Below are 282,610 nucleotides of genomic sequence, written 5' to 3'. Positions count from 1 at the left end.
GTATTGTATATAAATACTGTTTTTGTATTAGGTTGCTGGTCTGAATCATATCAACACACAGTGGGTGAAGAAAGACTGAAATTAAGGATGTTCTTTTTGTCCCAGGAAAGCTCCACAGGATGAACTGATCTCTTTTACATAGACATAGTGTATGAGGAACAAGTGCAGTGTGGGTGTGTGTGTGTATGGGAACTCATCCATCCGGTTCCTCTTCTTGTGTTGCTGCCTGTGCAGCACCATAAGCAGACAGCGGTTGGCAGGATGATAGAGGGGGCGGGGTTGAGGGGTTTTCCCTCTCAGACAACAACAAGGGCAGCTGTACCTACACCCACACAGTCAGTCAGCTGAAGAGATACTCTCAGGAGCACTGAAATGACATGACAGCAGAGTTAGAGCTGACGTATAGAACATGGAGATGGTACAGTGTGTAAGTGATGTAAAGAGCATTTTGTTCTGTCATTTGCTGTTGCATTTTTGGACTTGTAGTCTAAACTTAAGATAATAAAACAGGTTGTTAGTTTGCTCATCGTCAGGGTAAATGGGTAAATCTGGCTTTGTTAAACACATATTTACAATGAGTGAATCTTTTTTTTTTTGCATACCCATCATGCGTCTGTTCTGTGTTCCCTAGGTTACCCCTCGCCATTGGGTGGGTCAGAGCATGCACCCAGCCCTGTCCCAGCCAATGGCCCTCCCTCCGGCCCCATGATGCCTGGAGGACCCTCTGGCCCTGGGGCTGGCCCGATGGAGGGCAGTGGTGACCCTAATCAGGGCATGGGTCAACCTAACCGTGGCGGTCCCCAGGGTCCAGGTGGACCAGGTGGTGCAGGAGGTGGACCTGGTGGTGCAGGTGGACCCACTCCTTTCAACCAGAACCAGCTGCACCAGCTCAGGGCCCAGATTATGGCTTACAAGATGCTGGCGCGCAATCAGGCCCTACCAGAGCACCTGCAGATGGCCGTGCAGGGGAAGAGGCCTATGCCAGGGATGCAACAGCAGCCGATGCCTAACATGCCACCCTCTACGGGACCTGGAGGTGGGCCTGGGGCTGGGCCGGGACCAGCTCAGGCCAACTACAACAGACCTCACGGTGAGTTAAGGGAGGAGGTCAAGAAGCCTATCCAGTGTATTTTGTCTGTTTCTCAACAAAATAATATCCAAGCATATTTGTACCATAAGCTTTAAACAATGAAAGAAGAATATTTGACAGCTCAACAGAGACCTCTGGTGGCTGAACATGATATTGTTTGTCTTTAGCCGCCCACACATTCACTGATTACAGGAAAATATTATACCGTTTTTCATATTAATATTTGACTTTAATGTTTCAGGCATGGTAGGCCCCAATATGGCGCCTCCTGGACCTGCAGGAGTTCCCCCAGGTATGCAAGGCCAGCCTACCAATGGACCTCCCAAATCATGGCCTGAAGGTAAACTCAGTATTAAAACAAGCACTGTGGATTTTTATGTGCACAGTGAAACTGACCTCTTCTAAATTCACATCTGCCAGGACCAATGGTGAATGCTGCTGCTCCATCCAACCCTCCCCAGAAGCTGATTCCACCTCAACCCACTGGCAGACCCTCCCCTGCTCCTCCCTCCGTGCCCCCTGCTGCCTCCCCAGTAATGCCCCCTCAGACACAGTCCCCAGGACAGCCTGCCCAGCCTCCTCCCATGATGCTACACCAGAAGCAGAACCGTATAACCCCCATTCAAAAACCCCGCGGGCTGGACCCAGTGGAGATTCTCCAGGAGAGAGAATACAGGTGAGACACAGTGGGGGGTAATGTTGAACCGTACACTATGTCTTCTTGAAACATAAAGATCTGTTCTTATTTGGATGAACTCCTGTTATGTTAGTATTTCATTCATTATTTTGTTTGAATCCATAGTTTAATATACTTGTAGCATGGACTAATGCCACATACCAGAGCTTTAATAGCCTAAACTAGTTAACCCTTAGGTCCTTATATGGGCCTTTAATATACACAGCTCAACAGAAAAACACATAGCAAACAGCACTAAACACAAACAGTAATGTAATTAAAAGCCAAAAAACTTTGATCGTTCATAACTACATGTCTAATCCCTCTTTAAAAACAATTTCAACTTGAGTTTATAATGATGCCTATTCATGACTTCTGTGACAAAACCTTTTTAATACATAGTTTCATAACCTTTAAATTTAATTTACCATTTCTGGCAAGTTCTAGCCCCTGAATGCAAAACATATTGTTGACTTAATGTTAGACATGAGTTTGGAAACCATGCTTGTTAACACAGCAATGTACTGCAACAGATGAATGGAAGCTGATAAACTAGTTCTACGAGTTCAGTATGCAACAGTTGTGTCTGACAGCCTGCTGCAGGGTGTGAAGCTGGTAAATTATTTATTTACAGCATATCAACTACTTCGGAATAAAGATGACGTCTCCTTCATATTGACTCCCAACATTTAAACCATTTATCAGTGAAAATGTGTAAATAACTATATCATGGTTCAATGATAGGGAGAAACCAAAAAAAGTTTTTACCATCATTACCATCATCAAATTCTTGATCAGATATAAGGAGAGAAAAATTATCCTTTGAGTTTTTGGTTGTTCAATTTTTTCTCTTCATATATTTTTCAGGCTGCAGGCCCGTATTGCTCACCGCATCCAGGAGCTGGAGAACCTGCCTGGCTCTCTGGCTGGGGATCTGCGCACAAAGGCCAACATCGAGCTCAAGGCCCTGAGGCTGCTGAACTTCCAGAGACAGGTAGAAATGCAAAATCTACACAGCTGTAGTCTTGTGTAGTTGTGTGTCATTGTTTCCCCCCCTGTGGAATATGTATAATAATATGTTGACTTTTTTTACGCCTGCAGCTGCGTCAGGAGGTGGTGGTTTGCATGCGGCGTGACACAGCTTTGGAAACAGCCCTCAACGCTAAAGCCTACAAGCGCAGCAAACGCCAGTCTCTCCGTGAGGCCCGCATCACTGAGAAGCTTGAGAAACAGCAGAAGATTGAACAGGAGCGGAAACGTCGTCAGAAACACCAGGTACACAGTGGCGAAAAGAGCAGAGCGAATCAGTCATTTCTTTATTTGCATTCAATCAAACCATGTTCTGTTTTTGTTAGACTTTGTTTGACTTAGGCTTGTTTGTCCCAAAAACCAAAGTAATCATGACAGTAAAACAAACAGTGATTATATTTGTTAGCAGATGAAAACATGACAACACGAGTTTAAAGAGGAGAAAATGACATTTAAGAAGAGTTTGATTTCAGATCACATTTCTTTATTAACAGTGGTTTGTTCTTTTGTTGACAGGAATACCTCAACAGCATCCTGCAGCACGCCAAGGACTTCAAGGAGTACCACCGCTCCATCACAGCGAAGATCCAGAAGGCCACCAAAGCTGTCGCCACCTATCATGCCAACACTGAGCGCGAGCAGAAGAAAGAGAATGAGCGCATTGAGAAGGAGAGAATGCGGAGGCTGATGGTGAGACTCAAATCAAAAGGATCAGTCTGTACTTACTGCAGGTGGTGGCTGAAATTTTGCCGCTATTTATTAGCATCTGACCTCTCTGTGAATCCTCTTCCAGGCTGAAGATGAAGAAGGCTACCGTAAACTTATCGACCAGAAGAAAGACAAGCGTCTGGCCTACCTGCTGCAGCAGACAGACGAATACGTGGCCAACCTCACTGAGCTGGTGCGTGCCCACAAAGCTGCACAAGCTCTCAAAGAGAAGAAGAAGAAGAAGAAAAAGAAGGTAAGTGTTTACATTGGTCATTTGTATTGCATCTCTTGTAAAATTTAATTGCATTTTTTACATGTAATTAAATTTTTATGTGTTTTCCAGAAGCCAGAGATTGCAGAGGGTGTTGCTCCTGCTCTGGGACCTGATGGAGAGGTGAGTTTAAAAACTTTGACAGTTCACCTACATTTGAAGATGATGTTATGATTTATAACTTTAATGTGCAGCAGTGTGTTTTTGTTTACAGCATTATAAATGTATTTTTCCTCCTCCCAGCCTTTAGATGAGACCAGTCAAATGAGTGACCTGCCCGTGAAGGTCATACATGTGGACAGCGGAAAGATCCTGACCGGGGTTGAAGCACCAAAGGCCGGCCAGCTGGAGGCGTGGCTCGAAATGAACCCGGGGTAGGTGTCATGTCTACAGTATAACTTTAACAAGGGAGATAATCACATTGCTTGTCACACAGTGATAATGCTGCAAGTCGATCTGGATTAAAGGTTCAGAGTTACAGCTCATAGCACTGAGAGTTACACGAATGAACATCAAAGTCATGTTGTAACAGATAATGATTGTCCTTGAGCAGAACAGAAAAGACAGAGGAGTTATCTCGCTGTAATCGTTTCTCACTCTGCCACAAACATTTTGTTCCTCTGCAGATACGAAGTAGCGCCGCGTTCAGACAGTGAAGACAGCGGCTCAGATGAGGAGGAGGAGGAGGAGGAGGTACATAAGACCGTTAACGCTACATCAGAGCAAAATGTTCACTTGTAATTTTCTTGCCAGCAGTTTTTCTAACCTCCCCTTTTTCCGTCAGGAGGATGATGATGAGCAGCCTCAGCACTCTTCAGCTACAGCAGAGGAGAAGAAGAAGATTCCTGACCCTGACAGCGAGGACGTATCTGAAGTGGATGTCCAACACATCATCGAGTAAGATGGGAGCCAAATGTCATCTTTGTTGGCAATAAATGAGTCTGAAGTATAAAAAAATAATTTAAATAATTTTTCTTTATGTTCTCTCTGTGTATTTTGGTTGGTTTTATTTGCTGTTTTTCATCCACACAAAACGTCTTACCAATATTTTTTTCTCCGTCTCTTCCTCCCTTGCCCCTTCCACCAGACACGCCAAGCAGGATGTAGATGATGAGTACAGCAGTGCAAGTTTCAACCGAGGCCTGCAGTCGTACTATGCTGTGGCTCATGCCGTCACTGAGAAGGTGGATAAACAGTCCTCGCTGCTGGTCAATGGGCAGCTCAAGCAATACCAGGTGCACCTCCCAAACCTGCCAAGAAGAGGAGAATAATGTTGTTAGTGAAATCCAACCAGATGGTTTAATGATGTTTTAGTGAGCTGAAGCTAACTGTGACCCTTTCCTGCCCAGATCAAAGGTCTAGAGTGGCTGGTGTCACTTTACAACAACAACTTGAATGGCATCCTGGCCGATGAGATGGGTTTGGGAAAAACCATCCAGACCATCGCCCTCATCACTTACCTCATGGAGTACAAGCGCCTCAACGGGCCCTTCCTCATCATTGTACCTCTCTCGTAAGTCTTGATAGGTCTTGCTTGTTTCCCCGTGGGCTCAGCTGCGAAAATGCCAACTTAAAAGCAATAAATTCTTATAAAGAAAGCTGTAAGGACTGTTTATGTTTGTATGTTGAGGGGAGTAGAAACTTTCCTGAACCATAGTTGTGTTTTTTGTTTACAGAACTCTATCAAACTGGGTCTATGAGTTTGATAAGTGGGCGCCATCTGTCGTGAAGGTCTCCTACAAGGTCAGTGGCACCTACTTTGATATTCTGTCAGTTACTTTTTGTCATGACAAAAAAGACGTTTAAAACCAAAGGTCAGTTATAAATGATTTGGATTATTTATACGTTACTGTTGTTGAAAATAAATGGAAAGCAATTCTGTTCACTTCCAGGGGTCTCCAGCTGCTCGTCGTGCATTCGTTCCCATCTTGCGCAGTGGCAAGTTCAACGTGCTGCTCACCACATACGAGTACATTATCAAAGATAAACAAGTGCTAGCAAAGGTAAGGAAGCATCCTCAGATGTAGTTTTCAGGTTATATACGGTACAAAATGTATTCGCTCATGAATCAGTCTCTCAGTCATGATGTTCGGTTTTCCAATTTTTAAATATGCTGTTTTTCCTCCCAAAGCTCCGTTGGAAGTACATGATTGTGGACGAGGGTCATCGTATGAAGAACCACCACTGTAAGCTGACCCAAGTCTTGAACACGCACTACCTGGCCCCACGGCGTCTGCTGCTCACAGGCACTCCGCTGCAGAACAAGCTGCCTGAGCTCTGGGCCCTGCTCAACTTCCTCCTGCCCACCATCTTCAAGAGCTGCAGCACCTTCGAACAGTGGTTCAACGCCCCCTTTGCCATGACAGGGGAGAAGGTGATAAACTTAGCAGATAGTCTTTTCAAATAGACCTCCACGTGACATGAGGTAACATAGTAAATATATCCTCCTCATCCTCCTCTCTCTGTTATTTGTCACTCAAGGTTGACCTGAATGAGGAAGAGACCATCCTGATCATTCGACGTTTACACAAAGTGCTCCGACCTTTCTTGCTGCGCCGACTCAAGAAAGAAGTCGAGGCCCAGCTGCCGGAGAAGGTCAGGCTTTGTTTCACTTGCTCATTAGTCATTTTTACTGAGATAATGAATCTTATGATTCATTTACAGCCATTAATTATATACATTTTTTTCATTCCATTATCATCAACCACAGTTTTAGCTGTTTTGTCACATTTAACTATTTTAACTTTTCATCAAACTGTTTAACTGTCGATCCACACAGTTATCCATTTCAACCAGTTACACATACTGACTACTTTAAGCTTCTCTGCTCACTTGTTAACTGGTTTTCTCACACACTCAGTTGCATGATGTGATGTTTGACTCAAATATTTTTGAGCAAATAATTCAGATTATTTTTCTTTCCTGAGCTTTTGCCTTCTTTATGGTTTCTAGATGGAGTGTGTGAGCCATTTCAGCTCTTCATTCATACAGTCAAAGCCATTTTTCATTACTTTTAGCAAACTTTATTTCAACAGTTTATCCACTATACATGTCCACTATTGCAACATGTTGTGACAACTGACTGCATAACAGATTTTTTTTTTTATTAAACAATTGGTATAATTTAGTGGCTTTCCTAAGTCTTTCCTTTGTTGTTGGTTTCCAGGTGGAATATGTGATAAAGTGCGACATGTCAGCCCTGCAGAGGGTTCTGTACAGACACATGCAGGCCAAGGGAGTGCTGCTCACAGATGGGTCAGAAAAAGACAAGAAGGTGAGAAGGAGAAGAGAATGTCTTTAAATTTATTGGTGAAACCTTATTTTGCAGACATGAAGCCTTTTAGAATGAGATTTATTTCAAAGCTCATAACAAACTAAACTATTTGTATTTTTCTGTTGTGTTTTTTTCTTTTTCTTTTAAATCTTCCAGGGTAAAGGAGGCACGAAGACCCTGATGAACACTATCATGCAACTGAGAAAGATTTGCAACCATCCCTATATGTTCCAGCACATTGAGGTACCAGAAAGACACTTGAGCTTAACCAGGCTGTTACTGAATCATTTTCTCCTGAGTAAATTGAGCAAGTAAAAACAGTTGCATGAATGCAGAATTCAGAGCAAAATGAATGAACTTTAATTTAAGCTTGTTTTTTTTGTCTTACAGGAGTCTTTCTCTGAGCATCTCGGTTATTCTGGTGGAATAGTGACTGGGTATGTAAAGCTTGACATTGTGTGTGTTTGTACAGCTCGTGTGTGTCTGGTGTAGGTGTGGATCTACAGTACGTACTGTCTCATTCTTGCTCGTGTTCTCCTGTCCAGCGCTGACCTGTACCGCTCCTCTGGGAAGTTTGAGCTGCTGGATCGTATCCTGCCCAAGCTGAGGGCCACCAACCACAAAGTGCTGCTCTTCTGTCAAATGACCTCACTCATGACTATCATGGAGGACTACTTTGCGTACCGCAACTTCAAGTACTTACGTCTGGACGGTGAGACACCTCACATGAGACACATCTCCTTTCTCCTGCATATTCTCCAACAATTTACTGCACAATTTCACAACATAAATAAGAAACTCATGAGGATTTTTATGGAGTTTTCACTGTCAGTTGATCATATGGAACAGTTGGGATGTAATCTTATAACTCTAATCTTTTCCCCTCAAATAGGAACCACCAAGGCAGAGGACCGTGGCATGCTGCTGAAGACATTCAATGACCCAGCCTCTGAGTACTTTGTGTTCCTGCTCAGTACCAGGGCAGGAGGCCTGGGCCTCAACCTGCAGTCTGCTGACACTGTCATCATCTTTGACAGTGACTGGAACCCACATCAGGTACTCAAAATATATGGTGACATCAACCCAGGTCTGAGTTAGGACACTGGACATACTGAATATGACACTGGGATTTTTCTGGGGGTGTTGCACTGTCACATGAACTATCAACATCAGGTGTAAAAGTAATAAAGTCACAATAGTTTCTATAGTCACCACACACAATCCCTCCACCTAAACCAGCCATGTGTTTGTGCTCCTACAGGACTTGCAGGCCCAGGACAGAGCCCACCGCATCGGTCAGCAGAACGAGGTGCGCGTGCTCCGCCTCTGCACCGTCAACAGCGTGGAGGAGAAGATCCTGGCAGCGGCCAAGTACAAACTGAACGTGGACCAGAAAGTCATCCAGGCCGGCATGTTCGACCAGAAGTCCTCAGGCTTTGAACGTCGGGCCTTCTTACAGGCCATTCTGGAGCACGAGGAGCAGGACGAGGTCGGGGCTCGAGGAGGCTGCCGCACTAGGGGGGCGTGGGTGGGTGTGATCTGAACCTGTTCCAACATCGCCCACCCACCCACATCCGCCTGTGCTCTGCCCCACCTCTTCATTCTCTCCTTTTTTTTCTCCTCCTCTGTCTCTTTTCCTTACTTCCCTGTTTCTCAGGATTTGTGAGCTTTCATCAATCCAGACTTCTCCTTTTCTCCCTTATGTATTTCTGCTTCTGCACAAACCTTTGATGGTTAATATGACACTTTATCTCTTACCCTATTATAAACACTTTTCCCGTTTATTTATTGATTTATTTATTTATTTTTTCCTTTTTCTGCTGTAGACTTTTTTATGCAAAAAACATTTTGCTATTTACATTTTATTAACGTTTAATTGTAATTGTATTTGTAGTGATAAATGAAACAGTTGAATCTGCAGAGCTGTAATATAAAGCTGTAAAGACCTACATGGATATGTGAATGTCTACATTAAGTCAAGAGTAATATACATTGAGTAGCTTTTGTTTCCTTTTGTGCAAATGAGTCATTAGTTCAGAGACTTGGCTCTGAGGCACCACATAAATCTGCCGTCAGCCTCTTCTCACTCACTCTGTCTCATTGGTCTGTAGGAGGAAGACGAAGTGCCCGATGATGAGACTGTCAATCAGATGATTGCCAGAAGTGAAGAGGAGTTTGAGCAGTTCATGGTTAGTCCCAGTTTTATCACAGTAATCAGATTATTTGTAAGTTTATGGTCAGAATCCATAAACCTCCTGCTGCGTTCTGTTTTTTATCCCAGCGCATGGATCTAGACAGACGCCGCGAGGAAGCACGCAACCCTAAGAGGAAACCTCGTCTGATGGAGGAGGACGATATGCCCAGCTGGATTTTGAAAGACGACGCTGAGGTTGAGAGGCTAACTTGTGAGGAGGAGGAGGAGAAGATGTTTGGCAGAGGATCCCGCCAACGGAAGGAGGTGGACTACAGCGACTCGCTCACTGAGAAACAGTGGCTCAAGGTGGGATGTCATGTATTTTCATCTGAAAATTGGTTTAGTCTTCATGAACTATCAATAGTTTTAACCTGATTTCTCATCCCCACAGGCCATAGAGGAGGGTAACCTCGAGGACATCGAGGAAGAAGTGCGCCACAAAAAGACGACCAGAAAGCGCAAGAGAGACCGTGACCATGACGGAGGCCCGGCCACACCCAGCTCCAGCGGTGGTCGGGGGAGGGACAAGGATGAGGAGGTGAAGAAAGCAAAGAAACGCGGTCGCCCGCCTGCAGAGAAACTCTCTCCCAACCCGCCGTCCCTCACTAAGAAGATGAAGAAGATCGTCGATGCTGTCATCAAATACAAGGATGGGTGAGAACATCTCAGCTTCTCTGCAGCACAGATCACCAGCAATGATATATCTTACTACATCTGTAATCTACTGAGTGGTAATTTAGTAACACTGGCTCACAGTGATTCATACTAAGACCACAGCCTCCCTCTCTCTGTAGTAATGGCCGACAACTGAGTGAAGTTTTCATCCAGCTGCCCTCTCGCAAGGAGCTGCCTGAGTACTACGAGCTCATCCGCAAACCTGTGGACTTCAAGAAGATCAAGGTGCGGTGAAAAGAAACGATTTGGCCTTTTGTGCTTTTTCATCTCATTATCTCCTGTGTGTTTCACTGCTGCTCCCTCTTGTTCCCTCTGTCCATCAGGAGAGGATCCGGAGCCATAAGTACCGCAGCCTGAACGACCTGGAGAAGGATGTGATGCTGCTGTGTCAGAATGCCCAGACTTTCAACCTGGAGGGGTCTCTGGTGAGTTCAGCCTGGACAACACACTCACTTATGTTGTACATGTTCATATTAAACTCACCAGTCTACAGGATGTCAGTGTCAGTCAGTGGCAAAGCCTTAATAATCTCTGTAACTTCGTCTCTGTGTGGAAATGTTTTAGATATACGAGGACTCCATCGTGCTGCAGTCTGTCTTCACCAGCGTGAGGCAGAAGATCGAGAAGGAGGACGAGAGTGAAGGAGAGGAGAGTGAGGAAGAGGAGGAGGAGGTAGACGAAGGTTCTGAGTCTGAATGTGAGTATCAGAAACACAGTGTTTTTACACTGGATTAGTTGGGCTTGTCCATTGTCAGCAGCACTGTAATGTTTGCGATCTTTGTTCTGATCTTTCCCCTCAGCTCGTTCAGTGAAAGTGAAGATTAAGCTGAGCCGGAAAGAAAAGGGCGATCGTGGAGGAAAAGGACAACGACGAAGGGGCCGCGGCGCCCGGGCTAAACCTGTGGTGAGCGATGACGACAGTGAAGAGGAACAGGAAGAGGTGAGAGGAGAAGTTCACCCACCAGAACAAAAATCTTTTCTCTAAAATGCAGTAAATCAAAGAGAGCGTTTACACAGTGGTGTAGTAGTAGTAGTCACTGTTGGTGTATACAGCATGAGTGTATATGCTCTGAGCAGGCGAGTCGCCAGCTTGATTCCCGACCGGCCCAATTCTTTGCTGCACGTCATTCCTCTCTCTCCACTCATGCTACACTATCCTGTCTAATAAAGGGACAAAATGCCTCGAGAAATAACTTGGATGAGAAAAAAAAGGAAAAGTGGGAATTTTATTTTAGAGCTAAAACTTGTTTATTAATCATTTAATCATCAACATGTAATTCAACAGTTTTGATAAATGATTATCATTAATGATAAATGGTATGGATTTTGGCAGAAAATACCAAACACTGATTATTTCCAGCTTTTAATAAATTGATAATCTTCCTCTTTTTAAGTGTTGGGTCAAACAAAACAAGAAATTTTATGACATCACCCTTGCGGATGACATTTTCACTATTCTCTGACATATAATTTAAATTAAACTAAATAATAAAATAAAAAAAGTAACAGACAAATGAACAATGAAAACAATCATCAGTTGCAGCCTGATGATTCTCTTTCCCATAGTAATATTGCACAGTTCAGTCTGATTAGATTTAATCCAGTTGCGTTGTAGGTATCTTCTTGTTATGTTCCCTCTGCTGTGGGAATACTGTGGATATTTCTCCACAGGTCACTTTCCATGGAGAAAACATTAATCAGCAGCTGTATTTATAGTCAATTAATTGTTGAAGTTATTTTTCCAAGCAAAACATTCCTCAGTTTCAGCTTCTCAAATGTTGGTTATGTTTGTTCATGTGATGGTAAACCGTGTCTTTTGACAGGCTTCAGGAAACTGTAACTGGTATTTCTGAATATTTTGTAGACCAAACGATTCGTTGAGAAAACTCTTCCTCCATGATATAATAATAATGACAGTAAGCCACTGCCTTACTTTGCAGAGCCTCATCTTAGTTAAGTTTTTCACTTTCAGACATAAAGTTCAGTTCACATTCATCTGGATTATTTAACCCTTCATGAATACTCTGTCCCTGTGTTGAATAACATAAGTGAATCTGTTTCCCCTGTGCTCTTTGTTTCAGGAGCGTTCGGCCAGTGGCAGCGAGGAGGACTGAAGTGAACCACTCCTGATTGGACCAACGGCCCACTGAGCCCCTTACTGGACTTTATATATTTTACTTAGATACAGCAGGGAGACAGTCAGTGGAAAAGGCCTAGTTTTACCTAGATGAGCTGATTTTTAGTGAGACAATTGTATTCTCATTAAAGTATACCATTAATTAAAAACCAATAAAAAAAATAAAATATTAAAGATATGAACCATCCACTTCCATATTTAAACCATTTTTCCCAGTATGAGTAGTAGTGTCTCTTTGCCTTTTTGATTTCTCCTGTAAGTGGAAAATTGACAGAGTCTGAATTATAGACTGATCGTGGCCATTAAGACAGCAAACAGTTTTTTTAAATGGTATTAATTTTGTCGTCTTTTACTTTGAGACAAAACATACATGTGAACCAGGAGTCGCTGCGTTCCCTTAAGTCCCCTTTTGAATGCATGTCGTGCGTGTCTGTGGAAATGCACCTGGATGTGTCTTCGCTATTATCTCTGTGTTTAATTTAAGACTACAAGCGGGATCACGGTACATCCCACCCTGCAGCCCCTCCCTCTCAGGTTGTGTATGTAAAGGGGGGAGGGAAGGATAGGACCATTTTCTCGTGTCGGTGTCACTGGATTCCAAAAAGTACAATAAAGGCATCTCATAATTAATCTGCTGTCTCCACTGTTTATGTCCAAACACGCATCCACACAGTTACCAACTGCACTCATCACATCTGGACACTAGGTGGCCCACTGAGAACAGGCAGCTGCTCACTTCTCACCACCGCCTGCTCACAGTTTAGCTGCAACATGGATCTTAAATAAGCTCCAGCCATTATCTCTGATGTATTTCAGAGCTTCCAGGAGTGAATTAAATCGAATCAAATCAGCTAAGCACAGTTAAATATTCAGATGATGCTATTTGATCTAAAGCACCTACATAAAGTCAGTCCATTCATGGTAATGAGCGTTCAGCAGGCCCACCACCATGGCTGGACTGTACACGAATCAGCAGTAAACATGGTGGAAATTCAAAAAGTCATTTCAGTTGAACGTAAAGCTGAAACACTGATGTGTGATTAAAAGCAGGAGGCAATTGCCTCTTTCTCCATTTGCTCTCATGCTCATATACATAAACTTCATACTGTCATAATATCAGGGTTGTTTTTACTTCCTGATCTCTGCTGCCCCCAGTGCTGCTAACAATCAACTGTAGCAGCTTTAATATCAGTCGAGTTGAGATGAGACAACCTTTCACTTTAGTTTAAGTCATTAGCTGTAGTTATGAATATTGTTTGAAATGATAATATCTGACAGACTGGAAGCTCGTTCCTAAAAAGCCTTTCCTTTTTGTCACCACCACATGCTCACAACCTCCACATTTCACCAGGACCTCTTTGTATTGTACAACGGACATTCAGAAACAACACAACAACAGGTGATGTGATTGGCTGGTTAACTTTACACCAGGCTAGGTTGATGATCGAACTTGGGTTTCCTATGTTTTCTTCTATTTTCTTTCTGTCTGAAAACTTTCCCCCAAAGTTTCCTTCAAAATAAAACTCTGTGCGGGACGAAATTAAAAGACTGATTGTTATCAACACTGTTAGAGTCTTTTATTTCTCACAGTGAACACCTCAGTCATACCACAGTGACAGGTGTGTGCATCCACATTCTCTAATTTTACGCTTCACTGATTAAATATTCAAAACAGCTCCATGCAGGAGATGGTGGTTCTGAATGTGACTCGCTGTCTGTCTGCAGATTTTCTCGACAACCTCTCATCTGATTGACTTCAAACTCCATGTGTGTATTGTTGAGGACCAAAGGAAGAGCAGTGTCGACTGAAGCTTTTTGGATGTAGGGTTTTAAGAAAGGCCGAACTGTGGCGGCACCCAGACACTATCAGAGCGGAGCAGCCACATGTTGAACAGGCACTGCACTGGTTAAGAAGAAGACAGAGTTTGGCACAGCTGTAAATCTGCCTGAGTGAGCATGTGAGACGAGTGAGAGATGTGTGACAACTCAGAGGCCGAGAGTGGAGAAACAGAGCAGACACCAGCAGCCTCAGCTTTATTCACAACATCTCAGCTTCAGTCAGGTGGGAGACTGAAATCAGCTGGAGGAGGCGTCTGTGGTCTGATGAGGCCGACACTGAGCTTCTTGGCCATCACAGTAACAATCATGTGACCTTACACATCATCATCAACACACCTTTCCCACTGTGAAGCTGGTGGCAGCTTCAGGCTGTGTGGGTACATCTGTGCAGAGGCCCGTGAAGGCTTGTGGGGCTAAAATGAAACCACCCAAATACAGAAACCCGTCACCTGAGAGAAGATTTGTTTTTCCAGTGAGAAAATTCAATGTTGCAAAGCGATGAAAAACAACATTTTCCATGTTGGATAAAGACTTTGTCTAAGCACTGTATTCTGACTGGGCCTCTGACCCTGACACGCCCACATCCTGCTTTCCCTCACGTGATTTTGTCAGCGCCAGGGGGCACAAGCCCCAACACCTATACAAACATGAGGGGTTATATCTGCCGTGAATCTGCTGTATGGGTAATTTCTCATGTCTCGGCTGAGCTTTGGAGGAGCAGCCCCCCCCCCCCCACACACACACACACACCCAGCATGAGTCTCCCTGCGGACACATTTTGCTGTGTGTGTGTGTGTGTGCATGTTTTTAAGTTGTAGTTGTCATTGTTGTTCATTTCACCCATAAATACTTCACGTCATGAGAGAAACTAACGAGGACATTCTTCAACCATTTCCCTGTTTCACCCTCTTTCAACACAGCATCAGTCTTATCTTCTTCTCCAGGGCCAAGGTGATGACTGCAAATGTAACTTTTTCCAAGAAAGAGGTTGTTTACTGAGCTGCACTCCCTCTCCACGAGCCACAATGACACTCAGACAGTCCAGAAATGTGTCCCTGAGCTGGTGGGCTGCATTTTCACTGGATGATGGATTGCAGAAAATTATGTCTGAAATGTTTAACGCCAGAAATCTTTCTTTCTTTGTCCTCTGATGATTCTTCTGCAGGCGCAAGACTCCCTCACTCCCACGCGCACACACACACACACACACACACACACACACACACACACACAAAACAAGTTCCCCCTGCCTGGCTGTTCTGTTGGGTGAACAGAGGCCAAGAACACGTTTAACTACATCTGGAAGGACCTGAATTGATCTTCATTGGAAGACAGAGATAGTTTATGTGTTGCAGCCAATGCAGTGTTGTGTCAGGAGAAGCAGTGAGTTGTGAGCAGGATTGTGGGGGAGTGGGGGGGGGCATACTGGAAGAACCAGAAAGTGTTTACATAGGCCGAGGTGGGGACGTGGAGGTTGTGCATAATGAAAGAGAGAAACCCCGTCAGTAATAGTAAAGGGGTGTGTTCTACCTCATCTGTACTCTAGTTTCTACCGATGCTTTCTCTGTCAGGAGTTTCTACCTCTCTGCTGCAGTGTGACCTATCTGTTCAATCAGCAATTCATAACAGGGTGAGGGAGAGGAGGAGGAGGATACGGGGGCTCGCGCCGATCAGAGAGCATCTCATCGGGAAGTCAGAGGTCGACTCTGACACAGTTTAGAAAACTTTTCATGTGCAGAGGACCCAGTTTTAGCCAGAGGCCTGAAAAGTCCTTGTCAGTTCTTGTTAGATGAACCCGATGTACAGTGGGGTCGGAGGTGGGTGGCTTCCCCCTCTGAAAAAGGTCGACATCGGACAGAAAATGTGTCCTGTTCACTACAGGACTTTGGTGTCGAACAGACTGTTTGCATGTGAAGAATTTTTTTTAAATAGATTGATCATAATCTGTAGCCGGTGTTTTGATCAGTGTAACGGAGGTAAATGTGTGCACCAGTAGTGGACAGTAACTCAGTACAATTGTTTAAATATTGTTCTTCAATACTTTTTAATATTTTAATCTGAGCATCATCATTTTATGATCTGATCACATGTTTAGTCTCTTATATAGCAGAGATATCAAGTAAAGTAAAAGTACCTCAAAATTGTACTTAAGTACAGTATTTGAGTAAATGTACTTCAAGTATAAATATATACAGTATTGTATTTTACAGATTGAGTTACTTTGCAGGTTGGAATTTTACATAAAAAACATAAAATATATCATATCTCATAAAATACAGTAAATTGTTAAACATGGCTTTCAACCTTTTTCTTAGACAAAAGACGCTTCACATGTTTATCAAATAGGAAAAAGAAAAAAGATTAAAGAAAAAACCCAAAAAATGAACCGGCTGCAGATTTGCAGTTTATACCTTTTTTTCTTCATCTGTTCTACTCTATTAATCATCTCATGACCCCTCAGATTTTACGACCCTTTGTGGGGGCCCAGGCCTTGGGTTGCACTAAACAACCTAACAGTATATACAGCAGTTCAAACTACCACCTCGAGCAGCTACAGCAGAGAAAAGCATTAACTTCAGCTCTTCAGCTCTGAGGTGTAGAAACAGGTGAACAGACTCTGTGATTACAGTGTGGGCCTCAGAGGTACTAACACACAGGCCCAGTGTTTTGTTTTCTGATCCCTCACGTGTCCAGTTCAGCTAAGGCTAAACTTACCTGCGTGTTTCGTATGTTTCTTTGAACATTGTGCACATTTATCAGAGTAACACTGAAGGTCACGCATGATAAAAAGGACTTGGTCAATAAAGACTATACAGGGGGCTTCGGTTATCTTCATGTATAACCCTCCCTGTGATAGTAACTGAGTCAATGTATTTACTTATCACCAACTTCAAATTTCCCCCGAAGTGATTTAGCTTCTTGTTTTTTTTAAACCTGTGCTGATGTTCCAGTCTGGACCACATCTGGATTATTGAACTGTTTTCAATCACAAACTGCCTCTGTGTTGTATCCGAACGGGATTAGTGGTATTCTCTCCGCTCGGTTCAAGGCTGCTGTTTTTAGCTTTTATCGCTTTACATGTGCTTTATCTCCACCTCTGATGTAAATCTCGTTGTAAACTATCTTATGGACTCACAACAGCTGAGACTTTGAACCTTAAATACCATGAATGTTTTTTTCTTTGTGAGAGGTGACAAACCTCAATTCAGAAAGTGGTGATGTGAAGATAAAAGCCGTGCTAATGACTTTACAGCCTGTTTAGATTTTATTAGGTTTTATGTTAAGTTTTACTCACCGGTCCAGTAACCTGTTCTATTTACCTTTTATCAATATTTTAGTTGAGTAAAATGAATAGATTAACATCACATATGTCTGTTGTGAAGCTCTGTACAAACCATATGAACAGGGCTGCTTTGTGTGGACCAGGTTATTTGGTTTTATTTAAATATTGAACCTCTGCCGGAGCAGGCCAGCTGCCAGTCTTACAGACTGTCACCAGCCACATCTGAGGACAAAGTGTGGACTTCAAACCAGCTGACTGAGGACATCTTGTTTACATGAGGGAACAGTTGGTTTTAGACCAAAAAAATCAACATGAGACAAACTGATTGTCTTAATAACAGGTCAGGTTCAGGTTAGGGTATCAGAGAAGTGAGAGGTGATGATCAGGTGACCACAGCCAAACAGGCCCACACATTTCTACTATTCATGGCTATTCTGTTCTATATGATGTTCACGATCTTCTATATGTTTGTTTTGGTCAATACTTTTTTTTCATTTTTACATTTTCAGCCACAGATTTGGAGAACTACTGTGTATGTGCTGATCTTTCTGTGTGATGTGTTGGCAATGATATAAACATTTGATAACACCGGGCTTATCCTATAATTAAAGAAAGAAAAAAAACAGGGTTCCTACCATGGCATATAAGAGCCATTGATATCTTGTAAATCAAGTTGTAATTTTATGAGGAAAAAGAAGAATGTCTCTGGAAAACAAGTTAATATTTTTCAAGAAAGAATATTCTGAGGAAAAAAGTAACACAATTTCTAGAGAGAAGTTGTAATGTTGTGAGAAAAAGTCAATATTTTGAGAAAAAAAATGTAATAAAAAAAGGTAAAATTTCAAGAAAAAAGTTAATATTTAAAAAAAAGATTGTTTTTTTAAGAGGTGATCATATACTTTGAAAAAAGATGCAAGGAGAACCAGTCTTGTATGTTATGACCCAATTGGACTGAATGTGTGTGTTCCTAACTCATTCTTGTCCCCCCTGGCTTGGTTCCTCTTAAAATCTAAAATGATAAGGTTCTTGTGAGGTCCTTTGGCTTGTCAAAGCTGAAATATTTCTTCTTTTTATTACATTTTTTATTTTACTTTATTTTATTTATAAACATTTCAGGTTTTTCTCTGAACATTCTCGACATCTCAGATTATTTTCTCCTGGTCAGGGACTCTAATGCTCCACTGTGGGGCCCCTGATGAAAAAACTTCATCCAGGTCAACCTAACTGCTGGCTACGCCCCTGTCAGATGTATCGGTAAAGTCAGAGTTTGGCTCCAGGGAATGAAACTAAACTAATGTATATACACACACACTGTCTGTATACAGTGTGTGTGTGTGTGTGTGTGTGTCTTTCGTATCTCTCTGAAAGGGTTAAACTCATAGTAAAATCCGTCTCCTCAGAGCTCCGCCTCCCAATTGTTGAGGATGTGTGCCTCAGGAATCACACCACTCCAGATCCCGCCCTCCCCCACTTGGGCCCCTCTCGGCCCCACCCACCCCTGGACCACATTGAAATGGGTCTGATGTTGTTGTCAAACATTACAGTGTGCAGAGCATCCCTCCTCAGACCTTCCAGCGGGAGCATCTCTATTGCAGCAGAGCACAAGAGCCTTTACAGGTGTGCAGTGATAACAGCACACACCAGAGACCCAGCAGGCTTCAGTGCAGACGCGTTTTCCAGTGCGGCCTAAAAACATGGGACTGCCGCGTCTGCTGCTTCTCCTCTGCTCCCTCCTTCAGACAAGTAAGTTCAAATGTACTGCTTTTTTTTTTCTCAGCAATTATGTCATTAATTAGCTCCATCTCTATCTTGACATCTGCGCCCAAACAGAGGGGAAAACAACGATGTGCTCCAGCCTGATGTGGTTTGGTAGCAACGTGTGTTTAAATAACAGTATAATTAGCGCTGAGTCCGTGTGTGTTCACACTGGCCGCCCCCCCGGCGGCACCGGGCGCCAGGTGATGGGGGAGGGCGCAGTTTTCACTGAATGTAGGTCACATCTCCGTCCCTCTCTCCCTTCCCCTCACAATCACATCCCGAGGAAAAACGGCGTCTCTGCCGCAGACTCTGCCGTCGTTCAACACTTGAAATCCTCCGTCTGTCGCTCAGGATGCGGGTTTTTTATTTTTTTATTTTTTATTTTTTATTTTTTTTACATGGGTATGGTTTTTCCTCTGACCGGCTTTTTGAATGAAGCTGCGCGTTTTGTGCCTCTCATTCAGTGGCGCTCAGCTCGCAGCAGGTTCAGCTGCAGCCAATGAGGTCTGAGCAGTGTGTGTGTGTGTGTGTGTGTGTGTGTGTGTGTGTGTGTGTGTGTGTGTGAAAGATGTCAAGCGGGGTTTCTGAAGCTGCTGTTGCCATTCACATTGTGGGAAAAGGCGCCGCTTGGATTTGAATCAGTGTAGAAATGAAATCACTGTGGAAAACCCATCATGACAGCATTTGGATACATTTTGGTTTTTCCAGTAATAATTGCCCAATATTCTCCCTCCATGATGCAACATCCAGCCTGTTTGCAGGAGACCTTTTCCCCATCATGGCTCCCTCCTACGTGAAAAGCCCTACACCGTGGAAATGAATGGACGCCCCTCCAACTCATCCTCCAATACAAACACTGACATTGTCTTGAGGCAGCATTCCTTTGGTTTTGGTTGTACACTCAGTTACATGTGAGGTCACTGCCAGACCGGTTCCCAGTGTGCTGGTTCTGGGAAACGGTGTGTGGTGAAACATGTTGAGACCGGTTGTCACCTGTCCACATTTCCGCGCCAGTGTCATTTCTGTCCCCTGTGTTGTGAAATAGCTGTCTGTCAGCCATGTGTGGACAGAGAGTTTTTATTTAGGCCGCCTTGAAGAGAAATACATCATCTCCAATGGTAATGGTTTAACTTCCTGACCAATAAAGGAGATTTTATTTTAATTTGAGAGCAGTTTCCTGTCATTCTTCTCCGATTTGTACCCAATCAATAACGCTGCCATTCACTCCAGTTTGTCTTTCAAGGTCCGAACTTTAAGCCCATTAAGTAAATAACCAGTGTGGACTTGGATTTGGTTGACTTTTCCTCAGGTTCAGGGATTGAGAACTGATCTATAAAGTGAAAAAATCCACCATGTGGCTACAGTAATGTCCCAATTTTTTTCTTTTGCATAAAGCGCAAAGATAGCCTTTTGAAAAGATCACGCTTGTCAACATGAAACTGATCATTATCTTTATGGCACGGGTGATAATACACAGCCTTTCACATGAAGCTATAAGGAAACGACTGGCTTAATGTTCACCCAGTGTAATTAAGGAGTCATATAAAATACTACAACAGTCACAGAAACCATTTCCTCAATCTGCAGAGGCTCAGAGAAACACAGCCTCTCCTTGTCTGACTACTGCTAGAGCATCAAGCATGACTGATAGCACCAGATGTTTGACTTTTCCCCAGAAGTCATTATCGTTTACTGTGCTGGAGCACGTGTAGGGATACATCATGTATGATTTGTCTTTTTTTTCCATCCTGTCCTGTGGGGCACAAACTTAGGAAAATTTAAATGCTTAAACATAAATATTTAATTTGAAAGCTGTGGTTAAACACGAAGATGCTCAATGCTCCAAGCCGCTGGTGGTGTTACTATGAAGCACCTCCCTCTCGGCCCTGTCAGAAACAGGTGGCCACACGAGGTTTTGAGTCCCAGGGACCAGAGGGAGGAATGGCCTTGAGTACCTTTTCATAAGTGCTGTCTCTCTGATGTACAGTCTAATTAGTTCTTCCAGTTCAGTGGCTTCATTGGATCCATTAAATGGCTGGGAGGGCGACTGAATCTTCAGTGGTTTTTCTGGCAGGGACAATAAATGCTGGAAAATGAGATTTCTATTGTGGTTATAAACTTGTCAGATCAGCAATTCTCTGCTGATAATGATTAATGAAGGTTGACCTGCTTGCACAGGCGCAGGATCTCTGTTTGACGTATAGTTTACAGATTTATCTGCCCTATTTAAACAAGTGGAAACGTGCACATGTGTGTTTGTTCACGTGTGTCATGCCAGATTACATACCTCCCAGCCCCCTGCTCCTCTGGCAGCATATATATCACCATCCCTGTCTTTGAAGAAGACATAGTCCCTCCCATACTGTAATGAAACCCAACTGGGGATGCCAAAAATTTCTCCAAGTAACATCAACACTGAAGAGAAAGTTAGAATAACTTTCTTCAGATAACCAGTGAGTTTTAGGTGTATCTGTAACCCTGACCCTGTATAAAATTACTGTATGTGAATGACCACAGAAAGGTTTTAGCCATGCTACCAATGCGGCTCTATGTATGGCACAGTTAGTCTGTCTTCCCGTCCACCAATTTGGTCCAGATTGAAATATCTTAACAACTATTGGATGGATTTCGGTGAAATTTGGTGCAGACATTCATTATCCCCAGAGGATGAATCCCAATGACTTTGGTGAACATTTCTGTGTTGGTTGGACATTCAGAATAAAAGAATAAAGAACATTTATGACACTTTAACTTTTCTTCCTTGCATCATCATCAGGTCAAAATTTCAATACGTCTAATACTTTTGTTTATGACCAAATACCTGCAAAACTACTGACATTAGCTCTTCAACTGTGTTTACTGCTAATTAACAAATGTAAGCATGCTAACGTGCTAAACCATGTTGGTGAACATTGCACACAATATAAATGTTAAACATCAGCATGTTAGCTTTAGCATTTAGCTCAAAGCACTGCTCTAAGGCCTCACAGGGCAGTTGGCATGACGGTAGACTCTTAATCTTGTTTAATTATTGTAGCGTGAGTATTCAGTGTAACTTCTTTTCATTCGTATCCATGTCTGTGTTTATGAGGAGTCTTCCTGTATTGGCTGTTGACAGACGATAACTAAAACAATATCCCTTATAGCTGAACTGTGTGTGTTTACGTCTGTCTGTCACAGATGCATTTACAACATGTGGAACGAAGCAGTTCGAGTGCGGGAATGGGAAATGCATCACGGTCAGATGGGTGTGTGATGGCACAGACGACTGTGGAGATGGCACAGATGAGCTTCCTGGTACCTGTTGTAAGTATCATGTGTCGTTTAACATGAGAATGGACTTGTCATACTGATCCATAATCCCTCAGTCTCATGATTATACAGTCTTGGTTACAGTTTTCTGTGTATTTCAATTCCAGCGGCGAAAACGTGTAGGCCGACAGAATTCAGCTGCCTGGACCGTCTGAACCAGTGTGTCCCCAGCACCTGGCGCTGCGATGGGAAAGCTGACTGTGAGAATGGAGCTGATGAAGAGAGCTGTGGTGAGTTTGATTAACTATGGCTCTCAGACGGCCCATGCGTCTCTCTTACCATTTCCTCAAGCATCCTTTCACCCTTCCATCCTGCTCTAATGTTTTCCTGGTCGTTCGTTACACTCATCACCCTGTCTCGTCTGCTCTGTAGCGCTCAAACAGTGCACAGACAATGAGTTCCACTGCAGGAACGGCCAGTGCGTGTCCGCCTCCTTCGTGTGTGACAACGAGGCAGACTGTGACGACGGCAGTGACGAGGCCTCCTGCCCGCCTGTCACCTGTAACGCTAGGGCCTTCCAGTGCAACAACACTGTTTGTGTACCGCGCCTGTGGGCCTGCGACGGTGACGCCGACTGCTCCGACGGCTCCGACGAGTGGCCCCAGAACTGTGGCACAAAGAGACCCGCCTCTGCTGCCGCTCATCAGTGCTCCGCCCTGGAGTTCCGCTGTGGCAGCGGAGAGTGCATCCATGGTAGCTGGAAGTGCGATGGAGAAGCTGACTGCCTGGACCAATCGGATGAAGCTGACTGTGGTAAGGATGATTACAACGTTCTGTACCTGTTGATTACTCACAAGTCATCATATCTTGTCCTCATTCCACGTTTCTGCCTGTTGCGTCCCCTCCAGCTCACCCCACCTGCCGTCCCGATGAGTTTCAATGTGGTGATGGCACTTGTATCCATGGTAGCCGTCAGTGCAACCACCAGTATGACTGCAGGGACATGAGTGATGAAACAGGCTGTGTCAATGGTATGAATCAGCTCCTTCCTACCCCGGTTACTGGCAGCCAAATGAGCCGTCTGTGTCTATGTTACCTGATCCTGTATTTTATTTCCATGTCTCATGCACAGCGACCCACTGTGAAGGCCCAACCAGGTTTAAGTGCCGCAGTGGGGAGTGTATTAGCATGGAGAAGGTGTGTGACAAGCATCGTGATTGCAGGGATTGGTCAGATGAGCCTCTGAGAGAATGTGGTGAGTACAGACTCATAACTGTCGGTTAACTACTACCTTTATGTTTCTAATGAGGGTGTAGTTGAAGAATGCTAGTTAGCTCCTCAAAAAAACCAGATTCTTCTTCCCACTGCAGGCTCCAATGAGTGTCTGTACAACAATGGCGGCTGCTCTCATATCTGCAAAGATCTGAAAATTGGCTTTGAGTGCCTGTGTCCTGCTGGATATAGCTTGGTTGACAACAAACGCTGTGAAGGTAACAGCCCCACCCCCCATGCATTTACAATCAGAAATAGTCAAATATCCATTTGCTCTCATGTGAGAGCATTGCTCTCACGTGTGTTTTGTTTAACTTTTATTTCCATTTTTTTCCCTCATTGAATCAGATATCGATGAGTGTGCCAACCCGGACACCTGCAGCCAGATCTGCATCAACCAGATGGGCAGTTACAAATGCGAGTGCGAGGAAGGTTACCAAGTTGACCCGGCAACCAAAGCCTGCAAGGCCATTGGTGAATATGAGATTTGAGGGTGGCCCGGTAGTTGAGTGGTTAGGGCGTGTACCACGTTGAGTCACCGCAGGCAGTCACCGGTTCGACTCCCGACTGGTCCGACTCTTTCCTGCATGTCATTCCCCTCTCTCTACCTGTCAGTCTCCCCTAAGCTATAATAAGGGCATAAAAAGCCCCCCAAAAAAGAGATTTGTGTTCTTTTTTAGATACTTTGTTGTATTATTATGTAACAGTTATAAGTTGAATAGTAAAAGTAAAACTCACCTGTTTAAGTGCGCGCCATATATTAAGGTTGAGTCCTTACAGCAGTGGCCTGGGTTCAAACCCAACACGAGCCACTGCTGATTATCATCTCCTCTCTCCCTTCTTTCCTGTCTCGCTCCAATGACAAATTAAAGTGAAAATATCATAAAAAGTAGTATAAAAAAGTTAGTTTTTCACCGGGTCTGGGAGATAGCTAGCTAATAAGCTAATGTTAGCACTGATTTCCATTGAAGGTACTTTTACAGGAACAGGAAATCCTTTGTCCCCACTGCCATCAGACTATTTAACAACTCAGACAAAGGCAGTGGATAATGACAGACTCAAATCTTAACTAAATACATGAATAAGCTACTGGACAATTATAATTTCCCTTTAGGGCTCAACAACAAAATCTTTTATCTTTTTGTGTCATGGGTCCTGATGAAGTGACGGAACATAACCAGACTGAAAACTTGCAGCAGTGGGTTTTCCTGTAATCTCAGACCTTCATATGTTAACTCTGTGATTTAAATCGTGACTCAGAGTAACTAACATGGAGTCACAGAGTAATGTGTAGAGTGCTCAGATCAAAGATGGGCTAACAACAAAAAGTAACATCTAACGACATCATCTGCACAGCTCGTTAACTGCCTGTGTGGCCGTTGGAACTGTGCTGACATACTCCCAGTCACTCAGACCCAACATTTCACACCCACTCACAAGACAAGATTCAAAACAAACATCACCGATATGTTTATTTTAGGTTTTCATTTCAGTTCAATTTTACACAAGCATTCAAACAAATGTACTAATTATTTACTCTTATTTTGAAGGTACGATAGCCTACCTTTTCTTTACCAACCGTCATGAGGTCAGAAAGATGACTTTGGACAAAAGTGAGTACACCAGAATAATCCCCCGCCTCAAGAACGTAGTGGCTCTGGACATGAACATGGCCGCCAAAGAGATCTACTGGTCAGACATCTCCCTGAAGAAAATCTACAGGTGAGTAAGAGCGACAATCAGGATGATTGTTTCCTGTACTCCTCTGTTTGACGCCTGTTTTCACTTTCTGTGCAGAGCTCAGATGGACTCGGCTGAAGACTCCACTCGTCACAGCATAGTGATCGACAGCGACATCGACGCTCCTGAAGGCATCGCCTTTGACTGGGTCCATGGTAACCTGTATTGGACCGACAGCATTCGGAGCACTATCTCCGTGGCAACTGCTGATGGTAGCCGCCGTAAAACTCTCTTCCACCAAGACTTATCGAAACCCCGCGCTATTGTGGTTGACCCCCACAGCAAGTAAGTCTAATAAAAGTACAGTGATGGCAAAAAATTCCTAGATACTGTTTGTTTTATGTGCAAAACCCAAAGGAATCAATGTTTTAATGAGTTTGATTTATAATATTTTTATTTTTGCATCTCCCAGCTTCATTTACTGGACAGACTGGGGAAATCCTGCTAAGATTGAGAAGGCAGGTCTTAACGGAGGAGACCGCACTGATCTGGTCACTGACAACATTGTTTGGCCAAATGGCATTTCACTGGGTAAATTACAGCATTCATCTTTCTCTCTCTCAAGTTGTTTCTATTCATGTGAATGCCTGTGGTCACTCAGGTCTGATCTGTTGACCCCCCCCTCCACCTGCTTCCTCCACAGACCTGTTGAACCAGCGGCTCTACTGGGTGGACTCTAAGCTGCACACCCTCTCTAGTATCGACGTGCAGGGCGGTAGCCGACGCACCCTCATCATTGACGAGGACAAGTTGGCTCACCCACTGGGACTCGCTGTGTTTGAGGTGAATATTTACCATCTGATAAACTCTGTTACACATAAACCCACAGCCTGTTAATAAGGCGCGTCATAAACTCCTCTCTGCATGTGCCAACAGTAGTATTCTTCACTGCTAGTGCTCTGACTCCAATCTCTTTGTTGTTTTTTGGGTTTCTAGGAGAAGGTGTTCTGGACAGACGTCAGTAACAACGCCATCCTCAGTGCAAACAGGCTGACGGGTGATGACATTGCACCAGTGGCAGAGCACCTATCATCACCAGAAGACATTATTCTCTACCACAACCTCAAACAACCTGCTGGTAAGAGAGGTCACACACTGTCATTAAAACTGGTAAAGATAAGATTTATTAGGTGTCAGGCGGAGGCAGTGAAATATGCTCACTTGCAATAGTTTGAAATTTTGAGAAATATATTTATTTGCTTTCTTGTCAAAGGCTGGTGATACCGCTCTCATGTTTGTACAGTATGTAGTTAGCTAGACTCTGTAGCTTGTTGACTAAGATTAACACAAAGACTGGAAACAGGAGGAAAAGAGAGATTTGTCCTGTTTCCAACTAGTCAATCAGCTTTAGAGGTGACAGTAGGTACATTTTGAAATTTTGTTACCAGTGGACAGAGTTGGGGTAGCTGTTTCCAGGTTAAGCTAGGCTAACCGGCTACTTGTTGGTTAGCTTGTTTGCTTAAATTTAGTGTACAGGAATGTGAGTGGTGTCAATCTTCTTGTCTAAGTTACCGCAAGAAAGTGATTCATTTTCTAAAATGTCAAAATATTGCTGTGATGAGTGTGATTATATTGATAATGGCTTCCAAACTAAACTAAAATTTTGTCCCCTTTTTGTTGCAGGGAGAGATTGGTGTCATGTGTCCAATGGTGGCTGTGAATTCATGTGCCTGGCAGCTCCTCAAGTGGGCAGACATCCCCCCAAATACACCTGCGTCTGTCCGGATAACATGATGCTAGCCAGAGATATGAGGGCATGTGTTCCTGGTGTGTAAATTATCAAAGAGAAAATATGTAGTATTGACAAGAAATGTAATATTTTCATTTGCTCAGGCAGTCCTTTTGCTGACTCTCACCCCTTCCCCTCTATTCTTAAACTCCACCAGCTGTGCCAACACCTGCAGCTCCTGTGCAGCCTCGAGTCCCACCTACAAACCCCCCCCGTCTGCCACCAGTGCTACCTAGGACCACACCCAGTACCACACCCAGGACCCCACCCAGAACCACACCCAGGACCCCACCCAGAACCACACCTAAACCCGAGGTCCAAACCACTATCACAGTGCCTATTGTAATCACCAGCGCTGCGGCCAAGCCAGTACCACGCACCACAAGGCCTCCAGTCAGGACCACCACACCTCAACCGAGGACCCCCTCACCCCAGCCAATGAAGCCTAAAATTTCCCAGACTACCACAGAGACTCCAGGCAAGTGCCAGCATGGTATTTTTAGTGTATTTTAGATAACTGGAGTCAAATAGCATTGACACGCTCCAAACATCTCCAAACTATAGCTGCATGACTATGTGCCAATAATCTCAATATTTCAAACAGGATTTATGTCTCTGCAAATTAATTTTCACACTGCACTGGGCAGATGTGAAACTAGTTTCATGTTTCAGTAACTGTGTTTACCTGTCCTCCAGATACCCAACATGAATTTGCTGCAGCCATACCGAAGACTGCCTCCACCACCCCCATAGCTCTGTACATTGTCTTACCTCTGGGTGAGTAGCTTTTGCAGCTGCTACAAAGGCAGTGTCAACATAAGAATATATATATATAGGAAATAATAGTCACTTATCATGTCTCATCTCTCTTTGGATCTCTTTCTCTTGTGTAGCGATTGTGTGTCTGGTGGCTGTTGGTGGCGTGCTGCTCTGGAGGAACTACAGGCTGAAGAACACCAACACGATTCACTTTGACAACCCTGTCTACCAGAAGACCACTGAGGACCAGGTGCACATTTGGAGGAGCCACAGCCCTGATGGTTACTCCTACCCAAAAGTAAGTCCTGAGAGGTTTCACTTATCTCACTGGATTCCTCCTTCAGTCATCTGTTTTAGAGATTATACAATAATATCTTTAAAATATTTTATATTTGCTGTCCTTTCAGAGACAAGTTGTGAGCTTGGATGAAGAGGCAGACAATCCAGCCTTCACCGAAAACTGAAAGATGTCAGCGTAGTGGAAGGAGGAGCCTCGATGATAAGATACCTTGGACGTCCTTTTGTATTTTTACCTCACTTAGCACAAAGATGTGGAAGCAAAAGCCAGTCTCAGACAAGCTTGAACCACTATATCCTCACAGATGAATAAGCGCTCTACAGTGGAAAAACCGGGGTGAACCTTTTTTTTTCAGGTTGCACACTTTTTTTTCATCCACCAAATCATACCAAATCATCAGATGATGGATTCCTCAATATATTCCTCAATATAAAGTTTTTTTTTTTTAACTTGTCATAACTGTGATCCCGACGATATATCTGGAGAACTGTGTCATTGTTAAAGCCACATCAAGTCTCGCTGCATTGCATCAGTTTGACTGAACTGATGCATTTTATAACTGTGAATTCTCTCCAACACACATTATATGTCATGTTACGAGTTCACAGTGTTGTTCAGAGTGAAGTTCAGAGTGTTGTAGATATAACTGTTTATTATTTTTGTCTTCCAGTGGTAAATGACAAGCTGTCAAAGGCACATTATCATATCTTGAACTATTTATAGTTTAAAGCAATAGTAGACATTTTGGGAAATATGCATGGTCACTTTGTTGGCTTTGAATGAAACTACCACCAGCAGCAGTTAGCTTAGCTTAGCATAACCACAGGAAACAGGGAAACAGCTGGTTCAAAAAGTTGCTGCCCAGCACCTCTAAAGCTCTGAAGCTCACTAATATATTTTATCTTGCTTGTTTAATTCGTTCACAACCAGAAATGTAAAAAAAACAAGTTGAGGAATTTAGAGCTGTGAAATTTGTTGTTACCGTGAGTTTGCCAGGAAACCAAGAAATTACAGAATATAACTTCCTGTAAAACCACATCAGTCATTCTTACATTTATGATTTCTCACAGATTAAACAAATGAGAAACAACATGTTAATTCAGGAGCTTTTGAGATGCTGGAAGGCAGATTTTCAACCTTTGAGCAGGGCTAGCCTAGCTGGCCTAGCTGTGTCCCTGTTTCCAGTCTTAATGCCAAGCTAAGCTAAGATAAGCAAATGGCCTTACATCTTTTACTTCATTGTTAAGGCACAGATATTAGAGTGGAATGAGTTGTCTCATCTAACTCTCGACAAGAAAGCAAAGAAGTGTTTTTTTCCCCATAATGTCAAACTATTCCTCTGGTTGTTCACCGGAAACAAGAAAATCTGACCCAAGACAAAGACTGATTTCAAGTTGAGCATTCAGTAGGTGAAACTCAGATTTTCCAGTTTAACCAGTGCAACCTCAGTACGTCTCACTGATTTTCACACCAACTGCCTCAGTAGTTGAGCTACACTATCATCCAAAGGGACCTAGAGTCACTGTTGTAGGTAACCTCGGTGAAAACACACTGTGCCTTGAACACTGTGCTCTCTGTGAGCCTTCAGATTTCACTTTTCACCACGAGGCCTCTGAGGCTGGCCAGTTGTTTGCAGTGTCCTTCAGCAGCTGTCTGTAGTTTCACAGTTTCTAAGGCACTTTTTTCTGCTCCATTCTCCTGATTTGTGATCGGCGGTCTGTGCATTGGAGAGCCATCTTTAAATTTTCTTCCCCCATGCCCCCCCACAGGAGGACCAGTGCATTCCTCAAAGCCAGAAAAGCTTTGAAGCAGCCACATGTGAGGCCTTGTCCAGTGCTCTGTACCGTGGCACGTGTATATATACACACATCCTCCCTTTGGACCAGAACTTGCCTTATTCCAGCAGTTCCTGACAAAACAAAGCCATGTGCCCTGTCGCCATTTTTAAAACGGCTGTTTGAGCTCGTTTGTTTGCATTGCCAATATATATGTGTGCCTTTATAATGACACGATTTGTTCACATGTTCTCATTGGTGCTATTGAACTCTGTATAAAAATCAGTGTGTCTGCCTCTTTATAATGACTTGTTTGAGGGATGTGGCAGCGTTACATACAGGTGAGGCTACACCTAACAAAGTTGTTATTGGTTGATGACCGTCCTGAGGCTTTTTGTTAGAGCAACTAATCCATGAGTGCTAGTGAAGCTGTACATAAATCCAAATCCACTAATGTGCAGATTAAGCCTGTAAATATGTTTATAAATGTAAATATTTGTTCTTTACATTTTTTGATAACATTGTCACTGTTTTAGCCATTGTTGTGAACTTTTGCTGTACATAAATAAATGCTTCTATTTATTATAGAATCAATTCTCTCTGGGTTCAGTTTTTCAAGACTCATCCGTGAATTTATTTTGATGCACAACTTGTCACATCAGACTCTTGACAGTTTATTAAGCGTTAATGTTGTTGTGTTGAATTTGTTCCTCGTGTTTACGTCTCCACTTCTGGTGATGTGGCAGGAAATGGTAATTGGACACAGACAAAATGAAAACAAAGGAAACCAAAATGTCAAAATTCTATTTATCTATTAGAAGCAGCAAACTGTTTCAACTGGTTTTTTTGGGGTTTTTTTTACTATATCTTTCAGCTAAGTATTTCAACTGTCAATCCTTTACTTTTATCTGAAAATTTTTATTGTTTGTCCATCAGTTTCAGCTAACTGTTCAAAGAGTTAGTCTCTGCTCATTTGCTTTTTTCACACCCTCAAAATGACGAGCAGTTCACTGTTATTGTAAATTTACGCACGAGCAGCATCATCACAAATAATTATATACACATTCTTTAAAAATCAACAATCATTCTTTCATCGATTTAGTTGAGTTCAGTTAACTTTTCGTAGTCTTCCACATTGTCTGCTCCTGGTTGGGAATCATTTCCTGTTCTACAGAACTACATCGTACATATATATTTTTTAGAAATGTTTTTCCAGAAAAATGTTGATATTTTTGACACTTTTTTCCTTTGCTTTGCCCCTTACCTGTACTTCAGTTCTATGTCAAGCCACTAAGCCTCACTTCCCTTCTCTGTGTTGTTATGCGGTGCTGAAATGCTGGTTGAGGTACGTGGCAGATGAAAAATGTTGGAAAACGGACAGCACTGTGTTTTGCTATCAAACAGCTTTGGTATGCAGACACGACTGAAAACGTGAGGGTTTTTTTCCCTCTCTTTTTTTCTGGGGGGGCTGGCTGTGCTTTTGTTGTTCTTATATGTAATACAAGACCTTTTTCCTAGAAAGTCCAGACGTCACAGTTAAAGGCAAAACCGCAGTTTCTAAGAAATCCGCCAACACTGTGAGACCACATGTAGGAAGAATAACAACACTGCCTGTGTGTGTGAAAGTCTCTCCTCTATTTTCCATTTATTTGCACATAAAATGAAAAGATTTAAGAACTCGTACATGAGAGCTGGAAAGTCTGAATATGGTCTGAATACATTAATAAACACCCCACATAATTTGGTAATGTCCACTTTTCTGTTCATGTTTTGATCATATAATTTATTTTTTTGTTTGTAATTCTTTAGTTAGTGGATAGTTGAGAACATTTCACCAATTACAGAGAAATAGCCTTGTGGTTACAAAGTATGAGAAGACAGCAGGAAAATGAACAGCATGGCCAAAACCCTTCTTTTCTCAACATCATTTTCCTTTTTTTATAGACTACATGTATCCAGTAGAATTCACCATAACTAGTTTACAATTTGAAAAGGGGATGTATATCTACTAAGGTGTGTATAAACATGTTGGGAGTCGATCCAGTAAGTAAGTAAATGTCAAGACAGAAAAGAAATTAATAGGCCTACATATATACACACACATATCTACATACACAAATACTTGTACAACCAACAGACAAACAACCAAGGTTCTTGATCATATAATTTCATCATCAATATGTAATTTTGATGGAGCAAGATGGTAAATTGCCAGTTCAAACAGTTCAGTATATTGAACTGATTTGTATTTTGTACAGGCAGAAGCAGAGACACAGGTTCCCATGACTCCAGGCTCAGCTTTATAGACATAATAATGTGTATATTCATGTTTTAAAGCCATAAAAACCAACATTTTTTAAATGTACATGGTAGTTTTGAGAGGGCTCCACAACAACAGCTACCAGAGAGGAGATGGGAAACAAACAGTGACCCTAAAGATCTTTGGTCAAACCAACCAGTGGGTATGTCATGTGCAAAGATCAAGGCTGAGTAAGAGCGGAAGTGTTGAGCTGATAGTCCGGGAAAAGATGCTGTGTCACATCTATAGATCTATAGAAAATGTAAACAACACTGCACATGATTATCATTGCACATATACATCACAAACTGTGTAAATCGTTCCTGATTCTCAGCACTTGCTGTCAAAACAGTTATTGAGACTCTCAGTTCTTGCACCACAAATGTCTGTTTTTCAAAGACAGGTTTCGTCTGAATCTCTTGACATCATTAATCATTAATTTAACCACAACAGGTCATGTGTGACTGGCTGGATCTTTCCAGTTACTTCCACAGAGGAATGGAATAAATACGCCGTGGTCACCTGCTGCACATTGTTCTGTTTGAAAGAAAACCTAAACATCCTCTTTTTGATTGTAGCATATTTTAAGTTCTTTTCAGGCGTGTGATTCGACTTGATTCATGAACAGTTAAATAACTTTAGCTAATCTGGCATTTCTGTATGACTGTCAATAAATTTCATCTGATGTTTTAGACACGTGATCTCCCAGTGGGTGATGATACGACACTGGTGCTCACCTGATCCTATGCAAACAAAACCAAACAGCCGGACGCCCAGTCATTGGACCCTCACTGACCTTTGCTCAACAGACAACAGCTGGACCAGTGGTTCAACCAATGATATTTAATCAAATTTGTTCAAAGAGGATAAGAACTGTGATTGATTTATTTTCATGATTTGTGTTTGGGGCATGAAAGGAGATGGGTAACAATATGCTAAAAATTATATATAATAGACACAGATTTGAACTTAATTTAAAACTCACAAAGTGCGTAAGATGATTTTTCTCCAGTATTCTGAAATTATAATGTTGAATTGGCTTTTTATCCTGATTTCTCAAGTTCGTTTGGTTTAAAAATTCCTCCAGCCTGCCCACAACATGTGACACACTAGCACATGTGAGAAAGGATTGTGGCACACAAAAATATCCTGGCCTTTTCGAATTGATCTAAAACTTGCAAAGTTTAACCATTTTGGACTTTTTACTTCAAATTCAAATTTGGTCCCATTATTATGGACAGATATTCAAAGTGAGGTAATTATATCAACCTCTCCGCTCTTGATGAGAATGTCAATTTGAGGGTGGTGCATATTGGTTTAAAAACAACAACAACAACAAAAAAAAAAAAAAACATAATGTTTGCTTTGATAATATTGAAAGTAAGACGTTGTTATCTTTACAGTTGGTAGATTTACAGGTGGCAGCTGAAGTTAGGGCTTTTTTTGCATGCGTGTATACAACAGTGTCATCGACACAGATTTGCAGCTCTCTCCAGCAACACTGTGGTGGAAGATCATTTGTATGTAGATCAAACAATGGTGGACCTAACACTGATCGTTGAGGTAAGCCCACTGTTCACTTCATGTTACTGCTTCATTAGCTTTAACACACTGCATCCTGTTAGATAATTACTTTAATATATCTAAAGTACCAGTACTTTAGATGAAAAATTACATTCAGAAGTGAGAATGGCATGAATGACTGCAATTAATGTTTTATGCAAATCTAAAAACAACTACTCCATCTGTATCAAGCCAAGGTTTTATTTACAACCTGCATCTATAAAACTAAAATAGCCGTTTCAGTATAATTTTAAACTTAAACTTAATATTGATTCTGTCATGAGTCACATCTGAATCACGTCAGTCAAATCAGGTTTGGCCTGGAAGCTCTTCCAACAGATTTTATGTACAGCCCGAACTGCTCTGACAAGACATGACATCACATAGTGTTATATTTCATACGTCACGTGGCCTTGCCCCCTCTGGTCCTCCACGCTGAGTAAACATCCTGTCTGATTAGTGGTTCTGCAAAGAGTCTGACTTTATCGATCAGTAATATTATTTACCTTTAGTGGGTGTTATTTACACACTCACTGTAGGTGGAGTTAAACATATGTCGACATCCTTTTTGGAAAGAAAACTCCTATACATGGTTACAACTATGTTTTGCTTAAATGTTTTTGATTTTTAGTTTAAATGTCAGAAACCAAACGATGAAGTCACTGTAAATACTATGAATAATACACAACACTGAAAATGTTAATTTTATTGAAAAAGATATATATATTCAGATTATAATCAATCCTTTACTGGTGACTAGAAAGGTCAAGACAAACAAAAACAGTGTAGCATGTTGGTTGCTAATTGAATGAAAACTAAATTTCTCAGATGACTTAAATGAACAAATTCTTTTGGTGCCTAGCCTAGGTACTGCATTTAGATTTATATCATATTTATATCAGAAATTACTTCACCAATTCCTACTTCAAGTATAATAGTGAATACTTTTTGTTTGTTTTTGTCTTGTGTTTGCATTTTTCAAGGTCATAAAGATACATGAGGGACCTGAACATATCAAATCATACAAAACAGCATTTAATAGCTAATAACTATAATCATGATAAATAAATAAAAACTTAGAGTTAAAACAAGTAGTTGTTGTAGTTTTTTTTAGTTTTTTTCCCCCTACATAACAAAATCTACCATGCCAGCTATAAACAAGAACACTATATAAGATGACATACAGGAGTGCTGACAACATGTTGGTTGAAGAATTCTTTGATTAAAAAAAAGGCACATAATTTTAAATATAGGAAAAGAAGGTTGAGAAACCAAAAAAGTTGTGAAAGTTTGTAAATGAATAATTTCCCCCGAAAAAACATAAAAATAAAAAGTACAACATGTGTCAATGTTTGCTAAAAAAATGCCAAAGTGGTGAAAGACATGAATGAACCCGACCTGAGAGAAAACTGTCCCTGTCGCGCCCCCTACAGGACGCCGTGTGTAACCTCTGACCTGCGCACCGGAAACCACGTGGTTCAGCGTTTCACATGCGTGTCTAGCAGCTGTGATGAGTCCTCTTCACTAGTGTGTAGTTTTAGTTTTTTTTTCACAAAGTTTTCTCCTTCCGTTTAAAACATGTCGGGCAAAGCGGAATTAAAAATCAACTCGCAGTTCGCGCAGAAATACGAGAAATATCGACAGAAAGAAGAATTACAGAGACGTAAGTGTGTCGCTGCTAGCTAGCCACCATGCTAACCGGCCACCATGCTAACGTGGGGAAGTGGAGCTAGCTTTAAGTGGTTTTTCCTGCGCCGTGTTAAGTCTAGATGTAATGTTTAATGTCCTATGTTGTTGTTGTGCAGTGAAGGACCGATTCGGGGACCGAGGTGATGACAGTGACTCTGAGACGTCCGAGTCCAGCTCTGATGACAGTGAAGTGGTTAGCATCGCTGCTTCTTCTCGTGTCCACCCTCTGTCATTAGACGACACTGTCTGACCCAGGTTGGCTAACTTTTATTTACCCCCCAGGAGCTCGATCCTGAAGTTGAGAGGGATTTCTACAGAACATTGTCACTGCTGAAGAAGAAAGACCCGAAGATCTATCAGAAAGATGCCAAGTTCTACTCGGAGGGTGGTAAGTGAAAACATTGGTGTTGCTTTCACAGTCTGTAGGAAATCTCTGTTTTCTTTGGTAAACATGTGATCTAACTGTCTTACTTTCAGATGCATCCACCAGTGACGAAAAACCTTCCACCTCCAAGAAAGCATTGAAGCCCATGTATCTCAAGGACTATGAACGTAAAGTCATACTGGAAAGAGAAGGGTGAGTGAGCTCCATAATCACACTGGTGGACCTGTTTCTATCAAGTCTTTCAGATTAGGAAGTCAGTCCTAACTTAAATTTTAGTGTGATTTGCAGAAGTGACTCTAAAACAAAAATCTTCTTTTTATTTAACAGAAAATATGAAGATGATGAAGACAGCGATGATGAGGAGGCTGCTAAGAGAAGAGAGGTGGATAAAGTTACATAATCATTTTGTTTGGAGATCCTCAGAGCCTATGTCAGATGTTTTAGTAACTGTCATTGTTTTCCGTTAAAGAGAGCGGCCTCTCCGAGCTACATTCAGGAGCAGAAGGAGCTGAAAGACAGGTAAGGCTCAACCCATCTGAAGGTGTGCAGCAACATTACTCACAGAATATTTACTGAAACCTAAACCTCTCATCAGCTTCCGGAAGTTCATCCAAGACAGCGATGATGAGGATGAAGGCAGGGAGGAGGAAGGACGATCCCAGCTGCTGACCAGGAGGATCAAAACACAGGAGGAGAAGGTGAGAGGCTGGGACGCGGCAGCGGCTCAGCCTCTTGAAATAGATTCATACAAAAGCATCACGGATCAGGATAAACTGGTCTTTATCTGTTTGTAGGATAAAGAGGAGGCAGACTATGTGGAATGGCTGAAAGGTCAGGCCGAGCTCGAGGGTCCGGAGGAGGTGAAGGACATGGTGAGTGTGTGTCACTAGACAGGAGAGAGGGTATGATGGAAGCATGGAAGATTCTTTTTAATTCTGGTTTGTGATGGGACAGAAATACCTGAGGGACTACTGGAACGACCCAGAGCTGGATGAGAAGGAGCGCTTCCTCAGAGATTATGTCCTCAACAAGGGTTACCTAGATGACGACGACGATGAACGGTGCGCCGCCACCCGTCTGGATATCAGGTTTGCTCTCCTGTGAAATGAAGCTGTATATGTTCAATAAATTCTTGTTATGCATTCAGGATCCCGACCTACGACGAGGTGATCCAGGACGATGTGGAGGATTCTGAGGAGGAAGGGGAGACTTTCTTGGAGAAGCAGGAGGACTTTGAGAGAAGCTACAACTTCCGCTTCGAAGAGCCTGATGCTCAACAGATCAAGACCTACCCTCGCAACATCGCCACCTCAGTGCGCTCCAAAGACGACCGCAGGAAACGCAAAAGGGAGGAAGTGAAAGAAAGGAAGCAAAAGGTATCACGAAAAAAAAGACTATCTTTAACAAAGCTCTTGATTCCTAAACATAAACCTTTTCTCCCTCTGGTTCTTAAAGTAGTAAATCATAATGTTTTTGGTCGTTAGCTAACATAAGCCTCTGTCCCACAACGATGTCAGGAAAAAGAGCAGAAGCAGGAGCAGCTGAAGCAGCTGAAGAACTTGAAGCGCAACGAGATCATGGAGAAGCTGAAGAAGCTCCAGGAGCTGACCGGCAATGAGCAGCTCGCCTTCAGTCAGGTAGACCTGGACGGAGACTTTGATCCACAACAACACGACCAGCTCATGCAGGTGGGTGTTTACACACACTCCTACAAAATACAGACACATACAACAATACGTAGCTGAACGATTGTCAGGATTGGACAGGGTTGTCTCCGTTTTTCTTGTGAGTGGTATTTATGAAATGGCTTCACATCCCGTCCTCCAAACAGTGATTGTCCAATCATACCCCTTCACAACTTTGACTAGATACGTCAGGTGTGCCAAGATTTTGATCTCTCTAGATGCCAAAATGGTCGACATAGCACTGTAATAAGAGAAAGAACCACATTTAAAGAGTTTGGTGGGTTGTGTCTTTTTTTTCTAGACAAGAGCATGAGAGAAAAAATGTTACTGCTCCAATTAACCTGCAGTTGTTAGCATGTCTTCCTAACTCACTTATTACCTAGAGTGGTAACTGAGTGTTACTCTCAAAGCCAAAGAGCATATTATTAAATCACTTCATTCCTCTGTGTGGTTACAGGTTAAATAAAAGCCCAGTTCAAAAACTAGCTCTTTAACTATGCAGTGTTCCCTCACTGTGTAGAAGCTGGTCCAGGATGCTACCTGAGGTTAAGCTGATATTAGCAGCTCTTTATGAAGTTAACGCTCGAGCAAACACAGACTGTGTTAAGGTGTCAAATACATTTACTCGCCCTCGTCTTACAAGCCCTTTTCTTGAAATAAGTGAAAACATACAGTTTGAAAACGTGAGAAAATAAAGCTGGTTACTTATGGCTGATAAGATAAAATGTATAAAAGATTGTCATCCATCAAACTCGCTGATCTCCAGACAGAAATGAGAAAACTACTTTTGTGTAAAATGAAAAAACCCATTGTTTCAAAAATGACAAGGATTGTATTGTAGCACTGAAGTGCTGCATGGGAGCTCGACAGGCTCAGTAAACAGTGACTGTGACTACAAATGGGTAAATGCAAAAGTTTAGCACTTTACACATTTAGTTGATATTTGAAGTGAAAATAAGTAAAAGCAACTTATTTAAACTGTGTTCAGTGTGCAAAATCTCAGAGTTACAAGTTAGTTATGGGGAAATGAATAGGTGTGATCACTGCACAGTGCGTGTCGCTTAGATTTCTGTCTGACGTGATCCTGACTTGCTGTGATGTTAAGCAAATGTAGGCAGCGATAACCTTTAAAGATCAAAGCAGCTGCAGTGTTTGGAGCCAGGTGCTTCAGGGCATGATGGGAAATGCCTGGCTTGGATTGATTTTAAATGTTGCATGAACAATAAGATGTAATATAGAAAACCCTTTTGATTTTTATCAGTCAGATTTTGCAGTATGCGCTACTTTTGTACTATATCTTTTGTTAATATCTGTTGTGGAGACTTTTATCAGTCACAAGCTGAACACATTATATTTCAGATGGTCCCAATAGACTGTACACAATCTATGATAGTTGTAGTCTATAATATAAACATGACACAAAACTTTGGGTAGGTTGGATGTCAGGATTCTTCAAATAACATCTGTACAGATGTGAAGCTCTGACAGTCTAAACATCTGACAGGCCATTAGTGAAAACTGTTGTCTTGTTTTTCTGTTCTTCCCTGCCTGTGTGTTTTGATTATTGATTCATGTCTGACTTTATGTGGTTTGAGAGGAACAGGTCTAACAGTCAGGTCTGGGCTGCTGGTTTATACACAGTGTGAAAGTCACATGATGACGTTGTTACATGAGAATTAAATTAAAATTTCACATAAAATTATTGATATATTGGTTAAACCATAAACGTTGTCATGGCCTTCAAAAAAAAGCCTTTTTTATAGTAATTTAATTGGTTAATCTGCCATAGAAAAGAACAGAGTTAAAACAACAGTTACTGGAGACGGACTTGAAGCTGGACAGATTGGTTTGGGGCCTAACAGCATCAGCAGCTGCGTCTGTCTCGACTCTCGTGCTCTCTCTGTTCACAGTGCGGCTCACCTCAAACAGCTCCTCTCCCCGCTCACACAGGTGTGTGGTGTTGGGGTAATTAGGTCCAGTTCCTCATATGTTCTCATTAGGATCAGTTTGTCTGAGAGGTCTGATTGGTTCGCACCATTCCTCACACAGGTGTGTGGTGTTTGGCTAATTAGACTTATTCAGTCTGCAGCTGTCTCCTAGTTGAGATATGTCCGAATGTCTGAAGAGGACCTGCATGTTCTGCTGCCTTTCACCAAGAGAGCAAACTCAATTTTCCCTCCTTAAGTACTTTAATAGTCATCGTCTTTGACATTTCTTTTGTTCCATTTGCAGAAATTCTTTGGAGATGAATATTATGGAGAAGAAGAGGAAGAAAAGCCTCAGTTCGATGATGATGAAGAGCGTGAGGGTAAGCTTGTGTTTTCTTCTTGTTACCGCTGCTTTGCTGCACTGAGGGACGACTCAAGGTGTAGCTCGAGATATAAAGTTTGGAGTTCCTGTGTAGCAACATGAACAATCTGTTGCTACTTATACATGTTTTCATTATTAGCAGCAGCTTGGAAATTTTTATAGAAATGTTAATTGCATGAATGTGTCACACTGTCTGCCGATGTGAGCCATGGCTTCTTGTGTGTGTTGCAGAGCACTGGAACTGGGACACATGGACAGGAGAGGGACAAGGGGATGACTATGGTGAAGAGGAAGACTACAATGGAGAAGAATATGATGCGTCTGGACCACACTGCGATGACGAAGACTTCATTGTGAGTGCGCTCATTTTTGCTGAAAGGGTTATTTCATCCTCCCCTCAGCTGGTCACCTGCATGGTGCAGAGGTCTGAGAGAAACTCGCTCACCAGAGTTCACCCTGTTGAAACAGATGGATGCAGACTACGACCCCAACCAGCAGACTGCCTCGAAGAAGAAGAAGAAAAAGGAGAGGAAGATGATGAAGAAAGAGGATATACCACAAATGGGCAAAAAGAGGAAGAAGTCTTACTTTGCAGAGGTCATCACCAAAGACAAGCCTGTGTTCGATCCACGTAAGTGTCGGTAAATCTGCCGTAGAGAAGCAGCTGTCCTGGCTCCTCTAACATACAGTGATGAGTTGTAGTTGTTCCTGACTGAAGGCTGTTTGTGTTTCAGAGGAGAAAAGCTTTGAGCAGTACTTGGATGAGTACTATAAGCTGGACTATGAGGACATCATAGACGACCTCCCATGCAGGTTTCGCTACAGGCAGGTCCTGCCCAACGACTTTGGCCTGTCCACCAATGAGGTGAGAACAGCAGCGTTTTCAACTCCAGATATCTGACTGTACACCAAGTCCTGCATCTTTCTGTCGCTACGCTGGTCAAGCTCCTCCTTCTCACTCTGTACATATGTGATTTACATGTGGCAGGTTTACTGCTTGAAATTTTTAGTAATGGACCTTTGATTTTGACAGAAACGGACAAAAGCAGCTTCTTATTTTTAACCAGAGAATGTTTTTATTTTTTTGTTTGCTGAATTGACAACTGCAGCTAGATTTTAATCAGCTGTAGCTCGCTAGCTGCTTAATGTTAGCTTCATGCATGGGTTGAAAACAGTCCCCATCTTACCTTTTTTTCCCTCAATTAACACTTGTAACATTACAGGAAAAAACTTAGAGGATGAAGGCTTAGCACTAGCTAACTAATTTAGCTAACTCTAGCTAGCTCCATTAGTAAGGCGAGGGCTGTCTTTGTTTTCAAAATGGATCATTTAAACATGAGAATCATGTAACACTCAAAGGCAAAAAAAGCTAAAGATACATGCCCCAGGCCAAAAGTCAATATCCATGCAGTTAATGGTCAATGTAGAAGACACAGAAATAAGTACATTGCATTTTGCAAAATAGTTAGTACAAGCACAAACATAAGGAAAGGAGATTTTGTTCTAATGTAAGCATGTTTGGCTGTTTAGCTAATATCTGTATTTTCAAACAATGTATTTTCCTCTAAATCCAGTGAAGAGTGAGGCAGAGATGCTAATGTTAGCCTAAACTCTAACATCCAGAACCTGCTTCTTCACGGTGGGCGAGTACTGTACAGTGGATGTGCTAGTCTTGAACAGGGCTGGTTGTTTTGTTTTCTCCTTTTAGACAAAGAAATAAACACACTATCTCCTCCCACAGCCTCATGTACACCACATCAACATGTACAGAAATCTAAAGCTTGACCTGCCTGCTGTACCTATTTATGGATACTAAGCTATAATTGGGCGGAATGGGTTTTGTGAACAGTCAGCTGTATATGCTGAAAACAAAATTAGGAAAATGGATGTTAATAATGCTGCAGTGATGAGCCTCGAGGTGACTGACCTGGTATTGCTTCCCTCCGGGGAAAGCTCTGACCAGGGAATGATCTCAACTTAATCTTCTCTCTGAGCAGACCACAGTGAAGCAGCAGATATAATCTCTGATGTCTAATTGATTATACAAAAAATGACCAACTGTTAGAGAAATGCATCATTTGTTTTGAACTAATGAGTGACTGTGGTTCTTTCCTCAGATTTTAAATGCTGATGACAAGGAGCTGAACCGATGGTGCTCTCTGAAAAAGACCTGCATGTTCAGGTACTGGGGCTGTTCTTAGCGTTAACACCTGTTCTCTTGTCTCAGGTCTTTTACCAAACTTAAACTCTTCTTCTTTCTCTCTCTCAGGTCTGAAAAGGAAGAGATGAGTGACTTGAAAAACTATAAAATCAAGGCCCAGAATGAAAGGAAGAAGAAAGAAATCCTGAGCTCCATATATACTGAGTGAGTATAACAATTCACTGATAATACATCCACCTTTACTGTAGCAATGTGACAATATTTATCTGAATTTAATCTACAGGGAAGATAAAGAGTTGGCAGAGGCTAAAACCAAGGTGGGGAAGAAGAGAAGAGATCGTCTGAAGAACGCTGAGCAGCAAGGCAGAGAAGCAGAGGACGACGGCGCTGCCTCCATGATGGACTCTACAGACGAGACATTTGCCCAAGCTCTTAGAGAGGCAGGAGACGATGTGGATGAAGAGGAGGAGGTCCTGATACCCAAGAAAAAGATGAAGAAACAGGAAGAGGAGCCCCAGATTACCTCTGAAGCAGCAGATAAATCTGATGAGGTGAAGATCAGGACTGAGAGGCCAAAATGGTCCAAGAAGAAGCACAAGCCCTCAGGTGGACGCCTCATATCAGGAGGCTTTGGGGTGAAAATAGGCGGGCGGGAGTTCAGCAGACAGAGACTGAAGGCCTACGGTCTGAACCCCAAGAGACTGTACTTCCGACAGATCGGCAGACAGAAACGAAAAGCACAGGAGAAGAAAGAGAAGCAGAAACACAAGGAGTGATAAACGGCTCTGAGCCACAATCTTAATACAATCTGTTAATTTTTATCTAAGAATTAAATACATGGTGAGGACCTCGTTCACTTTTCTGTTTTTTTTTTTTTAAAATGGTCTCAAAAAGAAAATATTGAATTTTTTTGCCTGTAACATTTACAGTTGAATATACAGTTAGCTTCTCACAAACAATGGGACCAGTAGGGAGTGGAACCTGTTTTCTCTTGATACCGTCATATTGTGTGGTTTAAATTTCAAACTGTAATAAACATGCAGTGAAATTGTGATCTGTCCGTTTTTAGACAGTGTATATGACAGTTTATTGGTAATATAAAGATGCTTAATGCTGATAAGAATGTTTCGTCTTTAATCAGTCTGGCCGTTGGGTGTCTTTTTCCAGCTGATTCAAGCAAATGTTTAAATTGTAGATAAAAACAGTTACCACATGGTTGGAACCAGGTGGATGGGAGCTTGAAATAAGTACGTGCTTATGTGTCGACTTGATAGGAGTTGTTATTTAAAGCTCATATGATCCTTAAAGCTTTTATATATAAGCAAAAATGCATTAATGAATAGATACAGACATCGCATCACCTGTTTTTTCTGGACTGTAAACATTTTAAGGTTTGGATGCTATTTGAAAGTGTAGAAAGGCACAATTATGTGGCATATCAATTAATGTGATGTGTGAAGAAAGAGATCACCTTACCTAAAACGTTCCTCATGTTCCCATTAAAGGAAGAAAATAAATTGGTAGTGTTTGCAAACAGCTGCATATAAATTAAATAAATGGTTTAGTGATTTTTCTTAAACATGCAGAAATGTTGAAGGATTTCCGTCTGTATCCTTTAAGGCCTAAAGCCTTTAAAGCTTAACCTCATTAAAGTAGATCTTAAAAGATAGGATTTTATTTTGTTAAATAGAAATCATTAAAAAAAAAACTCAAGCTAATTTCATGCATCTTTTTTGTCTTTTTTTTTTTTTTTTTAGTACATTTAATAGTACTATAGATGCATTGCCACTAATACAGTATGGGTTTTGCTTGTCCATACTGAAACCTCATTCAAACACCTTGTATTTGTTCTGTATGCAGACAATGGTCAGGAGGAAACAATTAAGATACAAGAAACAATTTGTCCCCCATTGAGCAATTTAAAAAGATAAAGCTATATGGATTCTACACATTATAAAAGCAATGACAGTGGACAGTGGCGGTGCAGTACATTAGCCTGGGTAAATAGCAGCAAAGTTCAAATGGTAAATAATAGCAAATAGCTAATAATAAGAATAATTAGAGAAGAACGGGTGTTATATACCTCAGGAACTTATAAAAACGGGGACATGCTGTACACCTCTGGTATGTATTGAATAAGGTATTTGTTATGCGACAGCTCCCTCCTGTGCAGCAGGTGGCGGTACAACACGACAGCCTGGAGGACCCGCCAAAGACCAAAGAAGAAGAAAATAAACGGCGCGCTGCATTTGAATCACGGAAGAACTTGTTCGGTAAGTTGTTGTTTGGTTGAGTTTGACGAGTAATTGGTTTATTTCTGCTATAAACATTGTTCTTAGTACTTAGACATGGAGTCCATAGTATTATTGTAACCTGTAATGTGTGGCAGCGTTTATCGTATTTTAGCTAGCTGCGTTATTAACGTTTACACGACACGTAGGTAACGTTGTCAGCGATGTAAACAGGTTTTCCAACACTTCAGATATAAAGTGTTACCAGTTCCTTTGACTGTCCAGCTAAAGATTCAGCGATTGTCCGTGTTGGAAAGTATTACTAGAGTAAGTCAGCGTTACTCGAGTTCAGTATTGAGGCATTTCTTTTTTCTTTTCTAGTTAAGGTAACATAATCAGAACTACAGTGCTCAAACAGCACATTGTTGTTTACTGTGCCCGAATAGCTTTAAAAATAACTAATTTTAAAGTCAAGTGTTGACTTCTTGATTGATAATATATTATATTATATTATATTATAAATGATAATTTAAAAAATTGCCCATTCTGCTTAATGAGGACTTTTATTTTTGGTACTCTAGGTATATTTTGGTGCTAATACGTTTGTACTTTTGCTTTAGTTAGATGTTGGAAGAAGGACTTTGACTTGTAACTGAGTATTTTGTGGTTTTGTTCCCGTTACTTAAGTATAATTACACTGTATGGTACTTATTTGAAACATGTCTTCCACCTCTGAGCAAGGAGACATACACATTTGGTTGTTTTTCTGTTGCTAATAACGTGAAGCTTACCAAGTCCTGATGAGTTCTCACTCATTGCCCTTTGCATGGAAAATGTCATATTTTCACTGTTATCTCTTCTGTTAGCTGCCAGTGACACCACAATGGCTCAGGGTCATAAATTTCAAGACTTGGAGGAGACGGGGGAGGCGTTGGTGGCGTTCATCAACAGCAGCCAGACGGAGAAACTGAGGCGAATGAAAGATGAACATCGGGTTCTTTTTGACCAGCACATAGAAACGAAAAAGATTGTGACACAAATTTTAAAAGGCAAGTATTCAGACATTTATTGATCCGTTTCTTTTTTAGCTGTCAACGTTTCCACTGCTCTGTTTTTCTGTATTTGTGTTGAACAGTTTGTCTCATCCAGAGTACATATAAGGTTGTGTGTCAGTGTTGTATATCTCGTTGAAAGTCAGCAACAGGTGGCTTGTTTACATCTAGTATACATCTACTGTACTTTCTAACTTAGTGTTTCAGACCTGGGTCTGGTCCTTCTGATCTTCATCTCCAGATTTCTCTCTGTCTCTTTACTCCTTTGCCATCTCTCAATCACTGTCCTTCACCCACAGAAGAGGCTCAGATTGAGGAGAGTGTGGGACAGAGGCTGCTGGACATGGAGGAGGAGAAGACGCAAAGAGAAAGGGAGCTGGAGAGTCTGGAGGAGCAGCTGAGGCAGTGCATAGCCAAGAGCCAGATCACTGACTCAGAATTACAGTATCCTTTTACGCGCTTGAAAGAGTCAAATCTTTTAACTGTATATTCTGCATCCCCTCTTGCTGCATTCATTCTTCCCTTTGCTAGCATCCTTAACCCTCCTCCAGGTTCCTGAAGGGAGAGTTGGAGAGTCTGAGAAACACTGAACATGAGCTTGAGACTCTTCAGAATGAGGTGGATGAGGATACCACAGAGGTTATCCCTTCAGCAGTGTGAGTATCAGATATTCAGTAAGGAAACTGCCGTCCTTACTTTCCATTATGTTCTTGAAAAATCCACATTTTAGTCTCGGTCTGACTTGTATTGTATAACCCTTTATAACAGATTCTGGCTTCCTGAAGGTTTCAGTGTCTATGAAGTAATTCAAAGACTTGTTGGTTCTACATGAGTATATAACAGGGATCATTATGTTCACCTCTTTATGCAACAGTAAATAGAAACTATGAGCACTTCAGAGGTTTTAACTAATATCAGGTTTTTGAACTTTTTCCTTAGATCAGGGATATCCGCATTTCTGTTCTGTTTCTACACATCTGCCTTATGGCAGAAGGTTTTAAAAAGTTACAAACAAAAAAGAAAAAGTGACGTGATTTTTCCAGTGAATGAGGAGTTTTTTGTTTCTAAACAAAAATGCCAAACAATTGCCAGTACAAGCTTTTTAAATGTGAGGATTTTCTGTTTCACATCATTGTACAATGAAATTGTGTTTGTTGTGTTTTGGACTGTTAATCAGACCAAACAGGACATTTGAAGACTTAACCTTGGGCTCTGGCAAACCTCACAATTTTCTGACAGTTTATAGACAAAACGCTCCATGAATTAGTAAAGAAAATAATCTGTAGATTAATTGAAATTAAGAGTAATTGTTAGTTGCCGTCCTACTGATGCTGCTGTCAAATCAAGAAGGCATCACTGTTCTTTGTTCAAATCAGAGCAAAAAAACAAACGTGCATTAAAAAAAACATTAAACACTATTTAGTTTGAAAAAAATCCAGATGTTTACTCTGCTGCTGCTTTCAGGTTCCAGCAGCTGCATTTAGGTCTTTGTAAGTTATGTGATGTATTTTCAGATTTTTTTTTATATCTTCCCTACAGGTACGTGGCTCAGGTGTACTACCTAATAACTAAGATCAAGTGGGAATATGATACACCACCCAACATCTTAAAAGGAGGTACAGCTTTGCTTTTTGTAGTTATTTTTGTGTATACAGGATCTTGTGTGTTGTGTCAATGACTGTGTCTGATAATACAGATTCACTTTGTTTCCTCTTCCTTCAGTACACTATGGTGCAGACCTGGCGACTCCTATCAACATCGACACATCAATGCGATCTCGGAGCGACGTGAGCGACCAGCTGTGGGGCTTTGTCAACACTGAGTGGTAGATGGAGGACGGTGGCGTTGTCAGAAACGTTGTGTACATTATGTATTTGTTTGTGTGTTAATGTGCTTGTTGTTTTCTTCTGTTCCACATAACATTTATATTGTTTTAAAAATAAATGTCTCAGATCAGTGGCTTAGTAGTTCTTCACTAATGTATTTCAGCACCATGGACTCATCAGAGCAGCTGTGGTGTCAGACGATGCTGAGCAGCAGGACGTCGGTCACTAGGTGTCACTGCAGAGCTGTTTACTGCTGATGTGTGTTTATGCCCTCATAGTTTCCTCGGAACAACACGACCTGAGAGGAGACTTTGCAGAGAAACAGACTGTTATCCCGTTACATACTTGTGTCTCTTGATGACAAGATAGCTGTCTCCATGGCAACTCAACAAACTCTGTTTGATGAGGAAGCCAGAGATGCTCTTGAAAGATTTAGAAGTGGCTGGTAGGTGGATTAGTCAGACTGTTGTTTAGGCCAGTGGTTCCCCAGCTGTAGTGTCACAGCTTGATCATATGAGCTTAAGCGTCCCTCCATCCCATTAATGGATCCTAAAATGGTTGATTTTTAACACTGTTAGTTCTAGAAATGTGGATATCTATCCAATATTTTTTCATACAATTGAACTGTGCTTTTACACTCTTACAACTAGAGGCAGATATTAACTGTTTCAGCTGAATGTTCTTTTCATTTTGGCCAACAAGTTCAACTGTTTGTCCATTACTTTTAACTATTTAGTTATTTTTTTCATAATTTTTGTCCAAACATTTCAAGTGATTGTCTGTTACTTTCAGCTAAATATTTCTATTACTGTTAGTTAAACTATTTCACCTGTTAATCATTATTTTAACACTCCCAGTCGATCATCCGTACTCTGGACTTTCTAATTCAATTGTTTGTTCATCACTTCTAGTGAACCTTTCAGCTCTAGTTTGAAATGACAGCCACAACATCCGGTGACAACTGACTCAGATTGATGGACAGCTTTCTGGTTATTGTATGTTTACTGACAATCAGCGTCATACCAATTTGAAATCCTGTTTGCTCGTTGCTCAAACATAAATGTATGGACATATATGTTTTAAACAAATTACAATTGCTGTTTTTTTTTTGTGTAATTAGCCGTTCTTTCCATGTAGCCTCAGGGTCATTATACCACTGGTGTACACCATCAAGCTTCACATTGAGGGGGCTGAGGATATTTTACTGTTTTGAAAAGTCATACTGTTGATTACAGGTTAACACTGTTAACTTTGTTGTTTGGCATTAATCAACTTGTCCCAGTGCAACACTGTGATCTGTAAATGTAGCTGTGGCATATGAAACATTCATCTCTGTAATTCAGACACGATAGTGATGAATGAGTGGCATTATGATTGTCAGCAAAGAGACCAAAGTGCTGAAATATAAACTTATATCCCGGTGAGTTCATAGTGCCCACTTACTGTCTCGGTATATATCTGCTGAATTATTATTTACCAACACTTCGAAGCTTTAATGAGAACCGAAACTTTCTCCTTCTTGAGAAGGAGCCACGGCTGCCTATTACTGCAGCACAGCGGGTGGTGGGCAGGATGACTGGAGGCTTACACTCTCACATATCTTAACTTGTAAGAACCACTCAGCCCTGTGTGGTTTCCTTACGATAAACAGCATTAAGGTAACTGCAACTTCATCTGTTTCTCTGCGTATATGATATTAAGTGGTTTGACAGGTGGTTTGTATGGAGGTGGGGGTTTGCTAAGACTGAGCTTTGTTTGTCTTTACCACTTCTTTTACTGCTCTTTGCGTTTGAGTTGGCAAGTGAGGTTTCAGTTTGAACTGTGCAATATTAATACTGCATACGTTTATCTGCATGTTACTTCACTATCACTTGATTTCCATAAGGATACAGTTTATTACTTGGCTGTTGAATCATTTGATTTACAGTGGTTCCTATTTTCTATTTACACTTTTATTTACATAGTACATAGGCATTAATAAACCTAAATGCACTGGTGTCAAGAACAGAAAATAGATGTCAATTTTTTATGTAACAAAAAAAGATTCAGTTAATATCAGTCTGGAGTAAAAATTCATTTTTTGTGTCAATATGTGACAATTTTCCAAAGAATTAATGTAGTTTTTAATATAATTGAAATTATTTTGATGTTTTGTCTGCAGCTGATCACACTGCTTTGCTGTGTTGTGTTTGACAATGTTTTTATTCAGATTTAGTTTGTTAGCGAGAAGCAGGCCGGATGTCGATCAGTGAGATGTGAAACTTTGAGACATTAAGCATTGAAAACATCTGAGGAAAAATATAACTGCACCAGACAACTAAAGATTATACAAACATCTATGTAAACATCATTCACATGTTTATTCAGTGCACATATAAAATGACATCATAACTTAAATACAATACACAATACAAAATGCAGCTCAGCAAAAACTGTAGATATTTCAAAAGTATACTAAAAAACAATCAGTAAATATATTTTTCTCTTTACATTATTATACAATATTACAGTTAGGAAAATGTCCATGTTTATGTCACTGCTACCATGATAGAATTTCCCAGTACTTTGAAGCCCACACACTCTGTTGTCTGAGGTTTGAGAGATTCCTCTCTGATCCCTCTTTCATGAGAAAATAGATTAACATCATTTCATGAAGTTTATCCCAACAAGAAGACTCATTTTTGTCACAAGGTCGAGTTTATAACTGCGATATTCTAGGCTGTTAAACCAAGAAGGCGTCAACAACCCTCCACTGTCAGCTTTTATTGCTTTGAGTCATTCATCATGTGTGGCTACATATGTAGAAGGGACCTCCAAAGCTGCAAACCACCCTGCACAACTCTCCATATGGCGTCATCAGTGCGTCTCCAGGCCTCCGAGCCTCTGATGTTGACTGAGGGGACCTCTACCCAGTGTTGCTGCTGACCAAAACTCACAGAAATTACATGGTTTTGGCAGCAGAGTTTGGGTGTGGATGCTCCGTGTTTGTAACATATCATTATATGTTAGGGAGAGGAGATAAGGATAAATCTCACGCTCGGGCTTCAGGCTGGTCTATCAGATGTGCAGCATAAGTGGCCGTACTGATGTGAAACATCTGCACACAGTCTTTGAATTCATCGAATGAAATGACATCTTACCAGAAGGAATATCCTCTGACAAATACTGGCCCTGTTTTGTCTCACAGACAAATGTAATGCTAGTTTTTCACAGGAAACTTCTAGGTCATTAATGTTTTTATGATCACACTATTATAGAAATACGAGCAGAACATTTTAAAAAACTTAATGTCTCTCTCCCAAGGTGGACAGTTTTCACATACATCAAGCTTTTGCTGCTCTTGAAGTTGAATAATATCGAAACCGTGGCAGTGCAGCTCAGTTCAGAGAGAAGCAGCCTGCCTGTTTCAGTGGTCCAGTTCTTAGTCTGAATGCTTGATCTCGGGGCAAAGTCACTTAGAGCCACTGTGTCATGTCTTACACATCCTGGGGTAAATGGCTTTGATAGGAGATGGTGTGAAGTTCCCAGAAGACACTGTCGTCTCCAGTCCCTCCAGTCTGTGAGAGGCTGCATCAGTCTTGCTGGTGCTGCACTCCAGGAAGGGTATCCCGATCTTCTTCACCTGTCCATCTTTTGTTAAGAGGCAGGGTCGGCAGAGCAACCTGAGGATGGCCTTCCTCATGTCCTTGCTGGTCAGGGTGTAGATGATGGGGTTAAGAAGGGAGTTGAACATGGCGATGCCCAGGAAGTAGTCTGCCTTAAAGAGCACCTCGCAGCTTTTGGCTGGACAGCAAAAGTCCAGCAGCAGGAAGATGAAGAGGGGGAGCCAACATGCGATGAAGACTCCCAGGACTATGGTGACTGTCTTCAGCAGGGCCAAGTACTTCTGGGACTTGCGGTAAAGGCCTTTGCGATGTGGGATTGAAGCCAGGCGCTGGGTGTTGGACTTGACGATACGGAAGATGCGGACGTACAACACCACAATGGACATGAGGATGGCGCTGAAGATGGTGATGCAGAAGAGGATGTAGCTCTTGGCGTAGAGCGGCAGGACTGTGGAGCACTGGTCCAGCTGTCCCATACAGTTCCAGCCCAGGACAGGCAGGACCCCCAGGAACACAGACAACACCCAGCTCGCGCCAATCAGAGCAAACATCCGCCCCTTCTTGTCCCCCTGGTACGGCTTCATCCTGACCATGGTGACATGGCGCTCTATGGCAATGGCCAACAGACTGATGACAGAGGCGGCCAGCATGATGAACACCCCCCCCTCCCTCAGGAACCACAGCACCGGGGTCATGCTTAATGTGTTGGCACCTGATGTTATGAGGTTTACCATGTAGGTGAAACCTGCCAGCAGGTCAGAGAGAGTCAGGTTGCCCAATAAATAATACATGGGCAGATGGAAGTTCTTGTTCTTCCAGATGGCCACCAGCACCACAGCATTTTCTACGACTATAAGCAGGCAGACCAGCAGAAAAGCTATGGCCTCTGGTTTGAGTCCTTCCTTGTACTTGTTCTCCTTCAGCTTGCCTGTGTAGTTGTAGTGCTCTAGGATGACGGCGTTGCTCTGGTACTCACGAAACATCCTCAGCAGGTTTCCTGTTGACGGGGACATGGGGATCACAGAGGGGGATGCGACAGCATGGGCAGCCTGGAAAGAATCTGTGGACATTCTTGTTATTTCCCACAGGTAGGTGCTTTTTTCTTTTCTTCTTTTCCTCTGTGTTTTTAAAGGTAGATCCACAGATAAGTTGTCACCTAGTCCTCTGGTTGTGCATTCTTTCTTCCTTCTTTTGTATTGAGGGCTTAAAGAGACAGAGGCAGACAGCTGTTGTAGGGGAAAAGTGTTCCTTTTGAAGCTATTGAATAGGATTTCCTGTGGTTTGAGAATTTTCCTCCAACGAAAAAAAAATCACAATTTTCAATGCCCGAGCTGCGCACTAGGAGGCGATGAGAGTCAGCCTGCACAAAAAAAGAGGAGGAGAAAGTTACTATTAGTGACAAGAAATAAACACGTTAAAATAACGTCAGGAAATAAAGCATGAAATACATTTAAAACCCAATTTCCAGACTGCATGGAAATAATAAGATAATAGCGATCATATCAATGTGCATAATGAGGGAGAAAAGACTCTAATACGGGAAATAACCACTCACAATAATAACTTCTCCTTCATCTTTTTTTTTTTAACTGGCAAAAGTAGTTAAGCTTCAGTGAGAGTAAAATGAAAAAAAGCACTTTCAAAGTCTCAAACTAAATTTTAATTTGATATTTTCTGTCCTCTATTGACCTTAGTGGCTGTGTTTTCCTGCCACTCACGATTTAAACCCATATTTTTTTTTTTTACAGATTTGAACGTTTGGGACGCAAAAACTATAAATAAGCTCAAAGTTTATGTGTGTATTTATCGTTTATGCGTAATTACGCGTAAACGTGCGTAAATACGCATTAAGTATCCAAACCGGCAAATCTAATTCCCGACAGTTAGACAGAGTTCAGTGCTTAGTTTCTCAACCTACATGTCCAGTTTTAATTAAATAATAATTAACACGTACAGTAAATGGTTCAGTGAATCTGTGCCTATCTACCCCACAGTACAACGTCAGGATTATCCACATCATTGTGATTCTACACGCGTTAAAACGAGCACTTGCATGCAGTAAAACCACTATAAATGTATCACCGGGAAGCACAGCCGCACTTCACCACCCTGTGCGCACATTATCGAAAAAAAAAACAGAACCGTAAAAAACTTTATCACTCACTTGTAAAACCGTGTAAATATCCAGTGAAACTTTGCATCAGCAGAAGTGATCCCTGGTCCGCAGCGGAGGACGCAGGCTGTGTCGATTAGTGCGCACCACAGCGACATGTGAGTGTGGTGTGGGAATAGAGCAGGGCAGGACTCAACATGCAGAGGGTTGGTCTATAATGTTTGTGCCCTTCAACAAGTTCTCTCCCTCCTTAGCCTGACCCTTTTTTTTCCTTCAGATTCGGCCTCAGGAGAAACGCGAGCTCGATGGCACATTAAGTGCTTCTGTTTGTCACTGAGGGAGAAAGTGAGATTTTCATCTGGTTGGGTCGCCCTCGGGTACTTGGCACTTGAAGCGATGATGCCAAGTGCATTTTCCCTCTTCGTCCGTTTATTCATTGTGCTGCTTTGAAAGATAATTGTGTCTGGAGAGCCCTGCAGCTGTATGTTGCTCTACAGGTTTGTCAGATTATGTGGAAATCTTTCACTCTCTCACATACACAAAAGAAAAACATCCCACTCATAAGAAAACTCAAAACTAAAAGCCACAAGTTAATTTGTCGGTGGAAAAATAGTCATTTGTGAGTGTGGTGTGGCCGGGCCAGTTTCACAGACTAGAAACCCCAGATCTCAGAAAACAGCTTATTCATGTAGACTTCATCTTTAATTGTCTTTAAACTCACACAATAAACCCTGGTTTTGCAGACATGCCATTCGTGGGACTTATTTATTTATTTATTTATTTCTTAAAGGCCCCTGCAGACATGTTTAACATACAAGTCCTGCTTTCAACAATAAGTTGTTCACAGAAATTCAATTACTCTCAAAATATCCTCTACTCCTTCACTGAAAAATCCAGAGTCTATAAATATACAAATATTGTTATTTCACATGTTTAACATCTGAACACAAGATGTTTACATTGGCTTCCAAGCTAGTTGTGTTGTGATGTCATAAAATACCAATGTTGCATTCAGGTTTAATGTGAGCACAGAGAAATGTTCCCCCTCCTTCAGATGAGAACAACGCTTTAAAACTCTGGATTGATGCTATTTGTCTTGTGTTGTGAGAAGTGTTAAATAAATTAAGATTACTAATGTTCTTCCTGACTGGGATTAAATGAGTCTAATGAGTCTCTGTATGTGACTGCAGCCTCACTTCTGAATGCACTGTCACAGCTGGAGAGAGCCACATCACAGCAAACCCATTATTTCTTTCCCTGCCAGCTGCTTTTCCATTGTCAATTAATTGACTGGTTGATCAACAGAAACTGTTTTAATAATTCAATCATTTCAGTAAATTTTTAAGCAAAAGAATCTCAATATTTCTTGATTCCAGCTTTTTCTAATGTCCATCCAACCATCCAAATTTAGCACAAATTTCCATAAAATGTGGAAGTTAAATTTCCGGCATTTCCACTATTTCCATGTTGCTGTTTTTTTTTAATCCACCTATTAGAAATATGAATACGGACAGGGATAGAGACACACTTTCAGTTTCAAATTATTGTAAATCATTGGGTTTTGTAAACACCCCCTTGGGTTTAGGATTATGAAGTCTTTTAGACTCTTTGTAGACTCAACTATTAATCCATTAAGAAAAAAAATCTGCACATTATTAACACTGAAAAGAATCATTAAATGCGGATTCTAGTGTTTCCACTTCAGCCACCCCCTCACACTGCGTTGTATTTACAGTAACTCCACATTGTAACCCCTGAAAGTGAAAGTTCTTAGTTTTTGTATTGAATGGTGTTACTCAGCCTCACGGCTGAAGTTAAGATAAAAATAAGTTTTAATAACTCCACAGGATGTATCATTATTTATAGATTAATGACACAAACTCCCTTTTATTCAGTTTTATTTATTTGCTATGGCAGGAATAGTTTCCATGCTATTCCACTAAACAATAATAATGGTCACAACTAGGAGGATCATCTCAAACCACTGATGTGACATGCCTGGGACACTGGCAGGACAACGGGGAAATTACGTAAGGCGAGGTGGGGTGAGTGGAGGCTGCAGTGGGCCTTCTCTAAACAGGAAGCTGCCTCATTGTACCTAGAAAGGAGAGGGATATCCTTGAGAAAAACACAGATGAAGTCACTGGTCGGAATTGACACACAAAGCGCGGGGAGCTGTGACTACAGAGTGACGCGCAACCAGCACTTAGTGCACATAATTGGCAACTTACTCATTTCCACACTTGTCATTAATGGAAGATTTTACAAAAACTGTTTACACGTGAAAATGTAGCCTCAGCCTCTTACTGAGAGACTAATTCATGCCTGGTGGTCTCGGCTTTTGTGGCTTGTAGGTCCAAATTTGAAGCTCTATAAATAGTTATTTTCTTTCTCGGTGCATCAACAAAATTGTTCTTCTTTTAGCTCCACCAGCTCCTCTGTCCGCACCTGCTCATCTGGGGTCAGTGTTTCTCTCTTCCTCCTTTTTAACTAAGTGATTTCCAGTTGGTGTACAAACGCTGTCCCCTGACTCATCTTGTTCTGTCTTTCCTCCCTGTCCTGCCGCCCACCCATGAGATAACTAGGTTGAGCTGCTCTTCTCCTCACGAGCCGTGTCGGCCAAGTGGCAGTTAACCCCCCGCAGTGACGCAGTGACAAGCTCCCAGTGTGCTGCCTCTGATTAGTTAACACACAAAGACGTGACAGCAGGACTCTCTGCTCTGTCCCCCACCCCACAGGAGGGATCTGCTCCATCACTGCTTCTTCCCCCTCAGGACACAAACAAACTTTTAGCACAGAGTGACCAGTCTGGACCCACCCTGTCGTCTCACTGCTGGGGGGTGGGGGGCTTTCTGTATTCAGTATGTTCTGTCCAGCACTTCTGGCTCTGGGTGATATTTTTCCTGTGACGTTAATGCGCTTGCAGAAAGGAAGTCAGTCCTGTTTTTGTCATGATCCCGCTTTAGATTTACGGCTGTTTGTGCAGAGTGTAGTGTTGTCTACTTTACTTGTCTGGCAGTTGTTCGTCATGTTGATGTTTGAGTAAACAATCTTTTATAATCTTTATCATAATCTTCTAGCACTGGGGGTGACAGGTCATGTACCTCTTGTTCCTATGCTTTATGTGCTGTTAGAGCCCGTGTGGGTTCAATTCACACACTTCTCTTAAAAGCCCTTCATCGCACGCTGAAACCTGTTGTGTATCTCTGTTCTGGGGTGTTACTGGTGGCCCATATGATGCAAAATGTGATTCTCACCTTTTGCTAACAGTTAAAAAACACACAGCCTCGCTATGCTATGCTATTTCACAAAGACAACAGAAAGCATTCACACCTTTTCAATTCAAACGATCAGTTGTTAAAGCTTTCTGGACTGTATGTAGAATGTAGAGCCAGGGTGTGCTTCAGGTCGGATACCTACTGCTAACTGGTCGGCAGAATAGATCCTGTTTTATGAGGAAATTCTCAATGAAGAAACAATTTATGCTCGGATGCCAAATGAGTAGTTTGCATTTTGGGGAACATTTGTTTTCATGCCGAGAGTTTGATGAGAAGACTGATAGAGACCGGAAACAGAAGAAAAACAGCAAAATCAGCCCACCAGCACCTCTAAAGCTCCCTAAATAACATGTTTAAAATATTTATTATATTTGCACAAAAAAAAAAACAAAACAGAGTAGAAACATGCATATGCTGTTTTACGGGGTGTTAGTTAGTTAGACTTTATTTAGTTGGACTTGATTGTCCCCGGGGGGAAATTCTTTTTCACAGCACTGCATTATCAGCAGATCAGCATTGCACTTCACACACATCACCACACAAACCTTGTACAAGTACAACAAAACAACACCCAACAGCAGCAGCCAAAAGCAACATGAAAACAACACACATAGCCCCCTCTGTGAGTCACTGTGTTTAGGACTGCTACAGCTGTATACAGCTGCAAGTACCAGGCAGTACAGTGAAGCGGCTGTTGAGCAAGTCTGTGTACAGGCCAGATTATTCATTAACCAGGAGCAGTGACTTCCTGGATTCCTGTTTTTTGTGTAGATTAAACAAACTAAATTAAACATGTTAACTACAGAATGCAATTTCAGAAGACATTACAGTGGGATTGCTGGCTTCTGGAAAAGCTGACACCAAACTGTGTTGTTGGCTGCTAAAAAACTGAGGCTGAGCTGCATTGCTAGGAAGGCTGAGAGCTTAACTGTGTGTGTTGAGATTTTTATTTGAGTGTCTTTTATGTTCATTAAGCCTGCTGTAAGCGCCTGTTAAATTTTGATACTTTTATTATGGGAGTCCAACCAACCACAGGAACCCCTCTAAACTCTTGTCACAGTCTAAGGCTTTTATTTTGAAAGTCTGTCTTCCCAACGGCCAGGTGATTTCTGGCTAAGGCTGGTCACATGATCGAGATTAACACGAGAGGCAGGACTGTAGAACGCGGAGGCAGCATCCTTCGAAGGCGGTCAGCAAAGGTGTGGCCCTTGGTAGCCATCGTAGACCACGAAGGCCGAGCCAAAATGAGACGCTTTGGCCTCCAGAGGATTTTTGCTTTGCTTCACCAGCTGTGCCTGCCCTTATTGTTGTGTGACAAAGCGCAGCTCCTGTTGCCTAGAAACCTTGACAACACATGAACTTTTTTCCACAAAAACTTGAGGTTTTAAGGCCCTTGTTTTTAACAGCTGTAGCATTAGCTGTTGAACTGAGCTGACCCTTACATTTAAAAGTGTAATCCATGTTTGCCTCCATCACTGGCGCACAGTGAGTCTTGGGATAGGTTGGGGCATGAAGGATCCACCTGTTGAAGCCGTTGTTGTCCAGAAAAAGGAGGATGTGCTTGTCAGCCACATTTTGAAGGAGCCTCTGAAATGGGACAGGCCAGTCGTGCTACTGTGATGCAAACGGTCTTCAAATGCAGCCCGTGAAGGACGTGGCCCCTGAACTGGGACACAGCTCGGCTGTGAGGAGCAGAAACAGTAATTACAGTCGAAATGTGTGCGTATATAGTGAAGATACAGTGTGTAGCAGGAGATCGGCAGGTAAAGAAGCTGTCAAATCAGCTCACATGAATCAGCTGCCTGTGGCTAATTGTAGTTAAAGGTTGCCACTGCTTGGTCACTCCTGGGTTAGATGGGGAATAAGCTAAGATACACCTCTCAAACTCTGGCTTATAACTTAAAGACTGTGGTGCCTATTACCCACATGTTTCTGTTGTTGGGGAGAGGGGGTTCTGTTGAACACACTGACGTAAAACGTGTGTGCAGTTTCCTCCTGAAAAACCGGGTAAATAGATTTTGATACCTTTGGACAGAACTAAGCTAGCTGCTTCCCCTTTCCAGTCTAGCTAAGCTAACTAGCTGCCAGCTCCTGCTACATCATTAGCGACAGAAAAAGGAGTGGTATTGATCTTCTCATGTAATACTTGGTGAGAATGTGAATATGTGTATTTTCCAAAAACGGCAAATTATTCATTTAACCAGTTAGTAGTCACAGAAAGTCTTTATCAGTGTTCATTTGGAAGGTGGTTGAATTATATCTCTCTTCCACCAAAATTAGCCAGTATAAACGCAGGTAAACCTAATAAAAGCCGATTGACCCTTTTCCCACTGCCAGTCGAGTTTGCCTGTCTGTAGGAGCGATATCATCACATGCACTCACAGAGCAAACACACAGAAGCAGCTTTTAGCCGCTGGGTAAACTGGAAAAATGAATCTGGTTGGTGCTCCTGTAAAAGTGTCAGGTCCTCTGTGTGAGATGCTTCGATAGGTCACTGTGTGTTTTAAAACTTATTTTGCTGCACTCACTCCTTCATCCCTGTGCACAGAGTAGCCGTGGCGTTCGAGGTTTAACAGCACCGTGCTGGACAGCTGACAAGTGGCAGGTGTCTACAGTGGCTGTGCTCTGAAAGACGTCACAGCAGCAAAGAGGTGAAAATCAGCAGCTTCGCTCAGGTTTTGTGTTTTCCACTGCCGACAAAAGCCCAATGTTAGTGGGTCTTTGCTGGTTTTTTGACCAGTGGAAAAGGAGGGTTTTGATGCCTCACTAGAGTTGAAGTCATGAATATTTTTGCGTCTCTTGTGTCTATTTGTTTTTCAAAGAGAGGGGATCCATGGTGATTAGAAAAAAGCTCCAACAGAGCCAAGTAAAAAAAAAAAAAAAAAAAGAGAAAAACACAGACATACTATACTGTATATAAACTCTAATGTACTGTCGAGTACTGTTGTGGCTGCCAGAAATTTATGGGAATCCTAGAAATAGCCTGCCTTTGTCAAAGTCCAGCTTTTTTTGTTGCCTGTTTCATGTGCAGCTGTGCAGGGCAGCCGCCTCACTTTGAGCTCCTAATAAGCGGAAATGGGTAGAACATATGTAAATGTTGGAAATGTTTCCTTTCCATTGCTTATATGCTGTCCAGTGTATTTCTGTCAGGCGGGCTACTGTACCTGACTGACCCCCCCAGTCTCCAGCTGCTCTATCTGAATGTTTGTTATCCCTTCTTTTCTTATCCAACAGGACTTAATGCCTCACATTCGAATTCAGATCACATTGCATCTACAACCTTAAACTCAGACCCGAGCGTGGCCACGGCACAGTCTGCTTGGCCATTTCTTCTGCTTCTCATTTAATTGTATTTAATTGTATTTTCTTTATCATGCAAACAGATGCAAATGTTTGAAACTGGCCTCTGACTGTTGTAAAAACTGACATCTACATACAGTGTGCTCTGTGTAGTGGGACTGAGGAATGTGTCAATTCTTTCACCAGAGCTCACTGTCTAGTAGTGTTTCGCTCTGAATCAGGCCTCATGTTTTTACAAGGAAAACACACTTGAAGTTTTTTGTTTGTGTTGAAGCCAGATAGCTGTTACACAAAGCCTCAGCACAGTAAAATGCACTCATTTATTTCCCAGATTTAAACAAAGTTGTTTTTTTTGTTTTTTTTTAAGATTTAAGATCTATTCCCAAGTAGATATTCAGGATAGTCAGGAGGCGGAAAAAGCTTTGTTGGTTGAAGTTGCTAAAGTCAGTGGGGATTTTCTGGTACAAATAAACACAGGAAGAGGCTGCCATTCGGGACCATTTTGATTAGACATAAACCCAGCATATGTGAATGTCAGTTGTGTCTATATGCAAACGCAAACATCCTCATCCTATGTAAACCTTCACCAGTTCTCACCCTCAAGCTGGCAAGTTGCTGTGTTTGAGCTCTGGCTCTGGCCACGCAGTTTCCATACTGCAGATAAAAGATTGTTTAGTCGTTTTCTGCTTGTTCATGCATTCGTCTCAGCTCACTTTCAGCTGTGTTTATTACAATCCATGATGGCATCACTGAAACTGAATCCCACGAGCTAAGCAGAGCTGTGTTTTAGGTTGACCACCAAGATTTCTTGGCCTGCAAAGAGACGAAATCAACTTGGCATTTATTATTAAAGGGAGATAGCTCAGTCAGCGCTGTTGACACCAAGTGTTCTACCTCATTAGCCAAAAAGCCACTGGTTCTCCTGCTTGAATTTTCACTTAATTGCTTTGGTCACATTCACTGGCATGACACAGTGACGTGTCTTTGTATTTTGTTTCATTTGTGGTTGCTTTTTGTAATGCCCTCAAGAGATTTTCTTTTTTAAAGGGCTAGCTCAGCATTTCTCTTTCTTTCTGAGTGTTGGGACTAGATTGATACCACTCTCATGTCTTTATGATAAACATGAAGAAGCCAGTGAACTTAGATTAGCATAATGACTGGAAACAGGTAGCTAGCTTTGTCCAAAGTTAATGTTATCCTCCTACCAACACCTCTGAAGCTCCTCTCCTCCTCTGACGTAACCTATCCAGGAAATGTGTTACATGTTAAATTGTGTTGCCATCGAGGGATCCAGGCTAGCTGTTTCCCCCTGCTTCCAGTCTTTATGCTAAGCTAAGCTAACCAGCTGCTGGTGATAGCTTCTCATTTACCATACAGGCATAAGGATGCTATTGACTTTCTCAACTTCACAAGAAAGAGAATAAGCATCTTTCCTTCAAATTCTGTCCATCACACCACCCTTTGTAAAACATTTTGTTTTCACTTTTGTTTTTTGTATAAAATATATAACATGTAAATTAATGAGCTTTAGAGGTGTTAGATGTATTTGTTTTACCCTTAACCAGAGCCAGGCTAATTGTCTCATCTAGCTCTCAGCAAGAAAGGCAATAAGTGTATTCCCCAACTTTTAAACTATTGCTCCAATGTCAGTGGTTTTTCAACCATGCTCCTTTTCTTCTAAAACCATGGAGGCATTGTTTCACTTCATGCTGGGGTCCATCGTTCTTTTTAGACATTTCTTCTCTCTGTCTCCACATCCCCACATTTTAGCATTTGACCTTCCACCGTTTACCCTCTCCCTGTCCTACATTCTCTGATAAGGCCCAATAAGGCACAGGGTCAGCCTTGATAAAGAAGCATTCTTTCCTAATAGGGTTTCTTTGTGAGAGTAGAAGCTTTCTAACTCCAGTTATGGTGATTTTCACGTTTTAACTTGCCTCAAAGACGGCACGATCCTATGTCAATCCTATGTTCAAAACTAAACTGGTAAAGCCACAAATGTATGACAGCTAATCTGAAAATGTTTCCTTACTCCTTAAAAGTTGTCATTTGAGAGGTTTTCACCATAACAATATCCTCAACAGAGACTGTCATTTACAATTCATTGGCTCTCACATAGTGGTCATGCCATAATGCATATGTATTTTTTCCATATTAGCTGTTAGAGGGGTGAGATGTGAATGGGCAGTTTCATGAAAGCTTGTTTTGTTCGCAAAGCAGCGGTTTGGGATGAGTTCATCTTGGAAGGGCAGAGTGGAAGAAAGAGCAAAGGAGCATTCCCACTTTGGGGAAGGGGGAGAAAAGGGTGGGTGTGGGCAGAGGAGGGATGTATGACGGGCTACATTGTGGGGGTGAGTCATGAGAATTAGTAACCAGCCACTGTGAGATTTATTCAAACTTCTTTAGTTACCGACACGCCAACAGCCCACCAGCACTCTCTGTCGGGGGTCAGATTCTGGGAAGAGCTCTGTTCTCTTCCACAGAGCAGGAGCGTAGGCATGCAACACTTGGGAATAAAGCCATAAACAGCTTCTTTTGTATAATGACGATGCTGGGAAAATCCAGCATTACTTTCAGGGCCTCATCCTTTGTCTTTGTCTGGGTTTCAGGTACCCCCTGATACAAGTTAGAGAAGATCAAACATGATGATTATCATGTTCAAAATGTCCTCTGTTTGTCTGTAGTGGGTCTGTAGTATAGTGTTTTGTTTATTAGAGCACCAAAACCTCATTCACTGGGTTTCATTTGCTGCTTTTCCCCAGAACAAAGTGATGAATTACTACCAGCGTGTTAGTCAGTGAATGAAAGCCTGCATGGCTGTATATAAAGGAAGCCAGGCGGCAAACAGGTGGGGGCTGATTAGTAATACAATAGCCAATCTAATATGTATTCAGGAAATGTCACAGATATTAGCCAGACGGAAGGATTATAAATGGAGTCTATCACTGCCATAGCAAATGAGGTAGAAGTGATTTTATGGTACTTAGCATCATGGTTAAAAATACCCCATTACAACACTCCATTGTCTACACTCAATAGGTGTACCTTTCAGCACGCACTCCCACTGGCCAATCGTAACACATTCATTTCTGTTCACCTAACTATTGTATAAGCATTTTACTTCCAATGAAAATAAGGCTGTAAATTTCACAGGCCAGACTAAAGAGGCTGACTTCCTGTCAGGAAGGCGTTTCTATGAAAAAACCACTGAACTACAAGGAGATTGATAAGGTGAAAGGCACGGCAATATTGGGTCACTTATCCTGGGGAGACTGATTATTCTTACTGTCATTCTTTTTCTGTTACACGGTGGTTCCCAGCTGTTTTTTTCTCTTAAAATGATGCTTTGCCTATGTCTTTGTCTTGTCACAAGGTTCCATAAGCCCACAGGTTTTGAAATTATTCAGTAAAAAAAATACGTCAGGAAAGACGTAACATTAAAAACATTATTTTGAGTTTCAAAGTTAATTCTTGACCTTGGAAATGGCAACAGTCTCACTTCAAGGTCCATTTAGTAGCTTTCCTGTAAATGTAGAAAAATTCCATGACAACTGAGCAAACTCCATCTACTGATAAAGATCATTTGATATGATCAAAAGCTCCAGAACAGCTATTAAATGGACCTTGAGGAGAGACTGTTTGGTCATGTTGCGTAAAACATAGTTTTTGGTTTCCTGTCCTGTTCATTTTCTTGCAACCCGTCAGATTTATCTTGTGACCCCTTGGTGGTTCCCGGCCCCCAGGTGACTAGGCATGGTGAGTCTGTGGTGTTTCTTTATCCACATGTTGGAGTGGTGGAAACGGGGGTGTAATAAGAGCCATACTCAACATTTAAAGAGTTTGCAGGGTGAAATCTTTTTTTTTAGCCTTTTCAAAACCAAAAACATAAGACGCTGAAATCATTAGCATGACCAGCTAACTAGCTTACAGTAGTACCTGATTATTTCTGTCAAAGCAGTGGAACGCATTATTAACTATCAACAGTAGTTTGTGAGTTTACAGGTTGTCAACAAAAAGCTGCATTCTTGACTGGCAACAAGAGGGTGGCCTGGGTTGGGGGCAATAAATGGTGAAGCTAAAATTTATTGGGGAACTGTTGGGTTTTTCTCTGTAACAAAGTAAGGTCTTGACCTTACTCTGTAAAGTGCCTTGAGATAATGTATATTATTTGGCGCTATACAAATAAAATTGAATTGAAATAAATTGAATAGATAAAGTAAGAACAAAAACAAAAGAACCGAACTCCAGAGAGCAGAGATTCTCTCTAGATGCTAATGATGTTATAAATTGAAAAAGTAAGTGTCTGTCTTATTGCCTGCACATCCACAAACTATCAGGTGCTTATTTTAGATACACACTTTCTGACCATGAGTCACCATCATAATCTAACCTCTGGACAGTGCCACACCACACAGAAAAAAAATGATTCTAATTTCTGTGCCACCTCAAAGTGAGTACTGTACTGCATTAAATAATATCACCAGCTGGTGCCAGCTGACTAATGTTATAGTGACAGTTTTTCAAATTCTTATTTATCTCTGCATGATAGGATTATTATAGCCTCTTTACACATTTATTCTATTACAGTACATCACTATAAACAGAAATAAACTAGTTTTATTGCTACATGAAAATCCTTTTGAAATGTTTTATTTTGACAAACATAAAAAAGACCTAGCAAGAAGACATTCTGTAAAGAAACGAGTAAAAAATTACTGTAATTACATATAAGAAGACACCTTAAGGTCCAACCTCCTCCCCTCGCCCATGTTTCTCTGCTTATATTTGAGACACATTTTTTGGAGTACATATAATCTGTACATTGTTCCATAGTGGTTCCAAAAAAAGCAGAAACCCCTCATTACGAGCGTGCTCCGTGAATGTGGTGTGGGCCCACGCAGGGGAAACCAGCAGGCTGTTTGGCTCACCCACACCATCACAGAGGCCAAGCTGGGTATGTTTCACTGATCCTGTACTTAACTGACACCAAAAGTATTGTTATTCCCTCTCTGGTTTCATGTGTGTCTGTCATAAAAAGAAGAGAGGGAAAGGGAACTCTGGAGGCGCTTTGGATTTATACATTTCTGTGTGTCAGACTTTCACTTTGAAGCATGTGAAGTGGGTTTCATCAGGCTAATCTAAAAAGATAAGGCTGATTTTTTAATTACTGGGTTGTAGTTGGGCCTGCTTCTCTCTGGTTGCTTGGTTTTGGATCAGGGTTCATTTTTAGTAGTGTGTGTTTTGTTGCTCTTTCCTATGTCATTTCCTGTGGCAGGAGCAAGAAATGTGTGTGAAAGTATAAAATCCCATTACAATAAGCTGGTGCACACATCCATCTTTGGCACTCGCGGCGCTGATAAACCCATTGCTACAGGAAGTGAATTGCTCAACATGTTGTAGGTTCTTGTGTTTTTACTGGCTGACACAGTTCAACCTCTGGAACCTATTAAGCTCAGCCCGGCGCAGACACACACACTCACACATAATCATAAAGTGTGCATGCTCGCACAATCACACGTACTGTACCAAAACACACCATGTGTCACAGTGTGAGAGCCGCGTTATTGAACTTGTCTGCAGGCTGCACGCTTGATTCATACGCCTGCGTGATTTACTTATAGAAACAGTTATACAGCTGCACTCTGAACTTCACATTTATCTGCACAGCACCCAACTCAACTCACACACCCACACACTTACAGCTTGACACACGCAGAGACGAGGCTGATTTCATAACCAGTGCCTACTAATTTGTACAAAAAGGAAAATACCCATTATGCTTTGGTATATATGATTAAGATACAGGCTGTGTGAACTAAACTGTGTGGATATGATGATATTTATGGTGAAACCATGACTCAAAACTTTACAAACACAACCCTAAACCAAAATCTGTGGATCCAAAGCTTAATATCTCACATTCCTCAGCACTGTACACTCAGCTGGCAGATTTATTAGGTACACCTAGCTAAAACTAATACAGTCTAATACAGCCCTGCAATAAATCCCACCTTTATGAAGGTTGTAATGCTCAGTTTTAGTGTCACGGCCATTTTGGAGGCTGCAGTTTGTGGTGCAGTTTCATTGGATTGTGTTATATGGACAAGTGTTTCTATTATTTTGCCCCTCCCAACTCATTTATGTTAAGAGTATGTTAAATAACAGTTTTCTGTTCATAATGCATTACAGTTTAACAACTCCACAAACTACATTCTCCAAAATGATTATAAAGTTCAAAATCACACAGACACACCGTCCTGTAAACATCACTAAGGCACCACATGTGTATTAATCCACATTAATTTATTAGTAATTTATTAGTCCCCAACCAGCAAATGTATAATTTACTTATATTTGAGTATAGTTTACTAAATATTTTAGGGAAATTACTCAGCCTTTTCAAAACACAAAGCTATTTATTTATGATCTTTTAAAAAGACTACATGTGCTTCAGCGTGGGACAGTGGGCTGAGGGCTGAGGGCCACAGACAAGCTGTGGAAGTCAGAAGGTATTGAGAGAAATACTAACAAAATTTTGTTTGTGTCTCACGGTAGATTTTTTTAATGTTAAAATAAATAGTAATTAGTAAAACTATAATAACACCTACTTTAAAGGAACTATTTGTAAGTTTTGCTGTTGCTACATAGCCAACGTTAGCATTAACAAATGACCCCTTTAAAGCCTGTCTACTTATCAAAGCAGCACAGCTAAATTAATCTGCATGTCTTCAGCAATGATCTGGTCCTAGAAGCTTTATGATGTACTTGTGGGGCTTTAACAAGCTCTTTAGTTTGTTAGCTTAGCTTGGTTGCTGATGGTACAAGAGGTGTTTGTACTGTAACTACTGTTGGACTACTTACTTATGTTGAATCTGACTCTAAATGTGGTTCTTGAGTGATTTGTGAGTACACCTTATCATCAGACTGACTGTCATGACTGTTGGCCTGTTGCTCTTAGATGATTGATCATTGGTATAGCATGAAAGCGAGATATGGAGCAGTTGCAGGACCCCAGTTGCTGTGAATGGTTTTATGTTCTGTGACTCTGAGCAGCAACGGTGACGGGGCAAAGCACATGGCGACCAGAGGACCCCGGCACCCTGCTGAGTTACTGTGAGCTGTGAAGTTATGCAAGGTATTCCACTGTAAAACCTTACCAGGCGACAAGGAGTATATTTTCTCCAGCCTAATGTCTGACCCCTGGGGCCGAGTAACTGTGGCCTTTCATGAGAACGCTTGTAGCTTTGTGCACCTTTCTGTTCCCAGAGAGCTGAGACTCCCTCATCTGGACACTTCCATAGCTCCAGTGTGTTTTGTTGATATTCCTTGGTAACTGACAACTTTGTGAATACTCTCATCATACCTCAGTGTTTATTATGATGAGCTTCCAAGGTGAAAGGAGAGCTGTGTCATCACTGGAGAAGGTAATTTATTTAAACACATGGTTGCTGTTATGATTATCATGATTAGCTTTTGTGATTAGTCTGATCTTCTTTGGAAACAGCTCCACCGTCCTCGTCTTGCATCAATTCAAGCCAATTATTCCCCAGCCTCTTTCCCACTGTCCTCGCTCTGAGTCACATGATTCTCTCACCACTTTTAGGCAGATGCCGCCCTTAATCGCTATAAACAGATCATTGCAGTGTTCGAGTTGAGTGAGGTTTAAAGATCATATGGGATGGTTTTTGTTTAAATAGGAGGTTTTATTGCAGCACTTATGAGGGAAATGATTGAGCAGAGCAGGAAGGATGGGGAGCTGGGTTTCAGTTCTGTTTGGATACCAGAACAATGAGATGATCCCGCTCCAAGCTAACTCAGTCACTCAGAGGCCCTACTGCCATGTGTGCGTTGTTAGGATTTAAGTATCCTGGTCGACAACAGAAAGCGTCTGGACGGCACATGTTTCTCTCCTGGAGAAAACTAGCCCACTCTATTTAGGTCGTACAAACTGAGGCGTGATAGGAAATCTTTTCTCTGAAGTGGGCAGGTCATTGGTCATGATTCTCCCATATCTGTGTCCCACACACAGACACTGTTCCCCAGTGAGCTCTTCCTCTCTGTCCATCTCTATAAATATTTGGACCATTAACTTTGCACACTACTAAGATTTTATATCTTGGTATATGTGGTAGGAAATGAGCAGTTTGGTAATTAATGTTGTACACTGTGGGTTGTCAAAGGAGTCATTAAATCCATAAATAAGTGTGACTGAGTGACTGTAGGTAAGGCAGTGTATAAAGGGATGCTTCACTGCTGCTCCTGTGCATGTCAATCTTGACTGGGTTAGACGCTGGTGTATTTTAAATGCACCCAGTATTTGTAGATGAGTAGACAGATTTTTGCCAGCAGCAAGTTCTACCTGTTTAAAATTCCTTTCCAGACATCTTTTAAACTATATGTAAAAATACTCTGCTGTGATTAATATTTTGTTTAACATGGTTTTAGACATAAAAAGTGAAAACAAAAGGACAACTGGGGCAGGAAACACATCTACACTTACTTCTGCATTGAGAAATTCTGGATCAGGCAGAGAAACTCAGCTTTGTTGTGACCAAAATCGGCGACTAGAGGACGCGTCAGAGTGGTTAGCACAGTAAACATCTTTATTTGTTTATGTTGTTTGTTAGCTTGTAACTGGCAGTGGCTGACACAGTATTAGTATAAGTATAACTCTCGCTAATGCAAACTCTCGCCCTCTGTACTGACAAGGTTTCAGGTTAATTTTGCCCGCTACCCATCCCCACAAGTTGACGGGATTGGTTCCTTAGGTTTGTGATGTGGGGCTGTCTGAATCCATTTTTATTGAGAGCTTTATGGTTCATTGGTTCACTACAGTTCCAAGGTGGAAATACGCAGACATGGCATTGACTATATTATATAAAAAACACCTTATGGACGTGTTTACAAGGTTAAACACTTGATTTTCATCAGAGGGGATCTTTAAAGGATAGCCCTCCGATGTAAATATAATACTCAGATGCTATATGTACATTGAGAGTAACATGTTAATGCTGTAATTCTACATCAAGCTCTGTTTTTTCTAATAGTTTAAAGAATTAAAAATTTTGGGAAATAAACTTGGTCACTTTCTGGCTGCGAGTGAAATGAGAAGATTGATGCCATTCTAATGTCTGTGAGCAGAATATGAAGCTACAGTCAACAGCTAGTTAGCTTAGCTCATCATGAAGACTGGAAACTGGGGGAAACAGCAAGTCTGGCTCTGCTCAAATGTAACAAGTCCACCTACCAGCACCCAGTAGATGGACTTAAGTAAGTGGTCGGAGGAAAAGTGGTCTCAGACTTTTGGACCCCACTGGATGTGTGTGTGTGTGTGTGTAGGACTCACCGTCTTCTGCTATAGAAAGCCATAAGCTCCTCTGATGAGGAATGCCTTGACGAAGCAATGAACCTCCTGGTCTCATACCTATGAAACACATTTGGTAGTTTGTAGGCTGTGACATGGGTATTTCCTCAGGAAGCTGTGGCAGAGAGTCTAAGTGTGGCCCTTGTTGTAATTTGTGGTTTTACACCTGTTTCTGTAAGTGGAAGGAAATGCAGTAAATGCACATGCACACCACAGGTTTACCCAAAGTTTTACAGAAAGTGTCTCCTTTTCCTACTGCATATGTTATTACTTTCACACATTTTATGTTTAGTATGAAACTTCCTTGAAACTTAACCTGTGAAAAATTACAAAAAATAATCTTCACATCTTCTCAGACACAGCACATATGATTCATATGATTGTCACTCACTAATAATTGTACACACACACACACACATACATACATACACAAATACACTTGCATACATGCAAATACTTTTTAGCCCCACACCAAGTCCATTAATTGCCACTGAGTCACAAACAGGTGTCAGTGCCAGTGCAGTGAGCAATAGCACAGAGACAAATATTGGACTGACATGTCTAATGGCAACCACACCTGTGAAATGAAAAGGCTGAGAGCAGTGTGAACTGGGCCACTGACAGAACACAAAGAGAGGATTTGTTTTTTCAAACTTTCAGCTTGTCTTTGTGCCAGTAATAAAGACAGGGAGAGCATTTCGATGATGGGTGAAATATTTACACTGTACAGCTGTGGCTGGCTGCTCTACCATTGCAGACCACACCAGGCCTGCCGACTGCAGTGCTGCTCTAGTTTCTACCTAACAGATGTCTGTCAGATCTCCTTTCTGTGGTTTAGGACTCATGCCTATTCAGCTGCCCTCTCAGCACTAAGCAATGCTTTCACTTTATGGTTACCTTACTTTATGGTTTGTTTTGCTCTGGGCCACAGAGCAAAACAAAAAACAAGCAGAAAGACACCGGTCAGTTGTATTGCAGATTCAAAGATGCAGGTTGTCCAAGCTCTCAGCGGATTTTTAAGCCATCATCTACAGCACTAAATTCATACAGACCACATGATTTACTTCATGCATAACTTCTATTGCTTTAAAACTAATTGTATGGCTTGACACAGAAGTTAGAAATTAAAGTATGTTGCAATTACATTCTTCATCCTATCCCAATATCCATCCACTGTCATTTTTTGTTGCAGGTGCATCACTACAGATATGTACTAAGTGTAAGGACTGATGTATATAAGTGCTGTTTGCAAGTAATTTGACTTGACAGATCTCTTTTAAATGTTTCTGGGTGGGGCAGGTGTTTGAAGTTGCACACCACATAACATCACACTTAGCTGCACTTGTTTTCTCACTTGTGCTTATGAAAATGTGTGAATTACTTTTGCCTGCAGCGCTCAGGATATCAGAAAAAACTGATAATGCAGCTTGCATTCTCAGCTGCCGGTATTCAAGTGGTGGAATTCACCTACATTATGAACTAATGTGAGTCATGTGTTTTTTTTAAGGTTGCATACTAATTAATGCCTCTGTTTATTACCTAGTCTGTGAGTAAGCTCAGACAAACCCATGTGAACTTAAAACTGTGAGAACCTTTTAAAAAGTGAAAAGCAGCCACTTTTCCCTCAGGATCTCTGTATATCTTGTGTTAGATAAGCCAGTATCAGCATGTAATCCAACACACTGATACCAGGTTGTGTAATCTGACCAGAAGGTAAGGCTACATATCTCTCCTGACCTCTTAATGAGTAGAGGTCACTAAACACTCAGCATTATCAAGTCAAAGCTTCCTGTTTTTTTCCCCATCTGATGTATTTCCTCTTTGCCCATCATGTTTGGGCTCTTTCACATGAAAACCAATTTCCTGCAGACAACAAATGTGCTGCATGTTCTTAATAGAGCTGTTTTGTCTCTAAAACAGGGACTCACGGACCTTGTTTTCCACAAAATCTACTTATAGTATCTGAAAACAAATTTCAATTCAGCTGTAGAAAAATCACCCACGCAGGAACAATTAACATGCTGCAGATGTGATACGTACAGGTATAAAAGAACAGGCCTAAAATGTGTATTTTTTATGTGTAATTATTTCCTATAATAAATGTGCGTAATGTTAACAGAGAGAGACTTGAGCGCACATGCTTCACTTGGATCCTTAAAGAAAATACAAACCATATTGTTTTGAAAATAAGATTAAACAGAAGAAGAGAAGGATGAACAAGAGGAAGAAACGGGGAGTAAAGCTAGAAGCCAAAGCTAACACGACTAACCAAGCAGTGAGGCAGCTAACAACAACTGATGGACAAAGCTAACACACAACAAAGCCTAAAGGACTAAAATATGATCCTTCCTTCTCCATTTGAACCCAACTAAACAGTGGAATAAACATTCTCCATAAACACTGCATTGAACACTGCTAACTGACTAGCCAGCTAACCAGCCTGCTAAACAACAACAAAGGACATCTTTGATGCAACAGCTAGAAAACATCACCTTCTTACTATTTGACTATTTTACTACTTTACTACTATTGTTGTAGACCTTTTGGTTTCAGACTACACAAAAAATTATTTGTCAAAGGTAGAGCGCAGAATGAAGAGCAGCACAAAACAGCTAGCTGGGATGCTAGCTACTAACTATGGAGTTGAGAGCAGAGTTAGCATACACAGCTCCAGGATTTCAGAGGTGCTCAGAACAGCCTTTTCGCCATTCTTTTCAATGTCCGCCTCCGTCATTGCCAGAGTCCCATTGGATGTGAATTGTGGAGGTATTTCAGTTTAGCTTAACTTTGGCAACACACAAATTGGCTGGCTTGTCCTGCTCATGGATGTATTAGGGAGAACTGGACACTGAGTTTGCAGATGGCGCCCTTTGTCACTACTTACACTGCTCTCTGGGTGCAAACATCTCCCATGTTTCTGCAGGCCATACAGCATGTTTACTAATCCTACAACTCATCTAGACTTTCCAAATGTGACCGCACCAAATGGATCAAATCCTGATAGTAAAGAGGCATATTGAGACATTTTGTGGTGATTGTTTGTGGGGAAAAATATTTTTAGTGTGCGTCATGTGATAAACACAGAGGTTGTAATACCCCGTGCAGACATGCCAAAAATCATTTCACAACACAGCTTAGGCCTCGGTGCTTCTGCCCTAGAGAGCTCAGTCAGCCTCCACACTGGAAGTAATGACTGTGCTCTGCATGTCTCCAACTTGTGGTGTGAAAGCCTTAAGGGACTGAGAAGTGCATAGTCAAAGAAATTCCTGAGACATTAAGAGTGGACTGCAGTGGAAACAGGTTGATTTTCACCCCTCTTACTGCACACAGACAACTCTGATACCTGGCACATAGTTATTTGCTGCTACTATAATGCCACAAAAAAGAGGAATTTGCATGGAGGCCCACTGATGATTGCAGAGTACTAACTGAAAACATTTACCACAATGATGGAGTGACAGCACGAACCCTGGAGGATTTATATATTATTAAAGCAGTGATAGAGACCTAGACACAAGGCAAAGATAACATACTTACCAGTGCAATGGCCTTGAATGCACTAGAAATAGTTTTTACATCTGGAAAATATTGATTATTTTAATCTGGCTGGTCAAATACCAAAACATCTCAGACATTAAAGGAAGAAAGAAGCTGAGAGAACTCCTCCTCCATGTTTTTTCAGGTTGTCATAAAAACTATTTAAAGGCTTCCACACACTGTGTGATTGTGGCCGTTTTTGGCCATCTCAAACACAACATGCTTTTCTTTTCTTCTTCTTTTTTTTTTTTCTTTGGCCGGCAACTGACGTAGGTCATGACCTCACAGTCTAACCAGTTTCACAGTTTGACAGAAAAAGGGGGGATATGTCAACCTTTTACTTTTTTTCCTTTGCACAACATGACATTTAATAAACTTTCACGACAGCTATGAGAGCACAGGGCTTGGACCTTTTTTGTGTGACTCTCTCTCTCTCCCATGTTTCCTAATGAAGCATAAATACAAAAAAATTAAAAGGTTAGTAAACACCTCTGCCTTTATTCATATTCTCTGTCATTTTCACAGCAGGAGCCCACATGCCTGTTTTCGCTGTGTGGTGCTGAGTGCTACACGAGAGGTCTTCCTGGCCCTGCATGCCTGTCTCATGAAGGAATGGAGATGTTAATAGCATCACTCTGCCGTCGCTGCGCTCCACTCTGAGGTGGGTGTGACTGTTTTTTTTCCCACGACTTCACTGTTTACAGTCGTTGCTGTACTGTTCTGTGGGGCTGTCAAGTTGCATCACAGAGGAAATCTGGCTGTACTCCAAAACTATAAGTGGATGATTGATGGATATATTCTTGTATTGTTTACCTGTATGAGATTTACTATGAAGGCGGCATAAAACTGAGTGAAGAATAGGCTACTAAATACTGTGGTTTGAGGGGTTGTTACTGTAAGTAATTTCCTCTTTTACATGCAAATGCTATTATTGCATGTGCATCCTCTTTGCCACTATGGTTGGCACCAGTCTATTCTTGCACATAAAAAAATTCTCATTGGTTTGCTTTACTGTGGGTATCTGTGCATATCTTTCATGTACCACAATCATTTAAATTGTCCTTGTCCCCTCCCATTGTACTACATATTATAAAAAGGGCATATTCAAATTACACATGTAAACTTTTGCCTAAAGACCAGACTTTTTCTTTCTTGTTGCATGGGCTGGTTTATGTCAGGAGCAGCAGCAGCAGACGGTAATGGGTGGTGAACCACATAAGGGTTCTCACTTTGCTAAAAATTACAGTAAAGCACTGGATCTTAGAATTACCCACTCTGCACAACACGACTCAAATATAACCATTCTTCACTGACGTCCCACTTTTGACCGTCTCCACCCACACCTCCTTTTCCTGCCTTCTCCTCCTCCTCTCCTTTAACGTCTCTACTGTGTGGGGTCGGTCACAAGGGTTCAACCAATTATGACCACAAACACAGATTGGCCCATGATTTTGGACACTGTCCACTGGGATTTTTACAAGTCTACATGAAAGATGAGACAGGAAATGAAAGGAAGTGGTAACAGCTCTTGCAATGCATTTTTACAGGAAGTCATTATCTACTAGTTTTGTTCTGACTGTGAAGGTCTGGAATGTCGTGGGTGTCTCTTGACCTGCCAGATTTTGACTCTGATACATTTGATCCCAAAAATCCCCTTATGATGGAAGCTGGTATCCAGAATAGTGAAGTTTGTCTTTCTCTCTTCTGGTCTTTTCATTAGAATATGTAAGTGTTTTACCTTCTACAAAGACCACAGGGTCCGTATCTGAGACATAGTAGACCGCAAACACCAGTAATCAGAGGTTTAATCTGCAAATCCTCTAAAACAATGTCAAAATTCCTCATCCCTGCTCAGTGTTTGTTGTTTTGCCCAGAGTCACCCTAATGGCAATTAACACTGCATTGTTTCAACAAGTGATACCACTGACATGCCTTGTGTGTCTAGACAGAGAGATATAGCTATCTAAATTACTGCCTGATTTCTTGTCGAGCACAGAGTGGGATTCCTGAGGCCATTGTTTGGAGGACAGTCCGAGGCCTTGATGTGGGCTCTGGGAGCAGATAAATTCCTGCAGAAGGATATGTGTTTGCTCATTATTGAAAGCAGATCAGGAAACACATGGCCTCACTGACCACAGATGAGCCCTCTTCATTTCCTCTGATTGCACAGGAAACAGGGCAGGTACATACGGTAAACTGTCCACAATCCCTGAAGATGGAATTTTTTTGTTGTGGCAGCAATGCACACAACTTTAAAATTCATGAGAACTGTTCTGTAATTTGAGTCATGGAGTTTGGGTGTACACGTAGAAGCCACATAGCATGCGCGTGTAAACAGTTTGCAAATCTGCGGCCTGAGGTCAACCAGGAGCAAGAGCAGGCCTTAAAAACTTCTTTAACAGTCAGTATACCAGTTTATTTTCAGTTCATGTTGAAACAACAGATTACAATGCACTGGGAGACTGGCTTTGGTTGCTCATTCGCGTGACGCAGTCCTGCTCTGACAAGTCAACTCTGAGACAGTTGGACAAGTCTGATCTTCGTCATTACAGAGAAAGAGGTCATTATTTTCAGTGTCAGAGAGCGGCGCAAAGAATATGGGTTCAACAAAGCAGGAAATGGTTTATTCTTTCACATTCAGCTGTGTGACCTGTGCTATTTCTGTCACTGTTTGTTGTTTTAGCCCCTAAAGGTCAGTGTGGCAACTACAAAGCCTGAGCTGGTGCTACTACTTGTTTAGTCAGTAACAACTGACGACACTTTCTGGGGGTTAACCAGACTCCACTTTAGTGAAGTGATCACCAGCAGTTTAAAGGTTTATTTTTAACTTGGGTTTTTAGCCACGCTGACAGCATGGATCTATCAATGGCAATACCAGTTGGTTGTACAACAGTTTGGTCCAGATGGAAATATCTAAGTAACTATTGGTTGAAGTAGCATGACATTTAGAACAGATATTCATGGTCCCCAGAGGACGAACCCCACTGAGTTTTGTGATCCCCTGACTGTTCTCAAATGCCACTAAGAGATTAATATTTTTCTTAACGTTGTCAAATATTGTATTTTATAGATTGCCATGAAATTTGATACATATTATTCACGGTGCCCAGATGATAAATCCGATTGTATTGATTCCCTGACTTTCCATCTAGAGCCATCATCAGGTTGGAATTTCAATTTGTCCTGATTTGTGCTGGCCAAATACAAAACTAATGACATTCCCATCAGCCTCTACTTTTGTGTTTAGTACTAATTTGCAAGTGTTAGTATGTTAATCTTCAAGATGTACTATTGTAAGGTCTTCACCTTACCCTGTAAAGTGCCTTGAAATAATGTATGCTATGATTTGGCACTATACAAATAAAACTGAATGGTGAACATGATAAATTATACAGACTAAACATCAGCAATCAGCATGTCAACATTTTCACTGTGAGCATGTTAGCATGCTAACTTTAGCATTCAGCATTTGCTATTATGGCTGTAAAGTCCTCGTCATGTTATTTTTAGAGCTTCATCTGTCACCTCCATTGTTTTTGGTGAAACTTTACAGACCAATGAAACTGCTGAAACCTCAAAACATACTAGCATCATGGCTAAATAGGTCCTGTGGAGCAACAGGTTGTAGCAATCATCGAGGTTAGTCAAAATTATTCGTAAGGGGAAACACAGGCAAACAGTAAGCTTACTGTTTCCTTGTACAGTAATTATTCCCCCATTGTACAGACTGACTTCCTGGTTTAACTGTGACTCACAGTGTCATCCTTACAGTATTTGTGCACATTCACGATATGCAGGAAGTGGCCAAGATGTAACAATGTAGCCTTTTCAAGACAAAAGAGCATAAAACATCATAAGATGAGTCAAATTACTGGTAATAAAAATGTATTAAATATTAAGGACTGACATCAAAATATACTCACGTCTGGATACATCAGATGCAGTTGTTTTGTTTTAAGTTATATTTCTATATTTACAAGGTGGGCAGTGGTGTGAGTGCAAGGATTGTACATGACAAAAGTTAAACATGCTTAAAATAGAGACCAGAAGTTGTGTTACATGACTGTTGTCCATAGTTCTGTTAGTTTAAGGGGAGCTATAGATAGGATAGGAAGATGTCTGTCTCTTCTGTCTTTCTCATGGTGCTAGCACTTACTCATATCGTCACACTATCAGCAGATCATTACATAGATATGGTTACTTTGAATACCAGAAGAAATAAATCCCGTCCACTCTCTCACTATTTCAGTAAAATACAAAGACTGTGGCAACAGTCTTCAGAAAAGGGGAGTGGAAAGAGATTGGCTGGCCTTGTACCCATTACCCTTCACATCCCCCACACACAAACACACACATGGAGTCCCTTATCATAACTTGTCATCAAACACTCATATCCTCACATTGTCCCAGAGGAAAGCTGACCTCCCAGCTGTAGATATAAACTCGATCCAACCCTCGTGTTTCCCTCCTTCTCTAAGAAAAAGAGCCATGGGGTGACAGGGCAGAAACACTGCAGTCTTTTAGCCTGTAAGAAGTGGACACTAAGGTCCTCTAAATTATCTAAAAGGGGAATAAGTGCCCTCTTCAGCCTTTGCACAGCCTCAGACTTGGGATGCAGCTGTGGCCTTGTGTAACATCTGGGGGTTGGTGGAAGGGTTGTGGGGTCAGGGGAAGGGACAGACGGGGGTGTTTTGATAGGCACAGGGCCAGGTCTGAAGAAAACACTCTTCAGTACCATGGAGATGGAACAAGACACTGCAACTCTTTTCTTTTACTAAGTATTCCCTTTGACTTGCTCAGTGTGTTGTTGTTGTGTCCTGTTTAGTCTCTCTGGCTGCTCTACACTTACTAGAAAAAAAAAAAATGTCCTTGTTCACCTCAGGGGTATGAGCCCTGAGGAATCACTCATCACTGCTCTCATTGTTCACTCTTAGCCTTGTCCAAAGAAGTGCCATCATCACTCATCATGCATGTTCATGACAAAAAGCAATATTTTTTCTGTAAATATGACCCTTATCTGAAGAGATCAGATCAAACCGCTGAGCAACTTTGAATTATTGTGGTTACATGAGATTGGAGGGCTAAGATTTTTTTTCTCAGCGCAGCATGTCTTGCTTTGCTGCATCGCTTTTCATTGCTGTGGCTGAGGAGCCTGCACAGTCACATTTGTGATGGCTGAGTCTTAAAGAAAGTGTGTGTGTATGTGTTGTGTTACTGCTCAACTATTGGGGACATAATTACGATGATTTCTTAAATTACCAGTTTAAATTAATACGGCCTGGAAAAAAAATGTTGTTACATCTCTTTACCTTTATACACTTGTGAGGACATGTACTGTAGTCCTCTCATTTAAAGATTTGCCACAACACACATACACACACTGTGCCCTGCAAACTGTGCAGAGGCCTGTGGTAGCTGTGGGTATCAGGTCAGCTGTCGGCAGCGTCACAGTCATCTTTCGCTGAAAGCTCTTACTGCCTAAATGAGGTCATTTCTTGTCAACAGCTGATGTATTCGCCGCAGATGCTCCTCATACCATTGTTATGATGAGAAACCCCTCAAACAAACAGTAGCTCAACAGTTTTCCTCTTTACTCTCTGTATTCCTAAAAAGCTGATATTCTGAGAAACATATATAAATACTGGCAATAGTTTGCCAGCATGATGCATTAAAATAATTCTTTTTTTTAGATTTTCTGAGACTTATTCAAAATGTTATTAGTCATACACAAGAACCTGTTTTCCATTAAATGAATGTCACTTGTTATCGAAAACTAAAGCCATAGAATCTAATAATACTTAAACCCATTATGTATTACCCTCTCCACCCCCCTACCCCTCATAAGAGGACAACTTCATTTACATCTAATTATCAATTATCTATTCTTACATGGACTGGTATATTGAACATAAGCTATCTGCCTTAATCCAGTATATTTTTCTAGTCTACTAATGTATTTTCTAGTTAAATGGGATGTTGCAATGTAATTGGCAATGTCAGTTTTGACTTTTTAAATCTGGGATGCACTGTTCACATTGAAAGAAACCATCCAATTCTGGTTGTTTCATATTCCTTTTTTTCATTTTCCTTTGTTGAATTAAAGTATGAAAAAAGGTAGTCAGGTGGCACTGAAATAAAGGTAAATATTTCAAAATAAAAGCCAAGAGGATAGTGTGACCAGTTTTTAACGAACCAGATATAAATAAATCTTGATTATTTGATGTTGATGATTGGTCAAATAAAATACTTTTCAGTTAATTTTTGATGAAGCAGGACAATTCTGTGCCCAATGTGAATGAAAACAATCGAACAAACAGGCTGTGTCATCACCACCGCAACCTGATTTTAAACTGAATGTTATTTAACACTAAAAGCAATGCAATTAACAATAATTTTCTCATATAACTGAATCATTTGAGTTTAGGTTAGTTTGGTGAAATTTGCATTTGTGCCACTGGCTGTGAGAGAAGCCAGATATTGTAATCATGTATGCATTACTTTTTCTAACTATTTTAACTCTTTATATTCGATACTTTTAAATAAACATTTTTGCAAACTCCCTGGCACCCGCAGAAGTGCCCCCTGGGGTACAAGTGCCTCCGATTGGGAATCACTGTCAGGGCACTGAGATCACAGGTATGAGCATGCAGGGCTGTAGGGTTCCAAAATATACTGTAAACCTGTTTTCTGCATCTCTTGAAGGAGATACTAAACAGAGCATGTGATTCCTGATAAGATAAGTCAGCCAACTACAAACAAGCCATGTTTCTGCTCGGGAACAGGGCCTCCGTCTCCTCACTATCGCCTCTTCTGTCTTATGTCATAGTTAATCACAGTATAAGATGACAGGAGGAACTGCCCTCACATTCTCAGTTTGGTAAATATGGGGATAACTTTCTTAAATAAACTGTCCTGGATTAATACTGAGTCAGTTTGACGCTGAGAGATAACTGGGGCCTTTGTGTTTGGGGAAACAATGATGTATTGACACACAGACCAAGAAACAGAACAGTGGTCTGAAAGGCGTCAAAACCAGAAATCTGTGCTCTTATTGGCTCTCAGTAGTTTTCTTTTTCAGAGGTGATGTAACCCTTCGCCTCGCTCTGTGATTGGATTCCCATCATCTCTGCTATGATGTTAACAGGGCCCATGTTTCCTCCTTAAAAACTGCCCATAAATACCTCCAGCTCAACCTCAACAAGCTGCATTATGAGCCGATGCCTGGAGGATGTTATCACAGCATATTGTGGGAAGCTGTGCGTGCAAGAACTTCAGCATCATGACATTAGAGATCCAGAGCTGACTGATTACTGATGGCCCAGAAGTCACAGACTGGGCTACACTGATCTACAGTCCCAGTGAAAACTACTTGCACCCCAGTCTGCCTCATAAAACGGAGAAATTGTTTTTGTTGAAATTATCATACAAAATAACCCTAAAAACGTCATGAAGCCCCCCTAGTATTGTGAGCTGATTTGCAGAAGCCGTGGGCACGAGCAGCATGGGCTGAGGTTTGACCCAGATTAGTGTTTCAGCTTCAGTCACATATCAACTTTCAGCCACAATTCTCTTCGTCAGACGCCAGACAGTGTGCCATTTTGCCCTGTGGTTTGAATCTGAAGGTGGCAAGACTGACGCCCAATCTCGTGTATGTGTGCTGCATCTCTTTTATGTTTGTTTCTCTCTTTCTTTTCTTTTTGTCTGCATGGGAACCTGCTGTTGTGTGCTACGTGTGTGTCTGTGTGTGCAAGACTGAACAGCTAAAAAGCATGGTTTCCCCAGAACTGTACCTCCATGCTAGAGATCTACCAGAAATGTTAAAATGCAGGCTTCATAGAGGCTATCTCTTTGAAAGGATAATATATCATTTTCACAAAAGAGCATTCTTATGTGTCATTCTCATTTCCCTCTTCAGTTCATTTAGTGGCTTTCCCAGACAGCCAAGTGCAAAGAGTGTTCTTTAAAGTGTTTTTTGTGGTGTCTCTGGACAATATTTTAGTGTTTCCTATGATGTTTTAAAGTCCTGGAGCAGTGGGAGTCTGGGAACTGCTGTGGCAGGAATGTTTGTTCTGACCATGGGGTGTATGTTTGAGTACACTGGATGTAACCAGAGCTGATATGGTTTTCATCACTTTTCAGAAGTGACAAAAGTTGCTAATATTTTCCAAAAACACATTTCAAATTTTTTTTTAGAATAATGTAATCATTCCTCCCTCCGCTCTATTGATCCATGCAATATATTTTTTAGATGAACCTTATGGACAAAGCTATTTTTATGCCAACAATATTTTCAAGAGTATCTTGAAAGAGCTTCTCTTAAATGTTGATTATAAATAATTTACTTTATTTATGGCAGGATGCACTGAATGATGTATGGGTTATTAAAAAACAGGAAGCTAGACAAAATTAAACATTTGTGAAAGGTTCCTTCTTGCTATCAGATGTCATGACACTATTGTTGGACTATACTGACACCTATTATATGACACCCATATAATAATAAATATGATTAATTTGGTTAGTTAGCTAGTTAAAGATTAAATTCGGTTAGTTTCCTATGCAGCAGAAAACAAATTATTTCAGCATCATGCAAAAGACCTATGCTGACTTTCAGTTCAATAATGGTCTTTTTTAAACTGCAATAATGATGATGATAATTATTTTTGGCCACTAGGAAGCAGTGGATCAAACATAATTCATAACACTGTCATATTATTATTATTATTATTGTGTTACGTTCTTGTAGCTATCATGTTAGCAAACTGTTTACACATCCAACAAAAAGGAATAGCATTAGCATTCATTTTGAGATGAGCTTCTGAGTGTCTGATGACGCCAGAATTCACTGCATGTTCGCACTTTTAGCTCAGTTTTTGGCCTCTACCAACTCCTGAAAGAAATATCTGGTTAAGTTGCGATAATTCCCTCCATATATTCACCAACTATTCGCTAACTTCGTCTGTCATTTGTTGCTGAGCAGGTAGAATAAAGTAGGTTCATCACAGCTGTGTTACGAAAAAAAGGCTCTCCGCTTTTCGAAACTGGGCTGAAGAGAGCGGTGAAGCTCAATCAAAACAGTAAAGCTGTGGCTGAAAAACAAAAAAACAATCAGCTGCAGAGCTGAGGGGAACTGAATTACCTGAAAATCCTGTGTGAGTTCACCAACACAACCGACCGCTTTCACATTACACATAATCATGCAAAATATGTAGAGAAGCTTTAATGGTTTTTAAGCATTTGCCAAGCCAGAGTATTCATTAACAATGATAACTAGAGGTGCTCAGTTAAGAGCATATACTTAGTGTCCTGTGGTGAGGCTACCATGGCTCCAGGTGAAAACCCTTACATTTACCATGGTAATCTACTCTGACTGCAGGGGGTGAATCTGTCCCTCTGAGCTAAATAGAAACCCTGTGGTCTTGGTCTGCTGATGAGAAGCAAGGCGTCACTGGGCACGTTTTAAATCCTTGATCATGTTTATTTTATCATATGAAGAGATAAATATCTTTTGTGTTTGAATATCACCCCTGAGATTGACATTATTCTTGGTTGGTGTTATCCTCATTCCAACAATATCTGATAATTATAACAAATTTAAACATTTAAATTACAACAATTAACTAACAAATAGTCAACTACTGTACATATATGTTTATGATGAGGGAAAATTATGATGCAAAAGCTGAAATGTCCAGATCAGCATTGTCAGTTCTGCCACATGTATTGTTTTGCTCTGTCTGAGGCCTTTCTGGTTCACTGCCAGTCCTGACTCTGTGGTGTCTAGTTCCCGCCCACTCAAAGTCTCTGAATGTCTGTCTTTAAATCAAAATGAATCGGAAACTCTGGTACTCTGAACCGTTTGTTCCACTGGAAGGATCAGACCGCCGGTGCAGACAGCGAGACCATAGCATTGTTTGCCAGTCATTGTGCTGCTGTTGAGCATAGTCTCTCTGCTGTCTCGTTTTGTTTTAACTCTCTTTAAAGCTTAATGAACCCAGACCTCAAACTTTCAGCACAACTGTGTCCACTGTGTGCATTCCATTGGTAATTTTATTGTTGTTGTTTTTTTTCTCCTCCCTGGTTCAGATGGTTCCCTTCCTTCACAGGGTGACCCGGCTAAACAGGGCCCTGGGCTGTTTGTTTTACGGTGGTGCCTTCCTTTCAGGGTTTCTGAATGCTGTGGGTGGGAAACAGGGAGGGAGAGACAGCGGGAAAAAGGGCCAGAGGAAGAGGGAAAAAAAGAGGGTATAAAAAAGTGGGAGCAAGAGGAAGCGAGGATGCCAAAGAAAGCTCTCAAGACATATTACTTGTGTCACCACTTGGCTTCTCTTTATCTCTTTAATTTATCTGCTGCAGTTTGGAAAGTTATTGAGCCCAAATCCTTAAAAATTTGCCTGCCTTGACCCTGCCTTGGTGTCACTGGTTCATTGCCTTTGATGACTTCCATGAGTCCAGATGGAGGGCAGTGATGAGTACATGTTAACTGTCTGTGTCACAGTGAGGAGGAGAGAGTGGAGGATCAGCTCAGAGGCCCGGGGCATTGATAAGCTCTACTTTATGAGATGCGTGGAGTTCTGCTGGGGGCTGCGGAGGCCTGAGGGGCCCCGTGAACTCCAAAGTGCCTCTGCGGACACTTAAGAGGGTTGTGTGAAACGGGTGCCTCCCTCTCCCGTGGTTGTGCGTGGGAGGGAGGTCACGGACCCACCCTCCCTATTGAGAGCACGGGCTGATGAGGGGAAAATAACAGGGTGAACTGGCCCAGAGGGAAGACTGCAGTGCCACCCTCTAATCACAGTCACCTCACTCACATATGGACAAAAAGCAGTGTACTGTACAGGGTCTTACAATGAAACACACTCACAGCACATGTACAACACATACATCTACCCTGAAAACACATGCTTGTATAGTAAAAACTCATTAGAGACCACATGGAGTCTGTGTTCTTCACATACACAGTAAAACACTCAAGCCCTGGTCACACCAGCTTTTAAACAATTAAATAAATTAATTCCAAAAGAACTGTCACTATCAGTGGGTTCACTCTCGGGGGGGAAGTATATTTGGTTATTTTGAATCAAGTTCACCTTTAGTGAGAACTTTGAGGGAACAGAGAGCAGAGTGTCAAAAATGAAGGAGGAAGCTGTCGTAGTGTTATTTAACTTTCTCTGTCAGTATATGAACTGCTCCACAAAAAAGAAATAGTTTGCAGGTAGTTGTGAAACTGGAGTTGCTATTATAAATGAAGTTTTCTGAATAAACTATATAAACTTATTTTTTGTTAGCAACTAAGCTAACAAGCTTGCTAACGGACAGCCAGGGGCCACATCCTTCAGAGGCTGCATATGAAGACCAACTGCATCACACCAGTATGACGAGGCTGTCCCATTTCAAAGGCTCCTTCAAATGCGGCTAAAAAATGCAGCCTTCTTTTCCTGGGCAACAAAGGCTCAACCAGGTCGGCCCTTTGTGGCCCAGCTCTGCTACATTTCATTGTATGCCGGTGATTAAAAAATGTGGCAGCAAGAGAGCTTGAGGTTTACACTTTTAAAGGTAAGAATTGGGTTTCAACTAAGTTAAAAAGCTAGCTAAGCTAAGAACAACTGTTAAAAGCTAAGTTAAAAAAAATAAAAAAAAGGTTCATGTTGTCAAGGTTGCTAGGCGTCTGTGATGCAACAGTACAGTTAGTAAAGCAAAACGGAAATCCTCTATAGGCGGCTTTCACAGTCTTTGACGACTACAAAGGCCCCTGAATTGGGACAGAGCTTTAGTGACCAAGTTTACTAGCTAGCATGCAGTTAGCACATTTGGTAGGTGAGTGTCCTCTCCAAGCTAAAGCTGCTAATTTCGTTAGCTGAGAGAGCTTTTTCCTCTCTTCAGTAATGCTCTTCATTAAATGAAATGATGCACAGTCCTGGGAACGAATGCTATGGAGGAGCGAACTGCAAAGTACAGGGAAAATACAAAGAAGCTGAGGAAGCTATTTTAACTGACTAATGCTCATTCAGCTGGTGAGCATGTTAGCATTTAGCTCACCGACTACAGTAGCTACTGGGTAGTGAATACATCAATGAAACATTTTACTATGCCGCTTTTAATGCGGGATGGCTGTCCATGCGCACACACACACACACACACACACACCATTTTCACAACACGTCCTTCAAAACTGAGGGAAGACGGTGAGGACCTTTAAATAGTCCACATGGGATTGAAACATCACTTACATGTCACTGAACTGTGGTCAGAGAATATATTTTGCATTGACATCGAGGTGATTTATAGCTACTAATACTTCAAACAGATTTGGTTTATTTGAACTTGTAGCCTGTTTTACGTCCCTTTCACATGACTCCTCTCATAAAGTCAGGGGCTTAAAAAGATGGAAAGAAAAAAGACCAGGCTTTTCTCAAAGCTGGAGTTGCACAAAAGAAAGAATTCAGTCCAATAGATCCCGTATAGCTGGTGCAGCGTGTGAGGGATTTTTGTATCGTGTGATTGAAGCTTTGCTGCCAAGCAGTGTGTGTACGGTTGCATGTGTTTAGTGTTGTGTGTGTGTGTGTGTTTAAAAAAGTGTGTATCTGGAGGACAGATGAAATATAGTTGGTTTTGTTTGAACAGTGTAGCCTGGATTGATTTGTGACTTTCTCTGCTTATAGCTGAAAGCTGCTTGGTAAAATCCATTTTAGTCTGTGACCACTTGAACAGGCTGGACAGCTTCACACATTGAGTACTTCATCATCTCCTTTAAGATGATTTATTGCAGCTCAGGTCCTGTCTGACATCTTTATTGTCAACATTTGGTGCAACTGTTAACATGAACATTTTCTTTTTTTCTTTTTTCTCACAGGGTGCAAACTTCCAAAGATATCATCATGAAGTGGGTGGCAAAATCGCATTAGTGTTTGTGTGCTGGTGTGTGTGTGTGTGTGTGTGTGTGTGTGTGTGTGTGTTTCAGTGTTAAAGCCCAACATGATCAGATCAGACGACAGTGAGGTCCACACTGTCTGCAGGAATTCTCTGAACCAAGGGGAAGATTTATGGGTACCAAGGGTGCAGGGGGATGATGGCTCCACTCAATGTCTTCGTTGTGCTGTGAACACGTGTGCTGTGGTATTGGGTGAAGGAGGTATATGGGGCGATACTCAATCCCCTCTGTAAAGGGATTAAAAGGGCAAAGCAGACACATGCACACGTAAGACGGGAGAGCATGTAAAACAGGCAAACACAATAAAATACTTTCACACATCAGAATTAAAAGCTTGTCTCTGCTCACTGTATTGGAGTAAGTAAATTCAAAGTAAACTCAAGTGGCTTTTTTTTTATTTTTTTGAATGGCAGGTTGTGTTTACTGTTTGAAGTGTCATCGACTTGATCTTATTACAGATTAGTTAGCACTTTAACAGATCCAGAAGTTTGCAATGTTAGACTTTTTCAGTATAGAAGCAACATAGATTTAACTGTCAGGATGATTGAAACAGTTGTTTGTGTTTCTTTCCTTGTGCCGCTAATGCAGGTCACACTATGTGTTACAGCATTTATTAAAATGTGTTTGTTATATTCTCCCAACAGAATATGCAGAGCGTCAGGTTGACAACATCACAGAAAAAACTAAATTTTGTTAAGATAAATTCCAAAATATGTTTGCAACTACATATCAACAGGGGCACTGTCAGACAATTTATATAAAAACAAGAATCATACTGTTGTGTTGCATCTGTCTTACCACTGTGTTTCTTTCATCCTGACAACGGACCGCTTCAGTTCAAGTCATATTTTATCAAAAGTGTTCCACATTTGTGCAAAATAACATATGGTATCAATAGACCACAAATGTGAGTGTTGTCTATCTGTAATGTGATGTTTATCTGGAAACTGTTTCATTTATCTCTGCTCTCTAAAGAAATGACTGTATAGACAAAAAGTGTGAGTCAATATCACATAAATTGTCAGTTGTCATGATCAAGATGTAAAGCTGCAGTAACCTCTAAGTTTGCACAGCTTGTACAGTGCCTCTGTGCAAGATCTGACTTGAACTTACATCACGTCACCTTCTCTTTCCTTCTCGATGCTCGAGTGTGACACTGTCAAATAAAGCCAATAACAATAGAGTTTTTATCATTTAAAAAATAGAAATCAGTTTGACTGCCAGATGGTTTCACATCTTGGAAGGCAAAGACAAAAAAGATAAGAGGTTTTCTCTTTCGTTCCTATTTTTCTTGGCTCATCATTCAGTTGGACAGGCAACAATAAGCCTGGACACTGGAGCCTTTGGGAAAAGCTATCCTCATAATTGGCATATCTTTGGTCATTTTCATAGCCAAGTTCACCATTTTTTCCCACACACACACACACACAAATGAAAAGGATTCCATCTCTAAATCCTAAAGTTAATGAACTGCCATAGTTGAACATTAATCATTTTCTCACCAGCTGAAGAGAGTTGGAAATGTTCCTGAGTTATCCTCTAAACAATGTTAAATTATTGTACCAACATCCAGAGCTTGTCAGAACCTGTATGCCCTTTATTACAATCATTTTTTAAGATCACAGTGTCAGAATGAAGGGTGGATACACCTACTGGTTTCAGTAAGAGGCAAAGCAAGGTAAGGGGAGGGTTTTTTTAAGATGTTCCACAGAAGTTTATCGGTCTCAAATTCTCATGACTCCAGCTGTTAGAGCTGTCAACTGTGCGTGCAAATTCTCGTGTGTGTGTGTGTGTGTTTATATGTGCCTACGTGAGTGGATACATGGTGACATTCAGGTTTGCATAAGGGGCTGAGTGGGCAGGTGACCTGGATTTCCCATCATAGGACACTCATCCCCAGGAAGGAGAAAGGGAAGCTGCTGTGGGCTCGTCAGCACAGATACCCATCACTGATCATCAGCACTGTGACACGCTGTAACCACCCCAAACACACATCAAGTGATTCTGTTGGCAAGCACATTGGCCACCTGTGGTGAAAGTTCACATGCTATTTGGAGAGCATGGTTTTCCACTGTCAGAAATAATGTCTGCACAAACACATGCTAAAAAAAAAACAAAAAAAAAAAAACATTGACAGGCTGGAAAGTTGAAGAAAAGTCTGTTACCAGCGTTAGCTAGCTAGCTTTAGCGACCACAGCTAGGCACAGTGAGCCTGTTGATCCTCATCCATCCAAACTTAGCTTCTCCAAAACCAAAAATATAAAAGCACAAGTTTAAGGAATGAATGAATGTGTTTGTCCGCTCTAACATAAGCAGCAATTGTTAGCATGCTAACTAGCTACTGTGTTACATCCACTGTAGAGGGTTTCTCTACAGTCTGGCAGCTAGCGGTGCTAATCTTTGACGGCATTGACTGCAGGTTAATGCTAGCAGCTCAGTCCTGCTGCACTTGAATGAGGGAAGTTTGCACTCCAGCAACGCTAGTCAAATGTGTTTTGCTACTTTATATAATTTTACGCTACGCTACGTTACATACTGTTTAAAAACACAAACAATAAAGCATAAAGCTAATCTCTGCCTTGTAATGTAGCTCCAGCAGCTAAGCAGGGTTAACAGTCTGATTTTACTTTTTCCTTATCACACTTATGATATTTACAATGACTAGCCCCACGCTGGATTACAATAATAATAATTCATTTTAAAAGGAGTCAGCTGGAAACATGAAAAATACAGAGACCAGCCCATGAAGCTAAGGTTGTCTTAATTAGCTGATGTCAGCTATATTGCTGATCAAATGTGCTTGTGCTTGTTGTCCAGCAAACTCACTAATCCTGGCTGGATATGAGAAGCCTGCTTTTGTGTATCTCTGTCAGACCCATTTTTTCAAGACGTATTACAAATTCAAGTGGTAAATCTGCTACCATTGCAGCATTGTTGTGTCATCCAAAAATAGAAAGACTGATAGGCATTTAAAAGTAGCAACTTAGAAAATGGTCAGTTACTAAGTAAACTGCATTAAATACAGCATCACTTTGTGGCCCTGATATTACAATTTAAACTAAAGTGACTTGAATTGAAACTTGAAGTTTCCTTTACGTGAGAACAGAGTACACTTACCTACATTAGTCTGTCAGCAAGATGCCATTAGCCTCAACAATTGATCTGGAACAATATGGGCCAGTCTGCATGAGTTACATGTTTCATTGTCCGTGTGATGTGCACACCCTGCCATGGAAGATAAGTTTAGCGCGGTACTCTGTGTCTGGGCTTGCATTAATGTGTCACAAAGCAGAATGAAAAACTGGAACCACCTGCTATCTGTCATGCTGCACTGCCTACATGTTTCTAGAGAAAACAGTCTGACTCCAACAAAAATATATGCGCAAGAGATTAGCTGTGTAACCAGTCACCAGTAGACTGGCACGGCTTCAACCACAAATGAAACAAATAAAAACTATAATGTGTCTAAATCAATCCACTCTCCATCTGTGTTTTAGTGGCTTCCTGTTTGAGGGGGTCAGAAAGGTCATGGGATGGCAGCAGGGACAGTGAGCTTCCAAAACATGTGGAAGCTGAAAGAGACCAGGTGGGCTTTCTGATGGCATGCCAGTGGAGGAATCTGTGTCCGTCAGCGTTGAACTTGTCCGGTGGGAATCACCCCTGGAATGTGTTTAGCATCACAGCTGAGGGCGTGGGGATCAGGTGGCTGAGCGGGACTGGTGTGTGTTGGTGTGTCTGTGGCTGTGTAAAACTTTAGCAAAACTTTGCCTGCCTGATTTATCTTGCAGCACACTTTGTATACTAGTCTGCATGCAGACTGAGTATTTCTAAGAATGTTGGAGTTCATTTTAGATATAAAGACTTAAATATGTTTTAAACTGGTCATTTTGGTTGATATAAAACGTCACACACATTATTCTTATTATTTTGAAATAAAAACTATATTTACCTTATTGATTACTTTAACTTTTATTTTTCAAAGGAGGTCATTCATGTACTTCACGGCATGATTATTATTATTTTTTTAATAAAGTTTAAAATAGAAATAAAATAAGATCAAATAAAGTTGCTCATTCTACTAGAAATGCCCTCCTGCGCAAATGTGCACATGTGTCTCTCCGTCACTGGGGTGTTGATGGATTATGAAGGGGCCCATGTTGGGAGAACACCAAGCTCTCAATGTTGCAGTCTGACCTCTAAATACACACCCGAGCACCTGGGGGTCATGACCCCAGGGTGTCCTGGGACCAGTTGCTACATGGGCCCTCTCTACTCTCGAGAGAGCAGCGGGGTCAAAGCATGTGACTGAACCACTTGCTTCAGATGCCAGGGAATAATTTACTGCGGTCCTTTTGTGCCACACCAACAGCTCTGACAAATGTTACACCTCCCTACTGAGAACGATAGTTGTGTGTGTGTGTGTGTGTGTGTGTGTGTGTGTGTGTGTGTGTGTGTGTGTGTGAATATCTTGTTCAGTGTGTAAATTTGGAAAATTCTGCAGCTCCTTGGAAAATTGTGTATGGTGAGAAAGTGGAGAAGTTTGGTTGTCCCAAGTTTCAGTATAAGCAAACCATCTTACAGTGGTGTTTTTAAGGATTACCAAAACCAGGTGGTCTGTTCCAGCTGAACTCTAAGATTTCTTGCATCCAGGCTTGGAAAAGCCTCATGAAAGAAAGTGTGTGGCTGCAGCTCTACTGGGTGTGTTTATACACTGGATTCAAGAGTGTCACTGCCCACGCTCACGACCATCTGCCTGCGTACGTCACGCAACCTTGCGACTCATATCTTGTCTTTTTATTCCATTTCTCAGGAGGTCCTGGTCTAAACAAACTCTCTTTATATCGCATGCCGTTTCCTGTAAAATGCCGCTGTGTCAGTTTTCGACAGGCTGTAACCTGCTGTCAAAGCACTGCCAGTCAAGATGATGTCGGTGGAAGATTAGCATCCCATTTGAGTCTGCAGGAGGGAGAAAACAGGAAGTCGCAAGGGCTTGAACAGAGCTCTGATATGTCATACATGAACCTGCATCGTTGCATTCAGACTGAAATTGTGTCATCTTATCTCTTTCCATCAACCACTAGGGTCTGTGAAGCCAGGCAGGAGAAAACTGGCAAACTCTCCCCTGTAGCTCCTCATTACACCCCTGCCAGCACCCTGACAGTCAGTCAACATGGTACTCACACTGCTTTAAAACAATACATCTGCATTCCTTCCATCCTCAGGCCCTATCTGACAGCAGCTCAAGGCTGAACACGACACTGCAAACAAACCACTGCTGTCAGTCTCAATACCAAATAATGTAGGAAATTTCTGCCGTGTGTTCCACAGGCATTTGGCACAAAGTGCACAGAAAAATACTCACTGAGGTCAGCAGAGCACTGGTGTATTCTGACACTCTGACCAAAGTGCAGTGTGTTTCTGTGTCATTCAGTTCGCTTGACAGCATCATTATGACTAAGAGGGTTGTCTCACCTGACAAATCCCAAACTGGACCCTACATGTACAAAGGCAGGTAAGTGAGTATATAAAAGTCTTGAGTCAGTTCTATTTTATCAAGCTTATAAATGTAATTACAAGTTTCTCTGGAAAGTCATTATTGGTGTAAGAGCTCCCTCTATTGGAAAGTCAAGGAATTCTTTAAATCTCCATATCAGTAAAACCCAACATTGACCAGAGGCTGGAGAGTATTTCGTTAAGCTCTGAGCAAATAAGCACACATTAATGAGAAGTGTAACTGTTAATTTTATTAAAGTTTTATCCTTAACTAGTTAAACATAACTGTGTGATCATCATCCTGCTGTCAGTTGTTTGTACCCGTACATTAAAAGCTGTTTATCCTCCTTCTTTATCAATATAATCTATTGGATTTTTCTTTATCCAGAATTATAAACTTATTATTCAGCACATCAACATATTCATGTGTTCAACTAAAATAATTGCTGATCTCGGCCTGTGTTTTCTTGTTATGTGTTGCAAATCTCACAAAGTGCGATGGGACTCAAACTGTAAAGTTTCAGGGGTTTAATTTTAACAAAGTTTACCTATAAAACTTTCAAAGTCATTTTCACGGACATAATTTAATCATTAATCATTGTCTCAATGTAAAACTGATAAACTATGTTTGTTAGTTTTAACCTGAACTGCTCATCAGCAGACAGTTTGACCTAATTAGGTTTAATTAACTCTCTGTTTTATTTGGGTGTGCCAGTAAGCCATGACAGTGAGCCAGCACGCCTCAAACCAGAGCCTGAAACTTACACATTTAGTGCTGTTGATTACACCTGAGCTTTTCCTGGTTTGATGTATTATAATGTCTGCTATGAAAGAGGTCTGCTGTAGCCTATATGCAATGGCCTTTTCTCTATGAAATACATCTCATCTTCAGGTCTGACCTCAGCTATAAAACAGCACTTGTACTTTAACTTAATACAATTTAATAAATCGTATCAACTGAGTGAGTTAAGGTTGTTGATAAATGTTGTTAGCATACACCCCAGCAAGTACTGAATTCAGGTGGACTCTCCAGAGGTGCTGTTTCAAGTACAAAGCAGGTTATAGTTTTCAGCTGAATTAACTTCACAGTTTATCAGACTTTGAATGGATAAACTGCTATCCATGTTTATTATTTCTTTTATTCCTGTTGAACTCTGGAGTTCACCCTTAAATTCCACCTAAACTGTAAAGTTTTTGACAAAAATTAAAACTTCCTAACGTTACTATTTTTTTTATTTTTTTTAATTAGTATATTTAACAGGAGCAGTGGACATTAATAAACACTGTTGAATGCATTTTTGAATGAATTATATCCAGTCAGCTAATCTGATTGAGAAATGTTCTTATTATGTCCCAGCATGCACTAGGCCTGCTTTCAGCTGAATTCTCCACAAGTGCTGCTTCATGTAGTGTACAAGGTAGTTTATACTTTTCAGTTGAACCAATGTCAGATAGTGTGACAGATTTTTACTAACATAAATAAAATGAGTCTAAATCAGGCGAAAGTGCTAGACATTTTAGATGTGCTTTGGTTTTCACCTGTTAATCCCTTGAATTCACTCTTAAATTCCACCAAAACTTTAAAGTTTTGACTAAAATTGAAACTTCATGCATTATTTTGTTTATCTATTTTGTTGGTATATTTTTTCATGTTGTCCCTGGAGTCACCCTAAAAAAGAATATTATTATCACATATATATTCACATCATTTCCTGTAATTCCTGTAACATGATGCTACCACTAAATGAAACATTCAAATGCAAGACACCTTGTTTATTAAAGCTGCATTTCATCAAGTGGAAACTCATTACAATTTTGAATCTCAATGACTGAACAATGTTTGGATGAAAAGAGTTTTTTTTTTTACCCATACAGAGATGCTGTATATGACATATATGTCACTATATCGAGAGTGATGTGGCCACATATGTCACTTATGTTATTATCATGTACATACATCCTCTGGATACTGTATATGAAGATATACATTTATAACATTTAAGAAATACCCATAGTAAAATTAGTATCTGTACATATATTTAAAAATATCTATATGATAATTTTTTATGATATAACATGTTATGATATTAACTTTATATATGCAGGTTTTGTAAAACAACATCCATATGAAAATTCTATATGCTTAAATATGTTTTTCTTTATCGTTTCTAGTTGAATTTTAACATGTCTATCTTCCCATTCTGGGAAAGTGGTCTCAGACTTTTGGAAGCCACTGTATGCCATAAATAAAAATTCAATAGGCTATGTACAAATATTACATTTGCATATGGGCAAACAACTAAAATATGCCCAGTTAGCCAGTTTATGAGCTAATGCAGCTACAGGCTAACACAACAGTCCTACAAAAACTTCTACCTTCATAAAGGTTGCCATGTTTTTTTCTGTCCTGTTGCTGTTGAATGGTACATGTTTATACTGAGAGGTTGAAATAAACATGGCGTCTCACTTTGACACCACAAGATGTCGCCACACAGTCAGAGCGCCACTGTCCTGTGGCTGGTAGGACCTCGGATACAGATGTGTCAGTCCTCATAGACGGGTCCACACAGACAGACACTGAGTGAGGACAGGGTCCTCACAGGCACCGTGATACAGTCAGATACAGTCAACAGCTGGCACCAGTCTGCGTGTAACGGAGCCGTTTGTCTGCCCATAAATATTGTGTTAATGGCCAGTTCAGCTCGTGAAATTTACACATATATCCTGCCCTGAACTCCGTGTGTGTGTGTGTGTGTGTGTGTGTGTGTGTCCGTCAGACGTGTGTTTGGCCCAGCACCTCTGCGTTGTCTTACTTTGTTTCATGCTGTTATGATTCATGATACCTTAAATTACACGTTATATTATTGTCCACTGCACTGCCAAGACTTTAAGGGGATCAAGATGAGAGCGGGGGCATTATGTGAAAACAACCTCAGCTCTTTGAAGCCTCTTCAACTTCTCCCAATGAAAAACACACTCAGCTTTTTTTTTTTTTTTTTTTTTTATCACACTCTGAATCATGCGATCGGCTTCAAGTTTTCGCTGAGATAAGAAAACATTTCAACTGAAGTAGCCCGTAGCAGCTTCATCCAACCCCGTTCCTGACCTGCGCGGATGTAGGTTCATTTATCCTGAATGATCCACTGAGATCCCCCAGGCCTGTTCAGTTCCTGCCAAATGATGTTATTACACCAAGCCCTTGGTGGCTGCTCACTCTCCCACTTATTCATCTGCGATACAAAACAAATAACATCTCCACAATGGCCGTTTTTGTTAGATAGCGGATTTATTATTGTTCAAATGTGTGCGTAATGGGTCCTCTGGATCAAGAAAGGCTTTATTGATTTGAACGGTTCCATGTTTCGCCTGTTTTATAAAAAGAAAAGAAGAAAAACACCTTAAATTGAGCCCCGGATTTAATGTTGCATAGCTTTCATGACGGGAGGTCCTATAAAATTACCAGAAATAAAAATTGGAGGCCATATCTGCAAATGTAACATCGGGAAACATTCAGCACCAGCTGCATGTGCGCAGGGCAGTTTGGTCCAGTATCTTCAGCCGTCAGCTCAGGAAGTGTCCTGTCCGGAGCTGTTTGTCCCCAGAAATGACTCTTACACTTGGCTTTCCAGGTTTTGGTGTCGGATGATCTCGCCTTAGTGCCTTACCTTCAGCTTTTGTAGTGATTTGACGCTCCTGCTCTGGCCTTATTGAAACCACACAACGCGCAACGGGCCTGTTTCCAATCTGAAGACATGCGTGATGAATTTGGCAAATCATCTGCAGCTTTGCTGGTACCGTATAGCCCACCCAGTCCGGACCCAGTCCCCCTCTGCCTCGAGGTATCAATACGATTAGAGGCAGGAAATGTGGGAATCCCCAACAAAGGGCTCCATCATTAAACACAAACAACCAGAGGCCTCCCAACAATACCAAAAGCGCCCTCCTCTCCTCACTTCTCTTTTATGTCTGAGCAAGTGAAAATCTATTACTTTCATCCCAATATCACCATCCTGCTTTCAGTTGCCATTTATGAAAGCAGATAATCTGACGGGGTTATGGCGCACCGGACTTTGATAAGTCTGAGCTCAAGTGGAGAACAGAGAGTGTAGAGTTTCTGCCTGAGTAATCTCAGGTTATTCAGACTGCAGATTAAATATTATTTCTTCCCCATTTCACACATGGTGATATTTATCAATATGTCTCTCAGGGAAACTGAAGTATGAGTGCAAGGCACACAGTCTACCTCGTAACAGTTTTTTCAAAGGAGCCCCAATGCAGGGCGGGCAATAAATTATTATTTTCGCAGCAGCACAAAATCAGTCATTCCAGTTTTATCCTCTGTTGTACGTCTGAAAACATGTAATTGTGCGTCAAGTGTGTGCGTAAAGTGCGGCTGCAGCAGCCTTCCAGGGGGATTAAGGCTTTAGCCCCTACCTCACGTAGAGAAGTGTTTGGGGATTTTCCCCATCGGTGGTTAAATTCAGAACCCGGTGTCCCCAGAGAGTCTGTTGACTAAATAAGATCAAAATGTGTGTTTGTCATGTCTTTTATTATCACTTTCCACCGCTGCACACTTAGATCTTTATACATCTTTTCCCTTCTTTTTTTTTGGGGGGGGGGGGTGATCAATAGGGAAAAAAGAAACACATTTCAAGAATTGTTTACATTTCTTCAGGTAATTATATAATTTCTTCTTCATAAATCTTCTGGATCCTTCCTGGAAAATAAAAATAATAATAACAACAATAATAATAACTTATAGCTCAGGTGCTGCCTCCAAAAAAGTTGTGGACCAAATTTTCCAAATGATTATGAAGCTATTTTGACTTATATATATGGTCCAAGTGTAAAACATCGTCTTGCTACTTTATTTTATTCATACTGTTCAAACTGGACATTTTCACACGAATCTGAAATTAACCTGAATGTTTATTCCTCTCAAAAAAAAAAACCAAAAAAAAAAAAAAAAAACCCTTTGATTTCCTGTTCATTCGGATGTTTTGAGTGGACGCGTCCTCGTCCACTTGGCAGTGATGTGCTGATGATGAGAGTGCACTGGGAGGCTGGTATAGGCCTTCTTGGTACCATTTGCGTCGTTTCCATTGGTCAGGATCCTCTTCCTCGTGCCTCGTCGTGACATCACATCCACCCAACCCGCAGGAAAGCGACGGAGATTACAGATGATGCTGGACATCTCGGAGGACGCACACACTTTTACGCTTTACGCACGACCACTCGCTGACCGCTCTTTTGCGCTTTAAGGCACCAAAACAAAGGATATCAGCGCTGATGCTTTGCGGTTTGGAGAGTGTGTTTCCTGAGCAGTAGGAGGAGGATTGCGCTCGGATTGTTCACTGTTTTGTGAATGAAGATGAGCAGCGCGTAAACATTTGTTCGTCGCTTTCAAGAGAGCAGCTGTCACTGTCCCACCTGTTGGCAGGTGGTGTTGGCTTTACCCGCGGGCATCTACTATGACATTGGGTTTGGAAATCATGGAGGATATTGTTATCGACGTAGTAGGGGAAGGACTCAAAGATAACGGAGAGGATCAACTTTTACCTTCGGATGAGTCGCGGAGCGAGCAGGACCGCGGTACGGAGACTTCCAGCAGCCAGAGTAAAGACCGGGACACCTACAGCCCTGAGCCGGCGTGTGCCCCTTCTGCTAAAGCCAAAGGTCCAACATCGGTGAAGCCTCCATACTCATACATCGCTCTGATAACGATGGCCATACTGCAGAGTCCAAAGAAGCGGCTCACCCTCAGCGAGATCTGTGACTTTATCAGCCACCGCTTCGTTTATTACCGGGAGAAATTCCCCGCCTGGCAGAACTCTATCAGACACAATCTGTCGCTCAATGACTGCTTTGTAAAGATGCCCAGAGAGCCCGGGAACCCCGGGAAGGGCAACTACTGGACTCTGGATCCCAACTCCTCGGACATGTTTGAGAACGGGAGTTTTCTGCGGCGGAGGAAGCGCTTCAAGCGGCAGCATTTCCGCTTCGACCCGCTCAAGGAGCAGCACCTGGAGCCCAGCGGACTGCACGGCTTCCCGCACGGCGCCTACGGGCTCGGCGCAGCGGCTCTGCAGCTGCCCAGTCTGGAGCTTTACCCCTACCTCCATCACCACGCACCTTCACCGTGCGGCCCCGCCACCATCCCACCTGTCAGCAGCATCCTGCCGGCTCTGTCCAGCTTCTTCTCCCGCAGCGCCCTCACAGCCAAAGCTTTCCTCCAGTCGCAGCCCGGCATCGATGCCTTCTCCCCGGCCCAGTGCACCGCGTACTCCTCCCCTCTGACCTCCGGCGCTGCCTACGCCTCCCCTGCGCTCTTCCACCCGGCGGCGGCGGCTCCGCACTTCCTCAGTTTACACCAGGAGTATCAGAAACTACAGACTCAGCGTGGCACCGTGGACCTGGCCAAACACATCAACACTGCTAATAATGAGTAATCACGTTAAAGACACTTTGAACTCGTGTTTTCTCAGGTAACAGAGACAATCTCAGCAGAAGCTCACAGTGTCTCCAGCGGTGGAGATTGGATGGATCTGTTTTAAGGAATGTTGTAGATATGTTAGAAACTCTCCCTCCTTCCTTCCCGTTATGGCCAAAAAAAAAAAAAAAAAAAAAAAATCTTTTAGCAGGCGGCTTTTTAAAATTTGATCTTGAATTACCATCTTTTGTTTAAATATTTAAATGACGAGTTTCCTTTACTTTTTTCTGGAAAGAAATAAAAGTGAATATTTAAACTTTGCGTTCAGTTTTATTTTCTACAGATCCATGTGGCAGCGTGAAGATTTTTATTTAGCTTATGGATGACCTTGAAATAATAACAATCATTTAAATAATAGCAGAGTTTAGGTTTAAAGCTGCACTCTTTGTTCCCATGCCCTGTGATTTGTTCCTTTAAATGTCAGTTTCTGGGTTTTGACTCTTGCGCTGATTGAACACCAGACCCTGATTCGTAACGATGACGGTTAAATAAAAAATAATTTGTTGCACGAAACAGACAAAGAAAGTGAATTAAAACAAAGGTGAAGAATAAATTTGCTATTAAAATCGGCTGAGCTTCTGTTACAGAGCTGAAGATGTGCGTCAGTTCTGCATAAAATAATCATAAAGTCTAAATAAATATTACACACATTTAAAATATACTTTGCTCGGTATATTTTAGCATAGTCAGTAATTTGTGTAATTTTGTTTTATTAGTTAGGCAATTTAATATATTGTGACAATAAAATAAATCTGCTTGTGTTTTAAAAAATGAGGGAAAAAGCAACATTTTGCACCGTGAGTCCTGGTGCGGAGGCTCCAGGCTTATTAACACCTCTATTAACGCGTGTAGTTATAAACAAACAGGGATAATAACAGTTTCCATTATCAACATCTGTCTGCAGCTGGTGAATTTCAGACTAAAAGAACCTTTTAGCTGTAAAGCGCACAGGTCTGACAAGTGTGTGTGTGTGTGTGTGTGTTGTTCATGGCTATAACACTGAAAATATACATGCATATAATTGCCCTATTTTGCAGGGCCACACACACAGACACACACAGACACATCTTGTCGGCCTGTTCCCGCGAGAAAATCTGTACAACACATTTTCAAGTGAGATGAGTTGAGTCATGAAGCCGCTTTCTGTCCATGAAGCTCCCAACAAAGCAGCCCTGCAGGTGGATCACTGCTTCTTTTCATGATTATTATTATTATTATCATTACTATTATTATAAAGAGGAAGTTCAGTCTAAAATGTGTTGACCTTTTTTCTAATTATGTTTTATTGTCTTTAAAATGTCCTAAAAGCCTTACTTGAGCCCTAAATTCTGAATTTTAACTTCCCAGTTTGAAAATGACCTTAAATACCTTTTGTCTTATGTGGTGAATTTTGGCAACAATTAGAAATTCACTTTATTTTTTTTATTTTTTAAAAAAAAGAATCCAACAGTTCAGTTTCACAATCATAAAATTTTTATGTGGAAGTAATATTTTACAGTCTGACTGCTAACAGGTTGTTTGCTCTGTTTACAGACTGCTGTATTCATGTAAAACTGGTGTTTTGGCTGCATCAGACTCCACACGATTAAATCAGCATCATGATCTATAACTGAAACCTAAAGGAACAAGTTCACCTCTTTGCTGGAGCACACGTGGTGTGATTAAGACGCGGGCAGGGTGAATCAGTGAGTGTATATACTGAGATCAGTGATCAGTAAATCTATCCCAAAACTTTCCACCCGTTCCTCCATGCTACTAATTCACATTATCTGATTTATTTTTCCTTTCTTTTTCAGTTAAGTGAAGGCAGCGCTGCTCTGCAGTGAGAATGACAGTAGTAAAATAATTCTAGGTTTCAGAGCATGGAAGTATTTATTTAATTCTATTCTGAGTCTGGTTTAGATGGATTACCATGCTGAAGCTCTTGGACGGGGCTGATGGATCACACCGCACGCTCAGTCCTTTAGCAGGCTTTGGCACCCAGTGAGGGACTGAAACAAATAAAAAGATTGTTACCTGATGGCGAGCTGTTAGGTTGCCCACTCCTGAGAGACAGAGGAGCTCACTTTCTCATTGATCCTCCTCTGTTTTTTTTTTTTTTTTTTCTTCTTTCTTCCATTCAGGAAATTTTTACAAACTTGCCCCATTTTTGATGTTTAGATTTAATTCAATCTGTTTGGGGTTTTCTCTTTTTTTGCCACAACCAAATGTCTAATATTTATACTGCTAATCTTAAACAGTGCGGCAGGAGCTGCGGTTACACTGATCCAACATGAGATTCATATCACACACCACAGTCTCTCTGCTATTAGAACTTATCTGATTGGAAAGCCAAATATACAGCTGAGGATATATTTTTTTTCTTTAGTGCTTCAAAAGTCAACGTTAAGGTGCAGGATAGACTCATGAAATGTTCCTGCAGGTCATATCTATCAGGCAACAAGTCATGATGCACCTTCTGCACAATCACACACACACACACACACACACACACACACACACACACACACAGGATGTCTGACTTTAGTGCAGTTTAACATGGTTGAACATGACGATCAGGTAAAACTGAGGAAATCTTTGTCATTATGATGAGCTCGTTCTGTTGTGGGAGGCCAAGAAAAGAGAAACTGAAGCAGACAAACACTGATTGGCAGCCAGGGAGGGGGTGGGGGGGGGGCATCAGGGTGTTTTTTTTTTTTTTTTTTTAAGAGGGGGGAGGGGGGGGGGGGGCTGGTGCACCTGATAAAATAAGCAAGTCAGACACTCCAGGCTTATGTGCATATATGTGTGTGTGTGTGTGTAGCTGTGAGTGCACATCAGTTTTCCACCGTGAAGGAGGTAAAAGGTGCCAGTACACTGCTGAAACTCTTTTTACTTCCCTTTTTCCTTTGTGCGTCATTGAATATGACATGGTTTATGAAATCTTCACTTGTATTATGAGGAAAAGGCTCTTTTTTAATCATTAACAGCAAGATTTTCCTGTTTTTCACACTACATTTTCCCCTCTTTTTATTTTGTGAGACATGTCAAAGTTAAAAAATGTTATATAAGCTGCAAAGTCACTCAGAATCTGAAACAGGGGCAGTGCTTTGTCACCAGAGAACTTTACTCGGTGTCATATTAAGATGATTCATCACAGAAGTGGACGTGATGAATGTGCATTTATGTGACAACCTGTCAGTGGTGCGTGCCTTGTTACACCGCTGCAGGTTCTGCTCAGTTCCACGTGGATTATCAGTCCTGAGTTATCACAGCTCGTCTGATGTGGAGCTGGTTTCTCTGGGAAAAGTGAGTCGACTCGGTCAGAGCTCCGTTCATGCCTGACAGTGCCGCTCCACCGTGCTTTCATTCTCCACTTACAAACGCCAAGCCAAACAGGCAAGATAAACTCATTGGTAGAGCACCCCGCCTCGTCGCCTTCACTCCTTCTGCCTCCACAGCAAAAGACCCAGAGTCCAAGGAGGCAGAGTGATGCATTCTGGGATAACCCCTGCAAGTTCAGTCAGGACAGGAAAAACAATGCGGTTATGTTGTTCCAGAGACTCTGAAATGCATAATTTGGAATAAATTCCCCTCAAATATTTTTCCTTTATGGTCTGATGTTTTTTTTTAATATGAGAGACAGCCTATAAATCACCTGGGCTGAAATGTGACCCAGTTTGGGTCAATGTAGCACAGAAGCAGCACTGACTTAATGTTACTCTCTCACCTTTTGAAATCCCTGTTTTTAATGTATGATCTTCTTTTAAATTCTTTTGTTTTATTTTGCTGTCTTTGTACTTACATTGTGTGGTCTGTGTTGTGACTCTATAGAAATAAAGTTTATTTTCTTTTATGTTATTTTTCTGTAACAATGGGTTTGACTGAGTGTCAGTGTTTTATATCACTGTTGAGGTGCTGGATCAAAACAACCCTTTATCCTGGGTCTGTTTTTTATCCGAGTTTATTTTTAACCCACTTTTTAATGTGTGTATATAGTAAAAATCATAAGGTCAAAATTGAGCACCAAAGCAACATTTCATTAACGTGAGTATCTGTGGGTTGATCCAGTGTTAGTGTCATTGTTTTTATTACTATTATGTTACTGGATCAAAACAAGCCTTTGAAAATAATATATATGTATTAAATTCTATTACAATATAGCACCAGCATTATCTTTTATATTACCGTCATGATTTAGCCAAACTAAAATATAGCATGGTGTTGAACTGTTATAATCTGCTTTATCTCACATGCCACTATTTATCACTGATTGTTAATAACATGTTTATCTTTGGCAGGATAATGTCACATGATTTTGTGCAACTGACAACAAATGTGCGACATTTTTACAGTTAAATTTGAGCTCACTGGGTCAAAAATCATCATATTTCAGATGGAAAATTAAAAGCGAGTCAGAACAAACGACTGATACTGGTTCATTCCGAGCCAGTGACTTTTCTTTTCTCTTGCCGGAGCCTGACGTGTGTTTGCTTTGGTATTTTAAGTGTGTGCTGCTATGGAATCAGAGTTTGGTGACTGTACAGGCGTAGGTGTTGTGGTTTTTCAGTTATCATTAGTAAATCTCGCACCTTTCTGCTGAGGCAGATCACAGCTGAGGTTTTCTCTCCTCTCACTTTAATGGCCGACTTCCACAGGCCTCACTCGCTCCTTGGCGTTTGCTTTTCCTGGCAGGGCCGATCCCCGCTGCCCTGCTTCAGGGAGTTATTCAATTATAAATCTTCCACCCTTCTTTGCAGCAACTCCCAACCCCCACCTCCACTACCCCCCCTTGCTTTCCCCTCTCTCACCGGTCTACGCGTTACCCTGCCAAGCCCAGTAAAACACGCTACTCCGCTGGTGCACCCCTCTCCAGTCTCGTGCCCAAGAATTTATTATGCTCAGGGTGGTGAGGCGGAGTGCGGTGTGTTTTTGGAAAAGGGACCCCCCCTCAAGCCTCAGTGCCAACAGATGACAGTGACATATAGCAGGAAAGCCACCCAGAAGGAGAATGATCTCACACCTCAGCCACGCGCTCAGAATGGGGTGGGAGAAAATAGAGAGAGAGGGAGGAAAGATCTGCAGCTGGGGGTAGAGGGGACAATAAAATCAAGATGAAAAGAAGCGAGGATGGAGGAACGAAAAGGTATAAAGACAAAAAAACAAACACCAGCAACTGAAAGCAAACAGTGCAAAGCAACTAAATGATCTGATGACGCTGAACCGAAAAATATGTCTGTGACTTTAAATACTTTAGGTCACTCACTAAACTTGAACATTGTGTTTTAATAATTTCCAAATAAACCAAACTATGTTGAACCTCTTAGATATTCTATTCTTACCCTCAGACCATGGCTCACTGCTGCCAGCCAAGGTCTGGAGGAAATGCACTGCTCCATTAGGCATCTTAAGAAAATCCACAGTTGCAGTCAAGGTTTTATAGCAGATAGATCCTCCTCTATACCACATCTGTTTCTCAAGAAGCTTGTGAAGCAGCCAATCTGGATGTAACTGGGTGGCACTTGGTCTTAACCCCCCCCCCACCCCACCCCACACCTTTATTTTTGATCTCCCTGGTGCCCTAGCGTTCCCCAGCTGGCAACTTCATGCCCTCACTCTGCCCATGCTGCTTGGCATCGCTGCGACATCCCCTCTCCAGGTTTCACGGCGTGTCTGCGTGGGCGTTGGCGTGTGCGGTATCCGCTGCAGGTAGAAGGGCCTCCAAACACCAAGAGAAGTGCTCACCCTTTACAGGCCCGAGATGAAAGGCTGCGGGAGTGTGATGTCACCCACAGCAGCCCCTAAACCACTTATTGCACTAAATGAGAGCCATTAGCCACACAAACAAAGACTTTAAACTCTGTCATTTAATCAAAAGGGGAGCAGGAAGCACAATTAACATCTGGGCCAAGATGTGTCAGAGAGGGGTCAGGCTGTAACCGTGCGGGGTCTTATTACAGTTGCAGAGTCCGAGGCCTGGCGGTCGGTGTACAGCCTAATGAGAGTCAGTAACCCCAACCTGGCTGCGGCCGCCCGCTCCCACTGATCTCTGAGGAAGACAAAGTGGTCTGCCTTCCACGCCAGGCATCGCCATGAAGAGCCCGGGATGTTTGAAAACTAGCCAGTTAATAGTTGGAAACCTCCCTCGCAGCCTCTCCCTCTCCATCTCCCTCTGTTCACTCTCAATGTCTCTCTCTCTCTCCGTCTGCACTTTCTCTCTCCACCTCTCTCCCCCATTACATTTGGTTTTCTCCCCTCAATAACGTCTGCAGTGGCATATTACAACTTGGAAATGGATTTTAAAAGGGAGTAGAAAAGGGTGCCAGAATGGGAAAAACATGGATTGGCTCAGTGGAAGCAGATTAAGTGGGCATGCCAAACCTCACGCTTTGTAAGAAACAAGAAAAAGACCCCTTTTTACATTAATGCTCGGAGTTAGGGACCAACCACATAGCGGGGGGAAATCAAAAATCCCACCCTCTTCGAAAAGAGAGAGATGAAAACTCCAGGCGGTGAATTGTCACCTCATACAGAAGAAATCGCTCTCTTTCCTCCGCAGTGTCACCGGAGTGAATACGACTGGCTGCTGCAAGGCTGTCAGTGTCAGGGGACAGGCCTGCTTTTTTATCACTGCTGCAGGTCTCTGTGTGCTCAGGGAACTGTAAAGCCAATTCATAGGCCTGCAAACATCCTGTAACAGCTACATAAATCCACTAATTCAGGCCTTTGTGTTTGGTAATGGATGTTGTGCCGTGCTATGTAGATGTGATATGATAGGATTGATTGCTCTGCAGAACACTGAGGCTGCTTTCTAGCACCGCCCTGCCACCCAAACTGTCGGCCAACGAGCCGTTCATCCCATGTTGCCTCTGTTGGTGGTCCCTGGTGTAAGCTATATTTTCCCCTCACTTCTCTCTCTCTCTCTCTCTTTTTTTATAGCTAACACAAAATTGTTCCTAATTCGCTGCTGCTAGAGGGGGGTAATTTGCGGCTTTTGGCTGAGTGTCGCAAGCCCCAAATTTGAAAAAGCTGCTGAGTTGAAGGCGTTCTGTGAAAGGCAGTAGGAGCAACAGTAGGGAGAGGGGAGAGAGAGGAAGAGAACGAGAGAGACAGAGGGCCTAAATTCAATCAGTTAAAAAAGGAAAAACAGCAAAACATGATAAGCCTCAAAAGGCAGAAGACTGCAATACAATAATAATAACTGTTAGGTAATGCAAGCCGTCGCCACCAATAATTACAGCTCCTTTAATGAAATGATGGCGATAATCTTCTATTCCAAGTTAATATGATTTCAGTTTAGCCTGTGAAAACATTCATGTTCTGATCAGACTATGTTGGCCAAAATACTGTGGCTCATATTTCATCTGTGTTTAGTTTGTCTTGTTGTCTCCAATTATCTGAGATAAAACCCTCTCCAGCTGACTCTCTGTTGCAAAAAAGAAAAAAAAAAGACAAAAAAGAAAAAACAAAAACAGCTGGATATTCCTGAAGGTCATTTAATAACAAGCAGTTGGCTGGTTTAGCAATTATTTCTCAGGTAAGACTCAGTGTCTGAAAGCCAATGGAAACAGTGCAAACTGGTTAATACAGTGCTTCAGGGCTCTGTGCTCAGCCCACTGTTGTTTTCTCTTTACATAAATAATTAAATACACTTGGGACTAATGCTAACAGTTATGCTAATGTTACAGGTTAGGATCTTCTCCCCAAGATGCACTTCATAAACCACAGTTCATCTTTAATATTTAGCAAACTCAGCATTGTGGACAATACTGACAACAACAAAAGCTGTTACCTATTAAATCTATATATTGTTCTTGCAAAGGAAATTTGACATTTGGGAAATACGCTAGCCTATGAGCGTTACAACTGTCATGCAGCTAACTACGAAGCTACAGCCAGCAGCCAGCTAACTTACCTTGGCTGGCATAAAGGCTGGAAACAGCTAGCCAGAACTAGCTTTTAACTTTTGGTTTTCCTACACCTTCGGCAAACAAAATAAACCATGTTATTCCATGAACATTAGAGGTGCTAGCATGCTAGCATCTGTTGCCCACTTGTTTCCAGCCTTCATGCTAAGCTAAGTTAGCAGGCTGGGGGTTGCTGGTAGCTTCATATTTACTGCACAGACATGAGACTAGTAGCTTAATAATGACCTCATCTAACATTTGGCAGGAAACATTGAAATTATTTTGAACAATTCCTTTATAAGCAACATGTTGAAAACCTTGGGAGAATTTGAATTAGATCTTTATTTTAGACACAAGTCCTGCTTCTCTTTTGAAGCTAGGAGGGTGTGTTGCTGCCATGTTTTTACCAGTTCTTGATTCAAGTAATTTGCTGCATATAAATGCTTCAGCACAGTTGAACTCATCATATATCATCTATCAGTTATAGGACTTCAGTGGACATCAATACATCACTGTTATACTTTTATTTTTAAAGCATATCTGATAGCATCGTATTTCTCGAGAAGCACTACAAATCAAAAAGAAATTATACAATACATACATTATATTATAAGAGAAATTATAAACTGAGCCTGCTATAACACCTGAACAAACATTGTGTGATTGAGAATGATGAGGAAGCAAGCTGTGTCCCTGTGTTTGCTAAAATCAATTCAATAAATAGCCAAATAGCAAAGGCTAAACAACTGAAATGGTTAGATGTGATGAAAAAATAGCAAAAAAAAAAGTTTCAAGGGGCGCCTCAGTGGCTCACCTGGCACGTACCATTAAGGCTTAGTCCTAACCATAGTAGTTTGAATCTGACCCGTGGCCCTTTACTGCATGTCATCCTCTCTCTCGCCCCAACTTTCCTCTCCCTCTCTCACTGCAACTATAATAAAGACATAAAAAGCCAGGAAAAAAGACTTAAAAAAAGCACTGTATATGCTTTCAACCTGAAATTCCACTGTGTGAAAATGTTATTGTGACAATATCCAGTTTAAAATTTGTTCAAATGAACATATTTGTAATGTTACAGCTGGTGATGCTTGAGTTCATCTGATAGAGCTGTGGGGGGGGGGGGGGGGGGTATGCCACACAAAAACAGTTAATGAATATCTGAAATGAAGGCTATATAAAATAACACATCATAATGGTTTCAAACAGGAAGTAACTGAAGGAAGACCTGCGGCCCAGGCAGTTGCTGTTAGCTGTGTGCCGGAGAGCGTCTGGATCTCTCTTTACACCCAGAGCCGAGCACAGGGGGCTGAGAGCTCCTCTGTGGCCTCGTCAACTCAAGGGCCCTGAGAGGTGCTCATTCATTTTGATTAACAGGGCCTTCCTCACTCTCATCCCATCCTTGGTGGCTCACTCGCTCCTCGGGGGAAAAGCCCACATGGATGTTTTTCTTTTTTTATCCCACATGGTTTTTCGCTTCCACAACAGCACGTCATTACCCGAGTGTTTAAACACTTAAGAACAGTTTAAAAGGAGGGAGAGGAGGTGGTGGTAGAGGAGGAGGAGTAAAAAAACACTCACGAGCAATGAACAGTTCTACATTAACTGTGTATCACTCAAGGGAGCTGTAAAGGCTGCCCTGTGAGCGAAATGAAGTCAATAAATAAATGTGGCTGTTGTCAGATGTCTGGAAAAGCTTGAGAGGGTTTCAGCATCGGGGCAGCCCACCATGTTGAAATGAAGGGTGATAAGTTTGGGCGGCCCCACAGAATTAGACGCTACAACTTGCTGAGTGCCATTGACTAATGAGGGCGGGTTTGCTGCATGATAAATTCAAAAATGAGGGGAACGTTTGATCTGCACCAAACCACAGTTTGTTGAAAGTCACAATGCCTGCTCAGCTCCAACTGGAGAAAACACCATCATAACACAGAGGAGGTTTATTATTTTATGCAGATCCTTCATGAACTGCCTCTGATAACGACACTACTCCCCCAGAGCCCTGCTTTCACAGCAGTCAATCAAAGCTGAAGTGACAACAAACAGCGGAAAGAGACAGGAGCTGTCAATGGACTGTGCACGCCTGCTTCATTTCATGACTTCATCGGATTAAAATACTTTTAAAAACTCTGTTTGCTGAGATGCAACTGCAGCTCTTCCTCTGTAGGTCGGCCCTAAGGGAGCACCGGCAGAAAATATAAAACATGAGGAAAAGCAGTAGCAGCTGGATGAGTGTTTTTCCAAGTTAAAGCAATTGATCAGTGAGAGTCCAGAGAGTCCTAAGGAGGAGGAGGCGGTGCAGAGGGGAGGGGGCATGGTTCAGAGGAAGCTGCAGGTGTGGGGAAGAGAAAACACAATCACATCTCAAGTCAAACAAATGCGTCTCCCCTGATGGAGATGGATAGAGGGTCAGCATTCCAGTCCACGCTGAAGATCCCCACCGCGTAGCCCCAGGCCCTCTCTCTCTCTCTCACTGCGTCTGCTGCTGCTGCCGGGCCAAACATCTGGACAGAGCGAGAGAAAAGGAAGTAACAAAGAGGAGTGGAGGAGAGAAAGTTTTCGAGAGAAGGGTGGACTTGAGGGTGAAAAAAGGAGGGATGAACTGAGGTCAGGAGAAGAGGTGAAAGATGTTAAATGAACAGCGGTGTTTATCTTCAGGACTCCTGTGGAGGAGGGAGCCCACGTAAGTGAGCTCGTGTCGGTGGGGGAAAGTTCACACCCTCCTTGTGCCTGCTCTGTATTTCTCTTCATCTTCATCTGCTTCACCTCTTTCTAACATTTTTCTGACATCTTCCAGGCAGCTGAAGGTCAGAGGCTGCAGCAAATGGGGCAACATTTTGTCTAATCCTTCAGCCAACACTTTATTTTTTTCTATCAGTCTCCTCTCTCCTGCCATCCTTTAGAGAGCAGAAGCCTTCAACCCACTGCTAAAAACTTTGCTCCGTTATTTTTTTTCCCGCCTCCTTCTTTGTGTTTTCCCCAGGAGTCCTATAAAAGCCTACTCTGCTCTTGTTTTCTCTGCAAGTCAAGGGATGAGCCAGAGCTCATAAAGAGAAAACTCAGAGGGCACACTGAGGTCCTGAGCTCTGTAAAAAAGCTGCGGCCGCAGCGCTGGTGGTGGTAGCAGCGGTGGAGAGGAATATGGAGTTATATACACACACACTACACCTTGGGAGTATTTGATCCCTGTGAACGCTGCACAGCCTGGGGAGGACACGCTCTGTAAATTTCCCTCCCGTGTGCTGTGTTCTCTGTAACGGCGGCTTGAGCTTGTAAAAAGAAAAAATAAAAACCGCACACATGACAGGTGCCAAAGTCAGGAATGTGAAGAAAGTGAATGATGAAATATTTTCATGGTAGTTGCTTGTTATTTCCTTACCTTTAAAATTCTTTTGAGTGGTGTGTGTGCTTTTGTAAAAAAAAAAAAAAAAAAAAAAAAAAGTGTACATGTCAGCATTTCCATGCATACAGTGCTGGAGGAAGTATTCAGATCCTTTACAAATAAAAGTCCTGCATGAAAATGTTACATAAGTATTATTAGCAAAAGTACTCAGCAAAGGAGAAAAAGTTGTACCACTCAAAAGTTTGCTCACACTGTGTTCAGGCATTACATCTGACTCAATATGTGGATTTTTTGTCATCTCTTTTTCTTTTTTTTTCAAATTAGTTATATTGCTTCAGAATTTTTCCAACCAAGGAAACTGCACAAGCACCTCCTCTGGTACAAGTAGCTGTAGTTGGGAATCACTGGTTTAATCTATGATCATATTTCATGAACTCATCATATGTGCAGTGTGCACAGTCTTAATCTGAAGCGCAACGAGTAACTAAAGCTGTCATATAAATGTAGTAAGGTAAAAAGTCTAATATATCCTTGAGTAGAAGCATAAAGTTGCATTAAATTTAGTACTTGAGTCGTCTAATGTACTTAGTTACTTTCAACAACTGCATGCATGCCTGCATGTGCGTTTGTGTAGTGAATGTGTGTGCGTGTGTTTTTACTGCTGATGGCACAGTGGAGGTTTATTTGAACAGATGTGAACTCTCAGTGCCAGGGTGACCTCAGGTCCTTCTTGGCTACACTGCAGCTGATCTCTCCGCCCTGGAAAAATAACACTCAGTTTAACAGACTGACCTGTGGAAGAAAAAGCTCGCAAACACACTGTGTAATAAGTCCAGGAATAAGGCTACATTTCCTCTCACAGTGTAATTGAATCTCAGTGTAACCTTATCAGCGCATGCCTTGCTGCAATGTGGAGCGCATGTGTCAGGTTATGTCCTTGTCTTCTGTGAAATATCTCAGTTACAGTAACCAGACTGTACAGTAAAACCAGAAGTTATATTCCTTTCAAAGTCAGATATATGGCAATGGATTTATACTCTCATTGACTGAAAATGGAGGGTTTTATACCAAATGCACTGCACATTAACAGCACAGAGCATGAGTTAGGGGAGTGCAGAGGTTGCCGACAAGAGCCATAAAGGAGGTGAATTTATGTGTTGGAGTGATACAGGCGGGAGGTCAGAGGCAGAGTGAAGTGTGGAGGGTCGACAAGGATGAAGAGACAACAATGTTTGGAGAGAGGACAGGAGAGAGCAATGCTAATTTATACCCCGCTAATTGGAAACAGCAGAGTCCTGCACCTGAACCGCATTCTCGGCCCTGTGGCCAGCATCGGGCCCAGGCAACGTGGGAGGGTGATGAGGGCCAGGGGGATGGAGACATGGGATGGAGGTTAGGGTCAGTGTCAATGGCAGCCTTGTTGTTTCTGTCCCTGCAGACGGGACAGAGGTTTTGGTGTGTGTGTGTGCATGTGGAAATGCAAGATGTGCGTGTCTGAGCAGAATTAGTGTGTATGTAAGAGATTTTCTGGGGGTCATGTTGTTGTGACAGTCTCACATACACACACACACCAGGCCGGAGCCAGAGTGAGGACCACCCTGCCTCAACAGAGAGAGAGAGGAAGGGGGGAAAAAATCAGCTTAATGTGTCATGGTTTCAATCTGACATGATCTAACATATGACATGGCTGGACTTCAGCAGTCTTAGCTTCCTAGTTAAATAAATATGACAGCCTCCGCAGATAATTACCATGCTGTGACCATGTTGAGTCATAGCATCCGTTAATTATTAGTCGAACCGTGTGACTACGTGGATTCATTTTTCAAATCCCTGCTGCTTGTGAGTTTCTGATGTCTGTAATATTTCAGTGAGTGATGGTGTATTCAGATGTTGGCTGTGACTGGGGTCTGGCACTGTGCTAAAAAATGAAGTAATCTTGGAATTTAGATTGAAAAAACATTGACGTTGCTTGATGTGCTTCATATCTGCACGATCTGTTTGCACTACTAAGCCATGAGTCTTAGTGATGGCCCATTTAGGCCAACGATTCCCAACCTGTGGTGTTTGTGCCGCAGAGGGGACTTATATGGTTGCTAGGGGGTATGTGGAAAGACCGTGAAGTAGCTCAACCGGGCTGAACGAAACGGAAATTACATAAAAGAAAATTAGTAATAATAATAAATATATACATCTTGGGTTAGCTGTAACATCTAACCACTACATGATGCTATTGAGAGCATGTGAACAGTAGTTAGCAAGCGAGCTGTTAGCTAAAAGGATTAGTGGTTATTAAGTTAGCTAAAACTTTTTAAACTAAAAATAATGGATTAATAGTCAGCTAAATGATTGAACAACTGAAGACAAGTGGTGGATAAATGATTGAAATAACTAGAAAAATGATGGCTATATGGCTGAAATGGTTAATAGTCAGCCAAATGTAATGGGTATGGTAAAAACTATACTAATGCTAAAAGGAGTAAAAAAAAATGGCTGAAATAATAAAAAATAAAATATTAGATAATGGAGAAATCTAAAATAATGGATACACAGTTAAAATAGTTATCCAAAAGTATTGGGTAAATTATTGAACTTGATGACATTAGCTAAAAGTAGTGAATAAGCAGTTGAAATAGTTTGGTAAAAGTAAGCTTTTGCCACTTAAAGTAGTATGTAAACTGACCAAGCAACTTAAACAGTGACAGTTGAATTATATGACAAAAAAATATTATTACAGTGTCCACTTTTACATTATAAATTAATCTTTAATAGTGTTAAATAACATCTGGTTTAAAATATCATGAACACGTTTGGATTATGACTGGTGGTGTTGGTTGAGAGGTACTTGAGTTCATCTGACAGAACAGTGGGAGTACCTCAGAAAAAAAAAGGTTGGGAACCACTGATTTAGGCCCTGTTCTCCTTAATACTGCTGTGTGTGTTATTGATAAAGTGAGCCATCAAGTCAGTGCTAAGTGACGAGCTGTCAGCATTCACAGACAGAGAGCATTTTCTTAATACACAGGATACATAGAGCAAAGAAAAGATAAATATATGTGCCCAAAAGCCAAATTCTTTGCAAACAAAAGGCTGGAAATGGACATATGGGGAGCATATTGGTGGCAGAGTTCTGATCACACAAGTTTCTTCTGAGGAGAAGAGAATACAACAAGATTTAGATGTGGTAGGGGCTGTTTTGTTTCCCTTTTAAGGCGTGTCAGTTGTCTGCCCTGCTTGAGGATGTTTGAGAGAAAAAAACTTCTTTCTACTTCATCACTCCTCGTGATTGACATCTCGATAGCCTGCACACATGAATGAGTGTGTGCAAGCCATTTGCGAATTACAGCACCAAACATGCACACAAAGTCCTACACACTCATCCACTGTAGTGGTTTGCAGAGAGACATTTGTCCTACGATATTCCCTTTTTTTTTCCACCTAGTATCTATTCTGAGGACCGAGCTCCGAGCGCACATCAAAGCCACCACAATCTGTCTGTTTCTCTCACGATTTGTCTCTCACACACTCCGTCTCCCTCTCTGGCCCTCGCCTGTGCACAAACCATGCACAAACTAAAACACATTTGTGTAAGAGCATGTTATAAGAAGGATTCAACGTATTCTTTGATCACTGTTCATCTGACAGCGAATCTGCTCCAAAACACTGTTCAGAAACATGGTTGATTTATTTTTTTGACATTGAAGACCTTGATTTTAACATAGTTACCACATTTCTTTTTCTTTGACAGATACAATATTATTTGAGATTTAAAAATGATGAGATAGCAGCAGAGTTGATGCATGTAAAAAAAAACAAAACAAAAAAAACAATCTCCACATTTTGACACTACCTTATCATTTCCATATTGATTCCACTGCCCTCTCTGGGCCAAACTAAAGCCACTGCAGCTGCACATCTTAATCTTATTTCTCCTCCATCCTGCCTGTCATGTTTACTTGATGTTTCCCTCTCTCCTCTCTTCTGCAGGATGCATGGTTTCAAAGGGACCACAGAACAAATCAGAGGCCCAATCCTGAGCACCGATGGCCTGTCTCTCATTTCAGATGGAGATTGAAGGGCATGTCTCTTCCTGGGGCGTCAGTGAGGATCAGGGGGCCTCAGTAGCACCCGCCGCCCCGGGGCCTCTGTGTTTCCACTGCGTGGGAGCTGGACCGTGACACACACCAAACGTCGAGCCCACCGCAAGTGCCTCTGCCTCGCGATCTTCTGTCTGGTGCACACAGTCATTGGAAAAGCCCTGAAAGCTTCGCCTGCATCCCTTGTTAGCTCAAGGTCTTGTGTGAGTGGAGTGAGTGTTTTGGGTTTTGCATCCTTTGAAAAGATATGACAACAACAGGCTCTTGAGCAGGAGTTATTATGTGTTTGGCAGAGTGCAGGAGCTCGTGTTGCTGTGATGAAAGCTGGATGCTTCCCAGAGTTGTTTTGAGGTGCTTTGGGTTTGTTAGTCATAGCTTTCTGTAAAGTGTCTCCTAAGACACTCCTATTTAGAGATTGTTCTGTGCGCGACGACTCTGAAGTGGTGTCACGGGTCAGCCTCTCTGGATTTCCTGGCGAAGGATGTGTGGATCTGTGCAAACAACAGGGCAACAGAAGATCATTTCCAGGTTGACGGCGAGTACTGTATCTGTGCGAGACGTGGCTCCAATCTTCCTGCATGTCTGTCTCTAGCTCTGCTCTCTCTAGGCCTCCATTAAGCTCCTTCAGCTCTCACATGACACGGTGATACCCGTCATAAGCTGCATGACAGCATATGGACCTGAGTGACATTTGATGTATGTGGCAGGAGTGAGTGCAGCTCCTCTTTGTGTCTCCCATTCATGTGGTGAGGGCAGGATTAAGACTTGATCCAATAGAGCAGGAGTGGAGAAGAACGAGCTCGGGTCAGATCTGCCTTGAATTAAGTCAGTGTTGCAGCAGGAATAATACAATCACCTCCCCCAAACCCCTGTAATACTACTGAAGGGTAACGTATGTGTGCATGTGTGTGTGTGTTTGTTTCTGTGTGTGTGTGTGTGTGCTGAGCTTGGCCTGTGCCGAGGCTGTGACCAAACCACAGCCTGGTGTCCTTTACAGAGAAAAGGGGTCTCTGCTGACGGTTCAAACACAGCCCACGGCCCCAACTTCAAAAGGCTCCCAATCATCGCACCCACTTACAGCCAACGGCGCATGTCACTTAATGTGGACCACACTATTCATCAATTATGGCGAGCTCAGGGGCCATCCAACACCCGCACCACAGCTACACAAGTAGTGAGTTGTCTTCTGTTCTGACTGAAGCCCCCCCCACCCCGCTCTCTTAGACTCCTCAAAGCCCATCTGTTGCAGGAGGTGTGGTGTGAGACCGCTAACTCCTCAGACCTGTCACACTAACAGAGCTCCAGCTTTCCCACTTCTTTCATGCCATGTTATCTCGCCACAAACTCCCCATCCTCCTGTAAATCTTGCCTCCTGCAGCACGCTTTAAACCTTAGAACAGCTCACCTCTTCCTCTGTGTGATAGAATTGCCATCCTCGTCCATCCACACTCCTCTACTCACCCCGCAGTAGGCTAATCCACACGCCTGTAAGACACACACCAGTCCACGACCTTACCCTCCTACTCGCTGTTTATCTGCTCCTTGGCAAGGCAACTGAGTCGAACTGGAACCATTTAATGTTGTCTTGATTCTGACATGTCCATGGGGTATTAGTTAAGCCCAAATGCCTTTTTGGTTTTCAAATGACAGAACTTATGTTAAGGTTGTAAGAGTGAAAATAAATCTGGTGACCATATTTAGAATTCCCTTTAAACAGACAGATGACGGCAGGGCGCGCAAACCTGAACCAGACCACACAGTATCATCCAAGTCTCTCAGCCCTCTCCTCCTCCTCCTCCTCCTCTGTCTTCTTCTTCTTCTTCTTCTTCTTCTTCTTCTTCTCTGCAGTCCCACTCCATGAGAGGACTTCCTGCGTCACATCTGGACACGGCTCAGGTCAGGTCGACCCGGCGTCAGAGGACAGAGGGTGCCTGTCCTGCTGGCTGGTTCACCCTGCGCACCTCGACTCGAGTCGTGCCTCTCCTCTCCCCAAAAGCGGTTCAGCTGCTGGTACATGTGCGGCTGGTTCAGTGTGTGTCCGCCGGAGCCGTAACCTCAGCAGCTGTGTGTGATTTTGTATTCATGTTGTCTGGGGGCTTCTTTCCTGTTGTATGTTTTTTTTCTCCGTCTGTCCTGACACCTTGTTCCGTGTGGTGGAGACATGTTCTGGTCAGATTATGGCTGGAAGCTGCTTTACGTCAGGTGCAGTGCTTCAGTATTTTGAATTTACATTTCATCTGTGACAAGGCAGAGCATACACAGACACCTTCTCTTTCTGTGTCTGAACATTAGGAGAAAAAAACGACCCATTATATACAAATTTATTTATTTTATTAAGTATTAACAGGAATGTTTTTGAGCAAGTAAATTTTTGGTGTTACCAGTGATTCCCATTTCTCAGTTTCCAGAATTAATTGAAATAATTAGCTAAAATTATTGGATTAATATTGAAATTGATAAAAGTGAATGAATGAATGAATGAACAGTTCAAACACCTAAAAGTGATGGATGAATGGCTGATAACCTAAACACTACACTAAATTATATGAAAAATGTCTGTTACAATTTCCACTTTTATTTAGTGTTAAATAACACAGACTGATCCAGTTTCAAAACAAGTCCACATCTGCAGCATGATGGTGGAGGTGTTGATAAATGGATACTTGCGTTTGGGGCTGTGGGGGTACAGCTGAAAAAAATAAGGTTGGGAACCACTGCTTTAAATTTTGGACTTCCAAGTGTTAACAATAACACAGAGTAGACAATACACTTTTAAAATAGCATTTTGTACGTATTAAAAATTTCATAAATAATCAGTTTAGCATTCTATGATTTTTTTATATGACATTCTGGGCAATTTGTTGCATAAATCCATGGTGGACACACACACATACACACATACACACACATACGGACATGCACAAACACACAGTTGGATGGGGCAAGCATTGCTTCATAAACAATTGCAGCCACACACGCTCACGCTAGGAAAGAACATGAAAACAGCACTAATGGGAAAAAGATGAGAGGGCTCACAGTGAGCACACCCAGAGAGAGGAGGAGAGAGCCGGCTGTTGGACACCGCTGTCTCAGCCCTGCTGGCAGACACAACACACACACGCACACACACACACACACACACACACTCAGCCTCAGGATCAGATAGAAGGTTTGCTGCCTGAGGTCACATTGTGGAGAAAAATCCACTGGAACTGCTCGGTTGAATTTTATACATTTGATCTACGGCAGCGAACACTATGTGTGTTATTTCAAACCGTTTCTCTCTTGTGGATCCTGGTCTTTCACTTTCTATGATTTTATCTGTTGCTTTACACAAAATATTATATTATTATATTATAGCTATATTTCTAAGTCAGCATATTTCTGGTGTCTTTTTGGTTGTATACATTTTTTTTTTTTTTAAATGTTGGTATTCAATAATAAAAATTCCTTTTAAATTTTTTTAAATACAATTCAAAACTGAAAAGAACCATATTTTTGTGACATTTATTGTTCTTTCATTATTTAAAAATTATGTTTGACTTGCTCATAAATGAATTCCAGGAGTTTTGTCAGAAGTTTTAAACTCTGTCATTTGTACATAATCATTTTGGGGTTTTCCTCCATTTTTTTTGTAATTCATGTTTTTTGTATTTGAAACTGTATTTTTTGTAATTCATTGAAGGCTGTTCTGGAGTTTTATTATTTATTTATTTATTTATTTATTTATCATGATCACATTAATCAGACAGATGAATGTACAAATGTTGGATTCTGGATGAAGATATTCAGCTCAGTTAAAAATATGTTTCAACTGAAAGGTATTATTATCACTCTTAAGGCAAAGAATCTGGAGCGTTTAATGATAAAGTGTGATGTCGGTGAAAACCAGCAGCGAGAGAACGGCCTTGTGCTGTTGGGGAAAAAGTGTGTCATCTTGTTTATTTTCCTTTGGTTTGCTGTCTTTTCCAGCCCATGGGGCGAGATGATAACAAAAAAATATTGCGGTGTCCACGTCTCACAGCGGACTGCCCCCCCTCCCGCCTCAGATCCGACGAGGGACCACAAGGCCCTTACAACAACATTTTTGCTCTGAGGGAGAGGAGCAGAAGTTACAGCCTGTGTGTTAATGATGGCTCACTGGTGATTCCCTCACATGTTTGTTCAGATTCTGGCTTTGCTTACACATACAGGCACAAATCAACTCCGCATCCCTTTTTTTCTCTCTCTGTCCCAGTCAGGGCTCATCTTCCAGAACTGATACTGGCCTCCACTGTTGAAACTCTGGCCTTGATTTGTGCTACTTTTGATCTTGTGTGTTTTGTCTTCCTCAAGGAACGAATTTCCTTTCAAAAAAAAATTCTCATTAATTTTTCTTCATAGGGCCAGCTCTATCATTGCCCTCTCTGTCTTATGTGTGGTGTGTATCCACTAAGGCTGGATAATATTTGGACAGGTGTTCTTTCATATACATTAACTTCAAGGGGTCTGGTATGCTGTTTCACTGCAGCCTCATAAAGAGAAAAAAGGCGGCATAACCCGGCCGGTGGATCCTTAAGCTGGTGCAGTATAATGTAGTCTATACTGTATGTGTAATCCCTAACAATAAAAAACTGTTTAGCACCAATTTTCCTTTACTTTTAAAACCTTCTTTTTTCCTATTTCAGACAACTGTGGAGGCCACATCTGGAAGACAGATGTAGTCCCAAAGCTTGTTCTCTGCCTTTGACTCTCGCTCTCTCCCTAGCATTCGCTGCTTCTCACTCACTCTCTCCCCACTCTCTCTTTCTCGCGTCTTTCCCTCCCTCCCCTCTCTTTTTGGGAAACATGAGAGCTGAGTTAATTCTCTCTCTCGCTCTCTCTCGCTCTCTCTCGCTCTCTCTCTCTCTCTCTCTCTCTCCCACCCCGGCTGGACCACCCACATTCGGAAACGCCTAGCTGTTCCTGAGGCAGAGCCGTCTGCAGTTTAGAGACAGAGGGAGAGAGCGAACCAGTGCGGGAGAGAGATGTAAGGATGGGTTATGACTGACGGTTTTAGTAGAGTATCAATTACATCAATGTCAAAGCCATAACCTGCCATTGTGTGAGGAGGAGAGAGTCTTGGACGTCTGAGGCGGCTGCTTTATGCTCAGCTGAGTTTAAGCAGCACGAACGCTGGGCTTTTGTTCCCTGCACCACAGCTATCTATAGCCTCTCACCTCATTCTCCAACAACATAATGTTTCTTATAATCATGCATCTCAGAATACACACACTCTAACGCTTGAAGTTCGCCTTTGTCATATTCTGATCATCTATAAATTGGATAAAATTGTCCATAACCTGATCATATGTATAAAAATAAATTCAAAGATCTCAGTGAAATGTTCTTAAAGCAGGAGCTTTTATTTGCTTGATAAGCAGGAAATAAGTATCTCTCAGTTCACCTCGAGCATATAAATTTCTCCAATGTTAAGGTCAATGTCTCCACCTCGTGGATGTTTCATAGTATTGCCTCTTTGAGTGTTTCTTAAGGTGTTTTAAACCATCTGCAGTAACCCCTTCATACAAAGTGTGCGACAGTTTAACTAATCTCTTTAATGGTTAATAAATAATGTATTATTTATTAATGGATCACTAATAAGCCACTTATTAGAACAACTGGTTGCCAGATAGTGAAGAATCTGTTGTGTATCTTCCAACATTATGCACAGCTCTCATAGCTCAAGCTGCAACCTTCGGGCTGAAAATGAAGCTGACGCTCAAGTGCCAAAAACTGCAGTTCCTCAAATGACCACTTGAGGCTGACTCCAAAAGCGAGTCAATCCCCACGGACTCTCATGTTAAAATGCTAAATTAAAGTACATAATTGAGGGGGGAGCCGCTTTGAGTGACAGGTAGGTGAGTGTATGGTGGCTATGTCCAAAAACCCACTGTACACAGCATCTGCTCAGCACCAAACAGAAGATAAACAAAATATAACATAAAGTGAACATTAGTCTTTACATTCATTATGTCACCAGAAACACAACTCCAAATAAATGCAATGTTGCTGGATGTGTAAACTAGCAACTGTTTGCTAAAAAGTTCACCATATAAACTTAATAGCTTGTTTCTGCTGCCTCCAAGTGGTCAAAAAATAATAATTTATGGCAGGTTTAGAAACATTTGGATCCCAACACATAATGGATTACTGTAGTGGAAGAGAATTTAATCATTTACATTTATAACAGGAGGACGCTGAGCCATAAAGATAAATTAGCTAACTGCTAAAACAGAGCGCATTATACTAGAGGAAGACATACACCGGCCAAAAGGATTTTCCAAACCTGGCAGCCCAAATGTTGTTCTTATTAATGGATTATTACTGATCTATTGAGCACAATTAGTAATGAAATAATACAGTGTGGTAACGACTCTGAACAATAAGTACTGCAGTGTAGTGGTCAAGCATGAACACTGTCTGATAAGTGCTAGCTGGTTAGCCCATAGCTCAATAACACACTGGTTTGCTGAACACAGTGAAGTGACTTTAAGGTGCAAATGAATGCATAATACATTAATATGAGATCATCTCTTATTTGGTTTTCTGCGTTTTTCTTCTCCCCACCTCAGTAGCCACTGATCCCACAGTGGCCCCCACCATACCTCCAAACGGCCCTCCCACGAACAGGCCCACCAGGGCTCCAAACAAGGCCTCCCTTCTGACCAGTGTGGGCAGCCACCTCGCCCAGCCTGTCAGCTTCTCCCACAGGCCCCACAGAAAAGAGGGAGCAGGGGAGGAGGGGGAGACACTGGAAGGGGGGAAAATACCATCTATATCCGCACCCAGGTCTCCGATGCTCCTCTCTGCCTCCTCCCGGACTGCTGCCATTTCTTCTTCTGTAACATTTTCCGCTGGTTGTGAGCCTGAGGGAGGCACCGGGTCGTTCGGCTCCTCTGCTCTCCTCTCTCTCGCTATCTCTACCTGCCTCTCTCTCACTCTCTCCTCAGCCTCTTGGTACAGAGGGCAGCTCAAGTGTTGCGTCTCGCTCTCCGTCACTACCTGCTCCACCTTCTCCAGCAGCTCTTCCACAGCTTTCCTCTCCTCTGGTTCTCCACTGCGGGTCTCCAGGGTGTGGTATCGGCCACCACATTTCTCCACCAGCTCCTGAAGGTCTTTGCGCCAAGTGACGAGGTATTCGTCCAGCTGCTCGTCCTCCTCCAGCTCCTCGGTGTGGGTGAAGAGTATGATGGTGTGTCTGCGGACTGCAGAGGGGCCAAACAGCTTCATCAGGACAGCCAGCGCCGTGGCCTCTTCATCAGCTGGCTGGTTCACAGGGACACACAGCAGGAAGGCATGTGGCCCCGGACTGGATGAGGCGATGAAGGAGGAGATGTGTTTTCTCCTTTCATCTGGGTTACAGTCTGAGCCGAACCAGGCTGGACTGGAGACCACCACCACCTACAGAGAGGTGGCAGGGGCATGAAATCAAGGTTGAACAGTGTTTGCTGAGTCTGTTTTTTTTTTTTTTTGCTTTGAAGTACATTAAGGCCACAAACTGATGTGCACAACAACTGCACTTTATTAACAAATAATCTTTTATCTGTGACTGCCTGGTGTTTTTATTGCCAAACGTCATTTAGTTTTTATACACCTACATAAATAAATCTTGAATCTTGAAATCTTGTTAGTGTGACCAAACAGAACACAGGACAAGTAGGATTTGTGAAGATTATTCTGGGGGTAAATTGAGTCAGAAGTAATATATATCTATAATATTGGAAAACAGCAATCTGTGGCAAACTAGACAGTAAATATGTGTGTATGCAGGTATGTGGTGCATGTATCATACACGTACCCACACATGTATGCAGATGTAGAAATATGCTTTTGTCTCTTTCTTTCTTTTTGTATAGGATATTGTTTTGTTTAATTGGAGAACCAATGGCTGGGTGTATTGGTATGCATATCATTTTCATTCACTTTCTTCTATAAGGTCTGAAAACACTTGAATTAGGTCCTATAGGTTTTATGTTTGCTCAATAATGTGTCCTGATCTGCAAACTGCACGACTCCATTAAAGTTACAATCCTTAAGATTTTCAATACACCAGATCCAATTTTCAACACAATTAATGGGCAATGTTTACTCTTCTGTAGCTATTTCATGTAAATACACTCATCAGTTACTTCTCTATATCGTGTTCAGTGTTCAGATGGTCTGGACAATGGATACACTCACAGTACTGAATGCAATTCAGAAGACAAAAGCCTGCACATGTCGCATAATGACATGATCCTAAACAGCCCAACAGCTGGTTCTGGGTATTATGAAAAGGCCATTGTTTGCATTGGTGCAATTACAGCTGCAACAAATTCCAAAGAGAAATACAATCGTTTATCATGACTAACAGAGAAGCATGTTTCTGTTCCTAAAGTTACCACCAGTAACCACAGGTGTTTCCAAGCCAACCACAAGTGAAATATTAAGGATAACAACTTAAGTTTGGCAATAATGATTGCAGCTGGAAATGCTTTTGCATACACAATATCTATCAATTACTTTAATATCAAGAATATAAGGTGACATTTGCCCTTTTCTCTGGATGTCAAGTGATGTCATTCCAGATGAAGATGCTGCTGCTGTTTATAAGCTTCATCAGAGCTGTGTGTGCTATCGGGGCCACTGCCCAAGAGAGATTCAAACCTTACAAAAGCCACAAAGTGTTATTGATAATAAGAATGCAAACAATGTATAATGCGCACTTAACTACTGCTGGAGCCTCTGATATGTGTCTTTATTACCCTCGCCTGAGTGCAGGCTTATTCGCTGTGTGTATTTCACTCCCACCTGTCTGCCTGCGGCCTCTCCCCTGTGTTTGCTGCACTCCTGGGTGCCGACAGCGTCTGTGCCCTGCTCAGAGCCTTGCAGGCCCAGGATGGTGCTGACTGCTGGACTCTTTCCGGCCCCGGTCCGGCCCAGCACCGCCAGCCTCAGCTCTGCTTAGCAAAAAGAAAAGGGCCGAGGTACACAGCAGTGGAAAAGAGACATCACTTTCACTGTACAGGCTAAGTCTGTTCTTTGTTTATATATAACACTGGGTGCATTCTGTGTAAATGTTGTCCCCAGAGTGGCTACACAAGTTTTTTAAATGTGTGACAATAACATGAGTTGAACTCTTAAAAGTAGTAGGCAGTTGTTCGTTTTCTCTGCAGACAGTGGTCCTGTTGTGTTATCATCATGCCTCCAGCCCGTGCAGCCACAACCTTTAAACATTTCCCAGGAGCGGCAGCGCCCTTCGCAGCTGCCGCGTCTTCTCGTCTCAAACCGCGCAGACACAGAAAGCTCGCAGCGGGAGGCCGCAGCTGCCGGCCTGTCCGCCGCCTCAGAGCCGGCCGGTGAAACACGTCGTTTGAAGCGGAATCATCTCTTACCTGGCGGTGAAGCAGATGCTGACATTTCTGCTCCTGGTCGCTGCCGTGTCTAGCGTTGAGTCGGGGATGAGTGCACTTCCTAGTTCCTGCTGCCTGACTCAGGCCCGCCTCTGGTCCTGGACTCCACTGGACTGACTCCTCCAGAGGTGAACACGGCCCCGGCTGATGTGGCGGCACAGGTTTCTCAACCTGGGGTCCGGGGACCGCACGGGGTCGGTGCAAAATGAATATAATTTATTTTTTTTAAATTCTATTTTATTTTTATTTCTAAAACATAGATATTAACCCCCCCCCCTTTCACTTTTCTTTTTTAAATTCAACAGATATCCTTAAGTTTATTTTCTTGTCTGTCTTTTACCGAGCCCCACCTAATGTATTAGTTATTGCAGTTTAAATGCAAAACTGCAATTTTTAAAGTATCTATTTATCTATCTGATAAAATGAGAAGGGTCCATGCTGGTAGCCCTGTTAGCACAGCAGTGGCTTTGGAGCTAGTTTACATTAGCACTCAAACATGCTCATAATGACAATGCTAACATGCTCATGTTAAACACCTATATTGTTTGTCATGTTCAACATCTTGGTTTAGCATGTTAGCATGCTAGCATTGGCTAACTGGTACCAAACATAGAGCAAGCCTACGGCCAAGGCTGATGGGAGTTCATCCTGTGGGGGAACATGAACGTCTGTACCACATTTCACATCCACAAGTTCTCCAGACATTTCACCAAAACACTAAAATGTGAACTTCCTGGTGGCGCTAGAGGAACAGCGTTAGTGGGCTTCATCCTCTGGGTGCCATGAATGTACAACAACATTTAATGGCAGTCCATCCAGAAGCTTGTTGAAATGTCGGTGTGGAACAATGTGTGTGGTCCATCACTAAAGCAAAACTGCACATATGGTTAATAAAACAGCAGAAGCTGCATCATAGCTGAACAGATCATATTTTAATGTTGTGTTAAATTTGAAGCTGACAGTGAATTGCTTGAACAGCTCTTGATTAAGACAAGGTTGCACCTAAAGGTGTTTTCTATCACTTTTGAAACTCTACAGTACAGTCAAAATCTAATGCTGTATCCACAGTAAAATATCAAATCTATAAAACAGGAAGGCATGACAGTACTTTTTACATGGTAAAAGAAAAAACATAATAAGCAGGTGTTAAATATATTACCATATGTTGATGATGAGCAAAAGTTAACGACTCAAATGTTCCTGTACATTTCAGTAAAAAAATCCAATACGAAGAGGACACAGGACACTCAACAGTCATAAACTAAGAGCCGCACACACTTAACAGTGACACAAACTCACATTCAGTACAGGCATACACCCATTCACACAACAACACACTGTACAGTAACAGTAAAACTAAGCCGGCATGCCAAGAAATATTAGCCCGTTCAGTAAAATGTTTCTTTTAAAAAATATGACAATTAGAAAATTAAGAGAATGAGGTTTTTAAAAAAATACACTTTAAAAACATGACACTAGAAATATCCAAGTTTTTCAGATCCCAAGCAGTGGCTTAAGTTAAAGTCCGGAGGTCACAGGAACCCTTCCAGTCACATCTGCTGACTTTTGATGATAAATCACTCCAGACTGATTCTCATCCTTCACTCACAGGCCGGGCATAATGTAGGCGATGTTGTCCAATGTATTTGACTGATATAAAAAGAGAGAGCTTTGTTATAGTACTGCAACAGAAGTTAACATGATCACTGCCAAGTCCATATCTCCTGAATGTAGTGTGGTAAAAGAAAGCTGAAACAACCCAAAGTAATGATGTTAATACTGTACCAGGACGTTTCGTGGGCATCCATTTAACTGTGGTATCTGTGCTGTGAGACAGGTCAGTGGCCCCAGTGCACACAAGATGGAGTCCAGAAGTACAGACAGACTCCCAGACACAGCAACCATCCCCTAGCACAAAGAAACATCAGTCACATGATTCACTTATTCTACTGCACAGTAATGAAACACCTCAATGTTAGACTTGTAATCAAAAATGTGCTGCATAAATGATCTATTTTAGAAATGTGCTCATTTACTAATCTGTTCTGCTGCCTTAATAATTTAAAAACTGTATGGTGACGTTAAAGGTAAAAAAAAAATCACTGCAATTATCCCTGCAAATGTGTGCATGCATGCATGCATGAAGAAACTTACCTCTGTCTCCTGTAGTCGATGCCCAATCAGCGACAGGGACTCTCCTAGTAGTTGCAGGTGAGCTGCTGCATCGATGGGATCAACATCTGGGACTCGCGCAGGGGACAGAGACATAGTGCCGGGAGCTCTGTTCGGCGACACCATCCCTGTTCCCGTTGCTACGACTTTTAGGACGAAGGACAATTTAAAGACAACAGTCATGAGACCCATCAGCGAAAGGATAAAGAGTTGAGAATAGTGTGATAATAAAGTTTTCTTCTTAATCTCTTTAAAATGTTTAACTGAGTTAAAACTACCTTTGCTTTTGCTCTCACTGGAGCTCTTGTGTTTGATTGTTGTGGCCTCAGCTTTGTTCTGTTTGTGCTGCAGATACTGAGCTTTCTGCCTCCAAACCTGTAAAGAAGCACACACAGAAAGCACAGGATGTTTTTTCCACCACCACAACTGTAAGCATAACTGTGATATTCCACTAAACATCAAACATTTCCAGAGTTTTCTCCAATATTAATTACAAATAAGGGGGAAAAAAAACGTACTAGTTTGTCTTTTTCAGGCATCGCCTTCCACACCTCTGCCAGCTTTTTGCTTAGCTCACCAAAGACTGCAGATCAGATGTACAAACATGTTATTCATGTTTTATTTCAGTAATATTTAACAGGACAATCTACAAATGGCAGACTGTTACACTGTATGTCAATATCTGACCCACCTAGTCCTGGCTGCTCTGCATTTATGTTGACCCTGTACTCCTTACAAAACACCTGATATGCTGTTGTGTTCTTCTTCTTGGGCTAAATGAGGACAAAGAAAAGAAACAATTATGTAAGAAAAACTGAAACACAACAGCAATACGGTCTCATGTGTGGGTTGTTCATAAATTGTTAATGCTAATGACTCAACAGTTACTTGACATTTCTGGTAGATTTTATAATTTTCCAGTCTGTCTCCACTTTTGAGCACCAACTATCAACCTTAAAAGAAATATCTTTACCTTATCTTTATCTTTCTCATGCTTTTCTCGATCTTTCTCCTCTTTTTTCTTCTTCTTCTCTGTCACTCCATCACTGCCTTGATGGTGATGTGGAGGGATGGGTGTGCCCATGGCATACATTGGTCCGACAGCACTGTGAGTGACAGTGGGATGGGAGTGGCTGTGACCCCTCGATGAGTCTGGAGAAAGTCATACAAAGGCAAAGCAAAAGCTATGATGAGAGCGAGGGGCAAAGGTTTCAGAAACTGAAAGTGTATAAACTCTGAGGGATGTGCTGGCACATTCAGCCAATAGTTCAGTATGATGTTTCATACTGGCCCTAAGCCATGTTTCTGCAACTCAACAGATGTAAAAACAAAGCTGAAAGTTTAATCTCTTTATGGCACTCTTTTCTGCTTTCACAATTTACACATTATTTAATTTTGGCTCAGAAAGAGCATAATGATGCAGTAAAACGTTTTATCTTCAAGCTTTCTACCAGGAACCTGCCAGTATCAAATTTCAAGGCTACATTTATTGTAGCCAAAAATATCACAGTAAACAACAATATTCATCAAACCTTTTTGAAATACTATCCTCAGAGCTGAATTAGTGAAGCATAGTTAGGATAGTAAATAAAGTAAAATAACTTCCCATCCTGTTTGCCACAGATTTTATCAAACCTAACAAAGAGTGTCTTAGGCCTCACACATCCATTCATGTTTTCATACATGTTCTGGTACATTTATGGTGTTAATGTTTAAAAAAAAAATTTAAAAAAGCAAAATGTGTTTAAACGGTTGCACAATGTAACAGTGACAGACCACAGGTCAGACACAATTATATTGGGCTCTGAACGGCCTCTTGCATTTTCTGCTCTCTGCACGACTACTAACAAATGTAGTCCGTTGAAGGTGACCCACAAAGAACCTGATGTGCACAACACTGAGCAGAGAGTTTCCTCTTGTCAGTCATATGAAATGATTGCTCTGTCTCTCACTTGACGTTGTGTCTTAGCGGCATGGCTATGGTAGCTAGAGCCAGAAAGACAAGGGGCTTGATTTGCTGGTCCTGCTGTGTCTGGGCAGTAGAAAGGTGCTCCCTCATGGCGAACTGGAAATGACAGTAAAATACATGTATAAACTCACCTCCAAATCCTTTGCTGTGCTTCTTGTCCTTCCCACTTTTATCCTTATCTCTGTCTTTCTCCTTGTCCTTTTTCTTCTTGCTTTTCTTGCTCTTCTTCTTCTTTTTTGACAAGTGAGTGTATGAATCATCTATAACTAGCTCTCCTGCCTCCAGCTCGCCCCCAGATGAAGAACTATCATCTCCCATACCACCTCCATAATGACCTGTTTAACAGAGAGCAGAGCAACACAGAGCATATTTATATTAATAAACAAAACCAAGTTTCAAGTATTAGTTACTAGCAGTGGAGGGGTGCCTCAATTGTAGGCTCTCTCCCACTTTTATCACTATGTAACCCAGCCATATTTGGAAGGCAACTGTTACTAACTAAAAGATAACATCTGTGTCTCCTGGAGCATCATTTAGGTTTCTTACCTTCCACCTCCACCTCTTTGCCCACTACAGGCAGAGGATCTCGATTCTGCTGTAGCTTCTTCTTGGGTGACTTCGAGAGCTGCATCCTGTCTCTATCCTTCTCTTTCTTCACACCTCCTTTAGATGGGTGTGGTGTGAATGGGAAGCTCTCGCCTTCTTCTTTCTCTGGCGACATGATGAGCTTCATCTTCAGTCCGTCGGCCTCTCGTAACGTTAAAGGCTCCTCTTTGGGAGCTCCACCGTGGAACAGAGACGACTTTGAGGAAGAGGAGGAGTGCTTCTTGGAGGAAGATGATGAGGAAGACACAGGACGGGAGTGAGAGAAGGAGTGACTCCCTTTGCTTCCACTGCCACTGCTGCCCTCACGCTTGCGGTCCTTGGAGGAGTGTGAGGAGAAGGAGGGGTAGGAGGGTTTTTTGTGTAAGTGAGGGTTGGGGTCCGAACCTGTGGCCAGGGGAGAGGTGATGGCCTGCAGGAGGCCCATCGCTGTATCTGTTGGGTGGGAAGATGATGGGGAAGACATAGGTGGGGAGCGGTCTGCAGACTTGTGCTTTTTCTTGTGGGGAGGTGGGCCTGAACCATCATGCTCTGGCACAGGAAAGAGGAAGCACAATTAAAAAATACAGTTATGAGTCGATTTTTGTGAATTAAAAGATTATTACAATATATCAATATGTCACCTCTGTAATAGTAGTCATCGCTATGTTTCTTCTTCTTTTTGTGTGAGTCTCCTCCCAGCATGAAAAGTTCTGAATCCTGATTGGAAATGACACAGTTACTTTATATTGACCAATTAAGACATATCATTCAAAATAATAAAAAGTCCAATTGGCCTATAATATCCAAAAAGATTTCTGTGATATTAAAGTAGTAGATCAAGTTACTGCAGAGAACTTACCTTGGGCCGTTTCTTAGAAGACTTTCGGACCTGAGCAGCGATCTCCTCCTCCTCTCGTAGCAGATCCTTGTATGACCTCCTCTTCTCTCTTTGGCTGCGACCAGCTACTAGGCCCCTGTCTCCATCCATCCCCACATCTGAAATATAAGAAATCTGTATTATAATCCTTACCTCCAGAGTATAAACTTGATTCTCTAAGACACATGTGCAGTGAGAACTATTTAACAACATATATGATGGGTCTCTTTACATCTCTTGACCTGTCTCTCTTCCTTGTGCATTCAAATCAGTAGAACAGCAGCTGCACTTTATGCAGTCGTGTTTCTGACTGCACAAAAGTGCATATGCTTATATGTTTGATAAGCCTGTGCAGTAAGAACACTGTTAAACTACATTACAAAAAGGGATTACCCATTCCTCCTTTGCTCTTGATCTCCTCAAAAGCCATGGTTCCTCCTTTGTCAACACGTTTACTTGTCACAGGATGTCACTGGCAGCATAAAGGCAAGATAGTGACCTGTTAAGTTAACAATGAGAATAAAAAAATTAAATGAAAGTTAAGGTACTGAATAATATATTAGCACAGTAGTAATAATAGTATCTATTCTGGCCAAAAAAAAAAAACTAGAGCAGTTACTGTAACAAAGTAGAAAACTTAACCATTTGTGTCTTCATCTTTTTTGCATCTTGTAACATAACCTAGACATCAACAAAGGTAACAACACCTGGTGTTTGGTTGCTGTAACTATTCCTGGTAAGTACTACACTGAACCGTCCAAGCAACACTGGAAAACTTGAGGAAAAACACAATTTGCGTAATATTACATTAATAGTGAGATCTGTCACCCACAAAAGAGTACAAAAATGATAGCTAAACAAACTCCCGCCTACTTTTGTAAAGATACACAAACACACCCCCTCTCCATTCACTTTGACTCCTTAGCCTCCCATTCCCAACATTTCCAGCACTCGAATCCGTCCCACCGACTGTGTCCTCAGCTGGCCGGTGAGAGCGGCTAAAGAAACCCCGAGGCTTTCACCCACAGCTAGGCCGCGGTCGCCTCAAGTGGAGTAAAGCACTGACAGACATGCATTCAACTCTGCTTATGTCTTCGTCTTCTCTGAGATGATAGCATGTGTAGTTTACAAACACCGGGAGGTGAGGAAATAATGTGTTTATTAAATTTTACTACCTCTATGAGATCTCCAATTTACGCGGGTCCGGTCGCCATCTTTTATTATCGGCGAAACAATACGTGTCCGTGAAGGGGAGGGGCTTGGCTGATACAGCCAATCAGCGTGCGCTATAGTAGCCATATTAGCAACACATTCGCTAAAGCTGTAATGCAATGTATCCTACTATTCACAATGACAATTTCAAAGGGCGCTCTTATTTAAAATATTGATATTAAAATTAGCATATTATTGCACAACAGAAGTCCAGATACATATACCAGTCTTTATCACATTGTATGAAAGACAATATTTCATGAATATAGCCAAAGATATTGATTTATTGATTCACATATTCATTTCCAACAACAGCCAAATCAATTTTCACAAAACAGTTTACACACAGACAAAACATGCAATACAAGAGAAAAGGCATTGTGATCCAAAGATGCTGCTCTTAAAAAATCAAAAATTACAACAGTGAAAACTGTGAAATCATTTCATGAGAAATAAATCTCATAATGATCATAGAGCTTGGCTAACAATGGCAGGCAACAAGAGAACATGTCAGCACAGACACAGCGGTGACTCACACACTCACACACACACACACACATACACACAGAAGAGAGCCGAGGTCCCGCTGCACCCACTGACTTAGCTTCTTTTCCACTAGCTTCCTGTTCTCAATGTATTTTGCCCTTCGGCGTTTCTTCTTTCTTCTGAAAAGCTGACATGTGATATTCTGTTTTTGTCTGTAAGCTGAATGATTATCTACTACACAACAGCATTGGCCTCAGGAATTTTACCATCTTTTCAATTTAACCAATAATGATTTTGTTGGCAATATTAGCATATCAGTCTTAGCCACAAACACACTATTAAAACCTCATCAGAGCTGTACTTGTCAAATGCTAAGAAAATAATCAGTCTTACCAAGGTTAAAATGAAGTGTTCAAATGTTACTGTGCAGCAACGTTGTACTGTAGATAAACATTTTCTTTGGAATATGGACAGAAAACCACAGCATCATGGTTGAGATTTGCTTGTCTGATGAAGGCTAGTGGAGCAGAGGCTTGCTTGGAAGAGGAGCAGGACTTCAGCTCTCTATACGCTTTATCTTCTACCTATCCCCCAAATTCTGTTTCTGTAGACTGAGTGATGTAAAACTGGCCAATAAATCAGTCACCTCATCCACCTGGAACAAAAAAACAAAGGAAACAAGTTGGTGAAGAATGAATGCATAATAAGCCATCAATACCTAAAAACTGAAGAGCGCACACATCTCAGTTCAATTACACCATAAATCTTGGTTTTTCTGCATGTGAATCTGAGTGTGTGGGTCTCACCTGCTCTTTGGTGCGTGTGTGCTGCAGCTGTGTGGAAATGTGTTCCAGCCGCTCTTTAGCTTCACTCTGGCCCATTAAATTCAGGTATTCCCTCAGCATCTGAATAATCTGTAAAGGAAAGTTGGATAAAAACCATCATGATCTATCTGTGCCAAAGCATCAAGCTCTGATTCATCACACCAGGTAAATTTTATACATTCTCTACCTGTGTGACTTCCCCTCTCAGAGTTTCTAAGCTGCGTGAATCTCCCTCCTGCAGAATGTTGAGCTTGGACCGCGCAAGATGCAGCGGGGTCCTGCCTGCTCGGTCGAGGGCGTCCACGCGGGCTCCTTCACAGTAAGAGCACAAATGTGTTGACGTTAAATATGCTTATTAAGCTGTTTTGATGGACATTCAATTGTAATTGACAAATAAATATAATCTTTAAAGTTTATTAGCTCTGATTAAAAGATTGATGTCATTAAGAATCTAACATCACTCAAAATTTGTTATTTGCTTATTTACAACAACATGGTTAGATTTTACTATTTATACAAACATTTTGAAAATATAACAGTGTAGCTGAAGTCATTTATGTGTTTACAGTCTTACAACTGAACTTTATGTAAATTTAGTGTTATAATAACTTGATCTTAAAAATCGTTGTACCGGACCAATATACAGGCACAGGCAGCTGGAAATTACTGAAACTGATTGTGCTGGCAAGTTACAATGAAATCATACACAGGGACATCAAAAATATACCACAGTTTTCAGTGCTTATGGTAGCCTATATGAATCTACAAGAACCTAGTGCAACAATACATTTGTTTTACATTTTAACATTACATCACATTAATGGTTTACTCACTTATCACTAAACTAACTCATGGTTAAAGGTACCATGTGGAGTTTTTGACCCTTAGCAGATCTATGGAGCAATTTTTTTATATGCGAGTCCCAGATTTGTTTGTATTGAGCACACAATTGACATGATACACATTATTGCAGTACAACAACATGCAGGCAGGGGCAAGGAAGAAAAAGACTGTGAGCTATCAACGTGGATGGAAACACAATGGCTTGGCAAACGTTTAATGATGGAGGAAATGCACTCCACCCATTTGTCAGATGTCAATATTTGGTGAGAAACATTAAATGTAAGTATAAACTTTTGCTTGTTTATAAGAAAACTCTGCAGGATGCCTCAAATCAAAAATACTGACATGAGCAAAATTATTCCAAAATGATTCATTGTTGTTTATATTTAGTGATTGGCCATGGTATCCTGAAAACACTTTGTCTTCTGAAAACTGCAGCTGTCTCCACCTCCACCTTGTCCATTATTCCCCTATATTATCACAATTTAGAGTTATTTTACTTATAATGTGGCCCCTTACCTGTGTTGCTTACTTATGCAATTTGTGTGAAGGCTCAGGTCGGAGTGACTGGAGGGTGTGTGTTGAAACTGTTAAATGCACAAGTACTGGGGCTCAAATGTAATTACTGTTGTAAATGTGTACACTTGCAAGACCGTTCAATTTAAGTCAATTTACTGTATTGATGAATTTTAAGTTTTTGGCAAGTGACCATGTTATAAGTAGGATAATCCACTGCAAGAAGCCTGGTAAATTTCTTACAAAGAACCACCCTGCTTTATACATCATACCTTACACATGCTTCTTCATGACAACACAAATCTAATGGAAAATTGTCCTTTATATAAAATATTGAAAGATGACTTTATTGCCATTTATTTTCAGCTACACTTATAAAGAGCTCTCCTTTAATGGGAACTATGGAGTAATATATACACATGAGGAATTCAACATTTCAACAGTGGTGGCCTCACCTCCTCTCAGCAATGTGGTGATTACAGGCACATGGTTAGTACAGGCCGCTGCAGAAACACAGGTTGAAATGGACACAATATACATTAACAAAACTCCTTTAAACCATTTGTTGCACGCAGACACATCAACAACAAGATTTTACTTTATTCTGCAGCACATCTGTATTTTTTAACAGGTGTGAGCCTGAAGTAGCTGTGCAGTTGTGTGTCGGAGTGAAACCACAGTCATATGCATTATTGACCACAGGGCTGCAGGTTTTGTGGGCCATGGTGATTGCTCTCTCTTACCCAGATGGAGGGGGGTATTTCCCAGACTGTCTCGCTGGTTGGGGTCAGCGCCGTGGCTCAGCAACAATTGCACTATAGAAATAAGAAGGATGTTTGAAAAAAAAGAAGAGTCTTTTGATTTATAAACTCATAAATTCATCTATAGGGTAAGCTACAAAACAGCACAGTTGTTCAGTGTACTGTCCAAGGACGCTACAGTACAATACCAATGTACTGTTGCAAATTTTGTGATTTTACATGTGATTTCCTATGATACGGTTATGGTGTCCTAACTGCTGTCACCAACCTACCAATGCTCTCATTGCCGTTGCAGGAAGAGAAATGAAGAGCTGTCCTTCCCTTGTCATCTGCTGCACAGGGGTCTATGTCGTCTTGCAGGAGCTTTCGCACTGAGGGAAACACAACTTAATCAGCAAATCCCATCCTTCTCTTACACTGCTTGAAAGGTGTTTTACAGTGTCACCCTCACTGCTCGTACCTGTGTCGATGTCATTGCTGTTCGCTGCTTCCCTCAGTCTTTTCACAGCTGTGGAGATAAGACATTCAAAGTGAGAGGTATGTAAACACAGCTTTATGATTGGATGAACAGGTGAGACTGCAAGGCATCAGAGCAACAAACAAAGACAGCATTTATAGGGACGCTGGCTTTACACTTTCAAGGAGGTGCCTGTGTAATTAGCTGCATGTAAAGCAACTGCATGCTGTTCATCTTCAGCTGGAAGAGGAAATGTTTGTGGTGCAGATATGAAGAGATGAGACTAGATATCTATTGCGATTTTATCATAATGTGACTTTACTTAAATGTTGTGCTCTTCCGTTATTCACTATGATACAACTTAGTCACCAACTTTACCTGCTTGGTTATATTCTACAGATAAACTTACAAATATACCTAAATGCTCGCTCTCTACATACACATACACACACACCTACTCACCTTGTTTACTATCAAATCAACACACAGCCTTTCTGTCCCTTACCGTAAATATCTTTACCGATGGGACCCAGGTTCCGCACGGTTCTGTGGTGTCGCCTGGCCCGGCTCCCTGTCATCTTCCCCAGCTTACTCGCCACACCACCGGCGGCGCCAAGCTCTGCTCGTCCCGGCTCCCACAACAAGTGCAGGTACCTCAGCTCTTTGTCGTCTCTCTGTCCGACTCGACCCAACACCACTTTGCCCTCGCCAATACCACTTATCCCAAACCCGACAGCAGCGGTCCCCCCGTCGTCCATCCCCTCCACGGTACCCCGCTGCTCTCTGTCCGCCGCCGCCTCCCGGGTTTCATCTTCGGGTCCGGGCTCCACCATGTACTCCCCCTCGGAGCTGGATCGGTCATTATCCGAGGCTGCTGCAACGATAGGGCTCCACCCGTCCATACTTTATCGTGACATATGGAGGCTGTGTTTCTGCAACACTCGTTACATACGGTCCTTGCTCCTGTCGTAGTAAAAGGAAATAAAGCCGTGATAAATATCAGGAGTCAACCTTGGTTGTGGCATCTACTGCGTCAGCAACGCCTGGGGCCATCGCACGGCGCGTCAACACAGATCCTCCCCTATTAAAGTCTCTCCCTAATTTTAAGTATTTAAACAGCAGAAGATGCTTTTTCTTCACAGCACCAAAATGTCTCCTATTTCACGTTTTCCATTTCATCGGTGAAGGTAGTAAAAAACACACCCATTGTACAGTCAACAGCTTCAGCGTACTGACGACCAATCAGGCTCTCTGTTGTTCATCTGTTCTGGTCCAATAGGATCAACCCAGCCAAGCAGCCAATCAAACCATCCCTGTGCAGGACCACGATATCTCCGCGCATGCGCACCGAGTAAATAAATACTCAAAAATTGAAAAAAAGACAAACTTGTCTTCCCGCTTTAATGAATCTTTAATCATGTAAAATGTATAATCATTTTGTAACACCCACCCTCCACCTATGTAGCTTCATATAATCTAAATTTACATGATATGAAAATGGCACATCGTAATGTAAATACTTTGTGAGGAATACTAATAAGGGAGCTTTCAAGAGACAAGGTGCACCACAAAGTAATGCTTATTTTTCCAGAGTTTTCTGGCAAATTACTGGATAATTTTACTTTCTCAGGACCCTTAAAGATTATTGAAATAAAGCAAGGAAAATCATTCTTTGGTTAAAATAGTCAAGTGGTAGAAATCTGCATTTGGTGATGAGGGATTGCCAGAAGAGAAGCCAATAAGGTTGGGAGCCACTTATCAGTAGGATGGTATTCTGTTAAAATATTTGGTCTTGTTGAGGGAATATGTGCTGGAGGTAGCAAGTATGAGGGACCTAAACAGCATCATAGCCATAGCATTAACACGCATAAGTAAAACAATCAGAAGTCAAGTTTCAGTCCTGAAGACATGGAGGCTCCAGCTTGGGCCAGGTAGTTGGGGAATGCTGCGTCAGCCCCTGATGTGCCTGCATCCTGCTCAGTGGGCATCAATCCAGTGTCATGAACGTGCTGCCACAGCTGACTGTTGTGAGCGACACCCTGCTTTTTCAAGTATCCTTGCTGACAGAACAGTGGGGGCTTGCGATGGGTAAGGGATGAGCGGAAACATGATTCTAAAACACAAGAAGAAACACAGGAATGAGTCACTGCAACATCGGCTCTACAATCAGTGATACCGCTCAGTATTGGCTTAGAAGTGCAACATGCTCACAAGTGTAACCTTTTCATTTTCTGCAATTGTAATTTAATGTGAATTTAAGCTTTAAGATGCAAATTTTTCATGCTGGTTTCAAATGACCAATGTGTAACGCTTTGGAGGACAGGTTCATAAAGTGAGAATCACAATGGAAACTCAGATTTAAACACTGTAGGTCGCAGTTAATATGTAATACAGGAAAAAGATATTTGTGAGCTTGCTAGTCACAACTAATGTAATGTATTTTGGACATTAATCTTAGCCCTGCCAATTTCTCCACAACCAGGATTTCATGTCAAACTGTTTATTCAATATCAGAAATATTTAAAGGCCCCACAGGTATTTTCACTTATTTTGCCTGACTAGTCATCTCACTTGGTAAAAATTGAGGTAAGACCAGAATCTGACTGTCTGACATCTGTTTTACCAAATATTTAAACAATATTATGTAATAGAAACTTGTAATTGCAGTTAATGTTCAATGCAAAAATGCTGTAAAGTTATAAGAAAATAAATCTAAGACCAAACCACAGCTCTGCCACACGGCCACAGCTAGGGTGACCAGGCGTCCGGCTTTAGGCCGGACAGTCCGGATTTTCAATGCCCCGTCCGGCCGCTGTATGTTTGTGTAGCCTATTCAGCTACACAAACATCATCTTTAAACCACTCACAATTGTACTATAAATGAGAGTATACCAGAGTCCTATGTACACCATAGTAATTTATTGATATGCCGCATAATGTCCTCCTTTTTGGTGTTATGGAAATGGTCACCCTAGCCACAGCCAACTAGACAGCAAATAAGAGCTATATGAACTGAAAGCTGGCTAGGGGGATAGCCACTTACAATCACTAGCTAAAACTTAATGTAATTAGCTCATTTTGTCACTGAAAAAGGTCAAATAAGGTCAAAGAACAGACATCTTGGTAATTTCATTTGTTATATAATTAATAGGGCTGAAGCTAAATTTCATGATGTTGATAAAAAATAGTGGACTAGTTTGGCTAAAGATAACTAGCCTTGCTTAGCTTTAGCTTTAATCTCTATAGTGTAATTCATGTGATTTGTTGTGGTAAGTTGCCTTTAAATACATGAAATGAACTTATTACAGCCTTACTACCTGTCACACAGTTTGTCTACCAGCTTGAAAACTTTTAGGGTTTTTTTTTTTTTTTCATCTTCACTGTTGGTGTAGTTATTGCTCTGTGCCCTTGTATGGCAGCACAGACTGCGAATGACTGACCTATTTATTGTACCTGTTAGGGCTGAACAACAAACACCAAAGAAAAAAATCAATCTTTTCACTCTCTATTACTGGAGGCTTTTTCTGAGCTGAACATATTTTGTGAGGCTAGGAACAGACCAGCACCGCTTTACCTGCATAGAAGGACCTGAGGTCAGTCTGGACGCAGTGCTCCAGGAAGCGCCGCAGTGGCTGGATGTGAGATATGGGACCCTCCCACTCTGTGAGGAAGTCTTCAACCATGTGGTGAATTGCCTTGGGTCTTGGTAGAGGCCAGCCATTGGGACGGAGCTTCATCTCTTCCTCTGGGATAAAAAAAATGAACTCACGTTTACTTTCATTCACTTCGCTCCCACTCAAAACTGAAGTGATTCTATTCCTAAGAAGCTCATTTATTTTAAGTTCATTAGCAGAATTCCCACTCACCTGTAGGAAGCTTGTCATAATAGTATAAAACAGGGTGCAGAAAGTTGGATTTCCAAGCTTTGGTCCAGTCTGTTTCTGCCCTGTTACGCCCAAGATAGTCTATCTTCTTCTTTCCATATTGCATGACTACAACTATCAGTCCATTGTTGGACAACTCATGGCCTGAGAGGGAGGAAAACTGAGGCAAGGCCTGGATCGGAAACTCTTCCACATATTCACAGTGAGAGCTGAGAATGAGAGAGAGAGAGAGGAAAGTATGATGAGTACTAAAAGAATAAACTGTAGTTTTGTTTATTTTGAAAAGGTCAGGTAATATCATTTCCAGCAACATAATTTGGAGGTTTTTCTCTATGAAATGCTTACACAAAGGGAATGACACTTAGAGGATGAATAAACTGTTGCTGCAGTTGCAACGTTATCTGTCAATTCTTATATTGCCTGGACAGTCATGGCTTGTTGAAATTAATTGCATGACAACTTGAAACACAATTTATATTCTGACATTTCCTCGTACACTTATCATTAAGGTAAAATAGTGAAAATGTATTTCTGAAACTGAAACACTTCATAGATGATACAAGGGAATTATACAGTGCATTTATTTTGTCTGTGTTGCTCACTGAGGATTTTGCTTCCTTGACATCCAGCCACTGCTCTTTCACATTAAGTGAAACGAGCCAGTTAAGATGGTTTGGACATCTAATGCCTTCTAGCCAGTGGCCACATCCATTCAGTGATGTTTATCAGGAACAGCTGAGGAACACCCGCTTCTCTCTTGTCACTGTGACTCTGATCAGGACATGTAACTTATAAAGGGATGGACAGACAGGTAACTTGAACTCAGTGAGTGACGGTGGACAGATCTCACGTACCTGGTGATATCAAAATAACATTTGCTTACCCTCGAAGGAGTATGACATCCCCAAGCACCTCAAACATTTGGTACGGTCCAGAGGCCTCTCCGACCCGCTTCAGAATCCAGGACTGCAGCTGTGTTGTCAACAGCCTTGTCGATGGCCACAGGTTGCTATGGTAACGGCGTTCAAGTACACGGTGTACAGCTCGCACTGTGGCAGAAAATCCACACAGTTTATTAAATAACACTTTGATCATATATCAAATTGGCATAAAAGAGCTGCACATGCTTTTCAGGGTTGACATAGACCAAGATGTGATAGAAATGAAGACTTGGATCTTTTGCAACAAACACTGCTTCCTCTAAATGTCACAAAGTAATAATCATCTGTTGGACTTTCACCTGTGTAACGGAATCCATGGATGAAGCCGCCGGCAGATGAGCGGTAGTCTCTGGAGTGAGCAGCGGTCCCCAGCACAAACAGACCAGGGGTGTTCTTCCCTTCATACCAGGCTGTTACCCCCGGCAACCTTCCTTTTGCATTGTCACTGTTTGGTGGGCAGGCAGAGCTGGGGAGATTTTAAAAAAGAAACATGAACATTATCCAAATAAAACAGCTCTTGTTATACATAGTAAAGTGATACAAGACACAACACGTCTACCATGTTACATAAATCTCTACCTTTCAAATATACTGAAGTTGAATCGGAATCCGAGGCATCGAATCACACGGTCGTAGGCGTTTCGTGTCGGGAAGTTGTCGATGTGATACCCTGGCAGTTCTTCTCCAGTCACATCAGAGCTGTTCTTCTCATCCTGGTTTTGTATATACTTCTTTAAAGTCAGGTACAACTTTCCCTTCGTCTCTTTCTTCTTTCCACCTGACTTCCTCCTGCCTTGCTCCTTTCGCTGAGCGATAACGATTTTCTCCAGGCGTGCCTCCACCAACCCGTCGAGGGACTTCAGCTGGTAAGTGTCCAGTAGCTCATTATTCACAGCCCTGAAAAACAAAAACAGCTGAGTCAGTTCATGTTAAAAAAGCTAACTTCAATGCAGAACAGCTGGTGAAGTTAACACATGCAAAGCATCAATGTAGAACGCTGATTCCCAACCAGGGGTTCTTGTACCCTGTAGGGTACATCTGTGGATGAAAAATGTAGATAACTGATTTGAACATTAAAAAAAAAAAAAAGGAAATTATGACTTGATTAAAAATGTATATTACACACTGAGTAAGCCCTAACACCTGAACACTACATGTAAAAGTAATGGATAATCTGTTTAAATGTCCAGCCTCTGCTACTCAAAGTAATACAAAATATGGAAGCTTGACAAAACCTAAACATTGACAATTCAAGTGTATACAAAATATTGTAAATATCCACCTTTATATAATTAATAGTGCTACAGAACATCCAATTTAAAGGGGCCATTTGTATTGTCGCTTGGCTAGAGCTTTGGCCATCGTTGCGTTTACAATGTAAGAGGTTACGGCCGGCAGACCCCCCCCCCCACCCTGAGCCCGGTTCTGTTGGAGGTTTCTTCCTGTTAAAAGGGAGTTTTTCCTCCCCCCGTCACCAAGCGCTTGCTCTTTGTGGGAACTGTTGGGTTTTTCTCTGTAACAAAGTAAGGTCTCGACCTTACCCTGTAAAGTGCCTGGAGATAATGTATATTATGATTTGGCGCTATACAAATAAAATTGAATTGAATTGAATTGAATTATACGTCCTTTGAGCAGCGCTACACAAGGCTGCAGTGAGTCGCTATCAGAAAGTGACAAGACAGGCTGGGGCTAGCTAGTTAGCATGCTGCCTTCAGTAGAATAGATGTGATGTGAGACAAGAGTTAACTCTGCTGTTGCTTTCCACCTCTGGAGACAGTTCTTGGTGAGTAAAGGAATGAAGTTTGATGCTGAACTCGGACTGATCTAAATGCTAACGGTCGTAGGGTTATGTCTGAAAAACTGGTTGGGAAACGCTGATGTACAGCAAAAGAAGAGACAAAAAATTGAAAAAATAAAGGAAGAAATCACCACATCATTCACTGTACCTGAGATCTCCAACATAATGTGTTTGCCAAGCCAGTCGAACGGGGCTGGAACTGAGCATGTGCACCCGACTTGCTCTTCCCAAGATGCTCTGGGCTGTTTCAAAAGCAGAGTTTCCCTTTCCTAGAATAAGTACGGCCTGGTCCTTGTAGTCCTCAGGGTTAGTGGAGATGGACTCATAACCTTCAACCAGCTCAGAACCAACAAACTCTACCTTCTGAGGAACCCACAAACCTGTGGCTACCAGCAGGACGCTGTGGGGAGAGAGGACGGAGTACAATTCGACGTGAGCCAGTCCAAACCAACGTAAAATGTTCCTGTCAGGGTCAGTATGACGCAAAATACCTGCATGTGTAGTCTGACGCATGTTGGTCAGTCAGGATGTAGCTCCTGCCAGTGGCCGACTGCATTGCCCTGATCCTTCCAACGTCCACACCATAGCGGACCCTCAGCCCGAGCTCCTTCACAAACATGGACAGGTAGAGTGGGAAGGCGTCAGCTGGAGGGTAAAACTCACTGCTCACGCGTTTGAACAGGAGGTCAGGTTTGTCGCTCAGCAGCGAGTTCCAGTCGTGGCGCAGGTTAAACTCTCGGTTCTGCCTTCCTGTGTAGATCTTGTTGATGCTAATGAGCTTCCTGTGCCTGGGATACCTGGACACACCAAACAGAGCAGAGATGGCACGTGTCACAGGTGATTCAGGAGGACAGACAGGTACAATGTTCCAGTTCAACATGAGATGCTTTCACAAAGTTTCTTACTTGTTAAAGAAGCTGCCCGGTCCGGAGTTCCTCTCCAAGATGATGTAGTCTCTTTTGGCCTTGGAAAGGAAATATCCCATCTGCAGCCCTGCAGGCCCAGCTCCAAGCACACAGTACTCGAGGTGGCGGGTGCCATTGTGGTGGTGGTCATCAAAACATTCGACACAGCCAACGAAAAGGATGAGAAGGAGAAAACAAGGAAGGCTCGAATCCATAACCTGCTGGACATGAACAATGATATAACAACAAAAACACACTATAGATAAATAATAACAACAAATGAAACCTGTTAAACATATAGAATATAGTAGCCCACTATACAAGATTTGGGAAACTATGGCCCACAAAAAGAGAAAGAAATCCACTTTGAAGGCATCTAAAAGTTTGGTGGAAAAAAACTGCAAAATGTGTCGTTTATGTATAATGTTGACTTCCAGTGTTTGTAAATGCCCTGAAATGGGCCTGCAGCGAACTCTCTTGCATGTGTCATCTATCGAGTCCACTCCCAGCCTGTGTGGGAATTTGGGCCACGATTCGGCAACTGTGGCAAAGCTGTGGCACATTTATACGAACTCGGGCCAAAATGCAAACGACATCAAACTCACTGGACGCGCAGCTGATGCGACGCTGCCACGAGCTGAACGGGGCGACAGCGGCAGCGGACCCGGGCTGATATAACACAATCCCCCGGCTCTCCCTCAACTCTCCAGCCGATGTTATATCACTGAGCTGAGGATGCGGCGGCTGCCATCGCCCGCTGAACCAGATGTGAGGTCGGCTGATACATTTTTTATAACATGTGGACCCAACGTTACCTTTTACATCCGTCGATCCCTCTCGGTCAACATCTGTGATTTCGCATTTATCAAAGCTGTCGAGATTCCTACATGTTTACTATCCTGCATTTCAAAACTCGGTCTGTGCAGTCCCCACTCCCCCCCCCCCCGAAAATCCACTTGTACAACCCACTTCCCCCTTGAATGACTAAAGCCAATGGCTGCTTGCATAAGGGGGCGTGATCAGAGAACACCATAGAACAGAGCAGAGCAGAACAGAGGAGAGGAGGCCACTGAATGAAAGATGTCCTATATTCCCTGAGCAGGTTGTTATGGTGGGGGAGGTGTGCCTGGAATATTTCACATAAAGTTAAACATCCCCTCAAGAAGTGCTCCAAACAGATGAGAAATAGTCTGCGTTCATAATAATCTGTGTCTGACGTTTCTTCATAAAAGTTCAGTTAAAAATTATTACAATTACACCTGCCCCCTTACCTTCACTAAAAAATTTAAGGTGAACACAGACACATTTCAGCAGATGTGATCTTCCAGCATCAAACTGCACAGAGACGCTTAAACATTCACATGAAGTAACAATGAATAAAACACGTCTTTATGAGGAGAGGGACTTTAAATCAGTCCTGGTCCTGGGATGTCACTATAAAGCCATATCATGGGCTCAAAGCAGAAGTAATGCACTTTTGTTTCTGTAATATTCATATGCTTACAATACTCATCTTCTAGTGCCGGTATGTCAAAGCTTTTAACATTTGTAACATGATGCACCTTTCTACAGTTTTTTCACTGTTAGTTATGTGTACTACTATTTACTTCTATTTCATTTTATTTTCTAATTTACATCCATGGAAAACTCTCCTGGTCCTAACACTGTAGCTACAGTCTCTCTCTCTCTTTGATTTTCACCTGTTTCCCTCCTCTGAGAAAGATCTCATCACTTTGAAACCATCAGTGAAATAAAGAGGGACGCCTGAGACTGTGTTCCTGTTACAATAGTTGTCAGGATATCCAAAAGGACGCACACTTTAACATGAGTTTCATATACACGTGAAGGGGTAAGCCTACTCATTTCTTTCAGGACTTAAACTCACTCAGCTCCTTTCAGCACTTTGATTTGAGCTGAGACTTGAGCTTCACTCAGTAGTAGTTCTCTGTACTTACACTCAGTACTTTTTACCCAGCATTATTGTTGGCTATTCTCATTACATGATTTATCTTTTACTTTTAAACTGAAACTCACCTGCACAGGGTTTGTTGCTCTGGCTGTGTCTGAATTTAATCTGCAGGATTTAATATTGATATTTATTTCATGACCACTTTACCCCTTATTAGGTGTTTCTCTCCGCACGAGTACTGTAGTATATTACAGTGGTGGACGTATTCAGATCCTTTACTTCAGCAAAAGCAGAAATACTAAACTCTAAATTTTCTCCATTACAAGTAAAAGTCCTGAATTCAGAAAGTTACCAAAATAAAAGTACAGAACTATTATCAGCCAAATGTACTTAAAGTATCAACGGTTAAAGTATAATACCGAATTTCACTGTTGTACCCTGTCCATGTGGAGCCAGGTACTTAACAGGTAGGTACTTAACATACTGCTGAGAATCTGAATGGTACGGCAATAAACCATAAAAGATCATCATGGGTTTTGTGCATAAACTCTTAATCTAAAAAGTAACTAGTCAGTAAATAAGTAGTAGTGGTCTAAACAACTACAGTATTTCCCGCTGAAAAGTAGTGGAGGTATAAGTTAGTACAAAATGAAAGTCAAACTAAAGTTAAGTGTTTAAGCACTTGTGTTCATGTACTTGGTCACATGTCCGCTCTCCACTTCTCTTTTATCAGAGTGAATACATGACCTGGCTGCCACTATCTTTGATTTCTGCTTTATCATGTTTTCTGTTTTGTTTTTTTTTTTCTCCACATTGCTTTGTCATGTTAAACCGCAGCAGTTTGAGCAATGTGAGTCAGCACTCACACTTCCCATTTGACTCAGCAGCTACAGAGTCACGGCTCTATAAAAGAAGCAGGGCAGAGCTTAGGGGCCACAGGAGACTGCTCACTCTGAGGAAGTGACAACTGTGGACGGACTTCACCCAGCATAAAGGAGGAAAGACTTCGCTCTGTCACAGGTAAATAAAACATGTTGAATACACTTATATGTACCCGGTCATTCATATTAAACGTGTTTAACTGAACCAAATCAACCATTTATCACAGTCTGCACAGATGGAGAACATGAAGAGCGCCAGGAAAAATGACACTGGGGAAGTTGGCAGGTATGGAAACTGACTCGTGTTGACAGGAGTTTTTAAAACATCTCAGACCTATTTGGTCATAAAGAAGCTAATTGTGTGTTTTCAGGAGATGGTGTCACACTTTAAAAGTTATTTCTGCGTCTGTTTGCCCTCAGCGATTTATCAGAGCAGATTAAAGCTGCCACTAAAGACAACCACGTCCGAGCTGAAAACACACAGCTGATGCTGAGCTACCAGAGAGGACAGATCACCCTGCAGCAGTACAAGGTCAGTTCTGCTCGTGTCGCTTAACACGTCTCTTATTTATTTATGTTCACACCGTCCTAAGAGGAGGATATTCATGTGTGTGTGTCTGTCAGGTGCTGCTGTGCTCCCTCTATGAGATCTACAAGGCGCTGGAGGAGGAGCTGGACAGAAACGCTTCCCATCCAGCTGTCGCACCGATATACTTCCCTCAGGAACTCGCCCGTCTGGAGCCTCTGGAGAGAGATCTGGAGCATTTTCTGGGCTCAGACTGGAGGAAGAGGGTGATCGTCCCTGCAGCCACACACAGATATGAACAGAGGCTACGAGAGGTGGGTGACGTTGTGAAATCATGTATGAATCCAAACACACACACATAGAAACACATTGCTGATTAGTTATTTTACAGATTGGCAGGAAGAACCCAGAGCTGCTGGTGGCCCACGCCTACACCCGGTACCTTGGTGACCTGTCAGGAGGTCAAGTGCTGGGGAAAATTACCCAGAAGTCTCTTGGGCTGAGCAGCAAAGAGGGGCTTTCGTTTTTCACCTTCCCTGGTGTGACCAGCCCAAACCGCTTCAAGCAGCTGTACAGGAGCCGGATGAACAGCATCGAGCTGACGGAGGAGCAGAGGGCGGCGGTGCTGAAGGAGGCGGTGTCGGCCTTCGAGCTCAACATCCAGGTGAGAAAAGAGCTGAGCAGATTTACTGCACGTTCGCACTGACCAATCATCTCATGAAGAATCACTTCAACTCACATGAACTGATAAAAACAGGAAGTGAATGTGATGAATACGCGCAGAGGAAGCGCAGCGCCAACTTACCGTTTGTCTGACTTGTTTTCCTGCAGGTTTTTGACGACTTGCAGAAAATGCTGAGTGTCACAACAGCTGACCAATCAAACAGCGACGTCCCAGCTGGCGTGCAGCCGTCCTCACACTTCATGCAGGTCACCGTGGGACTGTGCGTCGCCCTGGCCACTATTGGAATGGGAATGTACGCCCTGTAGTTTCAGCAGCACTGGATACGCACACACAGCACTTTACTGAAAACTTAAATGAAATCAGTGTCTGAGTTCAAGTGGTGATTTTTTTTCTCATTTTGTGAAATGTCATTTGTATGAACTTTATTAAACAATTACACTGTCAAACTGTCATCTTTTCATCATTTAAATGTAAAAAAAATAAACAAACTCAACATTATTTCAAATATTTTATTTTTTACACATGCAAACATTTCATAACATTTTCATAACATTTTCATATCGACACAAAACACCATTAACAGCTAAACTGTGCTATATCCAAAACCTGTTTTCATGTTTTTCATTGTGATACATGAATCCAGATCCGACTGAATCAATCCCAGTTTGAAATCAGTGACTGGATTATTTGTAAATACAGAGGAGCACAAATCGCCAGAGCAACACTATTTACATCAATAACAGTCTGGATATGTGTTGGAGCAGCGGTTTGCTCTACTTGACTCTGTAGAGCACCTTCCTCTGCATGCGGTGCTGGAGCTCCCCCCTCCTCAGCATCAGGTGCAGGACCTTGTAGATGGCGTGCTCTGGATACTTCTGTGAGGGGACAAACAGGGGCACATACAGGTTACTCACAGGTCTCAGACCAGAGTTCCTTACTCATAACTTGTTGCTTTCTTGTAATTTATTTATTCTCTATAAATCAAAGTTGGGACTCAATAACTGAAATTTTTCAATCGTCTTGTTTTTGTCTTGTTTTATTTCCACCCCATTGGTTTTCATTTTCCTTCTCTGGTCTTTAAACCCGTGTAGAGCTTTTAAACCACTTTTGTGTGACCTTGTTTAGTTTTAGTCCACATGTCGTCTTTATGAGCTGCTTCCGTGTTACATGTGTGGGAAACAGGACTGCTTTTCCCTTTTAATTCAGTGATTTAATATCTACATTGGTGTCAAATAAACTGCACATTATACATGAACAGGAACAAAGAAAACTCTGCAAATATGCACAAAAACAAATGCACAAAAACAAATACTCTTTTTTGCCTTCTCATTGCTAAACGTGCAACTGTTCCCCTTCTATAATTGTACTTTATGGTTATTTATGCACTAAAACTGATTCTACAGGCCTGTTTACAGTGTGCTAGGACAGAGAACGGAGACAGAGCCGATTATTATATTTACCAGATTCCCCTGAGGGAACATTAAAAGAGATGAGAAGACTGTATCAACAACTCCAGGAAGCCACGCGGTCTCAGTATCTACCAAAATAAATTTACTTTTGAGAGGAAACTCAAACAGCTTCACACGTCATGATTTCCTCAGACCGACCTGTTTGGCGAAGTCTTGGACGATGCTGTGCTCCGACACCTGGGAGCCGATGGCGAAGCGTCTCTTCAGCTGCTTCTCGATCCGTGAGATCATTTCCTGGTCCTCCTGAGAGGTGAAGCCCTCCACACCTACACACACACACGTGGATGGAGAGATGTTCAGAGCATGAAACTACTGCCCCCAGTGAAAACACATATTCATGAGTCTCGGTTCTCTGACTAGGTAAAACCTTTTATGTCACACACCCTCACAGCCCTGTCAGATGAAGGACCCACTACATCTGCACTCGTCATGTTGTAAATGTGTTCATTTCATTTGTAAACCAGATGTTTAACATCTTTAATATATCACGGTGAATATTGTTAAAGAACTTTTTTACCGTCAGTGTTTAGGTCAGTTTGTCTTCATACAGCCAACATGATAATACCCTGACCCTGGGGTCTTCATCCATGACCATCGCATTAACTACTTCCACTGTTCCATTATTTTTAGTTACTCTAGACTCCACTCACTGGCCAACTCGTTTCTTCACACTCAGATCTAATGTGTGTTAGTGTTACAGCAGACCGCATATGTGGAAATACATTTTAAATTAACAATGATAATAAAATAAATGTGCGCACGCACGCACGCACGCACGCACACACAAACACACACCTGAGAGGCTGCCTGACAGCGCAGCGTCCAGTGTGGACACCTGGAAGAGTCTGAGAGATTCATCGACCTCCTCCTCTCCAGCCACAGCCTGCAGCTTCATCTTAGCCAGAGACTCTGCGATACGCACGACGGCCTCCAGCTGCCTGAAAAACCACAAACGCAACACAACAGCTTTTTACTCAAGAGCATCTAAGTATCAAACATGGAGGGAAAATACAGGCCCACCACTGACGTGCAGACATGAAGGTCAACATGCAAAGATACCTGACGGTGATGGGGATGGAGGGTCTCTTGTCACTCTCTCTTTCGTGCTCCCTCGCTCCGCTCCTCATCACCACGTATCTGTTCTTCAGCTTCTCAGCGGCCGCCGCAGAGAGCCGCGGGCCGCACTTACTGCGAGCAAACATCCAGACCAAATCAGAAACCGATGGGTCATCACGAGTGAAGCTTCAAAGACGTCTTGTATTCGAGTTCAGAAATACTCACGTTCTGGAGTAGGCGATGTATTTCTTAAAGGTGGCCAGTGGGATCTCGCCCTCCACGCCCTCCGTCTGCGTCTGAGCGCTGAGGTGAACGTTCATCACGTGGCGAGCCAGAGTCTGCAAACAGCGACAGTATTAAACAATCACACTCGATAACAATGTTCCTGTTCATCCGTGCCACACGCCCCGCCTGCTCACCATGTCTCTCTGCTGGTCGTGCTGGTCTTTGATGATGAAGATCATGTCGAAACGGGACAAGATGGTGGGCATGAAGTCGATGTTGTCCTCCCCCTTCGTGTCGTCCCAGCGGCCAAACACGGAGTTGGCTGCGGCCAGGACCGAGCAGCGAGAGTTGAGGGTGGTGGTGATGCCAGCCTGAGGAGTTAGAGACGTTAGTTAGTCCCCTCACTACAGCAAAGATATTGAGTTGTTGATTTTTTTTTTTTTTTTTTTTACTACCTTAGCGATGGAGATGGTCTGCTGCTCCATGGCCTCATGGATGGCCACTCTGTCGTCCTCCCTCATCTGAACAACAGAAGCAGATGTTTGTCTTTAATCCTGATGCACAAATTAGCACAATTAAACAGCTCCTGCCACTGAAAATATTCTTACCTTGTCAAACTCGTCAATGCACACAACTCCACCATCAGCCAGCACCATGGCTCCGCCCTCCATGATGAATCCACGAGTGTTGGGGTCCCTGAGCACAGAGGCCGTCAGACCAGCTGCACTGCTGCCTTTACCTGAGGTATAAACCTGAGGATGCAGAACTCAGCATCAGAGGATGGATTTAAAATCTACCAAACACAATGTAGAATATCTGCTTTCAGCTTTTTTGCACCAACCATTTGCAACTCACTACAAAACTTTATTAAATTAATGCATTGGTAACTTTTGGTAATTTTAAATCCATAATTTCTAACCTTTTAACTTCTGTTTGTACCTGTTTTAATTGATTTCCTGTACATTATTTATTAACTGTATTTATGAGTTTGTTTTAATTGATTGTTTCTTTTACCTTGTATCTGTTTATTATTTGGATTTGCTCGACGTCATTTTAAATGAGGGCCTTGGCCTCAATGACTCTCGAGTGTAAATAAAGATAAATAAATAAATTAATAAATTATGAAGAGGTCTGGTGCAGACAGGGGAAGCTCCATCAGTACAGAGAGAGAGAGAAGAGGAGCCAATTACCCCAATAGGCGAGCATCTCTCCACGAACTTGAGCAGCTGAGACTTGGCTGTACCAGGATCTCCCAGCATCAGCAGGTTGATGTCGCCCCTGCGAGTGAGACCATCAGGCAGCCTGGAGGACGGGACACAAACGCATTACTACACCCGAAGGAGGTGTAGCGATTTATCATTGCTCTCTGTGGCACAGTCTGCAGCCCCACCTTTTCCTTGATCCTCCGAACAACAGACAGGTGATGGCCTTTTTCAGATCGTCGCTGCCGTAGATGGAGGGAGCGACGGAGCGAGCCAGAGATTCGTAGATGTTAGGAGAAGCAGCCAGTGCTCTCAGCTCCTCCTCCTCCTGCGGCGAAACTGACCCAGTGGCACCACGACCTGCACGAGACAAAGAAACAACACATTAACATCTGCGGAACATCTGCTAGAATCACGTGCATCACACGGACACATGAACCCATCTTCACCTGCTCCCTCTGTGTCCACCTGGATGCCGACCACTCGCAGGTAGGATGCACGAATGCCCACGCCAACGCCTTTCTCTTTGCCTTTGGCCTTTGCAGCAGCCATTTTCTTGATGGAGTAGATACCCATGATGGTCACCCTGTTGCCCGGGACCACGCGGTCACACAGATACCTGAGAGAGGAGGACAAAGGAGAGTTTGCAATCACTCATATTTCCCTTTTTTTTCCCCCTCATTTTGTGTTTCCTCGAGAATCTGCTCTTCACCTGTCACAGTAGAGCTGCAGGTGACGGGGCATCTCTCCATGCGGCACAGCGTCCGGAGATTCCTGCAGGCGAAGAGTCTGGAAGTCGACGCAAACGCAGCGGTCTGGGATGATGAAGTAGGGGTCTACGGGACACTTCACCCTGCCTGCATTCTCACTGAGCAGAGAGAGTTTGTCGGAGTTAATCCTGCCTCACGGTGAAAAGTGTACTCTGCAGACATTCCTGACGGTCAAACTCACTTGTTGCACTTGCGTGGCAGAGCGTAGCCCTGCAGGCCTGGAGGCAGGGGGATGTTGTTGATGAGGTTGCGGCAGCCGCGACACTGCAGGCACACCTTGGTGGCCTTTGCCTTCACCGCTGTGGCTGAGATGATGATGCCGTGCACCTTCACCAGACGAGACACCTGCTCGGACTGCAGGGGAGAGGGAGGAGAAAAATGAATACAAATATTGAACCACACTGTTGGTGATGACTAGAAGAACATGAGATACAAAGCGATGTGCAGGTACCTTGAGGCTGCGAATAGACCCATGATGGGCATCACTCTTCAGCATGACCTGGATGTCCTGCACCGTCTCCTCCCCTACAGGCCGGGGACGGGTCACCTCATCAGCGACCTCCTTTGCAGCTTCCTCCAGCTGTAAGTTAATACAAATTGTTAGAAGAGAGTAAAAAAAAAATCAAGTGTAAAAAACCTCTGTGTGAAACTTCAGTTAAAGATCTGAAAAAGGAGGCAGTGTGTATTTTTGCAGCAGACCCACCAGTGGCAGGTTCTCAGTGGGCAGCTTGTAGAGACAGTCCGACAGATCCTCGTCAAAGCTGGCGAGGTCCTCCATCTCCACCTCCACCCAGTACTCCCCCAGGGTGTAGTGTCTCTTCAGCTCATCTCTGATTTCAAGGGGAAAAAAAGAAATATAATGTGTTAAAGAAGGAATCTCATGCTGCACCAGCACTGAAGAACCACAGCTACAAAGTCAGATCAAATATCCATATGAAGCTAATACTGCAGCTTTAGCTCAGGTTCACTGACTTAACAAAAATTTCTAAGTGAATAGTTAAAATAATACCAATAACAAGCCTCCTTACACATGTAAATTACACCAAACTGCCAATAATGACACAGAGTTATCTATGTGCTACTTAAAGCACTGGAAGACCAGACTGACCAGTGATTTCCTCAAGCTGAGGGACTGAATACAAAAACATTGTCACTGTTGAAGAATCTGAGGCCGGCATATTCCACCTTCTACTCTCTAATGTGGGTAAAGCTCCAGCCTACATTTCCCATAATGCAACTTGGAAGCATATTTCCTTAGACCCCACTGCCTCCTTAATGCCCACTTCTTTCAAACCCAAACACTAGCACTTTTTCAAAGCAGGCTTTATGTGAAGAAAGTTTCAAGCCTAATTTGGGATCACCTTGATGACATCATCAGGGTCCTTCCTTCTCCACATAAAGCATGATAACCATGTTCAATGGCTGAGGAGTATCAAGGTGAATAATCTTAACTCATCATGTAAAATTAGTGGAATAACCCTTCAATATTGGTACCTGCTTAACGTGGTTCATCCACTGACAGTTATTTATTCTATATATGTGTTAATTAAAATAGCCTTTTTTTTTTTATTTTCTGGTAGATTGTGAGATTTCCCCTCCTCCGGACCCTAATCATTTACATACTGTCCCTACTCAAAATGTCCCATCACAGTTTATTTACCCGGGGAGGTCTGGCTCACCTGTATTTATACGTGAAGCCGGTGCGGTCGGTCCCCACTCTGAACTGCCGGAGGAACTCACGGAACCGTTTCTTGATCTGGATCCTCTTCTGCCCCCCTTCGTCCCCGCCGGGCCCCTCTCCACCTCCGAAGCTGTCACTGTAGTAAACTCCCGGGTCGTCAAAGCCAGACATACTGAAGCTGGTCGGTCAACACCACGGTGCGAACGAAAAGAGGAGTTTGGAAACTGTTTTTTGTTTATTAAAAGAGCGGATGTAATGGCCGGAGACAGAGCTGCTCTGAGAAGCTGCTTCGCGGCAAAAACTGAACTCCTTCCCGTCTGTTTCCCGCGAACCGCTTCTCACGACGCCCCTCTCCTGGCCTCTGATTGGCTGAAAGCAAGGTGCGCCTGTTGCTATTGGCCGATGCGGCAACATGGAGGCGTGTCTCCTAAGAGAAGGTGGGACTTGTAAGCACTGATGGCGCGAAAAGGACAACAGGGGGAGGGGAGACAGCATGGGGAGTATGATCTATTAATGTGCCACAAAGAAGCAAGAACAAGATACTAGATTAAAGTACTTACAAGTACTTACAAAGTACAAACTGTAGACACAGTTGAACAATAACATTTTTGAACATCCTTTGAAGTTACAGAGGATGTAACTGTATTTTATATATATATTTATTTTATATTATATATGTATGTATTTTCAATATTCATCCATAAATTACCAAGCTTTCCTGCAACACCAACACCTGTTAAAGATCAACAAAATAAAGTTTAACAGTCAAGTTTAACAATCCTATCCAGACATGTTTAAAGACACATACTGCAACTACTCTGCTACTAGACAGCTTCTAGTTACTACTTGTCCAAATGCAAATGTTGTTTTTTCAAAAGTTTAACCACTGGCCACAAGGTGTCTCCTACTTCACTGAAAATATCTTCATCATCATCATCATCATCAGTGTATGTGCGCTTGAGGTTTCAAGTTTCCACATCACACTTGTGCCAGTTGCATTTTGGACCACGACTGGTCTCCAAACTGGTTCTCCTGCTCGTACCCACGCGCCATTAACTCAGATTTAAGATGAGCAATTTTCCTTTTAGTGTCAAACTCTGTGCGCGCGCACACACACACACACAAACAGAGACACATATCACTTTGCAAAGTGATAATTAAACATCCAAATGAAGAAACAATAAACAAGATACATTTTTTTAAGTGAGCGGAAATTTTAATATTTACCATTTTTTCTATATTCTGAATTTGCATATCTGCTGTTCACATCTCATGAGGAATAAGGCAAAGCAGCTCTCCCACTGAGGAGATAATGTTCAGACACAGCATATGACTTTTAGGAGCTTAAATATAATTAAAGCTCATACTGTCAATTTTGATTCATGTTGGAATTGAGAAAATAAGCACATTTTCTTTCAGCCAAAAGCATCTCTCTTGCTTAGGTGCAAAGCCTCTGTAACTTTGTTATCTTCACAATTATTAGAACCACGATCTGTCTAAAGGATGAGTAAGAAGCTTTAATAAACTCATCTATTCTCAACAGATACAAAGACTTGGTAGAAATGTTTTCTCTCTCATAAAATTAGTGCTAGAAATATGGAATAAACAGCCCTTTTTCTATAAATACACACCTACACGTTAGCAAAAGTGCTTTATTTGGCTAAGCAACCACAAAAATAACATTAACCTCCGTTGACCTACAAATGTAACTAATATATCCATGAAAATCATTCATAGGTCTTTAGTAACAGGCAGCTTGATCTGCAAGGGCAGGCTCTTCATGGTTCTTCAGTAATTCTGCTGATTCCTGCTCATACTCAGGAGACGACGCCATGTTTTCTGCCCGTCTGGATGAAAGCGTCGACACAGCGGTCGATGTCTTCGTCTGTGTGCGCCGCTGAAATCTGAACGCGGATTCTGGCTTTGCCCTTTGGTACGACGGGGTATGAGAAACCAATCACATACACTCCTGTGGAGGGAAGAGACGTGTTAACAGAGACAGCGCAGCGTGGTTCAGTCATGTCAGGACACGTGTGGCGTGGAAGCAGCAGGTGTAAATGAGGCCACATTTTATCATGAGAGATGCACCAAAAGCAATTTTCTTGTCCGATTGTGAGTTTTTAAAAGTCTGAAAGGCCAGTTCTGATTTTCTTTCTAAGAACTATAATTTACAGCTACACAAACATTTTGTAACTTTTCTTTAATGAACAATTCAATCGTATGTTTATAATTAAACATGACAATTAACTATCTAATAACTAGGTGAAGGTCTCTCTCTCTCTCTCTCTCTCTCTCTCTCTCTCTCTCTCTCTCTCTCTCTCTCTGAACGAGGGTCAACAGAAATCATGTGACTGGTTACAGGTGAAGATTCATAAAGCTCCTCAACGATGGAAGATGATTATTATTTATTATTGATGGCCACGTGTGTGCGAGGCGCAGCAGCAGTTCAGTGAGGCAGCATCAGTTTAGCTGCTTTAGCTTTGCTAGCTTGTTGAAAGTGGACATGTTCGGCGGGACGATGGTGATAAAGTGTCTGATATTACAGAATATTTTTGTGGTTGTTCCTCCATGGCCTACTTTGGCCTTACATGTATTCAAAGTTTTGTGTCTTCCTCTCTCAGGGTGAAGAACATTCACACCAAGGCAAATTGTGCGTCTGTGTAGCTGTGTCTGTGCTGTTGTGTGCGCTACATGAACAATCATGTGGCGGATGAGTGTAAATCTGGTCAGCACAGAATCAGATATCTGAGACTGGGTCAGGGCACTGATCACAGCGGGTCACGCCTTTTCCGATCACCTGCCGATTGATCTGTGCATCTCTATTGACAATATAAAACAAAACGAGACACAATCAGCTGTTTTCAGCCCACTGAGTCTGGTTTTCACCGCGGCCTCACCGAGCTTCAGCATGTCGTCGGCCATGAGAGAGGCCAGCCGCGCGTCGCCCAGCATCACAGGACAGATGGGGTGAGCTGTGCCTGCGATGGTGAAACCAGCCTGCGTCATTTTGTTCCTGAACCTGCGAGGACACCACAGAGGAAAATATTACAGTCATGATCACAGACACATTTACAGTTTCAGCTGTAACCACAAAACAGCAGAAATCCAGCCGGAAAACCTTTTTATATATATATATATATATATATATATATATATATATATATATATATATATATATATATATATATATATATATATATATATATATATATATATATATATAAAAATAAACGTCAACGCAGCCTTTGTCAATGTAAGAAATTCTGCCACGCACAGGTTAGTACGTATGAACATGTCAGTGTAGCTGCTGTTGGACTGTTTGTGGTAAAAGTTTTGTCTTTGGTTTTTTTTCTGCCTTCTGTGTTTACATTTTCATGAATGTATCAACAAACACTTATAAAGTTCTTCCAGATGAGGCGTCTGTAAATTCTAACTTTCAATAATCATTCTGAGCAGATGCTTTAGCGTCTACGCAGTGAGTACTTTACAGTTGCATAATGTGGCCTGCAGGCTGTATGTGGGTGTTACTGAGCAAGGTCAAGGAACAAGATGAGAGGAAATCATTTATTCCCAGTTCACATTTAGAACCACTCTGCTGCCAGTACAAATATTAGCTCATTTGGTTCATGTTCAAGAACAAATAAAACACACTGTATCATGTATATTGATATTATAATGTATGTTTTTTGACAGAAGGCTGAATAAGTCTGCTGTCAAGAAAAAAAAACAAGAAACGATCCTTTTAGACCTGACCACAACTTCCAATGTTTTCAATAGTTGTTAGTGAACAAATACACAAAAAATAAAGTAAAAAAGGCAACTTAATGTAAAAAAACAAACCAAACAAAAAAAAGTCTGGCTTGTTACCGCTGACACACTAACACTGATAAGCCTTTAGTGGGCGTCTCTGACTAACAGAAAACCACAAAAGCAGATAGCCCCACCCCCCTCCCTGTAGAACAAACGCACCTCATGGTTTTGGCCGTCATGCTCTGTGCAATCTCATTGGAGGCGAGCAGCAGCTCCACAGCCTTGGTGGCGCAGCCCACCACAGGAGGGGGGAGGGAGTTGGAGAACAGATATGGCCGTGAACGCTGCCTCAGCAGGTCGATGAGAGGCTTGGGGCCAACCGTGTAGCCACCTGAAAAAACAGCAGGACGCAGAGAAAGGCTGATTTGGCGTGGAGCAGTTACACCGTCTCTATTAGCACCATAATAACAGCGCTTTGTTAAAGCCTCACTCATCAAAGAGACCAGCTGGAGAAGACAGTCCAACATCTAACAAGCTACAGACCCAAGTGTTGAGCTGGTGGAGACTAAAAACAGAGCAAAAAGGAGATTGACTACTGGACTTACCTCCAGCAGGCGACCAGAGATACGAATGAATAATAATGCTGCTTTGTGTCTGTTTACCAACATGCTCCCCTTCAAACACTATATAAGACGATAAAAAGCCTGACGCTGCGGACGTACCAGCTGCTCCTCCCAGCGCTTTCCCCAGGGTGGAGTTTACAATGTGAACTCTGTCCATCACTCCCAGGAGCTCGTCTGTTCCTCTGCAAATCACAGGCAGTCGTACTGTTAGTTTATGGCCTACTAATGAAGATTGAACTTGACTTTATTGAAGCCCCTTTGTAAACAGCTGCATCTCACCGTTCCTGACTTTGACTAGTGGCGTGAGTTTGTCATCACAGTGATCTGACAAATCGTATAAGAACACATGAGGACTCAAGTGGGGATAACTTAAAATATGTCCCATCTTTTCTCCCTCCTACTTAGTCCTTATTACAGTACATATAACAAAACCTCAAACAATGTTCAAGTTCTTTTACTTCCATCTTTGTTTTTGTAATATTAAATACGTAATGTCATTGAATTCAGTGCAACTTAAAATCCTAAAGACACAGGTCACTGGTGATGTCCTGATTCAACATGACAGCTGAAATGAAACACGAGGAGACTATTCAGCAGTGCTCAAAACTGAAATGTTTTTTTGTCTTTCCTGCAACCGGAGTGTCTTAGAAAAAGGACAGAAGTCAAACAGAGGAATTTCCATATTCCTCCACTGATACACCATAATTAAACCATTGGTTAATTTGTAAAAATATTCTGTAAATTCTTTGCATTTTGGAGGAGTCTCACTCACCTGCCGCGGTGGCCCAGAAAGCCGGTGGCGTGACATTCATCTATAAACACCATGGCTCCGTACTGTTCAGCCAGGTCACAGATTCCCTGTAAGGGAGCCACGTCTCCATCCATGGAGAAGACTCCATCTGTGACTACCAGGCGCATACGAGACGACTGAGGAGGACAAATCACAGCGATCAGGCTCATCAATACTGTGCCCCTTCCCTGACCCTGTTACATCAGTGATACAGGTTTAATGCACCGTGGAACTCAAATGGAGATGATATGAGACTGACCTGAGTGAACTCCCTCTGAATGAGCCTATAAATAACGCATATGTCTCAGATGAAGACGTGATGAACATTTATCATTATAGTTTTATCTGCCCTGGTTTTGCCTTATGCAAATACGACGGACCCTGGGCCAAGCCCCGTCTCCCTTTGCTAACCTTCCTGCACCGAGGTTTCTGTTCTTGCATTCCTCATCATGGAGTTTACAGAGCGAACATGGGGCTGATTTAACTCAGCAACGAGTTTCCTGCAGCACAGGAGGAGATCCACACACCTGCGCCTCTTTGAGCTTGTTCTCCAGGTCACTGAGGTCCATGTGTTTGTAGCGCAGCCTCTTTGCTCGACACAGGCGGATCCCATCGATGATGGAGGCATGGTTTAGCTCATCGGACAGCACCGCATCATCGGGACCCAACAGGACCTGGTGTAAGAGTCATTTGATTCCTTACTGAGCATGATGGGAGACATCTACCTCATCTTGTCCCAGTGTGAAGTGTGACATACCTCAAACAGCCCAGCGTTGGCATCAAAACAGCTAGCATAGAGGATGCAGTCTTCCCTCTCGTGAAACTCTGCAAGCTTCTGCTCCAGGTTTTTGTGCAGATCCTACAAACCACAGCGTAAACTCAGTACCTCACTGAATGTAGCCGTTAGAGAGCAATGTGTTGTCATGAATGTGTTAAAGTGCTGTTTGACTGTATAAGCCATCGAACCTGTGTTCCACAGATGAACCTGACTGAGCTCAATCCAGCACCGTACAATTTAAGAGCATCAATCCCAGCCTGCACCACCTCTGGATGACTGGACAGTCCAAGGTAGTTGTTGGCACAGAAATTCAATATGCCTGAGAGAGAGAGAGAGAGAGAGAGAGAGTCATGGAGAACGTGAAACCAAAGGTAAAAAGCTCTTTGTTTGAATGTGTTATCTGCTTTCCAATTTAATCCAGAAGGACAATTACCTATGTGAGCAGCTCAACACCTACAATACAATTTCAGTCTGTATCATTTAACAAAAACAAAACAAACAAGCCAGAAGAGAAGAGAGAGTGACATTAACAGTGCACAGGACCGTGTCACTGCCATCCTGATGAGTGGAAAAGAGCCTGTGTCACACATGAGGGGTCCTGGCCTGAAGCCATTCATACATCAGCAGAGTCAATCCCTGGCAGAGGTTCATCCTGAGATGTAAATACTGACTGGCTGCTTTGCTGGCTCAGGCCAGGCTCAGTTTAAAGGGGCTCACGTTGATGTTTTAAACCATTTTAGGGACTTTCTCGTGCACATCAAGACAACATCGCGGCAGGGCGCCAACTGCAACTTATATATGGTGCGTTTAAGGACAAGGTCTCCGCTCCGTCACACTTAAACTTACTGCTGTTACCATAAACTACCACCACTTACTGCCACGACTGCCGTCCACGCTGATTTGCGGACCCTGCTTGGACGTGATGATCCTCTCCGCCTTCCACGTCCCGGCGGCTCGGATACCGTCGAGCTCGTTTTCCAGCACCGCTCTGGCCGCAGCACCGGCGGAATAAGTCCGCTTCGAAGCGGGGGTCGGGAGCCGCAGGACCCCCCGCACCGGATTCACCAAACTCCGGGCAGCTTTTCCGAGAGACATGACGGTGGTGCCGATGTGTTTTCGGTGTCAAACGCGCAGGAGAGGACTGCAGGCGTGGTTGCGTCATGTAATAGGGGTGGGCGTATGTGCGTCGGGCCAATCAGGTGGCAGAGCGCTTGGAAGGGTGGGTTGTTTTGTCCAATCAGATTTCAGGGAGTAATTACTACTCGCTGGTGCCGTTTCACTGTGGTGGCAACGTGTTGCTCAATATAAACTGTACTAAACTGCCCTTCTTGTTTTCTCTCCAACATTAAACTACTACACCTTTTATTGATAGCAAAGATCATTAACTATATTATTATTGTGTGACAATAAGAAAAAACATATCCCTTGTGTTTGGTTGTCATTATTAGCATGCTACACTCTCTCACACACACTTTACCCTCTGTGACCCCTAAAAGATTTCTCCTTGCTTTAATTTCATCTGAAGGGTAATTGACATGAATTCAAGATAAAACACAACTAACTCTGGTAAACATCAAATTGTATCCCATGTGTAAAGTGATAATAGGTTAGAATATATCTGCTCTGTTTTATGAAAATCTGTTGTCAGTGAAGTGTAAACTGCATAGTAATAATGTTTCTGTTTACTCACTGATTAATGAGACCCAAGCTGGTTTGTGACATATTCAGGACCAAACCCACGGGACAAATCTAATTAACAACAGACAGGAATCAAAAAACAAACAGACTTCCAGTTAATAGATTTAGTTTAATATATGACAGTAGTCTGTCATGACTTTCTGTTAAACTTCAAGTAAAACGTCTTCACAAGGGAGCGTTGGATGTAAAAAACCTCATCCAGTTTTCTTTCATCCTACATCAATAATGATGTGAAGCATCAGCCTGTTGCTTTATGTAACAGCTGAGCTTCTCTTACAAACAGGTTTACAGTGTTTGCTACTTTGACAGGGGAGTTTTTTCTGTAACCCATCATCATATTAGACAATATATATATACAACAGCAATATAATACATAATCTATGATGCAAAATGTTTTTTGTTTTTTCTTGTAACAATATCCTCTCTCTCCTTCAACAGCAGGAATGTAACCATATAAAATGTGCAAATGTTTGCATTCCACACATGGACAAACCCTCAAACAGCAATGTCAAGTAAAAACCTCTGGCCTTCATCAAACAATATTATTCTTATCAGTTAAAAAAAACACATTTGCTCCACAGTAAGTATACACAGTTATGATGTCTTTCCTCAAATATGAGTTGCCATTTCCCCATATATCCAATGTGCCATTCAACCACCTAAAAGACATCTTCATCTCTCCACCGATGGTGCAGGAGCTTCATGAGTATCGTTAGTTTGGCAGGTTTAAGTGTAGTTTAAGACTCGGAGTGGTTGGTGTCCTGTGAGGAAGCCCTTAGTGATGGCAGGCGCTCAGCTGCTTTCGCTCTCTCTGCCAAAAACCTGTCAAACTCTGCAGAGGAAGACGACCAGGGTTAGGTGACACAACACTTTATCAGTCATCTAAAGACTTTAATAAGTTAAAGTCTTGGGTTTATATTGATCCTTAGAGTAGTGAGCAGTTCTTGTAGTAGTTGTAGTGAAAAAACGTTTGGGTCAGAATAACCCAAAACCAATAAATGACCACATTTATCTAAATGTATTGTGCTACATATAAAATAAATTAAAATGTCATAGCTGGGTTTCTGTGCTGAAAACGTCTGAAAAGAGTAGCATGTAGCACCAGATGCTCATTTTTATTCAAGGCTCTAGTTCCACCTGCTGGTTGAATGCAGAATTATTTAGAAGCAGATAAAAGACTAATGGGTAGAAAAATAATTAAATGTATTTATGTAAAGAGTGAAGTAGTGCAAAATTTACTCAAAACCTCTCATTCAGCCTGTAGCTCCACGTGTAGCGAAAACACCAAAGTGCTGGGACGAGTTTGCAATGTGTGTAGACTAATATTATTAACAAACTACACACTGAGACAACTCCTCAGATGCTGCAGGTGAACATTTATCTCAAATACAAATAGTGAATTGTAACAGCTGCTCATTTTAAAACAGGAAGTAAAGTGTAAAGAGCCTCACCTTCACTGGTCACACCATCTGAGTCCTCGTAGTCATCATACTGCACCACAAACAGAAAAAAATATTGTTTTATATACATATACACAACGTGTGTGGTTAAAACAAGCAGAATTAGAAACCTGATGACAACATTAAAAAGAAGCAAAAGGGGCTTTACCACTTGATGCTTTATGTGCTTTATTATTTATTGTATATTTTATTAGTATTGTTGGCATTCCAGTGTTAAATGTCATTTTGATAAGTGAATAAATGTAACACAAACCACTCGTCATTGTTTTTGGGTGGATTTCACTGATAATAGTTTTAAATACATTTTGTAAAACATTTTTGACACATCTGTGTTACAGACTTAATGGTACCAGACCCCACACATATATAATACTTGGAAGGGAATTTACATGAAAATGTTGTCCTAGTTGGCAGCAGGGCTGTAATCAGTTAGCTTGGCTGCTATTTTCTCTCTTAACATTTGGTCTATACAACCTCAGAAAACAGTGAAATATGCTCAAGTAGCAGCAAAAAGCAGCAAATGCTCATTCTTGGGAAGCTGAACCTGGGAATGTTTGGCATTTTTGGTTAAAAAAATGACTGCAACAATTAATAGAGCAGCAAAACTGTTGATTAATTTTCTGTCAATGAACTAATCAATTAAATCCCAATTTGTTTCAGCTGTAGTTGCTCAGTCTGAATGCAGAGAAGATGCAGCATCGCAGAACTGTAAGTGAACGGCCTAATTTGGTTTCAAAGTGACCAAAACACTGGATGTTCAGAGGCATTTAAGTCTTTTTGTGATTGACTGTGGAAGCTTGCTTTGGTTTGAGCGTGAACTGAAGTGCAGAGCTCCGGGAGAAATTAAGTTAGTGAAGCTCTACAGTGAATTAAACGTGGAAATGAACCAGACATATCCATTAGTGAACCAAGACATGAGCAGAAAAATGTGTGCTAAAACAAGATAATATCTATTATGTTTATTGCTTTATTTTGAGTAAATGCATTTACCTCATCATCCAGCGCTAGCCATTTCTCAATATCATCCATTACATTGGACTGGTTGATAGGAATCTAAGAAAGAAAGCGGAGCACCAGGATGGTCAGTGCAGTTAAATACAAACTAATGATAAAATGTCATGACGATGTAACAAAGATAAAAACACACACACACACACACACATACACAGAAACATAAACCAAAAACAACCCCCACTAAAGAACAACCACATGTCGGTAAGCAAAGCACTGAGTGAAGATGATTACAGGTATGACAAAAATGAAGCATGTCAGGACAGTCCAAACCAAACACTGTCATGCTCTGTACTGGGCGTGGGAACAAAATTAAACTCCCAAAATATCTTTCCTGTCTTCACCACATACAAAAGCATGCAAACCATTGTTTTTTAAAAAAAATCTCAATACGTGAACCACCAAACCCAAAAAGTGATCCAAACAAAAGCAATCCAGACCACAGCGAGAAATTAAACTGCAACCTCATGACAAAACCAAGAGACAGAGGGCGTGGAGAGGTGAATCTATAACCAGGACACATTTGAGACACAGACCCACCATTCCCCTTTTAATCATCCAATCTAACTTTGGTGAGGAGCTGCGGCTGGAGGCAGGGCTGTCATCCTTCATGTACAGACAGAGAGTTCATTTAGGGAGGAGAGCAGTTTCTGAGACAAAGTAACACACGTTTCCTAATTGTTTCCTATGTCCTGACTGAAACTCACCCACGGCAGCACTTTTCCCCTGCACATAATACAGTTCAGACATTGTGCACAATATCATGAACATCTATAAAGAGAGTTTGTTACTCTGTTGAACACAACATCAAAATGTGAGGCTAATGATACAGTGAGTTTTGTTTTTCATGTCAAAAGCTAGAAATAATTCTTGAGCCAAACAAGCACTTAGTATTTTTTTCTCCTACTTGTCCCAAAGGTCATGTCAGAGATATGAAAAATTCAATCATGTCAGCTGATGAATCTTGTGACTAAACCTGTTAAACTGTGTCAAACCTGAATAACACGGCATCTTTGCTTACCGTTCCAGGGTTGTGTAGTCTGTTCTCCTGAGCTTGAGCCAGGCCGTCCACTGCAACATCACTCTGCTGGCTGAAACAGGAGATTTGTACACTGATTAACTGCCGTGTAAGATAATAATTCAGGTTAACACGCAGTGAAATACACATGGCACATATTCTGAAAAGGAATTAGACTGAGTAAGTCAAAATCTTACTCCAAAACAAAAGATCAAAACCTCTGTAAATGCCATACCTGAGAATTTACCCTGAACTACATGACTGCTCAGTAAGATTGTAACTGCAACACTGTGATATAACAAATCAACAAAATTTGCTTTGTTATTCCTACAGCATTCCTTTTAGTTCAGTGGTTCACAACCGTTCTTGTCTAATGTACCACCACGGCCATATCTGATTATCAAAGTACCTCTTCATCAGCGTCATCACTCACGTTCCAGATGTGGCCATGTTATTTAACACTAATGAATATCTAAAAGGTGGAAAATTGCTATGATAATTTGTTCATATGACTGAACTGGCAATGTCCAGGTTCTGTGTTTTACAACAGTGGCAGAAAGTATAGCTAACCATTTTAGCCATGAATCCCTCAATTTAGGCTTTCTCCCAGTGTATTCATTACTTTAGCTATTTTAACCATTTATCAACTAATTATAGCTAACTATATCACCCATCTATATATTACTCTTAGCGGACCATTTTAGCCATTTATACACTGATTTTAGCAAACTATATCAACTATCTACTCTTGGCTAACCATTTTAGCCGTTAATCCCTTAATTTAGGCTTTTTCACACTATTTTCATTACTTTATAGCTGTTTCAACAATTCCTCAAATAATTTTAGCTAACTATATCAACCATCTACTCTTAGCCAATCATTTTAGCCATTTATCCACTAATTTAAGCTAACCATATTAGCCGTTCATCCCTCTATTTAGGTCTTTTCACATTATTTTCATTACTTTTAGCTGATTTTTTCAATTAACTAATTGTAGCCAACCGTATCAACCATTTATCCACTACTTCTAACTTGTCACCCTTTCCCCACTACTTGCCAATTACCTATTTCAGCCTTTTCTATTACTGTGAGCTATTTCACCATATCTTCATGACATTTTACAAGCTAACTTTAACCATTTATGCGTTATCTTTACCTAATTCAACCACTACTTTAAGCTTTTTTACTATTTATCCAATACTTTAGCTAAGCATCTAGACTGTTTATCAAACACCTTTAGCTAATGCTTTCATCTGTTCATCTATCACTTTAAGCTAACTGTTTAAACTGCCTCAGCTCTCCTGAAACACTAGTCCATATACTCTCAAATACATCATGTAATGTTCAGTATGTCAGTTTTTCTTTTAAATTGTCATTTCTATCTTTTCAAATTAGTTGAGCTACTCTACAATCTTTGAACAACTGAATGAGTGTAATCAATGTCATCAAAGCTATGCTTTATAGTATTTCTCTACCTTGGGCTTGGTTGAGTGGAGACATTTATTTTCTGTGATAATGCATCATCTGATTCACTTGTACCTGCAAGAAGAACAACAGCAGGTAACAGAGGGTTAATTTTACAGTGCATAGAACCAGTACAAACACACTCTGTATGTATGAAGGCTTGTGCACAGCAATTACATAATTCATGTATTCACAACTACACATGAGCAATAAATAACAGACTTACTGAGTTTTGCCAACTGACTCGACAAACTGTCGCTGGTAACTGATGCAATTCCTGACTCCTGAGACTCAGCTGTAACATCGAGGTCTGTCAGGTTGACATACGTATGACTCTAAGAAACAAAGAGCAATGAATCAAAAATACCTCAATGCCTCCATTTCATAAAATCATGAGTGTTGAGCTGTTGAGAATAACAGCCAATCCATTAATTTTTGCCCTGTTCTTTACCTTCTGTGTTGTATTTTGACCATTTGTTATGCGTCTTTCAAACCTGTAAAAGGCAGAACAAAAGTATGTCATTATCAAACAGACAGATACAATTCTCTCATTTCGTCAATAACAAGTTAGTGCAATATAATAACAATAATAATAATAATAATAATAACAATGTAGTCAACCTGTGGTAGCGAGTGAAGGCGGTGTTCATTTCATCATTTGTCGCCAGTAACTCTTCAATCAGCTTCTCCTCACTGAGTCTGGGGACGATCTTCACTATCCTGTCTTGCATTTCCTTACAAACTGTGTATAACTGCTAATGACACAATCAAACATAGTATGTGTGGGTGGGGGGTCGAGGGGCCAGATGCAGCACAAAAACGTACATGGTACTAGATCAGTTAAGGGTAATGCCGTGTTACTCAGCATGAATGGATGGAAAATCATTTTCTTGCAACAGAAAGAGCAGAGAACACACATTATAATACATTATTATTTAAGTCTGTTCTTTATTTTATTTTATTTTTTTTACCTCCAGAAGCTCCATGTCTGCTTGTTTTACCGTGACAGGATCCAGCTGACTCATCATATCTGACATCATGGTCAGGTTGCTGCGCACCACTCCCAGCTCTACCTTCAGCCTTTTCACCTGGAATATCAATAGTATTTCCTAAATAAACACAGCTATAATAACTCCTTGCAAAGGCAAATATTGATTTCATAAGTGGTTGAGAAAGAGGATTATTTCACCTGAGTTGTGAGACAACCAACATCTGTGATTAAAAGCAGTACAGTGCTATTGAAATATCAAAACATGCCACTGAAAGGGAGCACAACCCATCACCTGGCTGGGAGTGAAGGCATTGGTTCCCTCTAGGGCCAGTTTGAGTTCAGAGGTCTGGGGCGGGATGAGCGGAGGTTTGGAAGAAAGGAGCACAGCAGGCAGAGTAGTGACAGCAGGCCCATTCCCAGGCAAAGTCTGGTAGGCAAAGGCACAGAAATGACCCAAAAGAAAAAAGACCAAAGGCGATAGATAGATAAGCACCGAGCTACCAGCAGTAAAACAAAGTGCAGTCAGTCATGTTTGAACCTTTTTGGGGCCTTGCACAGGTGAATAACCGTCCAGTTCTGTCATGGGGAACTCAAGCCCTTTCCTTCGCAGGTCTTCGTACACTGACACCACACCCGTGAGGTCGGGTGAGCTGCGGAATGCATCAGCCCACGCCTTGACAAGAGAAAACCACAAATTACTACCAGACAGCTGAGAGAGGCAACAGCAGCCTCATTTTTTGTTCCTTGTAGCCGCACCTCGTGCCTCACCTGTACGATGCCGAGCACCCTGTCATGCAGGACTAGTGGAGGGTTGTTTCTCGGGATGATTGACCGCACCAGAACCCCTTCTATAAAATCCCGGGTTGTCACCAGGATGTGAAACCTGTAGCCACAGTTCTTCACACAGGTCTCCAGGACCTGACGTCAGACGAACACAGCAAATCAAAGCATGTCTGATATCTGACTGTACCTGAATAAAACAAGACCAGAGTCTGCAGCGTGATGGCAAAGCCTGAGCTGTAAACAACACTCACAGTAAGTGCCAACATAACCTCCTTGAAGTTCTTATTCCCCACAATCCTTTTCTTTATGGCTCTGACTGCATCTTTAGGCCTGTAATCAGAACGGACAGAGACATGTAACCTCCAGAGGATCAGCTTGTTCCTGATGAAGACAGATAACGCACACACCCACACACACCCATACAGACACGCACACACACACACATTCACACATTCACATATACACACATACACACCCTTCCTCTGAGCTGTTGATCATATCACAGATTTCCATATTGAGAGCCCAGTCATCTGATGGAAGGCTGGAACTGGTCGCAGACTCTGAAAAATAACAAGAGAAATATGACACGACCAACAAATGTGAAACTGCTGACTTATAATAATTATTTCTTCTGACGCATGACAAACATCATTTTTCACAGTGCTAACAGTACATTTCATTTTCTGAAAGAAAAAACAGTAACAGTAATAATAGTCATTAAATAGTCAGTTAACAAATTAAGTTTGTGGTCATATGTGGTACTCCACAGGGTTCAATCTTAGGACCCTTATGAATCCTAATATATGAAAATGATATGAAATTTGTAGTTGATTGTGAGTCTTTAGTTCTATGCTGATGTGAGCTGAGATTTGTTGATGAGTTCAAGTATGTCTTTGACATAGAAAACATGCTAAGTCAAGAAATGTTTAAATTAGGTGCATAAATTACACAACTGTTTAATTTTAAAGAAAAGAATTCATATTAATTGCAATAAAATATTATATATGGTATATATAATATATTCTATATACAATCAGGAAATGGCTATGAATCTCATTTCTGTCACCATCCTCTTTCTGCTCACAGATTGTACAAAGATAATATGTAACATTAATGATTACAATAAAGGAACAGTTGCATGTATAATATAAATGTAGAAATGGCCAGGCACCAGACTTTTCACAGGTGTTTGAGTGAACTGGAGAAAGGCATAAGGATAATACTGGACAAAGTCAAATTCTGTTAAATTTCATATACTTTCCTTCAGAATGTGGGGGATGAAGTTTTTAGTAAAAATATACACTCTGTATAATGAGTGACACTGAGGCTGCAATCATTAAATATGCGTATCCACTTATTTTGATGACTAACTCTCTATTTCCATCAGTCAATGAAAACACTTGTGCAATGAATCATTAGGTTCCAGCCAAATATAAATCAAATTTGGGTCAGGAGGATGTCGGCCACTGTCTGTCCCTCCCAGCCACTGGCAGGTTCAACAGACACAATAACAACCAATCAATAGGCGCATCCGAGCCTCTTACTCCCGCCTCTGCCAAATCATTGTCCAGTGCAGGCGTCAGTCAAACCATAAGCCGCTGCTCTTCTGTCAGTCTTAATGAATTTCACTTGAATTCATCATTTTCATTTGTTGCAGTTATAGCCGCATTAGCGCATATGATAAAAGCCTTTCATGTAAAAGGGGGGGGGGGGGTCACCCGGACCTGCGTGGGGCTGTCCGAGGCGTAACGTCTGCTGCAAAGATGACTGAGTCTGGTTGAAGCGTTTGGTTTGGTCATTACAATGTAACGATGCGACGGTAATAAAACGGCTCACCGATCCGCTGCCCCACCGGCGTGCTGAACGGATTCCCCATTAAAAACTCCATGTTGAGGGCGGTGAGGGCGGTGAGGGCCCAGCTGAGCGCCGATGTCCCCGGGCTGAGCCGTACGCAACAACGAGCCCGGCCGCTCCTGCAGACTGCCGCTGCCGCTGCCGCTGCTGCCGCTGCTCACACAACAAAGTGGGCCACTAGTTGAACTGCGTCATACTTTAAAGGGAAAGCAGCCTGCAATTATCCCATAGGCGGTGCAGTCATCCTGGTTCACCACAACTGCGCCCCACACAGGCAGTGATCCCTTCTGCACTCAGCTCTGAAAAAGTGGCGTTAATAAGTCATTTCTGTCTTTGTATCAGCTATTCCGAGATAAATTCAAATACTGTATACATGAAGAATTTCATCTGTTACTATGAAAACTGAAGAGACACATGATGTATGCTGAAATACATATATACTGTCTTTCATGTAAATCATTTGTAAAAAGAAAAATGGACACAGAAAATCTACTTGTACATGACACGTTTGTTAAAGTTAAACTCACACAGGACAAAGTAATAATACAAAGGCTGAAATTTCTATATGTTTAGTCTGTGTCAAGCTTATAGTCATGCTCCATGTAGACCATGTTTTATGGTTAAAAGCTCCAAAGAAAGGGAGTAGGTCTCAAGTGTCAAGAATGTACTGTCAAACGTGCCTGTCGAGTGTGACCATGACTAAATGAATATGGGTGGATCTGATGGGTCAGAACATGAACTCATAATGCGTCACGTTTTCCACAAATCTCCATGCTTGTGTTGTTTGTTTTCTGCCACATGGGCGCACTGTTTGATTTTACATCTCACTGTATCAGGTTATGCTGCTCAGTGCTTTCTGCTGACCTCCTGCCAATGCTCAATAAAAAGGCAAACTGCCCTCAGGGGCCTTGGACTCGAGGTCCCTGTCAGGTTATTGTGTGTCAACTGGTTTGTGCTTATTTAATTGAAAGTTGGATTGGGAATATGCCACATTAAATCACAGCACCAGCTGACCTGAGAAGGGCCCTAAGTGCTGATTTATTATCTGATATTGTGGCCTCACCTTGAAGAGGGTCATTGTTTAGAAGTGTTTTAAGACCTTTGTTAATTCTTATGATGCTAACATGTTGCATATTCAAAATTAAAAACTGTGCACATTGCACAGAGTTCGAACAACAGAGGGTTAAGAGGCCCAGCAGCTCATTTTTGCTCTGGGCAGGTTAGTGTAGCTTCACTTACACTAAACAAACACTCCTGTCTGAACTCTAAGACCTCTGAATATTTATGTCCATGTGGTGCATTCACTAATCTTCCAGAGCATCTATAAAAGGAACAAAATACAGGGATGAGTTTGTGCATTTCCTAAAAATGACAGACTGTTTACACACAGAAATGTTACTCTCACTGACACTGGGGAGCTGCATTAGTTGTTTGATCATGGTCTCGATGTGACTCAGACACAGTGACTCACCGGCCAGTCAGCAACAGAGATTATTGCTTCTACTCTCACTGCTGATGCACAGCCCTCTCCTCTGTTTACACCAGCAGAGATGATGCTGTTCTGACCATTAAAAAGAACTCGTGTGGGTGATGATCAAAGAACAGATGAAATACAGACCGTTTATAATTTTCACACATTTCCTTCAAGAAAAGACGTGTCCATTATTTTGAGGTGTAGTCTGACCTGATGGAGGGTTTTGTTTGATCTTGCAGAGACAGAAAGGAGCTCACAGTCTTTACATTGTGTGGAGAATCCAATGAGTCTGAAGTTACTGTAGTTAAATCTCTTGGCATTTGTCAAAAGTTGGGAACAGAGAGAGTAGAAAATTCAGATAATGTGGGGAAATCTGTGGAGAGATTACAGTTGTCCAGCTATAACAGCTAATCTATGACCTAAAACGGAGCAGTAAACAGAAAATATTTTATTAACAGCATTGGTGTACTTTCTTCTGTACATAGAAATTCATCAACACAAGAGAAAAACTGTAAAAACCCAGGCCATTCAGCTGTGTAGGATAAGATCAGAGCCCACACCATGACACCAAAACATACAGTAGCTCTATGCATACATTTATCTTTACACTATATTGTTTACATTATATTATCCAATGGTCACATACATGTTTCTCAAATAAACTCAGCCTATCAGCCTAAGATGTGTTAAACTTAGACTTTTTACCAAATATTGTTCATATCTAATTCAAGTTTCTAGTTTTATCTGTTATTTAGTTTAAATTATGTGCATATGCTGCATATCATTCTGTTGCCATGGCGCCGCGGATGGCTGCCTCGGTGTGTTGGTGCGCATTTTTTTGCCTTATTTTCTTTATAAATCCAGTTTTCTGCTTTGGTTTCCGGAGCTCTTTCACCAGAGAAGAGCTCATTAACATCAGAGAAACAACTCCAGTGGATTTTTTCCCACCTTTCTCGACTCACCTGTGGGATTATTGGACATTTTGGTCAGAGGTCACTGACCGTTGCTCTCGCAGTGAAACACCGGAGGAGAGGAAAACGTGCCGGTGCGCATGCGCGTCTCCGCCGGCGCGGACTCCGCACACCTCTCCCAGGTATCTTTCTCTCCAAGGTGCGTTCACTGCCCAACAAACTGGATGAACTTCAGCTACTGGTGCAGAAGAACAGAGACTTTTCTTCATCTGCCGTCCTGTGCTTCACGGAGACGTGGCTGTGTGGATCGATCCGGACTCTGCGCTGGAGCTGGCCGGCTTCCAACTCTTCAGAGCGGATCGCGACTCAGAGCTGTCCGGCAAAACCAAAGGTGGAGGAATCTGCTTTTATGCAAACAGTGGCTGGTGCAGAGACGTGACAGTGATCCTGCAGCACTGTTCTCCTGACCTGGAGACTTTCATCATAAACTGCAGGCCCTTCTACTCCCCCCGTGAGTTCACCTCATTCATCCTGGTCAGTGTTTACATCCCACCACAGGCCAACGTGCAGGAGGCACAGCGGGCGCTCGCAGACCAGATACTGTGTGTGGAGGAAAAGGAGGAAGCTTTCAGGAGTGGGGACAGGGACAAGTTTAAAGAGTCCAAGTACAGGTTTAGCAAAGCGGTGAGAGAAGCTAAACGACTGTACTCTGAGAAACTTCAGCTCCAGTTCTCAGCCAACGACTCTGCTTCTGTCTGGAAAGGGCTCAGAAAGATCACAAACTACAAACCTAAACCCCCCCACTCCACTAACGACTTCCGTCTGGCCAACGATCTGAATGAGTTCTACTGCCGCTTTGAAAGACAGTGGGACAAGCCTGACACTAACCTCCACATCAGAGCCACATCAGAACCCCCCTCCTCCTCCTCTACCAAAGGAACGTCTCTCTCTATCCTGGACAGAGATGTCAACAGGCTTTTTAAGAAGCAGAACCCCCGCAAAGCAGCCGGTCCTGACTCTGTCTCTCCATCATCCCTGAAGCACTGTGCTGATCAGCTGTCTCCAGTGTTCACAGACATCTTCAACACCTCACTGGAGACCTGCCACGTGCCAGCCTGCTTCAAATCCTCCACCATCATCCCTGTCCCCAAAAAACCAAGGCCCACAGGACTAAATGACTATAGACCCATTGCCCTGACCTCTGTGGTCATGAAATCATTTGAGCGCCTTGTCCTGTCCCACCTCAAATCCATCACTGACCCACTCCTGGACCCCCTGCAGTTCGCCTACAGAGCCAACAGGTCTGTAGACGACGCCGTCAACATGGTTCTCCACTTCATCCTCCAGCACCTGGACTCCTCAGGGACCTATGCCAGGATCCTGTTTGTGGACTTCAGCTCTGCCTTCAACACCATCATCCCGGCTCTGCTGCAGGACAAGCTCTCCCAGCTGAGCGTGCCTGACTCCACCTGCAGGTGGATCACCGACTTCCTGTCTGACAGGAGGCAGCACGTGAAGCTAGGAAAGCATGTGTCTGACTCCCAGGCCATCAGCACTGGATCCCCGCAAGGCTGCGTTCTTTCTCCTCTGCTCTTCTCCCTGTACACCAACACCTGCACCTCCAGCCATCAGTCTGTCAAGCTCCTGAAGTTTGCAGACGACACCACTCTCATTGGACTCATCTCTGATGGCGATGAGTCTGCCTACAGGTGGGAGACTGACCGTCTGGTGACCTGGTGCAGGCAGAACAACCTAGAGCTAAACGCTCTGAAGACAGTGGAAATGATAGTGGACTTCAGGAAGAGCCCAGCCCCACCCACCCCCATCTCCCTGTGTGACTCCCCCGTGGCTACCGTGGAGCATTTTCGCTTCTTGGAAACCACCATCACACAGGATCTCAAATGGGAGCTAAACATCAGCTCCCTCATCAAAAAAGCTCAGCAGAGGATGTATTTCCTGAGGCAGTTGAAGAAGTTCAACCTGCCAAGGACTATGATGGTGAACTTCTACACCTCCATCATTGAGTCCATCCTCACCTCCTCCATCACCATCTGGTACGCTGCTGCCACGGAGAGGGACAATAACAGACTGCAGCGTATCATCCACTCTGCTGAGAGGGTGATTGGCTGCAATCTTCCGTCCCTCCAGGACCTGTACGCCTCAAGGACTCTGAGGCGTGCAGGGAAGATTGTAGCTGACTCCTCCCACCCTGGACACAAACTCTTTGTGACACTCCCCTCTGGCAGGAGGCTGCGGTCCTTCAGGACCAAAACCTCTCGCCACAAAAATAGCTTCTTCCCATCTGCTATTAGCCTCATCAACAAGGCTAGAGAGCCCCACTGCTGCTGATCAATTGCACCAATCACCAGAAAAAATTCCTTGTATGTGAAAACATACTTGGCAATAAAACTGATTCTGATTCTGATTCTGATATTCCTAATAAAGATGTAGGTAATCAAATTGTCACAAACTGACACAAACTGTATTATTCCAGTTATAGTGGACAGGTAGGAGGGAAACTCTACATTGTAAAGTTCATTATGAGCTTGAGCTCTGTCCTTTTCTGTCCGCACATGTTGATGGATGAAACCTGTGCAGGTGAGAAGTGACCGTCAGGACTGACATGGTGTTAGAACCTGAAGGTGCATGGTTGCCATGTTTGGTTTCCAGGTGCATCATTTAAACCTGGTCATCTTCTCAAAAGTGAACAACTTTCCAACGGCAGAAGAAAACGATTTCAAGCTTCCACTCGATGATTTCCTTGAAAAGCGACCTTGAAAGTGAAGATCGACTTTCACCTACAAAAGAACTTCTTCCAAGACAGAAGTGAGATTTTTACACATGTTAAACCCATGTTGTTTTCAATGTGTTTTGCTGCTGAGACGTTCAGAAAGTCCAACATCAAGTGGATGTTACTGCCAATATTGGCAATATTTAAGTGTAAATTAATCAAATGACACTGACGTTTGAATGTTTGGACAAAAGTTTGAAATAGGAAAGCACAAGCTACTCTTAGTTTGTTTTATTCTGACCATCCCCCTAATGCACAAATAAATGCCTTAAATAGTGGGTCTACTTGTAATAACAACCGTATTAAATCAGTACTATTAATACTTATTATTTTAATTCCTTTACTTTATTTTAATTCCTGTATATATATATATATAAATTATAATAAAAATGTATAGTGATATTGTTTATTGTGCACATTTTCTAAAAGATTTGGAGTTAATTAAACTGAGAAACAACATAACATGACTCAGGTCATTTCATATTTTTATAAATTGAGCTGTATGGGGTCAAAGTTCAGATATTCATTGAGCCAGTGATACATAAGGCTTTGACATTTAATCTGGGTGCTGTGTCTCCAAATCTATGACAATATATTATGAAAGTCCATTAAGAACTTTACATCCTTCAAATGTATAAACAATAATTACGACATGTTAATCAGTCTTCACAAATAGATTCTGATTGAATGTCTTCAGTTCGCTGTTAACATGTATTCAGTAATGTTACAATACACTCTATTCTGTACACTTAAACTTTATTGGTGCTCATACTGTATAAGGCCTCTTTCTACTTAACACTTAACTATTTTATTTACTGCAGATATTCGTGTACTTCGTGATATGACTTTTATGTGGAGTATTATTGAAATGTGGTACTTTTCATTCAATGATGTGATGCATTTCCATGAGGTTATTATAGTAAAACTGTTCATGGTTTGTTTATGTGATGTGGAGCAGAGGTCTACAGGTTGTATTTGTTTCCACCCTCAGATGGAGCAACACCACACCTGGACGAAGCTCTACATTCCAGACCCCAACCATCCAACCAGCCTACGACCCATCCTCCAGAGGGTTACAGCAGCAGCATCCCACAGTGGCTCCCCCCTTGGTTTTCCCTCCTCTTCTCACTCCTCCCCTTGCTCTTCTTCTTGCTCCTTTTTCCCTATTCTTTCCCCTAGCTCTTCTTCTAACTCTTGTTCTTCCTCTACATCCTTTTTCCCTAGGCTCTCCCCCAGCTCCTCCCAGAGCTCTTACCCTAACTCCCCCACCCCACAGACAGAAGAGGAACACAGGGCTGTTGTTACACTTGAGCTGCTCAAGCAGTCTGTGGAAGCATGCCCCCCAGAAGTACCTGAGGTTCCCAGGAAGCCTGTGGCAGTGTGCCCCCCTGAAACCCCTGAAGTACTGAGGGAGCCTATGGAAGTGTGCCACCCAGACTCATCCAGTGAGCCGGGGTTGTTTGGGAACTGGCCAGAGCCAGAGTGGGCGAAGAATGTCAGGCTGGTCATGGAGAGGAGAGAACCCTTCGACAGACGGGGGTGCAAGAGACCAGCAGATTCCTTTTACATAGAGCGTATGACGGATGAGCTTCTGGGTAAGTCTCCAGATAAACGCGTTTGTCCCTTTCCTGAATATGTATTTGATTTGAGTGACTTTCTTTGAGTAACTTTAAATTTTAAAATGAATCTATTTTAACTGAATTTATCTGAATCAATTTAAATTACATTTATTTAAATCACTCTGCACTGAACTTGAATAATAATTATTATTATTTGAATTGAATGAATGTGATTTTAATTGAATTTCTTTAAATCAATTTGAATTAAACTTAAAGGCCTTGCTTTGAATTGCTTTTCTTTATTTGAATTAAATTAATTAGATTTATTTGAATTGAATTACTTTGTAGTGATTTTGTTATGACTTGTACTAATTTACAGGCTTGGACCCCGCAGTGGATTCTTACACAGACTAGCAGGTGTAACAATAAAAGATGGATTTATTGTTTAATCACAGCAGTTCAGAACAGTCAGAGTTTCATTTGTGGGGAATGAGCAGGGGAGTGGCCACAGTGGGAAGCAGAGCAATGTGGCGGACAGAGTCAGCAACCGGGGCTTTTCAACAGGCTTGTCAGTGATGAGCTGCAGGTGTGTCAGGCTGCTGGTGCTGTGGCCACGCCCCTGCTAGGAGAGAGAGGGAGAGCAGACACACACACACACACACACACACACACACGGGAGGAGGAGACACAGGGAAAAAGAGACAAGGACAAGAATACCTGGGGAGCAGGCTGAGGTCCAAGCAGAACCCTGACAGATTTTAAAAAATGTATTTACTTTGAATTGATTTGAAATAAAAGACTTGAATTCAACTGAATTATATCAAATTGCATTAGATTAAAGGATGGTGCAACAGTGAGAAGTGTGTTCTTGTTGCTGCACCATGCCTCAGGCAGGGTGTGTGAACTGGGAGGGAGAGCGTGAACCTCCAACACGTTTCGACCTCCCAGTGAAGCTCCTCTGTGAGAGAGAAAGAAAAGGATGGCGACGCCACGTCAAGGAGGTCCAAATGTTTGTCGACGCCCACCCTAGAACAAGAGGAGTCTGCAGCGACAAGGGAGGCAAGGAGAGGAGAAGAGAAGTGAGGCGAGGAGTGGCGATGAGAGGAGTGGCAAGGCGAAGAATGAAGAGGCAAGGAAAGGAACATGGAGAGGAGAGGAGAAGGGAGGAAAGAAGGGGTGAGAAGAGGAGTGGCAAGGTGAGGAGAAGAGAGGAGAGGCATGGAGAGGAGAGAAGAGGAGAGGAGAAGCGTGGAGAGGTGAGGAGAGGTGAAGAGAGGAGAGACAAGGCAAGGAAAGCAGAGGCAAGGAGAGGAGTGAAGTGGCGAGGAGAGGAGAAGTGAGGTGAGAAAAGGAGAGGAGAAGATAGGAGAGGAAAGGAAAGGAGGCGGGAGGGCAATGTGGCGTACGAACCCTCTGATGTAAAAGGTAACTCAAAGATATGCAACCCCCCACAATCCCTCCACGTCAGGTGAAAGAGTTTCCTTTATGCTACACGCTTCAGGTATTAATAATTTTCCATTTTTTTGTGAAAGTTTCAGTTGTCTAATGATGAATATTTGAAGTCTAAAATCTGTTGACCTGATTGTTCTGATAATCATGAGCGCTCACTGTCCTCCAGTGGTCACAGCAGGGAACTGCAACACTAATCTAACTGCAGTGAGACGCAGTGCTAGTATTGTAAAATATTTATTGATATGAATATATAGGACTCATTATATGTGTGATTATATATATATTATATATATGAGATAGTGGGGAGCACATTTCTGGATAGTGGTACCACTGTTGGTTTAGATTTAAGTTATGTTTCAGAGATAAAAACCTGACTGGTCTCTGATTGAAACAGACATTGTTACACCTGAGCAGTTTCCTAATCCTCCAACCCTCCACGCAGCCACAGCCATGATAAGACACTGCGATTAGGACGTTTAGCCACAGATATCCACAGATATGCTTGAAACCTTTTCCTTCATTGCCATCTCTCTCCCTTCACTCCACACATCCTTTCATCCCTGTCACAGCTCTCGGCAGCTGACATGCGCACACACAGATCTCTCACTTACTTCTCCCTGGAGTAAATGTGACAGACAATTTCCAGTGGGACAAAATATAAACTGCTGGAGGATGTGCTGTGCAACACTCCTTACATGCATGAGTCAAAGCTGTAAAAAAAAAAAAGAGAGAGAGGAAGGCGAGAGAAAGAATAGTCTTAAATTGGTGAAGCCTGCTATCTTTGCAGACACTGTGTCAACCAGCGCAGCGTACAAGACCAAGCTGCTTTTTCTCTACCATCCAATTAGAGTGGGTTGGCAGTAACTTGTCTATATTCACAGTGTGGAGGCCCCTGATTAGGCTTCTCAGCCTGCAAATTAAATACAGTGGAGAGCGCTGCTCGCCTGTGCACAGGTCTGCTAATCTGCAACCAGCTGTGACAGCCTTTATCAACTGCCATGAGAGTGAAACCACAAAACAGACCAACTAACGGCAGGGAAAAGAGGCTCAGGCTGAAGCTGTATGGACAGTAGCAGACTATATGTTTAAATGATGCATACATGTGAATTTCTCTCTGCCACAAGGTAAAAGGCTCCTGTGCATCATTTTCTTCAGACAAAATGTTCAATCAGGAGCCATGTAAAGGACAGTGGTTTTGCTATTGGAGGCAACACATCTCGAAGTCCACTGTATGAATCATACGTGGCTGCAGTGTGTATCATTGTGTGTGTTTGTGTGTGTGTGTGTGTGTGTGTGTATGAGAGGTGAAGGCTGAGGTAAGTTACGTGGAACTGATACCATCTGGTTTTCTCTTCACTACAGTGAACATTATACCTTCAACCACCACCACCACCACCACCACCACCACACACACACACACACACACACTCACACACATACATATATATATATATATACACATACATATAACTATCTCATCCTGTTGCCATGGCAATAGCACATATGATGCTGGCAGGATAGTCTTTGAAATAGTTAAGGCACCTATTATCAGGTACCTTAACAGTATTGGACACAAGTGTGGACCACATAGTATTTCAATAAATACAGTGCATATACCTGGAGAGAGCAGAGACCAACAGCAGCTGTGAAAGGCAAGAATTAACAGTTCAAATCCCACAATCAATCACAATCATCTCTATTTTTCTGCACATTGCTCAAACATTATAGGGATCACAGATTAGCTGCCACACTCACACACTAGTGGAGTATCCAGACAGAGGACATCATGGTGGGTGATGTGCAACGAGCTGGTTTCCTCATCACGACAACAAAGACAACAACACTCGTCTGTAACCATCTCATCTGTGGCAGGATCGCTTATGGTGACAGTTGGTCAGTGCAGCCTTTTCTTCACAACACTCAGACGTCTCTGAGTTGTGTGTGTTAAGGTGTAGTAGGGAGAGAGAAGGCATGAGGTGTGTACATAGTGGGGTGAAGAAAAGAAGCTTCTGTTGTAAAACTAGCTGCACTGCAAACCTCTGTGATTCTGTGTTTTAATCGTTAGTTTAACTCTTAGATGCAGAAGGTCCAAAAAAGACGCTGCTAGTCTGCTTCTCGCCAACATTTTTGTGATAAAATATTTCAACTGTTACTCAAAAAATCTTGTGTATATCTTTACATTCATTTAGTCATTTCCACTGGAAATCCACAGGGACCACTCATCCTCATGAGTTATTTCTGTCAGGTATATACAGTATTTACTGTGAATCACCCTCAGCTGTCCTTAGCATCATCACCCAGATACATCATTTACTCTGTAAGATCTTTTTACATTTCATACATGAACAGACGTGCACTGTCAGGAGAGGCAAAATGTTGGGCCCCCCAAGGGGAAAAGGGGCCATACATTTATTTGATATTTAAACACACTTAAACCTCCAATAAAGACACTATACAGTGCACTGCTGCTGCCCCAAAACCCCTTTAAATGATGATGTGTGATGCATCTACCGATTGCCTGCATGTGAGCGTTTAAGGGACCTCTGTAAATTATAGCGTCTACTAATCGTCTGCATGTGGAGGGCAGAGCTTCTTCAATGGGCTTCTCTTCTTGGGCCCCCCCCCCCAGAGTCTAGGACTGCCTCTGTTCATTAAGTTTTATCTATATTTTTGTATTTCATCCATCAGTAAAATTGATGTTTTCATGCTGTTTACATGTGAAGTACATATGTTCAGATGTATCTGCTGTTACAGTCACATTAGCCTGCGTTCTAGCTAACATTACACTGACATTATAGTAGTTGATGTGATTGTGTTCACATAATAAAGTGCCTTAGCAGCTTAGCTACTTTGCTCAACAGATAATAGCATATTGTAAGAGACAGACTCTTCTCACAATGCATTTAATGAGCCTATTTACTGACAGGCTACTGTCGATAATTAACAGTCATTTAGATAATGATGTGCATTTAAAACACTCTCCTGGATTCACCACAGAGACAAAGACGTGTCCAGTTCAAGCTGACATGAAGCGAATCATTTTGTAAAATGTAATAAACCAGAGCGAGATGCAAACAGGTGGTTTATCTGGAGTATAACATTTTCTTCCTGTATCCTTTTGAAATGTGTCAGATGACATATTCACCATGAACAGACACTAGTGATTGTGCTACAACCCACTGATAGAAGAGTTCAGGCTCCGGTGATTTAAACTTCTGATGGTTCAGACTAAAATGCTGAGTACCATGAGAAAGAGGAGCATTTAAAGTCTTTATTCTGACAGCAAAGAAGCAAAGACGACAAGTTCACAGTCACAGTCAAAATACTAGATCATGGAAACATCATGGAGTTTCTGTTTTTAATCCTAGACGTGAAAATACTTTTTACAAAACACAGACTGTAAGGCAGATTAATTAAAGACTAGTTACATACAAAGACTTTGGTTTAAGTTGTGACTTCTGAGTGACGGATATTTGCAGGAGAAAAGTCTTCTGCATTATTCTGGGTCATAAAATGATCATGTGAAGTTTCCTCAACAGGCTCCATGTCTTCTCTGTTTTAAGGCTCCTGTTGACTGACCCATATCTAAAGACTGACTACAACTCCAGACATCCACAAATATAAACTGAAATAATGATGTCTGGTGTTCAAATGATTACTGGTGGTAAATTAATCAAATCATTGACTGAAATTAAATATCAACAAATCATTGATTAGCTTTGTAGTGATTTTGTCATTCGTCAAGTGAAAACACCAAACATCCTCCAGATCCTCAAAAATACTTCCTGTCCGTCCGTCCCATTCTTGTGGAAATGATATCTCTGTGACACCTTGACAGAACTTCTTCAAATTTGGCACAAACATTCACTTGGACTCAAGGACGAACTGATTAGACTTTGGTGGTCAAAGGTCAAAGGTCAAGATCAGTGTGACCTCACAAAACACTTTTTAGCCATTGCTCAAGACTTCCCACAGGAATTATGACAAAATTTCACACAAATGGTTAAAACTTTATATGACTCTGGATAAACAGAGATGTAATATGAAACTAGTGTGAGTGGTGGAGGCATACGACTGCGAGGTGGTGGTTCTAGATTGGATTTCTTTGAACTTAAATGAACTTCAATAAAAAATAAAACAGCAGATTAATCAATGACAATAATCAGTAGTTACAGCCCTGACAATGTCCTTATAATACTCAGCTACTACAGCAACTGAAAGTGCAGTTTGTTCCCCGAGGGGACGTCTACACTTCTGCTGTCTAATACATCACAAATGGATCATTGCACTGTCAGAGCAGCTGTAATAGGATCTAATTTACTTCAATGAAATGAAACCATTAGTAAATCCATAAACCGCTCAGCTTCTCCACTGACAGACGTATAAACACAGTGTTTCACAGCAGCTAGTCACAATAAATACATGTACTATATAATACATATAAAACATGTCCCTTACATCATATGCACATGAGCATATATGAGGATTAACAGGGCAGACGTACAATACACATGTGAAAGCGCTGGGGAGCCTCACGTGCACACGTCTCTGCTGTGGCAGGTGGAGTCCTGTGTTTTCCTCTGGAGTCACATGATGGAGCAGGTGAAGCCACAGCAGTCTTTCAGCAGCGTCAGTCCAGTCTTAGTGAGAAAAGGCGCCGACGTCTGCTGCGGTTTGGACGCCACCGTTTGGTCCTGCAAAGCACCTGATTGAAAAGGAGACATGACAGAAAACTCTTACTCACCACAGCATCCTCACACCTTCATCATCTTCATCTTCACCAGTTCTGCTGTGTTTCCAGCTGCAAGGCCTGCACATGACGGCCTCGTGGTCAGACTCACCTTTTGTGGCCATCGCCTTGGGAAACTTGGACTGTAAGAAGGCGGCCATCTCTCTGTCTTCCTCTCTCTCCCTGAGAAGGAAAACACATCCTTCATGTTTACTTCTTTAGTGCCGGGTTTTAATATTTATTAGATCTTGTTGTCATGTCTCGTCCTGCACATTAAGATTGTTTCCTGTTTCCCGTTTTTATTTTGGTATGTCTAACCTTTCCCTCTCGTTTGAGATTTTCTCTTTGTGTTTTTCTAGTGTGCGTCTTGACCTGTTTTTTCCCTGACTGTGATATTGCCTCGCTCTTTGGCTGTGTTTGCCTTCTTGGACTGATTCCTGTGTATTGAACCTGCTCTCTGTAATAAAGACCCGGCCTTTTGCCAACGCCTGAGAGTCTTGCGTTTAAGCCCTAAATCAGTGGTTCTGATGTTGCTAAATGTCACTGAGCTACATTTGAGAGAGCACAGACCACAGTCGGGACTGACTCTTTATATCTTGATTTGAATCTACATGGTGTGAATTCACTGCCACATCCACACACAGTCCTCTCCTTCAGCCCCACATCCACAGTGAATATTGGAGGACGTTGGCTTCTCACGTCCCTGCAATCTCTCTGGGAGGAATCAAAATGTCACTTGTAGATATTCCCTCACAATAACAACTGCCTGCTTATCAGTGGTGACAGCTCATTCTGCACCACAAACAAATGATCAGAGCCACCTGCAGTTATTGTTCAGTGTACATGCAGAGAGCACGCACAGAACAAAGAGAGGCAGAGCAGAACCGAGGAGATCAGACACGACCTTTGACGGACTCACTGGATCAATAGTCTAAGATCAAATACGTGTCTTTGTTTTTTAGCAGTGGGTTTGGTGGAAGGCCCTTTCAACAGTGGAAACATTATTTACAGGATCTGATGAACCATATTTGAGCAGGAGACTCTGTCAAATGTCAGAGGTGTTTGTAACAGGTTGAACTGAATCGCCAGCTTCACAACTCACTCATTCATGGGCACTGATTTGGAGTGGTTTGTGTTTTGTGTGGGGTGAGGTGGTTTGTGTTTTGTGTGGGGTGAGGGACTGCACTTGTAGCGAGCCGGTGGCTGTTTTGGATGTAACATCAGGTGCTGATTGAATGCAGGTGTTCATGGTACGATTATCACAGACTGAGGAAGCAGCCGGCAGCACAGCTCGCCTCAACCCTGGACTGCCCTTTCTGTTCCCAGAGAGTAGGACATGGATGTTTTGAGATTTTGACTGTTTCCCTGATTGAAGTCCCAGAATCTTTCCCTCCAGCTTTAACTTCTCCTTGATTTTAGTTTTTATACTTTAAGCTTTAACTACACTGTTGTGTTGTGAAGTCTCTTGCCTCTTACTAAACCGGTTTGTCAAAAATGAGGAACTCCCTGCAACATACCAAAGGGGCTGTGTTACATGTTGAACTAATGTGATCCTGGAGAATCTTCAGATAAAGAAGCTAAAAGCCGATTGTAAAGTTTTATCAAGATAAATCACCAATCTGGAGAATTACACACCTTTGGGTTAGGGTTAGGGTTAGCTCAATGAAAACATCTTTGCCCCCTGAAATCCATTTGAAAAGTGAGAGCAGGGTAAATGACTGCATCACAAGAGGAGCACTCAGTCAGAGTCATTTCCCATGGTTTGATTTATGATCCGCACCTCAGCCTTTCAAACTCCACGTCGTCCACGAGGAAGTCTCTGGTCTCCACCAACTTGTTGATCTGCAGCAGCAGCTCATCCTCCCTCTGCCTGTCCTCCATGGACTTGTCTTTGTCTGTGCAACAGTCACATGACAGGTCTCACAGCCAACACTGAGTGTTACACTTATGAACAATTAGTCATGAGAAACAGTAAACATGCCATGAGTTCTCTCAGCTGGGATCTAATAGTCATTTCAGACATTATGCCTTTCATGAATAACCACGACTGTGAACCTTATGGTGGAGCAACAGGGAGAGTCATAGGATCACTACATTCAGTAGGGTTCATCTTCTGGGAGCCATGAATGTTTGTGGAAAATCTTATAGCGATCCATCAAACTGTTGTTGAGATATTGTAGTCTGGAACAGGTGGTGTACTGACACACTGACACTGCCTTCCCTGGAGCTTCAGATCCTACAATAGAAACATCCCTGTATTGTTGTGTTTCAGCTGCTTATCTTTGTAGTTGCCACAGCAACCTTTTTCCATACTGCAGCTGCCATCTACACGTCATGAACAGATGTGAGTATAAGTCTGAATATTATCAGAGAGAAGAAACATTATAAAACCAAAACTCAATTAGAATTAGACATTGTTATGTGAAGTCTGTTCGTGTTTGAGGCGACAACAGGTGAGGTCATTTGACGTGAAAATCTTTCTCCACAGCCACTTTATTCTGAAGCTGTGTTCAAATCCTTCCAGTTCTCCTCACAGAGGTCGCTGCTACAGTCGGCTGTTGTCTTTTCACTGACACAGTGGAAAAAACACAGTGTGTGCCCCGTCCTAAACTAAATGTCTGCAGGGTGACTGCTTTGTCATTTACCTGGAATTGAGACCAGTTTTTGCAGCTCCTTCTTCAGCCTTGTGATTTCTTTGCAGAGCTGGATGTCATCCATCCTGAGAGGACAACAAACAGGCTAAAATATTCTATATATATTATATATATTTTGAAAACATGGGCCGGATTTTATATCAAGGCAGCAAAGCAATTTCCTTCCTAACATCGTAAACAGCAGCGTGAATGTGAAATTGTTGGAGCTTATCAAAGAGAAAAACACTGGTCCCTGAGTTTATTGGCTGAAACAACACGGCCACGCTGCCCTGTGTGAGCGTATCACACCTGATGGCATCAGATCTCATTTCACCGTCTGACTCTGATACTGATTTCAACACGTGTGTGTGTGTGTGTGTGTGTGTGTGTGTGTGTGTGTGTGGGCTGCACAGTGACGACAAAAAGAGGAAAATGACTGTGATAAAAATATGTACCCTGAGCTGTTGGTTTAATGAAATAGGTTTCACTTCATTGTGCTTCAGTGGTTTATATTTCAGGATGACTCATAGGCTTTCATCAGAGGTGTTTATGCGGAATGTATTTACATTAAAGTCGTCCTGCTCATGTCGCAGTCAGCCTAAAGTTAGGGGCTGCATCAGCTGCTTACAGCAGGATAATAGAGCAGCAGAATAAATATTAACCACAAATACAAAAATATGAATCCAAATATTAAATGGTGAACACTAACAATTCTTTTTAATTCATTTAATTCAGTTTTGAATAGATACTTATTTGCTTTTTTCTGCCGAGAGTTAGATGAGGAGACTGGGACCACGCTCATGTCTGCACGCTGAATGTGAAGTTGTATCCAGCAGTAAGTGAGCTTAGCCTTTTTTAGTCTTTTATTGTATTTTGTATTTTCAGAAAAAATAATAAAAAAAATAACAGTAATAATAATTCTTCCTCTGGTGTCTTTGTCAGTTATTTTACATCATCAGGTATAAATGTAAAGGTTTTTAATGAAGTTTTCCTACTTCTAGAGCAAAAGCCAGAAGCTCCAGTTTCACTTCATCTCTCTATTGACCCTAATGTTTAAGTAGCTCAGGAAACCCAAGACTGAGTGCATCAGATTTGTGATGTAGCTTATGTAAAAACATTACTTTTTTTTTTTTTTTTTTTTACGGATCATACAAAGGAGAATAAATGTGTTGATCACACACTAACTAGCTAACTGTCAGCATCAGCTAACTGGTAACCTGCTAACCTGCTGCTGGCTGTAGCTTCATATTAACTGTACAGAAATGAGAATGGTGTCAATGTTCTCCTCTAACTCTCAGCAAGAAACAAATGAGTCCATTTCCCCAAACGTTGAGTTATTACTGTAATAATACAACCTGGGCGAGGTTATAGCCTTTTCAGGAATGTAAGATGATACAATGATACAATTTTATTGTTTTACCAAATCTTCTGTTTGTGTTGCAGTTGATTTAATACGTGTCAACACATGGAGGCCTGTGGGGATGAGAAGGAAATCGACCTATTACTTGAAGAGGGGACTGAGCATCACTTTTCACCCTCGGGTTGCAGATGAACAGACGGTGAATCGTGTGAAAACATGATGATTATGATTAAGAACCACAACACTGATCGGTACATCTGAGGGTTTGTATAGAAAAACAAAACCTGAAGCAGAAGCCATTATTCTCTTCTTCTCTGATTGATCATATAGTCACTTTATGCAGTGCTGGTCTCTGTTCTCAGTCTCCGCTCTCCCACCTCCATCCTCGTATGTCAAAAATAATGAGGAAGGTCTCAACAGAAAAAGACTGAAATAATTAAAAGAAAGGATGAGAGAGAAAAGAGAAAAGGGCATCTTTTTGAGGGAAAAAAAAAAAGTGGGGGCTGTGTGTGTCTGTGTGTGTGCTGGTAGCCTGGTGAGACCTTAAATAGCACTGCTGTTTTGTTCACACACTCTTAGCCGTCATGCACATGGCTGCTCCCACTGTCGGCGTCTGACACTTGTGGTGCATCCTCTCCTGCCCCTGAGAGACAGTATCTCGGTGTATTCAGATCCCTGCACAGCAGAGCCTCACTGTATGTGTGGGTGCAGGCGACCAAACAGTGGAACGTCACATGACAGAAGACAAGCGCGTATCACCCTCTTGGGTCTAATGTAATAAAACTCCTACGCAAACATTATCAGGTCAAATTAAACACTATTTTGGAGAACGATAAATCATTAAATAAAAAGCTAAAAGAAGACATGTATTTAAATTTGCTACAGAGTGATGAAGAAGCAGATCTTACATGTATCTGAGCTCTGACTCTCTGCGTACGAGGACGTCTCGTATCCGCTCAATTTTGAACAGCTCTCCTTCAATGTCCTCGACCGTGACTGTGGAGTCGGCCATGGAGACGACATCTTCTGCTGGAAGACAAACAAGAGCAACACACGTTTATTTGCATCTGATAATCAGAAAAGCTTCGACAAATACACATTTTTTGGATTTAAAGATTTTCTGTTCGACTACCTTGTAAATCAAAGAAATGAAATAAGTTCCAGAGCTGAGGTGCTGCATATGATGAGCTCACGACTATGAAGCTACAGCATGCAACTGGTTAGCTTAGGTTAGCTTAGCATAAAGACTGGAAACAGGGAAAAACATCATCCCCACAGTAAAGTGATGGTTCTGATTAATTCTGAGCAAAGTGATGTGAAGTGATGTAGGATTTCATTTATGTGAGTCAAAATTAAAAACAGCTGGATTCTGTGGTCTTGGTGTCAGTCTTTGCCGCTCAAGTGGAAAATTGCTTCATTAGATGGATTTAATGCACCATTATGTCCTAACTTGGTCATTTAAGGACTCTCAAGATTCATTTACAGTGTGGATCTACCCAAATATGGACAAGAAAACACAAAAAGCACATTAAATCATGAAATTATGAATGAGACAGTTAAACGTGCAATGATCCTTGTGCAGCTCTGAGCACTAACACCACCCACCCCCACCCCAGCCTCCCACTCTTCACCAGGAGCGATGAGTCATCCAGGGGAGCTTGGATTGGCTTTTAATTACCTGACCGTGTGTGAAAGGATGTTACAATCACATACACTGAACCGCTGGGGAGAACAGGGCTGTGTAAACACACAACCCCCGCAAACCCACACGTTTCTGGTGATTCCACAACTTTTTTCACATGCACATACCACACACACACACACACACATTACACGAATTAAAACAACCTACACATGTTCCTACTTGTTTTCATAACTTTGCTCCAAGACCTCCAACAGGCTTCCAGCACTTTCTCAAAGCTGCTCTTGGCTTTTAATTTCACGTATAGTAGTTAAACAGCTGGTTTGTGCAGTGTGAACAGTTTGTATTGTGTTGTTGTTGTTTTGTAGAACAGTAGCTTTAATACTGCCACAGCCTTAAGGCACTCTTAAAGTCAGCCATGTGCTACAAGTGGTATACAATAGAAAACATCAAATAAAATTGATGTGTGTCTCTGTGTGTTCTTTCATTAAGGTGTCACACACATTAAGTGACAGAACAAAAGCTCATACATTGGGAATAATAGAAAACCAAGAACGGCACCTTGAGGAACCCAGAAATAAAATGTCACAATCAAACTAATCAGGTGTTTCCATTACTGTAATTTCAAACCTTCCTTGGAGATTTCCTGTTAATAAATATGTAATTTAGTACTAATCATAGGGACAATATATCCACCTTTGAAAAAAAACAAACAAACGAGGAACGAGCGAATATATTTCATTCATTACTGGAAGCTTTTCTCCTCTGTAATGTATATCTTGAACTGTTTGCTTTCCTTTGGAAGAATTTCACGTTTTGTCATCAGTTATTGGTTACAGCTCTAACTCTAATGATTTAACTGGACTAACTGGACACTGTCTACCTTCCCTACAACTGCTACCAGGTTATATGGCTCTTTTTAAGAAACATTTTGTTAAATGTGGAAATTTTGCAATTATGCCCCGTTTTTAAACCAGGTTGCTTTTTTTTTGACTTAGAAACTTTGAATTTGATCTTTTTTTTAGCAACAACAATAAATAAAATGAAAAAAGATGCCAGCGTCCTGTTTTTACTCCTGGGCGAGGCTCTAAGAAAACACAATTTAAACTATCAACATATGTAGGAGAATTCAAATGTAAAGGATTTAAATTAATGTAAAAAAAATCCACAAAACATAATTTAACTATTGAATTAAAACATTAAAAACACTGAGGTTTGGGCACCCTGAGGATTTTAAACCCTGGCTACGGCCCTGCTGTTGAGGATAACTTTAACAGTGAGGAAGTTGCTGCTTTAACAAACTAACCTCCTTCTCCCTCGCCTCACACAGCGACAGTGTCCGGGCATGCATCTCATTCATGGGAGGTTTAAACACATGGGTTCAGTTCAGAACTCACTGGGTTTCTCCGTCGCTCCGTCCGTCGCTCCGTGCTGTTGAGAGCATTTTCCCTCTTCTTCCATGTTTTTTTTTTTTTTTTTTAAAACGGGTCCTTTTTGAAACAGAAAATTCAAAACAAATATCTGTGCTGCGTGAAAATAAAAATCAAAACGCGTCGACTGAGTCCATGCATCACCGCCGCATTGTGGCGGGGGGGGGGGGCAGAGAGGAGAGGCGGCAGCAGACGCCGGGTCCAGGATCCAGACTCAGAGTGGTGGATGTGTCGGTGTGGAGGAGCTGCTGGAGCTGAGCTCTGCTCCGGGGCGCCACCTGCTGACAGCTGCGTGGGCCGACAGACCGCCACCACAGCAGCTCACTGCTCACTGCTCACACACACAGGACTGTGCAAAACACTGAGAGAAACATGCTGACGACTCAAAACCGGATTTATTTCCCAAAGAAAATGTGAGTGTGATGAATCACATCAGGACCTAGAGGATTTTCTGCGTCACGAAATAATGTGTAAATGATCGGCAGCTGAAGATCAGCCATTTCACCTGAAAAACAAACAAACTCTGGGATGATAAATTAAAGTCTGTGAAAGTGTAGACAGAATTTGTATCTGAAGAAAAAATGGCAAAGTCTGAGGAAGTGCAAATAAAATGTTTTATTAATGATGAGGTAAAACAAAGACTGAGAAGGAAAACATGAGCACAGAGACAAAGCAGAAGCTGCCTGTGAAATTAAAAAATCAGTCATTTTAAACTGAGCTCTTCTTTATGCTATTTAACAAACAACCGAAGAGACTAAAGGATTCAAATGACAAACACCTGCCTTTCAACGGTCTGCTGTGCTCTAACCATTACAACACTGTCCACAGGGGAATCGAGCTGTCTGTCATCATGAATTTTTCATTGCGCCTGATGGAGTTCAGCTGTTAACAACAAACTGGGGATGACTTGATGTCATGCAGCTATAGGCCCTTGAGGGGTCCGCCAGATGTTCGGGGACTGCAGCCTGCATCTGTCTGCATGCAGGAGCTGCGGCTGTGCCACAGGTCCCACATCTGGGAGTGGACAGCAAACAAACAGCGTTTATTCACTCATCCAGTCCGCAGCTGTGTCCACAGGTACAGACAGACACTGCTGGGTTTGTCACTCAGATTATGTGACAGAGGAAGAATCTTAAAGGAGTCAACACTGTTCCCAGCTCAGATTTGACAAACATGTAAAGAAGATCACAACAACAAAGACCTTAATTGCTTCAAATTAATCAGACACTACACCCACTCAGGCAGTGCAGTTATTCATGCACTCCATGATTTTGACTCATTTTTCATATTGTATCACAGGGAGGGCTCAGGCACCATCATCTACAGCCAGACCCCTCGCGTCCTTATTTCATCAGCCGTTTACAGAAATGGAGGAAAAGCCTGTCTGAAGGCATCTGTTACATACTGAAAAGACACAATCTTACTGTTGGGAGCTTTATTCATCAGCTTATGTTATATTATATAAATTAGTTTATGAATGCATCAACAGTTTAGCCCCAGAGTCTCTCTCCAGATACATTCAAAGGCAAGATTTATACTGTGCATCTGTATATTTTTAGCTAATTGTAAAATATTATCAATTGTTTTGTCTGTTTAGTTTTTGCTTTTGTTGTTGTCACTTCTTAGACGATAAATCACAATCAATTTACCATACTATTTTACTCTACTTTCATATCTGTAGTGTATTGTGGTTATGATAATGAAAACGGATAATATTCGTCACACTGTACATGTCAAAGCCAAACTAGGGACAAGAGTTGAACATTAGCCACAGCTTTAAACTCTTTGTGCAATGCATCAGTTTCATGATTTGTACTGGAACTATGGTAAATTAAATCGTCCCTGTCAAATAAACAAATAAATAAACTAGGGCTGCACAGTTGAAATATAATAAATATCCAAATCGCAGGTGCTGTAAAAAAAAAAAAAAAAAAGACAATGTGTCATAACATTGTTGTGCATTGTTAACACCATAAATGTTGTGGTGCTAAAGAAACTTTCCTACGGATCATTTGTCATCTCTCCTAAAAAAAAAAAAAAAAAAAAAATGCAGTAAATATGAAATGTAAAAACAATCAATCCAACTAAAATCACGACTCATATCGCAAAAATAAATGCAGTACGATTTTTTTTGCATATTGTGCAGCCCTAAACTAAACTAAACAAAGCTGCTGATTGCACTTCATATGAAGAAAGTGGCAGCAGGAATATTTGCAGACCAATGAGGAGCTAATGTTGGAGTCACACATCAGATGTGTCTGCTGTGAAAACAGGATGATTCTTTCAGCAGGATCAGTTTATTCTTCACAGTACTGTGGTCTGGCACAGGTCAAAGACTTACAACTGAGACATACAAACTTCAGTGACACAGAAACTTAATGGACAAAAAGATGACGTTAAGGAGCCAAATGACGTGTTAAAGTATCTTTAAAATATATTTCCCCACAGGTCAAAGTGGATGATTTGACATGAGGTATCCTTCCACCTGAACCCACTCTGAAACACAGGTTAGACAAACACTTCCACACACAGATTTAGCAAACACAGTTGCCCTCTAAATGTTCTGCACACACCAGCATAACACAAGAATCTCACAGCTCAGCTTTCATGTGCTGAACTCACTGTAGTTAAATACACAGTCATTTATTCTCATCATCATCTTATCATTTCACAGAGTTTAAAAAAAAAAAACAAAAAAAAAAACAGGCACTAACAGAGAGACTGAAGCAGCCAGTCAGGAAGTTGCAGGTAGATAAACAGTTTGTGTTTGGGTGTGGTGAAACAGGAAGCTGGTCTGGTTCGGCCTCTCCTTGTGCACATGTCTTGTGTTTACACTCCTTTTAAAAAGGCTGAAGTGTTTTATCATCACGATGCCTGAGCTGTTAAACTTGCTGAGTCCTTCTTCTGCCCACCCATAATCCTGCTACTGTGTTTGCTCTAGAACACAATGGCTGCTTATGCAAATGTGAGTTTGTACAGGCATGAGTGGCCCAGAGACCTGTCCATAAGTTCATCAGTAGAGGTGACACCTGCAGACTGATAAAAAGGCAAGACAGATGCAGTGCCACAAAAATTTAATTCTTATGAAAAAAAAAAAAAGTTAGCAGTAATGAGAGTTAAAAGTCATCACTTGGATTTTAATTAATCGTGTCAGGGAAGGAGATGAATTTTTCTGGTCAGGCCGGTCGACGATAAAGATGGTGTGTTGATAAAGGACAGGGCTAACCTGCAGGGGGATGATGATGTGGTTTAGTGACAGTGAAACTCATCTGTCCACTGTGAAATTCAGTGGTTTATCCTCCGTCCAAAGTTGTTATTGCTTCTGTCGTCTTCCATCGCTTTATCAAGCCAGTCTCTCTCCTGTTCGGACTCAGAGTCACTGGCTTCACTTGCATCAGCCGCCAACAGGCGAGAGTAGTTGATCCTGCGCTGGCGAGGGGCCCTCCACTGGAGCAGGAGCAGACACACACACCACAGCATCAGACCCGCTGCCACTCCTCTGAACAGCCACGTCAGCCCAAACCCCTGCACCACGAACCCTCCGGCGAAGCTCCCCAGCCCGCTTCCCAGGTGGAGAGAGAGCGAACTGTAGACCCTCCTCACGCTCCTCTCAGCCCCTGGCGTGGCGACATCCTCACACTGGACCTTCACAGCCCACCAGAGGGCTCCACTGCTGAAACAGCTCAATGTCTGGACAAGCAGAGCAGCCCACAGTCCCCAGAGGAAGGAGTAATAGAAGCACTGCAGGCTGAGACTTGCAGCCCCCACTGCGAGCACCCTTCCTGGGCTGAGGAGTTTGGACACCCGGGCAGCCAGCAGAGGGAAGGCGGCCTGTGAGAGCAGAGCGAGGGCGAGAGACAGTCCCATGTGCAGCTCATTGCTCCCATGATCCTGCATCTGCCACAGGAGGAAGTTATCCACGGCCGAGGCCGCCACCCCGACCAGCAGGGTGGTGACGGCGCAGAGCAGAGCGCGGGGGGAGCCACGCACCAGCCGCGTGGCTTTCAGGAGCCCGTTGGCCCGGTCTCGCTTCTTGTTCAGGTGGAGCGGGAGGCAGGTAGCTGCAGGCAGGGCCACAGCCGCCAAAGCAGCGTAGCAGTAGAAGTGCACCACGCTCCTGGAAGCCTGACCAGCTATAACGCAACTCAACTGGCTGACCAGCAACCCTGCTCCACCGACCCCACACGCTGCCCCCAGTGACCCCCACAGCCCGGTGCTGCTGTAGCGGTCTGACGCATCCGCAAAATCTAAATATTCATACAATCCGTCGTCTGCCGTCCACTCCAGAGGGGCCGCCACAAACTCCCACACCGAGACGATGATGAGTGTCAAGAAGAAGAGTTGGTGCAGAGCGTCCATGGTCTTCAGCTTGCCCAGAAAGTCAAACCGGCCCTCCTCCTCCGTCGTCTGTTCTCCGTGCAGTTCTTCAGATCCTGATTTCAAGTCTGACCTCTTACTCCTCACTGCAGTGGCAGAAGAGCTGGTGGCAGGAAACACACCTGAGCTGCTGATCGTTGGCTCTGACAGACCGTCGCTGACCACAGAAGAAGAAGCAGAAACTTGCTTGTGATCTTGTGACAGCTGAGGATGGGATTTATCATCACCGTGCAGATAAAGTGTTGTTTTACTCGTCGTAACAGGGGAAGATTTAGTATCAGCCAGCGTCTTCGCAGGAAACGTGACGCCAGGCTGGGAGACGGGATCTTTTGAGTGCGTTCTAGTCGATGATGTTTCAGGTTGAACGCTGCTGATGAGCAGGTTATCGCTGAGGCTCTGGACTGGAGCGCCGCTCAGATTAGTCGTGTTACAGCTGCCGCTCTGTGTGCGCACATCTGTAAGAGGGACAAGCAGCAGAACCAGAGCGACTGCTGCCGAACACACAAGAGAGCCGCTTATCACCACGCGCCTCTTGTTGTAGTGCTTGGAGAGTAGGCTTGCCACGGGGCTCCAGACCAGCGTTATCAGGTGCTTAGCACCCATGATGATGCCCGTCATCGCAGGAGTCAGGCCCAGCTGTCTGAAGTACAGGGTGAGGAAGGGGAGCAGGCAGGCTCTGGTGCAGGAGCACAGGAAGTTAAAGACGGCGGCCAGAGCCAGGGCACGCTTGATGTCAATCTGCTTGTTCCTCTTCATGATTGTCCTCCTGAGCAGCTCACAGTCTCTGCTGACAGGTTTCACAGAGACACAGACACACAGACAGACGGGAAATAATAAAGTTCAACAGATAAGAATAATCAGTGCTTACGTCCTCCAGTGCTGCTCAATTGGTATCAATGACTATTTGAAAGATATCAGTGATTTCTGTTAGCAGTTGCAAGGCTATGATCATTTTCTGTTGATCAAATCATCCAAAAAAATGACAGAAAATAGTGAAAAAATGTCATCACAACTTCACAGATCCCTCAGTGATGTCTCTCAATGTCTTGTTTTCTTTGACCAAAAGTTAAACCTGAAGATATTAAATTAAACAGATTTTTTTTAACTATATTTACCTGAAAAGTGCTAATGAACAGACCCACACTGCAGTCCTGTTTAGTGCATTTGAATTGAATTATCACATTATGTATATTAAAGGAATGTTATAAAGATGAATTAAGCTTTCATTAAACGTTTAAGTTCATGTTTAATTCAAATCACCAGTAACATTATTATGTACTAAAGAATACAGTCGTTACGGTGGTGAAGTGGAAAAAATAATAAAAATAGCACGGAATAAACAGAGGCGTTGCTTTTTCATGCATCCAGGCCACTGTTTTCTGTTTGAGCCAGCATCCTGTCTGCAGCTGGACTCTCTGATGTTGTGGTGCTCGGAACAGAAGAGCTGAGATCTTCTCCTGTCTTTACCTCTACCATCAGCACAGCGAAGACCAGCATCTTGGCAGAAAGCAACATGGCACAAACACGGAAATTCAGTGTCGGCCCAACTTTAAAACAAGCGGAGTAAGAAGAACTCCAGTGTAGCTGCTGTTTTTTTTTTTTTTTTTTTTTTTTTAGTTTTACCTTTAACTGAAAGAAGCGGTTCAAATAAAAAAAAGGAAGTAGTCGCTCACTAACACCTGTCAGGCTGGACCCACCTGTCCCCGCTGCTTATCAACATGTGGAGCACTAGTCCACGTCACGTCGTCCTTGTAGGATAAAAAGAAAACTTTAAACACTCACCTTTCAACTTCTGCCCACGCACACACTTGTTTAAACTTTCCTGCGGATCATTTGTCATCCCTGCTGTCGGCCTTACAGCCGCGATCCGGCCTCGGCGGTGGCGGGGGACACCTGCTCCAGTCTGGAAGTTGCTTTACTGTTTGCGTCGGGTTTACACCTGGTGCTGTTTCCATGACTACAGCGCCCCCCGACGGTGTGGATGCTCCCAGCAGCTAAAAGTCCATTCATGAAGTTTAACTGCTGTGGTGGCAAAATGATTACCTTGTTCAATAAAGAGTTGAAAAAAGAAGATCTTCACGCGTCAGCTGTCTTTCTTGAGTTTAATGAGCATTCATGAATGGAGTCACACAAACACAACCGAACAGCAGCACAGTCAGTGAGTGAGCGGCCTGAAGATGTTTCCCAGGGCCACGGTCTTATAGTCCAAAAACACATCCCACAAAGACAAAATACGATACTCTCTCTCACGGGATTGTCTCTGTGCTGAGTCTTCACCTGCTTGCCTCTCCCCCAACGCACTGTCACTGTAACTCACAGCTCTGTCTCCACAGGGGTCAAATGAGCAACACTTATCACGACAAGAAGGGCAAAGGCATCCACATATACTGTCTACATGTGTTCTTCACCAGTTCACACAAAGGTCTCTTACACAACCACAAAAGGTATACATAGGTCACTTCAAAACTTCATCAGAAATATCCACACAGTCTTTGGTTACACAGTTTTGCATAGACATACATGAGTTATATCAATATTTCCCATTACACTACTCACTGCTCACTTCCTACATCCACACTGAGCATAATTCTGTCACACAGGAAGAACAAATACAAGGAAGCTGAGTTTATCCACCAAATACTCAAAAAGTGTAATGTATGAACTCATGTCACATGGTTTGAATGTTTACAGTGAGTCTCCTCAGAGCAGAGAAGAGGTTTCAGTAAATTTACCATTAAACTGAACATCGTAGTGGATTCATTCCTATATGAACATCACTATAAGACACAAACATCTGCTTAGGTAACACATAATAAATGCATTTCTTATATTATAAGCTCCTGTTGATCACTATTAAGAAATGATCAAGTAACTATGAGTGTATGTGATTAGTTACCACTTAACTGATCACCAAGTAATGATTGTTAACAGTGGTGAAAAGCAACAAAGTGGAAGTACTCAAATACTGTACTTCAGTACTATTTCATGTACTTTATTTGAGTATCTGCAATTTATGCTACTTTATACTGCACTGCGTTTCAGAGGGAAATATTGCACTTTTTACTTCACTACATTTATTTTAACATTACGAGTTACTTTGATTTACACACATAAACATGTGATTAACTTATAAAAAGAAATATGTATGTTGCACATTAAAGACCCTGCAGGCCCACACAGTAATGTGGCTGATTAGACCTAGTCAGGCTGCAGTTGTGCAAAGCTCCGCTGGGATTTACATGAGGTCACCGTGTTAGCATGTACTAACAAGAATGATTAAGTAATTGTAACCTGTCCTGCAAATTAACAGGAAAGCTCCAAAGTCCCAAATGTGTTTTATTTTCTGTTTTTGCTGTAGAAGATAATTAACTTGTGCATGAGGACCCACTAATTCTGTATTCTGTACAGTGAGTACATTTACTTCTGAAACTTTAAGTATATTTTGCTAGTAAAACATGTACTTTTGCAGGACTTTACTTGAATTCAAGTACTTCTTTCACTGCTGGTTGTTAATTCAAACTTACTTCAGTTTTACATCACTTATATGCCACTAAAGGAGATGGAAAATGCCATTTTGAACCCATATTATCAAGTATTACCAAAATAAGAGGATCCAAAAGGCTTAACATGACAATAACAATTGCATCACATTAAATACAACACAATAGAAAGATGTTCTAACACTGAACATCATGCAACACACAATAAAGTGCTGATATAATATTGTGTGAGCATTATTACGTGCACACATGAAAAAGACACCTCACGCCCCTCAGAGGGCCACACCAGTGAAAGTGTTGATTGGCAGTGACGGGACTTTTGATTTTCTATGATTCAGAACAGAAAAACTTTAGAAAGCTTAACAGTGTGTATTAAAGGTTCAGTTACAGGACCACAACTACTATTAACATCACTTCAAACAATAATAAAAATGATAAATATTATAAAAATAATCATTAAAAAAATTATCTAATTGGTCTATATTCCTAAGTAGAAGTAAATAACTTGGACAAAGAACCTGGACATAGTGAAAATAATTATTCATATTTCTTAAAAATTCTTCTTGTGTTGACAAAAAAGCTGTCAACTAAATATAACCACAAATCAACGTGAAAGCTCAACCTGTTGTTCCAGCTGCCGGCGCTGATGTTATCACTACACCACATGTCACGGATGCTTCTCCCTTTACGACTTCTTGTTTGCTTAAGAGGTCTGTTAAAGATATAAAAATATAGTTGGCCTTAGTCAGCCCAGCTGCTGCTGTTAATATGGGAATATTACAATATGTCCATTAATAATAATAGGGACATAGAAGTACCTATGTATAACTGACTGTGATGACTGGCCCAAAGACCTCCACTGTTGACTTCTTTCTTTGTTCAGAACGTTCCTCTGTCAGAGACAAAGCCTCACTTTATGTAACTATACACTTAACACACTAGTGTCAGTATCTACCATAGGTGGAAAGCAACACCAACATCATCTTGTCTTTATCACCTCTTTTCTCCTACTGAGGTTAACTAACCAGCTCACCACATTCGGTGGCAGAGAGAATTCACAAATAGAGGGGCTTAAAGTAAAATGACTCTCTGCCTGCTAAATGTTCAGTTATCCTTACCAACTCGCTGCTCACCTTTCCTGTACACCGTTTGGTGCTGGACAGGTAGTAAAGTTATCTGTTTTTGTTACTGAAGTTAGCATGATAACCAGCGAGCTCCAGCCCAGTCGGGCTGTCTCCTCACTTTCTGAAACATCCAGTCTGCCCTGAAGATGTAGCTGCTCAGAAAATGTATCATAACGTCTTGTACACAACGATGGCTGAAGCTCTCATCAAGCCTGGTAAGTAAACAGCTGCTAACATTGGCTATGTAGCGATAGTAAAACTTACAAATTGCTCCTTTAAGTAAGAATAACATTTCCCTTGTCTTCAACAATAACTATACAGTCCTCCTACTACTGTGATAATATGATATTTTCTTCAGTTGACATATGAAAACCCAGCCTTGCTTTTTGACATTTGCATACATGTTAATTTTAATATCTACGCACACACAACAGCCCAGTACCTTAACAGTATAGAGCGGTAGGTTAACTGGCTGAGTCCCACAGCAGAGGTAGTAACACAGGGTATCCAGGAGGAAGAGGTGTTTCTCTGATGGCTGCCTGTGATTCGAGTGCTGCTGTGGACAGACATCACACAAGAAAGATGGTATCAGATGATCATAACTTCTGCTGCTCTTGTGTTTGCAGCCATGCTAGCTGTCTGGCAGTATGAACGGCAGTCGACCTCAGCTGTACTTTTAGCGTGCTAAAATACAAAACTAAGATGTACATGCTCAGAGTAATGCTGTGCCCAAATACAGCTTAACAGAGCTGCTAGAATGTGGATGTAGACTCTGTGTTGTTTAAATCTATGGTTATCTATCCAGCCAGTTTGGAGATTGTATCTCTCAGACTGTTAATGTTGCTGTTGTACCATGGATCCACTCTTTCCAAGAAGGCAAGAGACATCTACCCCCATCCTGACATGGGCTGGACTATTAGGGATACAAAACACATTATTATCATATAGGATATTTTTATTCACACCAATCAGTGAGTGTTGATTTGAGTAACTCACAGGTGGACTGAACGAAGGCTCCACATCTGTGACTGGGATGTAGTACAACTGTAGGTTCAGTTTGTTTGTTTTGACTCTATCTCTCTCTCTTGGGAAATATATAGAAAACATTACTGGAGAGCAGACTGTTCTCATTCACAAGTGCAAACAAACACCACTTTGCCACACCTCTACTGATGTACGTATCAAATAAAAGAACATATGGATTATTATTACATATGAAACATATTAGAAATGTAAATGTTTTCATATATTGACATATATGCCTAGCCAATGCAAATACATACGCTTATATTGTAGACATATCTGATGTAAATATATATCCATCCCAAAACCTGTAAATATATGTTGACATTATAAACAGTGAGTCAGATCAAAAGTCAGAGACCACTTTCCCAGAATATATATGAGAACATCACCCTTGATATAGGGACATATATGTATATACATTTCTGTATGGGCATGAAAACCCAGCTGCTCACTGAATAGAGTGATAAGCCCTGCTAAGCCAGCACACGAGCATCCCCCATTACCACCACCCGCGCTGTGTGACGCCTCCTGTCTTCCTTAAGGACATGAGAGCTTCCAGGAAAGGCTTCGATCTTCTCCCTCATTAGACTCAGTGTATCTGTCTTTGTGTTTTTACAGGCATTTCTCCGTTTGAATGCTGGCACAGTTTCTGACTGGAGGCTGCTCTGTGTCATCACAGTCTCTCTCCTTTAGAGCTCTCTCTATCCCACTGTCCTCAGACTGAACTGACTGTCTTTTGTCCCTCTCTTCTTTATCAACACTAGAGCTGGAGCAGGACCTCAGGGTGAAGTCTGCCAACACATTCTCTACAGGAAAGATCAATTTTATGTACATTCCTGCAGTAGCATTGACTGTGATTTATTTACCTGTGGATATTGTAACAGAAACATAAAGTAGTGGCAGTATTGGTTTTTGTCTTATTTACTCACGTAGATCACATTTGATCTCTGGAAAGGACATTGCCGTGCTGCTCACAGAGCTAAAATCTTTCTCGTTATTTCTGAGAGAACAGAGGAAAGATATAAGACGACAATCCTGTTTAAATGTTCATATCTCTGCTCATAAAAACATGTGCTTTACCAGCAGTGTGCAGAACATGCACCATCAACAGCAGCAGCAGTCAAGATTTCTCTCTGTATCTGCTGTAGTCTGTTCACATAGTTTGCACATCCAGCTGCCCGTCATTTATACCCTTTATACCCTTCTGCCCTGTTTTAGAGGAAAAGTTAACACAAAGGATTCAAAACTGCAAATTGAACTTCATAGCGGCAATAGACGAAAATTTAAAGGATCACCAAAGCCAATAGGATTCAGCCTCTGGGGACCCTGAAATTCTTTATAAAATTTTGTTCAATTTATTTCGCAGGATAAGTGACAACTTTCACTTGTTGGTAGCCTTAGATGAAAAGTCAGGAGAATACCAAAACAATGGCAGTAGGATTCATCCTCTGGGAACCATAAATATACTGCATCTATCACATTTAATGGAACTTTGTCCAATAGTTTTTGAGATATTTCAGTCAGGTCCTAAAGTGGTGGACAAACTGTTAGCATGGCTAAAAATGTACTTTGCTCTCACTTGTTCAAGCATTTTCATAAACTTGCTTACTTCCGGAGCCTGAGCCAGTCTGGAGCTTTGGCATGCCGTCCCCAGCCCTGCCTGCAGCACATGTATCATCAGTGTTTTCTCCATGGTTGATGTGTCCCTGAGCAAGCTGCACACCTCCAAGCGTGCTCTCACTGTTGCCTCCAGTGGAGCAGAAAACACAGCTGGGTCTGCAAACATGAACACCCTGGTGGAAAAACAGAAAACAGAGAAGCAGGAGACAATATGGTTGTAATAAAATAGTTTATTTAGTGTTAAACTCTCCTTCAGTCATACAAGCTGAAAGTTGTTACTCACTTTTCCTGCAAGGTGAAATGCTTATTGTTCAAGTACTGCTCTGCCACGAGTCTCCTCTGATACAAAGAGCCTGCTGAGGGAAGAAATGGTCTGTAAAGAGTGTTTATGTTACAGCATTATCCCAGTGTTGGATGGATGTGTGATAGTGCGTATGGCTGATGTCAGCTTTTTGACAATGTGTTCACTGATGCTTTATACCTGATGTTGTCATCTCCATCTTGATGCTCCTCAGAGTGCTCAGGGCCACAGCAGAGTAAGGCTGTTAAGTTAAAATATTGGAATAGCAATTCAGTAAGATGGGAAATAATACTAATGATGAATAATCAACCCATGATACACTTTTCACAACTGGAAAAAGCTTAGCACTGTTACAGACTTTGTATAAACATATCATGTCACACAGATTCATCTTACCTGAATAACCACATAGTAGAGAGTGTGCAGCAGTGGGATGATATGCATGCGTGAATTTTTTTTATGGATCTATATTAATCGACAAACAATTAATCGGCTCATTCAAATATAAACAATGAAAACATCCTCGTCTGCAAAGAGAGAAGCACACAAGCTTTTGCAAAAAGAAACACTTTAAAGACTTGACTTTCATTTTTAAGTCTGGACAAAAGGGTCAAATCTTACAAACCCCCTGTAGCTTAGCTTAGCATAAAGATAGGGGAGAACTGCTAGCCTGGTTCAGTCTGAAGGTATGAGGTAAATCTCAGTAATAAAAATGTTATATCTGGTGCTATAACCAGTTTATAAGCCAGTAGGCAGCTTTTGTTACTTTGCCAAGTTAGCTGTTCCTCCCATTTCCAGTCTTTATGCTAAGCTAACTAGCCATCATTATATTTACTTCAAATACATGAGATGATATCAATCTTTTTTTTCTAAATTATTTTGTCTTTTTAAAGAATATTTTACTGTATTATTGGTTATATTAAAACGTCTTCGTGTCTTATATTCCCTCAGGTGTAGCTACCTTTCTGGGAAGCACCGTGGCTGGTCATCCCTTTGAGAAGAGCCTTGACTTCATTGTGCAGGCCTGACTCCACAGCCGAGAGAGCCAAATCACCTGTAAGTGAAGATCATAAGTGTTATTGTCATATTATTATTATTTACATTTTTCTAGACTAAGCTTTAACCAGCAGAACAACTTTGTGTGCTGCAGTAATTCTGAGCGACTGAAGAGGAAATAAAAGCACATACCTGTGAGGTCAACAAACTTCTCTGGTATCTGAGGATAATCTCTCTCTGCCTGATTTCGGCTCGTCACACCTGATGCTGTTATCCCCCGTCAGTGAAGGTTCGGCAGTGACCTGGTTGCTTCATTTATTTCAGCACTGAAATGAATAAAGAGTCTTTTCTGCAGCCCACAGCTGGCACAACTGGAGGTGATCACGCTTTATCGGAATGATCACTGGAGAACACCATCTGCATGAGTTTAAGATAGATAATGAAAATGTTAACTGATAGATCACTGTGCAAAAAGAATTATACAATCCTGTCTGCCATAAGGAGTGAAAGTAGCATGACTCATTTCATTTCATTTCATTTAAAGTTACACTGAGTTACCAGAAGTTACCATTGTGTTAAAAATTTTTAAAACTCTGAAAGAAACATAAAGAGTTTCCCTTCAGAGATTCTCCACTGCTGCCACCTGTGAGTGAAATAATATCATGATAGTGGCAGTGAGTGTTGTTCGTGTAAGTGAAACAGGGCATGAATACTTCTGTGAGGAAGTTCAGGGGAGGCGATTACTGTCCGAAGAGTGAGAACAAAGACTGACCAGAGCTGAATGAAAAATTAGTTTATTTCAACAGTCTGAAATAATAATAAAAAAAGAGAACATAATGAAATGCAATTTTAAAAACATATAAAAATGTATTTTCATTGCTATCACTTTGAAATAAATAGCTTATTTTATTATACATTTCTTTAACAAAGAGGTTTTTTCTCTGTCATGGATCAATAGAACGTACACATTAGTAATCAAGTAATCAGTTTTATGGTGGTGACAGCAGATAATTGACATCTGATGTCTCTCAAAGCCCTGCTGGGACCCTGAGACCCTGTGAAATCCTCCATACAACAACACCAACAACAACAGTTAATACACAGTAAGACAGACAGTAGAGTAGAGAGCTGGAAAACACTCCGCCCTCTGATAACAGTGTGACACACCTTGATGTCAGCTACAGGACAAACCTGAAATATAAAGTGTGTGGGTTAACAAATGTCACCCTTATTATTAGTTCTGCTTTCATTTTCAGTAGCTATGTGTTGCATCCTGTGTTGCTCCCTGTTTAAGTAACATACAATTCCCCTTGTTTGGTTCAGTGCAGTACAAAGTGTTTCAGGAATATGAGGCAGAGAAGGAGGTGATGGGAAGGCAGAGCAGAGAGCAGTAGGACGGGTGTAGAGGCTGCACTTGGCCTGGTAAGGGCTTGTAGGACCTCCAGTCTGAGCTGCTTCCTGGTTTACAGCACAGAGACACCTCACACCTGCAGATACACAAGATACAGCTTCTTTGCATGTGTGTCGACATAATAAATGTAAATGCATGCAGGTGTTATGACTCAGGGCTGCACGATATGTAAAAAAATTCATACTGCAGTTATTTTGACAGATAATGCGATTGCAACATTAGTCATGTTTTCAGTTGGAATGACGTTTTTACTTTTCATATTCATTTCATATTGGGTCTTGTGCCAAACAAGCATGTTCCCTTATGTCTGGAGAATATGATTTGTAAGCCGGGGCATCTCTGTAGCACCACAATGCTTATGGTTCTAACAACGCACAACAATGTTGTGACAAAAAAAAAATCACAGTTCCTGCAATTTGGATATTGCACTTGGCCATATTGTGATTTCAATTATATAACTGTGCAGCCCTAGCAGTGACTAAAGCAACTAAATGAGTTTACTTGATTATTTTATTTAAGTACAGATTTCAGTTACTTGTGCCTTACATGCGTGTTTCCATTTCATTCTTCTTCACACTTTTACGCCACTTCAGTTCAGAGGGATGTATTGTATTTTATACTCTGCTACATTTAAATGCTGCTGCTAATTACTTTTCACAGTATGAAGGTTCCTACCAGCACTAAAGATCGCTAACTAGCACATAACCCCCTGTAAAAAGATGAATTATAATTTGTATAGTTTAGTTTTGTGTATGGATTAAACAAACAAGGTCTAACGTGTTAATCAGTGAGCATCAGGAGGATTTTATTGTTGGAAAGAGTCAGGCCACCAGTCTTTTTGCTAAGCTGAGCTAATACGCTGTTGTTGTAGCTTTGTATTCAACTGACAGATGTGAAAGTGGTATCAATCTCCTTGTCTAACTCTCCACCAGGCAGACAATCAGCATATTTCCCAAAATGTTGCAGTATTACTTCAACTGCACTTTTGAATGCAGGCTTTATACTTGTAATGAAGTGTTTTTATGTTATTGTTGTATTGGCAGTTTTATTGATATGATCATTAGTGACGATGCTGTGTTGTACCTGGTCACACTCTGGATGAACTTCTTCTCATCCTGATCCAGACACACGGCAAAAGTCGTCCCATCATCTCCACCATTCACCTGCACCTTGTCCACCTTCGCCTCTGATATTGAGATGTGCTGCCAGAGGGAATGTGCATGGAGGAGAGGTGTAAGGAGAGGGGGTGTTTCAAAGGGAGGGTGTGCATGAGATTGTATTTTGTATCGTGTAAAACCAACATTCACCTGGTTGTAGTACTTTTTGGACTTGGAGCACTGCCTCTTCAGGACTTCAGTCATCGTCAGCTGCAGACTTTCTATCCTTGAATCTGGACAGAGAGGATTTGATTTACTTAGAAACACAATGCAAACAAAAAAAAACAGAAAAGAGAGAATGGGGCTGTGGCAATCACCGTCACATAGATGCTCAGACTTCCTGCAGGCTTTGTGAAGATTAATTGATGTGCAGACGATCTCTGTCTGAGTCCACTGACTCCTCCCACTAACAGCCACCTGAAAGTGAGTGAAGATGTGTAGTCCAGATAAAAAAAAAAATAAAAAAAAATTTCCAGCTCTGAAATCTTGTCTTATTGTTTGAGTTACAGGAAATCTGCTGGTGGGAACAATACCTTGTTGTAGGCAACACTCAGTGTTAAAGGGACAGCCTCTCGTTCCTCATCAATGCCAAACCTTTTACTAGCTGCACCTGCAAACAGAATACAGTACACATTAGACTGTGTATAAGTGTGTGTGTGTGTGTGTGTGTGTGTGTGTGTTGCTGTGGCTGTCTGGGTATGTCTGTCAGAGTGACTCACCCATGGCTTTAACAGCTCTGGTTCCAGCAGAGTGCCCGAGCTCCAGAGAATGAATGAACACTTCCCGTCTCCTCTCTCCTCCTGCCAGGGTCAGCTGGAAGAAACAAAACACTCTGTGAACATTAAATGTACTTTCACATTGTGTGTGTGTGTGTGTGTGTGTGTGTGTGTGTGTGTGTGTGTGATCCTCTTCTGACCTCAGCCTGGTAGAGCTGAACCAGAACGGGCTGGTCTGCATGTCTGCAGTAATAAAGCACCAGGTCAGCCAGCAGGGGAAGACGCTCCATACTGCTACTGCCCTCTGGGACACCACCTTCCTTACAGGCAGTCTGGGTCAAAGGGAACACACATGGGAATTTACACATTATTATAAATTAAAACATTGTCAGTTTTTATATTTTCATGAGCCATTGTAGATTTAAAGTAGCTTTTTTAACAGTGGCAGAAACAAAAGTGACAGATTTAAAGTTGGGTAAACATCAACAGTAAACACACGTTTCATCCAGAGGAAGTGAGATTAACTATGAGGACACATTTTCAACACATCAGCCATTGAAGAGTACTCCAACCATTCAGTATTTCCTTTCATTAAGTTGGTGGAAGAAACCCAGGCCAGTCAAAGGTAAAGTAGCGAGGTATTCTAATTTTTAGTCCCTAGTTTGGATCGAGCAATAAATACACTAGATCCTTCATTTCCCATACTGCAACTTGGTAGTCTCTTTTCATTGGAACCTCCCTGTGTGATATAATGTGCACCCTCTGTGAGCTCATCATGTTAGTGCAGTTGCGTCCCTCTGTACTAATTTAGTGCAGCGTTTGGACCAGAGAGACGTGAAGAACAAACCTGACAAAGGACGTCCGAGGACAGACTGAGCAGACTGAGGACGTTCCGCTCGTACCAGGGATCCATCATTCCCAACATCTGGGCTATATGTGCGGTACTGTTCTCCAGAACAAGCTCATTAGACTCCTATCAGAATGAAGGAATAAGAACTTGTTAATAACATTTCATGTCATTACAATGTCTGTCTATGATTTACTACTGAACTATCTGCACCACTTTCTATCAAGGCATCAAGGGTTTATATAATCAACTGTGACTGATGACTTTACCAAGAGTTTATAAACCATTTAGGAATGATTTATAGATCCATTATAAGCAATTAATAAAAACAAACTTCAGCCAGGTTGATCATTTTCATCCTTTTACAACAGAACTATTTATTTCTTTATTTATTTGCTGTTAGATTAAATACATTTCTACAGTGGACCCTTTGAGCTCTGACCTTCTGGAAAATTGCTGCAGAGAATTTGGACCAAAATCCATTCGTTACCAACAATATTAATATTAAATGATATGAACACAAGCTATTAAAGTCTTGGATTGCTATAATAACCCCTTTATTAACTTATTAATATTAACAATTAATAATAATATAATAACTAAGTAAAATAAATAAATAAGTTTGCTGTTTGCTTGTAAGACAGTAATAAACCTGTGGTCCTTATTATTAATGACTTATTAATATTTATAACTGTACGCTTCATGCCTTACCCTTTATTATGTTTATTACGTGACTGTAAATTAAAGGTTTATATCTGATATAACCCATTACATGACAAGCCAGAATGTAATCAAAGGCTAATTTAAGAAACCGATTGATAAAAATTAAACTTAAATTTACTTTATTACTGCTCACATGTGGCGCTATGGATCACAGTCACATATTGTGTTATTGTTATTTTGTTATTTTTTCTTATACACATCTCGTCTTCTATTTCAGAGGACTGTCAAGTAAGCGACAGAACCTTTGGAACTGTCTGTCAGAACTTTTCATAATAAAAGCTAAAAGAAAAGAATTGCAGAAAAAAAACAAACTTTCTAGCGCTTTCATTTTGTAGACAAGATAAAAAGACAAAAATCACGAAAGAGGAAGTGATTCAGTGGGTAACTGTTGCCGCCATGACAGAGTGCGCAGATGCCTGATGGGACTGTTTGTGTCTGTCATATTCTCTCAACATGGATAAAAGTATAATGAGAATCTTCAGGCGGGTGGAGATTCTCTATTTCTACCTTAGCTAGAGCTTAATGTGAGAGTGTCAGTTCAATATTTTAAGATTATAAAGAAAGGCCAGATATTATTGGTGGTGGTGGCTGCCAGTTGCCAACCACTGATTTAGACAGTGGTATTGCACTAGCTCTGTTTGCACAAGTACACATTTACATATACATTCAAAAAGCGGTATCAGCTGAGATGTGACAGTGACACATGTTCTCACCACAGACGTAGCGGCTTTAGTTGAACTTCCTGTTTGCCCTTCAGTTGGTGTGTGCCCTGGGCTTCCTGTGGTTCTCCTTTTGGTGGGTACAAAGTAAAACTGCAATTTGCAGGTCTTGGTGAGTCGGGGACATTTCCTTTCTTTCTGCTGCAGGTCGCTGTAGGCCCTGGCTAACCTGCCGGCCTCTTTGTCACCTCCAAATACCACCACTTTAACCAGGGTCGGTGTCTCTGCCACATCCCCCTCATCACAGCTCAGGATCGGCCTCCTGCGGACGCACATATGCTTCTGGGGGGAAAGAGGATCCAAGGGAGCAGAAGACCCCTGTTGATGGTGGATCTGTCTGGACCTGGAGTGTTTGAGCAATGACCCGGTTCTTTGAAGGTCTTTGGTGAAATCATTACGACAGCCCATGCTCTGGACACGGCGGCAAACGCTCGGGCTGCGGGGATTCTTGAAAAGCATAGAGAGGCGCTCAACGCCTAACAGGGATCTGGACTTCTTTTTGGGTTTTTTTCTGGGTTTTGGTTGGCTGTCTTGTCCCTCCTCTGTGTCCTCATGCACTATGTCCTCAAGTCCACTGAAATCACTCTCCACACCTGATGAGCCGGACGGCACAGACCAGCTGGAGGAGAGAGAGTAGCCGGAGTCCCGAGAGGAAGAGGAGGCAGTGGAGATGCGGTGGTTTTGAAATTCATCCAGTTTGTTTCCCTCCAGCTCATCTTCCTCATCCACACTGGTGTCATTATTATCATCCTCCTCTATTTCTGATTTTAGGAAACAGTCTTCAGTTGGATCCAAGTCCGGCTCACTTAAGAGGATGTCATTCAGAATATCTGCACGAATGTAAAGAAGAAAAACAATTTGACTTTTTAAAGTCGAAGACAAATCTCTAAATTACGATGCAGGCATGCAGAGTTCAAACTGAACCAATTACCAAAGTTGTTGTTCTCCCAAGAACATGTGTGACATTTGGGGAGAGGCAGCATGAAAGTCTCAACAGCCCCTAATGAGAGGAGGTGATACTCAGATTAAAGAAGCATTGATGTTTGAGATCAACATTGAAGAGCAGGTTCAGCAAACAAACCTTTTCCCAACATAACTTTTACTCATTGCAACAGTCTGGATGTGGCATTTATTTACCTCCAGTTTGTCCATGACATTGTGTTTTTGTACTTTCTGTCTTACCAGTATCCAGGCAGCCATCAGCAGAAACAGGAACACCAAGGCCTTCTCTGAGCCTCTCCATGCTGTTCAGTAGACCCTGTCTCGCTGTGCCGAGATCTGCTGTGGAGGCTGCCATCTCCATGCTCTCAGTCACCTCCTCCAGGAGCTGCTCCAACTCCTTAGGATGCTTCGTCTGGAGGAACAAGAGGCTTGTTTCAGGGTACAACCAAAAATAAATAAATAAATAAATAAAAGGTACTCTGTGTTACCTGCAGGGTAGTGTGTAGTGCCTGCATGTTGTGTTTGGTGCCCAGAACAGCCTGGAAGCTGTGCCGGATGAGGGTGATGGTAACATCTCTGTTGGAGGGCTGGATGCTACGCAGCTGCCCAGTAACAGACTGGACCTCAGGAGGGACGTCTTCATCCGGGCTCACTAACAGTACCGTCCTATTAAAGACACACAGGCGCACCCACATACACATATACAAGGAGAACAATTATGTGACAATCCTAAATGACATATCTCAAATTAAATTTCATAAAAAGTTGCATTTTTGAAGTACCATAAAGAGGTTGAAGATGTATAGAAACAGAAACAATGATTAAATCGTTTTAATGGCATTTACAATGTAAATATAGTCTGAAATAACTTACATGGTTTTAGAGCTGTGAATCTCAGGGGAAAACCCCTGCTCTGTCCTCACCAGTCTTTGAAATGAAATGCCTGTCCCACAAATAGACACAGTTTAGTACACATTTAGCAGATGAACACTGCCCCCATATGGTCACAGTGATACCTGAAAAAGGACAAGGCCAGTGGTGACAAGCCTTCCTTTTTAAGGCAGAGATGTGGGTTTATAGAGCTCAAGAACCCTTCATCATCAGCACCAACTATCATCTTCATCAAATGTGTTCATTTGAACAGATTTCAAACCGTATGCTATTTAACAGTGTAACAGTGGACATTAATACATTTGTTTTTTCACACAATTCAACTGCCACTGTTAAGGTTGGTTTGGTCAAGTTTGCATTTGTGCTAATGGAAGGAGCTGGACGTTTCAACCATTTATCCATTACTTTTAGCTTTCTCACCATCGATTAATCACCGGCTAACTATTAACAATTTCTCAATCACTTTTAGCTAACTATTTGAACCATTTCATTAGGCTACTTTAAGCTAAGTATTTGAAATATGATTTATCTTTTAGCTAGTTCAACAATGTACTCATTACGGTTACATATTTCAACTGTGGAGCTATAACTCTTAGCTAACCATTTTAACAAAACTTTGAGCTGACTATTTCAAACATTTATCCATTACTTCAAGCTATTCACAATAGCTTTTAGCAAACTGTTAATCTATTACTCTATCAGCTTTGTCAATGTATCCAATAGTTTTTGCTCCCATTAATTACCATTAACCATTTTAGCTAAGTCACCATTAATCCAGTACATTAAGCTAAATGTTTCAACTGAATGTTTTTCATTGTCACTGTTGTCAAGTGCTTGCCTTTGAGTCTCTGTAAATAATATAAACTAATAAAGATAACTTCTGTTATATAAATAAAACTACTTTTAGCTATATTTTTAGCCATTCATCCATTACTGTTATCTAACTGTAACTCTCTGCTCGCTTACTAACTAGTTTACACCCCTGATGTTTAGGTGTTACATGACTCAGTATCAATCAACATCAAATCATCATTTTTATTTTTATCTTTTTTAATTAGCAGAGTTATAATCTTTTCACCTGCCCTGTGGCAACTGCATAAGTACCCCCTGGGGTACCAGCACCCCTGGTTGGGAATCACAACAGGAATTTGATTGCTCACTTTTCATGTCTGAAGGAAAACAGTGAGATAGTATCTGGCCTTTTTTACCTACCTGGCGCTCTGAGCTCCTGCTGGATGATATGCAGCAGGCGTTTACTGGCAGAGCAGCAAGGCTCAGGCCAGGACAGGAAGCTGTGGAACAACAGGTAGGCCTCCTGCAGCACGCCACAGTCAGGAGCCACGTAAGGAGCCTGAAAGAGGCAGAGGACAAACAACTGATGAGGTTAAAAAAGAAAGCGAATAATAGATTTTACTGTGTAATGAATACCCAAAACTGAAATGGGAAGAGTCTGTGCTTGTATGTCTACTTATCATTAATTATAGCCACTCACTTTTAGGAGGGTTGAAGAGAACAAGAGAGAGAGGGGCACCACCTGTTCATACTGAGTCTGCTCCAGCACCTGTGAAACAAAGAACAATCCTGAACTGAAACACACTATCACTCATCACATTTCACTCAACATTATGGAAAATGAAGTTGTTTTTTTCTTCTCTTGACCTCTTTTGTTTTCCTCAGTATTTTCTGTAGAAGTATGAGGAAGTTGTGGGGATCTCGCTTCACAAGTTCCTCCAAACACCACCGGTTTATGCACAGGCCAGCTATTCGGACGCACAGAAACACACAAGTTGTACCAATGCCTATTTCTCCTTTTAGGTTTCACTCTGATGACTGGCAGACAAAAAAATGATATTACTTAGATACACAACAAATATTTAGAAAGGGTCTGAATGACAGAAAAATGATTACACCACCAAAGCTCTGAATGAAGGTGGTATTGAGTAAGGATTTCAAAATAATAGCATATAGCAACATGTTACGCCTCCACATTGTTCGTCACTCTCTCACTCTTCATTCTGTGTGTTACCACTTTCACTTCCCATCTGACTCTATACAATGGACAGTATGTTCCCATTTGATTATCTGATGTGTGTTTTGGTTTTTAATCTGGTTGCTAATTATTTAAAAATTACTTACTAAATGACTGAAATCATCATTTAACTGATATTAATTAATATTATGTCAGTGAAATTCAACAGGACTTCTCAAACTGTTCTCACAACGTCACATTTTACCCCACGATTGGTTTTAACATATCATCTATGCTTTTAACAAGATGTATATTTCTGGTTCGAACTGAGGACCCATATTATGTTGTCTCTTATTTATTTTCAGCATTGTTTTTACATTATGTGACTGTTAAAAGCAGGTATGGGACTGGGTCTTACCGTTCCAGAGTTGTTTGTCAGGAGTGTCAAAACCCAAGTCACAGAGGCAACGCTCAAGCACATGCTGGATACGATCCTCTGTGCATGAGCTGTGCTCCATCTTCTGCAGAGACATCACAACATCCACAGACAAATACAGAAGATGAACCCACAGGAAGTCCCAAAATAAAAACAAGAATTAGATCCTTTTATTGTGCTCCGGGAAACCAATTCATTATGTCTCTTTAGTAGTCCAAACTTCCTGTCACTGCTGTTGCCAATTCTTTACAACCATTGTTGTTCCTGACCAGAAACAATCAAACACACTTCAGAGTAAAAGGCTCACTCGCACAAACAGAGATGGAAACACAAACGTCCACAGAAAAGACGTCAGGGCAGAGAGTACTGCCTGCCACTTCCTACCAAAACCTGTGAGTCATAGACTGTGTGACTGGACCGGAGGTGAGCTGGTCAAAACAGCCACCACAACTTCAACTTTTTCATTCTTAAAATTGCCTGCTAACACCAGATTTCAAATGACTCACAACTAGCATGGAAATGAATCTTACGAAAGGACAACTTCCTATTTGATCCTCATTAGTTGTCTTTACTTAGTTATTCTATCAACTAAAGACAAGTTCTTTATAGTTATAACTTCAATTTTCAAAGTAAAAGAATCATTCGACACTGTGAAGAAAACAGAGACTTTCTGGAATTTGCATACTACAGATGACATGATACCTGTGGCCGGGCTGCACGCCCATTTGGTCACAAGCACCTAAAACCACAGTGACCACACAACCAAATAGTCAGCTTTGAAAACAGCGTTTCATTGGGTAATTAAAGGTTAAAATCTGCGTAGATTTTGCATGCCAGTGCTTCCTTCAGTGTCTATTGTGATTAATAAAAATAATTTAAAAAAAATAATCAAATCAGAGTGCCATGAGACATCCCTCTTTCCCCCGGGGAGTCTTCAGTATGTTTGGTTTCCAGGATGTTGATGTGTACACGGAAGCGGTAATTGTGCCCAGATGTGGCAGACACATCACTGTGATCAGAGTGAATTATGTTTGTAGTGACATAACTGGAAAACTGTGGTCACCTGTGCTCATCAAAACAGGAAAAGGCCTTCAGGGAAGCATGTGATGTGACTTCATACTCTTTAAAACTCTACCTGATTTCTTTAGACCTGTGGAGAAACTGCATCTTAACTAGTTACACACATTCAATAAAGAGCGTGTGCACAGTAGAGAGGATATCAGATGAACTCAAGTAACCTTCATCAACACCACCTACCCACTGTTTCCAATACAAAATGTTATTCGTGTCTTTAACAAACTGTTCAAACTATTTAGCTAACTATACCAACCCTTCACCTGTTATCTATTTCAACCATGTATCCCGACATTTAGCTGATTATTTTATCCATTTTTCCATTACTTTTAGCAGATTACTTCCACTGTTTATAGATTACTATTAGCCATTAGCCATCTACTTTAACTATTTATCTTAGCTGATTTTTCTGCTTGCTTGCTAAACAGATTTCATGCATTCTCTACATATGTTGTTATTATATACTAATTATCTTTTTTTTTTTTTTTTTTTTTTAAATGAATTGAGGTACCCCACAGTATTTTGACCCCCTGGTAACTGCAGAAGTCTCCCTGAGGCACAAATCACTATAAGAGAAGATGAAGAATTAACTGATAAAGACATGTGGTAGCATGCACACACCATATTAAACAATGAAGACAAGGAAATGCAGAATATGTGCATCACATTCATATCATATCACATTCGCAGCAGGCAACACCTCTGCTCTTGGCAGTACCTGGCATATCCCACTTCAGCAAGCAAGCCCATCAATTGTCTACTGAGGAAGCAGGTGTTAATCCATTGTGTGTAGTTAGGCCATATTGTCCGGCCGTGCCATGCAAACATGACTGTTGCTTCCAATGCAAAAAATAGTGATCTCTGCTGGTGCTTCTTTATACATTAGGTTATTTAAATGCAGATGCTGTTTTAACTGTGCATGTTAAAGTGAAGGGAAGACAACAGAGTAATAAGACTCTTCTCAGCACCTCAATAATAATCTATTAAATAGTTCACCAAACATGCTTTATACTGTGTAATCCTGGTTGCTTTGACACCAGCTTAAGCAGCTTTTAAGAGAAGGGGAACAGGAAATCTGCAGAGCTTGAATAACACTTTGCAGTTAGATCTGATGAAACTGGCGTAGCAGCGGCATCGTCCTACCAGGGAGATGATACATGAAATGATAAAATACTGTGCTTTCAACCTGAGGAAGCCTGATGACATATGATACAGGCACGTACAGATACACAGAACATACTGCAAATATGTTGAAACATGAAAAGAGAAAGAACTAAAGAATGACTTAACAGAGTGACACACAGAGGGAGACTTAACCCTTACCTGCAACTGGAGTTATCAGTGTCCTAGATCCCAGATTGACCGCAGCTGAGATACACCAGTGGAGGGAAACAATACAGAGACCACATCCTCCTGTGTTGGTGCTTTTCTAAAATAGACCCTCTGACTGCACAGTCAAGAGAGCGTGTGCTGCAAAACAGGAACTGTTGAGTCTTTATGCTGCGGTGGTTAACATGACATTGTGCTAATGATCAGTATAGGAGGAGTCCTTTATATGACAGACCCCAGACCTTTGACAGTTTGTTTAGGACATCATTGCATTGTTTAAAATCATTCGTGAAAGAAAGGAAAAAACCAAACAACTTTATTTGATGATCTACTTAAACATAAGGTAACTGTTTTTTGTATCCTGGTGGCAGTTCCAGTGGAAAACATTGACTGGGGAGCTGGCTCAAGTATATGCGACATGAAAACATCACATTCTCACTCAGATGAGCTTCATGCAACACACCAGATCAAGTCATTGGATGTCAGCTCACCTCTCTGACAGAACTATGCTCATCCAGCACTGGCTCTACCCAGCCTGGTCACTCACACCTTCAGACTGACAATATGTCATCTATCACAAATGCCTGGTCTGAATTTCCTGTTCTTTGCACATGTGCATTGTACCCAAATACTGTTGCATCCTATGAACATTTGCACTGTGTATTAATTTATCTCACTGTGCACTTATCACTCTGTCTTTATCTGATTGCACTGAACCTTTCTAACAACATCACTGGTGTCTTTGCACACATACATAAATATGAGGGTGCATACATTTAAGGGTTGAGGTAGTGTGTAAATTAATATTTTTAATGCTCTCCCCTTGTTTGAAAGCACAGTTTGCCTTTCAGGGATTGACCAACAACAAATGCTTGTGCAATAATTTTGTTTCCACTCACGAATGCTGCAAAATGCATTCAAATTACTGCAACATAACAAAGAGAAAATAAATAATATTCACATAAAACAGATGGTAAAGTCATGCTGTGTGCGATCATGGCCATTTAACAGACTGATAATCTACAAGTCAAATCAGATCACATTCACAGACAGGTGACAAATCAAAGGAAAAGCCAACATAAAGTGTCTTAGTCAGGTGCTGGGCCACCACAGTCTCTACTGAAGTGTCTGAACTCTACTGGAAGGATGAACTTCATTCTTCCAAAACATATTCCCTCCTTTGAGAGCACAGTCTAATACGTCTTTCCGAGGTGTCTCATAGGTATTCAACCGGACTGAGATCTGGTGATCATTTTCATACTCATCAAACCATTCAGTGATCCCTTGCACCCTGTGGATGGGGACATTATCATCAGGATAGAAATATTTCATCAGAGGATAAAAATGATCACTCAGAACTTTGTATTGATTTGCAGTGACCCCTCCCTCTGAGGAGACAAGTGGACCCAAACCATGGCAGCAAAATGCCTCCCACAACCTAACAGAGCCACCAGATCCCCTCACTTGTAGGGGTCAAGCATTCAGGCCTCTTGCTGTAGACCACACATGCACTCACCCACTTGTGGAAAATATGATGAAGGATGTCTCATCTGACAATATCACTTTCTATGAACCAGTCCCTCTGGCTTTTGCACAATGAACTCTCAAATGTGCATTTATCTGTGTGTTGAGGGGTCCATGCTCTGCAGCTCTACTATGACAGGATGCTGTCACCGTCAGATCATGTCCTGCACTGACTTCTGCAGTCACCTGAGGAGGAGCTGCTCTTCTGTTTGTCCTTAGATATCGCAGAAAAGGCAAAAGCATCATGTCCACAATGTCCGACCCTATTTATTGATGTCTTTCCCCATAGATCTAAATACAGATGTCACTTAAGTCTCTGTTCCTATTGAAACACTGTGCAGCTGCTGTGACTGAAACTCCTGCCATCTGTGCACCAACAGTGACCCCCCCGCCCCCCCCCCCCCCCCCAAAGTCACTTAGATCTTTTCCTCTTGTCACAATCAACTGGGCCTGCTCAGCATTTTTATACAAACCACACAGCATGATGGCATGTTAACTTCTTAATTCTACCACGCAGTGCACCTGTGTGGAGGCATCTGCATTCATTACGTTTCTCCACTCATTTATTCAGGCTCTTCCTTTAATTAGTCACCTGTCTGCATAGCTGATGTTCCCATCTTGTATCACCACTGTTGGCCAAAACTGGTAAAAGAATAAATGTGTAAATATTGAAAGAGACTAAAATGAGAAATAAATTCCATATTTAAAAACATATACATGAAACTGTGTCATTTTAATTCTACAGAGGTGGAGAGTAACATTATCAGACATATTTACTTCCACTTCAAATGCTGCAAAAAAATGCACCCTAATTGCTGCAACATGGCCAAAAGAAAATAAATATTCACCCATAAGGAGAGAAGAGAGGCAGATGTCATGTGTCACATGCCATTTCCTTGAGGCTCACTGATAACTGCAAGACAGCAGATGATTTCCTTTGAACACATCGGCTGATTGTAAAGATGTGGCTTGAAGGTTTATGGTAAAATCAGCAGTCAAACCCATCTGGTATCTGATAATCTAACCAAAACACATCCTGCTGCACATGTGTAAGATGTTGTTTCTTCATATCACAAGCTTTCGCTGAAGCTCGTATTCAAGTAGAGTATAAGTATTTATTAGCGTGAAGTTCAGCTGGTCTACCAGAAGATGTCGCTGCCCCCCCTCCCTCCGCAGAGACACTCAAAAGGCTCCGACTCCTCTCCTCTGAATGAGTGGACCCCCTTTTCTCTTTGACAACAGAGAGGGAATGGGACAGAAAGAGATAGAGGTGGGCAGAGGTGTGACTGAGTGGACAGACAGAGGCAGAGGCAGACTCAGAGCCAGCTGGGCATTTGCCATATCTTATTTTTATTATAGGAATTTCAAAGAAGGGGGGACAAGCTGAAGTTGCAGAGCAGTAGTTCTTTTTCGTGCGTAAACGGGATAGGTTGTTCTCCTAATTCTTAGGAGTTGTGCTACACTTTCAGGCTGAGGAGTTTATTTGGAGGTAGTGTCCTGGGTGGAGTTTTCTTTGCCTCGTAAGAATATTTCATACACATTTACATGTTTCGCCAAGTTTTTCCAAATATCTCACTGGAGCATCATTGAAGTGTGTTGTTGTCTTATACTCGCATTGACTTTGTCTTTCTCATAATTCCTCCTGTGTTATTAATCCGGTTATTTTATCTTCGTTGCATTTCAGCGCCAGAGCCCCTGCGGTGCACGGATTACAATGCAAAGGATTCTGGAGGTTTGGGTCACCTTGGTGACAGTTTCTGCGCTGACCGAGGGGGTCTTTGCAGGATACGGGCTGAGCATGTTTGCTGCGCAGTCTTCCCCTCCGGACCCGTGCTATGATGAGAACGGGAACCCGCGGAGATGCATCCCCGATTTCGTCAACTCCGCTTTTGGGAAGGACGTGCGCGTATCCAGCACCTGCGGCAACCCGGCCGCCAGGTACTGCGTGGTGACCGAGAAGGGAGAGGAGAGGACGAGGGACTGTCACACATGCGACGCCGGGGATCCCAAGAAGTCCCATCCACCTGCGTATTTGACAGACCTCAACAACCCCCACAACCTCACCTGCTGGCAGTCTGAGAACTACGTGCAGTATCCGCAGAACGTCACCCTCACCCTGTCGCTGGGCAAAAAGTTTGAGGTCACCTACGTGAGCCTGCAGTTCTGCTCACCCAGACCCGAGTCCATGGCCATCTACAAGTCCATGGACTACGGCAAATCATGGGTGCCGTTTCAGTTTTATTCTACTCAGTGCAAGAAAATGTACAACCGGCAGAACAAGGCGACAATTACCAAGCAGAACGAGCAGGAGGCCATCTGCACGGACTCCCACACGGACATGCACCCTCTGACAGGCGGACTCATCGCCTTCAGCACCCTGGACGGCAGACCGTCGGCGCACGACTTCGACAACTCGCCGGTGCTGCAGGACTGGGTGACGGCCACGGACATCAAGGTGATCTTCAGCCGGCTTCACACTTTCGGAGACGAGAACGAGGACGACTCGGAGCTGGCCCGCGACTCCTACTTCTACGCAGTGTCGGACCTGCAGGTGGGAGGCCGCTGCAAGTGCAACGGGCACGCTTCAAAATGCGTCAAGGACAGAGAGGGGAACCTGGTTTGTGAGTGTAAACACAACACGGCGGGGCCGGAGTGCGACAGGTGCAAACCTTTCCACTATGACCGACCCTGGCAGCGCGCCACGGCCAGAGAAGCCAACGAGTGCATCGGTAAGTCCTTCACTGTGTTTCCTTCACTGTGGAATTATTATAGCGCTTGAAATAATTCTGCATTAAATTATATTATCCTAATCATTTAATAGATGGTGTCAAAAATAAGCCACTTTTTTATCACAGTGTTCAGCTTTTACGCACAAAAATGACGCACCGGCCAGTGGCTTATTCATGAATGTGAAGTTTATATTTGCTTATTTTCTCACTGGGAATGAATTCATGAAATACAGATTCAACTCTCCTCTGAAAAGATAATGTGCTTGATTTGTTTCTGTATTTGATCTAAAGTAATAGGCACAGATTCATAGATGGTGATCTGAATGTAAATCAGGACATAATAATCAGGACATCATTCATTTGTTTGCGGACAAATAAATCCGGGCCTCGAACTGAAAGCCCACGGTGAGAGAACCACTCTGAAATGTAAAGTCAAGAGGCGGTTTCATGAGATGAAATGAAATCTTTGATCAAATTTCTAATTAAAAAAATAATATATGTTCGTGTTGGTATTATTATAACTTTATATATGTCCAAAACAAACTGAACAACTGAGCACAAGAAAAAAAATGACCCATGTTTACATAAACTTGGTTGTAAATGTAAATAAACTTAGCAGAATTTAGGCCTAAATAAATTTGGGATCGTTTAAATTAATCGTAAATTCATTCACTCAGTTTTGTAAGAGAAATTTCAATTACAGACTATTTATCAAATCAGCACCGGCTTTTTTTTTTCTTTTTTCTTTTTTTTTTTTTTTTTGAAAAGAAAAGAAAATTATACCCACACAATTTAGCTGACTTATAATACACATTGTGTAAGTAAAGCACGGTGCCACATTTCCTTTATGCCGAGATAAAATAGAGAATTTGAAGTGTTGTTTCTCCAGTTTCAGGAGCTGTATCTGAATTTTGTATGCATTTTGTTGACCCTTGATTTTTATCAACACCCCGGAGAAATGCCTGAATAGGAAAGAAAGGGCAGGAAGTCATTTCAGCAAACAAAGTGCGCCTGTCCGAATGCGTAATTGCGTTTTGACCTGTGTTTCCGACTGTAGTAGCGGTTTAGTAGGAAGGAAACATTGCAGCTGCAGAGATAGACTGCAGGGGCGTGTTGTGTTTCCATAAGCAGGTGCTATTACAGATTGGATGGGCGATTAGGGCGGTTTTATTGACATTTTTGGCACGTAGAGTATAAACTGCCACTTTAGAGCCAGTCGACTATTCAGGGAGGAGGACAAAGCTGCGAGGTAATTTGAAGCCAGATCTGAGTTTTTATTGTAGCAGCAGCAAGCGAGTGTATTTGCTGTGATGCTTATTTTCAACAGAGCCGGGGGCTTATATCAACAGCTCAAGCCCCCCTGAGCTGCAGCGAAGCAAACCTGGAAAAGTAACAAGTTCCAACAGTGCCATGGTTTGCTCAACCAAACGGAACAAGTGAACAAGTTGTTCCCCTTGGCCTCCGCCTTTGGCCTCTGCAAAGCCAGCATGTGAGTGTATTTTACTAAAACAAAAGCTTGTCACTTGTGGCATCCATCTCGCTGTCAGTGGGAGGCCCCCCTTTCACCATCCCGCTTTTTGTGTCATCAGATAAAACCACAGAAAAGCCAGACCGAGCATGTCTCCCAAAGAGGAAATAATAAGGGTGGCCTGACACCTTAGCGTGAAAGAGGAAGAGCCAGGGGAGGGGTTGTTTCCATTGAGCAGTGGGTCTATATGGTGCCGCGGTGGGGACGCAGAGTGGTCGGTGCTAATGATCTGTCTGGATTGCTCCTCCCTGCTGGAGGACACCGGGGCATTTAGCGCGGGGTGAGAAGGAGAGGTGTGGTTCTGGGAGAGTAGTTGGTTTCACTCACAGGCGGCAGGCATCAAGGAAGTTAAGACAAAGTCAGTTTCCCATGACTTCGCATGCAGGGTTGCCATCATGTTGTTAAGAGGCATTTATGTTGGCTGCAGCAGCGTTCACATTCCTATGGAGTGGAGCTGCATGGCGCACAAATATGTCCATAACACCAGGGCCGGGGCCAGAGGGGTGGCCAGGGGTGGCACCGATCCCCCCTGGAATCTGTTTGGTCACTCCCCCTACCCACCCACCCAGGTGGCTTGTTAGTATCATGGATGGATTACTGAACAGGCCTGCCAGGTACAGGCTGAGGGGCCCTGAATCAGAGGCTTAGCATAAAGGGACTGTTAACATTTCTGGTTGGAAAGACAATTAAAGGACCGCAAAGAGATGCAAATCAAAACGCAGAATGAGATGTAAAACAGCTAAACACAGATGCAAAGCAGAGCTTTGTAGTCATTTTGTGTCTTTTTCAGTCGGGGTGTGTTGCTCTCATATAGAAGGGTCAGGGGTCCTTTGACATATCTGCGTCTAGAGGTTTCCATTGAGTTACAAATAAAAGCTATTAACTGATATTATTTTATATTTGAATATTTATTTAGCATTAACATATTACGCTGAACAAACAGTGTGACTATTAATAATGTATAGTTTTTCATTGCCAAGAGGAACAGCTTTAAATTTTACAAATGTGCCCCCCTGTCTTAGAAACTGTGCTCCTCTCTGCCTCCACATCCATACGTCTCTAAAACATGCAAAGGAAAAACTTTAACACATTCGTGCATGATAATGTTTGACCACGACCCACAATTATTTATGTGAAGGTTGAGAAACACACACTCACACACACACATATGGTGACACGTCAGGCTCTCCTGTCCCAGGCAGCTGCTTCATATTCTCCCCATGTTCAGCGTAGCACTGACCCCTGACAGTCAAGCCCCCGCTCCTCTCCGGCCTGACTGATGGGCTGTGAAGGGAACTGTGGGAAACTTCTGCTTGCCAAGTGGGTTTTGAGGCAAGTTGAAAATGGTAGCCTCAGTCACTCATACGTGTAATTTTGCACTTGTTCAATTTGAGCTCTGTTTTTGCTGTCACCCTGCCATGCTATGTTCTGTTTTATAATCACTGAGAGTCAGCTGGAGGCTCAATCAGTGCTGTTTCCTTGCACTTTTGATGTGCTTTCAGAGAACACTCTCATGCACAGCACCTCCACATGTCTGCTCTTACACTGGACGGGCTTTTTTTTTCTGCCTTCAGATGTATTTGATATGAAAGAAAATTTAAAGAGACTTGTAATTTCATCAAGCCATCCTGTCTTGTGGGATACAGATCTGTGCATCTTTGATCACAAAGTCAGGTACCATCTGTCCTGCTGGAAAGCACTCTGTGCTCTTTGTGCTCTGCTCAGTGTTTGGTTTTTGTTAAACCTACACAGAAATCTTTGTGAGGCACAGCCGACATGTTTGCCACCCACAAGTTAGCTGAATTAGGATATGATTGTATCAATTGCCTGCTGGCTCTGCTCCCAGTCTGTGCAGCACATACTGGTACTCTCTGCACCAGCTCTAAAAATAGAGGGAGTGCAGAATATAAATATAAAGAACCAGTAGGTTTGATGATAAAAATGGTGGAGGAGATTTGAAAGCACAAACACAAGTGGGAGTTTGTATGTTTGAATCAATGTGAAAGCTGCCTTTAAGTCGTGTAATGAGTGTGGATCGGTGGTTTGTCAGATACAAACCCATGGCCCTGTCAGATGAAACCGAGAACCCTTCATCAACATCACCATCTTCCTCATGTGTTCCACTGAATTATTGACACTATTTAACACTATTAATTAGAGCTATGAAAGTGAACTTTGTTACAATATTTAGATTTAATTTTTAGTGTTTAAGTGTTAAACCTCACATTTCTACTATTACCACTTGAATTGGCAGAAGCTGGACATTACTATTACCTGTTCTAACCCTTTATCCATTACTTTTAGCTAAGTGTTTTTACCTTGTATCCGCTACGTCTAACTAACTATTTCAGCTGTTTATTACTTTTAACTGTTTCAGTCATTAATCTGCTTAAACCTTAGACTTCTCTGGCTTTCTAAGCACTTTCAGGGTCTCATAGTTGCAACCTGTGGTACTCAGCTAATTATTATTGACTCAGTATATATTTCTTTAAATCCATGTAAAACGTATTTTAATTTTCTAAAACTCAGTTGAGCTGCTATACAATGTTTCCACATTCCTGCTGGTTGGGAATCGCTGGTCTAGACACATCAAACCAGTGAAGACAAGTCTGCCTTTAGAAAGCAGCGTCTCTCTTTTCAACTACAACCCACTTGCATGACAGCAGCTCTGAGAGAGAGGAGACACTGGTACAGGCTGGAGGAAACCAGACCCTTTAAAGTACAAGGACACCACATTTACCATGGTCTGTTTTACAGAACCACTCCACATCTAAGATCAGCTTTCCTGTTTGGTCTGCAATTGAGCCAACGATGGTTTTAACTCCCAAGATGCATTTGGAGATGCAGGCTGACAGTGCGGACCAGTCTTTGTCCATGTGGCTAACTGGGACCAACGACACAGTTTCTGCTGATGATGGCTGTGCTGCCAGCCTCCCCGGGGTTGCCAGGTTGGGCCAGGCCAGCTCACCATCTGGGTCTCATTTGGGCTCTGCAGCGGCAGCAGCCCATGTGACAGGAGAGAAGAATTTCTGTAAAGCATGATGTCATAGATGTTCTTGTAATAGAAGTTGAACTGTCTCACTTGCTCACTGGTATTTTGCCCCCCCACCCCAGTCATTCTCTGGCTCATCACTGTGCCAGTGTTGGGGGGGGTAGAGTCATTCATCTCCATTTGATTTGTAAGCTGAGACACATTTGATGGTTTTGATTGTTCAGATGCATTTACTCAAGAATAGCCAGAGGACGTGACTATTTGTGGGATTGGTTTTGTTTTGTTGACTTCTGTTTTGATGGGTTTCATGTTCCACTACATTACCTAAACCTATTGAATAATACAGTAATGAAAACAAGCTGCCGTTGCACAGCTAATGTGTCATAACCCATATTTATAGTGTGTAATAGTTACTACGAAGATGAAGCAAGGTGGCTTAGTGATGAGGCAAGCTGGGTTTCCATCCAATTGCATTTAATAATAATAATAATAATAATAATAATAATAATAAACCTGGGTGGTAACATCAGAAATTAAAAAAGAAAAAAAGATTTTAATTTTTTTACACATGGCTGAGGTGTAAGAATTGATGTAGCAACAAAAGTAAAATGTGACAAAATCCACACTTAAGCTTCTTCTGCTCCACTGAAGAGACTGAAAATAGCAGCAGACAAAAACATTGGTTCCTTAAATTAATACACGAAACAAATATAAACACTATATCTCCACCTACATTCACTGGAACTTTTTTAGAATAGAGTAGAATAGAATAGAATAGAATAGTGTAATTAAATGCATCATCGTGTCACATCTCTTCTTCTGCAGTGGCACCTGACTGGAGAATTAGCGCCACCAGCTGCTTATCTTGATGAACCAACTCATAATACTCATATGAGAGCAGCAGATTGAAATGTGCATTAATTCACCTTTTCTTTTCATCATTTTCTCAAAATTCAGTTAAAATGTTTTGTACATGTGGACAGAAACCGACCTAAAAACTTTGTTCAATAAGAGAGCCCAAGGATAGTGAAGCACCCATGGAAAGCACAGAGTTCTCACCAGCTATTGGGGTTTTGACCCTTGACCTCACTCTGGCAGGCAAAAAGAACTTTTGCCTTTGGGGGGGTGAATAAAGCACGATAGACCCTAATTCACCAGCATCCAGCACAAAACATTTAAAGCAGACTTTGGTCAAGTAGGAAAAAACATGTCTGAAAAAAATGAAAACAAATAAATGTGATTGTGAGTGTCTTCCTCTTGTTGTGGGTTGTTTGTTTGGATTCCCATTAGTGAATACATTGGTAACAGCCATTTTCCCTCGAGTCCACAACAATCTCAACAACGTTACAACCTTCAGATGTGCTGTGCAAAAAGTCAACACAAGACCCAAGGCTGAACACAACTCTACAAATTGCATTTCATAAAAATTATATGGACTTAGTAGTAGAAGGATGTAAAAAAAATAAATAAATAAAAACAAAAAAAAGACACTAGGGTGAAACTGTGGAGCAGTAAATAGGAACCAGGTGTGTTGCAGGTTAGGAAACATTCAGGAACATTTTTGGCGTTACAACAGGACGGAAAGTCAGAAGTCCCACCGGGAGCAGCGTGCCAGTTAGATGGACGGATGAATCTCAGTCATCTAGAACACACTGCTCTGGGGAACTGGGAAGGAAATTCAGATGGTTTGACCAATGGGAGTTTGGAGAAAGTAATCACATGCGGTGGTGAGAATTCTGAAATAAATCAATCAGTTTTAATCAGCACAATCAAATATAAAGCAGACTCATGTGTTTTCTTATGAACATGAAGAGAGTATCAAACTTTATCAACACAGCTGCTGTAACGTCTCCTCTGGAGACAAACTGACCCGAACCAGCTACAGAAAGCTGGTTTAGGACTTTGTGGAAACTGTGACAGGGAACCACCGTCCCTCACTGGGACTGAAGCAGATTTACAGTTGCTCAAGAGTTTGCCTGTATTTGACACCAGAGCTCTGAGCTGAGCTCTCTGTGGTAGTTTTATGTTTACAAGGATGAACTGAAACGTGCCAGAAAAGGGATTTTGTTCAAGTTTTTTTTTTTTTTTTTTTTTTCTCAATGCCTTGGTTTGACAGTGCAACACTTATGGACTATATAAAAATTATTGTGGTGGTGAGGGAAGCTTAAACTTATGTTTAAAAGGCAAGGCCCTCCCCAGAGTTATTAATGTTCTGTTTGGACTCTCCACTGGACCCCAACATGTCAAAGTCATGCAACAGTATTGAACTGGTTCTACTTATTCCATCACTGAGTAATAGAGGCACAGCACAAAGAGTTAAAGAGGGTCTCCCTCCATTTAAACCCTAATATCTAAATGGAAAAATGACTCACAGCCACTGACTACATTAAAAACTCCATTGGAAAATGGCACATTTTTTGCAAACATAACAAAATGATGAATACTCCACTCATTCTTATTTGGTTACTAAAGAGTTGGTAAGCAAACAAAATGAGTGAATAACGCCCAATAAGTCATGCTGAACTAAAGATTACAGGATAATTAACAACAAGAATACGTGACTTTCTTTTTGTTTGAGGAGGTGGGAACGACTGTTGGCAGACATGTTGTTTACTCAAGTATGTTGATAAAAATCCAGCGTATTCTCTGTTTCTCCAAACATGCTGTGTTGGCCCTATGAGCTACCAGATTATGACTAAATATGAGAGACAGGATCATAATAATTTGCATACAGTCTTTACAAAAAAGTGACGTGTGTTGACTCTGTCCAAACTGCTTCATGTTTTGCAGTTGCCACTCTCCACTTGCTCTTTGTTTTCGTATGTCTCTACTTCTTTTGGAAAAGGCTCAGTAATAATATTTGCAGTTAATGTGCTGAGGCTTTCATGAAGTATTGTGCAACAGGACTAAAACCTACATTTCTGTGATGAAGTGCTGTCCATGTTGGGTCATGCTTAATGTTGTTCAGACACTAACACTGATAACAGTACTCGTAACATTTCCAAAACCATCCTTTAACTGTGTCACGATTGCACATGGAGAACAATACTCCTAAAACTGGCCTTTACTCTGTCGCCTCCAGTCTGTCTTGCAACATAAGCCTAAGTGACTTTTGTAAGAGGTTTCTGTGTATACAACCAGACCATAAAACAAAGAGATGTATTTGGGGGATCTCAAAAAAATCCATGCTCCGCTACAATCCAGTGTCCTCTGGGTAAAGACTGCATGTTTTGAGGATTTTGTTTTGTTGAGCTCATAATTCAAGACAGACACGATGTTTTGAGCCAGAAAGGTTTCACTCAGGCTTTTAAGAGCATACTGAAAAATCTTGTTCTGCTCTGTTGTGGACGGCGGTTTGGAGAGGTGACTCGATGTTTTGAGAAGAGCTTTGATTTAATGCTCATGTCCTTCATGCATGGGCTGTTGGACACCATGGCATAAATGCTGATGAGAATGGAAGACATGCAGAATACAGTGGGTTCATCCTACACATATAGATCGCTGTATTTAACATTTAAATACAAGGCGACAAACTCTCTCTGCTGTTCAGATATGAACAGCAACTCCACTCCCAGGATTATGTAAACATAATCATAAAATGATATAAAATTAGTTTAAAAAATGCACATTAATGTTGATAGTTTAGCTTCATTCAGGGAGGTTGATCCTAAAATTTCATCAGTCTGCAGTTGTTGAGTGCAGGATAAAACTTGACTCATGTTGCACCGGTGTTACTCTTGTGTGACTTGACAGTAGATGGGGAAACTGACAAGTTGAAGTTAGGGACTGTCTTAAAAATGTTTGCACTATGCCTGAAAGAGCTTTTCGAATTTTTGTCAATAGCTTTACAGACACTTAGACTCAACGTTATTTTCTCCTGGACTGCCTCCCATTGCATGCAACCTTTTTTTAAAAAATGATGCAATATGACCCAGTGATATATTACGACCTGTTTTTTTAAAAATCACGGACACTTCAGACCAACTTAATTAAACTGGCCGACCTTCCCTCTTACACACAACCTCCAGTTTTTAAAGAAAAAATAATGCATTATGGCCCGGTACAAGTCTGCCTTGTATTTTCCTAGTTAAAACCTTCCATTATTAATTTCCAACCAGACCACTGGCAGTTTAACAACTTTCATTTAGACTCAGTTATGACTTTTTTTTTTTTTTTGAGGCGTGGTTCACATATAAATCATATTTTATTATTTTATATATTTTATTATTTGATTATTTGATTAATTTAGAAACATGGTCAAAATTATTTCATTTCATATTTAGCTGAACTTACATAGTCACATATGGGGAGTAGAAAACATTTTAACACACACTGCTAAACAATCAAGACGATCTCTAACCACTTCTGGTGTAGGCACTGTCCACCTCCAGAATTACTCCAAATGCAGGTATGAGTGCAGATATTTTGGTGACATTAACAAATACAGAGACAAAAATGAGCCCTAAAATGAAATGCTATTATTTGGGCCTCATCTGTGTTTGTCAGTGCAAAGCACCAACGCTCAGCAACAACACTGTACAATACAGTAAGTGGATGCTGAATGGCTAGGACAGCTCAAACTCTTTGTTTTCTTGGCGGTTGATTATTTTTGTTCACGTGGTGCCTTATTGTTCAGATGAAATGAGATTTGTGCGGCTACGTGTGGATCCTCATCTCTTTGTGTCCGTCTGTCTGCGTGGAGCTGACTGGAGCTGGGACTTCCAGGGTGGCATCAGGACCACCTAGTGCGTGCACATCAAGCCCCTTTGAGGCGCTGAAGAAGGGGAGGCTGGGAATGACTAATGGGCCAGCGGAGTGACACGCTCCGCAGCTCAGCTTCAGACCCCCAGCCAGCTCCCCTGCTGCGCTGCCACCCGACACAACCAGCTCAGTGACAGCGCCGTTTATACGCCCACACACAACACACTTCCTCAGTGTCACTTACCCGACTTACCCCCTGTGCCACTCCCCCCTCCCTCCCTAAAAAAGCATTAAGGAACTCTGCAGTGGAGGCATAAGCTTCTTTGGCTGGTACCATCCTCCCTGCTGCGCTGTCAACACAGGGGTCTTTTTACTGGACGACAAAGACAACTGGATCAATTATAGTTGAATAAAGTCTTGATCCTTACTGGAATGACACTCAGGTTTTGGAGATTTTTTTTATTTCACTCTTATTAACTCAATAACATTATGTAAATTAAATGTGACTGCTGCTTAATGCTCCACCGAACTTCAGTAATGTCAGCTGCTAATTACCCTGCAGCACTTTTCATTAGCAGCCACTTTGCTGTGGAACACTTTAAAACAAACAAAGCGTAGACATAATAAGGCCGCCTTGAGAACGAAATGGAGTTGTTGGTTCCCCTTTCATATTTATTTTTTCCATATAAATTCTGCGTTGGCCTCTGTGAAGGGCCTCTGCTGCTCTGCAATGGATTTCTACATCCTCCTGTGATCTGTCTCTATCTCTCACATACCCCAGTGACCAATTCTTCTCTCAGAGAGAATGAGGACCCACTTATTGGATCTGAGGGGATATCCAGCAGGATAGATAGTGGAGAGGAGGAACACTGGCTACCAGACCCCAGTCCCTACACGGCTATAAATATCCCGGGGTTCTACATCTGCTCAAAGAAGAGAAAACCTGGGGATTCATCAATTGCAATCCTCCCTCTGCACCCTATGTGTTTGTGATTGAGGCAGATCTCCTGGTCAGACTGGGAGCATTAAACCATCCACAGACAGAGGATTAAGCCGCCTCTCCGTCTTCCATAACTCTCCCAGTCTGAGAGCGCATGTAGACAGAGCAGACCGCATGTTCCCATCCTCTTCTCATCTCTTGTCCAGGTCACCGCAGCTACTGTGGAGCAGATGGCTCACAATTCCTTCACACACTCACACCAAACAGTAGAAAGTGACTTCCTTCCTCTCCTGACCGGCCGAGCTCTGAGGCGAACATCAGACGCATCCCTCCCGTCTCTGCTTGCGGGAAAACCTCTGGAGCCCAGTGCACCATGTAAACTCACACGGCTTGTAGCACGCACACATGTGTACGTGTGTGTACATGTGCCATGTGGTTTATTTACACAGATAGCAAGGCTCAATTTCTCATGATAGCAAGTCAGAGATAACGCGTTGTATCTGGTTCCCACTTAGGCAGCTGGGAAAAAGAATGACCTCAGAGCAGTGAGCCCAAAGACCATGTTAGATTACAATGTGATGTACAACAAGCCTGGAGTGTCTGTGCTCTGTTACTGCAGGTTTTTACGTTCAGGAGTGACAAGAGCAGATCTGAAAATACTAAACAATGAATCTGTCTCACTGAACAGAGGAGCAGTAAAAGATACAGAGGTGGGTGGGATTTCATTTGACCAATAAGCATATTGCAAACATTGTGTTGTGCACATTGTCTTCTGTGAATTTAATTATAACCCTGCAACCCTTCAATCCTGATTGATTTGGTGACACTGGTGGTAACAGCAAGTGTGGTTTAATACAGAAAACACTTGTTAAGCAGTTCATTTGTCAGACATAGAAGAGAAGAGCAGCTGCTTTATCCCTTTACAGTGCAACCAATCAAACAGTTGCTGTAGCAGAGCAGTAGCAGGAGTTGGTTTCCTTTGCTCAAGGGTTGCAACCTATTGCCTGCAACTCTTCATCTAACAGCTCACTGTGGCTGCTCCTTCTTAATCATTACTCCGTGTCTGCAAACTACTGCAGTCAGAGACAAATACATTATGTTTCCTATGAGTGCTTCACAAGAAAAACCACCCTGTGTTTCTCTAGTTGAATATTTTTAATGTGAAGCCACAATTAGGAAATATTTGGCTTTCATTTGGAACAACTTAGTATTGCTCTGATACAGCTGTAGCAGAGTGAACAGAAAACAGTGAGGCTGATATGAATGAGATAAAATTAGAAACAATATCATTGGATAACATGCTGCAATGTTTCCTGTGAATCCCTCCAGTGTGAAGACAGTTTGATGCCAATATTGGAATAATGGACTCAGCCACTAACAATAGAGAGGTTATAACTAAATGTAAAAATACATCCATACATCCATCTGTTTTCTATACCGCTTATCCGAACCAGGTTGTAGGGGGAGGCTGGAGCCAATCCCAACTGACATTGGGTGAGTCTATCACAGGGCTGACACATAGAAACAAACAACCACACACACTCACATTCACACCTACAGGCAATTTAGAGTTGCCAATTAACCTGATGGGCATGTCTTTGGACTGCTGGAGTACAAGGAGGGAACCCAAGCAGACTCAGGGAGAACATGCAAACTCCACACAGAAAGGCCCCAGGCCCGGGGTTCAAATCCAGAACCTTCTTGCAGTGAGGCGACAGCGCTTAAAGTATTTCATTTCAAAGTAGAATAGTCAAAATCAATACAGTAGGGTTCAAGATTTCACAACTTAAAATCTCTAAAATACTGGATCAAACAAATCCTATAACCTTGATGACATCACAAGGGTTACTTTTTACTTTAGAAAAACTCCCTCCAGAGCCACAGAAGAATTTTTACTGCACATGATCAGTAACTTTACTTTCACTACATGTAAAAAAAAAAGCAGATGCTGTTTATCTACTGTGAATAAGAGTGAAATAAATTAGATGCAACAGTCCAAAGAGTTGAGTCACATGTGTCTGACTGACAGAGTTAGAGGCCCCTCATACTAGATGTCTTCATTAATGTGAGGGATTTGTTTTACTCGTTAATACTGTGGTCTCGGTTCACTGGGTTCCTGCGAAGATTGCCGGCGGTTGGCATGCTTCAGGAAGAACCAAGCCTTTTCCTCTTCAACTCAATACCATGTCCTGGAAGCCACCTAGCAACCAGAGCAAACTTTGGGATAAAAATGAAGGCATTAGTAAGAAAACCTTTACAATTCCCCCCTCAGTGTTTCCATTGAAACAATTAACTCTAACTTTTTCCCTCCCATCCGGAGAGAATGTGACCATAGTGTTCGGTCTGTACCCTTTTTCCTGAGGTGGTGTTCTTTAGATTTCCTTCATTAAGTCATTTTATGAGTCAAACACCTGCTTTGACTTGTGTAGTGAGCACACACCATTGTAATGTAAGGAATAGTGAATAAAAGTGGAAAAGAACTGCACCTAAAATTAATCTTTGCTCATTTAACTATAGGGTTAAATGTTTTGGTACAATCTAAAAACACATGGGAGAAATATTTTTTGACAGGGGGATGTAGCTGGTTATAAATAGACCTTTTGAGAAAAGTGTAAAAAGCACAATAAACATGCCACCAGAACGATGGATACCTCAGCTTTATGATTTACAGTCTAGTGGCTTCTCGCCTCCATCTCCCTTATTCCCTCCGCACGGGAGAACACAGTGGAGGAGCCGCGTGCCAGAGTGTTAAAATAACCTCCCCGCTCTGTGGGGAAGAGTTGGACCTCAGCCTAACACAGGCCAGTATAGTCCCACAGCAACCTGGCCCTGTTTAGATGTTTAGTACAGGTTTAGTCTGGAGAACGTCCCCCTTCTGACCACAAGCACAATTAGACTGCATTTATGTAATGTCAGGTTTACTGTAAATACAAGCTGCCAGCTGGGAAAACTATTCAGGTCAGCCTCAAGTCGGTGATTATAAGTAGGTGATTTTCAGATGTCTCCCTATTGCATCAACATTCAAACCAAAATCCCAATTATCCAAAATCTACTCACAAGACAAAAGGATTAAGAAATACACAGCAATTTAGACAATTTGGTTCAAAGGGTAGAATAAGTACAGAAATAATACAGTGCTAGACTGTACTACTCACAAATTCTATGCTATATCATAGTATCCTTTCCACTAAAACCCCTTCGTTCTGCTGAGTAAACTTGTACAAAGAACTCCTGCATCTCATATTAGCATGAGGGCTTGTTAATGTCCAACCTGACCTCTAAACGTGGAGGTGATTTTTGAGGATCTTCTACTGATATGTGTAGAGGGAATTTCTCAGATGCTAGAATATGAATATAGAATAATCCAGTTTGTGTAAGGAAATGGGTAGTTAAAATTGTGCATTAAGAATATACTGTAAAACAGTGTCTCCCAACCAGAGGTGCTCTCGGGGTAACAGCTAGCTAGAAGTCATGCAGTTCAAAGCTAAAGGTGATGGAAAAATAGATAAACTAGGATAAACTTTGAATCAGCTAAATACAAGTAACTTCAAACTGCTAAATTGGAGAGCTAAAGGTAAAGAATTACAGCGAGATCTTTTAGCTGAGTAAACAGATGAATTAGTTAGCTAAGTAAACAGATTAAATTGTTAGTTTGGTGAACAGATTAAATAGTTAGCTAATTGAAATTGTTAGCTAGACAAAACAGATAAACTGTGAAAAGTAAATGACAGACATTTGAAGTACTTAATGAGAAGTAACAGATAAACCATTCACATAGTTCACTAGATAAATGTAATGGAATAACTTTTGATCTACCTAAGAATAATGGATAAATTGTTGGAGATTGATTGCTAATGTTCACAGTTCAAACTGTTGGCTAAAAACAAGAGTTTTTAAAGTCTGACACTGTGGGACCCACGTCAGGCAAAACTGAGACAACTGTGTTCATGAGATAGGGCTGTGAGGGTACATCTGGAAAAAAAAAGGTTGGGAACAACCTCTTTAAAACAGATTGTGTCTGTTCAGTTCACCTATCCACATAGGCTACAGTAAAAACTTCCTTTAGAAACAGACAGAACAGAATTTGCTTATCTAGCTTAATGACCGTGGACCTTTTCATCACCTCTCCCATAAACTTGAGGAAACAAAGCTGAGGAAGGAAAGGAGCAGCACTCCTGTCAGTCTGTTTCCACACCTACACTGTGAGAGCACTCCAGTTCATTAATGAAAATATACAACGCATCAAACACAAACACACACATACATCAGAAATGAATAAGCTTTTATGAGTTTGTTACTCAAGAGAATATTTTTGCAGTAGTCACAGCCGGCATGTTTAACGTATACACATATTATACATCCCCCACGTGCGCGCACACACACACACACACACACACACACAAACAAACACACACACACACAGGAAAAAGGAAGTATTCCCCATTCAACGCCCCGAGCTCCAGCCAACCAGTGACAGCAGGATGTTCCTCCAGCAGTCCATTAGCTTTACACTTTCATTTGTCATTTTAAGTCCAGTCTTGCTTCCTCCAGTGGCCGCTCAGGAAGCAAACCTCACATTTGATAAAGTGACTCAATTCAAGATTTGTCTAAATGTTATATTTTAAACACATGACCTCTGAAGTGGGAGGATCAGGTGCAAGAGAGGTCCCGAGAACAGCCCTGGACATCTGAGGAAAAGCTAAATAAAAAAACGATAGCAGCCAACACTAAAATACATGCTCTAATTTCCTTCTCTTCTTTGTGTCCGTCTTTGTCCCATTTGCTGCTATTTCTGTTCGTTCTTTGATGGAACTGCTGCTTTCATTAACAAGTTGACAGTATAGAAAGACAAGACAAATGGATGATAGAAAACGGGTGACGCGCAACAAAGATCCCAGGCGAGACTGTTGCAGTTACATGGCATACGTTCCAACAAACCCAACGAGCAGCACGCCCACTCCCACCTCCCCTGGACCGCTTCCAACCCTGCAACAAGAGGATAAATGGGCTGAGATATATTGGCCATTATGCATTATTATTCATAAGAGAGGGTGTGTTATCATTGGCACCACCTAGCAGCGGCTGTTTAGAAAGGGGAGTGAATAACTTTGGTCATTATTGATTACACAATTACAAAATGCTGCTGCGAGAAAATGTCAAGTCTTTTTTTCTTTTGTGAAATGGCTTATGGTTCAGATCAAACAAGGCTCACATGCATATATAGAGTATAGGGCATTCATTGTACGTCCGACACATGCAGTACATTGTGAAAGCATATACAATACAGTATCAGAGGAAATACATTCTATGGTATGGACTTTTTAGCATAAATACCCTAAGAAGATCAACCAGGCGCCATTAAAGCCCATTAGAAAGAACTACTGTTTTTGTCAGAGTCACCACTAACAGGTCATTGCTATGACCCACACACATTATTACCAGCTAATCTTAAATTACATTGGTTAATGGTGCATTGCGTGAGTTGATGTCACATCGCATTACCTAATGAAACACACTGTACTGAGCCTGGAGTGCTACCAGGGCCGGGCTGACTTGGGTGGCTGTTTATGTTGAGGCAGTGCATTCCCTGTTCGCCAGGCAACCGAACGGTTTATGAGCAGTTACTCACACAAAAGTACGGGGCGGGCTGATTGCTCAGCTAATTGATCTCCACCAGAGATCACAGAGCTGCGCTCGTAAAGAAGGGGAACGCCTCCCATGACATCACCGCATGCTGCATGGTGAGACAAGGCATGCAAGTCAGGCTTATTCCCACAGTTAGAGAGGCAGTCTGCAGAGAGGAGACGCAGAGTGTCAGGTGGAAAACACAGACACACACAGACACACACACACACAGTATAAACAACTATTAATCAAGAGTTAGAACGAGCAAATGGATTTTATTAAGCAGAATATTCTGCTACTAGGCTAGAGGGGCTGGTGGAGTAAAGACCACCTTGGTAGACCTCAGAAAAATGAAATAACAGAAATATGAGCTGCACAGCCTGGAAAACATTTGTAATGCCATATTCTCTTCACTAAAACATTAAGAAGGATGTTTCAAATGTTAATTATTCTTAACAGCCATGGGCAAATTCTTTGGAGGTCACAGGTCAAACTTCGCTACAGATGCTTCGTTCAGAGCTGATAGGTATTTAGTGTCTTTTAAGGATGGAGGGGTGATGTGACCAAGTACAAGAGCTTGAAGTCAGGTGGTCCAGTGGTGGAATAATACTACTTATCCTTTGAGTATGTTTCATCTATATTTTACTGGGGGCTGCCACATCCTTTAAAAGTTGAAATCAGCCAGGTTTCAGTTGAAATCTTTGCAGACGAATTGGTAACCTTTTCCTTGAATTAATGGATTAATTACCATACTCTCAAATTACTTAATGCATTCATTCCAATCAGGGTAATAACGTCAAGTATTGTAGCAAAATATTGACAGTGACATCTGTCAGGCTTGAAACAGCTCTATTAAAATCTACAGCTTTCATTTCATATAATCCTAGTTAAATGTTGCACAGTTGCAATGTTTCCACTCAGGCTCGACTCTAGTGCCTGATATATGGCTCTACAATGATAAGATCAGTTTATGCCTACACTCAGGCTAAAAGTGGACAAACACGGCGACCAGCAGATTTTTACACAGACTTAGGAACGTGCTGAGGCCTGGTGGAAGTGGAAGAGGGAGATGGCTTTAGATAGCCTTTCATCATGAGGATAACTCAATTCATTAGCTCAGCTTATACCTTTTCATCTCTTCTCTGGTCTCAGGGCACAAAGTGCACTCTTGTGTAGTTTGGCAGCTACTCAGAGGTGAAAGGTGAGCTGAGTGATGGGTCATTATGTCTGTGTGTGCTGTTATGGCAGCAGAGCAGACACAACTCCCCACAGGGAACAGAGGTGCTGCTGCCAGATTGGCCATGATGGCATCATTAGACTGATAGCATCTGTCCCAATACAACCAGGCAGATGCAGCTCCACTGCTCTACTAGCCTCTGCACTTGATATCACTTCTGAATGGTTCTCGTCAGCTTTGCTTTGCTGTCACCTGTAGGTTACTGTAACGCTTGCTGCATCGAAAAACAATGCAAATAAGCCCAATTTGACAAAACCACATTACCATCATTGCTTAATTGGTGGACACATGGCAGACTTGTGATGGCAATGTGCCACAATGACATCTCCATGGGTTGACCCTGACCCTAAACTAGCCACAGTGCCCTGGTCAGCACTCCCAATACTTAGCCAAACTTGACAACTATATCTGGTTGTTTTAACATTTAGTTCTTCAGTGCTTGAACACAACTGATGGTGTTGATAGTCAATTGCAATCAACCTGAACAGGCTGGGCAATGTGTTGGCGTCGGCAGACGAACCAAAGCAGCGACCTGAGCAACCAGTCAGTCAAGTATACATGTTCCTCTTTTTAAATTGAAATTAAGTCATTTTTTGAAAGAAATAAATATATATCTCCTTGGTCTTTGTTTTGACTTGGGCACTTATCTTGTCAAACTTGTGATTACCAAAAAGAAGAAATTTAACTTTTATTTACTGAATAACAATTTGTAGCATCACCACCATGACTTCACTGACATTATTCGTCTCTTGATACCCAAACTTCTTGTGGAAAAAATGATTGACTTAGTATTTCAGCAGAGAAGTTGTTTTTTCTGTCACTTCCGAACAGAGGTTTATTTTGAAGCCACCATCTAGTGGATATTTAAGGAACTGCATCTTGTACCACACTTGTCGATTGGCTCTACTCGTCACTTGTTGTTCACTTGCTTGCTGTATGACAGGCCATAGAGTAAAAACTGTTTACTGTAGCTACATATCTACTACCTGTCCTGTTTGCTACTTTGGAAAAAATGCCATAAATTGTATGTTGCTTCTATTCTTGTCCTTGGTAAAAAAAAAACAAAAAAAAAACTATGGACTATCTGTGAACTATTGGCCAGTCTTTTCTAAAGCAGGACCAGCAACCATCTCAGCCACGTCACTGTTGGCGTCAAAGTTTTCATTCCAACCAAACACCGTAGCAGCTGATTCTCATGATAATCTTCAAACAGAGAAGAGGAACTGTTATTTGACGTCCTTGGTTGGCACATTGTTGCGTTCCTGTTCTCAAGTGACAACAGAAGAAGTATGAAGTAAATTGATGGAATGACTTGATATGAATGTCTCTGTTCACAAAGCTCTTGCAGCAGCCCTGCTCAGCGCAGAGACAGGTGCAGCAAAGCCCATTCCCATTTTACAGACATCCTCCTGCCTCTAATGTGTGTCTCATTAAAGCCACATGACACAGGCTATACTAACTCCTTATGTTCAAACTCAGTTGTCTCGGCCATGCCATTTCTCTTCTGACTTGATCAAAGAAGAAAATCTTTAAATCATTGTCATATTGGCACAGTGTTTTGATGCTTTATTTGTTTCTGTGACACCAAGGTTACGGGGTTGCTATTGATGGAACCGTCCTCAGAGGTCATTGCGCAAACCTGCTCCGTTCTGTGCGAGATAAAAATCTCCCTGTACTGGCTCCAATTGTTTTTCTTTCACTGTTTACATTTTTTGCCTCAAGTGAAATCATCAAAAGCGGCCCGGAAAAATTGTAAAAGGATTCATCATCTGGAGAGCTTGTTGCAGAAGTCTTTTGTTGTCGTCCTTGCCCTCATCAAAATCACAGCTGCTGCAGAGATGTGTGATTGAAATTTTTATTATGGGAAACCTGCGTCTGGTGGAGGTGGGCCTGGAGGCAGCTGAGGGTGACGGATCGTGGCACTTGCTTTTTATGTTTGTGCATTACCGAGTCAAATGTGCTTCATCAGAGAAAGTCCACGAATACTGTGTGACAGAACTGCGTGTTTGTTAGAGTATTAGTCTCAGTGCACTCTTTACAGCCATGGCAGCTGATACCAGTCCTCTATAAAATTGTATTTATGACACTGATTTATTGAACCTTCACAGCAGAAATCATTTATGGTTCACTTCCAGCCTTCCAGTATTATAATGATATATTTGTGTCATATATTTTGATGCAACATGATGTGATCAGTGACTCTAGTTTATGTCTTTATAATCATAACAAAGTAACTACTTCCAGAGACTAAAGCATGATCACTGACTTATTCACTGCCTTATGAGCAAAGGAATACAGCAGCCTAGCTTCAACTGAAAGATGTAGCCATGACTTCATCCATCAAGGCTCCACGACTATTCTGTTTTGGTAACACTTCAGATCACAACCCACAAATCACAGTGTAATTACTTTATATGGTCACAGAGTATGTACTACTGGATACCTGTAATGGGAAAATTGAGGTGAAAATGTGAGAAAATGGAGTAACAGTGTTACTATTTCACTTGAATTTCTTGTGGTACCATTTATTTTAAAATGATGATATACTTTCAAAATATACTCATTAGAAATTACAATCTAAAAGTTTGAAAAAAACAACAACTTTGGTTTATTGTTGTTGTTGTGGGGTAAACACAGTGTGAGACTAATCCTGAGAAGGAGCCTGTACGTCTATAACTAATTGCTCTGTGCATAGCTTTGCTGAGGGCAGTAATAAATCCAGTGAGACTGTCCTCCTGTAAAAAACGAGCCCATAGGGCATTTGTGCAGCAGGTTATTATCACCCACAGTTGCATTTTGTTGTTAGGTGACATCTAGTGGCCGTAATAATTATGACAGGAGCAAAGGGAGAAGTATGGTGACATAATATACGTGACGTAGTATTGTAACCATGACAACAAAGATCTTCTAACGTGGAGGAAGTATTTATTTTAAACTAAATCACCATCTTTTCCTAAACCTAACCAAACCATGACCATTATTATAGTAACCATTGCTTTATTATTGTAAATGTTTATTATTGTAACAAGGTCCGGTATACCTGCCACAGTAGAAGCACTATTTCAGGAGACACTCTTACAGGTCGTATCAGAGGGTTGAAAAAAACAACCTATGTAGTTGAATCCAGCGGCAGACCCCTCTAACAATCGAAACTGATGTTAGTGAAGAAGCTTTTATGTCCCATCAAATCCTTTCCAGCTGAGGTAATGACCATTATTTTGAAGTAATAGTACACTACCATCAGAAGAAAGCATTGAAAATGTAGGAGAAAACTCCCTTATTATAGTGGAGGTCTGTGCCCTGTAGGCTGTAAAATAAAGCGTCACCCCCCTTTAGATGGCGCCTACAGCTGTGATCTAAAGCGTTACCTATGTTTTTAAACACAGTGAAAAGCACACAGGCACTTCATGTATATTAATGAACTCTTGTGACACTTCTGAAACATCACCCACATATGCTACACAGGTGTTATGCAAGTGTTGTATAATCTCTATATGCTTTGCAGTGAGACCTTGGATTCAAGTGTATAACTTCAAGAGCGTGTGTGTGTGTGTGAGAGAGCTCAGTGAGAGTGAGGCCGCGAACACACACTGAAAAACAAAATCTGCAGATACTGTCGAACTCATAGACACATTCACAACAAGTACAGTTAGTGTGTACATGTGTGCGTGTCTCTGAAATATCCAACCACTAAACCAACTGTAACATGAAAATACAGCTCTGTGATCTGTGGAGTGTTGTCTTCTCCCCAGACCCCAGGCTGCGATGAGACATGAACCCTGTTTGATTTGGCACACGTCATCAGCTCACGATATGAGTGACTGTACAGGATTACACATAGTGAGAGAATAATTGGTCTTGAATAAACAACAATTGTGTTGAAATTCCATCTTTCTCCATGTCCGGAGAAGCAGTGCATTCTTTTCAGTGCAGATCACGCACACAACATGCCTCGAGTCTCTCGCTCTCTCTCTCACACACACACATACTTTGTATGGTTAAACATCAGACACCTGTTGACAGGGCTGGTGAATTCCTGCTGCTGTGGCACCGAGTCCTTCAAAACATCCATAACCAAATTTCATTATAGACTGTGATGTACAGATGTTTGATTGTTTCTGAAGTGTGTTCTCCTCTGCAGACAGAGCGAAAAACCGCCTCCACTGAGCTGTGGGATGCGTAATTTCCATCCAATATGCACACCCACCACGAGCGCTTCCTTCACTAAGCCTGATAGATGGCACTTGAACATAAATAGATTGGAATAGCATAGCTCTAAGTAGGCCCTTGAAACCAAATGAAAGCAGACTCAGAAAAGACATCTTGCTACTCTGGACGTCCAGTGCAAAATCGCAGTAAGCAGCTGGTTTCCAGGAACCAATCCTTTATATGCATTTTTCATAGTATTCAAAGAGTATAACAATAACTGCGACATATCTTTTTGATTTTCTGTTTCTGAAGTTTTGGTTTCTTGTACCCAACTTTTCTTTGTGTGTTCACTTCCTCCTTCTTCTGTTTATTTCAAACAAGCTACTGCTGCAAAAAAAATAACCAAGAAAACACATTGTTTCCTGCTGTCCAGATGAATTTACTTTCTTCACACTGAGAGGAGGAAACACACACAGCAAACATAAAAGCTTTCTTGAGTTGGCCGTGGATTGAATTACTATTGTGTCATCAGTTGGAAATAATGAGAACCACAGGGGTCATTTGTTTAATATGAAGGTGTTACGTATTATTTGTTGTACTTTATTAATGCCATCATTATTACATAGGTGCAAGAGACACATGCAGGCATGTAGGAAGTTATGAACTGAAATGAAGAGATTTATTTTGGTGAAGCAGTGTGATCTGTATCAGTGATTTCAAAGCAGTCACACTTTTGCAGTTACCAGCTCAACAAGTTTTTAAAAGAGGAAATTTAAGTTAAAAAAAACATATCCACACAGACTCAGTCATAACATCTGAACATTCTAACTATATGGAGAGTATATGGACAAGTTAGAAAGTGAGTAGAGAAGTCTAAAAAACTGGATTGATAAATGGTTGAAATAGTTAAAGTAATGGTTAAATGGTTATAATACTCTAGTTAGTTTAAATTAAGACATTGAAATGTGTGGTGCTAACAATACAAATGCAAACAAAATGCAATCTAAACCGACTTAAACAATAACAGTTCAGTTGTATTAACAATATGGACACCTAAAGAGTTAACAGTGTTTTAAATTTATCTTAAATTTAAATGAACACATTTGTAATTGGTGGTGTGGATGAGGAGATACTTGAGCTGATGTGATAGTGGCGTTACGGTTGGGAGCAAATGCTCTGTTGAAGAACAAAAACTGAAAGATTTACCTGTGCCCCGACTTTTAGATGCTTCCCTATATATTCAGTTATTTGGCAGACATGTGACAGATCCTGGAGCCTGTTGCTCTTAACATGGCTTATCAACGCTCAAGCTATTGTCACTGCTGGACAACTGTGTGAGCAGAGCGAGGATGTGTGGATGAGATAGCACAGCGTTCATGAGAAGGGCCTGGGGACAGCTGTGTAGATAGCGCTTATTAGTCTCATGACGCCCTCACACACATAAGAAAGTATATTTTTACCACTGAGAGTGACAAGTCTCTGAAGAGACAGATTCAGACTGAAATTCATGCTAAAGAATCACTGACTTTATCTCTTTACCTCGACTAGATTGACACACGAGAAAAGAGATAGACTATGAATTATCTCTCGCTTTTTTTTTGTGTGTGTGTGTCTTTGGGTGTTTTTTTAAAAGTAATTGTGTTCTTTGAAGTGCTGGCTGCCGTGTTACAATAAACACATTTGTCTGTGAACATTTTGGAAGATGAAAGTACAGTACCAGCATTGACTTTTTTCAGCGCCGAAAAAACTAAGAGCATTCCATTTCCTATTCATGAAAAAAGCCCCGCTGCATTTTCCCTCACACTTCCCTTAAGTGGAGATAACATCTGGGATAAGAAAGCAGTAAAGAGTAAGAGGGAAAGGGAGGAGGTGTGTGTGTGTGTGTGTGTGTGTGTGTGTGTGTGTGTGTGTGTGAGAAAGAGAGAGAGAGAGTTCTTCAAAGCTTGGTCTAGTGTGTGTTGAATCAGCCCTGGGAGGGAAGTGTGGGAGATAAGCCTGTGACAGCTGCCAAACACCTCTGTGTGTGTGTGTGTGTGTGTGTGTGTGTGTGTGTGTGTGTGTGTGTGTGTGTGTGTGTGTGTGTGTGTGTGTGTGTATCTGGGCCCCCATTCAGAGGGAGTGTTTCTGAATCCCAACCACCTGCCAGCTCTGGTCCCTTATGGCAGGTGTGAGCTGGTTTGTACGTGATTCAGACCACTGATGAACTTGAAGCATATGTGACAGTCTTATCGCCTGCATCTGTCTGTAATAACATTAAGACTGGCGCAGAGATTAGCGAAATGTGAGGGGTTGTGAGGGCTGCTCATCTCAATGGTATGTGCTTGATCCAACTAATATAAAAAAAGAATGACTAAAAAGACAAAACATCACTAACATGAGGATGGTGACAGGAGAGAATATGAAGCTCCAATGGATTTAATATTAAATAAATAAAGAGTAATAAAAATAAAAAAAACCTAGCTAGCTAACAAGTTGGTCTGGGTTGTTAGCTTGGTTTATTATTCAGAATCAAATTGAAGAGACATGCTAACAGCAGCAGCTAATGTTAGCTCTGCAGTTTTTGACAGATGTTCTTCAGAGACTGACAAACAACAGACTCAATGCTCAAATCAACAGGAGCTAGCTAACACTGCTAGCGCTGCCTTTTTCACCAAAGACAAATACTAATACTCAACACTAGTTTCATAACAAATTTGTGTCTTGTGTCATAATTAATTTTGTCATTATATTGAAAATTCTCTATGAGTCAGTTTTGATGAGATATGACAGTGGCTGGCCATGAGCTATGATTAATAAAAAATATGCTGTACATGTCCCAATCAGTCATGTTACAGGGATTACTGATAGTCAGGTGTACTGACGGGGCAAGATGCACACATTTATATTTAGATTAGATTTTAATTAGACTTTATGAATTGGAAATTTAGTTGTCTCTGAGAGCTAAGCCCTCCTAGGCTCCCCCACTATTTCAACACTGCTTTGGTATTGTTCTTGTTCTACCTAATGGGAGGTAACTGGCTAAATTTGGTAGCAAATGTTGAGCTAGCTAGCTTAAAATGAAGGGGTATGTGATGTCATTGAGAAAAATGCCATTGCCAAAAATGCCATGCCAAGAAAAAAACACACATCAATGAGCATTTTAAAACGAAAACATCCATTATGAAATAAATACCGTATCAAATAATTACGAGAATAACATTTATTTAATGATAATGAGTTGACATTGTGGTTCATTTGTATGTCTTAATATTGAACACTTCCATATGAGTAAACTTGGCAACAGCCTGAAATCAGTGCATGAGGAATATGAACTTCAAGGTCAATATTAACGAGTGAAAATAGCAATGACAATAAATCACAGAACACACCAGTCTCTCAGATGTGTGGGAGAGCGGAAGAACATTTTCCTGCCTGACATCACCAGGGTTCAGAGGTTAAATTCACAAGCAGGTGGCCAAATGAAAGAGAGCCTGAACCGGGACATTTCTTTTAGAAGCTCCATTATTCTCAGGCCACACCAAAGCAGGCCAAGCTAGTTACGCCATTTGTTTCAACAACCTGTTGTCTCAATATGAAACTCATAGCAGAAGATGGAGACTTCATTACTGCCTGCATTTGGCTCCCAACCACAGCTGCAAATTAGAAGGTCTGTGAACATTGTGCGCTGAGTTCATCACTGTCAGATAACAAGCTCATATTTCCACAATGTCAGTTTTTCAGGAGCTAAGAATAACAGTACTGTTTTTCAACTTGATGACATTGCATTTGGTTTCATGAGACTGAGGGTTTGGAGTTTCTGGGATGACAGGAGACTGTGTAACCATGCAACAGGAGTGAAAACATGAAAATCAGCAAAACAGGAGTTACACGGTTTTCACATAAGAACAGGACCACATGGGATTGCTTAAAGTCTGAGTAGTGAATGTTTTATTCACTTCAGGCGTCCTTGCAAAAGGAGCTCTCATATGAGAATTCAGTGTCTGTCTTTGTCTGTCTCTGCCCAGCCTGCCACTGTAACCTGCACGCCCGCCGCTGTCGGTTCAACATGGAGCTGTACAAGCTGTCAGGCCGGAGGAGTGGTGGGGTCTGCCTCAACTGCCGTCACAACACAGCAGGGCGCCACTGTCACTACTGCAAGGAGGGTTACTACAGGGACATGACCAAGTCCATCTCTCACCGGAGAGCTTGCAAAGGTAAGAGGATACGACAAAGACTACATTAATGTGTATATGTAACGTTAATGATACAGCAGCTATTGTGCCTATTTTATCCATTTTTTGTAATTTTGAAACAAGATTCTTTCCTTTTTCACATATCTGAGAGGGCACAAATACTTTTATAGAGCAGGAGATATAAATGTGCAAACATAAACATAAAGAGCATAAACTTATACTCTACTCCTTCATGAATGTTATAATGATCACTTTTTGTTGAAACTGTGATTAAGAGGTGTTGATTCAACCGTATGATCACTGTGGAGGCTGCAGTTGAACTGTATTGGATAATACAGTGGTGTGTGTCTGTTGTTTAGTCTACCCCATTGATTTGAATGTACTGGACAAAATAATAGGAACTCGCCAACAAGATACAATGCAGTTCCATAGCACCACAGAAACTGACGACTGAGTGTACATATACACATGGAAAATAGATATATGTATTGAGCAATCCACTATACTTTGAACACAATTAACATTTGTGAACCAGTATCGCTAGCCTACGAACATTGAGACAAGATGTTTTCTCCACTTTCTACAAGCACATATAGTGTTGTGTTGGTTATAAACTGTTAGCAAATAAAGTCGTCTGTCTCTATACGACATTTGGGGGTTGTTAAGTTTGAATTCCACTTGGAAAGTGAAAGCTAGCCAGCTTAACTGGCTAATGTTAGCATGAGTCACTGGCAACAGCTGGACATTCAGTGTTGTGTGGTGGTCCTACATTATACCAAATAGGGGGTCTACCTTGTTTTAACTGTCTCTGGGGTCTGGATATGGTGACACAAATAACCAGACTGCCAAAATTCACAGCAGCAGTGATAACCAAACAATTACAAAAATGAAAGCCAAGGATATGTGCACTGATTTCTTCCCAAAAATCTTTTTTAAAACTGTATTTTGGGTGATTTGATGCGGGGTTATGTATAGTCAGCGTGCCCTCTCAGTTTGGAGAAGTAGATATGAGTCCTGCTATGGATGGGGCCATCTGCAAAAAAGTGCAGTAGTGACTAAAGAAAAATGCCCACCAAAAAAAAAAAAACACTTTACACTTTAGTTTGAATATTTTCGCTGCTTTATCTTGCTGTCAAACAGCCCTTTTCTTTGGAACTACATTTTCTCAGTCGTTGAACTACTGTACTGCTACAGACAAGCGCATCTACACAGTGTATCACGCCACAGATCAGCTGTTTGAGTCAGAAAGTCAGCGAGTCAGGTGCTTACACTTAAGCTTTATTTCAGTTTTTAAAGTGGCTGGCTCCGACCACAGCAGCCATCGCTCAGTGTCTGTGCCGGTGATCCCGGCTGCTTCTCTAAACTGAGAGGGCTCTGATCTGAATCTTCTGCAGGATAATACACTGACAATGTATAAGTGCTTCACATAACCCAACATCAAATAACCCAAACTATCACTTTAACTTCGACTTTAAACACAAGAATTAGCATTAGATTCACCATACCTAGAGCTGAGGTAGTGATTTATACATACATCATTCATTGTGCTCTGTTTCACACCTGAGGTATTAAAGGGTTTTTAAAAAAAAGGTTTGGAGAAAAGCTCCCAGCTGTCTTGGTGTCAGTGAACTGACCCGTGTAGCTCCCAAACTATTTGAGGTCCTCTGTGGATCCCTGACAAGACAAACATAACAAACAGCACAGAGGTGTGAGCTGATGCACTGAACAGAGCGGTGGAAACAACTCGCTAATCGTCCCTCACAACACACACAGGTGTGAGCACATACGTCAGGTTTGAGACCAAGCTGCCAAGGATTAATGTGTGGGGAGACAAAAGCTGAGCTCCGTCTGTCTCTGAGCTCCTCGGGGAGTGAAGACCAGCTCCAAGGCCTTGAGCAAACAAACTGCTGTCACTCAATCACTTAGTCTAAACACTCACTGGCAAAATATCCCATAGATGCACAAGATACTTGTACATATCGATGTCTGTATTTGGCTGTGTGAGAGAAACTAACAGAAAAACAACGATGATAATGTCTCAGATGATTCTGATTATTTGTTAAAGATGTACCTGACACTAAGAGCAAACAAGGATCCATGTCCATAGTTTTTATAATGCATTGTCTTAAATTTTATCATTATTTTGAATTATTACACAGGGAGATGATTGATGATTATATAGCGCATTATTATATGCTGTTTATATTCTGTTTACACAGGAATATTAAACAAAATGCTAAGAATTTTACTGTGTGCTGATTTCAAACATTATTGGATGCCATTGTACATTTACATCTCTTACCACACTGGTCCTCAAACTGGGGTCCAGTCAACCCCAGGATCCCTGAAGGGGTTCCTGGGGTATAATTTTCACTATCACTTGCTCCTTAAGCCACTCAATGACAGAATCTATGGTTATTTTGGTCATTGGTTTTAAACACTCTCTGTAACAAAATGTCTAAAAGCAAAAATGTGGGACCCTATAGGACAAAATCCTCTCAGGTTGGGGTCTGTGATCTAATTTTGTCAGTTTAGGGGTCCTTAATTTGAGGAAGTTTGAGATCCACTGTCTTACCACACACTAATGAGAAATTACTGACTTTGGGCAGATGCACATATTGTGGTCCTCAGCCACATCCACCGCTGAGTTGTGATTGGCTGCTGATGGATCATAGGATGCCTATCCTCCGGTGCCCCTGTCCTTGGCTGGCTATTGAAACACGGAAACAGCAACATGATATTTCCTACTGTGTGCCACAACAGTCCTCCTTTTCCAACTTGCATGAAATAAGAGGAAAGGCATGAGCAACATGGCGAAAAAAGTATTTTCAGTTTTTTTTCAAATCAGAGACAGTCAGAGATCACTGTCACACAGAGCGCTGGGATCGATTTACTGCATGTGGCAGTGTTTTGCTGAACATAAGCTTGATAGATCATCTGCACTCAAAAATGACAAATGGTTCTTTGCAGCATTGTTTCACCCTGCCAGCCTAAACATTTTCACAAGCTATATTTGGGGAGTACTTGGGGTTCAGGGGGGAGGAGCTGGGAGTAGGTTAGTGTAACAGAGGTCCTCACTTTGCCTAATGATGTAGCAACATCCATAGATCTCCACAAAGGCTTTCCAAACAGCTGGATCAGTAACCTGAACACTCGAAGCCCCTCTCCCCATCCCTCCGCATACTCAGCTCATTGCTCTGGAGTCAAAACCAAACACCCTGATTGCTGCCTTTCTCCTCAGGTGACAAAAACAGGGCAATGTGACATCAGTTACAAGTCGCTATATTTATTGTTCAAATCAGCCAACCATCCCACTCTGCTGTTGTTGGACAGGAAATACAGTGCTGCGCCAACACAGCCAGGATGAAGTCTGCTTTCATTCCCCATTCCTCAACCCCCCTCCCTTCCCTCCCTAACACTCCACATCTCAACAAAATGTCCTCTCAACAATTCACTTAATAGTTGGAGCTTTAATGAAAAAAATGGCTCCTCTGCACTTTACAGCAGCGCCTACATCTCCAGTGGCAGTGTGGAATGCCTCATGCTTTATTTCCCAGATTAACAACTTCACCCCTCATCAAGCGCAGTGTAAACATGGCTCTTGGAGAACCGCAGCACACGCCCCCCCGCCCTCAACAGTTTGTTTTTTTCCCGGTCCCGTCGTATGTTTGGCAGTTTAAGCCTTTAACTAGGCACAGCGAGTCCACAGAGATGAAGCTGGTACATGGTTCATTGCACTGCATTCCCATTGAACCCCTCAGCAAACATTCAGCTCCACAGGCCCCCACTGCAGGTTGAAATTAATAAATGTTTCCAGTTTGTAGGGAAGGAGGGAGGGGGTGGTTGTTGGGATTGCAACTGTAAGAAATACAGTCAGTCTACCTGTGGTTAAAAACAACAACAACAAAAAAATCAAACAAAAAACAACAAAAAAACAAAAACAAAGTAGCTATCTGATATTTTATTACTTTATGAACCTTATTCAGTCTGTCACATTCAGTGTGGAGTCAAGCTTCTTAAATGAGCACTTCAACATTTTGGGAAAAAGGCGTATTTACTTTTCTTACTGATCCCGTTCTCATGTCTGTCCAGTAAATACAAAGCCACAGCCAGCAGCTGGTTAGTTTTTAGTTGTTTTTTTTAACTTTTATTTATTTATTTATTTTTTTATGCAACGCTGTTAGCTTAGCATAAACACTTGGAAACAGCTAGTCTGGCTGTGTTCAAATGTAACAAAATCCTCCAAACAGTACTAATGAACATGTTAAACATTTTAAGTTTAATGAAAAACCAAGGTGTAAAAATGAACATCACATTCTTACAGGAAGGTTTCTGCCAGACCATTTATTGGCTGTGAGCAGTATGCTAAGCTAAGCTAAGCAGCTGCTGGCTGTAGCCATATATAGAGAGCAAAGTCTTGGCATTATGACCAGGCTAGCCTAAAACTATGATCTCTCATTCAGCATTTCTTACGTTGGCCTCTCTGAACATTTTCCTGAGGTTTATTTTCCACATTTTAAGATAAATCTTCATCCGCTACAGCGTTTACTATCATTTAACAACAACAATTACTTTGTTAGAACTATAGAATAAACAACAGTGTAGATGAGACTGTGCACACAACAGTGGGGTAGAAAGCACATTTTCACAAAGTTACTGGTTTGTATATGGACATTTTCACTTCTAGCTGTTCGCTGAAAACCCATTAAATAACTGTACAGAGTTAAACTGGACCAGATTGCCAGAACTAACAGCTAAATCTGCTCCCTGAGCTAACAGGCTGGTTTCCTTCTTGAGATAATAAACATTTCCACTTTTGCGACTCATTCATTTTTAGGCACAAAAACAAGTCTTCATGTTGAACTCCTCATAAGTAACCTGACGCACCAGATGGTTTGTTAGACAGAACCATCTGCGGAGGTTTCGTTGGAAACTGCGTTTTCAAAAATACTTGCTAGGTGATTGGATGAGCCATCTGTCTATCACTGTGAGTCATGGGCAGATTCTGCATCCTTCCCGTTTTTTCACCACCAAGAGCCATTTGGTAAATCAAAGTCTTGCTGAAGCCAGTCAAAAGAGTCCATTGAGAAAAGCCTTCAGTGCTGTTCTTTGCTCCTCTTTCAGCGAATACCCTCTAGTTCTGTTATAAGCGATGATAGAGCAGCATCTACTCTAACCGCTTTAGGAGCCGCCATTAGCGAACTAAAGCTTCTGGCTGTAGTCACACCTAAGACATACCCATAGCTGCCAGCAGATCCTTCCTCACAGGACAATGATTGGTCTGAACCACTGTGGTTTGGCCACAAGCGAAGAGCTTGGAGCCTGGTAAGATGGACTCTGTCACCAGCTGCTTTGCAAGGTTACCTCATGTGCCCTCAGTTATTTTGGGCACCCATCTTGCTGATGATTTCGCTTGGAAACCAGTCTAGTAGAACCTTTGATTAAAATATTACCGTCCATATCTAAATATGGAGCGAACTGCATGACATACTGTTAAGTAAGGCTCTGGTCCATGGCTGCATTTTTATTGACGCTAATACAAAATGTCAATGGGATTTTGAGAGTGACTTCTCATCTAATGCTCTGCAAGAAAGCAAATTTGCAAATTTAATATTATAGGATTTTACTGTTCTGGTCCCATCCTGAAATATTCTTTGTCAGTGCCTTAGAAGGTAACATCTGCAGAATAAACAAGCCAGAGAAAACTGGTTTATTTAAGTGATTTTTGGTAGATAAACTGTAGCAGCCAAAAGAAACAGAAAGACTGTCTCATCCCTGTGATGCCATTGTTAAGTTTTACCATTAGCTGCGTCATTTCATTTCGTTTGTGGTTTCCATTAAGAAGCCCTCCCTCACTTTAATGTAAACAATGTAGTGACCTTGAATTCTCAGAGGAAATAAATTGAATCCCTAAAACTTTCACCATTTGATTTTATTTCAATAAAAGAAACAAAGTAGAACAAAAACAAAGAAGTTAGAGCTTTTTTTTTTAAATTTAATAAGGATCTTGTTATGTTCATGAAGCTCCATAAATTCCAACTAAGGGTAACTCCAAACTCTACTGGACCACTTCAAGCAGATTTCAAATGACTCTGCTGGTACATATAACACATGCAGGGCTAATAGGGAGGCTGGGCTTCCACTTCAAACACTGGCTTTATGGTAAATGTTTGGCAGAACGCACACACACAGAGTACAAATTTCTCACATTTAACTTGCAATCCTCCCAACTAACAGCTTACACAGGCTTTGAAGTGCGTTCCACTCGTCAATTAATGGGAAACATTATTCAGGCAGTATTTGCAAGGAACTCTTTGCCAGGGAGCTTTACATTGGAAACTCAATCTGAAGAGCACACAGTCTGATCACAACGCTGCAGTGGACACAAAGCCGGCTCTTAATAAGCTCTCTCTCTCTCTCACACACACACACACACACACACACACACACACACACACACACAGATACATAACACATTCTCATACATTCTGTGATGTACATATATGAGCGATATAGTGCAGTGAGAGTGAAATGCTATAATAATCAAGTTATTTACTCTTCTGCATGCCTTCCAGAGCAGACCTAATGAAGAATCCTATGGTCATTATGGGTGGAGTGAAGCGGTGTAATTTGATTGAGGTTTTATGCTGGTCCAAGGCCCAGTTCCCCATCTGTGATGGTCTGGAAGGAAAACACAGTCCAGACTAATGTGGATGATTTCTCACTGGGTTTAAGTGCTAAGATTGCTTTTTATTGTATGGAATATGTAGAGTCAGCAGAGGACAAGCCAGAGACATACTGTAGTCATTTGGAAGCTGATATTTGTTTTGTAATGCAGCTGATTTTGCAAACCACCCATGTTTTCATTTTTCAAATCACAAGTTGTTTATGTGGGTACAATCTAGCTTGATGTTTCTGTGCTTTTTATTTTTCTGCCCTCCCTCCACAGCATGTGACTGCCACCCAGTTGGAGCTGCAGGGAAGACGTGTAACCAGACAACAGGCCAATGCCCCTGCAAGGATGGAGTGACAGGAATCACCTGTAACCGCTGTGCCAAGGGCTACCAGCAAAGCCGATCTCCCATCGCTCCCTGCATCAGTAAGACCGATTTACACCACCTTTGCGTACAGTGGAGAGTGTTAATCCGTGTTAACAGTACGAGTAGGGCACATCTGGTACCACTGTTTTAATGAGGGATACACTATAGGTGGCAGCTTTATTAGTGGTTAACAAATCAATTACATATGCTTTGTAGTTCAATCGATTATAAGCATTAAAAAGCAAAATTTTGGGTTGCTGAGTTGTGAATCCTGTTTAACTAGCATTTTGCATCATCATGCAAAAAGATTCATGTAAATTCCTGTAGTAAGAACTTATTACCGAGTCCAAATCACAAAACTTTACTAGTGACTTAAACCTCTCCTAACAAGCTGTCAGGTTGGCAGAAACAAGTGTTAGTAAGTCATTTTTAAAGGGTTCCTAATTTCCTAACGAGCCATTAAGATGAGGAGTTTTCAACAAGGCAGAGACTATAGCCTTTATTAGCCAACAGGGTTTTTGATAACTTAATAATCCAAAAGTCTTTCTTGACTGTTACTAATTGATAAAGCATTAAAAATTATGGATTAATTATAAATAAAACCGTATGTTATAATTTATAAACTCTAGAAATTGTAAAATTAAGCTTAAAAGTCAGTTTACACTTTCTACAGCAACTTCAGTTATGCCCACATACACACCTAAGGCTAAGTCACACCAGAAAGTGATGCAGTGAGATTAATCTGTGTGCGTCTTTGAGAAAAATTTGGATCTTGAAGCTTGTGATGTAGTGACAATACTCACAGTACTAGTTGGTGTAACTGCTAACACGCTGTCGCTACTTAGATACAATAGGTCCCGCACCTCCTTTCTATTTTCTCTGTACCATTTTGTTTACTCTTCCCCAGCAGTTAATTCATTATCGTACAGCATGTTCTTCAGTCAAAAATTACTGAAGGGGGAGAATAAAGCTCTCCAAGCTAATACCAAGCTAAACTGACAAGCTTGCTAGCTGACTGTTAGCAAGCTTGTCAGTTTAGCTTGGTCTTTATCAGGACAAAAAGTTGACACAGTTTTATTCAAAAGGCCTTGTACCAGCAACGACTGTCTCACAATTGTCTGCAAGTCATTCTTTTGTGGAGCAGTTTATACTCTGACAGAGGAGGTTAAATAAGAGTGGAACGGGAAACACAGCTAATAAGCTACAAGGCCAACTCTGTCATGACAGCTCACTATTGGTCAGTGGCAGAAATTCAAGGGCCAAAGTTCACCAAAGTTTGTATATTTATTAAAAGAAGAAATTGTATGGATTTATTTTGCATCCATGAGCACATCCACTAATAGCGGGATTGGTGATTCCAGACCTTTAGTTAAATTAGAGGACAGCTTTGATAGCCAGGCTTCATGAGCTATAAGAAATAAGAAATCCTGATAATTACATCGGGACAAGACCTGAAAAGGACAGGACACGTTGTTATACATGAATTCATGGCTCACACTCATCTAGTGTTATTTTTATACCGCTGTTCCATTATTTTAGATAGGTATTTGGCTGTTTAAACCAGAGCCTGGATAAACAGACCATTATTGCTCGCCTAACATGGCCTTGTGAGCCTTCAACACCGTTAACGGTCCGTTTCACAATAAATCCCCAGAATGAGTCCAAGGGAATGATGGCTGATATGTTTATTGGCTGTATCTGCTGCCTGCAGATTCCAGGCCCTCGGCAATAAACGCCAACGCCTCACAGAAACAGAGATGGGTCACTAGTAGCTGCTTTAGCTAGGAGCATGGAGTAGCTGGCTGGCATGAACAGATAAGATAACAGTGATGTCTGGGAGGTCGTGTACACACCAACAATTGTCCACTATGTTACTGGGGTTGACGTCTCTGATAAAGTCATGTGGAAATTGGACTCTGTGGACTAAGAATCAGAGTGATATGTTTGGCCAGAGTCCACAAGGATAATTTAAACCTGCATGTGAACCTGCTGGAATAGGATTTCTTCAATTTTGTTGAGATGGTAACAAATGTGGTGTAAAAATTGGAGGAAATGGGTTTTTTAAGAGCAGAATATATTTGGTTTCTCATATTTTTTTTTTTTTTGAGATAATGTCTTTTGGTTTAGTACAATATTAAATTTTTTGTGATATCTACCTCCCTGCCAGCTCTGACTTTAACAAGAGCTGCAGCCTTGGCTCTCTGTACCTACAACGTACTATAATCAGGAGGGAGCAGGATATTAATAAGTAAACTCCCTTTCTTGCTACACATTCTCATCACATCTGTGCGTCTTAATCAGCTGTCATTATAACAAGACATCCTAATAAATCCACCCCCAATATGTTAATATGCTCTGAAGTTACTCACATATGCTCAGGGCTAAAAGGAGCAAGGAAATTGAACTCCTATATTTTCTCATAGATGTAACCGTCACATAAGTTATATTCTATATTAATTGCTATATGATGATGATGATGATGATGATGATGATGATGATGTGAAATATGTATTTATTCCTCTTTGTCACAGAGATCCCAGTTGCATCTCCTACAGCAACTTACACCAGCTACGAGGAGCCGTCTGGTGAGTAACACAGCAGATATAGTGGTATTGCTCTTTAATTTTCATTTCTATAATGTTATTTTATCAATGTATAAGGGATTTTTTTTAATCACTGCATGCAACTAACTAAATTAACTGTTCCCTCATGTAATTATAAATATATCTGCACGGCCTTATATGTAATTATATGTGTATTTCTAGCACATGCATGTTTTTCCATCCATTCCTTGTGTCGCTCGTCAACTAAACACACATCAGTGAGGTCTGTCTGCCGCTGATGTGAACTCCAGATATTTTTCCAGTGCTCCCTGTGGCCTCGTTGCCTGTATTCCCAGCCTGCCCCGCAGCCTCCCCAGGGTCTCAGCCCTAATCTGATTACATGCTTCATTTGCACCAGTTTGTATTTCAATCAAGGCTGGCCGCACCAGCAGTGAAGCCCTGCCTGCCCCTGTTGCTCATGTGCTCTGACAAGGGTCTCCATATTGGACTGCTGACATTAGAAGATGTGCTGCAGCAGCATTTACCTGCAGGTTTCTCATCATTTTCAGGCTCTGTCTTTAATAATGTAATTAGGAGCAAACAGGCTGTAAACTTGTTCCCTTAGCTGCTCACTTATTAATTAGCAGTGTATCACTTTGTTTTGCCATGATACCGGTTTGTGTGAATAGGCTGAGTCACCTCTGATCATCGATCAGCGTCTGACGAGAGTGGCGCCACTGACTTCACTGAGCTTTGTTGTGAGTCCCACTTTCTACTATAGTGGCTGCCGAGGCTGTGAGGAGTTTGGACTCCTGTCAGAAACTCCACACAGACACCACCCTCCAAATTAGGAGCAGTGTGGTCCCCCGGGACCCCGCAGAATGAACGTGGCAGTGCTGCAGGGACACACAAAGGGGGCGTTTGTCCTCGCAGCAGGAGATTGGACCTTAATGAGAGCTGCGGGCGTAATGGCCCACTGCGGCGATTGCGCTAAGGGGCTAATGGGCAACGTCAGCTATCAAAGGGAGGTATGATGAAGGCCCCTAGGGGCCAGCGGGAGATAAAGAGGCCCCCCGCCCTCCCCACTTCATTTACATGGAAATCAGGCATGCTCGATATGGACTCGTCAAATTCATTTACTTTGGGATTTCCTCTTTTCTTATTTCTCCCGCCACCACGAAAAGCAGCAGCCAGGCATTCCACCAGAAATGCTTTCTCTACATACATGAATTCGATCCTCAACCCACATCCCAAACCGTTCTTTTTTTTTTTTGAGAGAGGGAGGAGAGGGGCGTTTTTTTCTTCCTCCATCATTACCCAGGCAACCTCATTCACACAGAGTATAATGGGGAAGAAAGGGGAAGACTGGACAGAGGGCTGGAAGAAATAATGAAGTTTGTCCATATTCAGGCAAGCTGAAAGGTCCCCCCTCTCTCTCAACTGCCCCCTCCTTTCTCTTAGACTGCCCAGCCCAGCTTTCCCACCCCCCTAGAAAAGAGCACAAGGCTTATTGCTCTGGGAGAGGCAGAGTGGGAGGGGGGCAACACTCAGAGATGATCTGGTTCCAATTTGTGTCAGTCAGTGGAAAGTGGAGGGAACAAATGATTTCAATTTTCAGTTTGGCCTCTGGTCCCACCACCAGCTCCCTCATTACAAAGGTAGCTGGCCCAGTGACAACAGCAATGGCCATCGATAAAGCTCTTTGGCATGCGAACCCAGGTACACATACATGGGTGTAAAGGGAACACTGCTAAGATATTAATCATAAATCTTGAGGGTGGGTGGTGGGATTGGGAGCGCAGAACATTTAGCCTCAACCAGCATTAGAGTATTCACTTTCTCGCCTGAGATGCCACTAAAGGTCACTGTTAATTTTGGGTAGGTCACTAGCTAATTTCCCCCTGTGACCCTCTTTTGTGCAGGAGTGACCTCCGTAGCCCTCAGAGATCGCACAATGCATGCCAGGACACTGACGAGGGGAGCAGGCTGGAGTGGAAAAGTTGGGAGGGGTGTAGTAGGAGTGTGTTGACAGACACAGGAGGATCTGTGTAAGCTTTAATCCGTTTCACAGTGGCACTTTGAAGGCATCTTTAAGACCCCGGGGGCACAAATAGTGTGACGCAAGGGACTACATGTAAAGCCCATCCAGCTGAATTACACTTAATGTGTGATAAGAGGCATTTTACACAGGATGAAATTTGCCATCTAACTCTGAATCTTTTCTTTCCCTCTCGCCTTTTCCCCCCAGATTGTGAATCTCACTGTAAAGCTTCCAAAGGAAAGATGAAGATCACCATGAAGAAGTACTGTAAAAAAGACTATGGTGAGTGAGCATGCAGGAATGTGTGCTGCCAGACGTCAGCCAGCAGTCAAGAGGTCAGATGTCTCAATTAATCAGACGGCGAGCGTGGCCAATCCACACCCTGCTGCTGCTCCGCGTGTTTCAGCGATCGTTTACTTACGCAGCCTCAGGTCGTGTCCACTAATGCAGATTAATATGAAAATATATAATTTCTCTCTGATGTGGGCTTCCATGCACACTAAGCTGACAGTTCCCACCTTTAAAAAGAGAAAGTTTTAAAATCACTTTCCAGAGTGGATCAGTTTGAAGTGTGGAGAAGGAAAACAGAGCTTTTCACCATTTATTACTATCAACCAATTCTCTGTTACTTATAACAGATCATTTTGTGTGCTGATATCACTGAATTGATCCCACAGTACAGGTGTTTTCACGACATATCTTCCTTTTTCTGCTGTCATGCAACTGTACAAGCAGTTAAATTATGATTCAGTTAAGGGTCTTGATACAAATGCCAAGGAATTACATTTAGCATTTCACTATAAAGCACCTGGGACCAAACAAAGAATAAGGCTGTATTTGTCAAAACTGTCTATAAATTCAGCTCCCCTCCTTACCAGATGTTTGTTGTAAGGAGTGCGGTTGTTGGCCAACTGAAAGTACAGGAAGTAAATCTTAATTTTTCCCCTTAAGTGTGGACAGCAAAATTTGTGGAAAAGATCTGAAAATGCAAATGTGGGTAAAACATGGTTTGATATGTGAACAGGGTCTTTATTTAATCTAAGTAAGTGTTGAACAGACCTGTCTTTATTGATCTGTTCAGTATTTTGAAGCAACACCAGTTGGGTTACTTTAAAATGATGCTGGCTACTCAAAGAAGCTGAGAAGAAGACTGACAGCAACTAATGTTTAGACTTCAGAGAGATGCACTTAATCCACTATATTTAAATGAATTCACCTGTTGTGCAAAAGAGCAGACTTCAGGTATGTGGTAGAGCAGGCATATGTGGGGTTTTAGTATTAGTTACATGGCTTGTTCTTCAGTTTCAACCTTGGTTGGTTCATCAAGGTTCAAAGGAAGAGACAGTACCTTAGCCTGACCTTTCTATGCATTCTTTCAGGCATGTTCCCTGATTGAGTAACTGGGACAACAGGTGGGAGATAATGAGAGTTATTTCAGAACTTACTCCCCAGAAATTCACAAACCAAAAAACACTTCAAAGAAATCATGAGAAGCGGCACTCGGGGAGCACAGATCTCCGCCAAGGCCAATATCAAACAACATACACCAGACTTCAGAGAAAAAAATCAAATTCGTAGGAAATGATCTGGATCCACCCCAAAATTTAATGGATTCTTCCATGGCCAATGCCCCACCCCTCCACCAAGTTCAGTGCAAATTGGTTCAGTGCTTTTTGTGTAATCCTGCTCACAAACGAACAGACACAGGTGAAAACAACCTTCAACAATCCTTAGCGGAAGTAATGAAAAGAAAATCAAGGTAAACGTGGTTATTGATTCTTTCACTGACTCCCTTCTTCTCCCACCTGTTGTTCCAATTACTCAATTAGGACACTCCCCAATGAATGCAGCCCTTTTTCTTCCAGAGTAGCAGCATCCCAAGATTTACCAATTGAGCACACAATGATTTTTCTTTTCCTATTGAGTGAAAAACCGACTCCTGCCCTGCAGCATCAGGCATTAACGAGTCAAAGCATGAACATCTGAACTACGGTGAAAGTATTGTAGACTTGCACCCCCATAGACCCTGTAGAGGAGGAACACACTGTGGGAGTAAGTACAAGTATGCTTTGTCCAGCTCAGTCCGCCTCAGGCATCTGGCTGAAGTTTCAGGCATTTTATAGCAAACCCCAAACTGATAAGAGAAGCCAAAACACACAGCAATCACATTATGTTTTATTAATGTCAATGAATCCACAGAACAAGTGGTGCAGCTGAAATACATCTAACAATGTTGTGCTAGGTCAATAAATATCACCTTACAGGGTCTGAAATGATATATTAATATGCTGAATAAATCAAATCAACAGCATGAAGGAATTTTGATGTTTTGATGATAATGATAAATGATACAGGGCCTTTATCTGTCAACTAAAAACCACAACAATAGAAGAGTAAATCCAACACAGGAGGATATGGTGATAGAACAGAGGCAGGGGGATAACCCGCTTTTTTGCATTGCGCTACCCTACTGTGTAACTGCACATTCATCCACATGATCCACTCCACTCTTTGGATTTTCTGCCCCATTAATCATCGCAATAAAATGGTTTATCTGTTATCGGTGGATCCACATATGTTAACCACAGAGACCAAAAAAAAAACCTTTGAGGCAGATCCAGTGTTTCACAGGATACACTCTGCTCTCAGCCAAGGCCTGGCAAGTACTGCATCCACTAAAAAGACAATAAGAGCACGCCTCTGGAGACCCAACCATACATTTTTTTTTCTTTGTTAAATTATTATGGATTCCCTGTAAATTTCAAAGCTGTAGCATTAGTGACTTGTAGAATATCTGTCATGTAGATTTAAGTGGCCAAAGTAAATTTGTGCAAACCAGTTGTATTAAAATTCATCACTGTTTCTTCTGCTGGGATCCTTTCAGCTGCCCTGATGCTGATCTCTTTCGGAGCTGACTAAGTTGTCTCTCACTCAAAATCAGCATCAGTGAAACCTCATCCACTGTCTGTCAGAAAACCAGCTTCATATTCTTTAAACAGCATCCAACAGAAAAACGGTCAAATATATTTTATTCCTTCTTATGGTTGAGTCGACGGTAATTCAGGCCATTTGTTGCATTTTGCCAGGAGGCCAAAAGCAGCCATTATTCATATTTCCATTGACTTAAATCTTAATCATCAGAGCTGAGACAGACCGTGCATCTATAAATCAGTCAGGCTGATCCAAGCAAAGCGGGCGGTTCCTGTTGGTTTTCTCTGAAGTTCCTCTAAAAAGTCTGGAAGCAGATGATCCCGCCTGAGCCGAAGCAGTATGGCAGACATCATCGCTTAGCATGCATTCCCTTTGCCTCGGTCTAATTCATTTCTCAGGCCTGTCGCCTTGCTTTTGTGGGGCTTCAGTGTCTCTGCTCTGTTCTTTGGGGGCCACAACCCCCATGTGCGAGTGGTGATGCAGGCCCCCAAGGGGTCACGGGAAGGGGCCCTCTGTTTAAACACAGTTGTGCGCTCTGCCGGCACCGAACATTCCTCGGGGCACAAACAGGTGGTAAATTAGGCAGACGGTGACGGATTGCCACCTCGGAGAGAAAGAAATATGTTTTGTTTATTCAATTTTTGTTTTTCATCACTGCCGTAGCTACGGAGACGGCGGACACAAAGGGATTATATTCTTGCCTCAAACCCTCCTCTGCACACACGTACCCTCCCTCTCCCTGCCACCAGGAGGACAATGAATCAAAGGGCCGCGTGTTTACCGACGCTCCGGGGTAGTGCTCAAAGGCAACCCCCTCCTCCCCTCCCCTAACCTCCCTGGTCACCCCTCTGTGCTCGCCCAAGGGTAGCAGGTCCCTGATCATTCACTCAGCTGATAACCAGAGGGGACAGGGGCCTCAGTGTGGTAATTAAGCAAGCTCTAATTTCATTAGCCCTTGCTTGTTGGTGGCATGCAGTGTCAAGCCGCAGCACACTGCCCAAAGAAGATAAACCCAGTGGGAAGTTTGGCTGTGAGGGAGGCTCAGCTGGCAGCCATTGTGCAAGTGCAGGATCATCTAACACTTATCTCTTCTCTTTCACCGTCTGTCTCACCAAACAGTGTGCACCATTTCGTAATAGGTTGTTTGACCCCGTGCTCTCAGCCTCTCTCTGGTGTCTATTTAGCTCCAACCAATAGGCAGAAGGTGTGTGAGTGTGAGTGTGAGTGTGTGTGTGTTTAAATACTCCAAGTACAGACTGAGAACATACTTGAGAGAGAAAGAGAGGCAGACACTGACACAGAGACTGGGCCTGGACGCTGTAACCGAGAGGAGAGCGCTATCTCCGCTGGATTCTCACGCTGCGAAGTTGGATGGAGCTCTGGGAGCAGAACCCGGATAGCTCATGAGGTCGGAAACACATCCTGATTCTCCTGGAACTTTTTCTGTGGCTGGGAAGACAAATAGTGGCCCCTCCTTCCCAATTCCCCCCACCCCCCTCCTCCTCACACACCCTTTATGTGTCTGGATGAAGGAGAGGGCTGCATTGAATGGCAGGGCTGTGAGAGCTCACTCTACTCAGCCCAACAAACCTTCTTTCTTCTGAAATTGTGTGCAATTTGCTCACGCCATGCATTGACACACATACTCAAACACCCCACTCCTCCGGTTCTCCTCATTCTTGGCAGTAAAAGGGGACGACTGATGAACACCAAAAGTGATCATGTTCAGCCAGAAAGGCAAAGAAAAGGCTAACCTACTACGCTATCAGAATAATCTAGAACAAAAAAGTTCTTCCTTTTAGGAGAAAATTCAGTTTGGATATTATTATTATTATTACACAATTATTTTTGCTAACTTTCAAGTCCAAGAGTTAAACACAGAAGATAAATGGATAAAATCATCTAATCTAATCTTCTCCAGATTAGATTAATTCTCACAATAGTAAGTGAACCCCCTCCCCCTGCACACCTTCACATTAATAGCACATTCTTAGCTAAACCCATGGGGTAAAGCACTTCACTTCAAGCACAGATTAGCTCTGTCGCCTTTGAGCTGTTTACCTCTTGCTCCAATCAATGTGATGAAGTAATGGTTGCTTTGTTGGACACAGAATCTATGCAGGGGAGCTTCTGCAAAGGAAGCTTTACTCATTTCCTGATATTAAAATATCTGCCACAAGTGGTGTTCCAATAGTTACCAGGCTCAGCGTGATGTAGCCTGAGGTTGTCAATGTTCAGACTCCACTTTAGCACCTGATTAAGCAATTGGAAAGGATCTTTTTTTCAGAAGTTATATTGTTAGCAGATGTGGCATTTTTCTATAAAACATTTCTTTTGGCCATTTGATTTTTTTTTTTGCAAAAAAATAGAATTAAAATAAAAAATTGTATTAAAAATGCTGCCTGGCCACCGGAAGGAAAAGCCCTTTAGATGTTTTCTGCCAGGAACCGGTGTGTTCGTGCAGGGAGTGCTCTGACAACTGCTGCTCTAACAGGGTGTGTGCTCAGGAGCACAAGGAAAGGTCATAGGTCAGAGATGAGGGGAGTGATTCAAACAGCAGCTTTTACTGGATATTTTATATGACGTTGTATAAAAGTGTTGGCATCTGTCTGCTGCCTCACACAGATGCCAACACTTGAATAAAGAAGTTGTTACAGTTTATGACAGAGGTTCCCAACCTTGTCTAATGTACCCTGACGATTAAGTCATGTACTCTTTTATCAACACTATGTCGTATTCAGAATGTGTTAATTTGCATTTATCTTAAAAATGAATGTCATTTAGCACAATGAATTATGTAAAAGATCTTATTATACTAGTGATCTTAATCTTTAAGTCAGTTTTGTATTACTGCCTCTTGGAGTAGCAACAGCTGGAAGTTGTGGCCCCATTTAAGCATTGTTGTTAGCAATTTAAACTGTTTATCAACTACTTTTAGTTTTTACACCATTTACCTATATTGCCCTTAGCCCTCTATTTCAACCATTTAGCTCTAACCAGAGGTGGGGGGACTAGAGTCACATGACTTAAGTCACAAATTTGAGGCCTAGAGACTTGTTTGACCAACACTGATAAAAGACTCAGACTTTGACTTGGTTTTCATGACTTAAGACAGATGACTCAAACTTGATTTCTTCAAATTAAATATTTGCATTTTTTATAGATATTGAGAAGTTAAATTTTGTTTTTGAGACATGATTGGGTGATTTCTAGTGTCATGCCCACAAACCTGGCAACCCACTAGGACATGGCAGACCAGCAGAGGCCAATCCATAAGGCAGCATGGGGAGGGGCTGAATCCAAAAACACAAAAGTTTGGACTGCAGGAGGAAAGAGAACATAACACAAAGAAGGTTATCACAAAGTAGACTTAACATAGATGTATAGTGATAGTAATAATTAGAATGGCACTCTGTAGACCACATACCTACACTAAGGTCAAACAATCCTACACACTAAAGACAGTGATGAAAAAATTCCTAGATCTGTCCCTTTGACCAGATCTGGACCAGAATTTAATGGGTTCTTCCTAAGCCCATTCCCCATCCCTTCAACAACTTTGGTGCAAATCAGTTTGGTACTTTTTGGGTGATACTGTTGACAAATAAACAGACTTAACCCTCTTGGTTCAGGTAATGATAATAAGTAACTAACTAAGCACTACGATTTGTGAGGTGTAAGCAACTGCAACAGTTTTCGTTAATGTTGAAAGTTAAACTAAACCACTGTCTTCAACTGATTTAAATGTGGAAACTGGGGCTGATCATCAGGATTTCATATAACTTCACTTGTTTTGCTTGACTTACAGCAGGGACTTGACTTGCTTGAGACTTACTTGAAGATTAAGACTTGAGACTTGCTTGTGTGACTTACTGCCTTACTTCTGTATTCTGATTTCTCTGATAACTTGCTAACACTCACAGTCAAAGCATTTCGTGTCCAGGTATTGGTTCAAAACTTACTTACTTACTTATAAATTTACAACCAGTTTACTAGAAGTACAGGGGGTACATCAAGTATCCCTAATGAGGAATCACAGTCAACCATGAAGGTGATTTAACCCTGGCTTCTCTCCTCTCCTCCACCAGCTGTCCAAGTGCACGTTCTGAAAGGAGACAAAGCAGGTGAGTGGTGGAAGTTCACCGTCAACATCATTTCTGTCTACAAGCAAGGTGAGCACCGCATCCGCCGCGGGGACCAGCTGCTGTGGGTGCGTGCAAAGGACGTGGCCTGCAAATGCCCCAAGATCAAGCCCGGGAGGAAGTACCTGCTCCTGGGCACAGACGACGACTCCCCCGGACAGAGCGGCGTGGTGGCGGACAAGGGGAGCCTGCTCATCCCCTGGAAGGACCTGTGGGGCCGCCGGCTGAGGAAGTTCCAACAGCGCGACAAGAGGGGAAAGTGCTAAAAGTAGCTGGAGAGGAGAGAATAAGAGAGAGATTGAGGGAGAGGTGGAGGCAAAACAATGCCTCTACTGGGATTGAATGCGAGGAAGAGGAGAGGATGGATGGATGAATAAAAAAATAAAAATAAACTGGAAGAATAAAAGATAGATAGAGAGACACAGGTGAAAAGTAGGAGAGATGGGGGAATGACTGAGTGCTGCTGCTCTGAGTTGGAGCGAAGAGATTAGTGTTTTTTAGGAACTTTTGTGAAGGAGCTCATTCTACAGTTTTTCTGTTCGTCTTTCAAGGTTTGTTTTGTCGTGTAATTGCAGAGTTTGCACCTAATGTTACAGATATGTCACATCCTGACTATTTTACCCATGATGCTGTTGTTTTCTTTTTTTTAAAGACCCTTCAGTTGTTTTTAAGAGCAATGCATCTACTGTATCACCCCTTTGTGTCTTCAGAGGATCTCTTTCCACTATGTCCAGTTAAAAGAAGAGTCACTGTGGGACTCCACTCATGTATGATAAGTTGCTCTTACAACCTGCCAAACTTTGGAGAAACTTTTTCAACAGCTGGAGGTGAAAAAATAGTGAAATAGTTTATAACTGTGGTGCGAGTGCCATTTTGCCCAAGAGCTCCCTGCTCATATGTGAGTGTTACCTCAGTGTTGTGGGAACGAAACGCCATAACGATCCTCTCCTCGTTCTGTATAATGATCTCAGTACATGCGAGTCTTTGTTCAGCGCTTACCGATATATCAGCAGTATGTTGTGGTTGTGACCTCTGCAATGTAAAGTAACCATACGTGCATACATAGACATTATTTTTAGTAGATGGTGCGGTAGCATCGGCTAGGTGTAGAGTAGACGTGTCAACCATGCACTTATTTTTACTAGTCAAACTTTTTAGAACATATGAGATATGTTCACAATTATTTTTAAGAGTGGCATCCAAAAAGAGAAAAATCCCATTCTGGACCATATGATGCAAAAAGCTGCCTCACTGATGACCGCTCTGTATGATGATGTATCTGATTGACAGAAACAGTCCTGTTCAAACATGCAGAGGACAGAAGGTGCAGGTCCTGTTTATTCTCTAAGTCAGATGTCCCAAACATTTGCAAGTGAGAGTGCTGATGAATTCTCACTTCATTAATTAAAAAAAAAAAAAGAGAGAATATTGACCTATCAAGCAATCCTCATACCACTGACATCCTGCATGCTCACTATTTACTATAGCTGACTGATAGCTAACAATGATTGTGAATTATGTACACATTTAATTTGTATACAGTACTCAGTGTTGTGGGAAAATAACCTGTGGAGTGATGAAATATCACAGATGTTTTATTGTGCAGTGCGCTCAGCACGCTGTGTGTCAAATGTTCGCCACCTCAAAGCCACTTTTCGACGACTGGATTCCATTACCAAGACTTGGTACTCGACAAACAGGCATGAGTGATTGTCTACGTGTTATATAGCTGTATAGTATTACTTTTTTGTTTTGTTTTGTTAAACATTAACTAGATCTATCTCCATGTGAACTTAACCAGAGTTTTAAATACTAGAGGCTTAATAAATGCAAAGACAAATAAATGTCTCACACAATGAGAGACTTTGAGTGAGTTTACACATACACAAAAACAGACAGTACACATATCCAGGGCCACACCTAATACACACACACACACACACACACACACACACACACACACACACACACACACACACACACCTCAGTACTCTGCATCATACTGTGTGCATCTGAAATTTACAATGTGCTAATAAAGTCTCATCCAACACACCTGCACAGACACATTTCAACTTGTTTTGCGGCCAAAAAGGTACTCCCCACCAGACTCTCCATAAATATATTATCTGAATAATTATCTGCTCATGTTTATACATTGGCTTGTAAATGATGTTTAGCAGTGTCCATTGCAAATGGTTGTGTAATGTCTTGTAATACTAATATATTATGTTTATCACAAATGAATATATTTAATGACACATGAACCAATGTGGCTTTTGTGGTTTTTATTTTTGACCTTTTATTTTTTACTTTTTGCATTGAATTGTAGATGGCTGTAATGAAAAGTATTGATACATGTTTGGCTCTTGAACAGCCTGATAGAACTGAAAATTAATTCATCTGAAATAAACTGTGTAAAAACAAAATGAGGATGATCCCAGCTGAAATCACATTCTTAGTTCTTTTCTCCTTGTCATCACCAAGAAAGTGTCTTTTTTCTTGATAACATCACCTCACACAATGTGCAAACAACATGCTCCATTGCATTACGTCACTTGTTCTCTCAGTTGTACTTGTTAGCGAATTCATCCTGTAACATTTATACAAAATGTAATAAACCAGCAGCTACAAAATTATAATAACTTCAGTAAAGATTTGATGATAAAATACTGGGGAAGAGAAATGTAGTTTATAGTTTGAGCCAAGATCAAACTGATGATTAAAAGTGATGTAAGAGAAAAATCTGAATGAGCCTTTATGAATCCAAACACACAGACTTTCACTCAAACACATTTTGCTGAGGTTTAACTGGACGACATCCAGTTTAAGAATATTAATAAATACAACTAATCACATGACAATTTTCTCTATGTTTTACCACAGCCGGGGTAACAGCTGATACTTTTTGGTGGCGGCACACTACAATCAAGACAGAGCACTGAACATGTGTGACACAGCGCTCTTATTACAGAGGGGTATGAGGGTTATGTCTCATTTCAACACTTACTCGCTACAAATACTTTCCACATGTAGTTTGACTTCTCTTCATGACACACAGGCTCAGCCTGGTGGTCTTCACTCTGTATTTTATTATTTAGAGGATAATTTAAAAAGTACATAGTGTCATTTAGTTCCCAAACACAAATTTGTTACTTACTCAGTCCCTCTACTTCTCCCTGTGTATGAATATGGACCCATTAAGTATTTTATTGATACCTCAGATATAAATATTTAAAGTGTCTGTGATCTAAAGTGTTGCCATGTTTCCTCTGTTTAAATGAAGTGTGACTGATGAACACAGCTCAGCGGGATGTGACAGTGAAAAGAAGGAATCAAAATCAGCTTTTAAAAATGACATTTTTTTCTTTTTGTGAGTGTTTAAGAAAAACTAAACTTTTTAAATGAATCTTTGTCCCACTGTAATGTTGAAATTAACTAAAGTAAAGGCTCTGAAATAAGTGAATACTCGAAGGGGAAACTGTCACTGTGACATAAAAAATGTGAAGCCAATAGCAAAGCATTAGAAGTAAATGAATTAAAACATTGGCTGCTGCCAAAGAGCTGCAACCATGCCCTGCAGCGCAGGTCAGCATTTGTGTTGGATCGTGTGCCTCTATAAACTTCACAGACAATAAGGGCTGGCTGTAAGACTGCTATAATGCAGGCATATTACTAAAAGGGTGATATCACCAACGTGTCTAATCCAAACCGCAGATGTTATTGTTGTAGCTGCGAGGGTTTGGCATCGGTGGAAACCCTTAACTTATTCCTACGGGAATTTTACACAAAAACACACAATTCTGAACCTTCTCCAAATGAGAGTCCATCTGTCTTGGCTCGTGGACGGAGTACTGATATACTGCTCCTGCAATGCCCAGCGCAAAATGCTCCAAAGGGGCCAACCAATTATACAGTCAGTGTTGAAAGTTCAAGCTGTGTTCTCCATTAATGTAAGGCCACCAGGATTACCGGCCATAAAACCACCCTAACTCTTGGTGGATGGAGGAGAGATGGTGAGGGATGAAGAGGTCAGTGGATGAGTGCATGATCTGGTTCTCTCTGGCGTTTTGTTGCTACAGGTATCTTTAACATGACTGTTCAGGTTGCCTGGCTCCTCTGATACTGAGATCACAATGTCAGTCAGAGCCGCAACACACGAACAATCTAATTTCATCTTATTAAGGCCAAGTGTTGCACAAGATCACGATGGGACTGTGATTTCTCTCATGATCTGGGTGGGATGGGAGAGCTGAAAAGAGATCTGGGTGTGTGTGAACTTCCCTCTCAGTATGCGCAGAGAAGAAGCTGGAACAACAAACACAGACGTGATATGAACAAAGTTTTTGGCATTCGTGTTAGACGAAGCGGACTGGACGCGGGGGTCAGGTTTCCATCAGCAGCACCAACTTGGAACTTTCCACACGGATGAATCCCCCAGTTCCACTGCTGCCATTGTCTCCCCGCTAACAGTGAGTCCTCCTCGGAAAACAAAGTCAGGCAGGTCGGCGCTGATGATGCGACACACTGGGGTTGTCCGAGCTTTAGTGGCGGGGAAGGCCCTCTGCCCTTCAATTGTATGCTGTGCTGACAGCTGCCAGGAAATGGAAACAGCAAGTAGTTGAATGAAAATGCTTAAACTCCCATGGCATTTGTTCTATAGGTCTACTGATGAGGACCGGGTGGAAAAGACTTGATTTGTCGACATAAAAACATTTGAATTTATTGCCTTTTCTTTATTGTTCCTTGTCCTTTTGTTTTTCACTGAAAGTTGAGCGTAAGTATCTGTGATTTTGAAACATCCCATCAGGGATTGTGTAACCTTGATGCATTTAGCCATTTTAATTCTGCTTACAGTACTGCTCCGAGGACCTTAGACCCAAGTGGCCTCAAATCAGTGACTCAACTCTGAAAGAAAATGTTGAAAAGCACGACTCACACACTCAATTTTCTGACATTTCTTATCTCTGAAAAGATTGATCACAAGTTTTGTCTAAAGCCATAAATACAGAAATCTATGGTCACATTTGAAGCTCCTAAAAAACTGGGAACAGGACAGGAAGCATTACAGGCTGCCTAATCCTATTCACATACCCTCAACAACAGGACCGATAACACATTCAACAAGAGAAAGAGGTGGCATTCAAAATGTCCAATAACAATCTAATTAGAAAGTAATTACAGTGTATTGACAAGACAGTCATTAACTTCAGTGTAAATGAACAGTGTTTTAATGACTATGATTGAGTTTTTATTACACAGAGAGGGAGAAAACAAATTATCGGGAACTACTCAAATGAGTGAGGGTGGGGAGCTGAGAGGCCTGTGATACTTAAGTGGATTAGTTGTTTGGGGAGAAGGAGGAACAATGCGGAGGATCACAGAGACTGATTTGCATCACCCAGCAGCTACGGGCCTTGAACGCCACCATTCCTAATCTCTATTCACAGACCAGTCCTGCACCTCAGGGGAAACGACTGTTGAGGAAGGAGAAAGAAGTTCAATCATTACAATCAAGTCCCGTCAGATTTGAAGTCTGATTTTATGCATGAGATCTCTACCACCACCACTTGGAGCTGGAAAACTATATGAAATCACAGTCTTTTGTTTTTCTCAAACCCACTTGGCCTCCTGCTCCTTCTTCTTAACCCTCTGTAAAACTGGAGCTGCACCACAGATGCTGTTTTGTTTGCTCCTAAGCACCGGACTAAACAGAGAACAATATAACACTGTGTTTTCTCAGCTGACTAAATGTATTTCCAAGCACTGTTTACTCTGCCTCTCTCGAGGACGAGAAACAATCATAACACACAAATGCAGAGTCGATTTTAATTCATGTAAACGTGCATGAAGATGTTCAGAAATAAACTCATCATCGCTATGGTCAAAACAAACCTCAGGAATTTGGCTTGACTTGTGTTTTTGAGCACTAACACGCTTCCCTCCGTCCATCCTGGATGCATTTCACTTGTCACCTATTTGACTGCAATCCAAGCAGACAACCAGGTGGTGTGCTGCGTTTCCCACTCTCCTGCCATCTTCCACCCGGCGATGGCCACTCTTTTGCTTCCCAGGCTTCATTCACAGTCGGGCTTCAGCAGAGTCGGGGAGTGGGGCTCTGTGAAACAAAGACTGAAGCACCTCTGGAGGTGGAAGGAGGGCTTAAAGAGGTACTTGATATCAGCCCACTGTGTGACCAACACACATACACACACGCATGGGGATGCACAGGCGAACACACACTACAAAAAACATACATGCACAGACGCACAACTCAGACTCCAAATGTGTTAAACCCTCTGCTTTTGACACGAACACCTTTAAAGCCCCCACCCCACCCCACCCCCACCCCTTCACTCACTCATTCACTCTCTCCCAAACTGCCTCTCCATTTTTCTCTGTCTTTCAATGCACATGGTTCAAAAGCTGTATTTCTGGCTTACTAGATTGGAGCACAAAGGCTCTTCTTATGCATCCTGGAGAAGCCCCACTAGAGAGGCCTCGATCCCATCCTGGATAGGAAAGCGCACACAGACAGAGTTAGTCCTCTTTTTTCTCATTACCATTTCCATACAAGATTAAGCCACTTGGCTTTTGGATGGCATGTACTATATTTTTCACCCAACCCCCCCATTGCATTCTCAAGGTCCGAGTTAAATGATGGGTAAGACAATCAGCTCATAAACGGGCTCTTTTTAATGTCTATTCACACATACTGCTGGGCCCAGACGATGCCAGAGAGGATGGATCTCATTGGAGTCTGCACCATGAGGACAGTCCTTCAGTTGCCTCACAAGAGCATCGCGTTTTCGCCCTCCAGGTTTTAACAGGGCCAAGAGGACAACACTAAAGGCAATTTGACATTTTATAAGCCATTTAAATGTGACTTCAAAGTTACAGCCCTTAAGATTTTCATTAAGGATTTTATTAAATAGCTATATCATGTAATTACCGTCAGTAATCACCCCTCTACACATAATTTAATTCATAATAGTAGTGGAGTCTCTCATTCTCACCCTTCATTCTACTTCACAAGACAGATTCAGAGGAAATGGTGTAAAATCCAGAGATATTGGTGGTAATTTTATCTCACTGGTATCAACCTCACTGTTTATTATTCACTCTCCTGTACTCTCCTGCTGTATTATGAGCTGCTAATACAGCAAACACACAACTGGCGAAAGACAAGGTGGCTTTTATTGTGAAGAAATCATGGGAAATGCAATGTTTTTGTCAATGAGGACGGAATCTGAGGGACTACAGCGTTAACAGTGATAAACAGGCACAATCTGTGATTGAGGTTTGTTTGTTGTGTCTATTATTAATTAATTTATCATTCGTATCATTGAGCTTATTCCATATGTATCAAAATTTATGTATACGTTGGATGATATGTAACAAAATACTATTGACACGTATGTCATCATGTTTTTAGACTCCAAGTATATTTGTGTGTATTTACATGAAAAGTTATGATTCATGTTCACAGATGAGAGACAGAGAAAGTTTTCCTGCTCTCTGCTTGGCTGTATCCGCTCACCCTCCCTTCCGTCTCATCCGAATACATTAATATCTAAAAGTGTTGGCTCAGACCAAAAATACTCATGGACTAAACAAAGTGCAGAGTGACTTCAGGGTCTGGGATCTTCAAATAAACCCTGCCTGGGTGTCATGGGGACCAGGAAGTGGAATTAACTGCTATATTAGCTGACCTTCATCTTGTTGTTTGTCCCAACCTGCCTGGCTGGGCCCCGGGCTGGCCCGTAACCACGGTCTCCGGGCCCAACAATGCGGGCATTTCCCTCAGCAAAAAAACACAGGCCTCGGGGGTTTACTGAGCAAACAAGATGAGCCCTGCCAAACACTCCTCGCTCCCACATTTCACAATCACTTTTTCTATCGCCATTTTTCCCTCTTTACTCTCGCCCATCCATGGAGCTGTGAGACGGCACCAGACAGTTCTGGGTCGAGTTTGGGACAGAAATGTAGGAAAACAGAGCGCTGACCTGTGTCGAGATTTAGTGTTAGAGAAACCCTTCATGTGGACGAGTGGACCTATAACTCTCAGGATGTCTCGCTTTAGTTTCCAGATTGGCTGCGATGTAAACGTTTTCTCTCATAAGCAACAATCTGAAAAGCTTCCATCTTTACAACTTATATTTGACTCACTGGTAACTAAAGTTTCCAGAGCAATAAATCATTTAAGATGAAAATGTCTTCATATACTGTAACTATATGACCAGAAAGTTGAATTTCATTTCATCACACTGTATGTTTTAGAGGTTTGGGTCTGCTTTCGCCATCAGTCAGTGTGTTGTTCCATCCTACTGAACCTGACATAAAAGCAGAGTAAAAGTGAAGTGGTCCTCTGATGCTAGTAAATCTGGCTCCTCGCTTGCTCAGATTAATACAGGAAGACATCAAACAGTCAGGAAGCAGAACTGTTGTATAAAAACCAGTGGAGAGCTACAGGAAGAAATCCTATTTCACTGCAAAGATGTGACTTTTCTGTATTTCCTGTGAATTTATCAACTGGTCTCACAGGAAGACAAGTCTTCAACAGGAACAAAACACATATTTGTGAGGTTTGAGGGTTATAACCGCAGTCCCTCCTCACAGGGTATTAAATGCTGGATGTAAAATGTCAGAAATATGACAAATATCAATGCTCAAGATAAAAAAGAGAGGAAGGTAATAGCACCTACAGTTCAGATACGAGATCTGATGGCGCTGTACGGTCACCTGTGTGTGTGTGTGTGTGTGTGTGTGTTAGAGAGTGCCTACCTGTGTGTGTTTCACAGAGGGTGGTTGGATTCAATCTTGTTGTGGCATCAAAGTGGGGCAGCCATCAAAAGCCCAGCATCAGTGCAGGGATCAAACACGTCTCAGTCACAGCAATCATCCACAGGGTCAGAGGAGGAGGACCAGGGTCAGACCGCCAGCCGGGAGGAAATCCATTTACAGATACCTGCACATAAAGTGGTCACACACACATTCACCTTCTAGACGGTGACCTTGGGCTTCTTGCTGTAAGGATTATTATTAAAATATTCTGAGGGAAGACTGATCAACAGACTTCTAATCCCTCAATGCCCTGACTGGATTTTATTTTGACAAGGAAATGCTTTAGTTTTGTGTCATCTATCAATTTGCGTACAACAGGCAGAGGGGACGGCGACCATAATGTATTTCATTATAGTCCCAATAAATGCAAATAATAATTTTTTTAAATGTTCATAAGACCAGTTAAAGATTTATTAGAAATGTCATTGGCTGCTATTCTTAGTGTTGTTTAATTTTTCAGACAGTTTATATTTAAATTGCAGTGTGAAATCAATTATATATTTATAAGAATGATAATATAATCCATTTACCAGGCAGTACAATAACAAAACTAAGCGTCTACAGCCATGCTAACAGCTAGTGAGCTTTGAGCAAAATGGCAACATGCTGATGCAAGTGTAATGTTTACTGTGTTCACATTTTGCAGGTATTTGGCTATAACCCAAAGTACTTGATGAAATTTTGACCTGATGATGGCACAAGATTAAAAGTCAACAAAGTTATTATAGCTCATCCTGAGAGGGACATGAATGTGGATATAAAATTCTGCATGTAATCCATGCAGTAGTTTAATAAATTAACCAGGCGGTACAATAACAAGACGAAGAGTCAAGCTATTAGCTAGTGAGCTTTAAGCAAAATGTTAACAGGCTAAATACATCTGTGCTTTAAGCTACATGCTAACATGTACACATAACACAAAGACTATGCTAATATGCTGAGGTTAAGCAGGTATAGTGTTTACCATGTTCACCATCTTAGTTTATCATGCTAAAATTTGCTAATTCGTTAATAGCATTAGCGTTATCTCAATATCATTAGTTTTACAGGTATTTGGCTATAAACCAAAATAAAGATTTTGACCTCATGATGGCATGAAATGAAAAGTCAGAGGGTCACCGAAGTTATCACAGTTCATCCTGAGGGGGACATGAATATATGCATATGAAATTTTCGTGGTCATCCATCCAAGAGTCTGTGAGACATTTCACTTAAAACCACAAATGTCAACCTCATGGTGGCATCACAGACAAAAATCAGGGGATCACCAAAACCACTAGGAGTCACGCTCTGGGAGCCATGAACATTTGTACAAACATTTTATGGCAGTCCACCCAGTAGCTATTGAAAAATTACAGTCTTGAACCAAAGTGATGAATCGACTCGCCAACACTGCCAACCACAGATCCATGCCGCTAGCATGGCTACAAATGAAACCTACTACACTAAATTAAATTGGTGATTTTCTAACCATCTGTTCAGTTATTCCCTCACAGTCACAGCACTCAACAACCATAACACTGTGGTCTCATCATGTGGACCATTTAACTCAGTCCACTCAGACCTGTCCTGATCTCCAATAAAGAGTTAGTCTAGATGCTACTACACTTGTTGCTCTGTGCACAGCATTAAATGTGCAATAAGGGATCTTTCAGGACAAGTATAAAAAACAAAAAAAAACAACACAAAAAAAAAATCCTCCAAATCTAAGAAGAAGCACTGTGATTCCCGCTGTGAGTGACTGCCCAGAGGCAGAGAGCGTCCAGCCCTTGGCATTATATTTGTCCTCTGCGGCCAGGGAAGGAAAACAGCTCAGTGCTCTTGAGTCAGACTCTCTGCTCATCCAATCATGTTTAAGATTCCTAAGTGATGTGTGCCGTCTGCTCACATCTGGACAACAGCTCTTTTATACGTGATGAGAAAGAGTACACAATGTGGTAAATCTTCATATAAAAATTTATATTTATATATACACAGATAGATAGGAATAGATATACATGAATCCAAAAGAGATTATGAAATGCTACAGCAAAAGGCGGTTATGTCTCGTCATAACTAATCATGCCTGTAAATCAACAGGACCCAGATTTGTTTTGCCGGGGAAAACAAGCACTCCACGGTCAGACCAATTTAACAACTAAGCCGTCTGCATGTGTTTGAGGGAAACTTTGATGAACCGAGGAGTTCTGGTGACACGAACCCATTACCAGAGTGTGTCAGTGCATCTCAATGCATGTCCACCTCACAGGGGAGGTTTGAATCTTTTAGCACCTTAACAAGCTGTGTCTAAATGCAGCAAATGACCTGCAATTAATGAATTAATTCTCTGTAAATAAAAAGAAGCACTTGATAAATGTAACTGAAACGGTGCAGTACATTGTGTGATGCAGACTTATTTGAAACAATTAAATCTAACTCTTGTTTTCATCTTTCCATCCCTGGAGTTTAAAAGGAAATTATCTGGACTTAACAACCACTCAACGTGCTATGACACTACATGTCACATTCACATAAGTCTTATAGTGCTTCTAACACACACCCACACCCACACCCACAACCACACCCACACCCACACCCACACACACCCACACACACCAATGGCACATCATCAGGGACAACTTGCAGTTCAGTACCTTGCCAAAGGACAAGATCAGACCACCGACCTGCTCTACCTCCTGAGCCACAGCTGCTATACTAAACACACATATTCATCAAATGTGTGTTTAACTAATTTAACATGGAGCTTGAAATTGTCAGAGGTGGGGGCCAGAGGTGATAACCCCCCTGGGATTTGACTGGCCACCCCTGGTGCCTCCCTCCCTCATTCAGAGGGTAACCGGCCATTGGTTTGTAAGTATCATGGATAGATTACTAAACAGCCTGAGTGGGTCACTGTCAACATTTCTTGTTGGAAGGTCAAACAACTACAAACAACCACAAAGTGAAGTAAAACAAGATGCAAACCGCCAACAAAGGGACATAAAATGACCAAAACAAGACACTAAATGATCATAAAAAGATGCAAAAAAAAATGACTACAGAGAGATGCAACACAACCAAACACAACCAAAATGATAATTACTATTATAAATGTAAATAATGTAAAGTTGGTTATTGCTAAGAATCAGGGCTTAAAATGTGAGTCTTACCACCTCTTTATTGTTGTGTAGTGTGTATTGCAGACAATGGATCAGGTTTGAGTCATAGTTTATTTCCTGTCTTATTCTCTTTGATTCATTCTCACCTCTGTCTTTGTTATTAAGCAATCACTACTGAGACCTTGCTGACCTCTTCCTTCACTTATGCTTGTGTTTCCTCAGTGCAGTGAGCCTCTGCCACTTTCAGCAGCCAACCTTTTCTCTCAGGCGCACATGATCGCTTGGACCAGCTCTCTGTGACACTGAGGCGGCCTCCAGACAAGTAGATCTCTGGGGTTTATTGAGGATGTGTGCAATCCATCCCTGCTTTGATCCAGACAGAACTCAAGGATGTTAAACACAAGTAAGGAAGAAGGCGGTGTCACATTATCTGTGTTCTCTGGACAGCACCAGTCTTCCGGTTTGGACTGGATGGCGTAAGCGTGGGGACTGGTGACAGACACATTCCCCTTCAATTTCACATGGAGTTTTCTCACATCACCGCTTAAGATTAAGACTGTAGAGTATCTGTGTATCAGGATGAGAACTTTCACTGGCCAGCCTGAGAAGATTTCTTCTTTATCAAACCTTATTATTTATCTTTTATTGTGTATTTATTTATACTGTTTATTGTGTAGCCACTTGAGTTATTTAGAGTTGCTCATTTTCTTTGAGATTTACAAGACGGCTATTAACACTTATTTCTCGTAAGGCTGAGTCTATTAAAGGAAAAGCCCTCATAAATGGGATGAAAACATGGCTCAGTGAGACATGTTGTTATGACAACAATAAAACAGATGAAAACGAATTAAAGACAGTAGGCTATGAAAGACACAATGAGCCTTCAATTATTTTTGTCTTGGTCCTAATCTGTGTTTCATATCCATATCACCGCAGCAGATTTGTTGCTAATGTTACATTAGACTCGACAGACAACTGATCACCCTGTCGAGGAAGAGATGAGGTCAAAACAACGTCTAGACCCTGACATCCACAGGAAAAATCCTTCCGATGTAGCAGGGGGGATTACCGCTCGACAGCTGAAACACATTGAAAGATGGTAATCATTAACCACTTTGAATAAGACGTCAGATCAGAGAGGTCAAGACTGCATCAATAACACGGCGAACTGCAGGCACCAGAGTCCGTACGTGACTTTTACTGGGGCAGGCAGATCATATGGAATAGATAGATGTGAGACACAAATCCCTTTTATTAGACTATTTCACCTTGTGTGCTGCATCAACAAGAGGGAGAGTGGAGACAGTGTCTGTGTAGACTCAACAAACTAAAGGTGTGTGTGTGTGTGTGTGTGTGTGTGTGTGTGTGTGTGTGTGTGTGTGTGTGTGTGTGTGTGTGTATAATAGAGAGCATTCCTGTCTGTACAAAACCAAATTAACATGGTATGTGTATCTGTATACACTGATTTCTATGTCCAGCATGCGTGTGAAGCTTGACTGGGTTCCCCTCTCTTCTCTCCAGGGGAGGTGTTGTGGAAAAAAAAAAAAAAAAAAAAAGGACGTCTCTCTTCCCAGCATCTGGCTCTTAGAAGTGTCTGCAAACACATGGGCCCATTAGTTCCACCTCCGGGTGGACTCCCGCCCGATCCACACTGATGTGATCTCACAGGGGCCCGGGCCAGCCCTCCCTGGGGACCCATAACCACCCAGGCACCAGAACAAATAGCTCAGCGCTTACGCACACTTCTTTATGGCAGGTGATTCCTTGCCCTGTTTCCAGAGCATGCAGGAACTTCAAAGTCTCAAACTCAGACCGTTGTTCTCACCCTTGGCTTCCTCATTTCTAACCTGCCACGTTGCCATAGCCAGAGTGAGGTATACACAGGGTGAGGTCACTGAGGTGGGTGTCTAGGTGTGCTTTGATGCTAGAGAGCAGGCTTGAGTAATGTGTTCAGATATACTGAGAAAAAGAAATTAACAACAACTCCTTCTCTATTTTCATGCTGTATGTTCAAATCAATGGTGTAATAGCTGCATTACTTTATTGATTTGAATTCTTTCCAAGACTGCTTTGGAAAAATGTGTAAATAAACTTCAACTTCAGTAGTTTGTGCCCAAAGATGCAACTTGAGCTAAGCAATTAAATGTTTACATAAAAGTTAAGCATTTTGGAAAATAAGCATATTCGCTTTCTTGCAGAGATGAGATCAATATAACTCTCATGTCTGTTATGGTAAATATAAAACTACCACTTTCAAGCACTTAGCTTAGCACAAACACTGAAAACAGGTTAGCAGCTAGCCTGACTCAGTCCAAAGGTAACAAAACCACGAGAGCAAGAAAGAGTACATATTTCCCACAAGTAGCTTCTGTTGCTAAGCCTGTCAAGCTTTCTGGTCTCACACAGCACATATATCCAGTTTACCATGATAACAAAGGAAGATTTACTGCTAAAAGATTCATATTAATTTATGAAAAAAAATGTTTCCCATAGACAAAAGTAGTTTTCTTGTTTCTCGATATTTCCTTTTCAAATGACTGTTACTGGCAGATTTGACCAGCTGTGGCTAACTGGCTAACGTTAGCTCGGTGACTCGGTTAAAAACACCATCTCCTGAGTTTTTCAATGTTTTTCAAGGTGGCTGGTTTTAAAAAAGAGAATCTTGTAAAAGGATCTTAAATGTACTTGATTGCTACATACATTAAATAATGCTAAAAACACCGTGGCTTAAGCTACATGCGTCCCAAACAAAAACTCAGCATCCTCACCTGTTGATGTAGGAGGCATAGAAATGCCTCACAAGTTAGTCCTAGTATTACACTTAAGTATGATAAGGAAATATAAAAGATCAGACAATCACTCATTTCTAACTCTGTGCCCATTTGGCTGCTTAACTTATAATTGTTTGTATTTTACAAGTGTATGCTTTTACCTTCACTGTTATAATAGTAAAGGGTTTGGGGATAAGGACCAACAAATATGTTTGTACATTTTCCCAAATCCAATAAAGATCAGGACAAAGCAGCTAACATTTAGCTGAACTCTGATACCATCCGGGACCAGCTTCCTTGAACTGGGGAAATGCTCCACAGTAGATGTTCGCAGATGTTTCTTTAATCTAACCTTTAATTCCACAAAATACTAATGTACCTAGTTAAAGCAACAAATAGGCAACTTCTGGAAATCTAACAAGTGCTAACATGAGACTCAGAGGCAAACCACTCAGGTCCTCTCATCCCTCCCTGTCCCTGCACCATCACACTCCACAGGCGCCCTTCACCTACATCCTGGTCATGTGCACGGTCTCAGCTAACGTGGGAATCAGGAGCTTGGCAGAATGTGAATCAGCAATAGCCACATCTTCCAGCAGCTAATATTAGTTTGAAGCCTCATTGCAAGAAGAGCATTAGACCAGAACCACATTCACGTATTCACCTTTTGATTGAAAGATGGCAGCTCCCACCACTGACTTTGGCTTTCTCAGATTGTTCAAAAAAGGCGGGGCTTACGCAGAAACTTTAGAGGCTAGGCTTTTCAGTGAGTCTGGATCACAGAAGCCTGTGACAGCATCTCACCAGCTTTCTATTTCAACTACAATATTAGATAAAATTCACATAGTGTAGCTTTAATGATGTACTCACTAACTTTGGAAGTATTGCTGCCTTACTACTATTGGTAGTAAGCCAGTTAGTTTAGCATGCCAATGCATCGTACATTAAGAGCACATAAACTCACTGTTTAATCCATTCCTTATACTTTTGCTCCATCTTTGGTTTTAGAAAATACACCCTACCCTTTAAACGTTGCCATTTATCTCTACTACAGACCAATGCACACCATAGCAACATATGGAGAAATACAAAGCTTGACAGGGCTGCCGTACCTACTTTCAGCTGCTATGGCTACAATTGAATAACGGCTTTATCAAATGGTCAGTTGACTTGAGAAGCTGAAAAGGTTGATTGGTTTGGAATAAGCTTTTCTTTCCTGTCCATCATATTTAATTTTGTTTGACTTGACCTCGGAGCAACATGACTGACTGTGGCTGCCTCTTCAAGTTCGGAAAGATGGGTCAGTAGGAGGCAGAGGGGAGGAAATAGATGGCAGAGGGAGAGATGCGTGAGGAGTGGAGGTTATCCACCAGCTGAGGAAACACGGCGGCTGGCAGGTCCAAACTTTTTGTGGTAAAAATCAGCTCTGGAGCCAATGAAAATGTTTGTGTAGAAAAGTTTAAAACATCCACACAGGAAATAAGAAGACTACTCTTCACTGACAGGAAACATACATCCTCTTACACACACACACATTTAGACAGATGCAGTAAAGGACAAATTCTTCCTGACGCCATGGGTAGAAACCATTTGTAAATGTGCTGCACTTCCACCAAAGGTATTAAATGTCACAGTGGCAAAGTGAGTTTTTGAAATCCTCACACTTTGCAGTGCACCAATAGGAAAACCAGATACAATCACAATGTACGCCTCCAGTGTTTTCTTTTTGTCTTGGTATGATTTCTGAGTCCTACTGTGCAACACTGCAGTCTTTAAGTGGCCATTAGTTTCTCATGCCAATATTATAAAAATACACTTGAGTACATGGAACATGTTTGATTGTTGTTGTTGGGGTGCTAAAGGAGAAGTCCTGCAATCACTCAAGTCAGTGGAACTCATCCTCTGGGTAACACGGACGTGGGCCTGCAGATCACCGATCATCCACCTCCTCTAAAGCCTCTTTTCCACTGGTCAAAAAACCCACTCCTTAACATCGGGCTTTTGTTGGCAATGGAAAAGAGTTCAAATCGGCATTCACACCAAATGACTCTGCAGTAGACACAGCTACAGTATTTATTGGCTCCGGCTCCAATCAGCTCTGATCAACACTAATGTTAACACAAAACCTGGGTGAATCTGCTAATTTTCATCTCTTTTCCTGCTGTAACGTCTCAGAGCACACAGACACAGGCCTGGTAACTGTCCAGTACGGTGCTGTTACACCAGAAACACTGCACTTACTCCAACCTCAGGGATAAAAGAGTGAGCTGCAGCTCAGAAAGTTTTAAAAACACACAATCACTGATGGAAACATCTCATACAGAGGGCCTTTCTCAAAAAGTGGTCCACGGACCACTGGCAAATTTGTTAGAATATCATGTTTTACATTTAGTGTTTCACAACCTGCCTGCAAGTACTGAGTAGTGTATGTGTGTTGTTTTCAGTATTAAATCATCTTATACGTAACCATATAAGTGACCATTTTTCTATTCACGTAGCTACACCAGTTTACAGCTGATTTACATAAAAAATAATCAGTGTGACATTCAACAGGAAATGTTGATGAAGCTCACCGTTATCCTGCCCTGGGATTGTGGTAAATTTCACCAGTTATCAAATATGGACAACAGAAATGAAACCTCAGACAAAACCCACACAACAGGCAAGTGTAAAGTGTTACTAGTATTATAGTCACCACAACTGAGGCTTGTAGTGCATTTGACAACATCTGGCCAGTGTTCATGTATGTGTGATAATTGTGATGCTACATAAACAGCTCCACTTGTTGCCATGCAGTGTGTGAGGCACAGGAGCTCCCAATGATTAACAATGCAGCAGGAAATGCCAGGAAAAAAACCAAAAACAAAAGAATACTCTGACATTTTTTCTGCGCTACATTGCCACAATACTACTGAAGTAGTAGCCCTATAAGTTTTGGGGATGTTTGCAGAGTTAGTTTGTCTGTGAGTTTTATTTTAATAACTCTGTGGCCTTTGGTCTGAAAAGGTTTGAGAAACATTGGTCTAACACCTGAGGTCTTCAAGCCTTTGTTTTCAGTTCAACCTGTCATCAGTGCCAGTGGAGAGAAATCTGTCATTTCATTTGCTGGGCAAATAAATGTGTCAAGATTAGGCCTGTTCCAGATTTCATGAGGCATTAATGGCATAACTGCTAATGGCATAACAGAAACATGTTACAGAGAAGCATAAATGTACGTATGTGCTCTTTTTTCTTTAAAAAAAAAAAAAAAAAAAAAAAAAAAAAAAAAGCCTTGTAAGTCCTGAACTGGACACCAAACAAGGGAAAATGTGTCTCAGGGTAGAAGCCACAAGAGATTCAGGTCTGTTGAACCTTCACATATAATGGAGGTGAAACAAACAGAGCTGTGGACCTGGAGATGACATCACCAGCCAAGGCTCTGTTGCCAGACGCTCAATGTAGGGAAGATCTTTTTTTCCAACACTTGGCAAAGGGAAACGTACGCTCCAATCCCCTTTTATTGCTATTTACCTCTTTGCCAAGCTTTGTCGAAAGCACAGTTTCACAAGATGAATGTGAAAGTGAAAAAAGACCCCACAGAACGGCTTCTATAATCACTGAGCCTTCCCTCAGGTTTCAGCTCTACATATTATCTGTGTGCTTCTAAGTTGTCCTGAACCCAAGTCTTTTAGTGTTGATTCTTCCCACCTATAAAAGATTCCTGCAGCATCGAGTGCTTTGATTTTAGTGATGTGTCTCATTAACCAGCCGGAGAGATGCAGCAGCATCACAACAGATAGCTCAGGCGGTCTGACCCACAACCGAGCAGCACTCAGCCACCCCACACTTTTTCTAAATGTGTACACAAGTGCACAGGAGAGCACCAGTGAGCCCAGAGGAGACCGCACTGGTGCTCGCTGCTACACCCGCAGATCATAAATCCACCATCGGACAGGCAGGCTGAGCCGGAACGTTTAGACACCGTGGGCCAGGTGATTTATGGATCGAAGTAACCTCTGGAGTTTAAAAATAACAAGAGCAAATCTCGCCTGGGATGGAATACCTCTGCACTGCGCTGATACTGTAAAACCACTTTAAAGACATTTCATCCACTCAACAGGAAAGCGTGAGTTAGAAAAATCAGATGAGTTATGTGATAGAGAGGGTTATATATTATAAAAGACCCCCAGCCCTTATATTTTAATAAAACGCTGAAATGGAGCCGGTGTAATGCCGGGAGCTTATAGCGTCTTCTAGCAGCTGAAAACAGGGGGAGTTTAATGAGAAGTCGTTAATGGAAATATTATTGGGGCATACTGTTAACAGCCTCTTTCCTCACCGCTCAGGCCAAAACCATTTCCTTCTGACTTCTTTGTACACGCCGTTTAGATCGAACATCACTCACCCCCCTGCAAGACCCTCCTCCAACGACCACCGCCAGCTCCCACCAGCTCCCTGCTACACAGACCAGCACCTGCAGGACAGAGGAGAGTGCCAGTAACTCACACTGTGGCAGATCCCAGCTCAGGCCTTTCTGGGTGAGGGCCTTCCAACACATCAAGGATTTACTCTGATGACAGAACCCGCCACTTCCTCAGTGGGCCTCACATGTAATGGAGTGCAAAGTTCCCTTTAATATTTCTACAGGTGTCAGGGACAAGGATACTGTAGCAGAGAGGTTTTCTTCTAATGGAAAGCCTCGTAAAAATTTCCATTAAAGCTCCTTTTTAAGAGAATAGAAGATATAAAATACAGAGCAGTATAAGATTATAAGAGCTTGACTTTCTGAAGATGGTGTAATAGCAAGGGCAAACTGTTCGGCTAAATTTATTGTATTTCAGCAGGTTTGTTTAAAGAATCCGTAATCAGCTGTTCATCTAATTTAGAGCTTTATCTAATGTTTTATATACACATTTATATGTCTATATCTATCTATCCATCCATCCATCCATCCATCCATCATATTTTTGGAACAGCCTGTTTTTCCTGCTGAAACTAAAAACGATCCGGTCTGTGCTACCACAAATGTTTGTTATGCAGTCTGTGGCGAAGATACCCCTCTCATCACTCCACAGGACAACACAATTTGTCTTCATTTGCCCCTCAAAAAAATCATGTACCCTTTGATACCACAGACCGCAAATTCAACTTAATAATGAGGGAATGCAGACAGATTGCTGTTATTCTGCTAACACTCATCTCTGCGGCTCACACAAGATGCATTGACTGTGGTAGGTGTTGTTGTGTTTAAAGGCACCGAGGAACAATCTAGCGCTGTTTCCCCAACCACACACAGCTGTCATCATCCCCATTCACAAGGCCTAGATGAGCAGGAAAACACTAATCATGTCATCACTGTTCTGCATAGGAGCAAGAGCCCTATTTAGCGAGATAGCAGCTTGTAATTACGCTGTCCTCTGGGGCTGTGGCATTATGGTGGGCCTGGCCAACGCCAAGAAAAGCAGTGGAGGAGCTGATTAACTTGGACATACATCTCGCATTCCTTTGCAATGTCTTACTGCACTGAGCCACTAGTGCGATCGTTGTTATTAGTGTTCATTAATGAGAAGTTTATGTTCCTGAAATACCTTAAAGACCTTCACACACACACATTGAACCATAGTGACACACATTAATGTTTATCTGTTGTTTGCTTGTACATATCCTAATGCACAAACAAAGAACCGGCACACATGCTGTGGCACTTGAGTGTAGCCTGAAAACTCTGGATTTTTTTTGGGATCCTGACTTCTTTTTTTTTTTTTTGATAGAAACATGTTGCCATGCTAGCAGCTCTCTGGGAGTGTGCTTAGGGACAACAGGGCTCTACGCTAAATATTAACATCAGCATGCTAACATGCTCACAATGACACAATGCTAATGTGCAGATGTTTAAAGGTCCCATATAGTAAAAAGTAAGATTCTCATGTCTTTTTTGGTAAAGCAGATCTAGGTGCTGTATTAATACTGTGAAAGTAACAAAGTACTCAGTTGACGGAGAAATGCACACAGCCTGTATTCAGAAACTGAGCCTTACAACAATCTGCCAGGACTTTCTTCACTTTGTGATGTCACAACAAAACAGGTACTACTCTCAGCTGTGCCCCGAGCCCCGCCCCCACCTGGACCTATCATCCAACCTTCCACAATTTGGTTTCTCTCAGTGTTTACCTGAAATCTGCTATATTTTTATTTGATCACTCAGAAAACAGTCAGCCAATCAGAAGAGAGGCTCAGAGCCTTCAACCTGTTGTTACTAAAGCTCCAGGGAGAAGTCTGAGAGAGGAGATGTAAAACTAGCCTGAGATGTTTTTTGGTACTAAAAACCACAAATATGGATCAAAACTTAAATTACCAAAAAAGTGTAAAATATGGGACCTTTAATTAATATAATGTTATCAATTTCACTGCCTTTCGTTTAGCATGTTAGAATGCTATCATTTGCTTATGAGCAGTAAACACAAAGTACAACTGAGGCTGATGAGAACATGAGCATGAACGTGTGCCCCAGGTTTCATAACAATCCATCCAATAGTATTTATGTCTGGACCAAAGTGGTTGAACGACCAACTTCAGTGAATTATTGGTGAAAATCTTTGATTTTATTAATCTGTTGGAGGCTGAAGAACACAGCACAGAGCTTGTGAAGACAGATCTGCATTTGGGCTGCACCATAGACTCACCCTGAGGTTTAATATATTGCCAGTGTAACATTTGGAGGTGCACATACCAGACAATAACCCAGCTTTCACTAGGGCCACCTTGTCTTATTACCTGTGGACAGACATATAGGCTATCAATGCCTGGTTTGATCTCAGTCTTCACCAAGGCTAACTCTGTCTCTGCTGTGCTTCGGTTTCAACCAGCTTTAGACCTGGTGAAATTTACTTGGACCCATTTAAAGTGGACTTCAACACTGCACACACACACACACACACACACACACACACACACACACACACACACGGACATCTCCACCACACAGGTGACAAGGAATAGGAGCCACCACCCTTCCACATTGGGAATGTTTCTCAAGGATATCCTGGTACAAGCTGTTAGCATGGCATTCCTGGCCAGTATGCTCACTATACTGCGTGCTGTATGATATTTATATATACATTTTTAAATATATATCACATTTCATGCCCTGAGCAATAAGTCACTGCACATGGTGTCTCAATGTGAAAACACATCTGTAGATTTGACAAATACAATATTTAGAGAGAAGGAGTATGAGGCATGTAATAATAACAAACCATCACAGAAGACGCAATCACAGTTATGGATCACAGTGTTTTACATGCATCGACTTTACTGCATAAACATCTGTGTTTTGTCAGTGAGGGCTGGTGAATGTTCATCGAAGAGCGGAGCTCAGCCAGTGAAGTGAAATGAGGAAGAGCTGATTTTGTGGTTTTGCAAAAACATAGCTGCACGCTTCTACTACATCATGTGAAATTCTTTGTAAACAGAGGTGATCCAAGTGCATACCAGAGTTTTCAACACATCCAGTATCTGCTTTATGTCCTGCCACAATAACACCAAATACCTTAATCCAATAGGAGGGAAAAACCAAAGAGTACCGTCTAGAAACCCAGGATTTGAGAAGGCAGGTCTGTATTTATGATCTCCCATCGCAGCTTTTGATTTTGGGAAGCCATGATAGATGTTTAATTGCCTTCAATAAACTTTTTTTTTTTTTTTAAACCAGAGAATATCTATGTAATGCTTCACCTAGGATCCTGCAGTGAAGCGATGGTGTTAGAAGATTATCCAATTAGACCTGTGCTAAGACTGGCTGAGCCAATCAGGCACATCTAAAGGGCACAGCCA

General features: G+C 41.8%; 20 protein-coding genes, 1 long non-coding RNA gene and 1 other non-coding gene across 42 annotated transcripts in view; 9 read left to right on the top strand and 13 right to left on the bottom strand.

The window, feature by feature from the left end:
• The window catches only part of smarca4a (SWI/SNF related BAF chromatin remodeling complex subunit ATPase 4a), a 15,528-nt gene extending 2,844 nt beyond the window's left edge, over positions 1-12,684 (top strand). The window contains exons 4-34 of one of the 2 annotated variants that reach the window (XM_071474505.1): positions 632-1,090; positions 1,332-1,430; positions 1,511-1,766; positions 2,634-2,760; positions 2,868-3,041; positions 3,312-3,485; positions 3,589-3,756; positions 3,847-3,897; positions 4,018-4,148; positions 4,401-4,467; positions 4,559-4,671; positions 4,862-5,009; positions 5,124-5,287; positions 5,451-5,517; positions 5,667-5,777; positions 5,906-6,148; positions 6,256-6,369; positions 6,941-7,048; positions 7,205-7,291; positions 7,439-7,485; positions 7,594-7,760; positions 7,941-8,104; positions 8,310-8,576; positions 9,160-9,237; positions 9,330-9,548; positions 9,634-9,896; positions 10,037-10,142; positions 10,241-10,342; positions 10,482-10,614; positions 10,718-10,857; positions 11,999-12,684. In XM_071474505.1, the coding sequence (XP_071330606.1) occupies positions 632-1,090; positions 1,332-1,430; positions 1,511-1,766; positions 2,634-2,760; positions 2,868-3,041; positions 3,312-3,485; positions 3,589-3,756; positions 3,847-3,897; positions 4,018-4,148; positions 4,401-4,467; positions 4,559-4,671; positions 4,862-5,009; positions 5,124-5,287; positions 5,451-5,517; positions 5,667-5,777; positions 5,906-6,148; positions 6,256-6,369; positions 6,941-7,048; positions 7,205-7,291; positions 7,439-7,485; positions 7,594-7,760; positions 7,941-8,104; positions 8,310-8,576; positions 9,160-9,237; positions 9,330-9,548; positions 9,634-9,896; positions 10,037-10,142; positions 10,241-10,342; positions 10,482-10,614; positions 10,718-10,857; positions 11,999-12,031 (4,580 nt within the window). In that variant the 3' untranslated portion in view covers positions 12,032-12,684. The remainder of the gene's footprint in view (positions 1-631; positions 1,091-1,331; positions 1,431-1,510; positions 1,767-2,633; positions 2,761-2,867; positions 3,042-3,311; positions 3,486-3,588; positions 3,757-3,846; positions 3,898-4,017; positions 4,149-4,400; positions 4,468-4,558; positions 4,672-4,861; positions 5,010-5,123; positions 5,288-5,450; positions 5,518-5,666; positions 5,778-5,905; positions 6,149-6,255; positions 6,370-6,940; positions 7,049-7,204; positions 7,292-7,438; positions 7,486-7,593; positions 7,761-7,940; positions 8,105-8,309; positions 8,577-9,159; positions 9,238-9,329; positions 9,549-9,633; positions 9,897-10,036; positions 10,143-10,240; positions 10,343-10,481; positions 10,615-10,717; positions 10,858-11,998) is intronic. The other variant, XM_071474506.1, reaches the window with a different exon arrangement.
• Positions 12,685-18,699: 6,015 nt separating this feature from the next.
• Positions 18,700-30,349, top strand: ldlra (low density lipoprotein receptor a). Its single transcript, XM_071474496.1, has 18 exons — positions 18,700-18,919; positions 22,115-22,240; positions 22,354-22,476; positions 22,619-22,999; positions 23,095-23,217; positions 23,319-23,441; positions 23,557-23,676; positions 23,807-23,932; positions 25,009-25,180; positions 25,256-25,483; positions 25,611-25,729; positions 25,842-25,981; positions 26,135-26,276; positions 26,822-26,965; positions 27,085-27,405; positions 27,624-27,704; positions 27,821-27,984; positions 28,094-30,349. Exons 1-18 carry the CDS (start codon positions 18,871-18,873, stop codon positions 28,148-28,150), a joined length of 2,739 nt encoding a protein of 912 aa, XP_071330597.1. The 5' UTR covers positions 18,700-18,870; the 3' UTR covers positions 28,151-30,349.
• A 4,730-nt stretch (positions 30,350-35,079) lies between these two features.
• Positions 35,080-42,903, top strand: kri1 (KRI1 homolog). Its single transcript, XM_071474491.1, has 18 exons — positions 35,080-35,284; positions 35,427-35,503; positions 35,593-35,698; positions 35,788-35,887; positions 36,023-36,077; positions 36,165-36,214; positions 36,291-36,393; positions 36,490-36,567; positions 36,650-36,756; positions 36,843-37,071; positions 37,213-37,383; positions 39,613-39,688; positions 39,922-40,043; positions 40,159-40,321; positions 40,425-40,555; positions 41,808-41,872; positions 41,960-42,055; positions 42,135-42,903. The coding sequence occupies exons 1-18, from the start codon at positions 35,200-35,202 to the stop codon at positions 42,625-42,627; spliced, it is 2,307 nt and encodes a 768-aa protein (XP_071330592.1). The 5' UTR covers positions 35,080-35,199; the 3' UTR covers positions 42,628-42,903.
• LOC139619381 (Z30 small nucleolar RNA) lies at positions 41,589-41,687 on the top strand. The gene has a single exon (XR_011690379.1). It is a non-coding gene; the product is annotated as a Z30 small nucleolar RNA (small nucleolar RNA).
• A 1,082-nt stretch (positions 42,904-43,985) lies between the features above and the next one.
• spc24 (SPC24 component of NDC80 kinetochore complex) lies at positions 43,986-47,347 on the top strand. 3 transcript variants are annotated; one of them, XM_071474493.1, is made up of 7 exons: positions 43,986-44,124; positions 44,949-45,131; positions 45,434-45,578; positions 45,686-45,790; positions 46,674-46,750; positions 46,857-46,959; positions 47,124-47,347. In XM_071474493.1, exons 1-7 carry the CDS (start codon positions 44,001-44,003, stop codon positions 47,215-47,217), a joined length of 831 nt encoding a protein of 276 aa, XP_071330594.1. In that variant the 5' UTR covers positions 43,986-44,000; the 3' UTR covers positions 47,218-47,347. The 3 variants fall into 3 exon arrangements, with proteins under 3 accessions (XP_071330594.1, XP_071330595.1, XP_071330596.1); XM_071474495.1 differs by having other exon boundaries at positions 44,000-44,128; positions 47,124-47,344; XM_071474494.1 differs by lacking the exon at positions 47,124-47,347 and having other exon boundaries at positions 46,857-47,090.
• A 1,954-nt stretch (positions 47,348-49,301) lies between these two features.
• On the bottom strand, positions 49,302-52,870 carry s1pr5a (sphingosine-1-phosphate receptor 5a). The gene is made up of 2 exons (XM_071474492.1): positions 52,730-52,870; positions 49,302-51,925 (listed from the first exon to the last, which is right to left on the bottom strand). The coding sequence occupies exon 2, from the start codon at positions 51,633-51,635 to the stop codon at positions 50,430-50,432; it is 1,206 nt and encodes a 401-aa protein (XP_071330593.1). The 5' UTR covers positions 51,636-51,925; positions 52,730-52,870; the 3' UTR covers positions 49,302-50,429.
• A 32,301-nt stretch (positions 52,871-85,171) lies between these two features.
• On the bottom strand, positions 85,172-89,511 carry LOC139618514 (uncharacterized). The gene is made up of 3 exons (XR_011689742.1): positions 88,203-89,511; positions 86,199-86,241; positions 85,172-85,312 (listed from the first exon to the last, which is right to left on the bottom strand). It is a non-coding gene; the product is annotated as an uncharacterized lncRNA (long non-coding RNA).
• A 5,753-nt stretch (positions 89,512-95,264) lies between these two features.
• Positions 95,265-99,044, top strand: foxd7 (forkhead box D7). Its single transcript, XM_071474489.1, has one exon. It carries the CDS (start codon positions 96,050-96,052, stop codon positions 97,025-97,027), a length of 978 nt encoding a protein of 325 aa, XP_071330590.1. The 5' UTR covers positions 95,265-96,049; the 3' UTR covers positions 97,028-99,044.
• Positions 99,045-117,751: 18,707 nt separating this feature from the next.
• On the bottom strand, positions 117,752-122,001 carry LOC139618532 (GTPase IMAP family member 7). The gene is made up of 3 exons (XM_071474521.1): positions 121,784-122,001; positions 121,200-121,348; positions 117,752-119,810 (listed from the first exon to the last, which is right to left on the bottom strand). Exons 1-3 carry the CDS (start codon positions 121,806-121,808, stop codon positions 118,944-118,946), a joined length of 1,041 nt encoding a protein of 346 aa, XP_071330622.1. The 5' UTR covers positions 121,809-122,001; the 3' UTR covers positions 117,752-118,943.
• A 1,255-nt stretch (positions 122,002-123,256) lies between these two features.
• hmgxb4a (HMG box domain containing 4a) lies at positions 123,257-128,682 on the bottom strand. 2 transcript variants are annotated; one of them, XM_071474518.1, is made up of 13 exons: positions 128,580-128,682; positions 127,798-127,903; positions 127,387-127,523; positions 127,169-127,244; positions 126,489-127,076; positions 126,074-126,277; positions 124,947-125,125; positions 124,665-124,746; positions 124,492-124,556; positions 124,252-124,348; positions 123,956-124,119; positions 123,587-123,709; positions 123,257-123,451 (listed from the first exon to the last, which is right to left on the bottom strand). In XM_071474518.1, the coding sequence occupies exons 2-13, from the start codon at positions 127,832-127,834 to the stop codon at positions 123,407-123,409; spliced, it is 1,797 nt and encodes a 598-aa protein (XP_071330619.1). In that variant the 5' UTR covers positions 127,835-127,903; positions 128,580-128,682; the 3' UTR covers positions 123,257-123,406. The 2 variants fall into 2 exon arrangements, with proteins under 2 accessions (XP_071330619.1, XP_071330620.1); XM_071474519.1 differs by lacking the exon at positions 128,580-128,682 and adding an exon at positions 128,302-128,557.
• Positions 128,683-128,880: 198 nt separating this feature from the next.
• Positions 128,881-133,730, bottom strand: ankrd54 (ankyrin repeat domain 54). Its single transcript, XM_071474522.1, has 8 exons — positions 133,009-133,730; positions 132,507-132,554; positions 132,319-132,417; positions 132,029-132,100; positions 131,741-131,788; positions 130,114-130,238; positions 129,909-130,016; positions 128,881-129,757 (listed from the first exon to the last, which is right to left on the bottom strand). Exons 1-8 carry the CDS (start codon positions 133,403-133,405, stop codon positions 129,683-129,685), a joined length of 972 nt encoding a protein of 323 aa, XP_071330623.1. The 5' UTR covers positions 133,406-133,730; the 3' UTR covers positions 128,881-129,682.
• A 148-nt stretch (positions 133,731-133,878) lies between these two features.
• foxred2 (FAD-dependent oxidoreductase domain containing 2) lies at positions 133,879-140,986 on the bottom strand. 4 transcript variants are annotated; one of them, XM_071474512.1, is made up of 10 exons: positions 140,847-140,986; positions 140,032-140,249; positions 139,618-139,923; positions 139,275-139,526; positions 137,908-138,225; positions 137,628-137,794; positions 137,271-137,436; positions 136,370-136,596; positions 136,078-136,248; positions 133,879-134,616 (listed from the first exon to the last, which is right to left on the bottom strand). In XM_071474512.1, exons 2-10 carry the CDS (start codon positions 140,244-140,246, stop codon positions 134,384-134,386), a joined length of 2,055 nt encoding a protein of 684 aa, XP_071330613.1. In that variant the 5' UTR covers positions 140,247-140,249; positions 140,847-140,986; the 3' UTR covers positions 133,879-134,383. The 4 variants fall into 4 exon arrangements, with proteins under 4 accessions (XP_071330613.1, XP_071330614.1, XP_071330618.1 ...); XM_071474513.1 differs by having other exon boundaries at positions 140,032-140,252; positions 140,847-140,971; XM_071474517.1 differs by lacking the exon at positions 140,847-140,986 and adding an exon at positions 140,637-140,814 and having other exon boundaries at positions 140,032-140,252.
• Positions 140,987-142,818: 1,832 nt separating this feature from the next.
• hmox1a (heme oxygenase 1a) lies at positions 142,819-144,478 on the top strand. The gene is made up of 6 exons (XM_071474525.1): positions 142,819-142,960; positions 143,049-143,107; positions 143,242-143,353; positions 143,446-143,661; positions 143,739-144,011; positions 144,179-144,478. The coding sequence occupies exons 2-6, from the start codon at positions 143,058-143,060 to the stop codon at positions 144,335-144,337; spliced, it is 810 nt and encodes a 269-aa protein (XP_071330626.1). The 5' UTR covers positions 142,819-142,960; positions 143,049-143,057; the 3' UTR covers positions 144,338-144,478.
• A 52-nt stretch (positions 144,479-144,530) lies between these two features.
• On the bottom strand, positions 144,531-150,766 carry mcm5 (minichromosome maintenance complex component 5). Its single transcript, XM_071474509.1, has 16 exons — positions 150,434-150,766; positions 149,458-149,584; positions 149,206-149,334; positions 148,936-149,108; positions 148,697-148,852; positions 148,434-148,603; positions 148,173-148,344; positions 147,973-148,084; positions 147,391-147,534; positions 147,238-147,303; positions 146,977-147,153; positions 146,783-146,895; positions 146,561-146,689; positions 146,297-146,439; positions 145,640-145,767; positions 144,531-144,907 (listed from the first exon to the last, which is right to left on the bottom strand). The coding sequence occupies exons 1-16, from the start codon at positions 150,604-150,606 to the stop codon at positions 144,806-144,808; spliced, it is 2,214 nt and encodes a 737-aa protein (XP_071330610.1). The 5' UTR covers positions 150,607-150,766; the 3' UTR covers positions 144,531-144,805.
• An 863-nt stretch (positions 150,767-151,629) lies between these two features.
• On the bottom strand, positions 151,630-157,531 carry gcat (glycine C-acetyltransferase). Its single transcript, XM_071474520.1, has 9 exons — positions 157,252-157,531; positions 156,565-156,695; positions 156,356-156,457; positions 156,126-156,272; positions 155,581-155,735; positions 154,908-154,990; positions 154,405-154,576; positions 153,333-153,454; positions 151,630-152,404 (listed from the first exon to the last, which is right to left on the bottom strand). The coding sequence occupies exons 1-9, from the start codon at positions 157,469-157,471 to the stop codon at positions 152,253-152,255; spliced, it is 1,284 nt and encodes a 427-aa protein (XP_071330621.1). The 5' UTR covers positions 157,472-157,531; the 3' UTR covers positions 151,630-152,252.
• A 632-nt stretch (positions 157,532-158,163) lies between these two features.
• Positions 158,164-166,839, bottom strand: tom1 (target of myb1 membrane trafficking protein). 6 transcript variants are annotated; one of them, XM_071474483.1, is made up of 16 exons: positions 166,638-166,839; positions 165,277-165,361; positions 165,053-165,131; positions 164,787-164,936; positions 164,557-164,691; positions 164,311-164,445; positions 163,999-164,115; positions 163,649-163,782; positions 163,479-163,521; positions 163,254-163,362; positions 163,039-163,102; positions 161,567-161,636; positions 161,086-161,151; positions 160,525-160,587; positions 159,526-159,565; positions 158,164-158,906 (listed from the first exon to the last, which is right to left on the bottom strand). In XM_071474483.1, exons 1-16 carry the CDS (start codon positions 166,687-166,689, stop codon positions 158,812-158,814), a joined length of 1,437 nt encoding a protein of 478 aa, XP_071330584.1. In that variant the 5' UTR covers positions 166,690-166,839; the 3' UTR covers positions 158,164-158,811. The 6 variants fall into 6 exon arrangements, with proteins under 6 accessions (XP_071330584.1, XP_071330586.1, XP_071330587.1 ...); XM_071474484.1 differs by having other exon boundaries at positions 158,669-158,906; positions 163,649-163,779; XM_071474485.1 differs by lacking the exon at positions 161,086-161,151.
• Positions 166,840-171,732: 4,893 nt separating this feature from the next.
• LOC139608910 (uncharacterized) lies at positions 171,733-174,052 on the top strand. 3 transcript variants are annotated; one of them, XR_011685114.1, is made up of 4 exons: positions 171,733-171,866; positions 172,823-172,940; positions 173,056-173,426; positions 173,770-174,047. XR_011685114.1 is itself a non-coding variant. In XM_071463058.1 (3 exons), the coding sequence occupies exons 1-3, from the start codon at positions 171,793-171,795 to the stop codon at positions 173,802-173,804; spliced, it is 480 nt and encodes a 159-aa protein (XP_071319159.1). In that variant the 5' UTR covers positions 171,733-171,792; the 3' UTR covers positions 173,805-174,052. The 3 variants fall into 3 exon arrangements, 2 of the variants coding, with proteins under 2 accessions (XP_071319159.1, XP_071319150.1); XM_071463058.1 differs by lacking the exon at positions 172,823-172,940 and having other exon boundaries at positions 173,770-174,052; XM_071463049.1 differs by having other exon boundaries at positions 172,823-173,426; positions 173,770-174,044.
• Positions 174,053-178,098: 4,046 nt separating this feature from the next.
• LOC139618510 (bMERB domain-containing protein 1) lies at positions 178,099-188,765 on the bottom strand. 4 transcript variants are annotated; one of them, XM_071474479.1, is made up of 6 exons: positions 186,513-188,765; positions 184,473-184,593; positions 182,217-182,290; positions 181,352-181,466; positions 179,684-179,754; positions 178,099-179,547 (listed from the first exon to the last, which is right to left on the bottom strand). In XM_071474479.1, exons 2-6 carry the CDS (start codon positions 184,574-184,576, stop codon positions 179,429-179,431), a joined length of 483 nt encoding a protein of 160 aa, XP_071330580.1. In that variant the 5' UTR covers positions 184,577-184,593; positions 186,513-188,765; the 3' UTR covers positions 178,099-179,428. The 4 variants fall into 4 exon arrangements, with proteins under 4 accessions (XP_071330580.1, XP_071330582.1, XP_071330578.1 ...); XM_071474481.1 differs by having other exon boundaries at positions 184,473-184,590; XM_071474477.1 differs by having other exon boundaries at positions 186,604-188,765.
• Positions 188,766-188,914: 149 nt separating this feature from the next.
• mfsd6l (major facilitator superfamily domain containing 6-like) lies at positions 188,915-193,070 on the bottom strand. 2 transcript variants are annotated; one of them, XM_071474474.1, is made up of 2 exons: positions 192,796-193,070; positions 188,915-191,797 (listed from the first exon to the last, which is right to left on the bottom strand). In XM_071474474.1, the coding sequence occupies exon 2, from the start codon at positions 191,767-191,769 to the stop codon at positions 189,922-189,924; it is 1,848 nt and encodes a 615-aa protein (XP_071330575.1). In that variant the 5' UTR covers positions 191,770-191,797; positions 192,796-193,070; the 3' UTR covers positions 188,915-189,921. The 2 variants fall into 2 exon arrangements, with proteins under 2 accessions (XP_071330575.1, XP_071330574.1); XM_071474473.1 differs by having other exon boundaries at positions 188,915-191,800; positions 192,796-193,066.
• A 1,339-nt stretch (positions 193,071-194,409) lies between these two features.
• Positions 194,410-200,251, bottom strand: pik3r6b (phosphoinositide-3-kinase, regulatory subunit 6b). The gene is made up of 6 exons (XM_071474482.1): positions 199,773-200,251; positions 199,546-199,638; positions 198,981-199,049; positions 198,765-198,825; positions 198,567-198,639; positions 194,410-198,456 (listed from the first exon to the last, which is right to left on the bottom strand). The coding sequence occupies exons 3-6, from the start codon at positions 199,026-199,028 to the stop codon at positions 198,180-198,182; spliced, it is 459 nt and encodes a 152-aa protein (XP_071330583.1). The 5' UTR covers positions 199,029-199,049; positions 199,546-199,638; positions 199,773-200,251; the 3' UTR covers positions 194,410-198,179.
• Positions 200,252-200,358: 107 nt separating this feature from the next.
• LOC139618506 (phosphoinositide 3-kinase regulatory subunit 5-like) lies at positions 200,359-279,254 on the bottom strand. 2 transcript variants are annotated; one of them, XM_071474470.1, is made up of 19 exons: positions 279,183-279,254; positions 268,870-269,053; positions 209,374-209,476; positions 208,646-208,746; positions 208,479-208,547; positions 208,199-208,337; positions 206,969-207,038; positions 206,584-206,761; positions 206,336-206,507; positions 206,085-206,153; positions 205,148-205,983; positions 203,712-203,837; positions 203,065-203,196; positions 202,868-202,961; positions 202,682-202,758; positions 202,466-202,565; positions 202,299-202,381; positions 202,075-202,193; positions 200,359-201,067 (listed from the first exon to the last, which is right to left on the bottom strand). In XM_071474470.1, the coding sequence occupies exons 3-19, from the start codon at positions 209,471-209,473 to the stop codon at positions 200,920-200,922; spliced, it is 2,613 nt and encodes an 870-aa protein (XP_071330571.1). In that variant the 5' UTR covers positions 209,474-209,476; positions 268,870-269,053; positions 279,183-279,254; the 3' UTR covers positions 200,359-200,919. The 2 variants fall into 2 exon arrangements, with proteins under 2 accessions (XP_071330571.1, XP_071330573.1); XM_071474472.1 differs by lacking the exons at positions 268,870-269,053; positions 279,183-279,254 and adding an exon at positions 211,789-212,093.
• On the top strand, positions 213,797-264,676 carry ntn1b (netrin 1b). Of its 2 annotated transcripts, XM_071474475.1 has the most exons (7): positions 213,798-214,838; positions 215,003-216,047; positions 241,224-241,412; positions 248,341-248,490; positions 250,963-251,016; positions 253,223-253,297; positions 260,035-264,676. In XM_071474475.1, exons 2-7 carry the CDS (start codon positions 215,033-215,035, stop codon positions 260,352-260,354), a joined length of 1,803 nt encoding a protein of 600 aa, XP_071330576.1. In that variant the 5' UTR covers positions 213,798-214,838; positions 215,003-215,032; the 3' UTR covers positions 260,355-264,676. The 2 variants fall into 2 exon arrangements, with proteins under 2 accessions (XP_071330577.1, XP_071330576.1); XM_071474476.1 differs by having other exon boundaries at positions 213,797-216,047.
• Positions 279,255-282,610: the final 3,356 nt, after the last annotated feature.

The sequence above is a fragment of the Trachinotus anak genome, unplaced genomic scaffold (genome assembly GCF_046630095.1).
Source record: "Trachinotus anak isolate AG129_WGS33_773 ecotype Australia unplaced genomic scaffold, CSIRO_AGI_Tana_v1 ptg000003l, whole genome shotgun sequence".
Taxonomy (NCBI): domain Eukaryota; kingdom Metazoa; phylum Chordata; class Actinopteri; order Carangiformes; family Carangidae; genus Trachinotus; species Trachinotus anak.
Note: the sequence above shows the minus strand (reverse complement) of the source record. Positions and strands in the feature narration are given on the sequence as shown.

Coding starts and splice junctions, on each gene's coding strand:
- LOC139608910 (XM_071463049.1), top strand. CDS start 172,823: ATGGAGCAACACCACACCTGGACGAAGCTCTACATTCCAGACCCCAAC. Junction 173,427..173,769: donor TATGACGGATGAGCTTCTGG/GTAAGTCTCCAG, acceptor ACTAATTTACAG/GCTTGGACCCCGCAGTGGAT.
- foxred2 (XM_071474512.1), bottom strand. CDS start 140,246: ATGGATTCGAGCCTTCCTTGTTTTCTCCTTCTCATCCTTTTCGTTGGC. Junction 139,924..140,031: donor CCGGGCAGCTTCTTTAACAA/GTAAGAAACTTT, acceptor TGGTGTGTCCAG/GTATCCCAGGCACAGGAAGC. Junction 139,527..139,617: donor GCGTCAGACTACACATGCAG/GTATTTTGCGTC, acceptor CTCTCCCCACAG/CGTCCTGCTGGTAGCCACAG.
- ntn1b (XM_071474476.1), top strand. CDS start 215,033: ATGCAAAGGATTCTGGAGGTTTGGGTCACCTTGGTGACAGTTTCTGCG. Junction 241,413..248,340: donor TCACCGGAGAGCTTGCAAAG/GTAAGAGGATAC, acceptor CTCCCTCCACAG/CATGTGACTGCCACCCAGTT. Junction 248,491..250,962: donor TCCCATCGCTCCCTGCATCA/GTAAGACCGATT, acceptor TCTTTGTCACAG/AGATCCCAGTTGCATCTCCT.
- tom1 (XM_071474483.1), bottom strand. CDS start 166,689: ATGGAGTTTTTAATGGGGAATCCGTTCAGCACGCCGGTGGGGCAGCGG. Junction 163,522..163,648: donor GCCTTCACTCGCTACCACAG/GTTGACTACATT, acceptor TGCCTTTTACAG/GTTTGAAAGACGCATAACAA. Junction 161,637..163,038: donor TCCACTCAACCAAGCCCAAG/GTAGAGAAATAC, acceptor CTCCTGTTTCAG/CCAGCAGAGTGATGTTGCAG.
- ankrd54 (XM_071474522.1), bottom strand. CDS start 133,405: ATGGACGGGTGGAGCCCTATCGTTGCAGCAGCCTCGGATAATGACCGA. Junction 132,418..132,506: donor CAGCAATGACATCGACACAG/GTACGAGCAGTG, acceptor TGTTTCCCTCAG/TGCGAAAGCTCCTGCAAGAC. Junction 130,017..130,113: donor TGAGAGGGGAAGTCACACAG/GTAGAGAATGTA, acceptor TTTCCTTTACAG/ATTATTCAGATGCTGAGGGA.
- spc24 (XM_071474493.1), top strand. CDS start 44,001: ATGCGACAGCTCCCTCCTGTGCAGCAGGTGGCGGTACAACACGACAGC. Junction 45,132..45,433: donor TGTGACACAAATTTTAAAAG/GCAAGTATTCAG, acceptor CTTCACCCACAG/AAGAGGCTCAGATTGAGGAG. Junction 46,751..46,856: donor ACCCAACATCTTAAAAGGAG/GTACAGCTTTGC, acceptor CTCTTCCTTCAG/TACACTATGGTGCAGACCTG.
- hmgxb4a (XM_071474518.1), bottom strand. CDS start 127,834: ATGGCTTTTGAGGAGATCAAGAGCAAAGGAGGAATGG. Junction 124,120..124,251: donor CAGTGAGAGCAAAAGCAAAG/GTAGTTTTAACT, acceptor TCGTCCTAAAAG/TCGTAGCAACGGGAACAGGG. Junction 123,710..123,955: donor ATCGACTACAGGAGACAGAG/GTAAGTTTCTTC, acceptor TCTTTGTGCTAG/GGGATGGTTGCTGTGTCTGG.
- LOC139618510 (XM_071474477.1), bottom strand. CDS start 186,667: ATGGAAGAAGAGGGAAAATGCTCTCAACAGCACGGAGCGACGGACGGA. Junction 182,291..184,472: donor GAGTCAGAGCTCAGATACAT/GTAAGATCTGCT, acceptor TTGTCCTCTCAG/GATGGATGACATCCAGCTCT. Junction 179,548..179,683: donor CAAGGCGATGGCCACAAAAG/GTGAGTCTGACC, acceptor CTTTTCAATCAG/GTGCTTTGCAGGACCAAACG.
- mfsd6l (XM_071474474.1), bottom strand. CDS start 191,769: ATGAAGAGGAACAAGCAGATTGACATCAAGCGTGCCCTGGCTCTGGCC.
- kri1 (XM_071474491.1), top strand. CDS start 35,200: ATGTCGGGCAAAGCGGAATTAAAAATCAACTCGCAGTTCGCGCAGAAA. Junction 35,504..35,592: donor GCTCTGATGACAGTGAAGTG/GTTAGCATCGCT, acceptor TTTACCCCCCAG/GAGCTCGATCCTGAAGTTGA. Junction 35,888..36,022: donor GTCATACTGGAAAGAGAAGG/GTGAGTGAGCTC, acceptor TTTATTTAACAG/AAAATATGAAGATGATGAAG.
- mcm5 (XM_071474509.1), bottom strand. CDS start 150,606: ATGTCTGGCTTTGACGACCCGGGAGTTTACTACAGTGACAGCTTCGGA. Junction 149,335..149,457: donor CCACTGAGAACCTGCCACTG/GTGGGTCTGCTG, acceptor ATTAACTTACAG/CTGGAGGAAGCTGCAAAGGA. Junction 147,154..147,237: donor AGACCATCTCCATCGCTAAG/GTAGTAAAAAAA, acceptor CTAACTCCTCAG/GCTGGCATCACCACCACCCT.
- LOC139618506 (XM_071474470.1), bottom strand. CDS start 209,473: ATGGAGCACAGCTCATGCACAGAGGATCGTATCCAGCATGTGCTTGAG. Junction 207,039..208,198: donor GCAGGAGCTCAGAGCGCCAG/GTAGGTAAAAAA, acceptor TTTGTGGGACAG/GCATTTCATTTCAAAGACTG. Junction 202,759..202,867: donor CAGAGCTGTTAAAGCCATGG/GTGAGTCACTCT, acceptor TTCTGTTTGCAG/GTGCAGCTAGTAAAAGGTTT.
- foxd7 (XM_071474489.1), top strand. CDS start 96,050: ATGACATTGGGTTTGGAAATCATGGAGGATATTGTTATCGACGTAGTA.
- ldlra (XM_071474496.1), top strand. CDS start 18,871: ATGGGACTGCCGCGTCTGCTGCTTCTCCTCTGCTCCCTCCTTCAGACA. Junction 22,477..22,618: donor AGCTGATGAAGAGAGCTGTG/GTGAGTTTGATT, acceptor TCTGCTCTGTAG/CGCTCAAACAGTGCACAGAC. Junction 27,985..28,093: donor ATGGTTACTCCTACCCAAAA/GTAAGTCCTGAG, acceptor CTGTCCTTTCAG/AGACAAGTTGTGAGCTTGGA.
- hmox1a (XM_071474525.1), top strand. CDS start 143,058: ATGGAGAACATGAAGAGCGCCAGGAAAAATGACACTGGGGAAGTTGGC. Junction 143,354..143,445: donor TCACCCTGCAGCAGTACAAG/GTCAGTTCTGCT, acceptor TGTGTCTGTCAG/GTGCTGCTGTGCTCCCTCTA. Junction 143,662..143,738: donor ATGAACAGAGGCTACGAGAG/GTGGGTGACGTT, acceptor GTTATTTTACAG/ATTGGCAGGAAGAACCCAGA.
- gcat (XM_071474520.1), bottom strand. CDS start 157,471: ATGTCTCTCGGAAAAGCTGCCCGGAGTTTGGTGAATCCGGTGCGGGGG. Junction 154,577..154,907: donor AGCGCTGGGAGGAGCAGCTG/GTACGTCCGCAG, acceptor CTGTTTTTTCAG/GTGGCTACACGGTTGGCCCC. Junction 153,455..154,404: donor ATGACGGCCAAAACCATGAG/GTGCGTTTGTTC, acceptor GTGTCCTCGCAG/GTTCAGGAACAAAATGACGC.
- s1pr5a (XM_071474492.1), bottom strand. CDS start 51,635: ATGTCCACAGATTCTTTCCAGGCTGCCCATGCTGTCGCATCCCCCTCT.
- LOC139618532 (XM_071474521.1), bottom strand. CDS start 121,808: ATGTCAGCATCTGCTTCACCGCCAG. Junction 121,349..121,783: donor AGCATCTGCTTCACCGCCAG/GTAAGAGATGAT, acceptor TTTGCTAAGCAG/AGCTGAGGCTGGCGGTGCTG. Junction 119,811..121,199: donor GAGAGGCCGCAGGCAGACAG/GTGGGAGTGAAA, acceptor ACCTCTCTGTAG/GTGGTGGTGGTCTCCAGTCC.
- pik3r6b (XM_071474482.1), bottom strand. CDS start 199,028: ATGCATATCATCCCACTGCTGCACACTCTCTACTATGTGGTTATTCAG. Junction 198,826..198,980: donor TCTACTATGTGGTTATTCAG/GTAAGATGAATC, acceptor TTAACTTAACAG/CCTTACTCTGCTGTGGCCCT. Junction 198,640..198,764: donor GATGGAGATGACAACATCAG/GTATAAAGCATC, acceptor TTCTTCCCTCAG/CAGGCTCTTTGTATCAGAGG.